This window comes from Lepidochelys olivacea (assembly GCF_965140295.1).
Source record: "Lepidochelys olivacea isolate rLepOli2 genome assembly, chromosome: 5".
Classification (NCBI taxonomy): Eukaryota; Metazoa; Chordata; order Testudines; family Cheloniidae; genus Lepidochelys; species Lepidochelys olivacea.
This window is the reverse complement of record NC_140415.1, coordinates 109,427,316-109,715,673: the sequence shown is the minus strand read 5'-3', so window position 1 is coordinate 109,715,673 and position 288,358 is coordinate 109,427,316. Positions and strand designations below refer to the sequence as shown.

General features: G+C 38.9%; 1 protein-coding gene across 7 annotated transcripts; it reads left to right on the top strand.

The window, feature by feature from the left end:
• Positions 1–57,052: 57,052 nt before the first annotated feature.
• On the top strand, positions 57,053–277,893 carry NFIB (nuclear factor I B). Of its 7 annotated transcripts, none has more exons than XM_084627865.1 (12): positions 57,053–57,215; positions 70,857–71,388; positions 187,425–187,478; positions 203,820–203,888; positions 206,258–206,378; positions 207,603–207,721; positions 225,265–225,396; positions 228,297–228,481; positions 243,740–243,905; positions 247,578–247,660; positions 256,849–256,937; positions 271,203–277,893. In XM_084627865.1, the coding sequence occupies exons 1-12, from the start codon at positions 57,198–57,200 to the stop codon at positions 271,330–271,332; spliced, it is 1,698 nt and encodes a 565-aa protein (XP_084483991.1). In that variant the 5' UTR covers positions 57,053–57,197; the 3' UTR covers positions 271,333–277,893. The 7 variants fall into 7 exon arrangements, with proteins under 7 accessions (XP_084483991.1, XP_084483995.1, XP_084483990.1 ...); XM_084627864.1 differs by lacking the exon at positions 57,053–57,215 and adding an exon at positions 64,109–64,846; XM_084627866.1 differs by lacking the exon at positions 57,053–57,215 and adding an exon at positions 64,111–64,846 and having other exon boundaries at positions 243,740–243,878.
• The last annotated feature ends 10,465 nt before the right edge of the window (positions 277,894–288,358 follow it).

Below are 288,358 nucleotides of genomic sequence, written 5' to 3'. Positions count from 1 at the left end.
TATGATTCCATCAGATTTCGCATGCTAAGCAATGTCGAGCTGGGTTATTACTTGCATGGGAGTCTTTCCTTATAAGTACTGAACCCATGACCTATCTTATAAATTAATGAAATGTGAAATCTAGGTCCTGAATGTTTGTGATCAGTAAAATACATTGGCACATTTTGTAAAAGCAGAGATAGTAACCAGTGTTTTGATTATATTCTAACGTAAGTAATTACATTCAGTCTTCTGCACCTAAATCCCTCCTCTGCCCCCCACAGTTTCATCTGGATACAGTATTCATCATTTCCTGTCCTACAATGAGCATTGCTGCTGAGTGATATTAAATAGCAGCCATTCTACCTCAGTGAGTGACCCCTTTAGACAGTTTGCATATAATTTTAGTGCCAAAGCCCACAGATAAAATTATTTTAACTCGTTAATAAGTGTTTGTGGAACCCAATTTCATAAAGCAGTTTGAGATCTTTCTGGATGACACGTGCTGTATCTATCCTATACACATAAATCTCTTTGCATATATAGATATCAGTATAATCTAAATACTGACACATGGCTTGGAAACTGGCTGAAGGAATATAAAAGAAAGATGTTAATAACTGCAATGTATTAAACTGAGGGGAAATGTTTACTGGGGTACTTCAGGGCTTGGTTTTTCTTAGCATCTTTAGTAATGAGCTGGAACGGGGTACATACAACATGTTAGTGAAATGTGCAGATAACTATTGCTAATCCCAAGCATTCATAAATCATGAATTTTTTTTTAAATACGTTTTACATTCTTTTTATTTGTCCTCTGGGTTTTAAGCTTTTGGGGTTCATGTTTTTAAGCTTTCCTCTACAACAGCAAGAGCTAGAATGTTACTTTTTTAAAAAGCTGAGATTTTCATGTAATCACGTGACTTCAGAAACTGGGCCTTTAAGAAAAACAGCAAATATTATTAGACTACTGATAAAAATCATGCACGTTTGCTGCACTGAGATAAAGCTAAATTGTCATTTGTTGCAATCTCTAGTCAGGACAAAGAAGTAGTCAAAGGAACTTAATGAAGCTAAAAATATGTAGAAAATTTATAAAATGAAATTCAAGTTGGAAAAATGCAAGTTTATTAATCCAGAGGGGAAATAATCCATATGCCTATACAGCAGGAAGGAGAATTTAGCAGGATGCAGTACTGCAAAGAAACTCTGGATGACTGGAACTGCAAATGAGAGATGAATTTGCAATGCAAACTGACAACAAAAAACACCAGTGCAGATTTGGGCTGCATACCAGAGGCATCAAATAATGGAAAGTAGTTTACCTTACTATACAGACATCTGAGAGTTTGCAAGAGTGTAGATTTTTAAACGCACAGCCTCCTTGAATCAAGGCCTGATTTCCTCATTGCCTTTCACCTTGCATAAAGTGGGTGTTAAATGCTAGCAAACTGCATTCACTTAACACAGGTGGCAGTCTTTGAGATGCACAAGTGTCAATGACTACACTGTAGAAGGTAATAGAGACTCAGACTCTTCTAGGGATTTCATCTGAACTGTAAAAAGAAAAGGAGAATTGTGAGTTTTGTTCTTTTGTGTGTTTTACTTAGGGGAAAAAAAGTTGTAGCTGAATATGTGGACCCTGTGTTTTTTTTGACTAAAACCCAAGCAGAAAGGTAGAGAATTCTTTGCTACATGGGTCTGATGAAAACCCATATGCAGCATTATATTCATTCCAGGCAACCAGAAAGAGATTGCAAAAATGGAGCAACAAAATTATTAGGAGCTGGGGAGGCTTGGGCCTTGTGTAATCATTTGCACAAGTGTAAAATGCTATCATGGTGTACATGAAGAGTTCAGATTTGGTTGCACTGGTGTAATGACTGTACAAGGAATAATAGGATATAATTCAGAGGGAGGATTCAGGCTGATGGCAAATGGCCATGTTTCTCCTGGAACTTGGGGGGCATTGTGCTTATATGAGATTCAATGGCTCCTAGAAAACCCACTGGAGTAGGGTGCCCCACACTGCCCCCAATGCAGGACTGTGCCTTAAAGTATTTGGCACACATCTTTTATAGCTTGTGGTGGTTAGTGAGTGCCATTGATCTATATGGCAATGTACAAATATAGAAGATATGGAGTTTGAGTCTCCTCTGCCTTGTATAGTCTTGTAGAGACTTCCGTGGGTTAGCAGGGGACAATGCCATTTATCTGCACTAAGAGAGATCCATTGCTGATGCAGATAAACTAGAGGTGAATGCTGGTTTAACTATAAATGTAGACCAGCCCAGATCATGTTTAGCACCATTTCAGAACCCATACTTAAATGCTGTTCTCAGTGGTGGGTACATTTTCCACTTTTAAGATCTGAAGTTTAAGGCTCTCATTTGGCAGGTCTTGGGGACAGGAAGGGGTAAAATGTACCATTTTACATTATGACAGGTTTCAGAGTAACAGCTGTGTTAGTCTGTATTCGCAAAAAGAAAAGGAGTACTTGTGGCACCTTAGAGACTAACCAATTTATTAGAGCATAAGCTTTCGTGGGCCACAGCTCACTTCATCAGATGCATATCGTGGAAACTGCAGCAGACTTTATATATACACAGAGAATATGAACCAATACCTCCTCCCACCCCACTGTCCTGCTGGTAATAGCTTATCTAAAGTGATCATCAGGTGGGCCATTTCCAGCACAAATCCAGGTTTTCTCACCCTCCACCCCCCCACACAAATTCACTCTCCTGCTGGTGATAGCCCATCCAAAGTGACAACTCTTTACACAATGTGCATGACAATCAAGAACGTTGGCGCGTAGCTAGTGCGCAGCTCCTGGATCTGCTGTCGCTGCATACGCCCAAGGGTCATGGAGAGGTTCACCTCTTCCACACCACCAGCACATTTCCCTTCGTAGTAGACACCTTCAGGCCACTCAGCGTCGTCTCCTCCCTGGGCTGTAAACTGACAAACCTTTAATTCTCTGGAATAAAAGGGCTTTAGAGAATTAATATGGTACGCCCAACTTGATTGTCATGCACATTGTGTAAAGAAAACCTGGATTTGTCATGCACATTGTCATGCACATTGTGTAAAGAAAACCTGGATTTGTGCTGGAAATGGCCCACCTGATGATCACTTTAGATAAGCTATTACCAGCAGGACAGTGGGGTGGGAGGAGGTATTGGTTCATATTCTCTGTGTATATATAAAGTCTGCTGCAGTTTCCACGATATGCATCTGATGAAGTGAGCTGTGGCTCACGAAAGCTTATGCTCTAATAAATTGGTTAGTCTCTAAGGTGCCACAAGTACTCCTTTTCATTTTACATTAGAGATGAATGATGAGCAGTATTTGCATGTTAGGAAGCTGTAAGAGTTTAGAATCTTTCTCCTTACTTGGGCTAAACTTCCATGGTTTCCCATGCCTGAGTAAAGTTTGCAGCACTTTGCTGAAGATCAGTATCCTTAATAAGTCACTGAGCAGACCAGAGTTTGTAATATTCAGCATGTACAAAACATCACATTTGAGACCTCAGTAATAGTAATTTTATTTTCATAAAAACAACGAGGAGTCTGGTGGCACCTTAAAGACTAACGGATTTATTTGGGCATAAGGTGCATCTGAAGAAGTAGTTTTTTACCCATGAAAGCTTATGCCCAAATAAATCTGTTAGTCTTTAAGGTGCCACCAGACTCCTCGTTGTTTTTGTGGATACAGACTAACACGGCTACCCCTCTTATACTTTTATTTTCATAATTTTGCTATCTATTGCATTTATGTTCATCTTGGTTTTTGTGTTTTTAAAAATCATGTCCATTCTATTTGTATATAATCTCACCTGGCATAGTAAGGGATGCTCTCCCAGGCATAGTGCTGCTCTGCATTGCCCCCCTACTCAGTGCTCTGCACAGAGCCCATGATGCTAAGATTTTCTGTTCTGGCTGTGATTGCCAGTGAAGTTTTTGGCGCACACCTCTGTAATGGATTGGGCCCCCACCATTCTATCTGCAGTGCCAGCAACCCCATATTCTCTTAGATATTTCCAGTGCCAGCTGCTCAGAGGAATTATCATTATAACACATTGTAATGTTTTTCAGTCTTAAATATGATTTAAGATAGTAGGAAGCTCTTATTTTAAGATTTTTCCCATTACTTAGAATGTTGCATGGTATAGTTTCATTTTGCTGGAGACTTCATTTCACAGAATTGTATTAAAATCTCTCATGCTTTGTTTTGGGTATCCGAACGTTGTTTGTGCTCATTATATGGAGACCTGAAGATCTAGACACAAAAGGACAGGTGGTTTTCAGCGTTTGGCTCAGCAGCATGCATCGGAGTATAATTCAGCAATAATTGGCTGTTACTTTCACCCCTGATTAAAGGCAAGTCTAGGGACTTACTGGTATGGGGCTGGGCTGGGGCCAGCTCTGGCCCCCAGAAGCGGTGGAGCCTCGGGCAGAAGGGGCGAGGCTGGGGGGGTGGTCAGAGCCAGCCCTGGCCCACGCTGTACCGGCAAGTGCCTCCTTCCCTCTCCCCGGGGTAACAGCGGCAGCCGGGGGCTCTGGCAGCGGTTTAAAGGGCCCGGAGTGGTAGTGGTCGCCGGAGCCCCATCCCCAGAGCCCTGGGGAAGTGGCGGCAGGGCTCTGGGGACGATTTAAAGGGCCCAGGGCTCGGCTGCCACTACCCCACGGCTCCAGCAGCGGGGCTCTGGCAGCAATTTAAAGAGCTGGGGGCTCCAGCTGCTGCTGGGAGCCGCAGGCCCTTTAAATTGCGCCTGGGGAAGCTGATCCACCCCAGTACGGCGCACCGGCTCTTGCCGGAATGCTGTACTGGGGCGTACTGTCTTACTTTCACCTCTGCCTTTAATTGATACACACTCCGTGGACAGTTCCGTGTGACGTTGGCATTGGTGTTTGAATATCTCCTGGCCTATCCAAGAGAATAACCATACAAATACAGGAAAATGAATTTGAGCAACATTTCAGTGCATGGTATAGCCAAGAATTTTTTTTTTAACAAGAACATTCAAAAGAATGTCACTGTGGAATAGTGAAATGACTGGTGCTTGTTCTTCTGTTAAGCAAATATGTTTTCGCATCTTGTTGGGAAAGAAATAGATACAGTTTCTGTGCCTAAATAAATGTACTGTCCCGTGACCCTATGTTACAAATGAGAAAAAAGGTGTGGGATTGCCATAAAGAATGGACAGGCTTTTACGGCCTTCCTGAACCTATTCATGGCCCATTTTGGGTGGTCATGACCCCCAGGTTGATAAGACATAAATTAGTATAGAAAGTAGAATTCAGTGCAGGAGCAAACGCGAGCAGATTGTAGAGTGTAATGACTTGCTCATGAAAATATTCTAGCCAGCTGTGTCTGAGCTGATTTTAAAACAACAAACTAGGCAAGAGATGGCGCTATGCCTTTTGACTTCAACACTGCAACAGGGAAAAAAGCATGCTAAATATGCAGTTCCCTGGTAGCTTGCCGTGATCGTATAGTGGTTAGTACTCTGCGTTGTGGCCGCAGCAACCTCGGTTCGAATCCGAGTCACGGCAGGAAGGGAAATACATTTTTTCTAAAATACAGAATTTAAAAATAATCTATTAGTGAAACCTAATAACACAATGAACAAGCAATTAGAAATCTTGTAACTTTTACAAGGATGATTTGTAAAATTTACCTATAACCATGAAATAAGTATTAATTTAATAAGCCTATTGTAAGTGTGTGGGCTGTAAGGGTTTGTTTTGTTAATTTTAAACGTCTGTTTATGGATAATGTGATGCACTGTGGCGTGGTGAGCATGTAATTTTTATTAATTACACCTACTTTAGGTCTGGACTGAACAAGCTTATGCAGTCTGCTTATTTTTGATCTTTGCCAGTAGTGTATAATAATAAAGCAACATCCCTGAATTACTTGAAAATATGACAGCAATAGATGTGAAAATCTTGCTTAATCGGGCATGAATTGTTGTTACCAGGAGGTTTTTCCTGGGTGACAGACAAAATTAACTGTCCCTCATCAGTGATTCCAGGAAACCCTTTGTCTCTGTGCTAAGCACTGAGTGTAATGTAACTTTCTTTATCACTGCCTCATATAAGAACTTCAGTTGTTAGAAAGAAGACCTCTAAAAGGGGCATTTGGATTTTATAAATTACACTATAACAAATATCAGTAATTCATGTAATACATCATATAAATTCACAATAGAATTACATGCTATATAAATGAATGAGGGCTTATTGCTAAGGAGTTAGAATATTTAGATGCCATTTTTTGGAAGCTCTGATCATTGGTTCTTAAGTGTATCAGAAGTAAGACTAAGAGCAAATACCTTTTATTATTACTTATTTGTATTTGGTTTAATATCTGTCTTCTACTTGTGGATTATATCCTGCATAGAGAGGGGACTTGACAGATACACATTTTGGATGAGTTCTATGATCCTGTATTTTCCAAAGCCTCACATGAAATACAGGCTTTCTGAAAGTTTTTACTGAAAATTTTCAGGGAGTTTATATACTGTGGCCTTTTTAGTTACAAGCTGTTCTGGGAATTAAGTTTCCTGAAATTGTGAGCAGCACTCTGAAAAATAATGTGAAATAAAGGTGAGTTCATCTGTGCTAAAACAATGTTATTTACATATGTCAAGTCTGAGTGCACTTTAACCTGAGTCTTCTCCCACTCCTGTTGTTGCTTGTGATGTCATCTGGGAAATAAAGTGGGGTGGTGGGTGTTGAAGTCCTCCACAAATCCTCTGTCAATATAAAAAAAAAAAAAATATTGCATGTGAATTTCTTATTTCCCTGTCGCTTTCAATGATGTGGAGAGAAGGTCACATGAGACTTGTGTTTTGTGAGTGCTTCTGTACACATTAAGTTGTTCCTGATTAACTCCATGTGTGGACACACTTAATCCAGAATAAAAGTGTCCACACATGGAATTAATCAGAAACAACTCCATGCATAGACAAGCCCTTAGAGTGAAGGAACCTATTGACTTGATTCAAGACAGTTCTTAAATCTCATTGAACTAAATGGGACCTCTCACTGATACAGTGCTTTACAAAGGAAGTGAGTATCATTATCCAATTGGAAAACTGAGGTTCGGAGAGGTGAAGTGGTTTGCCCAGGTCACCCAGCTGGCTGGTTTCCTGAATCCTATTCCAGTGCTCTAGCCACTAGGCCACACTGATGCATTCCTGAACTGTAGTCTATAACAGGGTGATCTCTGCTAACTTTCTCCTAGGCTACTGAGTGGTGATCATTGTAGTAAATAAAATAATCACTTTTAATTTTATGGGCACTCTGTTGTGAATGCCTCTGCATATTAAATGTAAATTTAAAGCACATTTACTGAACAAATTCCCTTAATTGACTGAATTCCATAAGTGAAGTAATACTGCAGTTTACCTCAATAGAGCACTTCTGCCCTTCAGAGACATACATATTTCACCTTTCTCACACCTCTATTTCTCACTGAGAGTGCTTTGGAATGTCACTTATGTGCCTCAGTTTTCCTCTCTGTAAAATACCTTCCCATCCTTGTAAAGGCCTTCCAGATGGAAAGCACTATGTACGTGCTAAATAGTCTTCCTAAATGTATAAGTTACAAAAAGGAGAATACATTGGGTACTGTCTGCTGTGCTAGTCTTATACACTTTTGAAGTCTAGAGAATTCTCAACTAGTATAAAGTCAGTGGAGCTGGTGCTTACCCCTTCCCTTTCAACCTGGCAGTTCCCTATGGCAATTCTCTGCTGGAGCATGATCACATAAGTTAGAGATGCCTAGATGCTGCTCTAACTTATGTTAGAGCTGTAGTTGTGGCAACTTGAGAATCAGGCAGCCATAAGTGGCTCTGTTATTGGCCCATGCTGCACTTAGAGCTGGCTCTATAAATGTAAAATGGATTACCCAGAAGAGACATTACAACAAGTAAAACTAATGAATTCTCAAGGGAACTTCTGTGAGGAGGACAATGATGTATGGAGGGAAGTGGCAGAAGAAAAAACAAGGTGGACTGGTTAATGGGCCCACTGACCCTTTTACCTTCCTAAGATTTTTCTTATGTAAATACAGGGAGATCCTGTTCTTCTGCAAAAACATAAGCTAAGTCTCATTCTTTTCACAATATCTCTTACAAAAGTACTTGTGTGTGTTTCAGTAATTAATTTAAAAAATCTGTTCTCTGTGTTCCAAAGCAAAAGAGAGGATTTAGCCCAGTTGATTTACATGTAGAAATTCAATAAGTGTAGGTGAAAATTTTCAGAACACACAGAATAACACAATGGAGATTTGTGCAGATCCTGGTTTAATAAAATATAAGTAGAAAACTGTTACTTTTATCAGCATTAAAACATCATTGTCACAGTGATTTGCTGACTGCAGAATCTCAACCCAGCAATGCTACTTGCTTTAAAGTCACTTCATCCGCTTCCCTAGAATTCCTAGTTAGAACTCTCTCTTTTGCTGTGAGGTCTACAAAAAACTTGACAAGTTAGGCACCTGGTATGCCAAAACCACTGCCTATCATACTGACCAACGTTGTCTCATTGTTTCCCTCTGTCCATATTCTCCTATTGTCTCTTGTCTTATGCTTAGATTGTAAGTTCTCTGGGGGTGGGGGCTGTCTTTTTGTTCTGTGTTCGCACATTGCACAATTAGGTCCTGGTCCGTGACCTGAACTACCAGGTACTACCACAATACTACTAATAAATAAATTAATTAATAATAACCTGAGAATATCAGCTTTTTAAAACAAGTAAATTTCTCTCCTGCCTGGTTGCAGAGAAAAACTTGAAAATGTGGGCTCTAAATGCTCTAACACCACCAGGCAAATAAAAAGAACTTCACATTTGGTATTTATTTTTAAAATCTCTTGAGGTTTTTTAACCACTGCTATCATTTTTGAGGGCTTGATTCATGACTTTTGAGTGTGTGCGGTTGGCAGTACTGGGTCACTGGATTGAACAGTACCATAATGTGTGTGTCGGGGGAATCTTTCAAACAAAATGAATTACTCAAAATGTCTACTACATTTTATTGGTGGTGGTTGTTGTGTAAGATCAGTCCCCCTTCTTTCCATGATAGGATAGCCAAGGCCAGTTTTAAAAACTAGGCTTCCAAATCCAAACCCTACTTGAAATGCATTTTAGAAACTGTCGCAGGAAAAAGAAATGTACAGTATCAGCACTAGCTACTTAAAACAAAAGCTTCCACAATTTAAAAAACAAAAAACAACCTCACCCCCCACACACACATTCTGTTTAACCAGTACCTTGAGAATAGAACTTTTTTCTGATTATGCACAGTGGTGGGGAGAAATAAGTTTTGAACAATGGAGAAACAAGAAAATTCTTAAGTCTTTCCTCAGTTTAGCACTGCCTGGAGGTGCAAACAGTCATGTGAATCATGGCAACCAATTCTCACTCGGTAGCTGTGTTCTCAGAGCTCTGCTAGGGGACAACCTATAGCATGCTAACTGCACTAGCTTGCCGTGATCGTATAGTGGTTAGTACTCTGCGTTGTGGCCGCAGCAACCTCGGTTCGAATCCGAGTCACGGCAGGAGAGGGCTGTTTTTTTGTTTTTGTTTTTGTTAATATATATTCCCTTTCCAAAGGCTCTCATTTAACACAATACTAACTACATATGAATGCTTGGTCAGCAGTAATTCAGCCAGCCCAAAATAATTGCATCTACTTATTCTCTAAAGCACAGCGAAATGTAAGGAAGGGGCAGTTGCACACAGTTGCAATTAGCTCATTACCAGAGGAGGAAATTGAATCTCTTTGCTCCATATTTGCCTTATCCCTTTCTCTTTATGTCATTTTGAACAACTTCCATCAACGTTACTATATCCTGTAACCTTGGTGCAGTATTTAATTGACTCCATTCTGGAAGGGTTTTAACATACCTCTCTTTTTCCCAGGGAAGATATGATTTTCTTTCTGCAGTCTGTCTCTGGAAATTCCACCACCACAAAAGAAAATCCCAGAAGGACACAACAGGAAAAGCAGCAAAGGATGCGTGAAATTAAGTGCGAGTCATTCCTTTAGCATAAGGCTTTCCAGCACCTCACTTCCAAGAATGAGCCATTTATGAGGTCAATAACTGACAGCAATAAATGCAAAACACCAGGTCTGTGTGTGACACAGGCACATTTGGTTCTAAAATAAGTGACAGGCTGTGGGAAATGAAGTACAGTTTTAGTGGGGGGCAGGGAGGTGTGGACAGGAGGGTATTGACAGCTGGGGGAGAGAAAGAAAAATGATGCCCATTCTTCCCTACTGCCCTGCAGATTTGACTCCATTTTTGGGGGAGGGAAGGAAGGAGGACTGGTCTGCTAGTATATCCGCGGTTGGGATCACTAGAAGCCTAATGGAGGGAGAGCAGAAAGTCATTTAGGAAATGATCCTGGACAGTGCTAAAATGAAATATTCTTTTTATTGGGGAAGAAAGGACCAACTGATGGAACAATTTAATCTCTTAATAATATCTAGAGAGTTTAAAACCTTCTTTCTTAACTTTAGGTTACAAAACCCATTCTAACTCTGTCATAGGATACAAAATAATAAATGAGTTAAAAAATAAAGGCACAGGCTCAATCACAAGCCATTTAGTTTTGTTAAAGGGATATCTCCAAACCAAAAACACATAGGCCATGTCTACGCTAGGAGCAGTTTACCAGTATAGGAATACTAGTATTTTATGTCCGCAAAGTACTCCTGCTGGGATAGCTGCATCCACACTAGATCTGTGCATTGTACCAGCATAATACCCCCCCACCCCAAGTGAAACAAGCTATAACCCATAAAAACCCAGTTTTCCTGTTCTAACTGCATCTATGACCACAGACTTCTGATGGCCCTGCTATGTTGGACAGGGATCATACCTCTTCATACTCTGACCGACATAGGTATGCTAACAGTAGTCTATAGTGCAAACGTAGCCACAGACAAACAAGGCAGGAGAGAAAGAAAGAAAAAGGAGAAGAATGCTCCTTTATGGGAAGACAGAAAGTAAATGGCTGTAAATTTTTGACAGCTCAGACTAGAGTCATGGCTTTTTTCCTAAATAAACAGAATCTCTGGTCCTTCTTAGGTCAGGAGAGCTTGATCGGAAAGCAAAATTCATGGCTTCCTAGTTCTTGGATGGAACAGAGTTCACCCCTCTCCAGGTGTCAGGTCCAGCAGAGATTGGATTCAGTAAGAAAAATGAGAAAACCAGTTCCAGGATAATCTTGGACACATTATTAAACATGAGAAACACCCTGGCCATGAAGTTCACTAGGTGGTATTTAATCCCACTGAATCCATAACTTGGAGCAAATAAGGAAATGGAAAGGACAGACACTGAATAAGTCAGAACAAATCAGTCCATCAACTACTGAATCACACCCAAAATTCATTTGGGGTTTTACAGCTTTAGTCCATGGGGAAAAATCCACCCTATTTATAGCAATTGTTACAGAAGTTTCTTGTAACTACCTTTAACTCAAGTTTAGTTCTTACACAAGACCAATTTAAAGCAGTCTTAATATGTTAAAAAAAAAAAAAAGGCCAGTTTTCAAGAGAGAAGTTCACAGCATGCACTAGGTTTTTCTTAGCATCACTGCAGCTAAATAATTTAGGCATTTTCTCTATAGTTCCATGGTAAGAGGTTATTAGTTTACTTTACAATTTTTTAAAAATATACAAAATTCTCCCTGCAGTTGTATCATAAATATGTGACTGAATCCATAGTATCTTTTGTGACAGAAACAGCCAGTGCACTTGCGACCCTGGGATGACTGATAACAGCACTGCAGATGCTAGTACAACAGACCCCACTGTGCAATAGGGTTTCCTAGAGAGACAAGATGTCCATTAAGACCAGCAGTGCTGAATGTTACAATGCTGAGAGGTACACAACTGGGAATCCTAGGGGTATGGGGTCTCCTTCCAGTAGCATTTCCTTTGTTTAAAATATTATTATTCTTTAGTGGATCAGCGGGTATTTATTATTAGTGAGGGGGCAGGTTTAGCAGTCAGGAACCATGAGAACTAAGCGATGATAGAGGGGCAGGATACAAAGGAGCCAGGACCCAATGAGGCTGGGGTGCTCCATGCATCGGAACCCCAAGAGAAGCATGAGCCACTTTGGGAGTGGGAAAAGCAGACTGAGTAGTATGATTATACTGGGATAATACACAGATCATAACAAAATATTTGCTACAATCTGATACTGAGTACTCCAAGTGGATACAATCTGGAGAACCTATTTCCAGTGCCAGTTAATCAATATTTAGGGGGCTATAACATAACAAGAAAAGTTCTTTTCTCAAAGCCTTTCAAGTGACCTACATTCTGAGAAATCTTTGAAGGGAGGTTCTTCTGTGGAAATACTTGGAACTATTGTATTTTGCAGGTAGGGCTGCTCAGGATGACATGGAGAAACAAAACATTGTCTGTCCATGAGAAAGTACTGGGATGAATATTAAAGCATTAATGAACATACATGGATGTTCCTAACCTTTGCAGAATGATGGGGCAATGAGATCTCTAATTTTAATTTCAACAAATCTGATAAAAATGGTAAGATAATTCAATGGACCAATTTCAATTAAATTCCGAATCAAAATGCCATGCTTATTAAGTTTATGAAATAGGAACTGGGAACACTTCTGAAGCTAGACAGATCTTTTCAGTTAATTTAAAAGAATTTAAATTTAAATTTAATTTAAAAGAATTTAAATTCCCAATTAAAAAAAAAAAAAAGCAACAGGCCTAATTCTCTACTGTTCTGTACTTTGTGTTGCACAGAGTGAGCGTGAAATGCTACCATTCTGATTTGGTAGCATTTTTACACCTACTTTTCCCTGGTTTAAATGGTTTCACGAGAGGCAATGGTGTTGAGAGTTAGGATTTTTTCATATATCTACTAAACAAACACACACACATACACAAGAGTTTACGTAAAAGAGAGGGAGGGCTAGAGAGAAAGCAAGAGAATACATACAGGAGGGCAATGCACCACATTTCTGTTATGAAACCCAAAACTACACACAATCTTGCCGCCTTCTGGGTTTTGTTAAGAAACTCAGAACTTATCCCAGGTTTGTCAAAAGATTCACAATATTATGGGTGTCCAGGCCCATTTCTGGGTTTGCACTGAAATTGTGTAGAATTCATGATCAAGAAGTGAAACAAGGCGAAACTCAGTAGTATGTCATTTATTTTCAAACCTGAAACAAAGCTAAACTCAAAGGGGTGAAAACCACAAAGATAAAAAAAATCCTCACATAAGATTTGTAACATCCCTCCCCCTGCTTTCTGTTTCATAGAACTCATTACATACGGGAAACCAGAGACTTTACTTTATCTAGTGAACAATACAGTTTTTAAACACTAGAGAAAGATTATGGGAAATACCATACAACTGTAACATCATGCTCCAATTATTCTTTTCCAAATGCAAAATCGGGCATGAGTCACATCTTTCTGTCATTCTTCTTTTAGCTAAAGTCCCACCAATTACCTTCTTATAGTGCAATAATGCTCAATAAACTCAGAGATGAACTTTCAGATGTAAAACCATCCAAATTGTCCAAAATAAATTGCTAACATGCTTTACTGTGGAACAATGAGCTCTTTAAACTTTTAAAAAAATTTTCTACCATAGAAGAACTCCTTTCAAAGATTCTCCTCAACATGGGCCCCTTGAAAGGTTTTCAGAAGGGACCTATAAACTATTTAATACAGGTTGCAGTCCTGTAAAGAGAATGAAAAACAGAATTCATTTGATTTGATGACTGCAGATTCAAAACAGCCACTGCTTTCTTCCCAACTCAACCTTTGATCTGAATGTCAGACACGTTAGAAGTCCCTCTCCTAGATTTGTGGAGATGGTATCTATTTTTGCTCCCTTCTTCCAGCATTAATTAATTAAGTTGATATCTTTTTCCAGTTGTTGTTCTATTCAGTGATCCCTGTTCAACAGTTTGTGTTCTTTAATTGTTCTTTAAAGTAATCTGTCTTTCATGGCCAATCACTATCGTATCTGGGCACATTTGTTTTGTTTCAGGGCCAAATGTATACTAGTCACCTTAGAGATGCAGAGAAAGATGGGTCCCGTCTCAATGATTTTACAGTTTTTAGAATGAAACACATCATTCAATGTGGGTACTTACAAACAGAGGAGCTAGAGAGTAACTTACTCCATGATCATACGATCAGTTTGCTTCTTGTATGTGGAGAATGCTGCAGAAGTGAGACTTTTTCATGAAGTGAAGATTTATATTAGTTCCTAGAATACAGGTATGCAAATTAAAAAAATAAAACTTAGACTTCAGGACCAAAAGGATAGTGTATGGTTGATTTAAAGATTCTTGTTAATATCTCTAACTTATTATTTTTTATTAATAATAATAATGCAGTGTGCAAAAGTATGCAAGTGTAGTTGGAACATATTAGCTAAAAATTTTGAGACAAAAGTCTCATATTTTATATTTATATATTGTGATTCCCAGAACAGTCAATGGGAGCTGCTCACAAACATTCAGTCAAGGTTTAAAACTGGCTCAAGGGCTGTATCACTGTATAAGTCACCTAACTGTTCTGTACCTCAGTTCTCCTCCTGAAAACTGGTGATACTAACTCTTTCCTACCTCACAGGATTGTGGTAAGATCCATAAATACTTGGGAGGTACTCAGATACTATGGAGAAGGGGAGCTATATAAGTAGTTGTATTTAGAACCCTGCGGGGATACAAATTTATATCTGTGGTATAAATCGGTATCCATGGAATTGCAGGGTTCTCACGGGAACTGCAGTGGCGAAAGGAGCAGAAGGTGGGGACACCGCTCCTAGGAGCAAGCGCCCCATGCTGGCAGGATCTCCAGCGTGGCTGTACCACCCGCAGACCTGCCCAATGCGGCGGGCACCAGGCTCACTGGCAGCTATCTCTGGTCACGCTCTTGTATTCAAGAGGCGCACACATCCACAGACAGCTGCTTGAAAGGCCTGGGGGCGGTACAGCCACGCTGGAGGAGCTGCCGGCATGGGGCGCTGGCTTCTGGGAGCAGTGGCTCCATGTTCTGCTCCTTTCGCCGCTGTGGTTCCCAGGAGAACCCTGCGGTTCTGCAGCTACTGATTTATATCTGCCTCCGCAGATATAAATTTGTATCTGCGCAGGGCTCTAACTTTGTGGATGATTTCAGGGAGCAGCATGAGAGAAAGCAAAGTGTTTGTTTGAAAATTTCACAAGTGGCCAATAAAAGCTAGCATCATTGGCAGAGCAGAGGCAATAACCTGATTACAGCAGCTGGGGCCTTAACACTAAATAACTCAAGACTCAAGATAAAATTGCAAGAGTTGGCAACGCTAAGCAACTGCTGTTGGAAACCCAGTCTTCTACCTTTGTTATTTGTAAAGGAGGACTGTTGCAAAGTTTGAGAGATTACTTTTCAAAGCACAATTGTTCTACGTGTGGTCATTATTAAAAAGGGACTATCAACTAGTGTAGGTTTCATGCAGGAGCGGGTTGGTGAAAGCTTACAAGTCCTAATATAAAGTATTTTCATTATATTTTTAAAAAATCGGTGAATATACTTTGGGGAATTGGGAGTGTTTAAAGTTAATATCTCGTAACAGAGCTGTGAACTCAAATAACACTGTGTTAGTGCTTGCAGACCAACATTTGGAGGGTGATATGTTTAATGTTGTGCCACGGTGCATCGCTCTTTAGAGATAATCAAAACAGGAGGGCAGATAGGGGGCCTGACCACAGCTGAATACTGGCATTTGGAGTTAATTTCCCCCTTCACAACAACCAGCAGCAGGGTCTTCCCTATAGCTTAGTGATTTGCCCACCAACCCTAACTTGAGGTATTTCAGAATGCCAGTGGGCTTAATCAATAGACAGGCTGCAGTGTATTGATTTTCTAACAGGTATGCTAAATATTCTTGTTTGTAGCTTTGATTTTTGAGATGAGCATAAGTTATGTTGTCCAAGCGTGCTCAATGAGGGTGTCACAGTGGAGCCATTTATCAGGAGAGTATAGCTGTGGTAAATCTGGAAGACTGCAGTGACCATGTATCCTTAAGTAGATAGCACTTCCATTGAGCTGAGAGGCTGTTCTGGAATATTAATATCAATGTGGGCAGAACTTGTCCTGGGTGCCAAATACTGGGGAAGAGGATAACCTCATCCTGGTGTTTCTTTAGAGGTAACTTGCATCATTGCTATTTATATATAAGTGCAGTTGTTGTTCATGATGCTTTACTATGGATCTTGACTGTCATAAAGCTGTGACCTTTTCCTCAAAACCCACTGTGTGACTTCGGGCAATGTAATCCCAGCAGGAGTATATGTTTCACATAAATCCCATTTTCAATGGGAACATCTCAGTAACAAGGCCAGCAGATGTCAGTCCTGATCCACTTTTTTTCCCTCTGTACTTACACAATTACAGACCAGTGTTCAATAGCAACTTGACTATAATCCAGCCATTGTTTGTTGAGTACAATTGATACTGGCTAATTTGAATGAATGACTGGGAGACACATTATAGGGTACTGATGTTTGTGAATTAGTGGGTAAGCAATGAAAATTGTGAGGATAATGCATCACAAAAAATGTATTTGTTCTTTGATATTGCCACTTTCAATTTAGTTGAAGGATTTAGTTATTTCAGTTTAATAAAACCTGTGTCCAAGCTTCAAGTTTATGTTTACTGCAAGTTAAAAGTACAAATTGGAAATACAGATGGATACAATGTCATCATTTATGAATCTACCCAACCGAAGAGGTTCCTTTACCTGCTTGCTCAGACCATCAGAAAAAGTTTAGGAAAATAAATATCCTTTCCAATGTGTTCTGATGACCAACAAAGTTTATGTGAGCAGGGAGAGAGGGGAGGGAGATAGAAATGAGACCACTCCCAGGCAGACATCTCTAGGGACTGTGAGCTTGAATATCTCCATTGGTATTCAAGCAGGAGGAGAACACACTTAGGATATTTATAACATGTACTGTTATATATTTTGCAGCAGTGATGAAGTCTTAGTAACATGGGATCTCCCTAAGTCACTCAGTTGAGAATTGGAGACCAACAATCTTTGGTGTGATTAGTTAAGTGTGTGGATTAGCAAAACTGTCTTGTATTGTCTGACTTCTCTTTTTTGCCAAGGTGAATGAATGTAGTGCACACTGCTTCATGCAAATTGTCTATGTTTCTGTAAAATCAATTGACCCTTGTTCTCTCACTGTCTACAAGCTAGCTAAAGATGTCATTAGTTTAACAGTCTATTCAAACTGTTGTCCATTTTGTTTTGTTTTTTTAAACCAGGTACATTTAGTTGTTGTGTTAGTGTAATGATAGAAAGCTCCCCCATGGTGCTGCAAATTAATTCCTCTGCTAATCATTTATTTTTGTACTGTTCTTTGATCTAACTTTGTATTGAGTCAAGGTTCTAAATTATGTTAACAGTCCTTGAGACAAACTTTCTCCACTCAGATGTACATGCATAGCTCCTATTAAAGTTTACGGGAGTTGGGTTGCGGGACTGGGGCCCAAATTAGTTTTACTTCCATAATGCTCATGCATAATCTCTGGTTGATTAAATGTCCTTCTACTTTTTATTTAAGAGATAATAGAAGCTGCAATAATCTGGTTCCCCATCACCCTTGGTGGATAAACTACAACATTGTAGACTAAATGGTTTGTCCTGGGCGAACCGGATTATTGTCAGGAAAACCAACAAAAAGCTACCAGTGGCATGGTATTATGCCATCTATCTTTTTTTATTTAAGTGAGTTTTAAAACTGTTGATATTTTGAACTCTAAGACCTCTTAGTGAAGTTTTAGGGCTTGTCTGTACTTGAAACACTGAAGTGCTTCACAATAGACACTACCTACACCAACAGGAGGGGTTCTCCTCTTGGTACAAAAGGTGGCAGCACTGTCTACACCAGGGATTAAGGCATTTTAGCTACATCATTCAGGGATGTGGATTTTTCACACCCCTGAGTAGCTAAATTGGGTCCACCTAACTTTTTAGTGTAGACCAGGCTGTAGCTAGTCTGTCTACCTTTAAAAGCTACAAATGCAAAAGCCAGATTAAAGCTGATTAGCTGTTGCGTGCTCCAAGGAAACAATTTGTCACACAAGACAATATCAACATGTTTGAATGCAAAACAAGTAACTCTTGAGTTCCCAGGGCATGATAGTCTCAGTTACATTTCTTTAATTGACTTTGGTTGCTAAAAGTTAGCCATTTTCTTAAGAGATTCTTTAATTAGCAATGTAGGGATCTTGGTCTACTACATGGAGTATGAGTAGTTCCCAGTAAAAGGTTGGAGAATAAGGCCTCCAGGATTCTCTCTATTTATAAACCAACATTTGATATGAAATAATCATTGGGCCTAACCTTGGGGGGGGGGACCAGCAACCTCATTTCTCATCAATGTCATGAGGAGGGGAGCTGCTTGGTCCCTTGCAGGATCATGCCCCTTTATCTTGCCTTATGCAGCACTTTCTCACATTCTGCTAGAATGAGATGTGAACCAGAATCAAACATTTATTCTTCATTCAGGCCTGCTCTATGAGTTGAAAATATCTGGTCAACTTTTCATGCTCCTGGTGGTAAGATGCTGCAGTGATATCAGGCCATCACTGTCTTGTCTTCACCTGAGCAGCCTGATACAGGGACAACAATAGAACAGATCTGTGCTTCAATGACTGTAAGATTCCACTTGCAATATAACTTTCAGAATAGAATGGAAAATATTAGTGAGGTACCAGTACTGTGTAACAGCTGCACTAAAGTAAAGAGATGCCATTAAAATCTCAGTGCTTCTTTGTCTGCCTTCCCCTTTAAGTTTTTTCTTTTTCCTCACACATCATTATTTCCGGTTTGTACCAGACTGGGCTTGAATTCCTACTTCTAATTCTATAAAATTGTATCAACAGTCCAAAGCCTATGGAAGAACATGATTGAGCACTTGACTATTACACAGTGACACAATGGCTGGGGAGAGGGCCCCACATGACAGAACTTTTACTGCATTGCCTGAAAGCTACCTGGGCTGCATTGCCACCCCCTGCTTTAATAGATTGGAGACTTGATTGTTCTGCAGGATGCTGGACCGCCTCAGGATGAAAGGGGGGGCTGTATGCTGGGTTAGACCCCACTGATCACTGGCTAGCCAGACAGAGATGGGAGCTGCGTGGCTCCTTGCTCCTCAGCATCATTAATCTAAACCCTTTCCTGGGGCTTTTCAAGCCTCTTGTTCCATTTTAGCTGAACTCACCCTCCCTCTCCATAGCAGCACAGAACAGGACTTGTGTTTTTAGAATACCATGTGTCTGAGCAATTGCCCGTTTTAGGGGTCAGGAAAGAATTTTTCCCATTAGGGCCAAATTGGTTGAGGCCTGATAGGATTTTTTGTTTGTTTGTTTTTCCCTTCTTCCCAGCATCAGGGAGACATAGTTAAATTAAACAGGAATCGGATTTAGACATATAATATTAGGGATTTGTATAAATGTTTAGTTTGTTGCAACTTGAGGCCAGTGTTCAGTGCAGATAAAAGGCCAAGGGCCAGCGTTGAGCAATAAGAGACCTGGAATTTTGCTGGTGAACCTCGGATCTTTTGCGGGGGAAGGGGAACTTTTTGGACTACTTTGAAAACCTGAAGTCTTTGAAGACTGAGTTCCCTCTTTGATAGCTTCTGTCTCCCTCACGATGCTAGGGGGAGAGGATTCAGCAGACCAACATGAATCCAAGGGATAGGCAGAGAAGAGCCCATCCTGAGTTATGGGCTATATGATAGGAACCCTGTAAGCCCTGCACTGGACCCACATAAATGCCTGGTACAGAGAGACAGCACCCCTCCCCGGTGCTAGGTTTAATAAAGTTGTGGCCTGCCACTCAAATCCACTCTTGTGTCTGTCCTCATTTACCTGCATATCCTGATTAATAGGGGCTTGGAAGGGCTCTGGCTGCATTATAGTCACCTCTGGCATACCTACTGTTAACCCAAATGCAGTCTTTTGAAATCCACTAGACTGTGTTTGTAAATAAATCCAGTGTTGAAACCATTTTACACCGTAATAAACCTTGCAGCACAGAATATTTGAATAAGTCTAAAAAGTCAGTCTAATTAATTGGATTCCTGCAGTAGCAATATTCTTACTTTTGCAACTGTGTGCAACTTGGGAGCCTGCACAATTTTTTTGAGCTGAGTTAAGCCCGGTGTACCTATAAAGTGTGTTTATTATATAAAGCTCCATTGCAATCAGCAGAACACTTAGACTATGATATTTAATGTAATGCCATGTGGTAAGAATATCTATTTTGTAAAATATACAAATGTAGGATTATTTTCAATAAAGGCTTTTAATAAAAGGTGGCTTTTCTGAGCCTGGGTTACTGGCTGACATCATTTTTGAGATACTCCTATCCAAAACTATAAACCTATTTTTCATCTTGTGCTTTAGTGCTGGCTTAATGTAAGAGCTAGTTGAATGTTTAGTATTTAAACATGCATTTTCATGGTATCTATGCAATAAAATTTCCCTTGCTATTAAACCAGCATTAAAGCAAACCACCTCAAACATATGCAAGCCTGTGGAAATCCACAAAATGTGGTTCTACATCCTATGACCCTGTTCAGTTGAAATTCATCCACGGTGCAGTAGCTTGGTTTATGCCATTTTATGAAGAAAACAAAAGGGAATAGAGCTTGTGTTTGAATGCCAATCCCTATCCAACTCCTACCCCTACATATCAGTCTGCTGGATGCAAATATGCCAAAAAACCTCTTCATTCATGCCCTGGAAGCTGTATTTCTATTTTTGAAAGTTAATCCAGCTCAAAGATGGATTAGAGATGGTACATCCCTGAACAACAGACATGTAGGATCAGAACAGACAGTTGTTTAGAAATCCTGTCCTTTATACCCAGATTTCATGCACAAACATGGATGGCTGCAATCTTGCCCATCTGTTTAAATGCATAGCAATGTCAAACTTGCAAGTTTGCCAGACCTTTGGGATCATAGGGCAGAGGAGCCAAGCAAATGTAGGCTCAGCTTGGCAACCCATATAATACTCCAAGTGCATCTCTTCTACGGGAAGCCCCTCCCTGAAGTAATTTTAGGGCAATGCTGAAACACTTTTACAATAGCCACATTAGACTTGATCATGCTCTTCACACTTACCATATGTTCTGTGGAGAAAAATAACTGAAAGGTAAGAAGGCAAATGTTCACAGGCACGGCTGAATATCAACAAGACTATTTAGGCAATGAGTGCTTAAGGGAGTCATAAAGAACTGTTCAAAATATATGCTCTTCAAAATACCCATTCTTGGTGATAATTAACTCCCCATTTTCCTTTTTATTTATCCTTTGTCATAGCATATAAGGCAAGAAATGCCCACGCCATTAAATTTAGCTTCACCAAAGTTGGGCTAATATTGAAAAATAATTTATTTTAGCACGACATGAAGATAATTTTTTTTTTACAGTAAAGTCAACCAGACCATGGAACAGTTTTTTTTTTAATTAGGTAGTTACAACAAAAATCATCATATTATGAAAGCTGTGTAAAACCACTTTTATCAGGTAACCTTCTGGGACCCTGACCCAAAGTATTTCCAGATGTGATGAGTTGTACTCCACCTTTTTATTAATAGGTCACACATTCATTAAGCAACCAATTTTTCTATGGTACCTTTGAGCAGTCACTTGAGACAAGTCTCCATTGGTGTCCCTTCAAAGTACATATTTCAGATCTGTATCTGAACTTTCCCAAATTTCAGGTTCAGGCTCCTCTTCGAAGGAGGAGATGTAGAATATATATTCTCTTTTATAAAAGAAATATTGAAAAACCTACCCTATCGTGGGAAGAAAAATAGAGCTAGTAAGCTGGCCCTTAGAGTTCTGGGGCTACAGGGTAGTTTTCTGGCATCTGACATCAAAGAATGATCTGTAAACCAGGCAACAGATATTATGGAATTCATAAGAATGGGGTTTTTTTACATAGCTTATGCATATTTGTGTACTGAATTGCCCCCTTAAGCTGGTTATTAGGGGATTCAGCACATATTGTTACTGTTAGAGCAACTTTCCAAAGTCCTTTGTGGTTCACCTTTAGGAAAAAGTTAAGTATGTTAATGGAAACAACATAAGATATTTCCTGACTGTGAAAGAGGCTAGGAATAGGTGATTCAATAGCTTGCTTACAAATTTGTCATTTAAATTGACCTATACAGCTGACCATGTATGCTATTTCTAGAACATCCATCACCACAATATTCTAGTGCTAAGGTTAGATAATTCACATTTCGGGCTGAACTACTTGATAAATATCCCTTTAATCTGTACTTGATATTTTTGTCAGCTGTCTCCATAAAATTGAAAGAATTTGCATATTGGGTTGATGTTTTCACATCACATATACCAGGAAAAAGATATCAAACACCATTTGTCTTCTAAAAGATCCTGTGATAAAAATGGCAATTACATGAGACTGAATGAGGCTCACAATAGCGCACCTTACCGTGCCACAGCATACATGACCCCTCCCCCACTCAATGTATTCATTTTTAAAAATATGGTTTAGGATATTTTGTGGGAAATAATACAGATCAGGCTTGCTTCGAACTCTAAAAATAATTTTGTTGTTCTGATGTGGGGATTTCTCTGCAGAGAATTACATAACGTGGCATGAAATGACCTTCCAGTCACCCTTTGATAGCAAAATGGCTTATTGTTGTCACCTCAGGCTAGTCATCAGTGTCCCTTATAATGTACACCGAGATAAGTTTGACAATCGTGGCTTCTCCCTCTCTTTTAGATCCATTGCGTGTGGTGCATAGTTGTCCCAAACCCTCTTTTTCCTCCATTCTAAGAATTACATTGATTTCCCAAAATGTTCACAATAGAAGCAACATGCTGCCTGCCAGCTGTTGAACATTAGTAGTCATAAACAGCGTAACACAATCCAGTTTTATAAATGCTTGACTCTCCTTGAGGCTTACCATATTGCTTCTATTCCAAGAGGTGTACGGGTCAGAAAGGATGAGGGTGTCAATGGGCTTGAGTTGGAGTGGCTAGCCCAAGTCTCTGCCAGAGCCCTAACGTCCACACGACTATTTTTAGTGCACTAATATGAGCCCTGCTACCACAAGCCTCTCTACCTGGGCTCGCTGCAGACCAACAACAACAAAAACATGCATTTTTTTCACTTGGGTTAGCTAACTCAGGTTAAAATAGCAATGAACACAGAGCAACCCTGCTTAGCCGTTCAAGTTCAACCCCAGGCTGCCCTATAGGTTTGAACTTGAGCAGCTAATCTCAGTTAAGCAGAGTTGCCATGTTGCTGCTATTTTAACACAAGCTAGCTAACCCAAGTTAAGAACACACAATTTTTTGCAGTGTAGGCATACGCTTAACCTCTCTCTGACTGAGATGCCTCATCTGTAAAATGGGAAGAATAGTGTGTGTTGTGAAGCTTAATTCATTAATATTTGTTAAGTGCTTTGCTGGGGAAGGCTCCATAGCAAGGTGAAAGATATCTGCAGTATCTAGATACTCCTTGTAGTCATAAAAATGACACACCAATGACTTTTCAAACTCAAATATGTTTCTAAGAATAATTATGGTATAAGACCTTCTTTGATGATGGAATGTAACACCATAAATAATAGGATTTGATTAACTGTATAATTATTTTATCACCAACAGAATTGTTGTATGCGGTGTCAGATGAATATTCTTGGTTTTAGTGGTGGTGGGGCTTGGAGGCGGGGGAGGGGGTTGGTGAAGCCCTATTCTACACTCCCGGCTATTGTAAAATTTTTCTGGTGACAGTTCCTGATAGTCTCTCCTTCTGCAGTGAAAAACAATTTAAAACTTTTGGTGATATATTACAAAAGCTTCTCTAGATCCCTTTTTATTGTTCAAAATAATAATAAATGTCTTCACAGTGCATTGCACACATTGCAGTGATATTCGGTAATTGGAGCAAAGGACTAAGAATCAGGAATTCTGAATTATATTCCAAGCTCTTCTAGTGTTCTTTGGCAAGACACTTAATTCCTATGCCTCAGTTTCCCCATCTGTAAAATACCAATACTTATACTACTTACGTGCCTCAAAAGGGTATTGTGAGGCTTAACTGATTGTAAGATGCTTTGAGAATGAAATGCACGAGAGAAGTGCAAATTATTGTACTAAGAGTGGAAAGAGTGTATATGAAATATTGCCCTGAGTTGTTCATGTGCATTACTTCAAAAAGATGCAAAGTCTCTGGTTGCATAAGCAATCACAATTCCAAGTTTAGTGGAGTCATGAATATGGCCCTACTTAAGTCTCTAACAGCAGCCTAAATAACAAGTTAGCACTTATAGCTCCTTTCATGTGAGCATCTAAAGCAGTTTTAGAAATATTAACTAATTCCCCTTCACAATCCCTCTGAGGGATATTCTCCCCATATAACAGAAAGGTGTAGAGAGGTTAAGTGTTGTGCCCAAATTCATGTGATGATTCAGTAATAGAGCTAGTTTACCTCTGGCCTTCACTGCAATATATATACTGACACTTATTTTTATGAAGAACAGTAGAAGAATATGTTTTTAAACGGTCTGTTTAAAACTTATTAGTGATGAAGTAAGATATGTGACTAAAATGTAGACATGACAGTCAAAATCATTTTTAAAGGTTTCATTTTTAAAAGTTAATTATCTGTTTTTCATAAAATTTTTGGCATCTTCCACATGGCTGAGCTCTGACTTTCTCTTTCCTTCTCTAATAATTAACTTCACATTCTTGCTGGTTAAAACTGGCTCCCTCTGCTGGACCTAAAGTAGAAAAGCACCATATGAGTAAATAGTGTCCACTCGGTTCTTATTTGTGCAGAGAAGTGGATTTCCTTATTGATCTTGTTCATCAGTTTAAAAGCACCATTTTAAGAACAAAGAGTACAAGTTATATGAATAAGAACCAGTTATGCAGACATTTCTGTATCCAAAGAGAAGAAAGAGGCATTATGTGAGGATAGTGCTATCATTTAACACAAACATCTCTTTGTGTGAGAAGCTGTCATATCTTTAATGGTAAAGGAAACCAAATTATGTTATCCTTCAAACCAGTAACACTGAAATCAGAGCATATTGTACATCACAATTTATTTTTCCCATCTCAACTGCACTATTGCCAACTCCAAGGATTCAAAAATCATGAGACCACCTTAAAATTCATGAAATTAAAAATATATTTGGGGTTTTTTATTTGCTTTCTGAGTCTGTCACACTTGGGTCATGTTTTCAAGCTTTTCTCTGCAATCTTGAGGGCTTGAAACTTACAAGTCCTTTTAAATGAAAGCTGAGATTCTCAAATAATCACTTGTCTTAGGAGCAAAGGGTTTAAGAAAGAAGAAATAATGAAACTCCCAATTAAAGCATGAAATCTGGCAAGACTGCAGCTGGAAATCTCCAAAACAAAGTCCATATTTTACAAAGTTTTTCCATAAAATCTAAGTTAGCTATAAGCAAATGATTTTTTAAAATAATTATTTTTGGTCTTTTAGTCACTGCCCTTGTTGAGGTCATAAACCTGTAGGCCCACTTTGTAAGAGTTAAGGAGTGTCAAGATTTCTTGGCACCTTTCTATTCCAAATTGCAAAGTTGCTTGCATGCTTGTAACATTCTGTCCATGCCAGGGAGTATAACCAATTAAGCCTGAGAAGCCCTCTTAGACGGATCAGCCTGTCTCAAAAGCAGACAGAAAGCATGTTCCATATAAAATCGGATTATTTTGCACATCTAATTTAAGATCCTCTGAGAGCCTGTTTCCATAAATCCTATTGCATCTCAGTCCTCTTCTCATCTCTCTCAGGTAGTCCAGCTCCTGCACTTTGAGTACCTAGGATCCCTTAAGCCCTTATTCATATGACTTCAGTAGGACTTATTGTGTTAGTAATGGCTGAAGGGTTGGGACAGACTATAACAACCTACTGTAGGATACTGTTAGCTTCATTTTACAGTTTGATGAGGTTTGCATGTACCAGTCCAGACACTTGTTTAAGGCTTGTGTGTACGAATGTGATCTCTTGCTCAACACACATCCACAAATACATTGTACATCACCAACGTGTTTTACTGATTAAAGACATCTTGGGTAGTAGTGATGCAGGAACCCCAAAGGGTTCAGAGTTACATACACATGGGGCATCAAAAAGTGCTTATCCAAACTGCCTGAATTGGCAACACCTGGATGGGTCTCAGGGCTCATGCTGGCTCCATAGTATGATAGCCAGGTTGACTGCTGACTTGGTACCATTCCCAAACACTTCACTAGCGGCACACCAGCTCTCTGTTTCGCTGAGCTTTAGCTGCAGGGAAGATTCCTGGGCCATTGTAGACACCAGCGTGAGCTCTCCTGTCTCAAACTACAAAAGTATCAGTGGTTCCAGAGTAACAGCCGTGTTAGTCTGTATTCGCAAAAAGAAAAGGAGTACTTGTGGCACCTTAGAGACTAACCCTTGCTTACACCATATCTGGACAACACCATGGCAAAAATTGTGGCAGCTGCCAGAAAACTGGTTTTGGTAGTGCTCCCACCATTAATACCACCAGTGAAAGTTTCCCCCCAAAAGGCTAGTGTAGACAAGGCCTGGGAGTGTTTGGCATTAGGGTGGGTCTATAACGTTACTCTAAAATATGGTCCTGCTGTGTAGACATGCCTGCCCTGTCCATAGGTTAGCTGCTTACTCCCTTTCCGCTAACAAACATTCATCTGAGGTTAGCATGTTCCCACTGGAGCTAAGAGGCAGCATGAAAGAGGCCAGCAGAGAGTCCAAATGCCCACCCATGCCATACAGGGAGGCAGAGAAGAGTTCACTGCCAGGTTGGGATGAGGTGGCAGAGAAAAATTTGAGGTGAGCTGTAGCTCACGAAGCTTATGCTCAAATAAATTGGTCAGTCTCTAAGGTGCCACAAGTACTCCTTTTCTTTTTGAAAAGTATCAGTGGTCACCAGTGGACAGGAGCTTTCTCAAGGATTACTCCAGTTGCTCAGCATCTCCTCCAGTCATCCGCAACCCACAAACACTTTTCAATCTGCCACTCCCCTCATTATTAGTTTACACGCGCACAAAATAAAAAAAAATTTCTCTGCCACCTCATCCCAACCTGGCAGTGAACTCTTCTCTGCCTCTCTGTATGGCATGGGTGGGCCTTTGGACTCTCCGCTGGCCTTTTTCATGCTGCCTCTTAGCTCCAGTGGGAACATGCTAACCTCAGATGAATGTTTGTTAGTGCAAAGTGGAAAGGGAGTAAGTAGCTAACCTATGGACAGGGCAGGCATGTCTACGCAGCAGGACCATATTTCAGAGTAATGTTATAGACCCACCCTAATGCCAAACACTCCCAGGTCTTGTCTACACTAGCCTTTTGGGGGGAAACTTTCACTGGTGGTATTAATGGTGGGAGCACTAGCAAAACCAGTTTTCTGGCAGCTGCCACAATTTTTGCCATGGTGTTGTTCAGATATGGTGTAAGCAGGGTTAGATAACACAGTGGCAAACACGAACGTGCCCTATCTACCCTAGTGCCCTCAGCACTGAGATGATTGGTGGAGCTATATGAGTGTTAATACAATGATGGGAGATTTCCCAAAAGTCAAGTGTTGACACAGCTGCAGGAAGGATGGGGTGGTGAGGTGGTGTTGGAGGTGGGTCTATTTTGCCACCCCTGTTAAGATGACTTGCTTGCCTTTCCCAGGGAAGTCCTAATAGTTATGTTTTATGAACAGCCCTTCTCACAGTATTTTGGCACTTTGAGTCCTGACCAGAATGCAGAAAAGCAGAGGCTAACACAAATGCTAAAACCTAGGGAAACAAAGTTAATCACACACTTTAGAATGCTGCTTTGGGTTCAGTTCCAGAAATCCCCAGAGGGCTACTTATTTTTTTCACAGTTGTCCTTAGGATGGAGAAACTCAGCTTTGCCTCATGTCATCTGATTCAACCAGAGGTGAACTAATGTTAGATCTAGGGCAGGCCCTGTTGTCACCCTGCTTTAGCCTCCTATTGCCTGAACAGCTCTAACTCTAAGCTCTGATCTCCATGACATGTGACTTCAGCCAAATCATCCTGGCATGTCCTTTTCTGGAATTTCAAAGAACTTTATTTCCTTCGAGGTTTTTATTAAAAACAAATAAAGGCAAACATAAGTTGTCCAATAAACCATGTCCAAGGCTTCTACCTAATCTCCCTCTAGTCCATCTTAGGCATCCACTAGCTGTTGGAGTTCATCTTAACTACACTTCATCTTCCAAATGTAAACCTAAACAATAAGAATCTATGTCATATTTTTAAATATTTTAATCTGAGGCAATGAAAAAAACCCATAGAACAATAACTATGAATATTTTCCCATCATGCCCTTCCTTGGTGTAACATAACAACCCTTTTGCAATGCTATTTTCACCAACAGGTTACACTAACAATCTCCATATTTGCATTAGCAAGCATAACTTGTAGTTGTAAATTCCACTTAGGTGTAGGTGGCACTAGCAAGGTATCTATCACATTACCTATTTTATTTTTACTTTTTTCTACATTTAGATAGCCTGTAACGGTTTCATAATTCCTGTCTGAAACAGTCAGCCAGAGAATGTTTGTTTGAAAAAGTAACAAAATAACACATTAGCGGGCAATTTTGGAAAGCTATGGAAAATTTTGTTTAACATAAGGCCTCATTGTTAGGTAAACATATTTTACTATAATTTTTTCTTCAAAATTTGACTGAGAAAATTGAACAGGGCCCTTTCAGTGCACAACCAAGGGACGTGGACAAATAAAAAGTGTAGTATTCCAACTAATGCACACACAGCAGGAATCCAAAAATCCCGTAATTACTTGAAATCCATTGCCTGCTCCAATGTCATTTTCAGAAATGTGCAAGTTCCTTTGTTTTCAGATCTTTAGGGATATCCTTCTATTTGAGACTTTTAACTCTTTCACTCCTGTATCTGCTTTATTTAAAGAGCAAAACTGAATATAGATTTAGAAGTAGCTTTGTAGTATCAACCTAGAACGGAAAGTACTCTGAAACACGTATTTTACCATGTCCTTTGTCCATATGTTCGTGCTGCATTAATACTTATCTACCTCTCATGTATTTGCCAGTGACCTGTTTTTAGGAGCAAAATGTGTATGTGTTTAATTTATGTTTTTTAATATTGGAGAAGTTGTTCATTTAAAAATCCATGAAACACATTTATTATTGTCTTTCTTGGCCCTAAGTCAAAAAGAATAGTTCAAAAACATTTAGAACAAAGTTTTCAGTTAAGTCTCTTTCTGTCAGATATGGGGTGTATCAGAAATGCTGAGTCTGGAAGTTATTACAACATGTTTAGAAGTTAAAAGGTAATCATAATGAGATCTTGCAGACAATGGGCTCTATTCTCTCTGACGTACAGGAGAATTTACAGGGGTATTATTGTCTGTGAATACTAATAGGAAAATCCCTTGTGCATCGATACAATAGAACTGAAAGATTCATTTGAGTCCAGTCCCAATTACAGCATTCGTTTTTACCCATTTATATGGTCTTTTTGTTCTATCGGTAGATGGCAATGTTCAGTTGGAACATAGCCACTTCCCTATCTACTTTAGAATCACTTCAGCTCTGATATTCCACATGAGATTTTTGAGACACAGAAAGCTAAAATATAGTAGTGTATAACTAGAAACTGCAAATTAATTCAATTGTTTAATGATCTGTATAAATTAATACAGTAATTATCTTATTATCTTCCAAATTCCAGCTTGCCCAGGATGGTGTTTGACTGAATACCAGCTGTGTTGTGAGCGTTTGTTTGGCTGGAAGTCTGGAAAATGTCTGTGTCCTAAGGGTTAAACCCTCCTTACACAAAATTACAATTAGTGAAAAATACCAGATTAATTTCTTAAAGGCTTATCAATAACTAGAGATAGACCTGAGCCACCAAACTGGGATCCAGATTTGAAATCTCACAAAATTCATAGCTGTTAGTCTGCAGGGCTTCGGTTCAGGCCTATCTACTTACACTTATTTTGGGTAAGACTGTATCTGTCCCCTGCATAGGTACACTGATGTTACGGGATGAAACTGCTTTAAGTCAGTCAGAGCAGAGTAAAACTGAAATGCCCTTTTATAATTAGCCATAGCATTCTAGATCTTGTGTTATAACAAATGCCTGTATACCTCAGGTACACAGTGAAGCATAAGTTGAAGCAGTGTGTCTCCACTCATCCAAGATGGGCCAATATTCACATCCTGAAATGTATTCTTATAATTGAGCACACACTGGATATACTTGTATAATGTCTGGCCCTGGCAAACGTGGAAAAGAAGGTCAGATGCCACAAATGTTGATATCCATAGAAATTCTGTACAAAGTAAGACTATATATTTATTTTAATAGTCAGCATTACTTCAACTAAAAACACTGATTTTATTGAAATCGCTAATATAAGTCCTAGCAATTTATTTTCTATACATTTGAATTGGTTTAAGTATTAACTATATGGCCATTGTGTAAAGCAGAATGATCCGTTTTTGATATAAAGGTTGTTTTAAGATTTGGCAGATCTGCCCTGAAACCTTCGAAGCCCCCTACCCCTAACCACAATAAGACCAGAGTCAAGTAGTATTCACCAAGTTCTGTTCATTTCACTGTACATTAAGCAAATAAATGAAGAGGTGTTTAATTCACATAAGACTGTATGGCTGCAAAAAAGCCTCCAAGAAAGGGGTTTGTACGAGGAGGCAATGTTGTCTTCTAGTGGGCAGCTGTGCTTCACCCAGAGAGTCAAGAGACTTGGGTTCTGTTCATCAGTCTGGGAAAGAGAAGTTGGGCTCTGTTCTGGGTAAGAGCACAAGGAGAATAGGGGAGCCATTCTGGAGGGCAGAAGGAGAAGAGTGGGAGACCCTGCCATGAGGAGAAAATCATAGAATCATAGAATCATAGAATATCAGGGTTGGAAGGGACCCCAGAAGGTCATCTAGTCCAACCCCCTGCTCCAAGCAGGACCAATTCCCAGTTAAATCATCCCAGCCAGGGCTTTGTCAAGCCTGACCTTAAAAACCTCTAAGGAAGGAGATTCTACCACCTTCCTAGGTAACGCATTCCAGTGTTTCACCACCCTCTTAGTGAAAAAGTTTTTCCTAATATCCAATCTAAACCTCCCCCACTGCAACTTGAGACCATTACTCCTCGTTCTGTCATCTGCTACCATTGAGAACAGTCTAGAGCCATCCTCTTTGGAACCCCCTTTCAGGTAGTTGAAAGCAGCTATCAAATCCCCCCTCATTCTTCTCTTCTGCAGGCTAAACAATCCCAGCTCCCTCAGCCTCTCCTCATAACTCATGTGTTCCAGTCCCCTAATCATTTTTGTTGCCCTTCGCTGGACTCTCTCCAATTTATCCACATCCTTCTTGAAGTGTGGGGCCCAAAACTGGACACAGTACTCCAGATGAGGCCTCACCAATGTCGAATAGAGGGGAACGATCACGTCCCTCGATCTGCTCGCTATGCCCCTACTTATACATCCCAAAATGCCATTGGCCTTCTTGGCAACAAGGGCACACTGCTGACTCATATCCAGCTTCTCGTCCACTGTCACCCCTAGGTCCTTTTCTGCAGAACTGCTGCCTAGCCATTCGGTCCCTAGTCTGTAGCTGTGCATTGGGTTCTTCCGTCCTAAGTGCAGGACCCTGCACTTATCCTTATTGAACCTCATCAGATTCCTTTTGGCCCAATCTTCCAATTGGTCTAGGTCCTTCTGTATCCTATCCCTCCCCTCCAGCGTATCTACCACTCCTCCCAGTTTAGTATCATCCGCAAATTTGCTGAGAGTGCAATCCACACCATCCTCCAGATCATTTATGAAGATATTGAATAAAACCGGCCCCAGGACCGACCCTTGGGGCACTCCACTTGATACCGGCTGCCAACTAGACATGGAGCCATTGATCACTACCCGTTGAGCCCGACAATTTAGCCAGCTTTCTACCCACCTTATAGTGCATTCATCCAGCCCATACTTCCTTAACTTGCTGACAAGAATACTATGGGAGACCGTGTCAAAAGCTTTGCTAAAGTCAAGAAACAATACATCCACTGCTTTCCCTTCATCCACAGAACCAGAACAAAATGGTGGAAAAGAGCAAGGAAGTATGTAAAAAGAGAGAGGATGATTGACCAGCTACCAAGGATTCATAAAACCACCGTTCTGAGGTGATCCAAAGGGGTGGTGGGCTGCTTGTCACAAATAAACGGATGATTTCATAGGTATCATCTGGATTCAACCATTCTTCTAAGTATATTTGGTTAGATGGCATTTGGTCTTTGACTTTCTCTTTTAGAAGAATCCCTTATGTGAAACTTCACTGGAGGCTGTGCATTCCACAGGACATTTACGTGGGTGTGAGGGAGTTCAGTGTGTGTTTTTGTACTGCTACAGCTGCTGTACTTTTCCTGAAAACTGAATAAGAGATAATGGAGTACGAAGAAATTGAGTATCCTAGTGCTGAAAAACAGGGTCAATGTTGGGCATCTTAATCTTAGTGTATCTGTAGATAGGTGCTTCATCTAGGAGGAGAAAGATTAATCTAGAGTCCGAGGTAAATAGATTAGGATTTAGTAACTGAGGCTGCCCTCTATGCTTTAATTGTGACTGCAAAAATCCCTTCAGTTAATGGCTCTGCTAGGAAATCTAATGCAGCTGCTTGAGAATCAACCCATTGTGGGGAGAGGGGTAAATATTTCAATCAAAATGGGAAGAGGGCTCCTGAAACTTTGGCTGGCTGCTCGTGCCAGGTTTGAATCAAGAGTGGGAAAACTGGAGCTTTAAAGTTAAGATGTATAGCTGAATATGTTGTCTGCACATGACCCCGAGGAATGGGGCAACTTGTAGTCACTTGTCTCATTGTTAGACCATAGCAGTAAATTTCCAGAGCTGGTACATAAGAATTGAATATCTTACAGATTTCTGGTAAATTTTCTGAGTAATCCTGGAGAGAATTAGTAGTGAGAGAAAGGCATACAGTTCCCTCTCTCTGAAAGGGAAAGAAAAGTTTTCTTGTTTCCAACAACTAGATTCTTGCAATCTGGTCCATTTAATGGAATTGGAGGATACAAATATAACTACCTCAAGAAGACCCAGGATTTGATTTATTTTTTCAAATATAGTCTGTCATACCTTGTATGTTGAATATAAAATGGTTGAGAGAGGGCCTCTCTTTTGGTGCTGTCTTTTCTGGAATGTATAATGCAAGTGGATCTAAATTTTGGGCGAGTGCCCAGTTTCAGATGTCTAAAGCCTCTGTTGAAAGCAGTGGAGACTATGTGCTGCCAAAGTTTTATGTATGCAACTGCAGATTGATTATCTAATGGCAATAGTAGTCTTTGATCATGAGTATCTGGAGGTAGAAGTTTCAATAGTCCTCCCTCCCCTTTTTCTTCTTTTGCAATACTTAATTCTAATATTTTTATATATTGCTTTTCCAGTGCTTACTGCAAGCTTTCATTGCTACCTCAGGAAAGTTTCTCCCCATATGTACTACTTTTATTTTGTGTTGAGGATCACTGCAAAAGGAGTTAGATGTAGAAGGTGCCAGGTGAGGCAACTGCTCCAACACGTTGTCAGTTTTTGACTTTGTGGCTGAGAGGAACAGATGAAGATAATTTCCTCTTTCCTCTATTTCTTATTAGTCAAAACATGAAGATTTCTCAGTTCAGAGCAACCAAGAAAGAAGACTCATCTGATGTACATGAGAGAGATTTGTCTTTGTTTTTGTGTTAAATATGTGAGGCAGATTCATGTAATAGAGGTAATAGGCAGTTTCTGTTCTCTATTAGAGACTTGATTCTGATGACAAATTAAGATTTCAGCCACTTAAAATATGTGAAAATTTTAAGTGTCTTATGTGTTTTAATTTTAATCTTACGTGTCTCTCCAGAATCTTTTGGACACACTTAAGGGCTGATTGGAGCCTGAAAAATCACATTTATTGCCATAAGTTTTCATTTCAGATAAGCTTTAGGAATTATGTGTTGGAACAAAAAGATAGCAACTGTCAGGAATGCATCCTTTGTCTATGATTAGCTGGCAGTTTCTTCCATTTTTTTTAGGAGATTGGTGGTTCTTTAGACAGATATCAATGAATTTATTGATATTTTTATACCTGCTAGCTGCTATAATGTGATACCAGAACACAAGGAATTGCTCAGAAGTATGTCTTCTGATGCCTTGGAGACAATTTTGTACCGGTGACAAATTCTGAAATTTCTTACATAATTAAACTTTTGTCCTACAAGCAGCATGTGTTTTGTCTAACTAACTATAGTATTGGGGAACCGTCTTGGAGGCTTTCAGCTCTGCTATGGAGACAGATGTTTGAGATCTGCCTTCCTGTTCAATATCAACTGTTTAGCTGAGCATGCATCACAAGTAAAGGACCTCTCACCAATGTTTGGATTTGTTTTCAGGGAGGAATCCACAGAATTCTTTGATAATAATGGGACCCCTGGTGGTCTTGAAATCAATTAAGAAGCCTCTGACAAGTGCAGGAATAGTATGCCAACAATGAAATTTGTAGTTCCTTAGTCTTAAAGCTTATTTACAAGCCAATGATTCAGTCTGTTTTGTTTAGGTTCCAGTGGGTCTCATCAGTTGAGTTCCTCATGGATTTCACAGAACTTCCTATAACCATTAGAAATTCATGCAGCAGACAGGCACTTGTGGGGAGGAGGGCAGGTAACAGCCTTTTCTGTATTTGGTCCTCAGTGCAACAATGGATCTGAATCAAAGTTCTCCAAAAAAGAGTTATCAAGGACAAACGGGCATCTTTTTTTTGAGTTAGTGTCCCCAGGCAGGGAATTTGAAGAGAAACTAGAAGATTAAACCTGGCCTCCCAATCAGCATAATGTATATGTTGTCTTTTGGGTTGTTTCTTGGATTTGTTTGGATGTGAAAGTTCATGAGAAATGTTTTCAACTGGCAACTCCCAGCTTCTAATGCTGTTCTTCTTCTTCTTGGACAACCAGGAGGTGGTTAAGGGGAAACTCCTCCTTTTTCTAATTCAGAGCAAAATAGCTCCTTAGAGGTGAACTTCAGATTGCAAATAAATGCCTCTAAGAGGGAAGGAGCAGGAGAACACCACTAATAGTGAACTCCCAGCTTCACAGAATAATAAAACCTCATAAAAGATTAAGTATCAAAAATACAACAGTCAACAAAAATGGTGGTAAAACATAATAAATCGCTCTTGGTGGAAAAAAAATGTTTTATTGTCATGAATTAGGGTGACCTCGGCAAGCTTTACTTAGTTCTTATTTTACCTCTTCTGAGCTCATAAAATAAAGGGTATATTTCATCCCAGGGGCAATGTTAAGATACCTTTGATAAGCCCAGAAATATGTGCAGAATGTTCCTCTTAACCTGGCTGGGCAGAAATACTGTACACAGAAATAAATTTTAATTAACGCTTCAAACTCGGTCCCCCATCTGAAATCCTTCTTGGTACATCCAGGTTCACTGAAGGCACCCCAAATAGCATCCTTCTGACTTCACAAATACCAGAAGTCTCACTGGAACCAATTAACTCCATGATGTTTGTGAAGTCTGAGTGATACATTCTGGGGATATCCGGAATGAATGACAACAGAATGTTTGTACTGCTTTTTGTTTCCAATTTATACTCTAAAGTCATCTTTGTGGTGAGGTGACAGCCTACATAACAGTCTGACTGGGTGAAATCTCTGGGAGGGATTCTTCCCCACACTCTCCTTCCCTTTCACTGCTCTCTTCATGTATGGGGGGTATAAACAGCCTTCCATGATCTGGGCAATAATTACTCCTGTATGGGGCACGTGTGTGGGGGTGGGGGGAGGATGGGAGCACAGCTCAAATGCTATAGCCATTCTGGCTTGTGCTGCAGGCTACAAGCAACACTGGAGAGGCTGTCTTAACTGAGAGGGGGCCCCCAGGACTGCCTAAAATGCAGCAGAGGCTATTTTGGCTCCTGTAGCAACCCAGAATTGGGAGGGTACCTTGGTGGCTTAACATCACCTTTGCCCCATCTGTTTTCTGGATGTGTTTTATGTGCTTCAGTTTCTGGAGGCACAACACAGAATCTGACAGAATGAGTGTGACCTGTAAAGGGAGAGGAATTGGGCATCCACCAAAATGGTAAGTAACTGCCAAATGGGGGAAACTTCTCCCTCAGGAAAAAAACTTCCTCCTCTGTTGTGGGGTCCAGCCATACCATGGAATTCCTGTAAGTTATGCAGGGTAGGTGCTTGTGAATAGTTCCCTCTTCAGCTTCTGGAAACTCTGGCTAGTAGGCACTCTGTGAATCAAGCAGTATATGCAGTTGTTACATACCTAGGATAAAATCCAGACCAACGAGCTGTTGCGTCATCCCTGCCCTCTAACTTGGGATACCCTTTACACTGCTTTGCTGCTGTAGCCTCTGTGACTCTTTCCTATTGTGGGATACCTCTGAGAATGCCAGACTTGGGACAGACTGATAAATATAGGGCAGATACACCCCAAACCAGTGATTATTCTAACATTTAGATTCACCCAACCAACAACAAAAAAGGCTTCTGTATCAACACACTGGTTAACAAGAAGCTAAACACAGTCTCCCTTAGGCAATCCAGCCCTTCTCACCACCCAGACACCTGGTCTTCTCATCTTTATGATGAGAAGTTACTGAAAACCAGATTCATCATATGCAAAGTTCTTCCAATCCCCAAGGATCAGCCACTTCACCAGGTATATACTGAGATCTTACCCAAGAATCATGGCTGTAGCCAATCCTTTAGCAACTAAAAATTAAAGGTTCAATTATATAAAAAGAAAATAAGAGTTATTAAATGGTTAAGGAATCATATACATGACAATTGATTTTTAGAGTTTGCAGGTCAGTGATGTTAGATCTACTAATTTGTAAAAAGTCTTTCTGGTCTTATGCCAGAAGGTTAGAACCCAAATGTAGCTTAGATGTAGAGTCTTTCCTTGCATTTTCCAGGGTATTCCGAGCAACTACTTGGAGATCCTAGTCCCACAGCTTAAACTTTTCCCTGTTCAAAATTCAGCAGATTAGAGATGCAGGATCAGGCCCAAGATTTCTCTTTTATAGTTGAAGCAAGCTGTCAACTGTCTTGAGCACAGCAGGTGACTGAGGATTCTTCTTTGTTGAGCACATACTGACTCACCACTTCGAAGTTAACATTCAATCTCCTATGCTATCCATACACAGGTAATCTAGTTACGCTCATTTACATAAGGCAACAGCTGGTCATTCATTATAACAGGGATAGATAAAATGAAAAAAGAAAAGGCATACTTGTGGCACCTTAGAGACTAACAAATTTATTTGAGCATAAGCTTTTGTGAGCTACAGCTTATGCTCAAACAAATTTGTTAATCTCTAAGGTGCCACAAGTACTCCTTTTCTTTTTGCATATACAGACTAACACAGTTGCTACTCTGAAACCTGAGATAAGATGAAGACAGTGTAGATAATACTATTAGTTTCCTGCAGTGTCTCACATCTTGGGCCTTAAGGTTAACTGAACACAGTTGCATACATAATATAAGGTAATTAAGACATGAAAAGGATTTAGTATCTAAAAGCTAATTTGGTTACATTGCTAAACTTCTAACAGGATATGGGTACTCAGACAAAGACATTTAGCATCTACCCTTGATTTCTATTGCTACAAATAAATGGGTTAGTGTCATAAATATAAAGGGAAGGGTAAACACCTTTAAATCCCTCCTGGCCAGCGGAAAAACCCTTTCACCTGTAAAGGGTTAAGAAGCTAGGATAACCTCGCTGGCACCTGACCAAAATGACCAATGAGGAGACAAGATACTTTCAAAGCTGGGGGGAGGAGAGAAACAAAGGTTCTCTCTGTCTGTGTGTTGTTTTTGCCAGGAACAGAAAAGGAATGGAGTCTTAGAACTTAGTAAGTAATCTAGCTAGATATGCGTTAGATTCTGTTTTGTTTAAATGGCTGATAAAATAAGCTGTGCTGAATGGAATGTATATTCCTGTTTTTGTGTCTTTTTGTAACTTAAGGTTTTGCCTAGAGGGATGTTTTGAATCTGATTACCCTGTAAGATATTTACCATCCAGATTTTACAGAGGTGATTATTTTACTTTTTCTTCAATTAAAATTCTTCTTTTAAGAACCTGATTGCTTTTTCATTGTTCTTAAGATCCAAGGATTTGGGTTTGTGTTCACCTATGCAAATTGGTGAGGATTTTTATCAAGCCTTCCCCAGGAAAGGGGGTGTAAGGTTTGGGGAGGATTTTGGGGGGAAAGATGTTTCCAAGCGGTCTCTTTCCCTGTTATATATTTGTTCGACGCTTGGTGGTGGCAGCAATTAAGTCCAAGGGCAAAAGGTAAAATAGTTTGTACCTTGGGGAAGTTTTAACCTAAGCGGGTAAAAATAAGCTTAGGGGGGTTTTCATGCAGGTCCCCACATCTGTACCCTAGAGTTCAGAGTGGAGAAGGAACCTTGACAGTTAGTGATTGCTGGTCTAGTACATCTCTTTAATATTCACGTTCAAATGAATTGTCCTGATTACAATTGCGATGCCTCTTATTAAGTTGTTATGGGACATACACAGGTTAGCTGTTTTTTCAAATGTCCCAGCCTCCAGTCTGGACTGCTCACAAACAGCCTCCAGCATGCAAGTCAGTCCCAGCTAAGCCTGTGTGTATGCTGGAGCCAGCCAGCCAGCCATGCCTTGGCTCTTACCAACCTGGGTTATATTGCGGGGTGACCCCATCACATCCCCAGTTCTAGATTTTCCCCAAGAAGTGCATGTCCTGTACTACCCAGCTCACTCCTGGACAATATAAGTTTATATAAAGTCCATCCTTTTATTAATAGGAATTATATGCATACAGCTTGTACTCCAAATGAAATTTCCCAAGCACTTCAAACACATGGGATTAGATAAAACAATAAAACTAGTTTGTAGTTAATAAACTAAAGAGAGATTTTACTTGAACACAAGTAATGAGGTATAAAGGTCAGAAATGGTTACAAGAAAAACAAAGATAGGCACCAGTTGCTGTTTAACTTAACAAAATATATTAAATTCAAAGCAAAGTTTTTCTCGACACGTACTCTCAGCAGTCTGACCAAACTTCTTAGATCAGGACTCCTTCCCCAGTTCAATAGCTACTTCCTTTGTTCCTTCTGGTGCAGTGATTCAATGGGGAGAGAAAGAGAAGGTTCCTTGGTGTGTCTGCTCCTTCTTGTTATAGTCCTGTCCCCACTTTGAAAAGCATTTCCACCTGGGATCAAGATGACAGGCACTCTGTGTGGAAGGGAACTCCATGCTGTTTCTTTGTTAAAATGTAGATTATTATTATTATTTATTATTTTACACCTGCACCCTTTCCTGTCAAATAATGGCCACTTAGTAGGTAATGACTCATCAGCCATTTCTACACCTGGTTGAGGCATCAGCTTGCCCTTTGTCTTTGGGAAGTTGGTTTGGCCACTCCCCAGACTTCTCTAGTCTTGATCTGAGTTTGATTGTAACTTCACACACAACACTGCTACATGCATTTTGCCATGATTTTATTGATCAGCAAATTGAGTTTTTAAATGACACCTTGCCAGGCATACTTTGTACAAAGATTATTACAATAGTGTGTAGGGCATGAGTACAAGGGTACTTTACACTAAGTTGGTATACCTCAGTGGAAAAACCCTTAGGGTCAGGGTGGGGGCGGGGGAGATGACAAATAATGGAAATGTGAAACACTTGGTGTGGTGCACCATAATTTAGAGATGTTACAAAATGTTCTTCTGTACATTTAAATAAAGCAGTTACTTTTAGAAAAGGAAAACTGAAAAACCAAACTCTGTCATGCACAACCATGACACTCTTTCACATAGGTCAAAATCGGAATTTGAATACTAGACTTTCACCACTTGAGCTATAGTAGTGATTGGGAGCTTCTATTTAGTTCAATCCCTAGGGGAAGACCTAACACACAGTTCCCAGTGGGTCTCAACTGTTTGCTAGACAGCAATAGCATATTGGAGATCAGGAATCCTGGTTCTTCCTGTGGCTCTTTGGGAAGTATGTTCTTTAGTAGTTAGAGAGAGGGATAACTAAGCATATTCAGTCTAAAGGACAGTGTGAATAAGATTTGGGTCTGCCATGTTAGAGTCCTGGTATGGATTCTGTTCCTTTCTGTGTCTTTGGCCACCTTATGTAACCACTCTGCTACCTTATTTATAAAATGGGGTATCAGCTCATACTTGACTGCCTTCTAGAATTAGGTTTCATGGCCTTAGCCAATCATAAGGGTGGTGACATACATTAGGAATACAAACAAAGGGCAAATGCAGGTGTGACTTGAACTTATGGGCTCTGCTTTCACAGCTCAGGGAACTATTCCCTAGGCTGGTATGGTTCTTTAAAGTTGTAGAGGAAAAAAGTGACCACTTATGACACAAGCAAACACTACCTACTGGGAGCCGATATTGCCTTAATCAGCAACATGTGGAGCAAAGCTCAAATTCCAGAATATTTTAGACTTTGTGCAACAGCAATCTGAAAATGTGAAAAACTTCAAAAAGAAGTGATTTATGTTCTACATTTCATTGTTTACTATTTTTGTATATATCTGCTGTTTCAACTGCTTCCAGCAAAAAAAAAAAAAAAAAGTGTGTGTGTTATCCATATCTTGCCTAGGTTTGAAGGCAATAGCACAGTCAAAGGAACTGTGTTAACCTACTGCTATTGTCACTGAACCCACTTTGGTGGTTATTTGCATTGTGGTAATACTCCGACTCCGAAATAAGGATCAGGGCCCCACTTTGCTAGGTGCTTCACAGACACAAAAGGAGAATCATTTCCTGCCCCCAGCAGCTTACCAATTAATTCTCTTCTGGACTTTTGTTAGTGCTAGATGCGTCTTTAGGAAAAATGGGGAAACATGAGCCAGCAACAACGATTCATATTGGATGCACTAGTGCCCTCTGTTCCTGGATCCGTTTATTCTGGGGGCTGTATGTCTGCTATTACCTGATCAGAGCAGTACATTTGAACGAACCCATAAAGGATTTTTAAAAAATCCTGTGGCACATTTGTTGAACCATGGGGTGTATACGTATGTGATGCAGTGGTTAGATGTGTGATGCAGTGGTTACTGGTCATCCAGTAAATGCTGTCCAGAGGGGCTTGCCCCCTGGAGCAGAAAGTTGTGTCAAACTGCTTGGGTTTCTGAGCTGCAGACTCAGCACTCCTATACCATACAGACATTCACCCAGAGTTGATGCTTTTTAAAGAGAGGTGATCTTTTCCCACAGCACCAAAGGAATACAAGACCATGTTTCTAAATCTTCTTTAAGGAGACACAGAAGTAAAAGGTGCTGCTGTCTAGCTCTTATCCCTCCGATTCAAATGAGGGGGGGGGGGGCTCAGTACCTACAGTGCCTGTCATTGATCTCCCACGTGTGTGTGTTGAGAGACGCCTTTCATTCCCATTTCTAAAACACATTAGGTTCTTCCTGATTGTTACTGAGTGCTATTTGTTCCCCAGGAGGGACTTGAGCAGAATTCCAGCAGCTCCCTCCAATTGCTTCTCATTGTGAACCCCTGTATTTCTGTCTCCCTCCTCCCAGTCGCAGCCCTGCATTGGCAGCTCTCTGACACGAGGGGGCGCGGGGTCTTTTGTTCTGGGTTAGCAACTGAAACCTTGAGACCGAGGCAGCTGCTCCCTCTGGGTCTTTCCCCTGCATGAGCTCAGGCAGCCTCCTGCTCGCAGGGGCTGCAGATGTGCTCTTCGCCATATACCCCAGCACAGTACGAGGGTAGGGTTTGCTTTTAACACTGATGCTTCGAGCCAAACGTGCACGGAGAAATAAGTGCACGTGTCGGAGCTGGTATTGCTCCCTGGGGTGATGAAAGGACATACCAGGACACTGTCAGGCTCCTCGCTGGATTTTCTTACACGTTGAAGACTCCAGAACTGGAGGAGAAGTCACAGCCAGACTTGTTGCAAGCATGAACCTCCCCCTGAAGCCCTGAACACCGGCATAAGCAGCCCGCAGTGGCTGAAGACACTCTTTCCAGGCAAAACCTTAGGGAGACAGTGGGGGGTGAGGGGGCTAGGACCTCTAGGGACTCCCCTTTGGGGAGGATGTAGCCATCAGACACTTTCCCCAAATTGGGTGATTTTTTTTTCATTCCCTACGAGATGACACAGCTTCTGACATCCTAAAAATAATCCCAGATCGAGTTTTGCTTGGGGGCATGGGGTGTGGCAGCGAGGGGTGCGTGTGCGTGTGTGTTGGAAAGGCAGAGAGAACATTTCCAACCGATCGAGGACCTTCGTGTGCAGCCTGAGCCCCTTCCTGCTTCAGCCGGGAGACTTCAGTACAACACGTGTGCGACATCTGTTGTTAAAGCCGGGGGTGGGGGGTCGACGATCCACCCTCCCCATTGATTCCTTTGCCTTTTTTCCCGTTAGCCCCCTTCCTCCCGACATACCTTTCCCAAAATATTTCAGTCCTAAACCTAGTACACCAGGAACCTGCCAAATCTCATACGTTTGGAAGAAGACTCGCTCCTTCTGTGCGCGTGTGTATCAAATTAATAACTATCATATAAAGCAAATTAAAAAAAAAACCCTCTCTCCCCCTAGGGAGTAAGGCTTTTGCAGTCTGGGTCAATAAGGTTTTTAAAACTGCTGCCTCTAACCTATATCTATAGATCTGCATTAAAATAAAAAAAGCCCCTCACTCAAAGATTCCCAGACTAGCACTGCTAGGTTGTTGAGCCGTTCGTCCTTGTTGCCTTCGGACCTTGTCCCATGGATTCTGTGTCAGGTTCGGGAAGCTCTGCTTTTGGGGAGAGGGGGCGGGAGGAACAAAGATGGGGGGATCAAATCCTTTGTAGCTTTGTTAATGCATTGCACTGGTGCCTCCTTAATTACTGATCGAAGTGCTCGCTTCTTGATGAATCAGTGTTGGTGGCAGAGGGACCTTTACTTGGGCAGGTGGAAATGAAATGGGACAGATCAGTGAAAAAGCTGGCTGGTTTGCTATCCCAGCAACACCGTTAATGTAGGACAAAATCTCGGAAAGATGCAGTTTAGGTTTTCGAAACAGTCTGCGCACGAATGCTCAGAAAAGTCTTACTTTAGTAAGGAATGTGCGTGAGAGAGAAAGGAGCCATCAGCCTTGCAGTGAAACGTACCTTTTTTTTCAAAACCAGGAGTGAATATAATATAGATCTTAAATGAAGCTTCCAGAGCCCATCCTAACTCGTGAAATTAAAGCATGCACCATCTCGCCTCCAGCAGATGACTTGCATTTTGTTTGTGGGCTATGATTTTTATATTTAATCTTTTATGGGAGGTTTTATTATTCTGTGAGGCTGGGAGAATGCTCTGCCGCTCGCTGCCTGTTTTATTATTATTCTTTTTAGAAGCACTGATTTGAGTTGCAGTTTGCAGTGCGTGCCAGTTCGTACATGTAATCGAGTCGAGTTTGTGACATAAAAAGAATATGTGGAAAGACTGTGGGATATCCATTGGCTACATGCGTTATACAGTCGACACAGATATCTATCTGCCTATATCTACATATCTGCTTTTTACATATCTACCAGTTTAGATATCTTAATTTTGTTTATACAGAAAATAGTAACTTTATGGTAGATCATTCCATGTACTGCTTTGCATTTTTGTGTTTTCCCTACGCGTCGAGGTGTTACACTATCATTTTGCAAATACCATTGGAAATCAACTAAAATGCAATAAATCACAAAGAATAAATGTACTGGAAGCCTTTATATTGTTAATGTACTATACATTGATTTATTACAATCTGTAAAATTGACTGCAGAATAGGGAGATACATTTTAATGTATTGATGTCTATTAAAGAGAGAATGGAGTTTCGGTTCCTTATGAACACAATTTCAGAGCGTTAGCTTGCTGAAATTACAGTAAATGGAAGCAATGTACATATGTATAAATGAAAAGAACAGTAACGATTTAAAAACTAAAGGAGATTTAACAGCACGCCGAACATCACAATGACAATAGACTTGTTAGGTGCAGTTTGTTTGTGTTTGTCTTAATGACTGTTCATTCGCAATCTCTTCATAACAAACACTATTTCTATAACAAAACCGTTCTTGCTCCATGCCATAACAATTATCATTACCCTACCAGGATTGTTTTGCCTTCTCTTTACTGCACAATGATTGTATTCTGTTGTGAGTCTAGAGGTTTGGAGAGTGTGAAAAGGAGTTGGTTTTCACCTTTTTTAGAAATACAAAGACCAAACTTCAACCCCAGCGTGCAAAAATAGTTCGCATTGATATTTCTCTCCCCCTTTACCTCCCCGCTCCTCCCTGCCTAACTGTGATGGTGTATATGTGCTGGATATTTTTAGAAATGTCAGAAAATCGGAAGGAAGATGATCCCTCACTGCAATGGTTTTAGGGAGTGTATGGGGGAAGGGCGGTACTGGGGGGCGAGGAACAGAAGTTAATAGCTATTACTTATTAAAATACTGTATGTACTGCCGCATGTGGGTCATCAACCATCTGTAGGCCAGATCAGAGCTTTCCCAGTTTACACCTACACAATTTTAAAGCCCCGTATCAGTTCTATAGACCAGACTATATCTCTGTGTCACTATAGTGCTAAAGATCTCGCGAAGGGTGGTTATTTTTAAAGACTGAACTATTATTATTCAATGTTTAGGAGGCATCATTTGACAAAAAGTATCATTTCCCCTCCCCCTCGCTTTATTTGTTACGTCTCTTCATGATGATGTTTGTATTCATGTTGGATAGCTTGTGGCAAAAGACTCTAAACCATGTTGTTAAAATGGATCCAGGGGATAATCCTAAACTCAGATGAGAGAGAGGGAGATGTTTTAATGCATTTTAGAATATAGGTAAACTGACTGAACCGTAAGATTTGGAGAAGAGGGTTATTTAAATGTTATTAAAACGGGCCTCACATTTGCTAGGGAAATACATATGGAGCTTTAAAAGCTGCTCAGTAAGAGCTGACCAAATGTATTTATCAAAGGGCCAAGAACACATGGCAATATTTTGATCAGCTCTTATTTACTTTGATAGCTGTGCACTGCATTAACGCAAATCTATTATACAGTTGTCACATATTGAATGATCATACAGTAGGGAAACGACTGCAAGAGACCTGCAGTTTAGTATTTCGGCTTTTCCCTGTGACAGCTTAGAAACCATTCTTCACTTAGGCATAGGTCGTGTCTTATTTGTCAAACGATGGGAACCATTTCCTATAACAGGTAGTGTGACAAGAGAAACAGACCGTTTTAAATATCAAAGACTAGGCAACCAGCAATGAGATTTAGATTGGAGGAAAAAGAGAGTGGGAACATTTTGTTCCAGCGAGCGGGCTAAAAATAACACCCACACACCCCACCACCACCCATGCTGCAAGGAGGTATGGGTTTGGCCAGTTGGGCTGACCAGTAGAAAAGATCAATGCTCTTATTAAAATAATTCAATCCGGAGGTTGGCCCAGAGAAACTAAGGATGCAGGGTTATGTTCTGGAGGGTGGGCGCTTTTAATCACTCTTGGGTGTAAAGTAAAAACTTTTGCGTTATGGCGACTTTGCTCGAATGCATTGTGCTGCGTCAGGGGGTCGGTTTGGAGGGATTGGAGCAAGGCTCCAAACCCCCTTCAACAGCAAGGCACCAATCCCCCCCCCTTTCTTAAGCACAGTGTCACCCTGCCATTCTAGCGTCCTGCCACTCGAAGGCACCGCTCCGAGTCCCCTGCCCAGCCGAAGGAAAGCTCCCCCTACACCCAGGGCACACTTTTTCGTTTTCTACTTACCTGCAGGACAGGCTTTCGAAAGATGGCAGAACTGATTTCACACTCAGCTGCGAGATTAGAGTTTAATTACGGTACCCTCCCCCCCAAAGCAGCTCCCACACAGGAGAATGACTCAGACCGCATTCGTGGTGCCATTCCAGTGCCTTTAACATACTGTTCCTAGCTGCCGTGATTGCCCTCCTTAAAACTCGCTTCGGAATCCCCCCCAAACACCTAGAGGTAGGAGACATTTTCTTGCCAATAGGTCGATTTCCTAGCAAATAATTACTCCGGCATGTTTTTAAGTAATAACTCACCTGTTTGTAAAACAACAACAACATTCCAGTCTAAAACACCTTAGCAATATTTAATAATCTCATATTATTTCTTACAGGCTTTGCACAGACATCAATGAGCCGATCTGCTCCCGCCTGCTTCACACACGTTTCCTAGCTGCTTACGCGCATTGTAGTTGCGTTAGCTGCGAGCCAGTTTCGGAGTCACCCTCCTCTCGCCCTGTCTTCCTCCTTCTCCTTCAGGTCTGGCGTGAATCTCCTATTCGAGCCGGCAGGAGAATTCCGCCCTAAGCCCAGGCTCGGATCCTTTCGGGTGTGACACCCCCGCGGCCAGTGTGCGGTGCAGGTTGTGGCGCTTGCTTTTCAGCCCCCCCTGTCTCGGACTGGCGGGGAACGTGCTGTCTAGTTTTGTTCACACTTTATTTTTTACCTGGTCCTGCAACATAGAGCCGGTCCCTGAAAACGCCGATTCCCCCTCCCACCTTGTTCGCTCCGAGTCGCCCCGCATTGTCCCATCGGGGATGGGGGGATAGTCTATGCCCTCCCCTTCCCGGGAGCCAAGACACGTTCCCGGGCAGAAAGCGGGACAAGCCCCCGCAGGGTTACCCCTCTCCCCTCAGACGCGAAAAGGGGTGTGTGGCTGTGTGGTGTTCCCCCGTCCTCCCTCCATTTCCCTGGGTTTGCTTCAGTCCATATTGGGGATTTCCAGACCTCTTCAATCTGTCCTGTCTGGGTTTTGTTCTGCCAGGGATTAAGCCCAAGTGAATGAAGTCACACGGTAAAACCCAGCCGTGGGCTCCAGATCTGGAAATAGAGCCCGGTTCCAGCTAAGAGCTAACGCTGGAAAGTTTGGAAATTCAGCAAGCCTGTGCGGACACACAATACACAAACTACTGCTCTGAAACTGAAAAAGTGCTGAAGCGAGCGACGGCTCCAGATCTGCTGTGTCTGGTGGGTACAGCCTGAGTTTAGGGTGGGAAAATCACACACAAATGAATTCTGTTCCGTTTCGTGAATATCGGCAAAAATACATCAGAATAAAGGCACTTTGTCTGCGTTGGTGGGAAGAGATTTTTCCTAACCTCACTGTAATATCGCGGCTGTAACAGGTCGATTTTTGCTGGGGAGAGGGACTGTACTACAGATTAAGATATTTCCATCTCGGCTTCCCTTTAGGTCTGTGCTGTACGCGTGTATGTTTTCTCTGTGTTTCCGAAAACAGAAGAAAAAGAGATGTTAATTTTTAAAACAGAGAAACGGTCCCGACCAATTGTGTGTCACTGTGCTCCACCTTATGCGGTTCTGCCACTTTTAAGCAGAGCTGGGCAGTCCGTTTTTAAAGTGCATTATATGAGAGCAAAGGGGCAACAAACCCCTAAAGTGTGTGCTAAAGGTTTTTAACTTGATTTTCTGTTTTCTCTTACGGAGACGTTTAGAAGATTGGTGTAGATCTAATGTGTTACACTTTCCGAAGACTTCTGAACAGTTCTCCAGTTGTGTTTATGCTGCAGTAAAAATATGATAAAATGTGTAAAAATGGCAAAATGGTCACAGAGAAAATAACCCAGGTTTTGGAGAGGGGGAGAATAAGATGATTGCATGTAAGTGACATCTGTGGAGGGCCACACAAAAGATGAGGGTGGCCTGAGAAACTTATTGACTGAACTGAAGGATTCCAAAAATGAGGCAAGGGGGGAAAGATGCTGCTGTAGTGTCTGTTTTAAATAGCACCCCCCCCCCCAACCAAATGCAGGTAAAGCGCTCAGACTGAATGGGCTGGGCAGCAGCTGAGCTCCCCTGTTTCTCCTGCCAGTGGGAATTGAGTGTTAGGCATTTACTCTCCTAAATAAAAGAGAGAGAGAACATCAGCCACCAGGACAACTAAACATTCTGCAGCTAGTGTAAGGATGGAGTAGAGAGGGCAAAGGAACAAAAGCTAAAGGGCAGGAAGGAGTTAATCTGAGGGAATTAGTAGACCTCATCTGGAACCTGGAGCCTTATAGGAGTTCCTTCTGGTTGGCACTCTGAACACTGAATATAAAAGCACTATGCATGAGGAGAGATGCCCCTTTGGAGAGTTTGAAGGGCTAAAGTCTGTGGCAATGCGGGATGTTTTCAGGGCCCTCTCACATCTCTCAGAATGTTTATTACTCTTCATTAGGTACTGTTGCTAGCTACAGAGCGTCAGAAGCCTAAAACCGAACCTTTAGGGTCACTTTCACCTTGCTGGGCCCAATTCTCCACTCAGACAGAAGGGACACAAAGCCAATGGACATCAGTCGCAGCTGCACCACACCCCTATGTGGGGGACAAGATTTTGTCCTTTTATTTAGTCACCCAGGCCTCAGGTAGGGGTGTGTGTTTGTGTGTGTGTGTATTAAATGATACACCTAATTCTTCTAGCAGAATTCACTGATGATCGTCTAACTAAAATACAGCAAATACATTTTTTCATTCTAGTTATATAATGAAACCAACTTCCTGAATGTCTGTGGAATAGTTGTAGTTACACTTCAAATATTTAGTAGATTCTCCCGGTTCCCCACACAGCCCGTATGCAGCCACAATTTACCGAGGACAGATTTCTAGTAACTGAAAGCCAGTTTCCAGAGACTGAACAAATAAAGAAGTATTAGCAATATGAGATTTTTGTGTTTATTTTGTGAATATTTTGTTGAAAGATACAGAGGATGGAAACACCAAAATGTGGTTGGAAAAACTGGGTCAACTACAGTTCAGTCCATCCCCCTCTATAAAAAGAAAATGGTGCAAATACCACCAAGCATGATGGTCCCTTAGATATCAAGTGACTAGTGGTACCTTCTTAAGATGCTTTATCAAGTGGAAGAGAGTATAGAGGCCAAAAACCAAACCAACATAAACCCTACACTAACATATTGCACTGTAGGCAGGATCCAGAAAGCATGCTGTTTGAGAGAGAACAGTCAGGGAACTTCAAGAAATGCAATCAGTCTACAAAACCCATTTCTCCCGCACACAGGCCTTCTCCCCTCAAACAAACAATCAACCAGACTTAGCCCTGCAATGACGCAACTGAAGACAGAATTTAGCCCAGCAGGGTCTCTAGTTGCTTGGCCAGGCTGATGACCTTTCTCTTGACTGGATCCTGGAGCCAATTCTGCAGCAGCAGTTTGCAGTCAGGTCTATTTAAAGCTGCTGCTGCTTTTTGCAGACTTGGAACAGAGTTTGCCAATCCTCTGTTCTTGGCAAAGTTATTTGCTGCAGTTCCCTCCCTGAGTGTATGATATAAAAAGCAACACTGCCTATGGAATCTGCCTGTGGGGGAAGGAAGGGGGTAGGGGTGAACAAACAGGAAAATAGACAGCGAAGGCGCGTGTATAGGAACTAGGCCTCTGTGCCAGCAGTCTATTACTTTCACACATCTGTGATCTGCTGTAACAAGATCTTTTGTGATAACATCTCCTCCTGTCACATCTACATGTGCTCAAGAAACATTGACAAGCCTGACTGTCTCTGGACTGCAGGTGTCAGGCAGGAAGAGGGGAAAACATCCAATGACCAATTAAACTGTCTTGAATGAAACCCCCACTACATGTATCAGCAAGAGGCTAGCACTGTCCCTTCACTCTCCCTCCTCCTGATTGTTGGCAGGAGCTCCAGTAGCTGTCCTCTCCAGCAGTCTGGGCTGGGAGAGTATCCCCTTCCAACAGCTAAAGATGCTTGTTTTTAAATAAAAAATAGAGAGAAGCTGTTTCCTCCTGAGGCTGTGCAGATCTATGGCCTACAGGGTGACAGGTTATAGAGGCCAAGGGCAGAGGAGATGAAGGGGACTGTCAGATGGCGTTCGAGCGCTCTTGAACTATCCTGCCACCTTCATTCACCAGCTTCACAACCTGGGGCTGAGATGTTGTGTTCTTTCTTTTCTGGCCTTGTGGAGTAATTTGTTTTCCTGGATAGACTGGTCTGCCATAGAGCAGATGGGCCCAATCCTGCACTCCGTTCTCCCCACTGGATGGGGATTTTGTCAAAGAAAGGAGTGCAGGATTAGGTCAAATATCTGCATCTTTGTGAGGCTTGCACAGTCTGGAAAACAGTGGATATACTCTTCTGAACTGGGCCCTTAGTCAGGAAAACATGCATACGATGGTAGTCTACAGTAGAGGCAGTGCCTGTCCTGTTTTAAAACCACACGAAAAGCTTTACCTGGTGTTGTGAATCATCTCCGAGTCTACCCTATTGGTTCAACATCACCTACACACTTTCACATGTTGCTGGATGCCACTGGTGTTATACAGTTTTAATCTTGGATGTGGAGATTGGGGTTCCCTAGTTTATTTTATGATCTTGGGAAATCAAATTTAAGCAATAACTTTGCTATTTTTATACTTCTAAACCCAGGGAGAGGAGAAAATACACATTTAGGTTTCATAGCAACATGCAGACCCAGAACCCTGTGCGACTCCTATGTGGCACACACAAATTTTACCACAATTGTTGCATTTTTTTTTAAAAAAAGGTAGCTCTTAAGAATCCTAATTCAAGATCAGGCCATCTTTGTGCAAGTTACAATACAAACAAGCACCCAGCAAGACAGCCTCTGTTTCAGAGAATTTACAAAACGTTAAAATAAACAGGGGATAAAACATATGAATATTTGTTATGGGCTAAAAGTAGATCATTAAGGACAAAGAAAGACGTTCATTGGCATATAAGAAACATACTTATCTTCAGAAAGAGAAAATAAGTTTGTCTATATTTTCCCTGTGATCTATCAATCTACTCTTCTTAGTGTGTGTGTGTGTGTATAAAAATTGCACAAGCCCAGGAACAATTTTTATTTGAGACTAATTTGTTTTACTGCTATTACCTTCACAGAGAGTCTGTGTATGAATTTTGTTTATACATCAGAGGTTTTTGGGGCCAACTGTCTTTCCTCCTTCTCAGATGCCTTATCCCACTTCTTGCTGCTTGGCCCCCACTTATTTCATTTCCTTCTGTCTCTCTCTTGCTTAGTAAGAAGGGAAGTGAGTATTTTCTGAAGCTCCCAGAACAATTTTTCTTGTTCAGCACCAGTCTCCTCACACTCCTTGGCCTTTTCCAGAGCCAGTGCTTGGGAGTGGAGCCCCAAACTGACAACTTTTCTTGGTCTGGGCTGACATTTAGCTACCAGTACCAACCTCTTCCTCTGACTTCCTCCATCCAGTGGTGCCCTGTTCTGTTCCTTGCTAGCTTTAGTTTAGAAGGCAGTAGTACACAGTACGTTTCAATGCAATACTTTATGAACCAGCTGGATTGGTTACCAAAATCAAAAAGCTTAATAAAGTCTTATTTTATTATCTTGAGTGCGTGTGTCTATATATTTATGGTATTCACAGCAGTAAAGGTATAATTAAGGTTGCATAGGAGTTCTATTATAACCTTGTTTTCACTTGCTCAAAGCTTTCTGAAAATGTTGCCTTTGGGGGCTGAAATGTTCTGCATCTTGTAAAGACCCTCACACTACAGGAAATCATCCTCATACCACAGAGTGCAGAAGAGGTTATCCAGAAGCCTCAGTGCTCTAAGACCCATCTCTCTGGAACCTTTGGGTATGGAGGGTCAGCGGGATGGAGGTTCCCAGATGTAGCAGAAGAGATTGGGATCTGGTAGACTGATATGCAGCAAAGGGGAGACAAAATAATTATCCTCTGAGGGCCAGCCCTGGCTCCATTTCACAATGTTCTGCAATGTCTAAACTTTCTTTTTTTTTTTTTCTGTTGCAAAAATACAGCTGCTAGAAAATCAGCTAATGTGCTGCTGCTTTATTAACTGGGCTTGGCAGAAAAATGCTGCAAGGCAAAAGCAATGACAAAGATGTGAACCCCTTCCCATTCCATCCACCTTAATGAGGTGTGAACTCAAATGGTTATGTAGTCCATTTAAATACTACCATTAACCCGGAGCTATTTTTTACTTTTTCTGTTTAAAATAACAATGTTACAGTTCCTCATCCACTGCACTCCAATAAAGTAGAAGTCCTGTGGAATAAATAATGTATTACCATATTATAAAATACTATACCATGATCTATACCCAAATGAAATAAAGTTGCACAGAATAAAGAGAGCATTTTTTAAAAACTTTTGAGTGCTCCACTTTACACTCTTCATCCTGTTGTCTTAATGTAGAGATTTATTGTTTGGAATTTCCAAGGTTTTTTAATAAAGGAAAATGAACAAACAAAGAAATTATAATTATTTGCTAGGAAGCAATAGAACATTGGGTAACAGTTAAATTCCTGACTCTAGGAGAAGGATGTTGTCTAATGGTTAAAGCAAAGGACAGAATATTAGAATTCCTGGATGCTATTTGTATTTTAGTCAGGTTTTTCATTACATAGTGACCATTTGTTTGTGGTACAGCATGTACTTTGTGAAATTAGGTATGCAACAGTAGCTGTGTTTTACTCATAGCATTATCAAGCACATAGATTTGTCATATATGTTTTTTTGAAAAGGCAATGTAATTCAATTAATGTAACCTGAGTTGCTGTATTAGCAACCTGGGATGAAATCCTGGCCCACTGAAGTCAATGGGAGTGTTGCTATTAATTTCAGGGACAGTCAGGATTTCACCTCTGGGCTTTATTCCAAGTTCTTCCAGAAGAAATTTGGTACAACCTCTGCTGTGTTCAGTTACCCCATTTGTAAAATAGGAGTGATGCTTCTCTCTCTCTCTTAGAATAGGAGTTTAAGGATTTACGTAATAGTACAGAGGATTACCAATCTGTGGAAGCCATGAGACTAGAACTCAAGATCATCTTACCCTGGACCAGGGAGTATTTTGATGAGGGAAAGAAACAGCAGCATCCATCTTGTCTATGTTAAGTTTGGAGCTATAATTCCATCTAGTTGCTGGGAAACATTGCAAGAGGCTCAGTGGGTACTGAGAACATCTAAAATACAACGTGGCAAATATATGAACTTGCAGAAATAATGAGCAGGTGTAGTGCATGTGTGCAAATAGCAATTTTCTGTGGCTTATAACTCAGTCAAATGCACCTTTCTAGCCACAGGACTATCACCCTGCCAAATTGTAAGCCCCTGCTCCAAACCCTTACGTGATAGTTGGTGGGTTTTTGTTTGTTTCTTTGTTTGTTTTTTAACCAGTTCTGTCTGAAAAAAGCCAAAACTACCTACTATGTTTTTCACTAAACTGCAATTTTCAAGAATGATTTTGATATTTTTCATCAAACTTTCAAAAATAATTTTGATTTGAAACAGGTACTAAGCATAACAAATTTCAGCCTAAAAAGGATAAAGTTTGACAAAGTTTTAAGCTACTTATAAAAGTTATAAGCAACTTAAGAAAATGTGGGATCACAATGGAAAGTGTTCAGCAATCTTAAAAATAGCATTACTACTGCATCACCTATAATTAACATGCATGTATTTTATTCAGGGGACTGTCTATTCTCGGATTGTGTGGCCACAGAATTTGATTTTGTTCTGTGACTGTACTGCTTACAGAAGTTGCAGTTGTGTCAACCACTTGCCACAGACTCCTGTTCTAGAATCTTGGCTTTCATTTACATTATCTTTCCTGGCCCTCTTGGTTGTGAAGAAACCTTGAAAACAAGGACAGTGTTCACCAAAGCCAGGCTTAATTCTTGAGTCTGTGGGCACTTTAAACAATAGCTTTGAGAGCTGTGATCTTTCTAATTCATATATATTCACTCTGAGCCTATGTGGAGCTTCAATCGACTTCAGGTTTGGGTCTAACAACAATTTATATATAATGTTGACTCTGAAGCCTACAGATGACACATTAAGTGTCTATACTGATAACAATTGCACTGCTGCTCTTTTAGCAGAAATTCAACAAATGAGATTTTCCCAGTCCCAAACTACCTCCCACTCTTTTTCCAGGTGGGTCACTGATTATCTATCAGTAAACCACACAGGAGCTGCTATGCTGATTATATTATTTTTCACATTTAAAATTTTAAATGAAACTGCCACAAAACTTCAATGACCAGAAAGCTGCTAAATCTGGGGAATTTGCAGCAGAATGCTGGTTTCAGCTTTCGAGTGGAGGACATTGGGCTTTGATTATACTTGTAGCAAAACATACACTTAAGCAAGATACACAAAAACTATACATATGAGAACTCAAAGGCTAAAATATATATTTAGTATAATAACTAAATAAAAATGTCCAAGAAAGATGCCTATGACAAATATCAATATATATTCAATCTATGTTCATCTGTTTGAGTAGTTAATATAGCTTTGAGCTACAACAATCTCTCTTTAAGACCATTCAGTGTTTTGTTTTCCACATTGCCATTACTTCTTTCAGCTGATAAAGTATGAAGAATTCCTGGTGGTTTGCTAGATCAGTTGCAGAGTGCTGAATTCTATAGAACAAAAACAACCATAGATTCTCCCTGGCATGGAAAAAAGGCCTGCTATCCGGGCAATTAACTGGATGGCATTTACAAAATCCAGGGCACATACTCTTTTAGCAATTACATTAACTAAACACAATGTAAGAAAATGTTTTACATTTAATTTTTCCCATTTTTGACTTTTTAAATAAAATAAGGAGAAGAAATAAAAAGAAAACACAATCATTTTTTCTGGGATTTCTACTTTATGGTTTTTATTTTTGGTGATTTATGCTTAATTGTAGGAGTATACATATTAGTTTTAAAAGTATTATTATCAAACAAACAAACAAACAAACAAAAACAAATTGACTTCCTGAGAGGAACTTCCTCATTGTCCTTGCTCCCAGGAATGGTCTCAAAGCAATAATGAGGATTCTTTAGGGTGTACACTCTACAAACAATTTTTAACACTAAAAAAATGTATTTTAGATTTTTACCTCTTCCCACATTTTGGTTCAAGGGAATTTTCTATGGTCCCAATTCTACAAGGAGCTCAATGCCTGTGCAACTCTGAGCCTATGTGGAACTCCAACTGACTTCAGGTTTGGGACTAACAACAATTCCACTGCAGTTATTTTGGTCCTTTTGATAATGGTAGTTTGGTCATTTGGCACTTTATAATAGGTATTTGAAGCCCTGAGTAGTCTGCAAAGGCTTTTTATGAAAATGCATGTGAAGACATTTATTCTTCTTCAAGTGCTGTACATAAATATTTAAGTTTTTTTTGTAATATCTGAAGAAATTACAACACATTGAATATTAACTTCCCAAAATTCAACTTTTAATTCCCAACCTTTTTAGAATATTATACACTCCAAAAAGTTTAAAATTGGTACAGACCAATAGTTTTTATACCCATGTTCATTAATAAGCTGCAATTTATTTGATTTGATGACATTTAATAAAAACATCAATTTTAAGTTGAAAATCTACATGTGCCAGCTTTCAGCTTAGACCAATTTTTTTATTGTCATTGAAACTCCTGAAAAATATAAATTTGTACATAAAACTTTATTCACTGTCACATTTTTGGCAGCAACAGAGGCTACTCATGCCACTATTGAACTCAGTGGTATCAGGATTAGACCCACAGAGAAGCACATTAAAGAGGGTGACAGAAATTTTTAAAAGCTAGGGCCTCAACCTATAGTTAGGCACCTCAATCAAGAAGCCTGATTTTGAAAAGTTTCCAGTACTTTGCAGCTCCCATTTAAACCCGTTTTCAGTGTTTGCACCAGGAGCTTCTTATCATGTATTTCCTTGAACATCCAAAATTTCCATTTGCTTCAAGTTCAGTGGGAATTTTGGGGCCTCACAAAAGGTAGGCATAGGGAGTAGGTGGCTTCACCTTAATGACAACTGCATAAATCCTGCTGATTTCTTTCTTTCTTTTTCTTTCAGAAATACAATTTTTTTTTAAATTAAGACAATCTTCTAGTATACGTCTGAGGAGTAGCATATTTTCCAGTTGATACTACTCTAGCTGTATCTATGCACTGATATATGTAATGTGTGTGTGTTTGTGTGTGTATATATATATATATATATACACACACAGAGGTATGTATTTACCGTGATTAGTAAGATTTTAAACCTCTCTCAACAATGAATGGAGATTACGACCAATTTCTGTTAAAGAACAAAATCCGTGCGTGCAGCTGCAACAAGACATTTGAAACAATGCAGGCAGCCTTGCGTTTATACAGCAAAAGGATCTAGTCAATTGAAGTACAGATTTCAGGTCCCTGACCTGTCTGGGGCTGCCGGTGCCGCCTCCGGCTCCTCTCTCTCTCTCTCATTGGGTGTTGCGGTATGAATATGCAAATACGCCCCCTCCCCCTCAGTAGCTTTTTCCCTTGGTTTGTCATGCAGCCGCCAGGCGGAAACGAAGAGCCGCGCTTCCCAAGGGCTCCAGCGGCCAGATACGGAGTCGGGGAATGGGTGGTTTAGTGGGTGGTGGTTAAAGGGAGCCACCGCCGCTGGCCCGGCCAATGGGAAAGAGGTGGAAGGAGGCCAAGTACGCACTAGCTCCGCGCTAGGATCGCCAGCTCATTCTGCAGTCGCAGAGGGGGGAGAGAGAGGGAGAGAAAGAGAAGGGAAGGAAAAGAAAAAAAGAGAGGCAGCACCGCACCACACATACACAGAGACCGGCCCAGCTCCACACACACACACACACACACACACAGGTCTCAGCCTCTCCTGGATCGCGTTCAAGTCAGCCACCAAAACCTACTCTCCAGCCTTGCAACTCAAAGAGGAAGGAAGATTGGAAAGCGAGAGGAGGAGGAGAAGGAGGAGGGGGCTGCCCACTGCCTATAGACTTTAACTTTACCGCCTTTTCCCCTCCTCTGGCCAAGAATTTTCTTCCTGTTTGGTGTCTCCATTAAAAAAAAACCAACCAAAAAACAACTGAGCAAACAATTATATTTTTTTTCTTTTTTTTTTTTTAAAAAAGAAGGGCACTTCTGGAAATCCAAACCAAAACAAACAAACAAACCACACCGAGCTCTTGAGAAAAGAATAAATTTGTTACCTGAGACATGTGAAGCCAACGGCCCTGTGTTGTGTGTTACAGATTTCAGGATCCCATTTATTTAATGCAATACAGTGCAATGGTATGTGGCATTGAAAATTACGCTTTTCTCCCCCCCACCCCTTTTTCATTTGCTTGGCTGTTCCCTCTTTTCCCCCCTCCAGGCTGCGATTGTGGTTTCCAGAGTGGATGTTATATCCCCTTCCTAAAAGCTGATATCACTTCTGTTTTACAGGATGAGATATAAGTGGTTGATTGTTTGTTTATATTTTGCTTTTTTGGCAGCTTTTGTATATGGGTCACACTTTTATGCCAGGAATCAGTTGATGGGAGTTTGCGTCCAAAAGTGCTGAACTTGGCACATTTCCTGCTTCAACTTTTCCCCCTCCCCCTCTGTTCTGGCAGGCAGCTATCAGTTAAACGCTGGAATGGATTAATGAAAATGCTACTTTATTTGTAACTCGAGACAGTTTTTGTTTCTCCTGTCTTGTTGCTGTAGTTTTTCTTCTTCTTTTTTTGTTCACCCTTTTGATTCTTTTCCTTCTAACCGTCTGGATATATTTTGTAATGAATACACTTTTCACCCTGAATGTGTACTTTTGAGGAAAAGTGGCATTGATTCTGTTTGCTGTACTAAATAGTTAATTTATCTCGGGTGCTGCATATTGCAGTATGAAGTGTTCATTTGGTATCTCTGAATTTTTTTTTTAAAGTTACTTTTGTGGCTTTCCTGTGGTTTCTCTCTCCCTTTTTTTTCACCCTACTATTTTGCTGTGGGAGCCTTGCATGTTGTACTTTTAATTCATTCCTTTCTTCTATGTGTGTGTGTGTGTGTCTGTCTGTCTGTCTGTCTGCTTTCCCCTCTTGTCCTCTCCTCGCCTGTGTGTCTGGGCCACATTTTAATGCACAATATCCCATCCATTAAGTTGTGGTTGAATGCGGAGTGTGTGAAGACTTGGCAGCTCTCAGGTTGAAGGGGGCGGGGAAGCCAGTTTCGACTTTGACACAAGATGCCGATGTGGCGTGATCTGAATTATTATTAGGGCTGCGAAAATGGCCATCTTCTCCTACTCCTGCTGCTGGAAAGGGCTGCCATTGAACTTGAGACAGGACAGACAAGATCTCCAAGTTTTTTTTTTTTTTTTTTTTTTTAGTACAGTAGCTGGCAGGGAAAAGGCGCCAAAATACACAAGACTTAACTCTAACTTTCTTTGAAGTGATCTTGAGCCGCAACCCATGTAACTTAACATTGAATCATAGGGAAAAAAGTTAACTTTTGAACTCTAATTTGTATAGACATTTACATCAATCTCTTTAAAAAAAACCATAATAAATCTAGAAAGTCATATAAACTGTCAGAAAAGATACAGCTGCAATTATTATTATTTTTTTTTTGGTGTGTCCAGGAAGTTTAAGATTAGTTACTATGAGTTTTGAGAGCATTTGCTATATTAGCGAGAATGGGTTTCCATTGCTTTGTAAGGCTGCAAACGTGACCTTTACGCAGTCAGGCTAAAAACTGCAGCGTTGTGTAACACAAAACGTTGTGGTTTACAGCTTTTACATTTGAGGTTTGATGTTTTCATTTTTCTGGTCTGGGAGACAGAAAAAGCTCGGGTATTAGAGTCATCATCAAACCATATGTGGACAGAGGTCAAGCACAAACACCCAATGAGCTAGATAGGGGTGTGTGTGTGTGTGTGTGATCATTCCGAAAAAAATACCCCATAGTAATACTATGATTAAAATATATTAATGTAGTTATAGGTGTGATGATATAGTGAGTTACATGTTTTACTGTTCACATTTTAAAAAACCTATACTGAAAAATTAAACTGCATATAAAAATTAATTGAGACTTCGTGAACAGATAAAAATATTGAGTTTCACTGTTTATTTTCCCAGTTACATTTATTTTCTATCGTAATCGGACAGATGTAATATACTCAGAAAAACTGAACAAACCTATAAATTATATGACATTATAAGCATCTGGAGCGTTGCTATATAGTTGTATATGATATCACAAGGAACCCTGAATCATAAGGAATCCTGAATCGCTTTGCAATTCACAATTACTGGTCATATATATAATATATATTGCACACAATATAACATTGTGATGTATATAATATATAATTTAGTCAATCTATGCTAATGTGTGTACACATGTAAATATTTGTGTATATAATGGGTGAAAGCTTAAGTTTCTTACTGCTGATGAAGTTGAAAAGTTGAGGTTACAACATGGATATAGCTGCATATAGCTTGTCTTTGTGTCACAAGAGCCTGGTGAAACAGAAATTTAAGAGGAGGTGATTCTTGCATACTGAATTATTTGAAATAGCTGCAAAATGTCTGAACGGAATGGTTTTTATTTTTAAACATGTGCTGTTAGAATATTCAGACAGAAATGGATAATTCTCTGCATGTTTGTTGATAATTAGGAAAATATACAGCCTTGCATACTAAAATGAACAGGTATATGCAGTCCAACGTTAACAATATCTTTCTCTTGATTTTGAGGCATAAAACGATGTTATGATTGACAACCAAAATACTAGAACAAAGGACACCAACTGGAATCCTACCTTAGCAAGAATATAGACTTGATGACATAACAGGCCTCTCCATTTCTCAGTTTTACGATCCTCTGGAAATATAACTACAAAGGCTCTGCAGAATGTGTAGACATTGTGTGTTCAAAGAGAGCGAGTGAGAGCATTTGGTTCCATAGGAGTCCAATAGAACTCAAATCTGAATCGTCCGTGGAAAACTGCTGTGAAAGGGCAGCGAAAGTTTGTTTGGCCTTTAGTTTCAAAAAGTGTTTCTAGCTTTTCATATAGTCGAAGTGGCTAGCCTCGTATTGTATTTGAAATCAGTGCTGCTCGGTGAGTTTCCAACTGTAAATGTGCATGAAATGTAGACAGAATGAGACACTGTTCCTGTATAACAGCGTGCGTTGGTATTTCGGCACTAACGTTATTAACAGTGATTTTCTCAGCTTAGTTTTGTCCCTAGGGAACACAAATAGCTCCCAGTGAAATAAGTACAGGATGCCAGATACGGGGTATTGGGGGATGCTGGGAAGAGGAAAGACCAGACTGGTATTAATTTTCCGAGAGAGAATTTAAAATACTGCTTAGACACTTGCGTTGTAATAAACAGACGCATTTTACTCTTTATCTCCTACAGGAGCCTTCTCTTTAGTTGTGGATGTTTGTTTTATGACGTTTCACATATATAAAATACATACCCTCATCACTCCCCCAAGCTGCCACTGGCAGAATATAGTGTTCCCATTCCGCTGATAGCATAGCAGCTTCTCCAAGCCCTAGCGCAGAGCAAACCAGGTCTCAGTGTCACTCAATGGCTAGGTCAGGTGGCGAATTTGTGTGTGTGTGTGTGTTAATATTACAGACACGTGTGGATTTTTAAACACTATATGAAGGTCTGTTTATCTCCAGTATATACAGAAGCCAATATTGCAATGCTAGGAAACAGAGTGTTATGAGCAATTGTCAGAAAGGATACTAAATAATACAGAACTTGCAACAATAGTAGCTTATTTTTAGGTGCTTTGGGGTGTTTGCTCTACCTTCATAAGGAATTTCGCTGCATGCCAAGGCCCAGTCGTAGTTATGGTTTACTTTAACTAACTACCACGTCCTTAAAAAGGCAGGCACATGAGACATCAGCATTCATAGACATCTGTGCGTAGGCAAATAACTTTTAAAACGTCTTTAAAGGTTTGTTTTTGATAATTTAGGGCCTTTCCCCCCAAAAGACAAAATCACCATCGTAAGCCCATTTAACTTTTCTCATTTGAAACACTACTTTTGTTTTCCTGTTGTGCAAATTGCCAAACTCTGCTTCGAACCAGGGACTGTTCTACCATAGAGAATCTCTCTCCTGGGTTAATTTGCTGAAGGGGTAATCCTAAAGAGGGAGAAAAAGAAAGAAAAGAACGGGGGGGGGGAAGCAATCTTGCAACCATCTTTAGAATGTATATTTCGTCTTGTAGGCGTGTCTGCTCGCGGAGGCTGGAGGGGAATTTCTGTACTAAAACTTTCTCTACTTCCGAGACGCTCTTAAGCATGTTGTTTTTATAGTTTGCTTATTAAAGCAGGGGGCATTGATTGAGATGAATCACCACTCCGTTTCCACTCCGTCCCTACGGATGGCTTCCCAGAATGAGTTTGGTTAATCCTGGCTAACAAATCTATTCCTGGAAAGGCCTGGAGTTAGTCTGGTATTTTGTTAAATAAGTAGCGCTGGTTCGCTGGTGCGTCAGCTTTAGTGAGTGAAGGGCCGGGCGCTCTGTGTGCAGGGCGCCTGAGGACAGAGGGAGACAGACACAGGCGGCCACACGGGGCCCCCAAGCAGTCAGCCTCATCTCTCTCTCTCTCTCTCTCTCTCTCTCCCCCCTCCCTGGCTAGTCGTCTTTGTCTCACTTAGTGGAAGTGAAAACCAGTTATTAACAACAGCGAATGTATACGTGGATGTATAATCCCCAGTCCTTGTTCCTGTTCCAGTGTGTGGTATACGTTAATGTGTCTGAGTGGGGAGATCAACCGCACCCATCTCACTCTGGAGTTTCTTCTGGCTTGTAGAAACCCCAAGGCTCACTGGCTCTCCTTACCTTGTTCCCCTTCTTTGTGCCGCTGTTCGATCTGAGAAGCTTGTCACACTTTGCTGCTTTTAGTGTAAATGTCTTTGGAGAAAACAGGGTCCCTTTCCCAGGACTTAGGAACGAGCCTTGTGATATTTCTGCCCGGGGGAGGGCCTAGTTATAAAATCTGTGCAACTCACAGAGGCAGCATTTCTAGTGGGTTTCCTTTTTTTTTTAGGAGGGTAAGGGGTGAGTTGGGGAGGGGAGGGAGAAAGATATTACAGCTTTAAAGCAGACCCGCAGTAATGGCTGGTTGTGTAGGAGTCCAAGCGCTTAAAGAGGTGTTCAAGGACATTAGTGCATTTGTGCCAAGGGGAATGTCTTTTATGGTAAATTAACTCCAGTTAAATTGAATATTTATTCAAAGGGAAACTCCAGTATTTAAAGCTGGCGTTATCAGCTTTTTGCAGTGTCTGGAACAAGATGATAGGATTTGGTGTAGTCTGTGCAAGATACGAAATGAAATGTGTTCACTATGGTTAACCCCGAGTTTGCCTCATCACTTCTGGCATAAGTGCGCGCTCTAAACTTGCTTGTCACTTTTACATACGGCCCTTACAAGGAAGAAGACGTGACTTGGTCAAACACTGATGCTTTGAGCACACCCTGAAAGTGCAGCTAGCCACCAGAATGCATGTAGATAGGTTTCTTTGGAGGGTTAATGTGTTGGGCTCTCGCTGTTTCCTTTGACATTACCTGTCTTGTACGAGCCCCCCCTCCCTTTCCCCCTTCCTCTGGCTTGTAAATTTATGGGAATTGCAGCTGGTAGACTTGGCAAGCTCTCCTCATTAAGAGCCCTCTTTGAAAATGGGCTGTGTTTGAGCATTTCCCTAATGAGGACAGGACGGGGTTAAAAAGTGACCATTTCATGGTTGACTTGAACCTGCCTACTTTTCTTGATGTGCCGTTGTGAATAACTGACGTGAATAACTCCCCACTTTGGGAAAGGAAAAGTCACTGGTCCCTTCAGGACAATCTAGACTAGAGAGGCTCTCAATGCCGAAACACAGTGAAGGTTTAAACTCCAGGCTGCTTGCAGGAGCTGGCACTGATCAGGCGCTTCGTCAGCTCCTCGTTCCCCTTTGTGTCACCCGCAGCAGCAGCAGCGCGCATGGGGTGGGTGCCCCCCCGCGATCTGCAGCGCCTCACACCGCCCTCCCTACAGGAGGAGAACTAAGTTTCATTCACGACATTCCTGGAGCAAGAAACTCGTCCTCGGGCTTCAGCTTCCTAGTAAAGCTGGTTTGGAAGATTGAAACCAGACTTTGCTACCGCGGGCCCCATCCTCCAGATTGTTTGATGCCCTTCGAGATGCTGCTTGCACCCCACTGGGCACGCCAGGGGAGAAAGCCGGGCGGGGGGAAGCTGGCCTGACCTCCCCCCATCGCATAGCCTGTAAGGAAAGGAGCCTGCCCCGCAGACTACCCCGGTCCCCGAGGGCGTGTGCTGCTCAGGCTGCGACGGCAAGGCGGAGGGATGGGGGCCACGTGTAAGGGGCTCCCTGGCAGGGAGGCAAAAAGCAGCCCAGAGCAGGAGGCCCCATTGCACGGTGAGCGAAAGCCTAGCAGCCCCTCGGGTTTTAGGTGCACAGGGCAGTAACACTGAGAAACACAACCAGAGAGAGAGAGAGAGAGAGAGAGAGAGAGAGACAGGGCTGCAGGCTGCACATGCTGGCCGTGCAAAGAAAAAGAAACCCCCGGCTTCCACCGCCGCTCTTGGTTGGGCTGAATGAGTGGCGATGTGGCGAAGTTTCACGCTTTTCGCTTCCCGCCCAGGCCCCCGCCTCTCCTCGCGCAGCGGCTCCTCCTGGGCTGGTAGGGCAGAGGCCAGAGCAGGGAGCCAGGCTCCCGCAGCCCCAGCCCCTTGCTATCTCCCTGTGGGGGAATTTTCCACTGGGCACTTCCCAGGACAAGCAGAGAGAAGTGGGTTTATAACTGCCAATGCTCTGGAATAGCTGCTGCAATAATCGCTGTTCCAACCCCCCCCCCCACTCTCCCCAAAACCTTCTTTCACCAGAAGGGAGGGGAAAATTAGGCATGTTTGTAAAATGCGCTGGATTCTTCTACAGTGGTAGATGATTGATGAAGAGAAGGGCGGGAGGCGGGGGAGGGGGGTAAAGATCTGGTGGAAAAAAGGAATGTGTTTGCAGGAGGAGGAGTGTACGCGATGATTGTGTAATTAAATAATTAAAAACAATCCTCAAGTCTCATTTGGGGAAGCGAACTGGAAGGGGGTCCCCAGGGTGTAACCGATGGATTTTCCAACTTCCAAGTTTTGCAGCAAGCGAGAGAGGGAGCAAATGGGGAGGGAGAGAGGGAGAGATTTATCGTTTTGAATTTTCGAGAGATCATTTTTATTATAGTGGGCGTTTGGAAAGCAGCCTCTTAACATTGCCCACATTAGAGAGAGAGAGAGGGAGGGAGTGGATAGGCAGAGAGAGGCACAGGCTGCTGCGAGAGAAGCCCGGAGATTGCGCGCTGCGAAGCATTTCCCAGCCTTGGGGGACTCACACTCTCACTCTCTCTCTCACATACGCACATGGTCTCTTCCTTGCAAAGTTTCGCCTGCGATTACTCCGGGACTTTCCTGCTCCGCTCCGGGCTGTAACCTTGAACTTTGGTAGCGTGGTGACAGTACAACCACCGCCGCCGCCACCAACATCTTAAAAAAGCAAACAGCAAAACCCTCCCGTCCACCGCCCCCACCCCGAAAAAACCCTTCATCCGAAAACCAGCAGCAGAAGCAGCAAAAGCGCCGCAGACAACAAGAGGGTTAAAAGTGTAGATTGGATTTCACCCCGGGAAATCTAGCACACGGAGTGAACTTGAATCTTTGGCTATTTAAGGAGGACTGGGGTTTGCTGTGAAGTTGTGGTGATCCAGGGCAGAATCCCGTCCTGATTGATTTCATCTTCCTTGAGTTCTCAGATGTCTAAAATGAATAGATGAAATTATTCCCTTTTGAGGCTTTTCTTAGGGGCTCTCCGGGAAGTGTGTTCTCAAAGCGAAGTCATGATGTATTCTCCCATCTGTCTCACTCAGGTACAGATGCGTTTTGATTTTATATTTTATATTTTTTATTATATATATATAACCACATATAATATGGTTCTCAGTGAGTCATGCTAATAGTAGTAACGGCTTAAAGCATAATTATAGCTGCTTGTCAGGGTCCAAACTCCTGTTGCAAAAGAGAACAGTAGAGAACAAACTGTACAAGGCCATTCGGAGGATTCGTTGAAAGTGCCATCCCTAGAAAAATACTGCTAAATTGTTGCATAAAAAGCCAAAGGTAAAAAACAATATAAATTAATATAATTAAAAAGCGGGTTTGAAAAGTACTGATTAGACTAGAGAACATTGATCTGCTGTCTTTTCTGCTCTCCTGTTTACTCACTCAATGTCTAATAAAAGGGTTTAAGAGGAAAAGTGTTATTTTTAATTGAACATTGACTGATGTAAAAGTAATACTGTTCAACGCTGAATTAATAATCTATAGTCTGCCAAAAGTATGAGGTTGATTAGAGTGAGAATGACCAAACTACAGGATATTTTCTTATTTGACTGTCTAGGGACATAACATTTTTCTTGTTTAATTTTGGTGTTTTATAATTTTATAAATCAGCATGCAACTTCAAAAGCAAAAATGATCTTTTATATAAATTGCACTTATAGTTATTGTCATGCTTTGGTGGTAACTGACTTTTTGGGTCTTATAAGAAAAACAAGCAATAATTGTCTGTGCTGCATGCAAGATTATATGTTTTGAGAAATTGTGGACAAACTGTGCAATATTGTTTCAAGTAGGGGAGATACAGAGAGTAGATTTTGGAAAACCCAGGGTTTTATGAAGATATTTAAAACGTGGTGAAGGAAACAGAATACGGATCTACAGTTCTTTTGAAACTGTTACTTTCTGCTGTTTAAAATAACACATCAGCAGTTACCACAGAGTATATTTATTATCACTTTAACAAGAAATACATATATTGGTGCTAGAGCATATTCCAAAGAGTAAACTACCTCTAATGCTATGGGATAGTTTTCAGCAGTTTTTGTAAAAGTCTGCCCTAGGAGGATGTGATGTAAACTGAATGACTGATAGCTGCTTGCGTCCACATTGGTGCAACACATAACTGAATAAAAGTGAGAAAGTAAATCTAGTGTTATATTATTGTAAATCTAATATTTAATGCAGTTATATTTGTACAGAGGACACATAATTATGATTTCAATTATTTGACAATTGAAAACATTGTGATTTAAAAGGACTGAAGCATTCAGAAATTGTGAATGAAGATGAAAACAAAGATAAGGCTTATTCATTGATTGGATACAGTCCTGTAGCTTTTTGGCTGACACATTTTTTATTGTTTATATTTTGTTTGGCATCTATGTGTGATTGACTTAGATATGGATATTTTCAGCAACGTCAACTAAACTGGAAAAGAATATTAAGTTTTTTTTGTAGTTTAAAAATAAATAATTATATCATTACATATAGATTGCATTAAGTACAGAAGATATGCATATATTTTTACAGGTAAGTACCTAGGAATTACTTCTGGTGTAATCCATGTTTAGTAGATTCCCCCCACCCCCCATCAGCTGTTCTCTCTTAAAAAAAAATATTGACAAGCTAATGGGTCTTCTGTACATGAGTGTATCTCTAAGACTAATACTAATGAAATAAAATAGTTTTTACATTATATTAAAGTAATAGGGCAAATTCTCACTCCCACCTGTAATATAGTGAGCGGATAAGGTCTTTTGCTATTTCCAGGTCTTATGACATTTTTTTCATATGTTTGGTTTACATCTTTTTTTTGGACTCTATATTAAAATGCTTCTATTTATGTGTTTATAAAACTTAATTTATGGGATTTATGCAAGCATAAATAAAAGAGCATTATCTTGCTCTGATGTATCAAGAACTTGCTTATAAAATATAGCCCTTTCCAATCATGCTATATCATATGACTATTTAAATAGGCAAATTCAGTAATATACATTGGGAGTACAACTGTAGCCGTTCTGATTTTCTTTATTTGTAAAAGTTTCTATCCTCCGTTTGAAATGATTGAAATTTATTTACTAATTCCCCTCCTCTTGCCTCTAATTTGAAGGTGAGGTTTACATGCTTTGTCTTCTCTTATTTTTTTTAAAAGTAGAATATCACTGAATCCAATATGAAGTTGTGATTAACAGTTTGAAAAAACCTGTATAAAATTATTTTAATTTCTACTGTACCCACTATTTGTATGATCGTCTGGACATATTTTGACTCTAGTGCTGTGTGCTCATCATAAAATATTCTGTTAAAACTTGTAAGCACGGATCAAAATAGAATACCTGATTGGATACAGCACTTTACAAAAGTTGTAGTTCAGTTTGTGAGGATATAGTGTTGTAGCCTCTTTTTAGAGTAGATCTGAAATCTAAAAGTAGGTTTGTTAAGCCAATACTTGGCAATTGGGAACACTTCCCATCATCAGTTCAAAGGAGACAAAATACCTGTAAGTTAGTATACAGACATCACATACAATGTATTTCCCCCACTCTCTATTCTCGTGTTGGAATGAATATAAACTCCAATTTCTCTCTCTTGCCCGAGACATGATAGGATGCAGTTACCGCATGCCTTTAAATGCTCAGGCTCTTGTGATATATTTAACACGGTTTATTTTTATATTGCTAGAAAATATTGTTTAGTTATAGGGAAAAATAATAAAAATCCATACAGTGAAATTGTGAATGCTAAATTTTCTATGTGTAATTGCTAGACTTTTGCCTCATTTACTGTATCATAGTTCTCTAATTTGAATTTAGATGGATTGATATGAAATTTAGGAAGAGGTAAGGTGAGGGGAAAGGAGAAGGGAAATACATTTCTCTTGTAAACTACTCTGAAAAAAGCTTGGCCTATCTGTCAGCATTATGTTGTGATTACAGTGTAGGTCTTTGTTCATTTATTTGCAAACTATATACATATTTCAGAATAACCTCCATGTTAGTTTAAATTGTTGGTGCATATTGGTTCACCTGAACCATTTGTTACGACACTTGAAAATCTTACCTTCATAAATCACTTTAGTGCAAGAGCAGTTGTGATTCACATGGGTAAGTGCCACATAAAAATCATTTTTTCAATATTGTCTCTACCAATGTTAGGGAGAAAAATCAAATTTAGTAGATGGCTTTTTAGGAGGTTTAGCGGGGAATGTGTATGATTAATAGCAAATCTCCATTTAGGATAATTTTTATGGGGCGCTTCTTGTCAAGTAATGTTTCATTTGAAAGGAATCCAGATGCACAATGAATCTCTCAAAGATATTTGATAATACTGCTTTACAGTAGGACATAACTTGCTGCTTTTCTACTTTGTATTTTTCTTGAACATATATTTTATAATTACAGTATTTGATGATATTGCAAAACAAAACCCTGGTCATAATACAAAAAATAAAGTTTCTCTTTTTATAGAGAAAAATTAAACTATTAGAGTGTCAGAACTGAAATTTATGAACCGTATATAAAATGACTTATGGTTTTGGATACTATTGGATATTATTGTTAATATTCAATATAGTACCTAAAAGAAAAGTCAAACCTAAAAAGTTCATGATGTCCTTAATACCCCCCCCCAACTGCTCGATATACAATATTTTATGTATTTTAAACTATAAGCACTGCAGCCTACTTTAAATGTAGAGGAAATTATAGTATTTGGGACAAAAGGATTCCCCCCCACTGTAGCCCCCTCCCCACAGAAGTTACAGGTTTCAAAATTGGTAATAAAATTAATTAGAAATGTTATATGTTAAACGTTTTTTACTACATATGTTAAAATCAAAATGTTATTAAACGACTTTCTTTAAGATAACTTTCTGAGGAGAAAACATAAACTTTCTGTAGTAGTTCTATTGAGAGGAAAAAGCATGGCATCAGAAAGTGTATGGCGATAGGGAAGTCTTATCGTGGGCTGTGGTTGCTCAGTGCAGTACTGCCTTCCCACACAAAGAACAGATTGTGGTTTAACTCTTTGCCTGGCCTAGTTTTGTGTGCCAGTATAGTATCAGAAATGTTCAATTCTCTACTGGAAACTACTGAACAGTTTAATCACTTCCTTCATGTTTCACACTGTAATAAAACCATTTGCATTCTCTACTGTTCAATTTGGGTTCAGATTTTTTTTCTTGTGAAGGTGATGTTTGGCCATACGTGCAACTGTGGTCACAACTTTTTTTTTTTTTTTTGAAGGGGGAAATAGGGGTGCAAAAGCAAATCTTAACATTTTAACATTCAGAATACTCTGAAATTGCTTTTAAATTTGAAGTTTTTAATACTAAAAGCTCAGTCTGTAGTCCAATAGGTTGCCAAGAAAATATTGTGAACTCTATAATTATGAAGCCATTAGTTATTCTTCTGTCATTTTTACCTAATGGAGTTAATCATCCCACTGATTAAATATGTCATTCCATTTCTATCAGTGTAACTAAAATATTAGTTTATATACTCTATTCTTGTGTATAATCACATAAAGAAAGCTAAGTTGTGGTATGATTGTATTACATTATTCAGTGTGATGCATAACCACTGCATAGTGCCTAAAAACAGAAACACCTACAAAATAAAAAATAGAGAGACACCCCCATAATCTTTCCCTTCAAAACCAAAACATAGTAATGTTTGGTAGAGGGTTTTGGCTATGTTAAGTTAGTGGAATAATTACATTCATATTTGTTAACAGAGGTAGACAGTACTTTGGGGGAAAGTCCTATTTGGGCATGAACAAGTATGGAGGATGCTACTTAAGAGAGGCAAAATGAATGAATGAATGAATTGCTGTGTGACATACTTGTACATTACATTTAGGCTTTACTCCTTTAATGCATTACACACTGTAACGAGGTAGAAGATATGAACCTGCAGGTAAAGCCACATGCCAGGAAAGGATATTTTAAAAATGTGAATAAATTGCATGGATTTCACAAAAGTAGTGTTTGACCAGTGGTGTACTCCTAATGTCACCCTGCCACAGCACACAGAAACACAAAGAATGCAAAGTTTGTGCCAAGTTGCTATTTTTCATTGTACATCTCAGATTGATTTTTAAGGGGTTTAGAATAATTGCCACACTCATGTGATCAGTTAACAAATTAACTAACTCCGTGGGGCTTCAAATCCGATAGTAGAGCTTCTGGACGAACATTAATGTAATTTTGTTCTCAACTTCATAAACTTCTATTTTACTAAGTGTGTGTGTGTTGGGGGGGGGGGGGGAAGGGAAGGAATGGGAGGGAGGCATGCAGAGCTCTAAGTACAGAAGCTTCTGTTCAGGATTTTTACATGCTGTGTCTTTTGCCCACCTTCCCTTACCGTATACTGGTTTCTCTAGTTACCACCACTGGAATGGAGCTGTTTGTGTTGGAATGTTGGACGATTGATAAGAAAATGGATCAAGTTTAATGGCGCATGCTCTTTGTGCCACCAGCAGCCTCTTGCTGAGAGCATGCTCCAAAAGCGGGAACTGTGTGGCATTACACTGAGCATGTATATGCTTTGTGTTTCTGTGCCACAGAGAAGAGAAATGAACTGTGGCATTCGCTCCTGCATTCTGAACATTTCTGCTCAGATTTTTTAAAACCGTATTGTGTCCTCTTTGTAAAATGGTACTGCTTGGCATTAGCCGATCAGTCAAATTTTTAAATGTTAGAAACAAAACATCTTGATAGCATCTCTTTTAAATGATGTAGTCTGTATAGCATTGTGAATTGAAGGGCATACAAAATAAAGCCTTCACGTGTTTCTTTCAGAGGATGAAATGTGGGGAAAATGTGATGCTCAGGATACTTCTGTCTCTTGTCTGCCAGTTTTAGTAATTACATAAAGGGGTGTTGTGCAGAAATTGTTGTAAATGTTAAATCTATATTTTCTTCATCTTGGTTTTCACTTCAAAATGTTCAGAAACTTATCTCTCTATTGCCTTTATTATGAGAACAAATTGACTTTGAGTTTTCTTCTTTCTCCCCCGCACCTTTTTTTTCAACAGGATGAATTTCACCCGTTCATTGAGGCACTTCTACCACATGTCCGTGCAATCGCCTATACTTGGTTCAACCTTCAGGCTCGAAAACGCAAGTACTTTAAAAAACATGAGAAGCGAATGTCAAAGGATGAGGAAAGAGCAGTCAAGGATGAGCTACTTAGTGAAAAGCCTGAAATTAAACAGAAGTGGGCATCCAGGCTCCTCGCCAAACTGCGCAAAGATATCCGCCAAGAGTACCGGGAGGATTTTGTGCTCACTGTTACTGGGAAGAAGCACCCATGCTGTGTATTGTCCAATCCTGACCAGAAGGGTAAGATTAGGAGAATCGATTGCCTGCGACAGGCTGACAAAGTCTGGCGTCTGGATCTAGTCATGGTGATCCTGTTCAAAGGCATCCCCTTGGAAAGTACGGATGGAGAGCGACTCATGAAATCCCCACATTGCACAAATCCAGCACTTTGCGTCCAGCCACATCACATAACAGTATCAGTCAAGGAGCTTGATTTGTTTTTGGCATACTACGTGCAGGAGCAAGGTAGGAAGCAGATTGTTGTGTTTCTATGTTAGTATGTCAAACACTGATTCCAAGCAGCTTTTTTTCTTTTAAGGGAAGACTTCCAATGACACATTTTTCTGTGGTGTATATACAAAACTTAGGTATGTACACATTTGTAAGTCAGCATGTATACGTATACACAGATACACGTTCACTCCAACAAACATATGTGCTTGACACATGCATATGACATACATGCTGGTTTTTCTTGCAAAAGGAACAAGGATTATTTGAGTTCCTTTGAAGTTCATTTTTGTCAAAAAATGGCAATATGTTGGATATTTTTTGCAGTTAGTACTCCAGAAAATATTAATATTTTATAGGTCTGTTTTCAACATCATTAATGACATATGCTATGTATGTGTACTTGTATACATACATATGTGTGTACTTGCACAGAAACATACGTACAAAATATAAATATTTACATTTTCTTTTAATTACTTGTATTCGATGACTTGTGCTTATATTGAACAATCTGATTGCTCTGAAGAGCAACTTTAAACTTTCTCAACTGTTATAAAAATCAAACATGAAAAAGGATTTAGCAAAGAAACACTGACACAGCCCCAGAAAATATTGTTGTTATATAGTCAGAATTACAGCATGCAGTGTTTGCATTTTATTCATATTTTAATAACCACTCTTTGATTGTATGAACCACTTCAAATTACCGATATGAATTTTACTTTTCAAAGATGCTTTATTCAGATTTGCCCAAATTTTTCCATCAAAATAATATTTTCATAGTATACTGATACACATAATTTTACTTAAGAATTGTTTAAATATGGAAAATACTAGGTACACTTAAAAAAAAAAAGAGGCAGTTCAACTTAGAGATATAGGACTAAAAGGAAACCAGCTGTTCATAATGCTCTACAGATGATTCAGAAAAAGTATTTTGCTTGTTAAACTTTATGTATATAATTCATTGATAAAAGTATTCATTTGCAGGTCATCTGAATCATAGATGAATCCAAGTAGATACATGTTTTCATATTTCTGAAACCCATGAAATGCACACTCTTTCTTATAGGTCTTTTTTTAAATTCTCTTGTAATTGTACCATCCTCTAGAAGTCTTTATATTACTGATTATCCACATTAATAAAGCATTTCTTTTTTAGCTGTAAATCCAAACTGGGTAAAGTTTGAACTGCCACAGATGGTGGGCCATTTCATAACTTGGCCTGGTGGTGGGCAGAAATGGCCTGCAGAAAGGGAGATGGCAGACAGTTATCTGATGTGCTGTATATAACTAGGGGATTTAACTGAGAAATTAACTAAATGGCTTTTATTAGTAACAAAAAAAAATCCAAAAAAGTAAAATGGCACCTACCTTCATTTGGCTATAGATTTTACATACTATTTATTGTATTAATTCTGTAGAAGAACACATACAACAATAAGTTTTTAATGAACCTCTGTTCTAGAATTCATATTTAATTCCCCAAATTGTGTGTTGTGATCATATAATTTAAGTAAAGCAAATTAAATACAGTGAGTTTTGCTGGATTATTCATAATGAAAAAATATAATTCGGTAGTTGGTTCTGCTTGTTTTTTATTAGCTTATTTTTTTTCTCAGCAGTACACAGTGTATATACAACATTTGGTTGTTTTGCAGTGGTTTGATGTGGCTGCAAAACCTGGCAAAGCTGATCCAGGAAAACAAAAAGAAAAGTGTATACTGTCTGTGGTAGTTTCAAACAAAACATCTTAATGATATGTTATAACTCTCTAAATTTCTTTAGTGCAAAAAGTTCAGGAAATGACATTATGGAAATACATATAGTAAGACATAGCCTTAATACTAACACATTTTACCTGTCTATAAAATATATCTTTCTGAAAGTCAAGACTACAAGAGGAAACAAAATGGTTCAAGCAACTCTGGAACCAAGGAAACGTAGGGTCGGTATAATCTCTTAAACTTTGTCAATTTTTAAGTTGGTAGCGAGCTTTAACTTGAAATGGGGAAGCAGGATTTGGGGGACACGCGTTACTGGATTATTGGTTTGAATGAATTGACAAAATAAGTTATTTTAAGTGTCAAAATAGACATGAATAAAATAACCGTACGCTAACGTTATGACACCATTCATATTTCCAAAGATACAAGAAGTTACTAAGAAAATATACTGGAAGATAAAATTGATTAAATTATTTGTATCAAGTCACCATTGGTAGACCCTTTGTTTATTGTAAATTGTGCATCTAATTTGTATCTCACTGCGTTGTAGTAAATCTCTTGTTAACATGTGGTGGCTCTCTACTTTTGAGGAAGTCCTGTTAAGTTAACTTTGTATTTTTTTTCTTCTGTCAAGCTTTTAATCTTTCTCTTCTTTATCGAGAGCAGTTCAGTTATGGCAAATTGCAGTGTAATTGATTAAGGATGTTATGTTTTGTAAAAGATATAGCAGTTTCATTGACTGCATGCTTGTCTTCCACATGACTTTTTATTTCTTTTTTGGTATATGAAAACCTACTTAATTATGTCATATACATTAAGTATAGAAATAAAAACAATTCCAGAAAGAAATACGAAAAAAGAATAAGTAGGTGAAACAAAATAGAGGGTTTTTTGTTTTTTTTTAAATGACTAGGAGAAAACATGAGGAAGAATAGTTAGAGTGCCAATGATGGTTGCCAGTGGCACCAGGATTGGCATCAGACCTTCTTTGTTTAGCCTAGGATGCCTGTGATTTGTTGGTTGGCATCCGCATTGCAGTGTGGAGTAATGTTACAATATATTGACAATTTCCAGATCTAGAAATGTCAATATCCTTTTGGTTCTTTATAAAAGGGGTTTCTACTTCTTGTATTCCATGTTTCTTTTGAAGGAAGAAATAAAGACCCAGCCGATCAAGCGTTGTCGCTGACCAACTTTACCTGGTTCTCCTTTTTGCTCCTCTCTCAACATTCAGCTATTTTCTCCCCCTGCCTCTTATTAGCACCCTCTTCTCTTGCAGAATGTAAAAAAAAATTAGAAGGGGTTTGACACGGGTTTCAGTATTGCTGCTTTTAGTGGTTTCGGGGAAAAAAACTAAAGTTTACATTATGCTGTATACCTAGGTCATTGGAATGCTTAGCATAAAAATAATTCTTTTTAAAAACTTATTTCTCTGGTGTACTGCCTGTGTGATATATCTGTCTATTTTTTCTGATTTAAAAAAAAATTAGCAAATGCCATGATTACCATTTCTGTTGACAAAACTAGATTTTTTTTGTTATCCGATAGACAGCGTGTATCATTTGGTATGAACTACATCTCAGTCCATAAAATCATTTGGTGGTATTTGATTCAATCAGTGCAGCGCTTATGCTGTGTTTCGTTGCTACAAGAACCGCCATTTTGTTTGTCAAGTGCCAGGAGGAGGAGGGGGAAGGCAGACAATGTGCTTGATGCCAATAATGGTTGCCAGTGGCACCGAGGTTGGCATCAGACCCTCTTTGTCTAGTTGCTGAATGCCTTTGATTCGTTGGTTGGCATCCGCATTGCAGTGGGCACATTGGAAAGTTTTTGACAATCACTGAATGAAAGCTGCTGTACTTGTTTGCTGCAGTAGAACCTCAGATAATATAAAATCCTTTCCTCTTATAGATGTTTTACTTAATCCTACAACAGCTGATTTTAAAATTCGCATTGCTGTTTTTCTAAACCATAAAATATCTACAGTGATGTTTCTCATCTGCAGAATTCTTAATCCCCATGTTGTCTTTGTTAATTTTTTCCAACATAAATAAAATACAACCCTTATATTAGGTATTTCATCGCATACTGAATGAAGCACAGTGCACCTTGAGAAATGTTCTGGAAGTCTAAGAGACTTAAATAATAGTAGATGCATTAAGCGTTTTGAAGTGTTTTTTATGTGCCTGTTCCTATCACAGTGTGTTTCTCACACTAGTTATATTACCTTATGCTTACACTCTTCTCTTTCTCATGGTCTAAGAGTGATATAATCGGAGAGCTTTAACCCCAGGTACTAATCTAAATCAGGAGTTCAGGGAAGGCGCTTTAAAAATAATTTCTAAGTATAAGTGCAGCAAAAAGATACAGTTCCGCTTAGTCTGATATAATTCAGACACTCCTAAATTTCTAAGTTCTTAAAACATCAAGATGTTAGAATTCCAGCTGCACAGTTCTGTTACCAGGAAATCAACAAAAAGGCTAAATGATTTCTGTTGAAGTTTCCTAGATAGTTAGCATTAATACTGCTTTCTGGTTAACCACCATTATCTCTTTAATTAATAAGAAGGATTAGCAGTTCTACCCAAAGGGCTGCACAGAAGGAAGTCTGGCCTACGTGAGTCCCTGAATCGCCAGACTGTGTCCTGTCTGTTTGGGGGAAAGGAGGAGGCGGGGGGAACAGAAAGGGGGAAGGGAGGGTGTAGACTGAGCTTTCTCAAGAGTGGGTAGGGGAGAGCTGTATGTGTGGAAAAATGCATCTATTGCACCACTAGGAAGTTTACAGATCTCAAGAGATAGCAACTGTTGTGTGCTGGCACTTTGTACAAACCACATGACTTCAACAGTCTGCAGTTTAAACTAACTCAGGCTTACTGATTTTTGGACTGTACTTTGGACTGTTATTAAGTACATTTTCAGATAATCAGAACAGGAACACAGAAGTCCATGTGTCTCAACTGCATTGATTTGAAACAGTATTTAGTCTTTTTAACATTGACAATTATGGTTACTTTTTTTTTTAATGGTCACATCACTCTTTTAATGTGAAATATCATAGTAATCCATATGCATTGTTTTCCTATGAAAAGTGTAACTTCATTTAATAAGAAATTTTAATAATTTTAAAAAATGGCACTTCTGAGTTATAAGAGTTAACTAGTGAAATACAAGTTCAATCTTTTTATTAGGTTTTGTTTTTTAGGTAACTGACATTGAACTAAGTATACTTTGGTAATATTTTTTATTAATATTCCTAAAACTTTAGATCATAGTTAAGAATATCAAAGTGAGAATTTTTAAGTATTTAAAAAGTGCATGAAATTATTTAGGATGATTAGTTCAGTTTAGTAATAAAGTTTGAAGATATTTTATTCAGTTGAAAACTATATGCAACAATATATTGCTGCATAATGCTGGTGATATGCAGGTGCTCAAAGTGCTACATCATCCTCATACACTTAGGACCAGAGTTTGCACTTCTTGTGCACTTTGATACCTGTGTGTTCAATGAATGCAAAAATGGGCCCATAAGGAATTCACTGAATTACTACTTGTTCTAACTCCCATTACCTCGCTGGATTGGCCCATTAGTGAAAATTTAATATGGGAACATAAAGTTAAGTATTATAACCATTTTGCAGAAGGGTACACCAAGGCACAGTGGTTAAGTGACTTACTAAGTTCATACAGTAAATCAGTGTTGAACTGGGAACAGCATCGAATAGTTCCCACTAACATCTTCCTAACCACTAGATTATATGTCGTGGATTATATTATATGGAACTTCAGTCATGACATATAGCTTCACAAGGCAGTTCCAGGTTTAACTATCAGAGCCCAGGTGCCAATATGGAAGCTTGGCATCTAGGTACTGATATGGCAGACTGAACCCTTGTGTTAGTAGCAATCACACTTTTGGAACAGAGAGCCAATATGGATCAGAAGAACAAGTTTCATATTTTATCAATTCTGATTTTAAAATTGTGGTTTATCTTTAGCTAGCAGATCGTTATATTATATTTTCTTAAACATCAGTTTGCTTTGATCAATCCCAGTTTAACTGGAATTATGAAGAAAATATAATATTTAAACTGAAAAAATGCTACATGCTTCTTTTGGCATGAGAATACATACGGTACCTCATCTGTGCTGAAAAGAACAGGCATGACGTGCATTCATTGTTAAAAGATGGTTAATTAGATGTGAACATGGATGTGGTAATGTTTTCTAAATGGTTCTTGCAAATACTTTGTGCATGAAAATATAGGGAATTAAAATATTTGATAAGACTGCATGCTATTCCTGTTTTTCTGGTCTGTGTGTGTCTACTGACATTTTGGAAGGCAGAACTAAAATCGAAAATGGATGGTAATTTTTTTTTTGTTAGTTTCCCATCAAAGTGGCACTCTTGGTGGTGGTATAGGTTTGGCCAGAGAGAAGGAGGAACTTTTAAATATTTAATGATAATGTTCCTGGCATGTATGAAAGAGATGTATTTCAAGAAGGCTTCTGTTCCTCATGGCCTCAGTAGTGAAGTCATCTCCACAGGATTAAGCAACATAGTTCCTATTTAAGTCAAGGGGAGTTTTGTGGTTAAATCCTGTGGCACTATTTGAAAGTTTAGGGCATAATCTTTAACTTCTGATATCACATTAATTTCCATGGCAACAGGCCATGAAGTCAACACTGGATTATTGCCTCATGATAGGGTCAAACAAAAAAAAAATACTCAGAATTGTGGGAAAAAAATGCCTCTTTTTAAAACATAAATAACTTTATTAATTTGTAAGGGAAATGGTTAAAATAAGAGACAAAGTCAATTTTTAAAAAAAATTCTCATTTTCCTATATGTTGAAGATGCCTATAGTTACAGTGAAGGCTTAGTTAAAACTGAATTAAACACTAATACTATTACACTTTATATTTTGAAGTATATTACAACAGAAGTGTTGTTAATTGACACACTTTAAAGGTGCATGCATTGTTTGTGCTAAAGGAGGGTAACTGAGCAACCCACCTGGTTTTTTCAGGCTAAGATGTCCAACTTTTTTTTCCCCTCAGCCCCTCCCTGTGGTGGAGGAGTAACTTGGGAAATCTCAAGGACTAGTGGTTACGCTATCGGAAGCTCTGGTTATTACAGCAGCATACCACAATGCCAAGCATAACAATTCAAGAGGCTTTCTAAAGACTTATACTCCCTTCTCAGTGGCAAGGTGGTATGTTGCTTTACAGTAATCATTTGGGTTGATGAACTTAAAATACCCTGTCAAGTTCTACTGCTAATTTAATGGAATAGGTTTAATAAACTTACATGTTGGGATGGAGAAGAAATCCCTTAACTCTGGAGATGCTTTTCCGATGCTAAGTGAATGTGAAAAAGGAAAAAAAAGCCTGTCTGATTAGCCAGGGTTTTTTAGATAGTAACAAGATGCCACTCTTCATGGTTTTACTCTATTTTTTATACCATTAGAACTTATAGAAACAGTTGCTAATAGACGTAAATAGAGGCAAAGCAATCCTAGATTTAAATTGGAGGTTTAGGTGCTCAAAGGTTAGTAAATGAGAAAAAAGTCCTATACTATTATCTTGGTCAAAGGGAAAAGCTAGTTGATTTGTGTGCGTGTATATTATATTGTTTGTGAGCAGTAAGCACTGAATAGGGTTGAGTTGCGGTCTTGCAGTATCATCTCTCTTCCTCTCCTCACCTTTTTATTAATAACTTCTTCAAACAAATGAATTTTGGACTGAAACTTTCCAAGCTTGAATTCAGCACAAAGGTGATTTTTTTACTTTTCTTTAAAAGTTTTTGAGCTGAATTGTTTTGGCCATTTTTTGAGTTGTGTGTGTTGGGGGGAAAAAAAGATTCAAATGAAGTTTTGCTTTAGTGTAAATTAGAAATGGTTAGAGTTAGAAACGTCAAACTTGACTTGATTTTTTGTTGTTGTCCTAATTGAGGTAGGAATAACCTCAATTGAGGTAGAAGTTCCTAAATTTATTATTTAGGAACTCCTAAATTTGTTCATTAGTTTTAGTGTTAGATACATTTTAAAATCAGCACTTTTTTTACATGAGCATTAGGACATTTTTTCTTTACTTCTTGTGTGTTCCATTTCCTCCTCCCCCCCCCCCCCGTCACTTAAAATATCAGGTACACACTGAATCACTTTAACTTTAGGCCACTCATAACTATGGAGGGCCTTAGGTAGCATTCCCATAAGAATGTAGCTAAAGGCAGCTCACCCATTAAAGCTTCCTTTTAGTCCTGAGTTGCCTTAAGCATTTTTATTGTAAAGGTGCCTTTAAAACTAAAGCATAAGGGCACCTTTGTAGCTCTCCGTGTCCTTCACTATGTAAGGATACCTTTACCGAAGATAGCTGTACAACTCTAAGGGCCTTTTAATTATTTTCACCCTTAAAAACAATGAACAGGGAAATTAAATACAAAAACTAACTGTAATGCAGTACTACTGTTGAAAAATCAAGCACACAAGTTAGGAAATTAAAAAAGTTAAGGTTTCTAATACACTATTAACTCAAGCATACTGTACATATGTAGCATTTTCCATATTATTTGCTCCTCTGTAAGAGTGCAGAATTTTTTAATTTTAATTTCTGGATATCCTAATTGTGCACATGACTCTTCAACCGTAATGCAGTATTAACATTAGTTGTTGTACTCTTCAGTCTCATTTGGGATGAATTTAAATAAATGAGAGAGAAGTATCAGCTTTTTATGCTGAACACAGTATGTTGTGATTTATTTTTTAGTCAGACATTTCTCAGTATGCTCCCAAAACTGCTTCTGTAATAAAATCCACTTATTGGAACGTTAACTATTCAGATTTATTTTTTTCTCTAAAATAGAACCAAATAAAATATGCATATTATTTAACATAGAAGTTTCAAATTCTGTAATTTAAAAGTTTTATAAATATTCATAGACAAAAATATTTGAAATTAAAAAGAAATCTTGATTTTTTGCAAACCACATTGGTCAAAAATAACATGATTTTCAGCTTGATTTCTGGGTCAAATTAGTTCATAGCAAGTTGTACAGAAACTTGTATTCAAATCTAGAAGTGCATCATATGTAGCTAAGCAACAGTATTTATAGTAGAGTCAGTTCTCCGCTTCATGTATGTGTATAACTCTCAACTAATGCCAGTGAGAAGGTTGCAAAGGTATTGAAGGGACAATTATGGTCCGGTGTCTCTGATTTAAAACTGTGAAAATGTTTTCTAGTCAGGACAACGTGTATTTTATTATTCTGACATCTGCAGTTTCTGGATGGATTACCTTAAATTTGTTATGCCATGTTAAAAGCCTTGTTTTATTACGCCAGTCTCAGCTCCTGGCCTTAGTGTCAGGAACCCTGCTACGTGATGCAACATGTCTTGTTAGGTTTAATTGACCAAAGCTGATTTGTTAAAACAAGTCATTTGTGCTGTAACTTATGCCCAGGCCAAGTTGCTACCTGAATCTCTTGACCTTGACTTGTCTGGGTCATGAAGTGGCTACGAACCGCTTGACCTTTCCATTGTTTAACAGTGCCACTGTTTCCTCTGATTCTTTTGTGGTAATAGCTGACAAGAAGGCTTCAGCCCTGACTTTACACCCCAGTGGATTTCAAGGCATCCCTCTGGAGTTGCTGTGTCTTCTGTTTGATATGGTCTGGCTGTAATAGTCATCTTTTGTTTGCTGACAGTGATGGGGACAAATTGGCAGCCCTCCTTGGTGGAAGAGGTGGCAGAGGGATTACTAGTTAGAGGGACACGACATTCTGTTTTGCTGTGTAAAAGAATTCCATTTCTTTTAGTGAGTGTAGAATCATTATCTCTTCCAAGAGAAATTGCCATAATTCTGTATCAGTCAGATGCTCTTAGTTCAGTTTCTGAACTTTATATCCACCTTAATGTGTCTATCAGAAACACCCTTTGAATGTAATATGCTGGAAAGGGGGCTTGGCCTTGAGAGTACTTTAGGATGAAAATGTCAAACATGGATTTGCATTGTAGTGTGCAGTATTGTTGCAGCTGTGTTGGTCCTAGGGTATTAGAGAGGCAAGGTGAGTGAGGTAATACCTTTTATTGGACCAACTTCTGTTGGTGAGAGAACTCGGTGCAAGCTCAAAAACGTGTCTCCCACCAACAGAAATTGTTTAAATAAAAGAAATTGCCTCACCCACCTTGTCTCTCAAACGTGGATTTGTTACTTCATAGGTGCTGGAATTCAGGGTGCTGCCGCTCCCCCTGTCTTGAAGTGGTTTCCATCATATACAGGGTTTACAATTTGGTTCAGTGGCTCTCAGCACCCCCATTATACATTGTTCCAGCACCCCTTAGCTGAGATAGGGTGGGTTTTTTTGTTTGTTTGTTTGTTTGTTTTGCTTTCCCCAGTGTGGATCAGAAACCCAGTGGGGCGGGCAGGAAAGTTAGGTTAAAATGTTACAACTAAGTAACAAAAAAAATGTGACAGTGTCCAGCATAGGTACTTATTATAGAAGGGTTATGGTTACTGAATAAAATGGAGTGGAATGGGATTTAGGAGAAAGCATCTCTTAAGGAAGCTGGGGCAGAGGGTATGGGGCTCCTTACATCTGGTTCATTGGGAAGCTAACCCCCCTCCTTTTATAGTTCCCTTAATACTCAAACTAGGGTAGGGCAGCAGGATCTCAGCAATGGGCTGGCTGGGGCCACACTGGAAAGAGGGAGGGCTGATGGCAACTCTCCCAAGAAGGGGGAAGAATTAAGGAAATAACGATAACCTGCACTGTACAGCTTATTACTGGGGTATTCCCAGATATTTGCAGTGAATAAAGTTGCAGCCTAATTAAACGACTTCCATTGCCTCCTGTCTCTCTTCCGACGTGGCTGTACAACGAAGGGCGTATCTAGTCACACAAACTAGACTGTACTTCTTTAAATGGTGTCATTGTGATGATAATCTGAAGTATGGGTCAGTGGTTAGTGTGGTAACCTGGGACTCTGTAGACCTTGGTTCCATTCCTTGCTCTCCTGTCGACTTTCTTTGTGACCTTGGGAAAGTTATGTAAGTGTCTGTGTGCCTCAGTTCCCTATCTGTAAAAGTGGGGTGATAGTACAGGGGTGTCGTGAGGACAAATACATTAAAACATTATTGAGATAGATGGATGCTTTGGTGATGGGGGGCCATATAAGCAGATAGATATGAACTAAAAATTTTACAATTCTTACTTTTTTTTTTCACTGTGAGCCAAATCCTCATACCAGTGCCCAGTCCAAAGAAGGGTTCTATGCTGTGTAGCAGTTTCCCATCTCCAGCACATGTACCTCAATCATCTCATGCCCTACGGGTGAAATTTGCCTCAGTATGGAAGGCCAGCACAAAGCAATCCTACACTTAATGCCCTGTGGTGGTACTGTGCAGCGAGGCAGGGGGTAGGAAAGCAGCTGCATGGGGTTGTGGGGGTGTCTGTATGCTGCAGAGGGCTCATTGGAGGTGAGGCTGCTAGATGCACACTTACTATATCCAGTATATGGGAGCCTTGTAGGAACCATTGGCTGGAATGGCATTTGTGGATGGGGCCTTGTGGCTTGTCCATAGGTTGTGGGTGTGTATGAATTTTATCACCCTTCAATACCTCTGGAGGGCCACACACATATCCTCGTTACTCAGACTTTGTGGGAAAAGCACCCTACATGTAAACATGCTTGATCGTAAAAAGAACACTTGGAGATGAAAGAAACTGATGACAGCAGTTAAAATTTATGTTAACATACTTGAATGGACACTGAGAGTACAACTTATTACATCTTATAGATGGTTTTGATAGATCTTGTTTGTAAGGCAGGTGATGGTTGTTCGTTCTTCACATTTATTTGATATTGGAAGTGATTTAGTATATTTTATTATTTTTTTTCCTTTCAATTTCTTTTAAAGGGCCATCATTTATTCTGAAGTCTGCATTGGTTAAACTGAAGCCATCCAAAACATTTAATTAGTAACTTGAGCTATTTTGAATTCATTGTGCCATTCACCTTTTCCTCCGTAAATCACTGTCTCCCTTATTCCTTCCCCCCATGACAATATTTTAGGCTTGCTAATAACTTCCCTGTAAGATTGTCAAGATTAACATGCCTATTTCTAAGAATGTAACTTACTTTTAATTTATGCTTGCACAACAACAAAAAATAAATAAAAGGTGGTGGGGGGGGAAATAAAGGTTGCCCACTCCTTTCCCCTCAAAGTAGGATTTAAGCATGAAGATACTGATTCCATTCAGTTTGCTGCTAACAAAGAGTTAACATTAAAAGGTATTCTATTGTTTGTCTGTTAGTTAAAGAATAACCAGCTGTGCAGAAAGTAGAATTGGAAAATTGATTAGGCTGTCTCGATTCAGACACATAATTTAAAGTAATCTATATCATGTTTTGTTTTTCCACATATGGCTTCAGAGGTGAGTTCACTGTGTCTAGTGCAGTGATCTATAAGGGTTTACGTTATACAAGTTGTAGACTTTATTGATTTTATTACATTTTGGAGAAATTTTGAAGAGGTTAAGAATATAAATTAACTATTGGAATTGGCTTAATTGTAGCTGAAATCTTCAAAAAAGGATGCAAAGACTATATTTTACTTAGGCCGAAAGGGTATGTTTCCCCTCTTCTACGATAACAAAAAATGTTGGTGTCTAAATGTGTATTTTAAAATATTCACATAATTTTACATTGGCACATGCGTGCACACATGTTGCAGTGCTATAATTTTTTTAAGGTCCTCTATGGCTGCTTGTACATTCTTTTAACTCTGTTGGTGTTACAACCTGAATATTCTGTCGTGTGATTTATAGTTATCATGTAATGATTTCTGTTCTATTTACAGACTCCAAATAAAGGAAAAGCTGCTTACAGTAATATGAGGATCACTGGTCTTTCAGTAATTAAATAGACTTGTTATACTGCATTAATCCTTTTTGGAACATTTGGAATGACTTCTTAGCACTAACAAACACAGCATTAGGGTCCACAATTAATCTGCTGTTTGTCCTCCAACATTTGTGTAACATAAAACATGTGCACTGAAAAACATATTCCAGTGTTAAGATCAGGATCACGGTAGGGACAAATATTAAATTGTCCTGGTGGCTTGTCCGGTTCTGTGAACCAGAAGTAGAACGGAAAGGGTGGTTAGGAGACCATGGTTAAGCCTCGTGTTTACAAACCATGAATTTAAGCCGCCAGTATGGAATGTGTGATGGAGTGCTTGGGCTGAGTCCCTGCCTTGTCTTGAATAGAGGACGTGAATGCTGACTTAGTGTTCAAACCCCTTCCTAGGGTTTGGCTTTATTGGTAACTCAGAAACAATAAACCAAGATAAACAAACATCAACCTAAACTTCCTCCCTGAGCTTGGCTGTTCTAGAGTTGCCCTCCTGGACCTTCAATGTGCTAGCTCCCTGGTTCCCTTTGGCACCAAAAGACTCACTTTATATCCTGATTGGAGCTAACTGCCCCACCCTCCCCCCATCCTGTAAGATTGAGCTTTTGGCACCTTAGAGACTAACCAATTTATTTGAGCATAAGCGATGAAGTGAGCTGTACCTCATGAAAGCTTATGCTCAAATAAATTGGTTAGTCTCTAAGGTGCCACAAGTACTCCTTTTCTTTTTGTGAATACAGACTAACATGGCTGTTACTCTGAAACCTAAGATTGAGCTGTAATTATCCTGAATCTCAGCACAGAGATTTAGCTCCTGAGCCTAAGCTGACTCAGCAGAAGAGACTTGCATTTCTACATTATATACACCTTAAAGTATCTTGTCCCATCGCAATATGACAAAACTGTTATTTAGCTAAATATAACAGAGCAAAGTTTGACCTTGTCAAAATTTAATTTATATTAATGGAAATCTCTATGCTTGCTGAAGAGTCACATAATAGGGTGAACATTAACATACAATTCTGGGATCTGTTGATGGATCTACTGAGAAGTCTATACACAAACCTTTTGTTCAAGTCCATAAGAAATATGTTCTCACTTCCATATGCATGTGTCATGCCCCTTAACGTTGATAGGCACTACAGAAATGAGAGTATACCCTTAGTAATTCATTTTAAGTCCTATCATGGGAAAAATTGTGCACTTGTCTTGGGCTGTAGAAATACTGTGCTATTTGAGTAGTTTGAACTGGTTTAGATCCTCTGTTTGGGACCAACTAGCACAGCCAGGAGGAAACTTTATGAGGCAACCTATTAGTTCATGCAAATAAGACTACTGGCTAGTAATAGTTATGAGCAATATTTTGGAAAACACTGATTAGTGACAGTTTATTACAGCAAATGTATGTATGAAGTCCCCAGCTTTCATTCTAATCCACTGAAAACAGATGTCAAAGTATCCTAAACAGAATTTAACGTTTAATTTACATATTGCCTAGAAACTACAAACAAATCTTTTAGAATTTTGTTATTTAATCTTGTTAGTGTGTTTGGAAATTATACCCTTTATAGTACAAACATTGTACACGCATGCATTAATATATATAGTGCATATGTGTATCAATTTGCTGACTGTTTATATTTGAAGCTACAAGTATGCCTTATAGAGCAAGGGGTTTGATCCTCTTGCCAGTTATTATGTATTTTATTGAAGTGAAGCTTGACTCAAGACCTTTCTGATAACCTATTGTTTTCCTGTCTTCGTCAGTTACTGTGGTAACCAAAAGTTACAGTATATTACGTTTATTCCAGTGCTGAGTTTTCTTGAAGGAGTAGGGGTCGGGGGGATACTCATCCTATGTTATTTCCTTTAGCAAAAGACAAATTCAGTGAAACTTTGAAAAACATTATTTTTCCTCCTCAATTTATTAATGGTAATGGATAGTGCATACTATAAATACCTTTAAATTTAGATCCGCCCAGAGTCCTGTTGGAAGCTCTTTCACTCAGATAATCTATTATATAGTAACACAAAAATCTGTTGAGATTTCTTGGTGTCTTGGATTCCAGGAGTGTTGCAGCGGGAAATCTGTCCCTGTTTGGTATGATAGCCTCTTTTGGTCTATTCAGGAGCTATTCTGGTGCATGAAGAACCAAAGCAACAAAACTGGAAGACTGTCTATGTCTAAAGTATTTCTGACTTTGTAGACATAATCCTACAAACCCTTACTCACATAATAAATCCCATTGATTTCAGTGGAGCTACTCACATGAAGAGGAGGTGTACAAGATCAGGCCCTTCTTTCTTGAGACCCACTGCTGCCATGACATCTAAGAGAAACACACAGACTGTTAATGAGTACTTGTGGCACCTTAGAGACTAACCAATTTATCTGAGCATAAGCTTTCGTGAGTTACAGCTCACTCAATGCATCCAATGAAGTGAGCTGTAGCTCACGAAAGCTTATGCTCAAATAAATTGGTTAATCTCTAAGGTGCCTCAAGTCCTTCTTTTCTTTTTGCGAATACAGACTAACACGGCTGCTACTCTGAAACCTGACTGTTAATGATAAGTTTGAGGAATAGTATATTCTCTTATTTTTTAAATTGTGTTTAAATTTTGTGTTTAAATTTAAAATCTATTACTATGATGTGGCCTATCACCACCTTGGCCCCTCTCCTTACGAATTGTACCTCTTCCCCCTATTCTGGTCTTTATATTCTGAGTTCCTCCAGGGATCAGCCCTGTATGCAGCAGCCCAAAGACTGAGTGTGCGCAAAACCAAGCTTTATGCCCACTTTGTATTTTCTTCCAAAAATTCTTGTGTTTTGTTTTAGGAGCTTTTAACAACCTTAATTTTATTTTTATTTTTTATCTTGCCATGTTCTTCAAGCCTATGCCATGTTTCACTACTGGCTGAATTTTTAGACTAAGTTAATATACTGAAAGTAGAGGTTTATAATGGATTCGCTCATACTGATTAAACTTTAGAGGTGTAAAAAGCATGTATATGGAAACTACAGCAAGAAAATATATGTATATAATTTAATTTAGGGGCAAATCCCATTAGCGAAGCCTGAGTAAAAAGGGGTCACAGTGTTAAAATGGATTGAATCTCCATCTCTCAAAACAGGATGGACCACTGCAGCCTATGGGCAGGAGTAACAGCTTTCTGTGCCCTTTTTGTGAGGAGCTTTGGGCTTGTGGGAACCCAGTGGCCATGATCCTACCCTTTCCTCACTCACAGTCCCTGTTTGTGCTTCTGACATCAAATCACCAGGGAGCCCGGTTTCACAGCACACAGAGGTGTGTGGAGTCCCATTAGTGGGCTCTGTTTCTCAGTTGCATGACATGTAGTGTTTGTACTCATTCAGGCCTGACTGTCTGAGTAAAATTTTTAACAGTTTATTTTTTGCACCTTTTATTAATCAACTTAGCTGATAAAAGTTAAAGGACAATTAAACAAAAATCCAAGTTAATCGCTTTTTTCTCGTCCATATAAGGTAGTAAAAATATTTTGACAAATGCTCCACCTTGGGAGAAGTATCATGTGTTAGGTAAACACTAACATTGAACATTAAGAAACTGAAAGTGGGGAAAGTGAACAAGAATAAATAAGGCAAACATTAAACACTGCAGCCTCCATATAATGTGAATCTCATGATGCCTTCTCCAAAGAGAAGCATAGCAAGGAATAATAAAACAAAATCAAAGTGTTCTCAACACCATGGAGTAACATAAAGTAAATAACCCTTCTAAGAAGAAGACAGAAATGTTATTGAAAGTCTACAAGAAATTAATCTTGGATAAATTCCTCATAAGAATCCAGTGTACTTCCCGTCCCCTTCATTTGTCCTAAAATCTCTCACCCGGACCATAATATTCTGGCATTGTCATAAGTTTCTATTTTTAAAGAATAGTGCAATGTCCATTAGTAGGAGCAATGACCATATCAATACTCAAGCATGAAAATTCAATCCTTAATATCAATAACATTCTAAGGGCTTGAATTTCCCCAGTGATATTAGGGAAAGCCATTAATTATTGTCTCGTGAAGCATAAATAATGCTGTCAAAATAGTTATAGGAATTAGAGAAGAAAAGGACCTGGTAGGCCAGCTATTCCATCACCCTAGCAAGGCATGTTGTTTCTCTAGTCTACCGTATGTTTTGGAATACTTTGTCCTGTCCATTTTCAATGTTTCACGTGATATCCTTTTCACTTTTTTGAAACCAGATTAGCTGAAACTCTATTTTCAAATATGATTCAAAGCCTAATGTTGACAAGACCTTTGTGGTCTGCATCTGGCACAGACATCTTAGGGCCTGTACGAAAAATGACTTGCAGACTATATTCTTTTTTTTGCCAGCCATGGAGTGTAAACGGCATGCATATATATATTTACACTCTATAGCTGGCAAAAAAAGAATATAGTCTGCAAGTTATTTTTCAGACATATGCATATGTGTGTGGGCATTGCCATTGATACTGGATTAATTTGTGTATAATACCATTCAGTATCTTTTCTAGTTATTTTTATTTTTCAGATTTATAATTCCATATTCAGGAATCGTACATAATAGCCCTATAATTAAGAATCTGTTGTAACAAATTTCTTTATATTCTGGAAGATGCTTCTTTATAACAATGTAGGAATTTCATAAAGAAGTGTTTATGGATCTTTTTCTTTTTTTAGTGGAAATATTTGTTTCTCTTCTTTGTTTTTTATTTTGATAACCATTTTATCACTGTATGCCATTAATAGTTTTTGAAGATAGGTAACACACAGGAAAAAAACCCCAGTAAACACTTATACAAGGTTACGACACATGTTCTGAGTCCTGCTGGCAATTTTTATGGAATTACATTTTCCCACTTAAAATGGCTTTCTGTTCCAATGGCTGCGAGAGAGACCCTTTCAAAAACTGGAAAATAGCTAAGCCTAAGTGCTGTTAATGAACAGTCAGCAAACTGAAAAATCAGAAAAAATATAGACTTTTTCTACTCTCTTTGTTATATTAATCTTAAGGGTTACTTGTAACTGGAATATTTAAAAATATTGAGACAAAAGTATTATTTAAATCTTCCTTTAATTGTTTCAGAGAGCGGTGTGCAAATGCAACAAACAAAGTAACTTTTACAAAACGTGGGACTTGGTGACAGATTTTTGTGGCATTTAGCATACCTTACAGTGATGTGCAGTATAAGATTTTGCTTTTTGGCTCTGTCGGCATTTAACCTGGGCTTGGGCATGTCTTTAACTGAGATGCATGCTGTGGATTGCTTTACCCTCCACAGCAATATGTTTTGGTTCAAATGAGAATATATTGTCCAGAGTCCAATTTCCTTTATGCTAGAATACTAACTATTCCTAGAGTTTGGTGGTGGCACTCAATAATTTCAGGAAATTGAGGAGATTTCTCTGGAAAGCTTTCAAATCTCTTTCCAAGGAGCCTGATCCTGAGCTAAGACTTTAAAGCCTATTTGCCTCTTCTACACAATTTACATACAATTTCCCAGTGTTCCTAGGGTGACCAGACAGCAAGTATGAAAAATCGGGACTGGGGTGAGGGGTAATAGGTACCTATATTAAGACACAGACCTGAATACTGGGATTGTTCCTGTAAAATCGGGACATCTGGTCACCCTAACTGTTCTCCAGCCAATCTTCAAGCTCTAGAAGAGCTCTATGGGACTGAGTAGCTTGGAGCTGGCTGGGTGACCTGGGACTGCTCCCTCTGTCTTAGCAACTACACTTCTGCCCTAGCTAAAGAGGAGCTCTGGAAAAGAAGAGCTATACAGGGAGGGGAAAAAAAAAAGCTTCTGTCCTGAATAGTGATAAACTGAGGTGCAATCTCTCTGCAAGTGGGGGCTAGCTGGAGGAGTAGGGGGATCCATGCCTACTAGTTGGAAGTTGGCGGGATGATTATCTTTTGGATAATTAAGATGCTTCATATGTATATGGTATGCATAAATTCTTTGTCATGATATGCTGGATAAGACTTTTACATGTTTCCAAATGTAGAAAGTCTAATAAAATTTTGTATTTACAAGACCAGCTCTCCAAAATGAGCTCCTCTAGCGAAGGGTTTAGAACTGGGTTTACTTTTTCTTTTTTAAAGATAACCTGAATAAACTGGGATAGAGGAACTTGAACTTCACTGTTGGTACAGAACGTGTAGCATTACCAAATTTGTTAAACTTCTCATGTAGAAATTTAAAATCTTGTGAATGCAAGGTAAATAAAAATAATAATTAAAATGACTTTTATAAGTTCAATCAGATTACTTGTTGCTACTTCTTTCTTCCAAGGATGTTTTTGTACTTGTTTCTTTCATTAGTTTCCTAATTTGTACTTGAATTTCAGATTTTACATAGAAAATTTCACACTTACAATGGTCCTCTGTGCTGAAAAAGACAAATATTAGGGCCTCATTAACATCTTTAATGTAAGCACTGCACAAACTCAAACACAAAATGGATAAGCAAATAGGCTTTGTTATATTTCCTACTAGCTCCACCTTCCGATAAATTAAACTTCCACAAGTCAAGAAAGCTGAAACGCTTTGTCTGTGCTATACTCTCCATAAGGGTTTGAAGTAAGTGGCAATTGTGCTAAGTTACTTAGGTGCTTTTGAAAATCGTACCTTGAAGGGCCTAAATAAGGGTTTAGAGCCTAATTTGGGCTCTTAATTTAAAAAAAATTTGTCCATGCGTAGAAAAAAGTTCACAATAACGTTGTTAATGTATTGAAAGTTTAAATAACTTTTTCATTGTTAACACTAAAGCAATTGTGTTTTGAAATGTCAAATTTAAGCCTCTAAGAGAAATTTTTAAATAAAAATAGTGTTAGCCCCTGGTGCTACAAATACTTACGCACATGTGTAACTTTAAGCACATGAATGGTCACACTGATGGTAGTGGAACTATTCATGTGAATAAAAGTCTGCATTTGCTGCAGTGTTTGCAGGATTAGGGTCTTAACTTTCAATGTTTTATTTTTTGCCTATATCAGTTTTGTAAAATTCAAATAAGATATGCTACCAGTAGTGATATTTAAAAAGCAAACAAAACTGGCATTAATAATTTACTTCATTGTAAATTTTAATATCAAGTTGCAATAGCACACATTTACAAATTAATTTTATTTTTTTTTTAAAAATCACTGATTTAAATCATTATTTAAATTGACGCCTGCTGCTCAAAAGTAATCTGTTCTTCTGATGAGAAACATACTTTCTCATGTGTATTTTCCAACTTTTGTACTGAGGTATGTGAGAATCTGAAATCTACTCTTTATGACTGTGCAACATATATATATGTATACACACACACACACACATAGCTTAAAATCAAAGCACAATGGAAAGGATTAAGGATTAGTGGTTTATTGATGTTTCCACTGCTATCCATTTCATAATTTAAAACACAGCACTGAGGCAGTTGGGTGCGTTCTCCTGAGATAGTGTATGCTGCACATTTCTGACAGTTCAGCATGAATAAGAAATTCATTTTCAACAAGTATGGAAGGATGGACACATTGCCTGTATTCATAGCTTTTTTCTTCATATACTGCAGATTAGAAATTATGTGTGAACTGTATCTTTGACACTACAAAATCATGAAATAAATCCTGATTTCCAAGTTGCTTGCATGTGCTTTTTTAACATTTCTTCAATCTAGTGTGTGTCAAAATAGCTGTAAATGAAGAACAATTAGGAAAGACAGTTAAATTTTCTTTCAGAACATCTGTGTGTGTTGGTCATATGTAAAATTAAATTTAAAGTTTCTTGGCCCTGACAGGCAGGAACCTGGACTTAATATTCTACATTCTGAGTTGCAGGACACATCCTAGATAAAAAGAAGGATGTACTTTTCTCTATGTTACAATTTAAAAAAGCAGAAAAAAACTCTACATAAACTTTGGAGCTGTAATTAGCCAAGTAAGATGGATTTCACTTAATTGCCTGATAATGTGAGAATTTAATAAGTAAAGTATTGCTAACTCACATAATTTTATCTTTATCCTTGATACAGATGAGATAATTTGTGAAAACCTTTGGATCCTGTGAAATTCCAGGGTCCCAACACCTGTTGCAATGAGTTGGCTTTAGATCTGTAATTCCTCTTTTATTTTTTCTTTAAATTTAAGGGGTATTTTTAAATTACACTTTCCATTTCTCCATCTTTGCATTTCAAGACTTAGTTGTGTTTTTTTCTTAAACTTTTGACTGGCAGAACTGTGCAAAAGTAGAGGCATTAGTAGCAAAATTATCTAGACTATTCTATATAGCTCAAGCTGTAAAATTTCTCTGCATAGCAAGTGGAAAAACAAAGACAAAACAAGGCTAAATTTACTACAGAGTACCCATATTTTTGGATTTATTGACCAAGTAAATATGTACAGAAAAACTCTCTGAGAGTTTTCATTTTAAAGTGATTGTAAGAGGAATGAATAAAAAAGATCTGGATTTCCACATCTTAAATCCAAATAGTAACTGCAAAATGAAAATATTATATTTTCCTAAGAGTTCAGTATATTGATATTTTGCTAAATAAAAAGAACACTTGAACATGTTATGTTCGTTATACTGTGCACTTTTCCAAGTGTGGTAAATTCTATTACTGTTTTGAGAAGTTACAAATTTTGACCTCCAGTTCTAAGTCTTCTATTTTACTGTCTCTTTGAACAGTGTTTATAAGGTAAGAAATTAATTATTCTTATACTGATGTTGGTTTTAGTAAACTGTGTATGTGTTCGTGCATGTAAGTGAAAGGAGCTTTTGACTTGCTGCAGCTTAGTCGTAGTCGTAAGTGACCTGGTATGCTTTTTAGTGTACAATTTATAATTGCTGGATTTAGTTTTCTTTCTTTGTGTTTTTGTTGTCTTTTTTACCTATAATGTCAAAACACAATTATTTGGAGTGGGTATGTTCGCTAATAGCAGTTTATCTCTGCGTGGTTTATAGACAAAGTTAAAAGCCAAACTATAATTACATCCATGTTTCTAACTTAGCAGCAGGCTAGGAAAGTGAAGTTGAAGCATGCCATGGATGTAGTGCATCCAGTAGGAATTACAGGGTAAAGTCGTTGCTGTGCATTTTTTTGGTTTTACAATAATTGTTACTTAAATTTGGTTTTGGGGGTTTTACCACTGTCTGTTGTGTTTATGTGACCACATAAAGAGCAGTTAAGTTCTGAAGTCAAGTTTCTTGACTTCTTTTCTTTTTGTATTTATTTACCAGTTATCCTTTCACTTCTTCTGACTCAGCAAAGCTGTAAATTACAGATAACTTTCTGAAGCAGCATGACATTCATGCTATATGGAACCTATGGAGTTCTTAAGTGTGCGTGTAATTATGGCAATCATGTTGAACTTCCCAATTGACCATTTTAGCAACTGACTTATTTTCTAATGTGTTTGCAGTATTGTGGTAGCCGTGTTGGTCCCAGGATATTAGAGAGACAAGATGGGTAAGGTCATTTTTTCTGTTGGCGAAAGAGACAAAAGCTCGAAAGGTTGTCTCTTTCATCAAAAGAAGTTGGCTCAATAGAAGATTTTACTTCACCCATCTTGTTTCTTTACTTTCTAATGTTCATTAACAGGATTCAAGTTAGCTAGCAGCATGTAACTTTAAACACAAATATATTGACATAAATATCTGCCCTTTCTGTGACACTGATAATCTTGACATTTTGAATAATTCCTGTTATGTTGTGAGGCAGAGATACATTCAAGCATATAATGGGACTTAGTATTTGGCAGTTAAGTTTAGGCTTTCATTGAGCATTAAAAGGAGTGATGCTTTTTTATTTGTTTGTTTATTTTTCCACAGTCCTTGTAAATCACGGGACTGTTAAATACTTTTTCTTAGTAGGACAGATTTGAACTCAGAGTTTCAAAGTGGCTCTGAAAGCACATTATGTTTAATCTGCCAGAAACCAAAGAGATAACACAGAATATATGAAAATCACCCATTTTTTTATTACAGCAATACTTAGAGCTGTTCTAGGCACTGTACAGACAGATAAGAATGAGTCTCTGCTCTGAAGAGCTTTCAATCTAAACAGACATGACAGACAACAGAGTGGGAGGAGAAACAAAGTACAGAGAGGCGAAGTGACTTAGCTAAAGTCATACAGCGAGTCAGTGGCAGAGTTGGGAGTAAATCCCATGGTCTTAAATCACAGTCCAGTGCCCAATCAGTCGGACTGCATTGCTGCATTTTTGACTTAAAGAAAGATATGACTGATCTTTACACTAGACGCTACCTTAAAGTTTTTGTTTCTTTGAGATTTCCATGTTTGTTCTGTACAAATTCTATGTGATAGTTATTTTGTGCTCCAACTTTTATAACACAATTAAGGCACAGTCATGTCATAAGTGGGTTTCTCAACAGAGGACACAAAGCCATGCCAATGAAGTTCTTGTTTAAAAACAAACAAGCAACAAAAAACCGAGCAGACTTGTCTGAGGGCAAGTCTACACTTAAAACTCTTCATGAGTGGAGCTGCACCACTGTATCACTTTAGTGAAGATGCTATTACGCCAGCTGGAGAGCTTTTCCCATTGGCATAGTTAATCCATCTCTGCAACATAGTTACACCAATATAGGTCTGGAGTGTAGACCAGACCTGAGTCGCTCAGGAGTGTGGATTTTTCACACCCCTGAGTGATGTAGCCATACCAGTGTAAGTTTTTGTAGTGTAGATCTGCCCTGAGAAATTGTGCTAAGACATAGTTATCAGTAGTTGTGTTTAAACACAGTTATAGCTAGCATAGTTGTAATCTCAGTGTGGACAGGGCAATAGTAAATACCATGTAAATGCTCACTATACTAAGGTTCCATCTACATATACATTTCAAATGTGTTTTGCAATTGCCTTTTAGCATGGGTTAAAATTAGTTGTGACCAAACTGATTTATAGTGCAGTTTTGGTTGATTTTATAACATTGCTGATTATCTCGTTCAAGGTCTTGGTTCTTACCTTGAAGGCGCTAAATATCCTGGGTCCAACATATTGAAAAGTCCACCTAGAGCTTTGGGATGAGGATTTGAGTGTATGTAGTATTTTTTCCTACCTCTGTTCACGTGGGTGGCTATTACTCATGTAAGTCAGTGGAATCATTTGTGTGAGTAAGGGTTGCAGGATTGGCCACATAGTGCTAGAATAGGTAATGCACAGCCGGAGCATCAGAGCATGTTAGCTTAATTGCTTTTTTCTTCCAGCACTTATAAATCATGGTATTTCAGCTGCCAGCTACACTTTTTTTGAGTCAGTGGGGTCACCAGCTCTCTTTTCTTTGGTTCCTTTGTCATGATTATTTTTCCCTTGTATTGAATAGTAAAATCTCAACAATAATCTCAGTGGTACGGGATCTTCAGGTTTGTAAATGTAGGTTTTTACTGGATGAATTTAAAATAACATTGGCAGTGTCACCATGTGTATTGATAGGAAAGACACTAGGTACTCTGATTTGAGGCAGAGAGGAAACAAGCTGCATTTGTTAAACACAACTTATAATAATAATACTGAATAACAGGTAGAATAATATTTGTAGGCCAGGCTCAGAAGGCCAAAAAACCACCAGAGCACTCGTGATATAACCAAGTAACAAATCCACAGATTTAGCCTTTTCCTTTTGGGTCATTTTGCCAAGGGCACCTGATAAAGACTTTCCATTACATCATCTTCTGATCCCTTTTTAAAAACCTTATGCCTAAGGCTGTAAGAAAGTTGTGATTTTTATTTATGTATTAATTTATTTATTGTTCAGAAGTTGCAGCCAGGGTTTGATACTGCAGTTCAAGGCTTGCAGCCTGCCTTCTAAATCAAGGCAGCAGCACAGAAGCCATGTGGCCTGCTTGGCTCATGAAGGCAAACATGGTGGAGGGGCAGCTGGGCCAAATTTGAATGGCGTTGTGACCCTGTGTACAAGGTTGCAATGCCACATGCGCCGATCTGGCCTGACTGCCCCTCCATGAAGTTGCAATATGTGTTAAAAGTTATGGGTTTCACAACAGAATTGCAGCCCATGATTTTCTTACAGACTTACATATGGCCATGTTTCAGAGTCAGTGGGTTTCTCCAATCCCTATGTCACAAAAAGGCTATTGCCTTTTGATAACTGCAACATTCCTAACAAGCATTTCAGTTGGAAACCTAGTCACATATCCAGAAGGTAGTTTAACCCTCTGACCTGCTTTTTCCTTAATGATAAGAGGGAGGGAAGAAAGGATTTATGGGTGGGGAACTTGTTCACTCTCATTAAAGGAGTGAATCTGATGGACTGCTTCCAGTCAACAGCTGGGTGCCCATTTGCATGGATTGGCAATATTCAACCCCAGTAATCACACAAGGCCATTTTGTACTGCCCCATTTCTTATTAGTAGTGGTACCTCATTCAGCTTGATCAGCGACATTTAAATCCACCAATCACACTGAGATGTGCAAAAGAAGGAATGGACATTACAACAATTCTCACCATCCCCATAACAAAACATTCACTCCCTGCACCCCCACTTGGTTATGGGCACATTCAATCTGAGAGTTTTTGATTTTTGGGCCGCAAATGTGTGGTAACATTACAGTTTTTAGTAGGACAGCCCGGCACTTGAATTTGCCATGATTTGATCATTTGATGCCCTCCTTCCCTATCCCTGTGTTCCACAAAATGATTACTTTTCACATAGTAGAAAACTATTTTCAAAACGAAAGGTTCTAGAACACTGAGTGTCATAGTGAAGACAGTAAAATAATCAGTTGAATTCCCAAGCTAGTAGCTGATATTGATTCTTCTGAATTAATATTTGTCATAGAATTTGGTATGGTCACTCTTTTTTGTGTCTGAAAAGAGAGACTCAGAGTTAACCTATGTACCTTGTTAGCTATGTTATGACAAATAGCAGCAGCTGTATAAACTAATCTTTCTGTAGCATTCACACATGGGACTCAATTAACAATGGGCCACTGTCAGTATCTAATCCTTTCTATCTTTTTTTTTTTTTTTTAAGTGTTCTGGTTCCTGTGGACTTTTCCATGTGTGACTCAACTATTTTTCCTACCTATACACAGAAGAAAATGCCAGACTGTAAATGGACTGAGCTTACTTGACATTTTATAGATGATTTATAGAATATTGTGGCACTCCTGTTTGCATTCTTGGTAAATTCAGATTAAAATGAAATACCTGTCACTTGCAAAGGCTGTAATAATCACAGAACCTAGAATTAGCTATGCTTTGGAATTCCTATAAACAGAGCTTTAAAGTGCAGAGTATTAAGCTATAATAGCTCCGAGTATGTAATTGAAGCAGTTGGTGGTAAGGCAGAAGAGGTGCAGATTCTGTGAGTACCCGTCATGATAAGCATGTGAATCCGTGGTATGTATTGTGTCATGCAAAAGTTTATTTTTATGTATGGCACAATCTAGGAATGAGACATTTAAATCACAAATAACTTTTGACCTCTTTAGTCAATTTCCATATGTGTATGTTGCCAGAAAGTGGAGGGGATATTAGACGTTCCAGTACAATGGGGGAACTTTGGAGCTAGTGTTGTAGTGTTGGAATAAAAGCGAACACAAGTGCAGTTTAAATGTACTTGACATTTGAATTCTTGTCTGAAATTCTTGCTTTAGAGTTATCTAAAGAGGACATCTGAAATTCCAGTGGCTTCTACTCTGGGGCAAATGAACAAGAATGGATGACAAAAGGATATAAAGACAGTGCTCAAACAAGTTGTTAATTCTTTTTTTCACATAGTAAAACTAATGAAAAGCTTAAATTACTAAATTCAGACTAGACCGTTGTCACTACTTGCCAAATAGTACATGCTCGTGCATCTGTCTAACCCAAATTTGAAAGCCACAAACAGAAGCACATAATTTGGCACAACACGAGAAACATGCCTCGGCACACTTCTGGTGACTCTTCCAAATTACTTATTGGTTCAAAAATTCTCTTTTGTGTGTCTGTATACGTGTGTGTGTGTGTGTGTGTGTGTGTGTGTGTGTGTGTTTTGACTGCCTGGAGAAGTTTAAAAAGAATTCTGCCAGAAAACCATGTGCATGAGATTTGAATGTGGGATTTGATGATTTTGTATCAGAGGGCTGATTCACTAGAAGTTCTGTTATCAGCAGGCAGCTTTCTGTTTTTATCGTCAAGGGATTTATGGAGTTTCTGCTACTTGAAAATGCCCCAAAAATACATATAGAAGATTTTTTTTTTAAATTAGCAGAGCTATGAAGAGCTACTTATTAGCCTGATTTTTCTTCTGTCAGTGCTGCCTTTTATCCTGTATCTTTATTTGTCTTTGATTTTTTTCCCCGCAATAAACAGTGTGTCACAGGGCAATATACTAAGTAGTGCACAGAATCACTCAAAAATACAATATAAACTTCACAGAGTGTTCCCCACAGTCAGGAAATTAGTCCTTTTTCTCTCATTGAAGCCATTAGTCCTTGGAGTCTGACACGTCTTCACTGTGAAAAAAATTAAGGTATTTTAGCAGATAGATCTCACTGAGATTTGTGTGTAAATCCAAATGCATGGGTAAGCGGGGGAATAGTCCCGCTCTTGTGGGGAACTTTCCTGGCTTCTGTACTACCCCGGTGAAGTGGGCTAGTGAAAGGATCTGAGTCCTCGCTCCCACTTCCTTTACCCAGTGGCCTCCCTGCCCTTAAGGACTCCCCTTCCACTCTCCTGTCTGGCAGAGTCCTCATAACCCCAACAAGGCTGGGCCCAGGATTCCTGGGGGGCTCGACCCCCAACCCTGCTGTGGTCACCTAGGACAGGGGCTAGGGTGTCCCCACTCCGGGGTACTCTCTCTGCACTGGGCACTTCTTTGACCCACTGATCATTACATACAATTTAAAGCAAAGGCAAGTTATTTAATCAACAATTAATTTTAAAAAGAATAAGGAAAAATGGGAAAGGTTAAAGGAAACACATCAACCCGCTCTGTGGCAGGGAACATCACAAACAGTGTCTCTGAAATGTCCGGGCAGTTCACAGTCTGTTCCTTGTAAGTCCCAGGCCTCCTTCTCAGGCCCTGGCTGTGCTGTAGGGATGCTGTGGGTTGGACACTTGCTCTGGTGGTGGCCTCATGCCCTCAGGCTCTAAGTGGTAGGACCCTTCTTCCCAGTGTTGCCCCCACCCTGTCGGGGTTATGATCCACACCTGGCCTGCAGAGCCCCTTGGCTGAGGCGTCTCCCTGTGCTGGGCCTGCTGCCCAGGGTCCCCCTCGGTCCCCAGCTGCTCACCGCACCCAGCTCCGGACTGCTCCAGCCCCAGCTCCACCACTCTTCCTCAGCGCTGCTGCTGCTCTGCCTCCAGCTCCCTGGGCTGCTGCTTTGCCCTTCTGCCTCTGGTTGCTACAGCTCTGCTCCCAGCACTGACCTGCTTCGTGGGCTGCTTTTCTGGCCCCTGTGGCTCTCGTTGCTGCAGTTTTCTTCCCAGGGCAAGTCTGCTCTCTCTGGGCTTTGCCTCTGGCTTTGAGGCTGCAGCCCTGCTCCCAGGACAGGGTCTGCTCTCTCTGAATCTGGCACAGCTCTGCTCCCCAGCTCAGCTCGGCCCCCTGCTTTCTCCTTAGCTTGGCCCCACTCTGTCTGACCCAGGCAATTCCAGCTCACACGGAGGACGAGGATGGGACCTCCCTGGCCTCCTGACTCCCTGATTAGCCTACCCACCCTGTCTTTCAGGCTGACCTGGAGCATTGGCCTCTCCCCATTGTTCCTGGGGAGTGTCAGTCTCAGGGTCCTGATTCCCCATCGACCCTTCCCCCTTTTTAGCACTGGGAGCTAGCAACTAAAACACCCCCACTGAATGTTAGTAAGGGGGCAACAGTCCCCTTACACATACATAATATATAGCACACAATATATTAATGGTCACATTTTCAAAGGGGCGATATAGGTGCAATTTTTTTTCCCTCATGCTCCACCTTTACTTCAGAACTGAAAAATCAAAAATTCTTCAGGAATAAGAGTGCCACTTGGGAAATTATTCTGGAATAACTATCCCAGAAAGCTATTTTGTTAAATTTCCAGTGTAGACAAGCCCCCCGATTTGTGAATGCAAACTTCGTTAGTACAAAAAAGTCATGTAGTTGCCTAGCTAAGCTATTTGTGTCACATGCTTGTATCCATGTTTGGATACTATGGTGATGGACATTGTGTGAGAACCTGGATAGAAATCTATATTTTTAGTATGCTCAAAACCTTAGGTGCAAACACATGGCTGACCAACATCTCAGAACTCATCTTCACTACAGAATAAAAACAGTGTTGAAACTAAACTCCTGTCCTCAGCTGGATTTCTCAAAAGGTATTCTTTGGTCACTACTCAGCCCATTCTACCACAACAGAAACAGTCTAGGATGTTTTTTCTTTCCTTCCTGCTTTGAATTCAGACCTCTTCTGCTGGACTGCTTTAGTACTGAACTTTCACCTTGTTTACTCTTTCTCCATCTGACCTCAACAGAGGCCATCATCTTTATTATTTTTATTATTATTTTATGGATACCTACCTCTTACATAGCACTTTTCATCAGGATATCTCTAAAGCGCTTTACAAAGGAGGTAAGTATCATTATCCCTATTCTACAGATGAGGAAAATGAAGCACAAAGTAACTTGCTCAAGATCACCCAGCAGGCCAGTGGCCTAGTAGGGAATAGAATCCAGGTCTCCCGAGTCCCAGTCTACTGCTCTAGTCAATAGACCACACCACCTCCCACACCGACTCTCTTTAGAGTGAGCGTCTCATTTCACTAATTTCTGGGAAGTTCAGCTGAATTGGATTTTCCGCCAGCAGAATTAGTTAGCCTTCCTTCTAGGTTGCCAGAAGATCCTCTGTGCCAAATATACAGTCTTTTCTCTTCCATCAGTTCCGCCTAACCTTTTATTTCACATGCTTCTGGCTTTCCCAGCAACATAGCAGTGGTCTTGCTGATACTGTGAGCCTATCTGTGCTACTAGGTCAGAGGCCTGTGGGCTGAATCCAGTCTATTTGATGTATTTGTGTCGTGCACATGGAATATTTAGAATTTGCATAATGTAAGCTTTCATTTTACATAAATCAATAATGAAAACAAGATACAGAGCAGAAAATATTACATGAGTCAATCAAAAAATGTCTTGATGTGATTTCTACCTTTCTCTTCTAAATACAGTAAATCTCTTCCCATCAGATCTGGTCACCATCATTTTTACTTTCTGAAATTAAGGGGAATTATCTATTAATGTCCTTGTCATATGGCATATCTTCTCCAAAGTGCTGTCCAAGTTGATGTGATTTTGACAGCCCTGAGGAAGAAAGAGTGTGTTTAGCTCTCCATTACCTGTGTGGTTTACTGCTGAAAATGTATTTAAAGGAAATATGTTTTCTCCATGGAATCCAGTAAGTTAACTAACAGTGATCCATGATAAAACAAAAACCCACCGCAAACATCTTTTTGATATAATCTCTGGGTTTTATCCAACTTGGGGATGATAATTTCTAATGTACCTCAATGGCTAATTCTCTCGTTTTTCTAATTCCTAAAAAATCAGTTTTAATCCTTTACTTCCAGTGTTCTGCTGAGCTAAGCACATTCCTGTATCAGTGTTTTATTTCTCATGTTGGCATGCACATAAAAATCCAGTAGATAAAGCACTAACCCTAAATCTTTCAATTTTTTCTTTCTAAACAATTGGAAATAATTTATTTAAATCTCTGATAGTGTTTCTAAAGCAATTGGCTATGCTGTTGAAGCTCCCACATCCCAAATTCTCATGAACGTTTTCACATACCAAACCAAGAAAAACAGCTGGACAGTGGTGGCATATATAAACTGTTGGGAAAGAACAGAGTTTGAACAGTGAGACCAGTAGACTCCTTCCATTTGTGGAGAAACAGGTCCTGTGTATCAGAGGAATATATACTGAAGATAAGATACAGTTCAAGGCCATCTAGCTCAATTGCCATAAGCTGGCAACAGGCAAATGGGAGTTAAACTAGGAAATCTTTGATCATTGGTCCACCAACAGGTTTTACTGTCTTGTTCTAAGTTTCAAATAGGTCTAGACAACATGAAGGTATTGAGATTTTTTCTTAATAAGGCCATCTGTAGGCATGGAAAACAGACACCTTCTCCTTCCTGTTGACACATGTACTCGTGTATGCTTTTCCTCATTTTCTATCTTGCCCAAATGATTTGGAAAATAGGAGCTAGCAGAACATTTCTACTCTTGGCCTTGCATACCCATGGTTCCCTAGGCTTATAAATATATCAGTCTGTAAACCCTGGGACTTCCAGTTTTTCAAGTCTGCACTACCAGTACCCCCTTATCCACTATCACCTTCGGAGATTTTATTTTACAGTCTGGAATCTGAGAGTTTGAGCCTTCCACAAAATAGATACTCCCTGGAACTGGTGAACTTTTTGGGAAAACCTCAACTTCCAGAACATACAAAAGAATATTGAGGACTCCTTTAAGCTGGGGATCAGTACTCTGCTTTTGGGGTTGTTGAGCCAAAATTTCTGGTATCAGCATTCACGTTTCCCATTTTTACATAGCTAATATTCAGATTTCCTGATGACGTGTGAGAATGTGAGTTGATTAGAATACAGAAGCTCCTAAGAGGCTCCAGGGGGCACTTCAACCTGGTTCCAAGGGCCTTCAGAGGAACCCCCCTTTTTAACCCTCTAATTGAGGCTTCCCCATATTTTTTCTATCTCCTTTTTTTGTAGCTATTATTTTAGCGAGGAGAGCAAGTGAGTTGGGAGCTCTGTCAATTAAAGAAACCGATCTTCAGTTCTTCCTTGAGCTTCCTTGAAAAGTACATAGTCCATCTTCCACTTTTGTACTCAGAACCCCCCCAAACCACTTAAATATATGTATATCTCTTCCTTATTTTTACCTGAATATTACTAGAAAAACACTTTTTTTCATTCATTGAATGTACAAGGGGCGTTCAAGTCTGTCTACAGTAGCAAAGAATGAAAGAAATCAAATACTCTTCTTCCTTCTTGGTGGAGCACAAGATGCTTGAAGGCCTCCAGTACTCCAAACTCACAGGATCAAATGAGGTATGCAAAGTGTCCATAGTATATTCAAGGGACATCACAAAGTTTTAGGTGGAGAAGCAAAATGACTGGTACAATGATATTCACAGTTTTTCTCCTTGGAATTTGCAGTTGTTCCACCAACCACTACATGACTGGCATTTGCTTCTTGGCTGAAGCAGCATTTGGTCCTTCCAGGCTGTTCTTGCTTTAAACTAAGCAAGCAAATCAAACGAGTATTACAAAAAGTAATTCAACAAAGTAAATTATTTCATTTGCATTTCTCTTGGAGAGGTTTAGGTTGCCTTGTATTTGATCTTTTCTCCTATTTAAGAATTAGTTCTTACTGCCTGTTTCTTCCCTTGAGTAATGTGCAGACAAGTGGTTGTTCATGTACGCAAGAGACAAAATTGCTTTCCTTATTTGTAATTTGAAAACCAGACACCTGGTCACCCTACTGCTACTGCAGTCCAGCAGCAAAGAACAAAGTGGGGGCTAAAACTCCGAAGTTGCCTTAATTGTGGTGGAACAAGCTGGTCTACCCATGAGTAATGTCCAGATTGGTGGATATAGCCATTGTGAAAAATAAAAAATATAGGTAAGGCAACTAATAGTATCTTTGAATACCTAATATGGACAGAGCCAAAGAGTGTTCAAAGCAGGTTTAAAAAGATCCATGTAATCTATTCTGTTATTCATATCTGGTTTATTAATGGAGCCATGTAGAACTATGCTTTTAACATGGTTTTCAAGCATTGCTCAGTATGTAATGAGGATGATGCACAAGATCTTGTGTACTCCAGTTTTTGCATTTAAGGTTTTGGATATGTTTAAAACTTGGATATGTGGGCACAATCTGTGCTAGTGTGTGCAAATCAGCTAATTGGCATCTACCTTACTTGTGCAGAGAAATGTATTTTAGGCTCACATCTGGTTTCAGTAAGCTCAAAAGCTTTGACCTGAAGACTTCCACATGCAGTTTTGGATGCAGGTCACTCTTGAAAATTTGGCCTAATTATGATTTAATGAAACATTTTTTGATTTCCTGTTGGAAAATGTAAAATAACTGAAGGAAAAATCCTGGAAGCCATGCAAGGCGCCCCTCTCCCCCCAAATAGTGAAAGTACTTCATTTTACTGTGCAAGGATGTGGAGGAGTTGCTCAAGGGAGACTTCAGCCACCTGCATGCTATCTATATTTGAGAAGCTTTACATGAGGGGGCCAAAATTGGAGTGTTTGATGTAAAGGTCCAATGGCACTGCTAAGAACAGAATTTAGGAATCTTGACTTTGGTCTTTTATTTGACCCAATAGTCAGTGCCTTTTCCAGTTACATTTTCTTGCAATGTGTCAATTAATTGCTAGCAGAATCAGGAGTAAAAAGTAGAAATGTGCATAGAAGTTAAGCAGACATTCAAAAAAATTCTGCAATGCATGCAGTTTTTAAAGCAGCAGAAAAGTGAATAAAAATAAGTGAACTTATTTTTCTACATGTCAATTAACTTAAAACCAGACAAATTGATTTCCCAGAGGAAATTTCTATTAAAAATAATAATAATTGGCTTGTGGCCTAGGATTGTCTGTCATTTTATTTTATTCAAGAAGATGCATGTCGTGACTGATAATATATTTAAGACACATATGCACAGACTTGTTTACAAGCTTTATTAAATATTTTAAGGCCTGCATTTCACTTTGCACAAACTGGTTCAGATACTAATACACACAGTACATTGTCAGAATAAAACCCTGTCACCCAGTGGTCAGGGTTCAGAGTACAATCCAAATGTACTCTGTGGTCTTAAATCAGAGGCTTAAATTTCCTTGGTGAATTCCTGGCCCTATTGAAGTCAAAGCCAGAACTCCCACTGATTTCAATAGGGTCAAGATCTCACCCTCAGTGTCTCAGTTTTTCAATCTGTAAGACTGATACATGGCCACTTGCCTACCTCCCAGAGGCATTAAGGTTTAATTAATGTTTGTTAAACACTCGGAGGTACTCAGATAAAAGGCAGCAGTGGTCAATATCACAAAATCTGTAATTGTCAATGCTTTCCTACACGGTGGTATTGGAGATACTGCAAGGAGATACAGACCTTATACTTAAAATAGGAAATAACTGTGGTATTTCAGATACTGTGGTTTGGGAACGGGTAGCAAATTTTGAAGGTGATGTGTGTAGAAGTCCAAAAAAATTAAGAGCTAGATTTTCAAAAGTATTCCATGCCAACAGTTGTTCCCATTGTTCTCAATTGGAGCTGCTGGATGTGGATTTTTTTTTGAAAATCTGACCCTAAAATATTAATTTTAGGACAATAAAAATAAAATAGTTTCTTTTTTAAGCCTATTCATTTTAAAAATACAATGTTCAATCTGTTAGCTCAGCAATATAGGCTTGACTATGTCGATGTTTCCAGGAGTCTGATTATCAAAATGAACCTCCATGTTTCTGGTGGCAGTTTTCTGCTCACAAGAAATTGTGCTTACAGCTTTTCACTGTAAACGAGTTGCAGGAAAAGGCATGAATATACAGCTGTGGACAAAACGGGCCGTTATGCCCATCTTCCCTGGAATTTGAGAAAGACAAAAAATTTGCATAAAGTGGTGAATGCAGGTGTTGCCCATTTTTCCCATACAGAGTGGAGCACACTGGTCTCACCTTTTCATGTTCCATACAGACCTTAGTGGCTACCTTCTCGGATTATATTAGAGCTTGGAATGTTGGGACCTGTAGCTTCTCTGGGCCACAAATATAATTTAAAAATGAGGCTAGACCCTATTATACAACTCTGTGGGTCACATTTGGCCACCTCTGAAATAGACCGTAGCAACAACGAAAAAGCCATTGCAATCTGTTTTCATCTTTAATACACTAAAGAAATTAAACCACCATAGGAGAGGCTCACACATACATGAAATATCATTGCTTTTATGTTAGGTTTGTAGATAATGGAAACTTTTCACTTCTAAACCATTGGGGTCTAATCATTCTGACTTCAGTTTTGTCACTGATACTCTCATCTTCCCCTCCCTGCCTTAACAATGAGATTTTGAGCGCCGCTCCCCTGCCATTCAACTGAGTGCTGTTGCAAGGCTGGTGCTTGGAACATTCCAAGCATTGTTGTTGGAGTGCAGACAATTGAACTGATGGCATGGAGCACTGGCTGGTACAGTATTAGTTTGATATCTGGTAAAATGGTAAAACTGCCCCAAACATTTGCGAGCTACTGCTCTAAGTTACCACTTAAAAACTGATTCAGGTTGGTCGTCACCAGAAGTGCCAACCGAAAGCTGTTTGCTGTCTTATGTGAAATGAGTTGATGGTTTCAATCTAGTTCCTAGTGGAGTGGTATCTGTTACAAAAAAGCACCATTGAAATGGTTGGTAATCGCAGCATAGAGACCCCGGAGTGAATAGGCATGGAAAGTGAACAAATCATATTGCCCTTTGATGTGGTCCCTTTAGAAAACCACTGAGGCACATGGACAGAATGGTGAGAGGAACCCTGAACTGCCACTGCCTGTGCGTTACTTGATCTGTAAATGGAGGATTTTAGTATGTCATTAGGCATGTTTTTTCAAAGCAGTCAAAGATTGAAACTCCAGAACATTCTTACTTCATCCATTGTGCCATAACTATTGCAGGAGTTTTGAAACAGTGGGGATATGTGCTGTAACTGCTGAAATGCTTTGACACAGTGAGGTGGCTTAGGGTAAATGTTTGCAGCACTAACTCTGATTGGCTTTTTGGGAGGTGGGGACTTGTTTTAGTTGGCCCGAATCAGTCACTTTATATTATTTGTACATGACATTCTGTGGTTTAATTTTTTGATATTTGCTACAGAGTAATATGAATCCAGTGTGTGCGATTTGCCATTTTCAGAATGACGCGTTTTCTCTGATCAAATCTAAATTTTCAAAGGTTACAAGAAATCAGTCACTGTATATGAGACACTCTTTACCTCAAAGTAGCACCCTTGAACCCCCAGATTCACCACTGTGACATTATTAGGATATATTTTGTACAAAGTATGCCTTGTGAGGTATCATTTTGTAAGTCTTGATCAGTTGAACAATAATAACTTGTTGGATTGTGTGTACTATCCTTGTATGTGATGTTATGAAGTATTGTTATGTGTTACTGAAATATGTTGTGAGGTTGAGAACACCCACAACCAGCCTTTCCGTTACAATGAAGGAGTAGCCATCAGTAACCAGATGGTGTTAGTAGCTCATCAACACACAATCCACTATCCTAGAGACTTCTTGGAGGAGGCACGTATGCCATGGGGGTGGACTAACCCACGTCACAGCAAAAATCTTTCCAGCAAGCTGGAAGAAAGTATAAAAGAGACATGACATCATTGCTTGGCCTCTTTCCCCGCTACCCCCAACTCAACATCTGGAAGAATGTCTGGAGGACAAAGACTTTGAACTGGAAGGGAGTCCCAGCCTGTGTACTGTAACCTGCTTGTACCATCTATCAGGGTGAGAAAAGCTGTTTGAGTCAACCCTTGCTTAGGCTAAAAGTTTAGGATTTGGAATGCATGTTTACTTTTTATTTTTTTAAGGTAACTATCTCTGATCTTTATGCTTACCACTTACAATCACTTAAACTCTATCTTTCTGTAGTTAATAAACCTGTTTTATATTTTACTTTTGGTTGAAGTGCTTGGGAAATCCCAGCTCAGTTTACAAAGCCTAGTGTGTGTCCATTCCACACTGAGGGAGTGGTGAACTACTTAATGAACTTGCACTGCCCGAAGGGGCCTTGAACAGTGTAAGACAGTACAGTCCTGGGGCTGGAGCTTGGGGGAATTGGCTGGAGTCTCTCTACTGATGGCTCATGAATGACTGGGAAATAATTAATGTAACTCAGTTGCGTGTGTGTCCCGGCCTGTGGATAGCTGTGTAAGTGCAGTGCTCATCAGAAGTTTGTAGGTTGATATCAGCATCACAGTGTCAGAGGCACCCAGGCTGGTGCCTTTGGAGGTCTCAGTGGTCCCACAATCCAGGTTTCACCCCGAGGACCCCTCACAGCACACACAGCCTAAAAAAGGAAGAATGAAAGTTGCTTTGAAAGAGCTTCGCTTTTAAAATGAATAGCTGTGCAGAGGGCAACAGCTGGATATAAAGATAAAGGAAAGGAAAGCTGTTCAGTACTGCTTAAAGAAATACATTTAGTTACAGTGTACTAAAAAAAGAGTTATTTTCTGCCTAAAGGATGGTTTGAAATACATAAATTGGCACTTTATAAATAATAATAAAAATCAAGGCAGGAGGACAGAGTGTTGAGACTTTTAGAAGAACATTATGACAATATTATTACACTGATACGTTTCCTTTCAATTTGTATTAATTATTATCTAGAGAGGAAAATTTACCATAGAACATTTTTATAGATTTATTTAGCCATATGTTAATATTATGTCTGTTTATAATATCTATAAACAGGATTGGTTTTGGAGCTGATAGTTTGTTTGTTAATGAGCAGAATGTTGTCTTGTGTTTTTTTTTTTTCTGATAAGCCACACGAGTCATAACTTCTTCTCCACACAAAACTCCTATGTACCATTGGTGTTCAGTGCACTTTCCCTGCAGATAAGGTCTGGAATTCATGGCCTTATCGGTTAAATGTCATCAGAGGTGAAAAAAAGACTGTTTCCCTGTGGCTAATTGTGGTGAAGTGCCACATTATGTTGTACTATAGTTAACAACTTCAGGGGCGCCAAGAACCTGTAGCTCTGCCTCTTGGGAGCGGGACTTTTCCTCTTTAGCTCAGCTCCAGGAAACTTGAACATTTGTGTTTTCAAGACCTCATAGGGAAGGAAGTAGGGGTGGAGATGTGTGTTGAGATTAAGTGGATATGAGAATCGCTGTGCTGAATATGATCTAGGAACTGCAGAATTTTATGAGACTCCTTCTAGCATCTACTTTTGGTACTTTTCAAAGTACAATGGCAGTGGTGCTAAATTGTGTGCAGAATTGTTTTGCGTGTCAGGTTGGTATAGACCAATCTTTTCTGTATCCCACTCCCTGCACTTTGGCATACATAACTTGTCTGTGTGTGCGCACGTGCAGGCGTGAACATACTGTCAAGTATTCTTCAGTTCTGTTTCTTTGGAATACATTGTCATTATTCATCATGGTAAAGGAATTTGATAATTGTGGGAACTAGTTATTAAAAAATAACTTGAAAATATTTTTAAGTAGTGCAGCATTAACTCTTCCCTTCCTCCTGTTGCATTTACAAGTAATTAACAATTACAAGTGAAAACTCCTCTGACTTCATAATTTAGGGATATGAATACCGTGCATTTGGTCACTTTAAGGAACAATACAGTTAAAGAAGCTGAAGTTCTGACAAGGATAGTATTTTGAGAATAAGGGAGAAGAAAGTTAAAAGTGATTGATTGAGACTGGGATCCAGAATTACTATGCATTTTGTACTATAATGATTTCATTCAGTCTTCTAACATCAAGCTAACAAGGGCCAAATTCTACTCTCATTTACAATGATTTAAATTAGATTAACTGCTACACCAGTGTAACTGAGAGTAGAATTTAGCCCCAGATCAGTAGTGGAAGCCTCCAAAATGTGTAGCAAAGGGCCAAAGTTAAAAACAATGATTTTTTGCTGTATTTAAATGCAACTGCACGGTATTATCACTATTTATGCTATAAATGTTGTGTTCTTTCCTTACTGTAATAAATATACAGTACCTGTATAGTTTGATCTAGTTATTTGTTTTCAGATCAGTAAAAATATACAAAACATCCATTTCCCCCACCTTCATCAAGTAGTCCATTAGCTCCAAACCAGGATCTTGAATGTGCCCTCCTCTTCCCCCTTCCTGCTTCCTCCACAGTTCCCTGGCTACTTTTACATCCTGGAGAGAAGTAACCTTTATATACTGCCACCACAGGGCAGGAATGGGCTGCAGTTACTATTGTAGAACTAGTTGAGTGGCAAACAAAGAGCAGGAGTGTGGTGGGGAGTTTTGCCATAGGTTTTAATGGGAAATCCCAAACGAAGATCATTCTTCAAAATGTGGTGCACTTGAGAGGTCTGAATGTGATATGCATTTTTTCAGGTACTTAGAGCTGGGTAGAGAAACGGCCTGCCTGTGTGATGAATGCACTTCCTGTTCCTGTCTCATTCTGGTTCTCCAGTACTGACACATTCAAGTGATAGTCATTTATTTTGTAGGATGAATATGAGTCTTCTAGTTTGACAAAGGCAGTGTTGGGACTACCATTTTAATGTTTAAGATCTATAAATCCAGAGTAAGTTTTGGGCTAAGTAACCAAATTGAACGAATTAACCAAAATAGCTCCCTTTGAGTAGAAAAATTATAGTTTAAAAAAATTGTACTAAAAGTAAGGTTCAGAACTGGATTCTCAATAATTAGCATACATAATACTTTAAAAATATGAAGCGCATAGAAGACCAGTATAGTCTTGTTGAAAGTAAACTCTGCAACATTTTTTCACTTGAAATAGAGCTAGAGGTCTTTATTTGCAAAGGGTGGTGGTTGCCACTCACACAATGAAAAATATGTACTTCATAAAGGGGGAAAGGGTATACGGGGTGATATCTCTTAGCAAGGAATACTCCATCTATTTTTCTGGTGGTGTTGTGCACTTTTTGTATTATAATAAACTATTAACTGTAGTTCTAAACAGTAAAAAAATATTTTGTAGTTGATACAGTTCTTAAAGGTAAGCTCTTAATAAGAGAGGAATTATTCAAATCTTTAGGAATTAATTGTGTGCTACCCTGAGGTATATGCTATGGAGAAAAAATGACTTGGGACGTCCATAAATTGCATGTAAATACCTTTCTAGGGTTTTATTTGTTTGAATTCCTGACATTTTGTTGTTCACTGAAGTTAAACACAATATATTAACACATAAAATGGTTCATTCACCTATTACTTTATTTTGATAAGAAACACATCTGAAAATTTTCAAAAATTAATTAGACATATGCTGTATTTCACTTCTGAGAACTTAGTTTCTAAGATGTAAGTACGTTGCCGTATCTTTTCTAGCGGAAAATTGTACGCCTTTCCAGAAAAGTGCAGCAAAATATAACAAATGCATATGATAGCTGTTAATACCAGAAACATACATTTGGAAGATTAACAGGCAAATGCACGATTTAACCTTTTCAGTTGAATTCCTATTTGTGATTAAAAGAAAAAAACTATCATCTACTAGAACTGGGGGATGATAATATATTCAACAAATGAAAGAATGATTTGTATTTTTACTGTAGATGATTTTGTTTGCAACAATTCCCATTCCATTTCCCCCCTCATCTCATGTGTACAGTGCGGTAGAGATGTGTTCTGTAAGACAGTTTCTTCCCCCAATTCCTTCTTGGAAAACTAATAATGCACATTTTTAAAAACTGAAAGGTGGAAGCTCATGTCTTGTCTTTTTGGGCCTCTTTGCCTGATTTTGTTGTTGTTGTTGTTGTTCTAGTGTACAATGTGTTTATTTCTACATGTGACAAGTCTGCAGTCGTGTGTTCTTTCTGAGTTATAATGACTCAGATGTCATAATTAATTTGATGAGCAGGTGGGGGTTATTAGCCTTGTGCTTCACTTGCTAATAGCTGCACAGCTTTTCTAAAGTACTCTTTCAACTAAGGAGGCATTTCTTCACATAGAATAAACAGTGCAGCACAAAAGCCTCAGTTAGATAACTATCCGTGGGTTTGAAAAGCTGCCAAGCAGATGTTGTTATTGGAGCTGGCCCAGACGAGATTGGGCAAGGCAGATGCTCGATGCTAGGGGGAGGAGGTTACACACAACCAAGATGCTTTCTCTGCAGTGGCTGGAAAATGTTGTGGGGGTGGGAGGTGTCTTCCCATAAACCAAATCCGTAGATAACTGGCCTCATGCTCATTCCTCAAGACCCACCCTTTAATTGTAAATAAATTAGGAGGGGAAAAAAACCCTTCTCTTAATATCCATGTGGGAATGAAACTGAATGTTCGTCCAGCAGTCGGTGACTTCTGGTTTGCATTAGATCGGCTGTGTGTAATTTTTGAAGGGCCTAAGAGACTTTGCTTCATACCTATCAACATATGTAATGAACATGACTGCTCTGACATTTACCAGAACTCTTAGGTTCTGCTTTATTACTATAAATTAGGTTGTGCAAATTTAAGACAAAATGCTGTTTTGTTTCCTGTCACCTCCCAATATAATTTTTTCTGTTGAGGTTTTTCTTCTTACTAAAACATTACAAGTATCATGTATCAACCTAACTTTGTATTTTTTTTTGCATAAGAAAACACTGTTAAAAATCAAGTGGATTTTTGTGTGTGAGACAAGTAGATTGGACCGAAAATTAAGCTGAGCTGTCTTGTGTCCGCAACAGAATTTTTTTTCTGTGTGATCCCAAGCTTTTTAGAACACATCTCTCTGTTTAGATTAAATTCTATAATCTCATTTTTCTCTGAGTTGATCTCAAGCCAATGGTCTGGGGATTTTATAGCCAAGGGATAATTTTTGATAATGGGCTATTAAAACACTTGGAGCTTCCATCCTGTCTTTCAAATCTATATCTGCACAGATTGTCTTTCTGGGGGGAAGAAACCTCTCACTTGGCAGCAAACATGGGATTGTATAGCATAAATGACATAAAGGCGTTAGACACTGCTTATGCTAAACACAGCAGAAAAATTATAGCACGTGTCCAAGGTGACTAAACCATGTAAGATGTGATATTGCTAACCCCGAACACCTACATTTTATTTGTTACCTGGAGCAGCATTTTGTTGTTTCTTCCTGAGTGATGCACTCAGGCAAAAGGGTTATCTCACAGTTTCCTTTACCATGGAAATACATTGGTTTGTGGCAGCTGGACAGGTCACATGACTTCCATCACCATTTACAATGTCCTTATTATTAAGTTAAAAATGACTATCTGAGCAAAGGTCACAAAGCACTGTTGTAAATAATGAATTTCTTTGAAAATATATGTACATTGATTAATTTAATTAAGCATGATTTCTGTTTACATCCTTCAGTAATCTTTATTAATAAATAAAAATAGCATTATTAAAAGCCAAAAAACCAGTATTTACAAGTGGGTCATTCATTATGTTCTTCTCATGAGGATTTGGTTTTCAGAGTCAAAACACTGAAAGACTGAAATGTTTCCAAATGATGGTGAGCTCCAAAATTATTACTTTTACTCTCCACTTCATGAATGATCACATAGCAGTATAAGTCAGATTTTTAGAAGCCAGATATGTAGAAGCATTAATGTAATCTAAAATGTGCTGTTGGATGGTGTTAGTGTTTTTGAACTTCGAATTCCATTTGTGATATTTAGATACTTGATATTAATCCCTCTCTTTCTTGCACTTGTATGTAAAGTGGATAAGTACTGACATACTAGATATACTTTAAATATAATTTTGCATTATTGCTGTCTTAATTGGTCAGTGCTTTTGAAAAGATAAACTATTGGCTTTCTAGCCTTTGCCTTAGATATGGTCAGAGGAACGTATGGCATAAGACAAGAGCCTATGAACAGAATAATTCTCACTCTAGAACTCGTTAAAAAAATATTTTTCTTCTGAGGTCCTTGTCCAGTTTCACTCTGATTTTTTTTAGGCAATCTACTAGAGAATAAGTGAAAATTTTGTTTGAGAAAAAATGAGTAAAAATAGCATTGGAACAACAATATATATTGAAACTTCAACACTTACCAGATATTTGAAATATTTGAAACACAGACCCTTGTTTTTTTTCCTGCCGCTTTTTCAGTTTCATAGCCATGCTGTACATAATGATCATGGGGAAAAATATTAAGTAAAAATGGAGATTAAATTAAATTAAAATACTTTTAAACATTCTCACAGACACCAACATGATGGCTCAACAATGTTCTAAGCAAAAGCAATATACTCTACAATTAATGTGATGTAAAAAATGCCATCAACTGTAAAACTGAAACCCCTTTTCACTTACATTATATGTATTCAAGGGAAGGTTAGGTTGGACATTAGGAAAAACTTCCTAACTGTCAGGGTGGTTAAGCACTGGAATAAATTGCCTCGGGAGGTTGTGGAATCTCCAGTGATGGAGATTTTTAAGAGTAGGTTAGACAAACACCTGTCAGGAATGATCTAGATAATTAGTCCTGCCACGAGTGTAGGGGCCTGGACTAGATGACCTCACAAAGTCCCTTCCAGTTCTATGATTCTATTCGAGGTAGCTGCTGCTGTAAATGCTGGAACTCTGTAATTGCCTTGAGAGGGACAAACAACAGCATGTGAAGTTGGTGAATCAGTAAGGGGCACTTTTCCTTTTGACCTAACTGCCGTTGTATGCCCTAGCTAGGACTAGGGGGTCTGGGCTGCTGGAGCTGCCATCTTTCAAAAGAGATCTAGAACAAAGATTCTGACCACAGATGATCATGAATAATTTTATGGCACTTTGCACAAGAGTAGGACAGTTAGCCTGATGTCCTGGCCCTTTTGTGATATTTGATGTTTTCCTGAAAGCTCCAGCTCCTGGAGTCCTGTGACTACATAAAAATCTCAGCTTCAAGGGCAAAAAAGAGTAAGTTTCTGGCTTTATAGTTGCAGCTAAATGCTTGAAAACATGACTCCAAATAGCTGAAAACCAAGAAGGAACAATAAAAGAAACCAAACATATTATTTAAAAACATTTTGTGATTTAAAGGGGGCTGCCTCATGATTTTTGAACCCTGGGGAGGGGGTTGTGATAACTGAAGTTAAAATGGTCCTGCACTTTATCCCAAACTGAATCCAAATCTGAAGCAACTTTTTCTAAAGGTGTAAAGTGGTTAATTGAACTTTTACAAACTTTCTTTTTCTTTTTCACTTTCTTCTGTGCTTCCTCTTTCCAGCTCGGGCCAGCAGGGCTGAAATACCAAAAGACAATTCATTCTGGTAGTACAGTATTTCTGGTCCAAATAGAGTCAGAAAGTACTAGCCTATTTTTATGACATTTCCAGCCCAATGCTACACACAGTGTATTCTTAAGAGGCACAGACCAGCTGTATAGTTGAAACTTTTGCCGGTATGTTCATGTTGATTTATGAGGAGTGACTTTCTGGAAAAAATTCCATGCCGGCAAAAGCCCTAATGTAGATGCAGTTATACTGGCATAAAAGTGATTTTGCTGGTATAGCTGCTCTCTGAATTGGAATAAGCTATACCAGCAAAAGGACTTTTTTGGATCTACACAGGAAAGGTTTACTGGTATAGCTAAACCAGTAATACTTTTCTAGTGTCGACCTAGCTTCACATAAGTATTCAAACTTATCTCAGCTAAACCCCAAACCATCTTTGCTTCACCCATCACTAGTCACAGCTGCATCTCATCTCAAAGCACGATGCTTCACTGTCATCGTGCTCCTATGTCACTTGGGCCCTTTTGAAAATCCCACCTTAAATTCCTTGTGATGATGATTTCGTAGTGTACTAGCTAATATGTCATAAAACATAGTTAAAAATAATGAAGGGTTGGCTCCTGAATGAGTGTGAAAGATTGAGGAGGGCACAAGGAACTTCCTCTCTGCCATGAAAAGGCTAACCGCTGCTGTAGCCCTTGTTCCCCTTTTGCATAAAGTTTGCTAAGAGTTAGCACCTCTGTAGGCTTTCGTATCCCCCAAAAGGAAGAGGGAGCCACTAAGGTAAGATGCAGCCTGGAGCTCCATCTGGGCCAGAACAGTTCTGACCAACCCCTATTATAGGGCTGTGCTTGATGGAATATGTTGGCTCTTTGTCTTAATAATATGAAACCTCACAACAGAAATTGGCTATTAAATCTTTGCAGTAGAAACTGCCATATTTTTTGAATTATTAAGTGTGTGACTTAGCTGGGTTTTACTGTACGGCATTCCCTTTTTACACTTATAAAATGTTATAATGTAACTGCCATTGTATGGTTGGGCTCCCAACCAAAGTTCTAAAAAATGCATTCGCAGTGGCAAGTCAAATTGTTGGCTGGTTGAGTACACTCTTCCGCCCAAGAAAGCCTTACTGGATGGTGTGAGAATGAGGCTTCTGCAAAGACTTCGCACTCCACTGGCTCCGTGTGACATTAGACAGAGTATACTGAAAGGGGCACCAAAGAAAATATCCACCCCCATGGTACTTCCTATGCAACAGTGGCGTCTAAAGGCTCTGTTTCCCATTGTAAAAGGGGAGCGCAGGTGTTTCTATTGCTAACTCCTCTCAGGTGCTGGTGCCTCAGATGTAGGCAGCAGAGCACCTATACTTGTGAAAGTCCTAAAAAATACCCCCTGTCATGATTTTGGAGGGAGTAGGAGAAAGACAGAAAATGCAACAGGGTGTGAAATAAGGAAGCTTACTGCTCCCAAATCCCAAACACAAAAAAAGAGGTGCATGGAGCCTTCCATTCCTTTCTAGGATGAGAGTATAAAGAGTGAATAAGTGAAGCTTTCTCTTCCAGCTGGCAGGCAGGAAGGATAAGAGAAGGTGCTTCATCCTTCTTTAGAAATAGAAATCAGGCTAATTTCAAAGATGGATCCCTGCATGGATGAGGCAATGTCACTGAACCATGTGGGGACCCATATCTGGTACAGCCTTGGCTAGTAAGTAGTCCTCTGGTTGGCAGGGGTCCAGAAATAGATTTTCAGCCTGTGTTCCAAATAAAGACTTTTGCTTCATGCATCTTGATGTAATATGCAAAATTACATCTGAATTAAAGATACAGACTCTTTTTTTCTAACTAGTTTATTCATTTTTCGTACGTAGAGCTGATAGCGCTGATTGTAGTTCAAGTGGCTTTGTGCTTTCCATTATAAGTCCACATTTTCAGTTGCTTCTAACTTTGCGAGGCTTTAACCATTTCAGCTTGGGCTAAGGAACTAGGGTGGGAAGAAGATTGGGATTTGGGCAGGGAGCCCAGAGAGGGAGACTGGGTCTGGCTGGGCAAGGAGACTGAAACTGGGATGAAGAGTGTGGGGTGGGAGTGGAGACTGGGACAAGCAGCTGGGGAAAAAACTGGCACAAAAACCCAGGGGAGACAGAGACAGGATAGGGACAGGGAACAGGGACTGGAAGTGACAGGTTTGGGCGGAATGTGGGGAAGTGGTTTTTGGCCACCAGAGAGACTCCCCTTCAAAGCATGAAATGGAACCCAAGATTCCTGAGTCTTAACATTTCTCTGCTGTTATCAAATATATGTGAAACCCAATGGCAAAATGTGTGTCATCCTTGTTTAGTGATTGGTCAATGTAGTAGATAACAACTTCCTGCTGCTATTCGTTCCTATGGCAGCTCAAGTGACAGAGGTCTGTGCTGTGGATCTAAAGGTCCCAAGCCTATTGAAGAACCATGTGAGTGTCAATATAATTACTCATGCATTTTAAAAAAACCTTGGAAAGTACACACAAAAAATATATTAAAAGAATGTTATTTGCGAAGTCAAGCATTCAAAAGTTAGGAAATGCCAGAATTAAAGTTGCCCATGCTCGACTTTGGAAACTTAATGTTCCTTTAACATAGTTTTCCCCTCTGTATAATATATAGAAATCTGAAAGACAACGTTTATGGCTTAATTATGGAGAACCCAGGCCTCACTGGGAGGTATAGTGTCTAAATGGGGTTTCCTATATGTATTACGCTGGTAGAAGGCATAGTGGGCATGGTGCAATGATATTGGAATGATTAAGCATTGATATGAGACATCCCTCCAAAATTATTGCATTTTTCAAGTACAGTTAACATGAGAGGCCAACAACCCTAGGATCGCCAATCATTCAAAGGATAATAATCAAGGAAGAAAATTTGGACCATAACCTCAACTGGTGTACATTGACGTAGCTCCATTGACTTAAATGGGACTATACTGATTTACAGAAGATAATGATTTTGCTTTTTGTGTCTGGGATCGTATTATTGCTGTTATGAAATGAAAATGATTAAAAAAATCATAAACATACAATATTTGTATTGACACTGGTATGACCATCACTTACTGTAAATCAAAAATTGATATTCCCTGTTTGTGTCCAGAGTTCTACAGCCATTTCATATTATAAAGCATGCTAAGCTCCTAGTTGTACGTAAGACACTAATTCCTTTAAAGAATTTTGATAGCATCACAAACGTTAAGATTGAACTTGGTTTGTCCGCCTTCAGAACCCTGAGATAGAATTGTATATATGTATTTCTTTGGAGAGAAGAACTGGTATATTAGCAAATACAATGGTTAAAGTGTGCTTCTACTCTGGAAATTGAATATAGAACTGGCATAATAGGGACTTATCTTTGTGTCTCAATGATTTCCACATCAAATGGGCTCAGGTTACATGCAAAAAGATTTGTTTGTTTTTGTTCGTTTTTTTGTTTTTGTTTTTTCTATCTGTCAACTTGCAAATCTACCCTGGGCACTGGAGATTTTGTTCCTCCTAAGTTTATCATCATCAGTAACAGGTATACTGCAGGCTCAGTTGTGCCCTAAGATGCAATTCTATTGCCTTGAGTCAATTTGTACTGGGGTAATTGGTTGGATCTTAATAAACAAACACTGTTGCTGCAAAAGAAGGAATAGAACACACTCTCTTATCTGTGTTGGCTGATCATAGCTAACAGGAGTAAAAGACCCCTTTAATCTCTAAAGTGAACAGATATGTCTTCAGACACAGACAGAGGAGGTGCTTTGAGTCAGAAATTGCCATTTTTATGCAGTAAATCTTCAGCAGTTTTTTTTAAAATGTCTCCGTAGTTAGTGACTTCTCATCTTTGTCTATATCTCAGATACTCTCACCTCTGTTGGATAATATCCTCCATTTTATTTCATTAGTAGGTATTCTCAATTGACTGCAAAAATAGAAAACAGAATACATTCAAACAAACATATGCATCTGTAAATTTATACTGTGGGTATTTTTGTCTAGACATACTTTTGAACTGAATAGATGGAATCAGTTCATTTTTCTTCACCATATTCACTCACATTTCTATATTTAGACTATACAGAAAGTGAGATATCATTTGGGTCCTCCATTCTGCCAACCCTGGGTTGAGTAGTACTTACAAACGAGACTGTTCTTGTGAGTATTCAGTATGCATTAGGGTGGCTGAATTGGTCCCTTGAGTAGACAGACAGTCTGGTCTCAGATTGTCATTAAGTAATATAATCATTTATACTGTAGTTTCAAACAAGATTCCAGTACCCTCCTCCCCAAATACATCTCATTTTTCACCCTCCATATTTTGTTATTGGGCACTTTGGTATTTGGTCATAACCTAGTTGATTTGTTCCTCAATGTTAGTTTTAGTTGATAAAGATTTTTTGGGAAGAACATTACCCAAGGGGAACCTATAACTTTTAGGCAGTGATATTGAGAATCATGACATGATAAAATATTCTGATTCAGCAGCTAGCAACATTAATAGGTTCAGCTTTGCATGTAAAATCCAGTATTTGAATTCATGGACATTTTCCCCCTCTCTGCCAGGAAGGATTGAAGTTTCTTTTTCTAGAGGAGTAGAGCTGCTAATGGTGTGTCTCACTTGCTGTGTCTACATGGTGCATAAAATGAGCTCTGAGTCAGACTCACAGTCATTTGCGGGAACCAACCAATGGAGGGAATTTTCACTGGAATTCTTCTAGTTCTTCTCATTTCCTCAGGAATTAGAACGTCACGTTTCTGCTCACCATGTGTCAAGTCTTTTGAAAGGGAAAACAAAATTTGTTAACTAAGTAGAGGAACTTTTGGGGAATACCACAGACACATTTTCCTAGGGTGGTACTCCTGAAATATTCTGACATATTAGGTTGTGAGCAGTTTGGTGGTACCAGGAAGTGGTTGTTGGCACCTTATTCCTCATTTGTATGTTTGACGTTGCGAAGTTGGTGCAAAAACCTCTCTTGAGAGGCCTACATGGTCAAACCACATTGGAGATCTCTAGAGTATAAGGTTGGAAAAACTGACATATTTGGCCAAAATAAGGAATATAGTTTAAAGTCTATGTGAAGTATAGCATTGCAGTATAGAATAATGATATTTTTTAAAAAACTCTTTTTTGGTATAAGCGTGCCAGATGTTTAAACAATATGGTAGATTGTGTATATGCTGCAGTTTTGAAAGACCTTGGGAAAAAAGTCATGTCTGAACCCCTACTGTTTAACAGTTTGAGACCCTTGACCTAGAAACAGTTTTAACAGATGTGTAGTTCAAGAGATATGTGCTGATATTTTCCCCTTTCTCGGAAATATATTTCTTGAAAATAGAAGATACTAATTCTTTTTAAATAATTTTTTCTTGTGCATTTTGTTAGGCAATGGTCATTAGAAGATTTAAGGGACCAGTTATAATGTCAGATGCAGCTTTCTGTGTTTCTTGATTGTCTCTGGCTCACAGTCTGGAGTGGATTTTTCAAGGTGTACCCTAATTGTATGGACCAAAATGTGGACAACAATCTTGCCTTGCCTCTGCCTGCCACGCCAGTGTGGTGGTGCAGATTACCCAGCAGAGTGTACAGAAAGAGTTGTAGTTGAGTACAGCTTGAGTTAGCTGGCATTTACCCCTAGAGTCTTTGAACTTACCTAACTTCTTTGGTGTTCTGAGCCCCTATCCCTCCTCTACTCCCTCCCTACCAGCTTTGATTCCAGCAACTCGAGTTCATTCCATAACTCAGGTCAGACAGAAATGATGTATTGCATCACAGCTGCCTTTATGAAAGTGTTTATTTCATATCTGAAATGTTTTTATATACATTTGCTTGGCTATGACTTGCAGGAGGAGAAAGAAAAGCAGTTTTACTGGAGGCAAAACAGCCACCTGTGAAAACTAATTGCGTAGGTTGCGTTGTGCTGGTATCTCTGGGAATGATCCATCAGGAAGAAAGTAAGTGTTCTTAATCTGCAAGGAGAATGCCTGTATGCCAAAATGACCTCTTTTATCAAAGTGGAGATTGAAATATCCGATCAAATTGGTGGTGGTGTGTGTATCTGGGGGGGAGGCAGGAGGGAGTTCCTGCAGAGGAAGGTGTCTCATCCCACTAAATTGGATAGATAAATGAAAAATGACAAACTTGAGAGACTCCAACTAAATTGTCTGATTAAGGATTGTAATTTAATATGCACGGTATCCAGTTACATTCAAATAAGAACTTCAGAGACAGGCTGCTTTTCAATTTTCTTTTTGTTTCCTCAATAAGTTACGGCTTACACTATTAAATTATGCCCCCAAACTCCTATTCTCTGTCATCTCCCACAATATCTTGCTGTAAAGTGTCCAAGAAAAACAGGCTAAAATGTATGGCCGTGTAAAGCAAGTGAGCAGCTACCTTTTGGTTCATTGTTATTGTAGGTCTTTGAATAGCTGATGAGGAATTATTAAAAGATCAGGGAAGCTGGTTACTACATATACACCAATAACTTCATTATTTCTTCAGTAGTAGGTGCTCAGATGTGAGATTTGTTATTGGTCTGCTAGATGTCCATTTTCCAGACTGGAAGCTCGTAGGGGCAGTTACTGTGTCTTCGTATGTCTTTGTACATTCCATAGAACAGTGGTGACCAGATCTTGATTGGCTCCTGCGGGTACTTTTGTAGTAAAAATATTAAATTGGAAAGCCATGGTGCTGTGTCAAATTAAGCTACCATGCAACAGGACAAGTTTAATTCCTGGCTTCAGCTGCTTAATTTTTCCAAGGTCATTTGAATTTTCCTCCCTCTGGTTTTGCTGTCCTTGACGGATGGACCAGTCTGAGAACTGACCTGGTTGTTTGCGTCAAAATGAAAACTTGCCATTAATATCATTACTGTGATTCCTGACCAGCTTGGTTGGCTGTAGAGTCTGCAAGTGGCTCTCTGTTCTTTCTCAGAATTTCAAAAGGGGGTACATGGAATCTGTCCCTGAAAAAATGATGAAAAATTGTATTTTTGATTGTATGTGAGTATGGGACAATGGGTTAATATTTTGTTCTTGCAGGGTCATTGCTATTTAAATTTAGCCAAAGCAGAACAGCCTATAGAAAACTGTGTATATAAAAGCTCATTCTCCCTGTGGTTCCTAACCAAGAAAATAAAATAATTATTTTCCCAACTTTGGTTTACGCTTCCTCTGGCAGAGCTCACATGTTCCCTTTGGTGGCCAGCCTCACTGTCTGAGACAGACTGCTCTATGAAGTACTTTACATTTAAACACTTCTTATTCTGCAAGGGATGTATAACCAGAAGAACCAAAATCAGAGTGACCTTGGAATTGGGAATTAACCCTTAGCATTATGCCAGTAATTACATTAATCTTATCTGAGGGATTGACAGTGGACACACAGTAAGAAAGAGATGTTAAATTGAGAGACTGCATACAGAATTGTTGTCTAACACAGGAGCCATCTAAAGTCATATAAATAACGGCCAGTGACAGCAATGATGATCATGTTTCACCAGAAGATCTTGAAGGGCTTTATAAACATCAGTGAATCTAATTATTTGCCCCTTTTGATAGGTAGGTAAATTTGAGGCACAGAAAGACTTATGATCCCAGATGATACTGAAAGTCAGAGTCAGAGCTAGGAATAGAATATGGAAGTCTTGAATCCCAGCTCCAGCTTTAAGTCCTAGACAGACACTTCCTAGAGAACAGCCAAAACTGATCAAATATAATGCATTACTCATGAACCATGATATTAGTTGGTTAGTACACAGTATATATACAATACCATGCACTTCCCAGAATAGCATCCATCCTTACTTCATCTCTGGCATATAAAGTTCTCTTGTACATGTTAACATTACCACTTGATGCTTCAGAAAAAAAAAAGCCAGAGGTAGCAACTTACTAGGGTACCACCAGCTGAAATAATTTTTCATTTGAATGGCAAAAGAGACACAATGCAGCCCATGAAGCTCAATGATTTTTTATTTGCATAGTTCTTAAAAAATGTGGTTCACAAGGAAAATGTTTACAACCTTAATGTTTATCAGCCTTCTGTGTTCTTATGGCATGTGATTCTTGATAGATTCTCTTGTGTTTGCAGTAACAGCTGCTTTATTTCAAATTAATACAAATGCTTATCATATAGTCATATACAGGTGCTGCCATATACTCTGTATTCATAATGTAGGGAAGGGACAGAATGACCACTTGCTTTCAACAGTCTTGTATGCTGAATGGGAAGAGGATGCTACCAATGTCAAAGAAATGTAAGGAACAAACACCTGTTGTTTTTGGCTGAGGTGTCTGTGCCTATGCTGATTAAGGTTTAAAATGTTTAACTCTAGTTCATAATTCCATAAATGAATTACACTTAACTGAATAATGAATAATAACAAATTGTAAAGCTACTGGGATTTAGACCTGCTCTGGCAACCATCTATGATCCTACAGATGAGAGAAGTGTTTCTGAATTTGTGTAAGCAGAAATTGGCCCAGATCCTTGGGTTTGGCATATCTGTGTTGGGGACATGGCCCACAAGGTTTGGGGGCAGCGGTGGCTTTACACCACTTCTGTGCTTTCTGATCCAAGGCCTGTCTGGGGGCCAATTTAGTCCACTTCGCTGGCTCATGACAGTGGGAGTGTGTTGCACTTCCGGGACACCTTCTCCTGTCATTGGTCAACCCCTGACATGCATTGCGACCAGGAGATAGAGACAGGTGCACCTATTTTATGGCACCAAGGGATTCCCCTATGTAATGAGACTCCCCAGTTGCCTGAGCTGGGCTGCTGGATTGTATCATGGCCCTTTAAATCATATAGTTAGGTACTACTCAGCTTGATTAAGGGGAGCAGAATTTGAGTTTTTGAAATTAACGTTATGTCCTCTTAAGGAACTCTGCATTTTAGGGACACAGTATCCTTATACATTTCTTTTATTATATAATCACCATTCTACTACCCGAGGGCTCATGTTAAACAAATTAACCCTCCCTGCTGAAGGTGGAAGTAGACACCACTATAGGTTTATCATAAAGAGGCCTGGGGAATTACAAGTGGGTTTCTACTAATACATGTATGCTTTCTAAAGATGCTCAGCCTCTCTCCTTGATCACATCATCCTTTCTTTCTGTTGCCTTTTTCTCCCTGAGTCCAGAGAACTGTCATTCTAGAAAGTTTCTCTCCCTTTTAGCAGACAGAGGGCCAGATTCTCAGCTGGTGTTTGTTGGTCTAGCTCCACCAACTTCAAATGATGATCATGTCCAAAGAATCCAAACTCTATCAGTTGAATCTCCATCTAAAGGGAAGGATGTTAAAACACCCAAAATATTTAAAAATTGAAAATAAATATTAGCCAGTTTCATAAATAATATACATAAGAGAGCATTGAAGTGAAATGTATATTCTAAGCTTTTGAAACATCTCTCTGCATACACACACATACGTAGGAAGAGATATTTTATAAGATATTTGAAATTTGTCAATCTTTTTCAATATTCCCATTAGATTATGAAATCCCATGGCCAAATAAACCTGGACTGGTAGTCTTCAACTCTTCATGCTCTTGATTGTTTAATGCTTCAAGCCTACAACTCTGCATTGTTCTTGTTTTCATATAATCAAGTTTTATTACCTTTGTTTATATAATATTGAAAATTGAAATATTGACATGTATAACTTCCTTGAGAAAATACCAAACCAAAACGAATACAGACATTTTTATGTTCAATGTTATAATTACATATCGTAGTAGTATGCCCACTGCAGTTTTACTTGTACAATGCTAAATTAATATACAAATCTTTTGTCTTGTGTAACCACAGTTTGAATTTGTAACTAAAACTAAGAGTTATGCGGTGTGCATTAATGAAATGTTTTTTGAAATAGAAAATGCCTTAAAGTAGGACTAATTAGTTTTTCACAGCCGGTTAAAAAACATGATTTTATCTGGTAAAAAGGTAAATACCATTTCCTCTCTGATTTAACAACCATGCATCCGATGAAGTGAGCTGTAGCTCACGAAAGCTTATGCTCAAATAAAATTGTTAGTCTCCAAGGTGCCACTAGTCCTCCTTTTCTTTTTGCGAATACAGACTAACACGGCTGCTACTCTGAAACCTACCATGCTAAAGTTAGTTTAATTATTACAGGAGGCCTTAAGAGACCCCAAGAACATACAATGAAAAGGTGAGCCGCACTGTTTTGTGTGTGTAACCTCTTGAAGTTAAGTGCAGGCCTCTCTGAGCTGATACCATTTGTTTGCATACCATTTGCAGTAACCTGAATGACTGGTTATTCTGGTCAGGAGAAAATAGCACTGACATCATGTGATTCTGGCAAAGTAAACCACATTGGAACTTGGCCTGTGAATACCCAAGGGGCTGGCAGCCATCTCAGGGGTTGGCTGGGAGCCCCATTGAGTTCACTAGTAATCAGTTGACTGCTGAGCTGGACAAGCTGCCCTAGTTTCTCTGACAAGCTCTGTCTAAAAGAATGATGGGCAGTCTGCCACGAGTGTTCTTTCGTGGAGTTACTGAAGATTAACTATTTAGCTGCTCAGCGCCAGCTCTGCTTCATTTTGAAGTGATGTGCCCCAGAGGGGCCACTGTAAAGTGAGAATTCCACTTCTTTGTCTCACTTGTTGCATAATTTTATATTTAAAAAAATAAGTTTTTTCTTTTTTTTAAAAATGCCGTTCATTCTGAATTTCAGAAGAGTGCCATTAGATTTGTTTTCCTTTGAAACTCCTGAATGTTTATTTTATTTTATTTTATTTTATTTTATTTTATTAAACAAAATGCAACAATCTGCTAATTACTCAAACTGCAAGATCCTACACAGCAGAAATCCCTGGAGAAGAGATGCCACACAGGAAAAGTCAACTCTTTGAAGGACCCTGAATATTTAATTTTTATTCATTGTGACAGGTGTACTCCTGTATATTTCTTCCAATAAAACTTTTGATGTGTCCTCTATGTGAGATGAAAGGGGGTGTTCAGTGTAAAGGAAGAGTTGGGTGTGCGAAGAGTTGAGAAAAGCCAGGTGTCAGAAATGTGGGGTTGACTTTGTGACTTGTTTGTCCATTAAGCCTTTGGCTGCCTGAAATTTAATGAATGGGTAAGGCTCTCTGATAAAGGCCAAATTAATGAAAACTTTGTGTAGTTGGTAGTGCTATGACTTAGTAGAAATAGAAGTATGAAAGTCTTTGAAAAAACAACACAAATTCCCTCTAAAAGAGCACTGACAGAACAACTTTTTCTTGTAGCAGATACATTGAATAAAGCCTTGCTTGGTGAGATTTCTTCCAAGGTAAACTCTGCTTTGTGTCTTTAAAGATTAAAATGTGCCTATAGCTTTTATGGATGGAGTTTTAAAAAGTGGAGTCTCACTGGTAAAATCACAATACTAAAGGCCTATTGAAAGCCCACTGAATCTTTACTTCAGCTTCAATGGACTTTGACTAATATAAACCCCACTTGTTCTCTAATCTCTTTTTCTCTCTGTGTATATACAGACACAGGGCCAGATGCACAGCTGCTGTAAACTGATATAGCTCCTTTGGAGTAATTGGAACTCAGGCCTTTTACCACTATTTGAGGATTTGGTCCATTATATTTGAAAACTGTTGTCCCCTGGGTTTAAAAAAAAAAGACAGTGGAATATAATGGTTAAAATGGCAAACTGAGGGCATTATTCCCCACTGGAGGACATTCTTTCAACAGAGGAGGGTAATCATTCTCCCTTTAAACTTAAAATATTCTACTTTTATGTGTTTTGTTGTATCCAAGTCCAGTGTTTCCCAAATGGTGGGTCCTGACCCACCAGTGGGTTGCAGGAAGGTTCTAGATGGATCACTACATCCACTGCCAGATTACTCCATGACAGGGCTCTGCCAAGTCAAACTTCTCTTGGCCCGGTGCGGAGGGGAGGCTCCTGGTGGAGAGCAGCAGCTCTTCTCTCATGAAGGGATCAGAAATGAAATAGTTAAACAGCCATGAGGCAAGAGTGTAGAATTATTTTAGGTCAGGTAAGTACCCCCACTGAATCTGTTTGTGAATCTTTGTGTGTGTGAGTGAGACAGAGAAAAAATGTGTGTGTATGTATGTATAAGATATGTGTGTGTATATGTTTCAGAGTAGCAGCATTGTTAGTCTGTATTTGCAAAAAGAAAAGGAGTACTTGTGGCACCTTAGAGACTAACCAATTTATTTGAGCATAAGCATCTGATGAAGTGAGCTGTAGCTCACGAAAGCTTATGCTCAAATATATTTGTTAGTCTCTAAGGAGCCACAAGTCCTCCTTTTCTTTTTGTGTGTGTGTATATGCACTCTTTTACGCCATTTTAATATCACGCCACTTTTAATCATAAACCTGGTTTTCAGGAAATCTCCAACACATAGAGCAGTGGTGTGTGTGTGTGTCTGTGTGTGTCTGCGTTTGTGTATACACTGCATGGGTGTAAATATTAAACAACATGTCTTAAATTAGATCTTTCAGTCTGGGGTTCAGTGAAGAGTCATACTTGTATTTTGTAGGTTTTTGGTGAGATGCATGGTTAAGAGAACTGCACAATAATTCTTGAAGAGATATCGTCCTGTAATTGCTACCCTCTTATAAATGTGCCTTCATGTATAATTCAGGAAAGAGAAAATTTATTGCATATGTTGGACTAATGTTGCAGTGTAAGTGCTGATTTATGTATCCTATTTTAGTTATGCATTTCTAATTCTCAAGAGATAACTTTACTTAAATTTTAAAAAATCTTACAAGTTAATTCCTTTGCCAATGTCATTTTAAAGAATTGCCATTTGAATGCTCTCAGAGCCATTTCCTTATTGTTATAATAAAAGAAATATGTATATCATTATGCCTTCTCAGCTTGTGCTGTTTGATAGATTATCATGGTCCAGTAGATCTCTCCAAGAAGGTAATATGTAGTTGCTTTAATAGGTTTAATTTTAGCTGATTGTGTCCTTTTATATGCTTCTTTTAGACTATTCTGTCAAAAAAAAAAATCCGTGATAAGTTTCAGTAGGTTTTTGCTGACTCTAATATATTACAATGATATGGAGTGGGAAAAGAAGTAAAAGGGAAGTGAATTTTAAAGCACAGATTTAATTCTGTTTTTAGACGTATTAAAAGAAACTTTTTTTTGAAATTTTTAAATCAACTATATATTTATGTAAATACTGACACTGTAAAGGGACCTCCGTCTAACTGATGGGGATGGGGTGGAGGGGTACTCTTTTATTTTTATTGTAGACCAGTTTGCTCTGGATTCATCCAGACTGTCTGGTTTTATTAAAACTTTTCTGTGTTTCAACAGTTTGCCATTCATTTAAAATGAGTAAGTGTGTGTTTGTGAATGACAGTTTGTCTAACTTTTGATTGCTACATTTCAATATAGTCACTTGAAAAAAGAGAATTTCAAACAAGAATTTAAACATTTTTTTGAAACTTTTCTCCCCCCTTGCTTTTTTTTTTTTTTTTTAAACCATGGGCATGAACTATGTAAAACAAATTCCCATGGAGTAACTGTATGTTGTAAGGTCTTTGACTGATACAGAATAATTGCTTTGTTGATTGTATACCCATGCATGATAAGATATGCATAAGAAGAAATCTGGTACAGAAGTATAAATAATACTTATCTTTAAGCCAGCATCTGTCATCTGCTTCAGCAGACAGTGTTTTCTTTTATTCCTGCACAAAAAGAGCTGAAAGATTTATGGAGCAGCTTTGTTCGTGCTCTGTGATGCTTAATCAATTTTTATTAAATTCTAAATTAAAACTTGGCTTTCATCATAGTCTCCTCCCTCCTCTCTTCTCTTCTCTCCTCCCCCATTCCCCCCCCCCAATATTTTTGATGTATAAAGCAGGAGAAGGGATCTTGATAGCCTGGAAAGTTTATGCATCGGTGGGAGGGCTTCAATCCTGAACTCCCTGCACATTTTTCTTTCTGTGGGACTTCTGCTCATTTCTCTGAAGCCACACTGATATCTCTGTTTACATTGCAACATGCAGGAGTGAAATTTAAAAAAATGCCTCAGAGAAATTCAGATCTCTGGAACCCACTCTTCAGTATAATTATTAGTAATCATAATAACACATCTCTTTCTAACAGTTTACTCTCTTATGGACATACAAAATGTGTGGTTCCACTCATAATGCTTAGTACTTAGAGTGCTTTTCAACTTCACAGCACTTTAAAACATTAACTAATTCTCACTACATGCTGAGAGGTACGTAAATAATTAGCATTATCTCCATTTTACAGATGAGGAAACTAAGGCAGGGCAATTAGCAAGGTCACACAGCTCGTAAGTGGAAGAGGCAGTGATAGAATGCAGGAGTGCCAGATTTACAGTACTTTTCTAAGATCATATCTGTTTCTAATGAAAAATAAGGATGATTAATAATAAATACTTAGGACTTCTATAGCACTTTTCATCCTCAAAGTTTAGAAGGATTAAATAAGTGATCACTTACAGGTCCGTAAGTGTGTCTGAAAATCTGCTGCTGTTAGAGAAGAAAATTTCCAGGGCACTTGGAAATAAGTTTAGATTATTTAATAAGCAATTTTGCTTTTAGAGTTAGTCCATTGCTTAGTTTCATTTTAGTCAGTTTTTCAAATATATAACATATTAAAAAAGTGTTAGTAAGATTACAAAGTCAAACTGAACTCAAATTTAGAAAATGGCAGAATTAACCTTAGTTCTGTCCCCTCATGCATACCTTTTTAAAAAAAGTATCCTTTTTCATGTAATTTCATAAGATGTTTTTAAAAGAAAAAAACCTCCAAATTCATGAATTCCTAGACTTTAAGGCCAGAAGGGATCATTCAGTCATGACCTCTTCTGTATTACTTCCTCAGTTTCACCCAATTACTGTGTTGAGCCCAATAACTTGTGCTTGACTAAAGCGTAACTTGTGTTTCCCATATCTTGATTTGGCAACCTTTCCCTTGGTCGTTTGTTCCACTAGTTAATCACCCTCACTATTTAAAAATTTGTATTTTATTTCTAATTTGAATTTGTCTGTCTTTAGCTTCCAGCTATGGGTTCTTGTTATGCCTTTCTCTGCTGGATTAAAGAACCCTTTAGTTATAGGTATTTTCTTCCCATGAAGATACTTACACAGTGTAATGAAATCTCCTCTGTCGTATTTGTGATAAGCTAAACAGATGAAGACCTTTGAGGCTGTCACAATAAGGCATTTTCTCCAGTCCTTATTTTTGTGGCTCTTTTCCAAACCCTCTCTAATTTGTCAACATCCTTTTGAAAATGTGGATGTAGTATTCTAGCAATGTAGCCAGGTTCTTAGATTTGGCATATTGTTTCTGAAACTGTGGTGGAAGTTTGGGGTCTGCCATGTTAACAATCTGGATTTTATTTCTGAGTTATGTAATTTCTCAGTGGGATCTGAGGCCTTAATCTTTACTAGCTTTCGGGGGGCCCACTAGACCTTTCCCTTAGCATGGCATGTTGAAACCCCCTTTTGTTATTGGAGAAACATGTTGCGATGATTGCATGTACAGTGCTAATTGAACATTGCCTATTTTAGCATCCAGCCTCTAGCAAGCTCTGTTTAGCAAAACAGAGATGGAAGTGTCATTTTTCAACATCGGACAGCTCAGCCTAGTCTGAATGGATTTTCTTGGAGATACTCTGCCCCTAGGACAACTCCCCTGCCAAATTTCAAGTTCCTCCTATAAATCATGGAAGAGTTAAAGTGCATTAAAAAGTAGTTTTTTTTATAATGGAGTTTTAATCTACCTTACTATAGGAGTTGCTGAATTTGCTTTTAATAAACCTTTTCTTATTTTACTTGATTACTTAGATAATGGCATTTCTAATGACTAAAACAGAGGCCTCGAGTCAGGAAATCTAGGTTCTATTCCTGTCTGTGCCACTAACTTGAGACCCAGTCCTGCAAATAAATCTTTGTGCCCACATGGAATTCCTCTGAAGTTATATCCACTTGTGGTCTTGTGGTTTGACATTGGCCAGTTACTTATTTTGTCCATATCTTAGTTTCCTACCTGTGAATTGGGACTGGTAATACATTCATAAGCTTTCACAGTTCTTCAGTGTATAAGAACAAAATATTAATTAATCTGAAATTTTGTAAATAACTGTACCATAGCAGAAACATGGTTACATGAAGAGTTGGAATAGTGACCTCTCTGGGACAACTTTACTTAAAAGATTCTTCATTCTGGGATTGTTATAGCCTCTTATGCCAAACCATTTGATTGAATGGCAACATGTCTTAGGAGGCCCGGTCTATAACACTCCCAAGGAGAAATAAAAGATGAATTGAATATTTTATTCTGTTAGTCTAGAAAATGGAAATTTGATAGGAGAATAAAGAAATATCAAGTTTGGTTTCTTCAAGGAAAATTTACAAAAAATAATGTGTTCCTGAAGTCTCCAGTTTACAACAGACTAACTTTACTTATTGTTTTGTTATCCTCAATTTAATGAGTAGCTGGAACAGTAACTACATGTTAAAGTTTGCTGAAGAATGAATCTTCTAGAAACTGAAAAAGCTATTTGAAAATTCTCTGTTCAGTTTACGTGTTTTACTTTTAAGAAACATGGCCCACTATGCATTAAGACCAGTGTGTCAGAATTCATAAATTGCCTATTTTGGGTTTCTGTGGAGAATCAGAGAAAATAATTCAGAGATAACTAGACAGAGTGGAATACATTATTTTAAAAAAGCAGCTCCCACACTTTAAATAGCCGTGCGTAACTATTAAGATACCAGCTAGTTTCCGCTGTATCCTTTTGCCTTCTTTTTCTGTTTGAAATGCTGATGTTACTAGTTCTGAACATACTCATAACAGGTTGAGAAGTAGCAGCAGATGAAGGGGGGTTGGGAAACCCCAGTAACTTAGAAAGGAGTACAAGCAGAGAAAAGTGTCACTGAAATTTTAAAATGAAAGCAGGATGAAACATGATGCATAACAGAACTTCTGTGATACAGTGCAACTGATTTCTGGCTTCATAACTTCACAACTCTGTTATACTGTCCATTGCCAATGTTACTTTTTGCTGGACAGATCGCAATACAGATCTGGTAAGTTTGTGTCGTCTTCATGTGGAGTAAATGTGGAGTAGATGAACTGAGTCTTTGGAGCCATTGCCAAATGAGGTGGTGATGATGGCTAAAGAGGGTTGGAGTTGGGGAGTGCTTCTGGCAGGAGTACAACACATACTGTATCATGCTTTTGACCATGGTGCTTTAGACACACTGCCAAATGTTTGTAACAAGATAGTGCTATTACTGTACTTTGCTTTTAACTGCTCTTCTTCTTCACAGAGTACATTTCCTTTTTGTTTTATAAACTATGCATTGCATAGTTTTTTGTATCTTTCCAAACAATTCAAACTGCTGAGATTTTGGATAAGTATGACATAGTCTTATACAATTTCCTCTTTGCTTTATACTCTGTTAAGTGATGACTAATAAAATCTATTTGCACCATTTAAAATATGATGCACACTTTGATGGTAATTAGCATTTTTCTTGGCTCCATCACTGTAGGCTTTAAAAGGGGAGAATTGTACATATGAGGAAATTTGATCCCAGAGCTGTACGACCATGTGTAGAGGTTTAGGTTGTATATTATGGATAGGTTTGGCAGACTTAGATTTTATTTTTTGTTATAATTTTGATGGATAATAGCAATGTTTATTTTTAAGAATTTACATTTTTTTTCTTGATTTAAATTTTCACTGTTGGATGAAATTATGGGTGGTGTTACACTAAGGGGCTGAGACAATTTTTTAATGACAGTAGACAATTGAGATTCAAAAAATTAAAGCTTTATAATAATTAAAAGACAAATTGTCAAGATCATATGTCAAAATATACAAAGTAAATATCCATAAATCAAACTCTTAAGTTCTCAAGCAGTATTTTTCTGACTTTGCCTATCTATACATTTCAGTTATTATTGGTGGAGATTTGTTTTGATGGTTTGTTTCATTGGGTTGTATGTAGCTGAAATAAAAAAGTAGTGTCAAATTTTTCAATTAAAGATGGGATTTAAGCTCTCTTTGTTTTGTGTGAAGAATATATAACTAAGACTTTTTCATAAAACGCAAAAAATATGCATTTTAATTTTGCATAAATGTTATAGAAACATAGAAAAGGCATGCTTATTTGAAAACATAAGAACGTAAGAACATAAGAACAGCCATACTGGGTCAGACCAAAGGTCCATTTAGCCCAGTATCCTGTCTTCTGACAGTGGCCAATGCCAGGTGCCCCAGAGGGGAATCAACAGAACAGGTAATCATCAAGTGATCCATTCCCTGTCGCCTATTTCCAGCTTCTGGCAAACAGAGGCTAGGGACACCATCCCTGCCCATCCTGGCTAATAGCCATTGATGGACCTATCCTCCATGAATTTATCTATTTCTTTTTTGAACTCTGTTATGGCATTCTGTCTTGAACTCTGTCTTGGCATTCACAACATCCTCTGGCAAGGAGTTCCACAGGTTGACTGTGCGTTGTGTGAAAAAATACTTCCTTTTGTTTGTTTTAAACCTGCTGCCTATTAATTTCATTTGGTGGCCCCTAGTTCCTGTGTTATGAGAAAGAGTAAATAACACTTCCTTATTTACTTTCTTCACACCATTCATGATTTTATATACCTCTATCATATCCCCCCTTAGTCGTCTCTTTTCCAAGCTGAAAAGTCCCAGTCTTATTATCTACCCCTTCTTAATGATTTCTAACATTCTGTTCGCTTTTTTTACTGCCACTGCACATTGAGTGGATTTTTTCAGAAAACTATCCACAATGACTCCAAGATCTCTTTCTTGAGTGGTAACAGCTAATTTAGACCCCATCATTTTATATGTGTAGTTGGGATTATGTTTTCCAATGTGAATTACTTTGCATTTATCAACATTGAATTTCATCTGCCATTTTGTTGCCCGGTCACCCAGTTTTGAGAGATCCTTTTGTAGCTCTTCACAGACTGCCGGGGACTTAACTATCTTGAGTAGTTTTGTATCATCTGCAAATTTTGCCTCCTCACTGTGTACCCGTTTTTCCAGATCATTTATGAGTATGCTAAATAGGACTGGGCCCAGTACAAACCCCTGGGGGGCACCACTATTTACCTCTCTCCATTCTGAAAACTGACCATTTATTCCTACCCTTTGTTTCCTATCTTTTAACCAGTTACCAGTCCATGGGAGAACCTTCCCTCTTATCCCATGACTGCTTACTTTGCTTAAGAGCTGTTGGTGAGGGACCTTATCAAAGGCTTTCTGAAAATCTAAATACACTCTATCCACTGGATCCCCCTTTTCCACATGCTTGTTGATCCCCACAAAGAATTCTAGTAGATGGGTGAGGCATAATTTCCCTTTACAAAAACCATGTTGACTGTTCTCCAACAAATTACGTTCATCTATGTGTCTGACAATTTTCTTCTTTACTATAGTTTCAACCAGTGTGCCCGGTACTGAAGTCAGGTTTACCAGCCTGTAATTGCTGAGTTCTCCTCTGGAGCCTTTTTAAAAAATTGGCATCACATTAGCTATCCTTCAGTCATTTGGTACCGAAGCTGGTTTAAATGATAGGTTACGGGCTACAGTTAGCAGTCCTGCAATTTCACATTTGGGTTCCTTCAGAACTCTTGGGTGAATACCATCTGGTCCTGGTGACTTATTACTGCTTAGTTTATCAGTTTGTTCCAAAACCTCCTCTAATGACACCTCAATCTGGGATAGTTCCTCAGGTTTGTCACAAGAAGAAATTACTCTTATGGATATAGAGTGAAACTTCACAAGTTGTGTGGTAAATGGTATTAATGGGAACACTTCCAAAAGAATAACAATGACATTATTTCTATAACTAGCAATGTTGCTATAAAACTGGACTTTATCATATCTCTGAGACTATCCAATAAAACACACTAAAGTATACCTTGCCAAATATTTTAGTTCAGCTCTTCTTATTTATTCAGGTTAATCTTATTAGAGTATACTGTAGGTCATTGTAGTGTTACTATACTAGATTGTAATATCTCTTGTGATCAATATTTGGGTCAAATCTTGATAATGTATGGTCACTAAAGGTACCCCTTTGCACCTTTCACAAGGTGAAATTACACTAATTAGGAGTGTTTTTTTTACTCCACAGTTTTGGTTAAATTCCAATTTGGTAACTGTATTCTGCCTTCCTAAATTATCCTGAAGTTTCCATTGGATATAGTCTTCTTCACTATCTGTGTTTAACTCCTGTTTGGAGTTACTGTAGGACGTTAAACAGCTGTTGTGTTAGCTGGATTTCAATGGTGGGTGAAATGATTTTTGCTCATATGAAAATGGCTGAGCACTTTTGGAATCTTCCTAAATAAAATTCAAGATGGTTTCATTAGCAAAGGCAAGACTTCCAACAACAGATTTTTTTAAAAATGAATGTATTAAACATTTTGGTGTGTGACTGGTAGTGTACCTTAGCCGCATGTTATAATAGAGCTCTTGTAACTTAAATTCTATCACTGCTTATTGACATCTATAACAGCATAGTTTTCTGCTCATAACAGTAGTGTGGAAGCTTTGGAACATGGTTTTAACAGCTTTTTCATTGTTTCTTCATGTTTTATGTTTTGGCATGAAGGTATCTCCTGGACCATTTTTTTAAAAAAATGTGCTTACAAATAGGTAAAAGTGTAGAGCAGCACCCTAGTGCATTATTATTGCATAGAACTGCCTATGGTCTTACTGCAGCCAACAAGGTAGTGCAGGGTTTTCAACCATGGTAATGATTATCAAGTTCTTTATTGGAATGTGTCAAGTTAGATTTCCTTGCAAGAGAAGTTTTCCTTGTAAAAGTAAGGGTCACTGAGTCTCCTTGCAAATTTGAACACCCCTTTCATGCTCTCTTCCCCACAACAACGTCTTTCGAGTAACAAATCTGTGCAATGTAGCACTGCAGTAGTAGGATTCTTTGTCACCACACGTGGATTTCCTGCTGGCGAGTAGCTGTTATATAAAGCAAGAGATTGGGAGGTAAAGAGAGAAGTTGGGGACCAAAGGATCTCTCTTGAGCAAAGCATTTATCTGCACAGTCTGTAGTGTTTATCTACCCTTTTTCTGTTGCAAGAGTGAAGAATAGATACCAAGTTCCAAAGTACTGACTCATGTGGCTACAATGAAGTACTAGGATACAGCCATTTCCTACCTTTGTTTGGAAATGAACTGACTTGGCCTGGCGGATGCAGGCCCTCAGCTGCCGAGCTTCATGGAAGGAAATGCTTTTGGTCTTTATTGAGTATTGGATGCTGGTTAGCTGTTGCTTTGTACTTGGCATGTGGCAAGCATTGTGTAAAATGCTTTAGTATAAGTTCATATGCACTATAGCCACCTGAGGCCTTACTGTGATTAAATTGCACTTCAGGAAAGCTAAATGGTGGTTAGAAAAGTGCAATTACATGGGTAATTATAATAGGAACAGTATGCACTTACATAATATCTTTAATCTGAGAATCACAATACCCCTGTGAGGCAGGGAAATATTGTTATAATCATTTTAAAGAAAGATGAAATGAAGCACAGACCAACTTAAAAGATTTGCCTAAGGTCACACTGCAGTTCAGTGGCAGAACTGGAAATAGACTGTGAGTGCTGCTCTGACTGCTAAACCATAATAACCTACTGTTTGTGTCCAAGATCCCAGAAAAGAGGATACATTTGCATGGAGTGGGAATGAATGTATTTTAAAAAACAAAACAATAACTTCTAGTAAAATAAAGTGCTAAAAGGAAAACAAAATTGGAATTTTCAGTGGTTGTTGTGCATTTATCTTTAGTCCTGAAATTAACTGAAATATGGTCCAGTGTTTACTCTGGGCTCTTTTATGAAAGATTCTTCTAACTTTTTATTTATTAGTACTAGAGACAATTGTGTTCGTTTTTTATGCTGTTTAATCTGTGTGGTTTAGTGGTTTACTGTACAACCCAGAGACCGTCTGTACTAGTAAGTGTACCATATGCACTATTCTTTTCTTAAATAATGCCTTGTTGGAATTTTCAAGTAGTGTTAGTGAAGAAAAGAAAGAGTATAATCCTGGAAGCCCTCCAGAGAGGGGTTAGGAAACAACCTAGGAACAAATGCTCTTGCTTGGAATATAATGCCAAATAGTTCTTTTGAATTTTTTTGTTTTGTTTTTTGGCTTTTTTAAAAAAGTTTTTTGAAGCCAAAATTAAACACAGTAGCGTTTACTGTTTGCTAATCACCATGTGTTTACTTCCTCTTCCAAAACTGAAGTTGCCAACCAATACATTTCCTACCCAGTGCTATGAATCTGTCCAAATAAACATGGGATGTAGTAAAACAGTGACACCATATGAAAATACATTCTCATTCATTAAGCAGAGTCCAAAAATTCCTGTGAAATGTAGCTGTAATGGAAAAATGCGTATCGTATGGCCTATTCAGCATATAAAAAGACATACATATATTTTTATGTATGTATATATGCAGTAAAATGTATGATGCTCTGAACTGAATCATTTAAAAATAGAAAAACACCTGTCCTGTTGATCTGCAGGTATGAACATTGATGATTTTGTATCCATCTCCATCCAGAATCCTAGTAAGGTGATGCATTTTGGGTACGTTTTAGCTTTATGTTAATTAGAAAGGCAAGCAGCTTGTAGAATTCAAATAAATTTTAATTGCTATCTCAATCATTAAAGGTGACCAAAATGTTTCTTAAATTGAATTTAAAGAGTGCTTCTTTTGGAGGTCACAGAAGCACAGGCAGCGAAGACAGATGGGAAATACTGAAGTTGCAATAAACAGTCTTTACCTTGGCTAATGTTGGGAGAAACAAACATATTTACACATTTACAATAGAAATATCATACCAAACAGCTGTATATCACCTTTCACCCAGAAGGATCCAAAGCATTTTACAAAATATTCAACTTTGGTCTGTGGTAGAGTTCCCAGTGATGCCAACAGAGTGCACATGTGAATCAAGCATAGTATTCAGCGCTCATGATTGATTCACTTCTCACTGAAATGAAACCATCTCTGGGTTGGAACATGGAAGCTACTCTTCAATACTGCACAACTATCTTCAGAAGAATCAGCCAATGAAAACTGCAAGAGAGATTTGCAGAATGCATGGAAATTGGCCATGGCATTGATATTTACAGTCCCTATTATTCAACAACAAATAGTGATGCCTCTGTTTTGGATCTCATTTGAAGGAGGGGAATTTCAGTAGCTACCTACTGATTCAGGGGGAAGAGGGCTTCCCACTAAATCCAGCAATACAACTTCCGGCAGCACTTGGCTTTTCCTTGGAAGATTCCCATCCAGGTACAACGCTGCTTAATCTGGGAGATTGGATAAGATTGCAGCCCAAAGTGAAATTTCTGGTTGTAGGCATGTGTTGTGTGTACAGCTGCACAGGGCTCTATGGTTTTGATGTTCCAGTTCCTTTAGACTCAGTCCTCAGAGGGCAGGAAGAAGTCCAGACATCCCAAAGGAAGCCAAAAACTCCTTGAATTTCCCAGTTACCCCTCAGTGACAAGTGAACCTTTTAGCAGACTTTCTACCTTGTTTCCACATGTATATGTCATGTAAGTGTGCCTAGAGCCTGGAACATTTGATATCACTTGGAGCCGTGAAAAACCTATGGCCAGCCATGCAAGGAGATAGGGGCTGGTGTTGTCAAATTGTTGTTAGGGTATTTTACAACACATATACAATATGCGCTGAGTTCATACTCTTTCTTAAAAATTGCACCTTCATGAGAGCTGTAGTTACTTTTTCAAAGAATGCTTAATGTTCATAACTTTTAATTCTTTATTTACTCACTAATGTTTAAGTTAAAAGAAGTGTTTTATGGTGGAGAAGATATCCTTCAGAATGTAAACTCGTGCCCGGTTGTCTTGCTAGGTCTTCAGCCATTTAGGTTGAAACAATAGCAACAAGCATTGTGAACGTTCGCCAGTCCTCTGAGATTTTGAAGCTCAGACTTTGAACCTTACTAATTATCTTTTGGATGCCAAACAGTTAACCATTTCGCTATTAGTCAGACAAGTTAATATGCTTGCTCAGTGTAGATCAGTACATAGTGTTTGTCACACCTGATGTAACCTTCATTCTTTTGAATGTGAATTCCATAGGACTAAGGTATCAGGTTTTCAATATGTAATATATACAATATTCTTTCAGGTTTCAGAGTAACAGCCGTGTTAGTCTGTATTCGCAAAAAGAAAAGGAGTACTTGTGGCACCTTAGAGACTAACCAATTTATTTGAGCATGAGCTTTCGTGAGCTACAGCTCACTTCATAGAATCATGGAATCATAGAATATCAGGGTTGGAAGGGACCTCAGGAGGTCATCTAGTCCAACCCCCTGCTCAAAAGCAGGACCCATCCCCAATTAAATCATCCCAGCCAAGGCTTTGTCAAGCCTGACCTTAAAAACTTCTAAGGAAGGAGATTCCTTATGCATACAGATACAGTATGCATCCGATGAAGTGAGCTGTAGCTCACGAAAGCTTATGCTCAAATAAATTGGTTAGTCTCTAAGGTGCCACAAGTCCTCCTTTTCTTTTTGCCAATATTCTTTCAGTTGTTTGGATAATTTAAATATTCCCTGATTTCTAAAGGATAGTACTTTTAATAGGAATATTGTCTATCAAAGGTTTTCACAGAAAACTTTTTCCAGCAGAGAAGCTTGAAGCAGTTTAACCCTTAAACCAGGGGTGGCCAACCTGCACCTGAGAAGGAGCCAGAGTTTACCTATGTACATTGCCAAAGAGCCACAGTAACACAGCAGCCCCCCGTCAGCTCCCCTGGCCTTGCCAGCAGCCCTGCTGATCAGCGCCTCCCTCTCCTTCCCCATGCCTCCTGCAGGCATGCAGGAGTGAGGGCATGGCAGGCTCAGGAAAGGGGGCAGGAAGGGGTGGGGGCCCTGGGGGAAGGGGTAAAGTAGGGGCACGGCCTGTAGCAGAGTCAGGGGTTGAGCAGTGAGCCCTACTTCCTCCCCCTTCTTCCCCTCCCCGGCACATTGGAAGTTGGTGCCTGTAGCTCCAGCCCCGGAGTCGGTGCCTCTACAAGGAACCGCACGTTAACTTCTCAAGAGCTGCATGCGGCTTTGGAGCCACAGGTTGGCCGCCCCTGCCTTAGAACACTGCCGTTTCCAACTCTGCCAGCCAAATTAATGCTTAGGAAGGTCTGTGTGTGTGTGTGTGTGTGTGGTGGGGGTTATCTATTATTTCTCTTCAAAGAGTTAATAAGGTAGTAAATATTCTTAAATGGCCATATTTGTTTTTTATGTTAATATCTGGCATTAGTTAAAATAAAATTTGAGGTCAAGCAGAATATGAAGCAAAAAACATCTTGATGGAAAATAATTTTATGGAAATACCATATGTCATGCCCCTCCTTAGCTGAATTCTTCTTCAGTTAGATTACATTAAGGTCTGGGGGACACAATGAGGATCAGGGCTCCTTTGTGCTAGGCACTGTACAAATGCACAGTGAGGCCCGGTCTAATTTAGGACAAGATGCAGTAAGGGGGTGTAGCAAGCAGAGGGAATGAGGACACAGGTAATAATTCTAGGAGCTTGTGACTATGAAGTCTGACTATATGCACAGTTTACTGGGTTCAAGTCATTCAAAGATATTAAGAGGTAAATAAAGACAAAATATTGTGTCATCCCTGCTGGTCACTTATCTTGCCACAAACTTGCTGATTGTGGAAGACAAAAATCCCCACATTTATTGTCAAAATTCCCTATAGGTTTCCATTATGCCTACTCATGAATATTAGGATGATGTAGGATGCTGAAGCATTTAACTCTCCCCTATCCGTCCAGCCCTAGTGGGCATGCACTCACTTATGGACAAATAATACCTCTTTTATGGATCTTTAGAAAGCATATTTTAAAAAAAATGTCTTATTTTAAAGTTAATAATTCAGTTTCTTTCTCTGTCCCCCCCCAAAGATAGTTTTTGATAAACTAGAATATTTTCCATGCGAGAATTTCAATTGCTGGAGAAATATAAATGGTCAACAAGTGGGCATAAAATTGGAGCCCTTGGCAACAGATGAATCAGTTAAGTGGATTAAGGTAATTATGGAGGGCTGTGGTCCTTTAACTAATTTCAGAAACACCACTGATTTCTTGACTCAATTTGTCTTGCAAAGGAGTCATTTTTATTGGATAGACTAGGAGCATGTAGGCCCTGATTCAGGAAAGCATTCTTCTTGAGGACACCATTAAGTGTTCAAAATCCACTGAAATCAGGTTAAGCACATGCATAAGGGTCGTCCTGTCCTACCGGGATGAATAGCAGGTGCTTAAGTGATTATGAAAATGGGAGATGTAGTTATTTGTTGACGTGAACAAAGAATAGGAGGAGAATGTCTGTATCATAGGAATTTTCATACCAGATTGGACCAGTGTTCCATGTGGGCCAGTATCATGTCTTTGATAGTAACCAATACAAGATGCTTCAATGGAAGGTGCAAAAAATCCATGAATTGACAGTTATAGAATAACTTTCCCATAGAGGATGTAGCTTCCTAAACTCAGGCAATTAGTGGTTTTCTTTTGCTCTTTAGCAGGAGTTTATATACTTTGTCTTAGTGAGAAAGCAGTTTAATTTGCCGAGGAAGACTTTTCACTTTCCTGCAAGAAATTTTGTAATTGTGTTGCGTTGCTACTCACAGCACTTACGCTTCCCAGTTGGTCTTGCTGCTTATCAGTGTAGCTTAGAAAACTAAGTGAAGAACAGCAAATTGTAAAGCTGAGAGCCGAAGGAATACATTGTGTAATCATATTTTAGTAAGTCATAGTAACTACTAGAAACCTTTAAAATGTTTTTTAGATTTTTAGCCACTAAACCAAAAATTGATTATTATTACTCATCTGGCAACAATCTTCATGCATTAGAGTGCCTTATTGATCGCTTTCATACTTTTCATATTATGCAAAAGATCTCTGTGTTTTAATGTAGTGCTTTTTGAGACAGTAATATGTTAAAGCTCACTAGGGAACCGTTAGTGCACACCAGCAGGATCTACATGGACCAATTGATATGCATTAGTGTACTTTAGAAATCACATCTTTGTAGTGAGCATTACCCCACCCTGTAGATGTAATCCATTTCCAACACTACTGTATGTAATAGTAATAAATAATAATGCTCATTTCCTTTATATAGCATTTTATTCAGCATTTCTCATGCATAGATCTCAAAGCATTTTATAAAGGTTTCTACTTCTCTAGATGTTGTCTGAAATTTTACTTCCATCCCTTCCTTTGGAAAAAGTTAATACGGTCTTCGAGATCTCACTGTCAGAAAGTCTTTTCTGAAACCTAGACTAAATATTCCTTTTCAGGTTGTTATATGTATCATGTACAATTCCTCTTCTGCCGTGGTGTCTGTACTTTTCAAATATTTGTGCACAGTTATGAAATCATCACTGTATCTACCCTTGCAGTACAGATTGTGGGCTTAACATTTTCAAATTCTGTTTTATTCATAATCCGTAATGTAATTTGTGGTTGTATATATTTCCCTTTTCAAACTTCCATACAGAAGGCAACATTGCAAGTTTTGCCTTGTAGTCTAGAAACATTTTTCAAGAGGAAATGATATTTCTGAATCATAACTGGCACATTTAAAAAGAACTAGGTTTGCTGTGTGTAGAGTTTGGTGCAGACCATGGCAAGCACAGAGTTAAGCAAGTGACCAGTTTCTGCTGAACTGAACATTCAGTGTTGCAGGATCCTTAATCCCTAAACAGATGCTTTACCACAGTCTCATTATAGTTCAGAAGTGGCTCTTGTATGAGAAGATTCAGCCAAGCAGAAACAGCACAAACAAGATTGACTTTCCTACCACTGCTTGCTGCTACTGCTTCAGAATGCATTATTACTTTAAGTTTACACCCATAACCTGTTCATCCTTTATCTAGGTTTTCTGTTTTGTTTTTGAATTCATTTAATATAATATGATGTATCTCAAAGGGCTTATTATGAACTGCTTATGAACTTTCTTTCAAATACGTGTGTTTTGTTGTTATTAGAGAAGATTTCTTTTACTTCATGCAGTTTTCAACCACATCATGGAATTTCAAATTCTTTAAGTCCTGTAATACTATATTTTGCGAACAAGAGAAGGGGGAAGAGAGATTTTCATTCTTGCTTTTATTAACCCATTCTTGTTTTAGTCAGGAAAAGAAAGGTTTTTTGTTTCCCGGAGTTGAAGATCTGCCAGCTTGTAAAGTATTCCTTTTTTATGTGAGGGAGATTAAGTTGGCATTTTATGCAGTTCTCTTGTATGCACCTTCATGTCTTGTCATAAGGCATATAATTACTGCACTTTACCATCAGCAATCATTCTTAAGTTAAAACCTGTTATAAACCTCTCATTAATAAAAATCCGACAGAGAAGGTAGAAAGTACACCTTCAAAAGAAATCCAACTGTTAAGGGAGTTAATCTTTTCATTGCACAATAGATGAAGAGTAAATAATTTTCACTTAGGGTTTTTCTTTACATACAATCAAAATAGTTTGTGACAACAGATCTGGTAGCAAGGTTGCATAAACACTGTGTTTTATTCAAGTGGGATTGGTCTTCCTGATCTGTTCCAGTTCTCTGTCAGATTCAAACAAGGCAGCGTCTTTTTTCAATATATAGAGCTAGATCATGGGTTCCCACTTCATCCCCATTGCATTGCTCCTGTGGTGCAAATAGGTAAGAGCTGTCCTCGTAGGGCAGATGTGGTTGCTTCTTGCATAGTGTAATCCGCAGGTGATGTGAAAGCCATTATATGCAACTCTACTCGGTCTTCTTATGGCCTCAGCCAGGGTAAGAGGCATATCAGATGCAAGGATTTAGGGAGAGAAAAAGGGAACATGTCCAGAACATTCTGTGGCTTGCAGAATGACCCTACAGGGCTTTTCCAGATGGCTCTAGCCCTGTGAATTCGATGTGGGGTGTAAGCCATCTGTTACCCCTGCTCCCTTCAGGTGTGCCACTGAGGATCCGAGCTCTTGTTTGAAATCCACATTCTTTACAGTCAATCCCATCAAACAAGGACCAGCCAAAAAGGTGGCAGATAGAGCAAACCAATATCTTTTATTCTGTCTTGAAACCTTTACTTTGTATTCAAATAGTAATAAAAAGTTCTGAATATTGTTCATTAGACTAATTGTCTTCCAGTACGTTTAACTTAACAGTAGGTATTTAAGATCTTAACTCTAGCATTTTTATTTTAAAGTGTAGTCTGCTATGAAAATGCCTGTCACTTTGTATTGTTGGCATTCATGTTTGTACTTCAATGACTTACAGATCCAAACTTGCTCAGTTACAGGTGAAAAAAGATTGCCAGTACTGCAATCTGAACTGCTGGTCCTGCAAACTTAATGGGGGATCTGAGAGCTGTGTTATGTTTTTTCTGGGCCATGCATTGTTCCTGGCAATAAAAATTCTGCAGGCCAGAACCCACCGACGATGATGCACCAGGTACAGGTTGGGGCAGAATTTTGCCCTGCCACTGGGATTTAGTTACACACTGTGTTGATGATGTTCAAACCATAAGAGGATCAGCTCAGTATCTTATAGCTGTGTTGGCTCTGCAATGCCAACAGCTGTAAAAAGTACTAAAAACAATCTGGGGTGGAATTTTCAGAAGTGCTCTGTGTTGGTCTAACTTTGTTTCTGTTGAATTCAGTGGTAAAACTTTCATTGTCTTTAAGGGGAGCACAGTTAGGTCAGACCTGAGTACTTTTCAAAAATCCTGCCCGTGATCACTAAAGTCTGCATATCTGTATGACTCTGAATAGTCAGGGAGTAGATTTGTTGAGTAAGACATTCCCAGTTTTACCCAATTACTTTACAGGGTATAACCACACATTAATGGGATAACAATAGAAGAAAAAAATCTTTTAGAATTTTCAGTCCATTTTTTCAGTAAGTATTTTCTCACTTACAAGAACCTCTCTGGAACTGAGGTAACAGTTGTACACGTGTAGTTTAAAGGTACCTCATTGTAGGAACGTGTCTGCTAGAAGTTATCCATTCTGGACTTCCTCAAAAAAGTGATTAGTTTTTTAAAACTACTTTTTCACAGAAGCTAGGTTATAAATAAGGCTGAATTGGGCTAAAACACATTTCTCTGAGGTTTACAATATAATCATGGTGTAAGATTCTAAATAAATTAATGCTTCCAGAAGCCCTTAGTAAGAGCTAAACTACAAGCATTCCCCCCTCCCTTTTTTAAGGCCTCCTTCAGAAGATATAGATGTCATCTGGAATGTTGCCCAAAACAAGGATGCACTTAAAAAAAAAAAAAGTACAGTAATTTTCAAGTCACATAAAGGTAACTAATGTTAACCAAAATAATTAGAATACAAACTTATATTGGAACTTTCACTTTTCTCATATTAAAATCTGTGGAGGGGTGTGTTGGTTAAAATAAATCCCAACTTGGTAAGAGTTTAAATGTGGGAGACACTTAGAGTTATAGGATTAATTTGGGGTTGCAGGATTGTACCATGGGCACTCAGTGCTGATCTGAAGTTTGCCCAGTTTTATCTCCCTAAACAGCACAGTATTCTGTGCCATCAAGGATTGATAGTGAGGTGAAGAATGCTAACAGAATTAGGACAATATGTTCCCTAGGATTTGTGTGGTACATATCTTTGGATAATGAAGCAACTTACAGCTAAATAAATAAATAGAAATGGCACCACTAACTCTTCCTCAGGCTCTTGCACCCTAATTGGTAGGCTGCCGTATCATGCACCACAGTATAGTTGTCACTCCTACATAATATCCACCTTTGTACTTAGAAACACTTGAGGATACAGCTTGTTTGCAGTTTATTTGCCACCCATCTCCATCGTCCACAGCAACGATTGTGCATACTGGCATTTACTAGTAGTAAATGGGTGCTTGCACTTGTGAATCATATAAAATCTTGGGGACAGTTATTTTCTACAACATCTTTATGAATATCGACAAGCCTCTGACAGCTTGCTGCGTGTGTAAGAGGTATGGACCAATGTAAGAACAGTTTCTGTGTGCATTCTATGTTGTGGCAGTTTGGGATGTGTGGGAGGACTGGATAACTTTCCAGTGACTGCCAAATGACCTACAGTTCTGGTAGGAGAAGTTACTGTAAACTTTGCAGCCTCGGCTGCTGTGGCAATTATCAGGGATATCAACCCTCATGGTTCAGGACTAAAGCCAATCTCTAATTGATTGGGCATGCTATTGTACAATTATATGTCATCAGAGTTTCACATCTTCCTCTGAAACATTTGGTTCTGACTACTAATGGAGATAGGATATCAGGTTACATGGGTCACTACTGAGATAAAGTATGTCAGTTTCCTTTCTTCATGTATCCTTCATGCTCTGCTCATTTGTAGTGCATTCAGGAGGATTCCCAACTGGAGTGTCTTCTTTATGGGTTAATCTACTCTGTTTTTTAAACCACGGTAAAAATGGGAAAAGAGTGTCTGAGGCAATAGGATTTTGAAGGGAAGAATGGGGTAAGGGTTTGGGAAAGAATGGAAAAAGGTGGGAATAGGAAGATTGTAGGGAAAGAAGACAGAGAAAAATGTGAATGAAAGGAATAGAAGAATGAATGACAAAACAGGAAAGTTAGACGTATGACAAAAGAGAGACTGGATTTATCACACTGGAGACATTACGTTTTGCCTGGCACAGATGAGAACTGCACTCTGAACAGTGAATTCATGAATCATGAAGTGGATGAGGAATAGGGGGAAAACTGAATCACCAGTCCTAAGATTACCAACATTTTACTTTGGATTGTTCAACTAGATCTATATATCTATTTGATATCATTGGTGGTACATTCTGCCACTTTAATACATGTCTGAAATGAACTCTGGAATTATAATGGAGTTAGGCCTCCATTTTGCATAGGAACTACTCATTTCTTCTGGAATTTTTTTTTTCGTTTTTAATTTTGTAAGCAACAATGAAAGATCTTTTCATGTTTATAATAGAACAAATTGTATTTCTAAATCCATAGCCATTAAACCATAAATACCCCAGTGCAATCAGTCATTTCTGCATGCCCTCCCAACCTCTGTTCAATGGTTACTCTCAAAATCTTATTCTAGATGTCTCGTTTTGGGGTAAAAGTGTTAAATAGTGGATGCAGCTCTTACTAATCACTGGCTTCTTTAATAAACCATCCATCTCTCCTTTTTAACCAATTTCTGTGTAAATCTAAATACTGTATTGATTTTTCTGAACCAAGATTTATTAACAAGACTGGTGTAGTGACACATAAATAATTTTCATTGAAATAATTTCATTGATCTGACAAACCCACAAGAGCAAGTTAAAACTGAAAATGTCAGCTGACATGGCTTCCTGAAATTGCTTCACTGTGCCTAGATATTACAGGGACGGAAGATTCTGCATGTGATATTATTTACCATATTGTTGCACCTGCATACTATGAAATAATTTTGGGAAGAGTGTGAGTCTCATGGTACAACTAGACAAACCTTGAGTCAATAAGCAATTTTGACGCATGGTGAAATGGCAAAAATAATGGGGTACTGTAATACCTGAGTATAAACTATAAAGGAAGGTGTCATGTTGGGGGGAGTAGTATTATATCTAAGAGATTCCATATCATCTAATGAGATAATACTTCAGAATGGAGAGGCCCATACAGCAGAATTAGTACAGATGTATATCCCAAGTCATAAGAAATCAAATGTACTAGTAGGAGGCTACCCACCTCCTGATCAAGAAAAGGATGGCAGACACACAATATTAACAGAGACCAAAGAGTCAGCTAGGTCTAAAATGATAATACTGGTTGGCTTCAATTGGTCACATATAAAAATGTAATAATGGAACAAGATTTAGAGAAGTAATTATTCAACACTTTAAATGTTCATTTTTGAGCTGCTAACTCTAGAGAACAGAAGAGGCTATTCTGAATGTAGTCCTAATTAGCATTTATGAAGTGCGTGTACCTGAGTCTTGAAGGCCTTGCCATCAACGAGCATTTTTCTTCAAATGTCCTACCAGTAGCAATGCATTAACAGTTGCGGAAACAGCCATTTGGCTATTCAGGTTATGCCATGTTCTAGCAGCTGAGATGGGCAAAAAGCAGAAAGATGGAAAAAAGGGCGTTTATATAAATCCCATAATATTATTTTACAGATGACACTTGTGATCTTTGTGTGCTTCCTTTCAGTAGGAGAATTTAAATCCTAAAGTCTGTCATTGTCACAAGCTTATGGACCATGTATTGCAGAATGTGCCTTGTGGCACTTTTCCTATAGAGGTTCTCATTAAAGCTCAGAAACTGTTTTATTCAGTGACTGGGTCTGAGTTGAAAGTAAGCATTGTTTGATGAAGGGGAGACCTCAGCTTTCTTGGCTGTAGAAATATCACCTTGTTCCCTAAGTCAGTCCCTACAACCCCTTATTAATTTTTGTTGCTTATTTGTGAACTCCTCCCTTTTTGCTGACAGCTTTCAGGGTCCTTGAGAGATCATCAGTTTTTAGCTTGGAGAGTTGTTTTGCCTCCTGCTAAAAGTTTATCTATCACTGGACCTTAGGTAGAGGAGGAGCTGATTCTGTCACTGACTACTATAGATAGAAGGATGAGAATTCCTTCTGTGTCAGCTGCCTTCTGCTCTTCTTCTTTGCTGCTCCATGGTGTTCCTCTCCATTCAGACCTGCTTAACCTCTCAGGCTTTTTATCAGAAGCTTCAGCTTTGTGGTCTTTTCCCCTGCTGAGACTCCAGCTTTCTTAGCAGGCTTCTAGGATAGGTGGGACTGGTGGGGCTTTTTCCCTTGCCAGCCAGAAATCATCCTCCCTGCCTGTAGATCCTCCTCCTCCAGTGAGGATGTTCTGAATTTCCAGTGCGGGAGGAGGAGGGTGGAGGGAGAACCAGCCACCAGCCCCACACCTGCAGCGGGAACAACTGCAGCTGATGAGCAGTTCCTGAGCTTCTGTTGAAAGGTACAGAGGAGGGACTCATCTGGGGAAGTATGAGAACAGAAGGGGAGAGGGAGTGGGAGGACCGAGGTAGAGCCGAGGGATTGTTAATTCAGTTGATTGGAAAACAGTGGAATTGCACAAGTGTTGCTGAATGCATAATTTGGCCTGTACATTCTTTTGTTGCTGGTGATGATGCATGAGATAGAAAAGAACCCAGCTTCCCTATCAAAGCCCAGGTTGAATTTGTGGGGTTAGCAGTTTGAAAAACAAAACAACAAACAAGAAAAGAAAAATGTTACATTTTGGTTTGTAAACCGACTGATATTACTTATGGAAGTCTGAGGGACAATAGAGACGGATCCCATGTTGCCATGTTTAGAGATATTTTCATGGCAGAAGCATGCATTCAGAGTAAATCAGGCCAGTGCACTGTTTGAAGATACTGTGCCACATTCTCAGCTGGGGTAAATTGTCATAGCTCCACTGAAGTCTATGGAGTTATGCTAATTTACACCAGCTGAGGCTCTGGTTCCCTGTATTGCTTTACATACTTGATGGAGGTGGGGGGGGGAGAGAAATAAAGTCTCAAAAATGACAAAGTAGATTGAATTAAAAAAAAAATTGATTGTGAGATATGTTCCATCAACACCTCGTTAAATCCTATGTTTAAAAGAAATTATTTTGAATCCGTGCAGAGTGTTCTCAAGTCACTGCCTAAACAAATTTCTCATCATGGACCTTATCCTTGAGAGCAGTAAAATAAGAATCTGAGTCATCTGTTTGTACACTGTGAAGCATTAAACCAAACTGAAGTGGGATTTTCTTTTATAGGAAAATAAGTCTATACTATTTTAATATAAGGCCATTTCCTACCATTATTTTGACTGGCTGGTCATTGTTAACCATGATAAAACAAGAGCACTTGACCCACTAATTCCTCTCTTCTGGGACTACTTCTGGCATTCCAAACCTTGGAGCAGCTTTAAAAAGGCACTGTTTTTCTTAAAAGAAAAAGACCCATAGAAAAAACCTTCTGGAGAAATGTTTCCTTCTTTACTTTCACTGTATGTCCTCGGCTGTCCCTCCCAACACGAAAAAACCAGAGCCAAAAATAGTGTCTCAAGGCCCAGATGTCAGTATTCAGCTCTGCACTAGTGACAGGTTGAAGCTCTGATAGCCACACAAAGACTAGAATGTGCCCATTAGATCAGCTTTTCATAGGGACATACACCACTTGCATCTCATCCCGGAATGTCAAATTGCCATGCTGTGAAGTTTAGAAAAGGTATTTCAGATAATTTTTAGAGGTTACTATAATTGTATTTGTTAGAATGTTTTCTCTCCTTCAGAGGTCTTTGCTGTGGGATTGCTGCACTAAGGAGGAAGGCATTATGGGAAGCGGGAGATGAAAAAAGTTGCTCTGACAGTTTAAAAAAAGGCTAACCAGGATGGGTGGGATTTTCAAAAGCACTCAGTGTAGTCCTAACACTACTTCCATTGAATTCAATGGGAATTTTACCATTAACTTTAATAGGAATACAGTTAAGCCAATGCTGAGCACTTTTGAAAATCCTATCCTTATGTGTTTGATTTTGTATAGACTGTGTGGCAAGTATGTGCTGGTGTAGTACAATTTGAAGATTTTACTGGCATTTGTCTGGGATGACTTGGATGACTACCTCATGACTTTATGCTGATAAAGGTCTAATAAGAATTTAGGAATTTCTTACCTGGATCACACAAGGTCCATTTAGTCCAGTATCCTTTCAGACAGTGACCACGACCAGATGTTTCAGAGTGAGGTATAAGTAATCCCATAGTGGACAATAATTGACTGACCTGCTCACAGGAGAGACTTGCTTCTGTTTCTCATTAGTTATTGTTGGCTTAAGCCTTGAAGCATGAGAGCATATATACTTAATTTTAACAAATCTTATCTAATGTAACTGTAGGGGTTCTCGTTATCCATATAAATGTCTAGTCCTTTTGTGCATCTCACTAATATCTTTGACACATACTGCTGTGTCACATAGTCTCTCTTCCTTCTTTGGCCTGAATATAGCCTTGCAGAATATCAGTGCTTTTTTGTGTTTTGGGAGTAAATGTTTAAACATTAAAAAATGCTGCAGAATAAAAAATACCCAAACCACTATAGAGCGTGTTAAGTAGACACTGAAGGCAAGCACTGATGAAGCAATGTCCTCCTTAGGACATGAGTGAACCGTCTCTCTGTTCATCATGACCAGGGGTCTAGGCAGGGAAAGGAGTGTCAAACTCAGGCTGCTTGCTAGGAGGAAGACTGTGTCTTTCAAACACACTCAGCAGAAACCTATTCTTTCTGCAATCCTACCCCATCCCACCTCACCCCAAATGATTCCAAAACAAATAAAAAAACCTAGAACAAAATTTAAAAACTCAGTCGTAATATCAGGGACAGGAGAAAATAGCTGGTACAAATAAAATTGCATATCCTGCTTTGTTTTGGTCTACAAATTCCAAACTTTAAATCATAATGAAGAGTCTATCTTTTTCTGTTTTAAAGGCATAGCTCTTACAGCATACACAAATTTGAGGTTGCTCTGTCAAAGGTGAACTGTAAAGCAAAATTTAAAAAAATTGGTTTTGTCTTCAGTGCCTTCACAAATGCTTTCTATCCCTGTCCCCCCTTTCTGCTTGTTTTAAATGTCAAAATATCAGGGTCTCACCTCTCTCCTTGCCTGGAGGATTTTGTAGTCTGTGGAAGAAATGAAATAGCAATGTCACACAGGGTTGTAACTTGATTTGTGTGGCTTTCCTTGTTCCCAACTGAAACATTCTGATTTTCTGAATAAGTTCAGTACTGAGCCACCACTCTAAGTTGGTGGTAAGGGAGACTCCAGTTGGAGGGTTGTGAGAGATAAAACAGTGGTCCTACCTACTGCTGTGGTTACTAATGGTATTTTTACACCTTTCTGAAGAGCCAGATGTTTTGGAATATTGTATTTGAGATAAATGCATTCTGTCCAATCCATTGTTTGGATCTGTGAACCTTGCTTCTCAAAAACAGGGAATTTTTAAGTAAGCCCATGTGAAATTCTCTTACTTTCTGCTCCGTAGCCCTAGATAACCAATTGCCTTGAATGGGATTACTTTCAATAGTAAGCTCTGTGCTTGACAGTATTGATTTGTAGGATCAGGCTTATCAACTGTGGTGTTCTAGGGCTGTGTGCTATAAAACAGTTACCTGGTATCTCAAAGGTGGCTGCTTTTCAGAAGTGGGTGAAACAGATTATTTGGGGCAAATTCTGTCCTTGGTTAAACCTTTGTGAATCTGGAGTAACACTAATGAAGTCAGTGAAGTTACGTTGAATGTACAGTGATGTAAATGAGAGCAGACTGTAGCACATTCTATACATTTAAGTTCACATTTAACATAAATATTATGGCCGCAAGGACTGATGGTAGTTAAAACGTCATTTTGAAACTAAATATGATTGTGCTTATCTCCTTTGCCATCTTCAGCCAAAGTGAAAACATTTAGATAGCCCCATTGTTTGCTTTTATTTTGATTCTAACAGAAGGTGTGATTGTGTGTTTGTATATCACATAATATACACGACTTGTGTAAGTTTGTGTGCACATAGTGATGCTTTGTGGCAACTTTTTAAAGACTGAAATCTATTGCCAATTTGAAAGTGTTAGCCAACCTTTGCTGTGAAAACATGTCAGCACCGTTTATGGATAAATGACTTAGTACACAATGGCAATCCGATCTATATGTATTTGGCATATTAGTGTCATATATTTTATAAGCTTTCTTATGTAGCTAGTACTATTGCTCTTTGCCCCAGGCCTCAGTATCCCATCTGTTTCACTGCTTGGCTTCCTCTAAGGAGACTGCTAATTTAAACACATTTTGTGGTTTTGTGTTGTGGCAAATTCTCACTAGGTGCAAGACAAACAGCTTTTGCATTTGTGATTTAATCCACACTTGAACTTGGGCCGTCAGAGGTGAAAGATTGATACATCATTCCAGCTGATTAGTTGCTTGCACCTCCCAACCCTGCCAAAATGTTTGTACGTTAACATTTTATGTAACTTTTTACTTTTGAATTCATGAAATTTATTGTTACTGTGTCAATGACCAGAATGTGCAATTTTAATATTCTGCTAAGAAGTAAAGAGAATTTTGTTATACAAGTTGTTTTTCATTTAATTTTTTCCCCAGAAACCCATTTAAAATATTCTTGTTTTAGAACTCGTTTTTAATCTTCAAGTGTGTTTTGATGCTTAACAATATAGCAACAGGAAAGGTGGCTCACACCTTGAGAAAAGTGTTTTAATCCGAAAGCCCATTCACTTTTCTGCTTGCAGAGTCCGGGATGCATCTCCACATGTTCGGCATCGTTCAAGTTTGCCTTTTTCTCTAAAGGATGCAAAATACTAAATCCCTTCTCCAAAGGGAAATGTTTGTAATGTCATGAAAAGAGAGAACAGATGGTACTATAAAGCTAAAGGGGAAAGTATAGCATTTTAATTCAAATTGTTAGACAAAGTTAAAGACAGCCACTTAATTACCAGTTGTTGAAGTTATTTATGGTCCTTCGTGTAAGAGAACAAAACAAAAAAGGTAGAATTTCTTTGTTTTAAAAAGAAAAAAAGAAGATAAAGCAAAACAATATTTTATTTGCCCATATCTATATTGAGGTACAAAGATCCAGAATGGGCTTGGTTTTATTAAGCAGTCTAAGCAAAACAGTTATAATCACTGAAAATGTATTGTATAATTTTTGATTTCACAATGGGCAAGTTTACTCAGATGAAGTGTGACAGGCTAGTAGCAAAATAAACAGATCTTCATTACTTGGAATCTTTTGCCATTTTCCCTCCACTTTTAACTAAATTAGTTTTGCAGTGCATCAGGGTTTAGATTGTGATTCAGTGCATTAACTTATCCCCATACTGCTTTGATTGAGCAGCAAAGCATCCATTACCAATGCCATATCCAAAGTGACGTTTCCATACAGGCTGCCTGCTGTTTCATTCATAACCACAAAGCAGCCTGAAATGACTTTACTTCTTTTTACAACTTGCAAGGAGTTAATGGACTGTGCTGGCCCCCTGCCAAAACCTTTAAGAAACTTTATTAATGTGTTATGAGGCTGGGACACCATCGTGTGGGATTTTATTGGTTATTCATTTTAATGAATAAAAATATGTATGCACAATTAAAGTCATATTCTCAAGCAGTTGCCTTCTAATAAATGTCAAGTCTTTGTCAATGATATTCTTAATGTTAGCTAGTCAGTTTTTGTCTTTTTTTTTTCAAGACCTAAATGGATCATTTAGTCAGCATTGCATCATTATAAAATTTGTGCTGTGAATGTTCTTTTAAGCAGGACCCCACCTTTCCCATGTATGAAATGAATCATCTTTTTAATACTGTAGAAAATATTGTTCACTCCAATGAAGAGAAAAGGCATGTTGAAAACTTCGTCATACTCTAGTAATAGCCCTACAGCACACACATTTAGAAGAAGAAGGAGATGGCGACGATGACTCAGAACTGTATTACTCAGGAGCCACAGGCAATCTATATATGTGATATAGATCATGTGAGAACCTGACATGGTGTAGCCAGTGTAAAAATAATTTTATAGGCAGGAGACCATTTTGTTTTAATTTTAATACAATTCTTCTTGATGTTCCACTGCATTTTCTCTCACATGCTCACGCACTATTACTTTTAAATTCAAAATTAATTGGGATGGTCAAATGGATTGGGCTGGATAAAAATTATCCTGGAAATGTTGCTTTTCTTTGTCTAGGAACAGAGATTTTTTCTGCACCCTCAGCAACATAAACATTTTGTTATTAAATTAAGGTAATCCCCTTCACCTCTCATTCCTTTCTTCAATATAGAATATGATCCTTTAGGACAAAACAGAACAGTGCCACTGAGGAGCAACCAAAAGCCTGAATCCCTGCAAGATCCCTGAATATATTTTTAGAAACTTTTAAATATCACCTATTAATGAGTGAGTGAAAACTCAACATCTTTTATGAAAACATCAAGTTAAAATGAAGATTGTCGAAAGCAGTGTGGAAAAGGAAAGAAAAATATATTGAGAATGAATGACAATATTGTAGCAAAGCAAAAAATTGAAAAAAAAAATTACACCAACTTGTCTGGGAACTGTGTTATAAGGCAGATACTAGCAACTCTTCTAGCTAAGACTGATAATAGTTTCCATTCTCTTCCCCTCTCCACTCCCACAGTTTTTAGGTGTTGGCAAAACTTAAGGTTGAAATTTTGCAAGTTTGCTCTTTTTTAAAAAAAATCACCCTTGTTTGAGCAAAAACAGCACAGTCATCTGGGAGTGCAAGGAGGAAAAAAACCCTCCTCATTATATAAAAACAATAAAAACGTGGGACCTTTATTTTTACAGTCCCATAGTGGAGACAGCTGGATGTAAAAAGCTGATATTTGGCCTGAAAATATCCCTTTCTGATAAATGCTTTGGGATGTCCTGGTGCTAATTGGTTTAGATTTTTCCAAGTTAGGTGGCTCTGAAAAGCAAGTACTACGTGTGCACAGTACTCTAGGAACTGTGATAACCACTTTCATGCTATGCTTACAAAAGGCCAGATTTTGTCATCCTTCCTTACTCTGAGTAGTCCCACACTTCTTGAGTCAGTCCTGTTAATCTCAGTGAAACTACTCATGGAGTAAGGTGTGAGTGAGGCTGAGAGAATCTTGCTCAGATTACACCACTAAGGTAGGCCATGAACATGAAGGGGGGCAATGAACAAGGCTGGTCTCCACGGGGAATCTTGCTTCATTCATTATGTCACTTCATGTGGAAAATTTGGATGGAGTGAATACGTTTTCCAAATGAAGTGGAGGGAGCCTAGTGTTACTGAAAACTTTATTTGCAAGACACCTCCCCTCCCCCACCCCCAGAACCTTTGTGTATTTTTTTCAGATGTGGAGAGACTGAGATAATGGCCATGTGGGAGCTCTAGCATCTCTGTGCATCTTGTAGGATAAGAGATTTACTAGAAAGGGGCTGATACCTATAGATCTTGTAAATTGTATAGGATGAGGCATTCTGGCCAAATATTTCCGCATTATGGATTTTTTTTTACAAACTCTGTCTCTTTTCTTGGCTCTCCCCCTCAAGCATAAAACCATATGACAGTCCACTCAATTCCATTATGTGATCATAGAATTGAGGTTTATATAGTAACATATCTTTGCAAAGGGCAGATCTGTGAAAAGAACTCGGATCTCTAATATGGAAAGTGTTATCCACATAGCTACACAATGAATATGCAAAATCTGTGTGCTTGGCTATGCTCTGTGTAACCACTAGGCCTCATTCCCTTCCAGAGCCTGGGATAGAACCCAAGATTCCTGAGTCTCAGCATTTCTTTGTTGTCTAGTGAATGGTTGGGTGAGACATTGACAAAGAGTGTATTGTATCCCCCTCTAGTTGCTGGTTCAAAAAGAGTGTAACAACTCACTACTGAGACCAGTTGCTCCTTAACTCAAGTGCTAGAGGCTTGTGCTGTGATCTACAGATCTTGGGTTCCAGCTCTGCTGATGACCCATATCAGGGATCAGTACAGATCTACACAATGAACAGTCTGTTTTTCAGTTTGCTTTTTTTATAAGGCTAGGAAATTACATTAAAATACACCTGTAATGTGTCATGTTAAGGTTGCAAACTCAAGCACTTAGAAGTTAGGAAATTCCAGAATTGCAGTTGCCTGTACAACCATAAATTGATCCACTTGTGCATATGCTTTCTGATAAGTCATTGATTATCTGATCACATACATGTAGGACCCTTGTCTTATTTGATGCACAGGATGGATAGTGAATGAGACAGGATTGTAAGAAGGCAAAGAATGTTCTCTTGTGTTGGATACACTGGGCAGGGATGTGGGAGAGCTGGATTCCTTCCCTACGTCTGCCATAAACTTCCTGTATGGTGTTGGGCAAAATTATCCTAATGCATATGCTCAAGAGAGCCAAATAAAGGTTGCGTATGCTACGCTTCATAACTTTTGACTAATTGCCTTTGCAACTTTAAGATTCTTTTATTTATTTTACGTGAAAATAGCATGGGATCATATAATTAAGGACTAGTTAGTAATGTGTGGCATTTCCACACTTTTGAGTGATAAACCATGTATTCTCTTCCCATAATTTTTCATGGAATTTAATTTTGTTTATGTGCTGATGTGTGTAGGGTTGGAAGAGCTCTTACTTATTCACTTTCTGTGAAGTTGAAATATCTGTAGTGATGCCCTGGGTAGAAGTTAGAAATCCTTTGATTTTCCTGAATTAACCATTCTAGGCAAAAGGAAGAGAACACAGGGAATCAATGAATGTCAGTAAAAATGACTGTAGCTCCTCTCTGTTTTCCTCTGAATGCTTCAGAAATCCAAGTGGGAGGCTGATATTTACCAATGGAAATGTGAACCAAAGGGGAAAATACCTTTTATAAATGCACAAACAGAATTGCTAGACAAAATCTAATTCCCCACAGCACTAAAAGAGTTCATGTAATTAATGTAACATCAGGCAAAGCCACCTCATCATCTGCAAATGACAAATAACATTTCATAATTATTTTAACTCAGGGGGAAGTTCAAATTAGTTTATTTTATTTTTTGAGGACAAAGCTTTTTGCAGAGAAAGAAGTTGGAGGTTTGTAGCTCAGTTGCTTATTGCCTGTAAGCTCTTGAGACTTGGATCATATGTGAACATGGCTCTTTCTTTACCCTCAGTGGAAGGCTGGCTTACTGAGGGAGCTGCACAGGGATTAGTACACTCAAGCTGGCCATTTGTAGCAGCTGCCCTTGGGGTTATGATTGACTGGTTTAAAGTATGGCCAGGGCCCATTTAGACCTTAATAAATAGGTGAAAATGGAGACCCCCTTTACAATCCTGCACACTTAATAGTCCTTCCTAGGTATCTTTGTATGGGGGAAAAGAGGAAGTTCGAGATTGCCAGTACCTAGGGCATTTTGTTGTTTCTGTACTGTGTAAACTGCATTTTCTGTGTTTGTCTGGTGTTGTGACTTCGCAAGTGCCTTGTTAACATATGCCAGAGGAAGAGAGAAAGCAAATCTGGTAGAGATTTGCCTTTAAAACTTGCACACATTTGGGAGGTAGGAGAGTGATATCACATTCACAGGTAATGCTTGACCTTCATGTTCTGTGAATAGGGGAGAGTGGAGAGACAAAGGTCTGCTTTTTGTACAAGAATATGCAATGGTAAAAGGATGCAGCTGGATTGTCTCACTCGCGAGCTGTGACCCTGAAGTTCTGAAGAATTAGTTCAGGGGTTCTCAAACTGGGGTTCGGGACCCCTAAGGGGGTCGTGAGGTTATTACATGGGGGGTCGCGAGCTGTCAGCCTCCACCCCAGACCCCGCTTTGCCTCCAGCATTTAATGGTATTAAATATATAAAAATGTGTTTTTAATTTATAAGGAGGGGTCCCACCCAGAGACTTGCTATATGAAAGGGATTGCCAGTACAAAAGTTTGAGAACCACTGAATTTGTTCCTCTCACAGTGTAAAATATGTTTGTAGGGATCACAGGGGGTGGTAGTTTTCTAAGTACTTCTCTTCCTTATTTATATGATGCATCACTGTCCTGAACTATTGTTTATGTTCAGCACAGTGTTAACAAATGTTACAGCCATTTGCCTTTCCGTTAGCTCCACTGACTCAGTTCATCATTGGTGGAATTCCATCAGCAAAATGAATTTGGTTTAATCCTCCTCTCCCTTTCTGCACATCACCAAACCACAACTGGTAGATTATACAGAAAGGAGATACTGACCTAGAAAACGTGGGATGTTGCAGATATGGGAATGATGTACATTGGCAGAACTGTTTGTGGAAGAAGGAGGGAGAAACATTGTGGGGACATAGATTGAGTTTGCAGACAGCCTCCCTGCTCTGTGCCTACCTCAAGTTGTCCACAATGATCTCTTGCTTTGGTGAGAACTAAATTCACTCACACACCTGTAATAATAAAAATGAAGACAAAACACTTATTTATGGAATTTTGATCTCTTTATTCTTTTAATGTTTACAGTCAGATTGTTTAATAATTATCATTGCATGCAGATTATGTGGAAAAGGATAGAAAAATAAGTCACTGCTCACACCTGAGTGATAAGAACCTGGTGAACAGAAAATCTGATTGGTTGTTTTGGTCATTTTTTGGTGGGGAGGAGTTATAAGGTGCACTTATTAATGTTGGTGGAATGATACTAATTGGAATAGAGTGCAGATAACTTTCCTATACTCTTTGGAATCTTAACCCTACAAGGGTAATCATTTACGAGGACATTGACATTGCATGGCTGTGTGTGACTTTGAGCCTGTTTACAAATTAAACAGAGGATGAAAGTCCCTAAAATGTAGAAGACAGCTGAATGGACAAAATGTTCACAGTGAAATGCATCCGTATTTAAAGGGACCAGGTTTTGACTGATAAATTAGGAAGGAAGCATGGGTAGAATTGAAATAGATGTTGTATCAGTAAGACTTAAACTGGTATCCTCTAACACAGCACTTGTCAAACTGTGGGCCATACACAACTGTTGCTTTCTGGATTATTTACTGGTGGTCCGGGAAGAGCTGTCATAAAGCTGTGCCCCATAGTCCGGCTGCTAAATCACAAAATACAGCTAAACTACATTAAATATTTCCCAGATATTCCTTTTCTATGTAAGAAATTATTATAATTGCCACATGGATGTTCCATGATTAAGAATGACAGGAGAGGTAACCAAGTCAATCTCTCTATTAAGTTGTGGTCCACCCTATGAACAAGTTTGACAATCCTTTTTCTAAAGGGGTATCTTCTTGTATGGGTATTTTCCATGTTATTTTTAATTTGAAGTAAAATTACCATGGAGTACTTTTACTGGAACTCTATAATCACATTATTATAGAGGAAATTGATGGCAAATTTTAAAATAAACATGGTGATATGTTCAAATTCCAACTAGGAGTATCTAAAATGACCAGTTTTCAGAGTAGCAGCTGTGTTAGTCTGTATCCGCAAAAAGAAAAGGAGTACTTGTGGCACCTTAGAGACTAACCAATTTGTTTGAGCATAAGCTTTTGTGAGCTACAGCTCACTTCATCGGATGCATGCAGTGGAAAATACAGTGGGGAGATTTTAAATACACAGAGAACATGAAACAATGGGTGTTACCATATACACTATAACGAGAGTGATCAGGGAAGGTGGGCTATTACCAGCCAAGGGGTGGGGGGGACAGACGACGGGACCTTTTGTAGTGATAATCAAGGTGTGCCATTTCCAGTAGTTCACAAGAACGTGTGAGGAACGGTGGGTGGGGTGGGGGGGATAAACATGGGGAAATAGTTTTACTTTGTGTAATGACACATCCACTCCCAGTCTTTATTCAAGCATAAATTGATTGTGTCCAGTTTGCAAATTAATTCCAGTTCAGCAGTCTCTCGTTGGAGTGTGTTTTTGAAGTTTTCTTGTTGAAGAATTGCCACTTTTAGGTCTAGATTAATTTTACACCTCTGAGGAAGTGCTCAGTGATTGCAAGAATGTTGGATTCAGCTGAAGCACAGAATTGCTGTACTACAGTCAGTAGCAGTTATGATTACAGGATAGTAAACTGGGCCCAGTATATCTCTCAACCTGAACATAGTAAAAGAGGAAAATCTGTTGAATGAATTATGCAAGATATGATAGCTAAGGTTGAATAGTTGTTAAAAATAAAACATATTGATGTGAAAGTTTGTAGAAAATCCAAAACAATAAGAGTATATGGATATCACATTCTAAGTCAAATTAATTTCATGTTGTGCACCAAAGGCTTGAAAGCATGAAACCATATCCTCTTCCTCTTGCTTTTGTAAGCTTCAGTAGTTGTTTGGAAGAGAAAGATTTCCTTTAAAAGAGGGTGAGGAAATGCAATGACAAAAACTATCTTATGCAGCTGTAAGTTGGGAGATTTTGACTTCATTGTTGTCTTGCCAACAGTACACACACTATCTGTTTGTAAAGATTTTACTATGTTCTTGGCACAGGGGAAAATAAAGCATTAAGATTTATGCATAATTTAAAACAATAAAATGAAGCTTCTCTTAAAGAACCCTCCCCCCACTTTCCCCCCCCACCATTTACTGGAGATCCCCAACAGTCAGTATTCCCTCCCTCCCTCCCACTATCATTCTCCAGAATTTTTTATGAACATGACATAACAAATTGGTGATGCCAACTCCTGTGTTTATGTGGAAACCAAGGTCTTTGCCTCATTTAAAACAATCAGACTGTTTTAAAACCAGCTTTGGCTTTTGCCCTTCACACAGGACGACACTAGGTCGACGACATTTCAGGATAACTGTTTGGCAGCCATTTTAGATACTGCCTGCGCTGAGAGCACTCTGGCTGCCAAAAATTGCAGACACTCTGTGCCAAAACACTCTTGGCAGTAGAGATAAACTTTGTAGAGATACACAGTCCAGAAATATCTTATAATTACAAAGCGCAGGGGGCAGAATGTTTTTACAATACAGCTGTGCTAATGTAAACATTTAATTTGGCAGCCTTCTCCACCCACTTTTCAATTAAATGGGTTTATGCAGATACTTTAGGTCTGTAATAAACTTTATTGCTACTTCTCTTAGAGTACATTTTATGAAACACAGATTTGAGGTATTTTTTGGGCTTTCTATTATTTAGCAAAGTACGTTGAAAATGTTATGCTGCCATAAAGGGGAAGTGTGAATTCCTTTTTCAAAATGCCTTAGACCTGGCTTCACTAAAAGCCTTCATTTATATATATATATATATATATATATATATATATATATATATATATATATTCATTAGGGACTGTCTCCTTTGGTTTTCCAAAGCAAGTAACAGGATATTAATAGGAGGTGAAATCACTTATACAGCTGCAAAAAGACACTTGTGTTGGTGATCATTAGAAGAGACAAACGTTCCCACATTGCATAATGGTGATACAAAGAACAATTTTGAAACAACAGTTCTTACAGATGTAATTACAATAATAGTGTGATAGCTGTGATAATTATCCTTACAGAGTAAAAGAAAAAAATCATTTCTTATCTAAAGCTATATTCGCCTTTAGACATACTAAGGCAGCCAAAGATTCAGCTCTGCAAATTTCTAAATGCTGGGGAATGTAGAAATTTCATAATACAGTCAGTCAATTGTTTGGAATATAAGAAGAAGTATTAAATAATTCAATGCTGTATACATTAAAATAACGTACTGTTCCTTTTAAGCATTTTTTGGAACTAGCATCTGTAATATGACTTGGAAAGGCACCTAAGGGCCAGATTGTCATTCAGGTTAGTATGCACTTATTCAAGGGACTACTTTGGTGAGTAAGAGCTTCACAGTCTGGTCCTAAACAAAGCAAAATTATTAATACTATCATTGGATTGAGTAAGTTAACACTTTCACTAATTATAGTATACTTCCAGAGGTGCAAAGATTTAGTTCCATTTGGACAAGCACAGAAGTATAGAAAGATTGTATACTTATCTGAAACATATTTAAACCTATTTAGTCTTGAAAATTGGACTAGAAATCTCTAGATTGTGTGCTCTATGATGTGACTGGCATTTCAATCTCTGGTCCCAGTTTTTGTCTGGTGGTGGTAATTTTTTAATAGCACCCAAAAGTATGCCAAGTGCTTCACAGCCAACAAGTCCTCTGCCCTCACAGAGTTTACAATCTACACTTTTCACAATCTACATTTTTCACATAACTGAACGTGACAAACTTTACGCAGAGGGGAGGGTGAAGGTAGATGAAGTGTCATCACGTGGTTATTCAGTTCAGTTATGTGCACATTTTGTTTGTTTGGTTAAAGCTTTTTTATTTTAAGCTTCAAATAAAGAAGATAAAGATATGAGTGAATGTCAAGACACTTATGGCCCTCACTGAAGAAGTAAGTTTTTAGGAAGGTTTTAAGGATAGAGCTATAGTAAAAAAAGCACACACTTGAAATAGTTATAAGAATCTTTCAGAAATTCGAAGAAGGTTTGTTTCTAAACAGAAGGGGGAGGGAGAAAAGTTCATGGAGTGGCCCGTATTTTCTCTGAACAGATTTGACCATCCCTGATTTTCACTGGAATAAATTTATTTTTAAAAATTATCTTCATTTTATACAGATGATAGCAAATAAATCCAGTAAGTCAGAAAATAGTTATTACATGTCTAAAACTAGTAGAAGAGCACCTCATGAATATAGTAAGCAGACAATCACAAAGTAAGGCTCTGATGACATAAGCTGGGGGCTGATTCTAAGGAAAATGCAGTCTCTACCGCCATTACCTGCCATGCTATAAATATCATCTGTGGGGGGAAGGAGCATAGTTTTAGACAGAATCCCACGCACTAAGTTCTTGTAGGAATTCAAAACAACTAATTGTCTCTCTTCGACATAACAGACATTCCATGACTCTCGTTCTGGAAGTGATAATTACTTTGGTGATGAGATTCTTAAACACGCAGTTTGTGATTTTAGCTGACTTGCTGTATGCCTTCTCCTTTCTCTACCTGTCAAAAAACAGACAAACAAAAATCTCAACGAAAGAAACCTCATCAAAATTATATGGCTATTTAGAAAGAGAAAGGGGAGCCTATTCTCTTGTGGAGTGCAAATCCAATAGTTAGAGCCATAGTTGTTACTAAGATTAATTTTTGAGAGTGTAGGTCTGGAGTAAGCTGAACAGAAATGCCATCAGGTGTAAAATGTCAGCAACTTTTTAATAGACTTTCACTTTAAATGGAAATAAGAATAGATTATGGCATTGACTTGTAGCCTTTCACTATTTATAACCTATGGTCCCAGCCAGAAAAGGTCCGCTTTTGAGTCAAGAATTTTCTTTACCATAGTATACTTTCTAATATCTTCAGAACAGTTAAACTTGTGAGAGATAAAGAAAACTTGGCACCCCAGCCTAGGAAGCCTGGGTGAATGCTGACCGAGGCAATTTGGGAGATTTTCATTGAAAAATAGTGCAGTGTAGTTCAGTTTAATTATATTTTAAGTATATGGTGGTCATTTTATGTAGGTTTGTATGTGATAGTGGTCAGAAAGTTTGAGTGTCACACACACACTTTTGCTGCAGTAATCACAGTGATGTCAGTTGACTCCCTGTTATGTTGATTCCATAAATAACTGATAAAGATTTGTAAAATATAACTTTCAGAAACTGTAGTGTGCTTCTTGAAAGGGAAGTAATTCTTGTTCTTTGCACATTAGCAAGATTAATAAAAGACATATGGCTAGATGATTGGGCCAAAAAGCTGCTTTGCATCGCATTCGCTGCACAAAGCATGCTTAAAGCTGGCCTACGTGTTCAGCTGTGGTTTTCCCTGCTATAGGACAATCACCAGATGGCCTAGAGACGCCATGGAGAAGCTTGCCAGGGGCATGTTAGGGAGCATAACTGAAGTGTACTGTGCCCTTCCACAACATCTGTATGGAGGCCATTGCAGGACGATGTAAGATAAAGAAGTCCTGAGGCTGCTCTCACTTACACCAGGGTCCGAACCAGCCCCCTGCAGTCTCAGGGATCAGAAAAACACAGGTGAGATGTAAGGCTAACTTTGCCCCCTAACCCTATCTTGGGTCATACACTGGACACAGCTCAGCTGGACCCAAGGATCAGGGATTTAAACATTTTAATTTTCAAATCTGGGTTTTCCTCTAAGGTTTGTAGAAGGAGAGGGGTGTGTGTGTGTGATAGAGAGAGTTATCCAGTTTTCATAATATGTGCCCCAAATGTAATAAGAAGTTTAAAACATTTTTAAAGAAGAGGATTTAATTTGGCTATATTGGTATTATTCTTAGTTATTGTGTGTGTTTAGAGGCTGATGGGAAAAGTTCCCAGTGATGGGAAAAGTTGGGGACAGAAAGCAAAAGTGTGATTGGGGAATGCCTACCACTCTTTTAATAGAGCTTTGAGGGAAACCCTGAAAGCATAACCCTGTAATGAGAACTAGTTTTCAGCATGCACATTTTTCAGCATGCTACTGCTGCGTCATTTCTTTAGGAAACACACAAATAAGGACAAACAAAGTGTTCTCAAGTACAGTAGAAGTTTAAATAGATTAGGGTCTGGCATAGCATTTAAGTTTATCAGGCATTTGGAGTTTAGGATGTACAATACAGCAGTATGTGATTGCCAACTATCTGGGCTTCCCCCACTGTTTCTGGTTTGGCAACGAGGTGGTAGTTCACCCTGTTGCAATGCTGGCTGCCAAGGAGACATGGCCAGCTCTATGCTTCCTGTCTTCCTCTTTGTCCTGGCCTGGCCTTCACAGATGCTGCCAAGTCCTAGATGCCAAAAAGCTTCTTACAAAAAGGTCAAGCAACTAAGTCTTGAAATCACCTATGCCAATATTTGTATTTTCTTTCTATCCTTCTGTATTCAGATTAATGCAAGGATACAAAATATAGCTGGTAGTTCCAGAACTTTTTTTTACAGTACACATTTACTACAGTTTTGCAAACTTTTCACAGTGAGTCAGCATTAGATGTTTCAAATGGAATGCTGGGTAAATCTCTGTGAACCTTAAAGGAACTAAAAAAATATGTAATTTTTCTGGATTGATGTGTATGCACTTTTGATTACTTATACTGCCACATTATACAAGGGGGCTGTTCAAGATAGATTTGGGGCTGTTGAGTACATTCCCTTTTGTTACCTCAATTTCACTGATGGACTTCTTAGAAGCCATTGAATTGATAGAGACACTGAATGGCATTTCATACTTATTTTGTTCATGATCAAGTGTATTAATTTCTCTCTTGTTTTTGATGAAACTTCTTACTAGTTTGCAGAGATAAAGCAAGAAAGCTTGTCTACTATTTTTATTTCCATATTGTTTCTTACCATGACCATAACATCCATGTAAATGCTTTTATTTCTTGGTTTTGGAATAAAAATGTGAAGCTGATAATAACAGTGGCCATAAGGCAACATGACTGTTGGCCATGGGTTGTAAAATTACATTTATCTGAGGGGAGCGTTCTGTTCAAATGTTTCATCCAAGTATGAATATCAATTCTCAGCTTCACATTTTGCTCCGTCCCCAAAACAGGTAATTTCAGCAGGTTCTAGCACAAAAATTGACTGCCTTCATCATCTGCCCAGCCTCCCTCCAACAAATATAGTCTTTCAGTAACAGCAATAAATATAGTCTTAAATATAGTCTTTCAGTAACAGCAATAAGGAAGAGTGAGGTGAGCATGTGTGTTTAAAAATCACACCCTTGATGATAAGCAGTATTTGATTGTCTCTCTCATATAACAAAGTAAAGGTATCTTATTTCCTCCTAATTCTTCATGCTTTCTAATCGCCCATGCTAGGGATATTCTAGTGTGGCTGTTAAAGCCATTCTGCATGGTTGAGGAATATTCCTAGGTGTGCGGGGTGAGTGAAAGGGTGAGGATTGGTTGGAATTGTGAGGAGTTGTGGCAATGGGTGGATTGTTGGTTTTTAGTTTATTTACCCATATGGATGAGAGTTATTTTAGATTTGATTTTTTAAAAATGTTGTATACATTGGTATTTCTAAAGTCTATTATAACATGGATGCTAAATTGGGTGAGACATCACACATTTCATAAGCAAAATATGTCTCTGTGTGTGTTTTAGTAATGGTGAGCATTGAACATGGAAAATACCTCTGACTTCACACACACAACAAAGTGTGTACTAAATTCATTGCATACCAGCAGGTAATTTACTAACATTCATGTCCTCTGCCCTAAATGTAACAAGAAACTGTTATATTATTGATAGTATCACTCACTGTTACTGTTCTCCGTATATCCTGAAGGTATTCCCTCAAACCTGTGGTGTTTGACTGGCTCACAGACTGCTGTCCATATTTGCCTCCTGATTGAGGTGGGAATATTTCAGTGATAATTTAGTTCACATTTCTTGATTTTCTCATTCTCAGAGGAGAGTTTTGGGGTATTTCTGAGTATTGGTGTGGAGATAGTTATTTTCTCTTGCCGTTGGAAATGAAATGTGGGAGCAGTATTACCATATTTCACAACATTGCCTGCTTTTGTGGTGTCTTACAGGAAATATCATCCTGGGAGAGTCTGCAATCAGTTTGATGATCTTGATTACTAATGTTTGCTTTGTGATATTGGCATTGATTCATCCATTAACAATGATGCCTTAAAGTGTTACTGCCCTGCCCTGTGTTTGTATGTCTGTGTGCATGCGTGCAGGAGCTCAATTCAGCTTGAGGTAATTTCCCTTGCCTACCAACCTCACTGGGATAGTGATAATACCAATTCTGGGGAATTAAATGAGTTGCTTGTGCAACCATCCAAATGATTATTGTTTTCAGATTTACAAATGCTGTTTATCAGCATTTAATCCATTTCAGAGGTGTGGGTCTTCACCACAAGCCATGAACTTGATTTTCACAAACTTCAAGATAGTAAATTAGTGTATTAGTGGTGCTCTGTGCTAAGAACTAACTCATCTGTTCAGTTAAACCTACTTCCTGATGGAGATTAGTGTGGAAATCATCGTGTGTGTGCAGGGTAGACTACAGAAATCTTTTTTTATGAAGTACAGAATTATGGGAAAAAGCCACATTTCAACAGTCAACCCAGATAAGTTGACTTATCTGTTGCTTATCATGGTTCCACTCCACTAATCTCCTGGGAAGATATGATCCTAAGAGTTTGCCTCATAATCATATCTCTTGGTGTGTCCCACAATCGCTGTCCTCCTTGTTGTGTCTCATTGCTTAATAAATGCCGTTTCCTACCATGTGATTTTTATTATGCCCGTTTAGCCTAATTTATATTTTATTGCAGCAAGATACTGATTGTACTTTCTTTCAGTTGCATCTGTTTATTATTAAAAAGGGTTTGTGATGATAAATTTAAGAAGACAATGCTAATATGTTCTCAAATAGTTAATCTCTTGTACATTTCTGAAGTATTTGTGTGCCTTTCTCACTCCTTATGTGATATCCCTGTGATCATGTGGTCCTCACAATGTTACACACAGCACCACAACCAAGTCTGCTGGTAAAGATTGTTTTGAGTAAAAATAGGCTTTGGCAGTTACTGTCTAACAAGTTGCAGTGACCTGTAGACTGAACTTAGTGGAAAGCTTTAGTTTTTTACTCTCATTGTCATGGTATTCTGGCTTTGTGTGCTGTTTCCATCTCTTGAATCCTGATTTTATGCAGTTATCAATAGCAGTGCATATGGAAGTATTTGATAAAATATGACAGAGAAGCAGGATAATAATGGTAGACTTTCTAGGAGGGGCATAGACATTTTAAACTCCAAGCACACGAAAGGCTTTGTTATGGAGGGTATTTTAACTTTGTGAATGAATTTAATTTTGAGCAGTACTGTGTATGGGAAAACATGTGCCAGACTCACATGTCACTTTTGCAAATCTTGGCCAAAGTCTATATTGGCCTTTTTCTCAGTCTCCCACATTTCCTCTAATACTGACACAGTTCCCTAGTATGGACTGGCTGCTGGTATTCTGTCATCATGTTCTCTGATCCTGTCCTGACCAGGCCTTGTTAATATTATGGTAAAAATGCATGCTCTGTCTACACTAGTGCCCACATTGTTGCTGTCACCAGTGGAAGTGCATTAGCGTTAATGCAGCAGCGAGGGATTTTAAGAAAAATGCCACTGTGGAGAAAGCCTTAGGCCATGCCCACTAGGGTGTGAGTCGTTGTGAGAGATGAGATTAGAACTATGGGAGTCCAGGTTTAGTCAACTAAGCCGGTAGTTCTCAATCTTTACTACTCAAGACTCAGAAAACAGCCACAGTTTCTTGGCATGTCCCATCGACATCTTACTGTTTGCAGCCACTGATGGAGGTTTGCTAGTTCTGGATCTGCCAGCCCAGAGCTCAGTGGCACCTTTTAAAGAGCTGACTATTATTCAGGCAGGGGAGAGGTTTTTGGAAGGAAGGGGTGAGTGAGATGGGGGAGGGGAGGATGAAGAAGGGATGTGAGCAGAGGTGTGGGGCAAGGTGAGGAGCGGGAGGCAGAGCTTCTCTTTCTTTCATTTCTGCTGGGTCCCACAGCCTGCAGCATTTTAATGAGGGTTTTTTGGTTTGATTTCTCTTAACTATGGGATCTGACTAGTCGACAGTCTGTAAGATTCACCTGTGAGTCACACCCAGTGGATTGAGACATACTGGTCTACACCATATTGCCTTTCATGAGAGAACTGGATTTTCTCATGTACTCACTCCTATTATTGCCCTGAAAGGTCTCCATTGCCCTTCCATTTCATTTCTTATATACACTTAGGGGAATGCTGTTTATTATTCAGCTGTGCAACATCTTTGGGAAACCTACGTGCAGACATAAAAGGATGTTGGTAGACTCACTTCATATAAAACAACACTCCGAGGGAATATAATTTTGACTATTTATAAATGTAAAAGTTATTTACAGGACAGGTCGATCTTCCTGTAACTTAAAGTATTTGATTCTCAATGATTAATGTTGACAATTCAAAATCAAGGTGATTTGTGTTTGAATAGAAACCAGAATTGTTTATAACCAGTGCTGCTACCTAAGTGCAACTGAAGTGACACCTTGGGATTGCAAACTTTTCAAGACTGCCCACCAGGCTGCTCAGACAGCACAGACAAAGTGGCCTTACCCTGCTCTCAGGCAAATGTTCAGCAGCAGCCACTCTGAGAGGATGCCTTACTCCTTTGGGGCAACTGATTTAACGCATGTGAAAAAAGGTATAAAAATTGCACAGCCAAAATTACCTGTGTACACACTGTATATATGTGGAACTCTGGGTGATGGACTGTAGACGTAAGTATGGCAGGCTGAAACTTGAATATGCAGTTGCGCTGCAAACAGAGGGAGCAGGGATGGTTACTGTTGTTATGTGCTGAAAATAGATTCAGCATGTAAGCAATGGTGTTTTAGCCGTGACACCTTTCGGAGCCACCTGACAATTTTCTGTAAGAAAATCACATGGTGAAAATGCTGTTGCTATTTCTGTTTTCCAGGCATCTGTTCTTCCAGCAATGCACAAGTGATTTACTTGCTCCATTCCCATTAGAGTTAATCCCCCACAAAGCCCTAGACCTGTCTGAGTGTATTTAAGATAACCTTTATGCTATATACATTTATAATTTCAGTACATGTAGCCCTCCACATAAATGAACTCATAAAAGTAGAAAGGAATGTTTGGGGTAAACTCTGTGCTGTATCCTTATCCAGCAGAAAGTTGTTTCATAAATAAAAAAAGGACTTTTGAACTGTGAATGCCCTTCTCACAGTTGTGAAAGATGAGCTAGTTGTAGTAGTTACCTTCCATGTCCGAATGTATTCACCCTGGAGCCATAATCTATGTCTGGGAACCATTAGGACTGCCCCTTCTCCTCTTCCACCCTGGACCGTAATTCGAGTTTCTGTAGTAGTTTCAAGAGGGTTGGGCATTTTTTACAGCTTTACTTCTATGTAGCTACAGGCAACTCAGTCTTGGCAGATGATTTATCAAGATCCTATTTTTGTGGAGAAAATATAATTAATTTTTGGGAGTAAATCTATGTACATTGTTACAAATAAAACCATACTAGATCCCATTTATTCCTGTCTCCCCAGCAAAATTATGTTAGTTTGTGTCTTTCAATACCATGTGACAGAATCTGTTATGTAATTCTGTAACTTTTAAGTATCCAGAGACAAGGTGGGTGAGATAATATCTTTTATTGGACAAAGAGTGCCAGCAGGAGTTTGATTCTTTCCTATCAGGGAAAAGCCTTAGCAAAAACTGGATGGCTCAGTAATGTGCCAGGTGCTGGCAGCTCACCAGATCCACGGCTAATCTTCCTTGGGGGCCAGATTCTGGGGTCCTTTACTTAATTTTCACTGAGGTTTTTACTCAGGCTGATTCCCATTGAAACCAATAGGAGGCAGTGAATACAAACTTTGTAATGATCCAGGGTTGATCCAGAAGCAGTCTATGCAAAGTACTGTGCAAGGGCAGTGTAAGGGCAGGCACTTCTTAAAATACTGGCCCAAAAACTATAGTCTCTAGGGCAGCATGTGGTAGGACTTGAACATCTTGTACTTAATGTATTATGAATTAACATAAATGAATGACACTACGATATAAGGAGACTGCAGGAAAAACATTTTTAAAAATTGCTGTTTGTTTAAAACTAGATAGACGAAATTTCAGCCAGAAAACGATTTTTTTTTTTGGACAAAAAATTGTTTGACTCTTTTGTAACTTGTAGGAGAGCAAAAAAGAAATGGAAATATTCTGCTTTTCGTCATGCACAGTACTACATTTGTATTTCTGTAGCTTAAAACTGCAGGTAATGGACATGCATCTTAGGATCTTTTAGATCAGTGGTTCTCAACCTGTTTAGCATTGTGGGCTGAATATGTACTTCTCTGGGTGTTTGTGTGGGCCACATCCACACAATGCACGTACTACTTGGATGGCCCTGAGCTGTGTGCTGATTGGGCCGTAAGTGGCTTGAGGGCTGAGAACCACTGATTTAGGGGTTCATTATTATTATTTATTATAAAATGCCAAAGTAGACAGATAGCTGATCCATTGAGGGTGCTGATTTTTTCATCAGTGCTATTACTTAGAAGTGCTATTACTTAGAATAGATATTACATATTAGATGTGGGAAAATAAAGAAGGTGCTTGTGAATACATATACGTTACAGGTGCACTGGTACGGACACCTGTAGTTAAGGTTTATAAAATATGTATTGATTTAAGTTGAGGGCTATACTGGCCACTTTGTGGTCACGCTTGTGGCACATAACAGGAGAAAATATAAGTTTCTCTACCTCTACCCATACTTGGCCTTTTATGTGGAGATGAACAGAGCACAATTATCTGGCATCTTTAGTCCCACTTTGTTCACAGGTTTCAGAGTAACAGCCGTGTTAGTCTGTATTCGCAAAAAGAAAAGGAGGACTTGTGGCACCTTAGAGACTAACCAATTTATTTGAGCATGAGCTTTCGTGAGCTACAGCTCACTTCATCGGATGCATTCAGTGGAAAATACAGTGGGGAGATTTATATGTATAGAGAACATGAAACAATGGGTGTTACCATACACACTGTAATGAGAGTGATCAGGTAAGGTGAGCTATTACCAGCAGGAGAGCAGGGGGGAAATAACCTTTTGTTATTAAATAACCTTTTGTCGTGATAATCAAGGTGGGCCATTTCCAGCAGTTCACAAGAACGTCTGAGGAACAGTGGGGGGTAGAGGGGGGGAAATAAACATGGGGAAATAGTTTTATGTTGTGTAATGACCCATCCACTCCCAGTCTCTATTCAAGCCTAAGTTAATTGTATCCAGTTTGCAAATTAATTCCAATTCAATAGTCTCTCGTTGGAGTCTCTTTTTGAAGTTTTTTTGTTGAAGAGTTGCCACTTTTAGGTCTGTAGTCGAGTGACCAGAGAGATTGAAGTGTTCTCCAACTGGTTTTTGAGTGTTATAATTCTTGATGTCTGATTTGTGTCCATTTATTCTTTTACATAGAGACTGTCCAGTATTGGCCAATGTACATGGCAGAGGGGCATTGCTGGCACATGATGTATCTATGAAAGAGAGAGAGAGAGTGTAAATGTAAATTATTTTATAATGGGAAGTATATTTTTTCCATGCTGTGTCCTTGAAAACCACTAAATCATATTGGCTCAGATTTTAACAAAACATTCATTTCTGGACAGAACAAATCTGGCAAATTTCAACCACAAAGGTAAAAGAATGAAAATATTATCCATAACTGAAAATGAGGCCCTGGAATGGAACCACTTGTCCAACCTTAATTGCTGAGTAGTAGGATAAACTTAAACATCAGTCCATATGTATATCATACACCCAATTTTAAAAAAAGGTATAAGTGAAACCTTCCTTTCTCAGCAAACTTGTTTTCCTGAGCAACAGTTTTCTTTCTTCTCCCATCTTTTTCTTTTAAAGTGATTAAAACATTTATCACCCTTTCATCATATACTTGTACATTGTAGTAGGAACGAGCCTTTTTCTCTGTCTCACATCAAAACTTGCAGCATAACTCTAGATTCTTTTTACTTTTGGCCTTTTCAGGGACTGTTTGGGAGTCTTAATAGCAATAATGGATCAATCATTGCAGTGAATTCTGAGTTTCATTAGTTGCAAATGCATCAGTATATGTGAGGCTTGAATCTCTACTCTTTTACACCAGTTTTAGGCCAGTTTAACAGAATCAGGAACATGATGCTTCCTTGGACATGCTACAAGTACAGGCAAAGAAAATCCTGGAGCTTTTAACCTGGGAGGCACCTCATTTATAATGCTTTTGACTCCCAACAAAGACAACCTTGTGGTGTATTAAGGTCTGTGGTCTGGATGGGCGGCTCTCCTCTGGGTAGACTTCCCAGTATCATGGGCCCTGTGCCCTCTATAACTTCAGCAGACGCTCACATAAGAAGGAAAAATATAACTCATCTGTGTTAAATACTGGGTGAGTAATACATAGATAGCATAATTTATATATTGAGTGTGAAATATCTATAGTAAATCAGAACACTTTTGCCAAAAACAGTGTTAAATAAAAATCTGCAATTTACCGTTAGTCATGCTATACTTGACTCTGTTGAATGTAAACAGATGCAATACTAGTACTCAAACATTCCCACTAGGTGTCTTAGAGATCAGAAGTTGTGCCCATTCCTCTCAGCAGCAATCTGAAAGTTTGCCCCTGCATATGCAGTACGAACTGCAAAATGTATTTGAAAATATACAGTGCCATCCACCCTGTTGTTATACTAGAGGTTATTTTAGATAAACAGCAATATAGTTCAAATAAATGATCCTGAAAACTTAAATCATGGCTGCTACGGTATCCTTGCACTTCAATGTCTCTTGCCTGCCCACAGCGCTAGACATGATAAATACGATCTAATGATGGAGGAATCTTCTGATAAACAACAATGCAATATATGCTATATAGGGTTTAGATACAGTAGGATAATATCAAAATTTCTATTAAAAGTTTCATTAAAAATTGATGCTGGGCTCAAACACATTTGCACTTACTGGCACAGCGATCACCTCACACTGTTCATTGTTGGCTTTGACCAATCATTCCTCCTTTCTGGAATGCACAAGAAAAGTCTTTTCTAGTCTTAGCCTGGAGTTCTTTAATAAACCAATATTTTAACTGAATTGTTGCTGTTTTCACTATTAGCATGTGGTGTTGTGGAGTACTTACTATTTTAGGAGACTGGCATGGATGGGGATAATACTTACCTTAGAGGGGCCTGGTGAGGCTCTGATAATTAATGTTTGTAAAGTACGTTGAGACTGTTGGATAGAAAGTGCTATAGACAGGCGAAGTACCATTATAAAGTTTAATATTATGATGAGGTGGGGGTTCTGGTTATTAATATTATATATAGCAAAATATATTTATTCCTGTTAAAAAGAAATACAGTTCTCTCCTTATAGGACCTGTTGTACTGTACAGGTGCTAAAGCCTGTAGATGCCACTAGGGCAGGGGCTGACAACCTGCGGCATGCATGCTAAAGGTGGCACGTGAGCTGATTTTTACTGGCATGCTGCCAGCCGGAGTCCCGGCCGCCACCACCCCTTGCTCAGCCTGCCTGGGTGAACAGAACCCCAGACCGGCAGCAGGCTGAGCGGGGCCGGCGGCCCAGGACCCCTGATCTGCTCAGCCCGCCGCCGGCCTGGGGTTCTGTCCTCTGGTGTAGTGTATTAACTTTCTCCCTGTAGGAATGTGATATTTGCGGAGCACCAGGACGGGCAGCCGTAAGTAGTAAACTGTAAGCAGCACATTCCTACGGGGAGAAATTTAATTCGCTAAACCTGGCCCCACTAGGCCCGCTCACGGTCTGGAGTTCTCAAAATATGTTCTCTCACCCCTTATCAAAAGTTACACTACAATTAGCTTAAAAACTTGAAAACTTAAAAACTTTGTATGTTACAGTAATTGTTAAAAAATGTAACATGTTAATAAATACATAGGTTTGATGAAACCAAGAAGTTGTACTTACGTGCCTGTGCTTAATTTGTGTTTTCAATGATTTACCTTCTAAAAAAATCTCGCATGTCTCACACCCCCAAAAAGGGCATCTCGCATCCCTAGGGGGTGTGTGCACCCCAGGTTAAGAACCACTGCACTGAACTGATAAGATCTGCATTTTAATTTAATTTTAAATGAAGCTACTTAAACATTTTAAAAACCTTGTTTACTTTACATATAACAATAGTTTAGTTACAATAATATAGACTTAGAGAGAGAGACCTTCTAAAAACGTTAAAATGTATTACTGGCACGCGAAACCTTAAAATAGAGTGAATAAATGAAGACTCGGCACACCACTTCTGAAAGGTTGTCAACCCCTGCACTAGGGGTATGACTATACTGCAAAGAACCACTCACAGTGCCAAGTCTCAAAGCCCAGGTCGATTGACTCAGGCTCACAGGGCCTAGGCTGCAGACATTGCAGCTCAGGCAGAAGACAGAGCTCAGAGACCCTTTCCCCTCACAGAGGCTCAGAGCCCAGGCTCCAGCAGCCCGAGCTGGACCAGCTATGCTGCTATTTTTGCCCTGCAGTCTGAGCTCTGTAAACCGAGTCAGCTGACCAAGGCTCTGAGACTCACTGCTCTGGGTTTTATTTTTTAGCGAAGAAAACTGATTTCACAGTTGTATGCTTATCCTCAGTAAAGACACTATTTTTAGGCTGTCTTATGTAACGGAAAACATGTTATCTCATGACCACTTGTTGTTCTAAGGGCCAAAAATACTATTCAGTGGGTGAAATCCTGGCTCCATTAAAGTCAGTGCAGAAATTTTCATTGACTTCAGTGGGGCCAGGTTTCACCCCACGTCTTTAGTTGGTCAGATCACATGAAAATAAGATTAACTTTTTGTGTCTTTCACAATATAATGGTTCTGTGTGGAAAAACTTAGTAGGTGAAGGATATATGCAATTTTGGCTCTGCTTCATTTCTGTTATTGTATCTGAGAACATGGAGTATCTCATTAATCTGTATGTTATGCAAGGTTTTTATTTCTAACTCTCCGATTAAGCTTTTCACTGTGATAGCATTCCAGCTCATATTTTCCAAGTGCTACCTTTTACACTACATACCGGACTATAAAAGATTTCTTGGTTTCCCAGAACAATTGTACATTACAAAGCATCGCTGAAATCCACGATATCTCCCAGATGGGAAAGATTATGCATTCATATCTCATCTTTTCCCTACTGTATCCAAAAACTTTTGGAAAGAAACTTTATTATATCACATTCATCCACATGTGGCAAGATATCTACATAAATCTCCCCTTAAAGTACCTGTCAAAGAAGAGATCAGCCAATATTATGAGCTATGGGAAGTGTTGATTTCAGGTCATGAAAGAAATATAAATCTTTTAACTTTTGTTTTGTTTGATTGTATCCCATGCAAAAATGTATCTATAAAACAGCAGGACAAAGTTGTTCAGTTTCCAAAAACAATAACATATGGGCCTTTATAAATTGTATAAGAAATATTTTGAATAAATAAGTGTTGTGATTTATTTTACATAAACAAATGAGGGAATTTAAATTTTAAAAAATAAATCTGTACATGGAACACAAAGCTGAAAAGTTTGCTTATTGCTCTTTTGGTTCTAGTAAGTGTTTCCTTGAATTTGTTTCCTCTAGAGGAAAACTGGATTTAGTCCCAGTGTTCCATTTCTTAACTAGGGAAGTTTAAAAACTAAACAAGAGCTGAGCCAGTTAATTAATTTAATTGAGATTACAAATGAAAAAACATATTACATAATATTGATTTAATTACTACTTTATATTTACCTTTTTAAAACGCTCCGTAGAAAAGTTAATAATCTTGACGATGACCAGTTTGGTGATTTTATAGCAGAAGATTGAGCGACTCTTAAAACAAGAAGTGAACCTGGGAGTGAGTCATGACCTTTTGGATTTCTAAATTCCCTAAGCAACACAGAGATAACATACTCCAATAATGGTGGGGGGGGTGGGGTGGGCGAGATGTTTTCCCCCCTTTTTTTTTTAAAAAACTTGTGGTTGCCCCTGGGCTGCTTTTTTAAAGATCCACGAACACTAAAAGTCAGAATCATTTCAAAGTTAACATTATAGCTCAGCAGTTATAGTACTATCATGGAACAAGATAACATGCCCAGCACAAGCTGCATGAGTTCCTTACAAGTACCCAATTGGCTCCTGAAATGGTGTGTTCATGTTAACCAAATCCTGCCTTCTCTGAGTCAGTTCAGCATCTACTCCTTAATTCTCATTACAGCTCCCTGAAGTAGGGGCTAATGATAGGTAAGCAAAAGGGAAGGAGGCAGGAAGGTAGTTGGCTGAATGAATTTTCACTAGGTTACTGGTTTGAATATACCAGTAGTCTGTAATAACTGACTGTATTATTTTTGTAGTTATTCAGTGTATACAAATGAGTTTGATGGTTATATTCAGATTTCTAGAAGGCAGGCCCACAAACTGACAACTACTAAGACCATTTCAGGATATAATGGGTGACAGAACTGCTCTCTGTAGCCTAGAGATACATGGTCCTTCCACAGCATGGTTGAGGTACATTGGCAGGTCAGTGTTGTGTGGGTAACATTGAACGGCTGCCACAAGTGCTCTGGGTAAATGCCTGACTTCAGTTTCTCAGGGTGTCAATCCAGCACCATTCATGTGAGCACTAAATTCTCTGTAAACATTTAAAGCCAGATCCTGATACCCTTACTTACATTGAGTAGTACCTCACTTCAGAGCAGTCCTAATGAATGAGATTACTTGTAGAATAAGAGTATCAAAATGAGGCCCTTATCAAAGAAAGAATTTATACAATGGAAGAGATGTCTCAATCTCTGTCTGTGAAATGGAAGATGCTGATATTGATATGTACTTTCTGTGAAAATATGTGAAACTATCTCCTGCCAACACCCCATTCACACAAGCCAACCTCCTTGCTTTTGATGCTGCTGTTTCGTCCTTGGTGTAAACCAGAGGTGGGCAAACTATGGCCCAGGGGCTGCATCTGGCCCTTTAGACATTTTAATCTGGCCCTAGAGCTCCTGCCAGGGAGTGGGGTCCGGGGTTTGCCCCTCTCCGGTACTCAAGCCAGGGAGTGGGGTCAAAGGCTTGCTCTGCTCTGCTCGTGCCATGGCTTTGCGTGGTTCCTGGAAGCAGCGGCATGCTGTCCCTGCCCCGTGGCCAATGGGAGCTGCAGGAGGCAGCGCCTGTGGAAGGGGCAGTGCGCAGAGCTGCCTGGCTGCGCCTCTGCATAGGAGCCAGAGGCAGGACATGCTGCTGCTTCCAGGAGCTGCTTGAGGTAAGCTGTGCCTGGAGCCTGCACCCCTGACCCCCTCCCATGCCCCAACCCCCTGCTCCAGAACTGATCACCCTCCTTCTATCCAAACCCCTTGGTCCCAGTCCAGAGCACCCTCCTGCACCCCCAACCCCGCATCCCCAGCTGGAGCCCTCACCCCCCCTGCACCCCAACCCTCTGCCCCAGTCGACAGCCCTGCTCCCACACCCTGAACTCTTCATTTCTGGCCCCACCTCAGAACCTGCACCCACAGCCGGAGCCCTCACCCATTCCTGCACCCCAATCCCCAATTTCATGAGCATTCATGGTCCACCGTAGAATTTCCATACTCTGATGTGGCCCTTGGGCCAAAAAGTTTGCCCACCCCTGGTGTAAATTGTAACACATACAGTAATTGTCTAGGGGTTCCCAATAAAAAAAATAGTCATAGTCAACATTTCACAATATTGAGTCTGTTAATCAAATTTGCAATGAAGGTAGTTCCAAAGAATACAGTGGCCTATACAAAGTGAGAAAACAAAAACTTTCCCACACATTTGAATACTTATGCAAGACCAGGGAAGCTTTACACAATTTTTCAATGTCAGAGTTTATGATGTTATTTTAACAAACATTTAATAGAATGAAAATAAAATGTTGCCCAACGTGTACAAGTGATAACCAAACTCTTACATCATGTGAACCAGTGAGGACAATGCACTTAAATTTTAAGCTACACGGTGATTTAGAGTAATCAGGTGTAAAACGGATAACTTATGCAATAAAAGAAGTTGATTCTGGAAGATTAATTAGAAGACTCTACAAAGTTTATCAGTTAGCTTCTTGAAGTGAAATGCCACAGATGTTAGAAATTAAAGGTCTAGCAAAATTAGAAAAAGAATGATAAACAGTATTCTTTAAAAAGCAGACTGTTGAAGGACTGGACGTTTGTTTTTCTTTATTTCATTTTAGCTGGTCATATTGTTTTCCTTGGTATTTTTTGCTTTTTGTTGCTGTTTCTTTCTCTCTCACCCCGCCTTACTCCCTTCATTTCTTCTATCCCTAAGCTTTCCCCTCAGTCATGCCTACCATTATAATCTAAGCTGTCAGATCCGTCACTGAAAGGTAGCAGCTACATTGAGAAAACCAGTTAAACTGGTTCAACAGCTACACTAGTGTTTGCTGTCTGCAATGGCACTGTGACACTGGAGGGTGACATTTGGGGATGCGTTGGTACTTAACCTTTCTCACAGTACGTGCAGTCACAGTACAAGACACTCACCTACCAGCTATGTATAGGCCTGAATAGAGTCAAGTTGGTTCTTGGATGGTGTCAGATCTGTCCATTCCCTGTGCCTCACCGTATACCCCAACCCCTAGAATAGCAAAGAATGAGAGAGAAAGATAAAATAAAAAGAAACTTCACTTTGTTTTTATGTTTTGTAATATGAATTTTTTTCACAGGAATTCACCTGAAAAGCACAAAGGAGGGAAAGGAAGTCTTATGCAGCAGCCACTGCTTGCAAATGTATTTACACACATGCACACACAACACAGTGTAAAAATAATGGAATAAATGAATCAAAAGAATAAAATCAATATACCTACAGTACCTCACTGAGCACCCCTGCCCAAAGGCAACAGTGACTACCATAGTATGCTCTAGGCCCAGAGACCGTCTGACAGTTGAAGCTGTTGATCTTTCATCATGGCATCTGCTATAGTGAGAGCATAGCAAGGTATATCTCCTGCTCCTCACAACGTGTGTGTGTGTGTGTTAGTGTAAGACAGAGCCATTTGAGGGGCAAACAAAAAAGGTGAGCAGGTGCAAATAGACGAGGCATCTGCTCCAGGGAAATCCAGGAAACTGAGCCTGGAATTGTACTATAGGTACAACAATCCATAGAACAATCCATAGGCCTGGCAGTGGTATGGGGGGGGGCGGGGGGGGAGGGGAGAGAGAGAGGGAGTGTGTGTGTGTGAGAGAGAGAGAGAGTTGGTTGGGTGGAGGGGAGGCATATTGCTTGCACCTGAAACAGGATAGCTAGTGTGGATGTACTGCACTATAGCAACTTAACTAACTTAACTAACTTAACTTAAATAATAGTGGTGCAAGATGTAATGGTGCAATTATGTGGTATAGACAATGCCATACATCCTTTGGACATTCATGACACATTTTGTAATTTTAGTCCCAACAAGAGTTATACATCTTCTTTATTTTGGCTGCCAGCTCCTGTCCTCTGCTGTGGTTTATTTTTAAATTACTCTGAACTCTTCTTTCACCATTCACAAAAGTTAATTGTATCAGTCAGGGATCTAAGGTGGTAACTCCACAGTTAAGGTCTTGATCCTTGCAAATATTTATGCATGTGCTTAACTTTATTCACTTTGACTGCAATTACTCACAGGTATAAAGTTAAACATGTTTATAAGTGTTTGCAGAGTTTCAAATCTTGGCTGAACTTTGACCTCACTCCTCACCCCCAGTATTTACAAAAGAAGCTCATTGCCCTGAAATTTTGCTTGATTAGTCTTAAACCAGAGGTTTTTTTTTTTCTTTTTTTTTGAAATAAGTTACGGAAGATGCTTTTAGTTATAAGATGTAGAAAAGTTATAGTGGGTTTTTTTGTTTGATTTTAATTTGTTCTACCAAATGTTTTTCCAACCAGAACTCAAAACTGTGCACCAACTGCAAAAAGCTTAAAAGAACAAATTGGTTCATTGTGGAATGTGGATATAACTGTCATTTCTGAAACATGGTGGAATGAGAATAATCAATGGGCTCTCTTACTTGTTTACTGTGAACTATAAGAAAGAGATATTACACTGTAGAGTTGGAAAAGTAATGGTAAAGTATTCCATCAGGGGGTGAAGTTGAGGTGGAAAGTGTTGCTACTCTGTCTGGCTTCCCATGCGTTCCCTCCCACCCTTTGCATGCTGTGACAGATGGGGGTCTGGGAGAAGAAGACAAGGTGCTTTTTCTCCCTCTGTTCTGGCCTCCACTGTCACAAGCCTGCCACGCACTCTGCTATAGCAGGTGAATTTCTGCTGGATCTGTTAATTGGATGTGTACTCTTCCTGCTGCTCTTTGGGAGAGGGACCACATCTCCCCACCCTCCCACCCCTTCCCAGAGGTGAGGTCTAAGAGGGAGAACAGCTTTCTTTTCACTGCATGGGTGTCTAGCAACATTTTCACTCCCTCAGGAAGTTGGCATCCGGTGCCACTTCCTCTCTTCCCCAGTAGGGAGGGGCAGTATCAATGAATAATCTTCTCTTCACTCCCTGACGTGGGACCCAGCAGATCCTACACAAGTAAGTTCAGTTTCTTAGCATTTTCTGAGAGTTGCCTAAGCCCAGACGGAATGAGCAGTGCTCCAGTCATCAGGTTTCACCAGCAAATCTGAGAATGTGGGAATACTGATCTCCCACTCTAGGGCTGAGGCTCCAGGGGAAACATACCAACACACTTTGACTCTTGTGTTTCATGCTTTCTATAGAAAGAAAATTTCCAGACGGAGAGAATGTAAGGTAGAGTCTATATGTATAAAAATCCTGAGTCTTAAGAATTTAAACATACTGCTGGCATGCACTTCAGAACAGTAATAGTGAATATAGTGAAGGCTGAGAAATCTTAGGGTTGCAACAAAATCTACTGGAACAGTAATAAAGGGTGACTTGTGCTATCCAGAGATAAATTGTGTTGTTTAGCCATTGGGGTAATGATTTCTCAGTACCATCAACCATTGGCTTTTGGAACAGTTAATTCTGGAGAAAAGCAGAGGAGAAGCTACATTTGATGTAGTTCTGAGAAACCCACAGGAATCAATCCCAGGAAGTACTATAAGTGTACTGAGACAATAAATAATGGGAAATCCATTATAATTAGCTTTGAGACATCTATACAGGAGACTCAATCCAAGGGCTAGTGCTGTGAGACTGAATTTTAAGCAGGGTGATTTTTAAAAGAATCCAAAAGACTGGTTAAGTTAGTAAGAAGCAGCCTAAAGGAAAAAGTTGGAAAATTCAAATCCGTAAAATCTCAATGGAGGAGCTTTTGTCTGTCTGAATAAGCATACTTATGCATGAATGTGTATTTGCTTCAAGTTGGTTGCCAAAAATTCTCTCTCTCTCTCTCTATCTATCTATCTATATATATATGGCTTCTTGGAAAGCAATATTCATGCACAAAATTATTTGGTGAGAATGTGACAAGACAAAATTGAATCTAAAATCAGCTAGAAGACAATAAATCTGGCTCATGTCTTTCTCCATCAGTTGTGAAGGAAACCCTGCCATTTTTAAATCTGGAATCCATGAACTTAGCCAAATGCTCTTGTACAGAAGAGAACAAGAAAAGATTTTAAAAAGTCTTAACATTTACTATGCCTGCTTACTTTCTATGGCTCTCCCTAAAGTCCTCAGTCCTTCTTTAGAAAAGCAATGCTTCGGTCACTCTTTTCAGACACTGTTTCTGTTGATAATGGTTAAGTTATCGAGTTAGGAACCAAAAAATATATCATAGGCATGATTCCATTATACTTTGTACACTTTTACACACCTTTGCAAATCAGAAGGGTAGCACTTTGTACAAGTATCAGGGCCTGATTCAAAGCTCATTGACATCAAGATAAAAGGCACTGGAGGCCCCATGTGTCTTAGACTGAACACAAAATTCAGAATATTAAATTACTTGCACTCATTCTTTGCAAGAACCCATAGTCACAAATATGTTAGTAGAATAATTGATCAAGACACTATGAAGGAATAAATTTGTAAAAATCATGATTTGGCAGTAGACAATTAAGAGAATAAAAAGCCAAATCTGATTTTATAAATTGTAATGAATAGGTCAACCACTTGTATCTGCAATTGTGGAAAATTCTATAATAATCGTGTTTTAATATTGGAATTTAAAAAAATTACTAATATAAAAAAATAAAGTTTAAAAATCCTGAAGGTTTCCACATTGGCAGGAAGTGACAGAGTAAAGCTAAAGGCATATTGCTCTGCAAGAGCTAAAGAAATCTCATTCTGTGTGCATTTTAGTGAATGGGAACAGCATGAGACTATAATGGTTATTTTCAGGTAGGGCTCAAAGTGAAAAATTGATCCAGTATAAAGTCTATCTGAACTCCCAGGTACCCCCTCTGTACTTTGTATTTATATGCATCTGCCACCCAGTTAACACCTCATTTATCTACACATCTGCAGTGACTTTACCCTTGGACCTCTGGTATGTAAAACCATTAATCCTCTGTGCTAGCTTTAATTTATATAATCAGAGACCGTATTTGCAGAAATAGAGAATGTATATTAGAATAATGCTATACTTAGTGCCAGATAGTGAACCGTTTATATGCATTAGCATTTATTTGCACAGTGGGAGCAAGTCCTTCATAATCGGTCCCTTTTCAGCACCCCACCACCCCCCAAAAAAGTTGGCATTACATTGAAACTTAGCTGATTTAAGTTTAAATATCATTGTTTTGTATTTTGCAAAATAATTACATGGTATCTTACCAAAAAATGCAAACACAAAGCATATGCATACAATGCAAAGAACTACATTTAAAGCAACATCTCAAAAATATTTTAGGCAGTTCAGAAAATTAAGAGTTACAGATGGGAATACAATACACAAAAGGACTTTGATCAGTGCTAATTATTAGCAATTGGTTATAAAATTACTTATAAAGAACAATACCATATATATCATTATAGGTTTATTCAAGAAACAGTGGCTTCTCTATAGTAACATCATTCAAATCACCTAGTTCTCTACACTCAAACACTTTCTTATCATTAGTTCAAGATGTTAAAGAAGCCAAAGTTTCAACCTAATGTTTTCTGATTAACCAATAACCTAAAAAAGCTAGAAATACTAATGAAATATTAATTCCAACAAATTTAAAGGCAGTCCAGAACATTAATATATTTTTCTTGTAGTCTTTGGTAATGTAGGTTAGACCTGTAAAAATATAAATTTGGAAGAAGAAAAAAAATTCAGCTCCCCTTTGTGACATCATACCACTTTTGTAACTAGTTCCTGATCTTTTGGCAATGAGACAGTAACAGTTAAGGGATGGTAGAAAGAAGTACTGTGCTAAGATTCACTGCTGTAGAGTCAAAATGGAAAGGTATCTGATAACTTGAGTTCTAGTTATGTCCCTGGGACTCGTCTGTGGAGGAGAACTTTCATGCACAGATCTATCCATTCTACCCGGAAAGGTGAGTTGGGAGGGTCTTGACATCAGTGATGGTGGATCATCAGGCTTTGGAAAACTGGTGGTGGGTCTGGGTGGGGCACTTATTGTCTCCATGGCACCCAGCAGAGTTCCCAGGAAAGAGTGGTTCTGGGGGTAGCTATGACCAAGAGAGTTCTAGGTGTCCCAAGCTGCCAGAGAGTAGAGGGCAGGCCTGCAGGAAGGCCTGTGTTCCAAGCAAACCATGGGCATTCAGAGTTGTGGGGGGGCCTCACCCTCTCATCCTTTGTGCTTGGGGACTTTAGTTCTTTGATGGAAGAATGCAGAAAAAAATTCCATGACAAAAGGTTAGTGGTGTTTCCTGTGTGGGTTCTGTACAGTTGGGAAACTATCGCATCATATGTTGATAATGAGGAATTTAATTTTTATTCTAATGCAATTTCTAATAGCATTTTTATATATTCATTTCTTCCAAAACTTTTGATAACCCTCAGAACTCTTGTATTACATGACCTAGCGTTATTTTCTGGTGATTCAGTTTTATGATATAGATTACCTACCAGAACTTTAACAAGCGCTGTACAGCTTCAAGTCTGTATTTTTACTTGCATGGATTTTTCCCTTATATATTTCTTCTATAGAATCAGCTTATATAAACTAAATAAATCTATTTTAGATTCTGACAAATCAAACCATGCCTTCAAACTTGGATAGCAGATTATACATATTTTAGTGAGACCTTAGAATAGTGGTAGAGGAAAGGATAAGTTATCAATGACTCATCCTGCATTACGAGCTCTTGTAGCTATAAAGAAAAGTGATGGGAACTGAGAGACAAGAGAGGTCCTCACTGAGGCCACTCTGTTTTTCCTTTTGTTTGCTAGACATTTTAATCTACCATTCACAGATATCTGCATTAGTTTGGGAGAGTTGTTTAAATAGAATGTCATAAAATATTAAATTGCCCAAGATAGGACCCGTGGCGAGGGTGAGGAAAAAAGGTTTTAAAGCCTCTGCCCATCTAACATAATCTGACCAGAGAAAAGAAGTGATCTCCAATCTCAGGTAGTTTGGCAGAAGAAGCGACAAGTGAGGAAACAAACCCATCTCAAGGCCAAACTAGTAATTGCCTTTGGAAAAGCAGAACAAGATAGAAACGTTCTAAAGCATCTCCAGCGATGGAGCTGTGGGGGGATGTGTTGTTGGAGGCAACCCCTGGAGCTATGGAGGAAATGTCCCCTGTGTTAAATAGGCAGGGCTTGCTGATGGGCAGCCTGTGTACCAACAGTAGCAGCAGCTATGAAGGCAAATTGGGGTGGATGTTGACCCTCTTCCTCCTCCAGGCATAAATATATGTCAGAATTTTATGTTTAATGGTAGCATGTGCAATGACTCTAACTATTTTAAAATTATCAGCCCTCCTGTTTCAATGTAGAAGCTTGATCATTTGCTATTAGCAGTGTCAGGAAGAAATTCCCCCTCATGGTGTGTTGTTGTATATTTAGGTTCTTTTTGGATTGGGGTACACCTTCCTCTGAAGGATCCTGCATTGGCTGCTCCAAGGGGCAGGACCTAGTCTGGTATGGCAATTTCTATGTTCCCATGCCATACACGTGTACACCTATGCTATTACTGAGTAATGCTGCATAGTAGGGCAATGGTGTTTTTTTAAATTCAGATTATGACACTGCTGGATGTTTTAATATATATATATAGAGAGAGAGCAACAGATTGTTGTGGAAAGGTTTAATCTTGAATTAAAAAGGAAGTAAAAGTACCTCTGCTTTAGTTTCCTGTCTTTTCTGTATTTAAGTTTTCTCTGCATGTTGTATTTTGTAAATGATACTTTGTGGTGGTGGAGTGAGGGCTCTTGACCAAATATAGCCATATAAATGTTTAGGGAAGATGTAACTTATATTGCTGCTGTGGGAATGTAGCAAAGAATAGTTATAATCATTTTTATGAATGAGGATTGTACTTAGCATCTGCTACGTATACATCAGATTGTATTCTTCTCTTCATGCCTTATGCACATACATCCAGAGCAGAATGCACTTCACTTACTTTTCTTCTGTAGATGTCAATGTGGATATAACTAGCAGATAGGATGCGGGGTTTGTTTTTGTCACTTTTGGCATGCTACATCTGTTCCATTCACGGTGCCCACTGTAGGCAGAACCAGAACACAGGAGTTGCACTATATCAAGTCAGACCATTGGGCCATCAGATAGAGTAATTTGCCTTCAGTAGTGACCAATGCCTGATGCCTGAAAGGAGCAGCAAATGGGAATTGTCATATCAGAGTACTCCAATCATCCACCTAGTCCATTATTCTGTCTCGACAGTGGCAATACCAAATGTTTCAGAGGAAGATGTAAAACCTGCTACCCAAACCCACCTAGCTACTTATGCAGGGTTGCACATATGGGAGGATGGAGGGTATTTCTTCCTGACCCCTGTGTTGATGTCTACGCTCTGAGTATTTGCCTGGAGGGCATTCTTCTTCAGTTTTGGTTGATCACCCACCCTCTTTGATCACCTCTGAAAATAATATTAAGCCTTTCTCTTCTGGTTCTTTTCCTTTTTCTGGTTAGTACTCCAATGATCTCTCATTAATATTGGTTTTCTCATACTGTATGACCTGTGTGCATGTAACCACTTGGCTGTCACACAGTATGTTTCTACAGAAATGTCTTCATGTAGAAAGGCAGGGAAATGACCTTATAATTAAATTAATACTTTGTTCTTAAAGAAGCTTCATAAGGGTTGTGAGATACTTTCAAAACAAATTATTAAAACATTTATTTGATTTCTTTGTAGATTCTGGACAATCAGGAAGTCCAAGCCACAATGATCCTGCCAAGAATCCACCAGGTAAATATGAGTTCCAGGACATGTGCAATGTAACATTGTTTGAGAACAAAGATACTACTGTTAATAGTTAAAAGAGTGCATAATTGGTCAGCAACCTATTTTGCACTGCTAAGTACATATAATCAGGACACACTGAGATTATATTAGCTCTTTTGAAGTGGCAAATTCCTTGATTGTAGTTTCATCAAGATTCATTTAATCACAGGAATTTTTCTTTCTGTTCCTGCTTCTTAAAAGTTAAGAAGTGGGGGTTGGGCTAAGGGATAGGAGGCAACATCCTGAATCTCAGTACTCTGATAAAGGCCTCCAGAGGCTGAAGTTATTGCTGTACCAAGGCAATAACAATATTGCTCTGTCTTTAAAGTTAGTGACCAAGTCTACAAGAATGTTTGTTGCTGCAATTTTATTTTATGCATGCATTATAAATATACATATGCTTAGCTTATATACAAGGTTGTCAACTCACAATAGTTTTAAAAGCTCCATTGTTAGTAGTTGGGTTTCTTTTAAGTGATTCCAGTGATTATATGTGAATTGTCTCCACGAGAATTTCACTAAAAATAAAGGAATCAAAAGAAAATCAACACTAGACTTTGCCTTCCACATTGTTTAGGCTAAACACTAAATATTTTGATATAGTCATTCTAGGGCTGAGAATGAGCTATTCCATCCAAAGTCTGGTAAATCTGCTTCAGAGCTTCAATCTTGGTTTTTAAATAACGTTGTTTTTGTATAATTATTCACAGGGTAAGACAACACAAATAATGTTAGAGTCCTCCTCTCCCTAGCATTTTTCTTTGTTGGTCATGAGAGACACCCCTCCAAGTGAAGCATTACTGTATCCTCTTATTTCGGCCCTTAGCAAAGGTGTCTGTCTGGAATGAATTTAGGGTTAATGTCATTTGCTTTTTTTCTAATAACTGAGTGAATGCCAGCATCAATCTGATTAAGAGCTAGCTGGGTGATGTTGGAATGTTGCATGTACATACATATTTTCTGGATGCAGATGAGGAGCAACAACCTACACTGGAAACTCTGAAATAGTTTAGTATTAGGTGTTGATTAAAGCTTCTTGTAGCATGTTGCAGTAAAATGGGAGAATTCCTGGTTATATAATGTTAAAAAAAAAAGCAAAAGCAAATTGATTATATAACATAAAAAACAAAAAATAAATACAGGATAATCTGTAATTTTTTAAAATTTACAAAGCAGAGTACCTCTATAGTATGAGATTTCTTTAATATGGATATAGGTTTCTAGCTGAGGATCATTTTGGTTTACATTAAAGTTTGAAGCCACTTTTTTTGAGAGACCTTGATACTGTTTCCCTCCAAATTTTGTGGGATATCTGATTTGTTTTTTATTTCACTACAAAATATGATTATAGCACAAATTATATTGTGTAGTGCTTTAAAAATGCAAAAGCAACAACAAAAAAGCTTAAATTCCAACAGCATGGAAAGTTCTTCTAAGTCCTTTACTTTATTTTCCTGGAAGAAAGTTGGAATTTTCCAAAACTCAAATTGTTGAGCCTTCAAAAAATAGTTTAGTCTCTAATAAAGATTATGTTTTAATAATCTATTTGTGCAAGCTCCAGAGAGAATCCAAATGTTTTTGTAATACTCATCTGCCATTTTAAATATATTTATTGTGTATGTGTTTGTATACTACTACTAATAATAATAATAATTAATAATTAATTAATGCAACATTAAGGTTGAGAAATCAGGCAATACAAACGTCAGGAAGTACAGATTTAAAGACAAATGATTGACTTTATCTCATCCTGCTTATGTAGCCATTAAAGTATGGTCTCTTTATGTCATGGCATTATTTATCATAAAACACAACATATGTCAATCACAAAGTGGAATTTGTATTACAAGCTTACATGACTGTATGTACTATTGTGTGCTATGGTTTAATACAGACTCTGCATGTATGCTGAAAAATAAGAATTTTGTTTTCAAAGAAAAATAAACATTTGTGAAGTGATTATAGACATGTTGGGCACATTGTTAGAAAGCAAAGGTGTTATCTCAAATAAAACTGATCTGTATGATCAAATATTAATGTATAAAGTATCATGATTGAGAGCTCTTTGGGACACAGGTTCATTTTATTGTATTGTGCAGCACCTTGCAGAATGGGGCCTTCATCTCTAGTTGTGGCCTATCATTTCTACCCTAACAAAATTATAATAATAGACTGTTAGTATAGAAACCAGTGTAAAAAGAGTGTTGTAACTAGTCGTCCTTATGTCTAATTTTAAGACGGAAAAGTCCCTACCTTATAAAAGGTAAAGTAAAGCTATCTACTCTTACAAGATAATGACTCTGTGAAGGTGAGTTTGAAACAGCTGAGGACTTGCTTCCTGGTCAAGGGCAGAAGGCTGAATTAGGACTGACAGTCTATACACTCCCAGTTTATGAGACCTATAGTGCAGGCTAAGAGCCATTGGTGCCGTCACATAAGAAATAACTAGGGAATCAGCAGGGAGATGTTCCTGCAAGCGTAAGATCTCCCCCGTCATAGGTGTCTCCCGGCCTTGACACCTATTCCTTTCCTGCTCTCTACATTCTCTTCTGCCTTCTTCCCTTACTCCACCAACATCACCTCAGCATCATGTAAAATAATAGTTTTAAGAATGAAAATTAAGGCTTGGATCCATATCTGTACATAGACTACATTGTATTACATGACAGTATATAATGATATAGAGAAAGAATACCTATGTGCAAAAGAGGTGAAGTTAAGGATGATCTTTTAGCCAAGAGCAAATGGAAAAAGGAAAACGGGGAACTCAGCATTAACTACACTTTTTGTGACCAGTCAATATGAGGCTATAATTTTTGTAGGTATCATTTCTTTTTGGTTTCAGGTGATCCTACACTGAATAAGTTCACTGTACTTATCTCAGTTACAACTGTGGACATAATCCAGCAATAAATGTCCATGACCAAGTTGTGCAGTCCTCAGGGAGTCATGGATGCTGGCACCATGGCAGGCCAGCCTAGCCAGAGGAAAGGTTGATCTGGCTTGGAAGGGAAAATAACAAACAAACCTGCCCCTCTCAAACTTCTGCAATATGGAGGGGTGGACTTAGGTGACTGTAGGGAGGGAGTGCTCCTGTAAATGAACTAGCTGTCCCTGAAAAATAGAAGGCTATATCTTGCCTCACTTGAATCCTTTGCTCTGACTACAGAGGAGGGTTGGGCAGGCATACATCTGGGTGTCGTCTGCACATTGATGATACGTGAACTCATGAGCATTGCATGATTTCCCCATAGCGTCTTACGTAGTTGTTAAAGAGGAGGGAAGAAAGCATTGAGGTTTGTGGGACTCTACAAGACTGTACGAGGTAATGAGGAGAGGTTCATCATTATGAGATTTTTCAGAGAGGAATAACTGCTGTCCCACTGCCATTAAACCTCAAATGTGTTTCATTGGCACCATATAGTCATTGTGTCAAAGGCCACAGAGCATGTAAGCATAGAGGTTTGATTTCTGTTCAAGGCCAGGAGAATGTTGACCATCAGTGCCAGAAGGTCCATTCCTGTATCATGTTTTGATCTGATGCCTGGATATGAAGGAGCCAGCATGTTGGCAGAGATTAGGTGGTGTTAGAGTTTGGATGCCACTACTTTCTTAAGGATTTTGCCAAGAAAAAGGAGGTTGGAAACTGAGCAGTAGCTGGCGAGGCTGTTGGTATTAAGAATGGGTTTTTCTAGGTTTGGCTAGACTACTGCGTTCTTTAGGGTGTCTGGTAATTTGCCTTCTTAACCAAGGAGGGAGGGCAACACCACTTGCCAAACAAAAGACCATTAAGTGCACTTGCTGGAATTCTTTAAAATATATTCCTAAAAATACACTGAATGTTTTGATAGTATAATACAGTGTTAAGATTGTGTAGCTTGCGGTGGGAGTGGTATGTAGCTTTTGTAGTAGGATTCCAGGGGTGTCCTCCTTTAAGTTTTATTTTTCAATATCTTTCATGTGGTACATTTCAAAAGCACCAAACTTGTTCTTAAGGAGTCTCTTTATGAGTCTAGTTTTAAAGGTCACCTCTCTGCAGGGATAATTTTGCAATATCCAAAGAGACAGATGAACCCCACCCAAGTCAGAGACTCTCTTGGTCCCCAGTTATGAATTTGAACACTGTTGTAGTATACAGAACTGTTAAAGCCCCTTGCCACCCACTCTTTCTTTCTCTTTGTATTGGATTCATAGCCTAAAGCAACCTTAGGTAAATGAGCCAGACCACAAGCCCTTGTCCATTGCAATGCATACAGAGACATGCAGAAGAGAAGGTGTGCACTGAAGAGAAAGGACATGATCCTCCATTAAGTTCATATGTGAGACATGTAAAAATTGCCAACGGAAGTCAAAAGCCCCAAAGACCCAGAAATATTAATAAAAATGTTGATATAAGGACCAACCCTGACAACTCCAGTATTTAACTACAGAATCCAGGCTCCCTACCGCTGTATAGAAGCGTTTCTGGAGTTTTCCCATTCTTACAGACTACTGGATGAGGTAAATTGTTACTCTCTTTGGTTAGTTAAGGCTGCTGGCTTGCAGAGTTGATTTATTTGTACATTAGTATCAATACTGCTGAGTGGTTATTATAAGTGTAATTATTGCTATGGCCTGAAGAACTTTCATATGGGAATTTTTAAAAACGTTAAATCAGAATAAATAAATTAATAACCAGCAATATTAACATAGCAAAAGACCTAACTCTTCCTTCTTTCCTCCCCAAGTTCCTGGGATATGGAAATAAAATCAAATGCAGGGTTGTAAATAAATTTTGAGGACCCAAGAAAGATGGAGACTGTAGGGAAACCTGAAGGCACGGAGGGAATGGAGACCACTTTCTATTCCTATTCATGCTGGCTGGGCAAACCTCTGAATATGCAAATATCTCTTGTGGCCACAGAGCCAACCAGGCTGTCTGAGTGCTTCCTTGGGCCAGCAGCCATGGGGACTATATTCCCCTGGATTAGGCCGTAAATCCTGTATAATAATTTCTCCATTATTAGCCATTTAGAAAGAAGAATTTGGTGATTTCATTTTTATAACATACAGCTTCAGAATTTAAAGAACAGGTGATCTCAGCCTTTACAAGTCTTTTCAAAATTTAATCAGCAAATTTCCTTGAGTTCTGAGTGATTCTGAGCACAGATGGTTGCTTTATTTTTATTGTCTTGCAAGTTACCCTCTTGTGAGTGAGGAATTGACCCTCTAATTAATAGGAATAGAAGAGAAGTTTCATTGTAAAACTCCCTTGCCTCACCACTGTAAGCAGCTTTTCTTGAGCAGGCAATGATGCCATAATATTAGTTTGGGGATTTAGGCAGAATTTTATTTAAACAAACAAGTGCTATCAGAACCATTTTGAATTTAGCTTTATCAACCTGGGAGTGGATATTTTAATATGTATGTGCTTGCTTTTTCCTGTGTGCCTGCAGCCATACCATGTCGGATTGTGATCTTGATCAGTTTAAAGTTAAGCTTCAAATTAAGTTGCAAGGATTGGGGTGGTCAGGGCTCGACATTTTTTGAAAGTCTCCCTTCCTAGAATACTACAAGTGGTAATGTCAGTGATTGAGGGCATATCTTCACTTGGGGGGAGGGAGGAGAAAAGGTACGTTCTCAACTCAGGTTAGCTAACCTGGGTTAAAATAGAAGTGAAGACATGACAACTCGGCTATTAACTTGGGTTAGCAGCTCAAGTTTAACCTAGGCTTTAACTCACACTGCTAACCCAAGTTAAAACGTGAGTTGGTCTGGCTTCACTACTGTTTTAACCCAATTTAGCTAACCCAAGTCAAGAACATACCTTTTTCCCTCTCTCTGAGGACACCCTGAGAAGGTGATACTCTTCTCTCTGAATCTCTCAGTACTGTACCTGTGTTGCAGTATGGTGTCATGGGGCAGTGTGCAGCTGGGAGGTGGCATCTTTAAAATGAGATCTTGACAATGTATAGTCTTCATCAATTCCACGACACTTCTCACAAGAAAAGGAGTTTTAGCCTGTGAATTCCCCCAATATTTTCAGCTGGTTATGGTACCTTACTTTCTAATCTGTTCTGTAATGTTGCTGTGTATTGTAAAATTGCTATTGATTTTTACTCCAGAGGTGGCCACATTGATGTGGTGGGTAAAATGATTCCTAGTCCTATAGATACATAGTCTAACATTTTTCAAAAATAGGTTCCTAAAGTTAGACTGCTAAATTCTTATTTAGGCACTACATCAGTAATCTTGATTTTTAAAGTGCTAAACACCCAGCTCCAATTGACCCATTTTTTAAAATAGTGTCTGTAGTTTGTGAAACACTTCAAGATCCTTTGGAACAGAAGATGCTGTATACATAAGTTTTATTCCTTCTCTTTGCATTTCTTGCTGTGGCTTCAGGGGAATCAATCCGATGGCACTGTGTCATTCAATTAAAGTGAGTTTTCCCTTCTTAAAATTACAGCAGCATATTAAGGTTTTGTTGTGTGACCCCAACTATACTATGAATCCTGTCAGGTCAGGGGCCCAGTTACAATGTGAGGGTCAAGGGACTGGGTTACTACCTGGTTGTCCCCTGACCTTGTTACAACACAATTGCAGAGTGTAGTAAAAGCTCAGTCTTAACCACGTAACCAGGTCAGGGACAGCCATATTGTAATCCAATCCCCTGACTTCATTATATTTGTAATGTAGATAGGACCTGCTGCATTCAACTTCTGCAACTAACATTGGTGTAGTTAGCTGCTTCAGTATTTGCATCATTCCCTTCTCTCCTTCCCCGCTCCGCCATTGTCCTGTGAGAAACTCTGACTCCTTGTGAGAATGTTCATTCCTGTACTATACGAAAACACACTAATAAAAGAATCAGAAATAAGCAGTACAGTGTATTAATGTTATTTACCATGACCTATTTTACATAGTGTTATCAGGCTTATTTGGCAACACCCTTACTCACACTGAGTAATACCTTATACCACCAGTAGTCCCACTGAAATTAATGGGCTCCCTGGAGCAGTGAGGTACTACTCATGGTAAGGAATCTGGCCCTTAATGTTTATAAAGGGCTTTCAGATTCTCTGATGAAAGCAGCAATAGAAGTGGCAAGAATTGTTGAAATCATGCGAGCTGTAGAGATAGAAAAGACCTATTAGGCGATCCAGCATATTAGATTACCTATTTTATAAAATCAGTCCCTTCTGGGCTTCCTACAGCACATTTCCTGGTGTTGTGTGCAGTGTTTACAGAGGCTTGGGCTTTCTTCACTTCCCTTGAGAGTGACACCACAGCCTAACTGATCCCCTTACTGAGAAGTTTTCCAGATATTACCTTGCATTCCCCCTTTTAAAAAACACAAACGTGTCGCGATATGACATATTTATGATTTTTATAAAAAAACATCTTTTTAATATATTGATTGGATCCCTACTTACTCTTTATGAATTGTTCAGCATCAGAATGGTTTAAATGAAAAAATATGGTGTTTCGTGATTCCAGGAAGTAATTTTAGATTTTGGCATTAGACAGTATACAACAGAGTATAAACAGGCATTCTATTCATAAAAGTATAATTAAATCAAAAGACACTAAAAGGCCTGGTTAAAGATTTGTAAAACCAGACATGACAGGTAAGCTTTGAAGTCATTTGAGAACTAGGCCTATATAGCACAAGTTAGTGCAAGAAGTAATGATTTTAAAATATATTTGCCTCAAAAAATTTGGATTTTTAAATCTTAATCATTTAAAAACTGGAATCAATATTTCAGCATTTGGATGTGTGTGAAGGTGACGAACTTTCTCAAAAGTTAGAGAAAACACATTGCCGTCAAGTACTGCATGTGTACAGGCTGTGTTAGGATCACTTGCTCAGATCCTGTTGCCCAAAGGTTGGTGCATACACCTCTTGGCCCTTTGCCCATTATCCACAATGGCTCAGTCTGATAATTGCAGTATTAAGTTTGGAAAAACTATTTCTCTGGAATGTCTTCTATGCAAAACAAGGTAATGAGAGAAGCCGGGTTTTCCACATCTCCCACATAAAATAAAAGGAAAGAAAAAAAAAATCCAGCAAACTGGTTTAAATTTATGGAAGTATTTCTTTTGACTGACCCACTGATTACAACAAAATACATTTCTGGCAGGCAGATTCTTTCTTTGTACTAGAGTCAAATTTAAAAAATAATGATAATTAATAAAATGTAATTCTACAGAGGACGTTATCTCTCAAGCAAAGTGAAGGTTTAGTAATGACATGTTCATATCAGGTTTAAACAGCAAAGACTGACATTTGTTACTGTGGACATCAAAAGAGATATTAAATATTTTAAGGAGGAATGGGAAGGTGTTATGATAGGTTCTATACATGAGCAATTCAGAAAAAATTAACAAGAATCTTAATTTAAATATCTTTACTGTGTTAATGCAGGCTGTGCTTCAGCGATTATTTAATTTAAAATAACCCCATATTGTATGGAGTATAACTGTATATCTTTTTCTTGCATACAAGATTATAATGGAAATAAGAACAGTAAGTGCTATTCTGTAGGGAGATCAGAATTCCAGGGTGAAAGGTGGTATTTTACACTATTAAAATAAAAAGTTCTCCAATGTTCAAGTGCTGCATATTGCATTTTTCTTCTATCATATCACTGTCTGGAGTTCTCCTCTTCCAGTTCCATCTGACACCCTCTCCAGTCCAGGTTTTGCTGCTTGCGCTCCACTGAAACAGCTTTCATAAAGTGTCCAATGACCTGTTCCTAGCTAAAGCTCAAAACCATCCTCATCCTCCTTAGCCTGTCAGCCACCTTTGACACAGTTGAGCATGCTCTTCTTGAAGTCTTGTTTTCCCTTGGCTTCATGACTCTGTTCTCCTTTGACTTCTCTATTCACTTCCTCAGTATGTCCTTTAGACTAGAGAACCCTCCTCATCTGCTCTCCAGATTTCTGAGCAGGTTCCACAGGACCTTGGTCCCGTTCTCTTCTCCCTCCCCACTTTGTCTGGGTACTCTCCTCCACAAACACAAATTCAACTACCATCTCCATGCTGACGACTTATATATATCTGTCTCTCTGCTCCAGACCCATCTCCTTCTTTCCAAACTAATATCATGGTCTGTAACTTTGTCATCCTGCTTGTGGCTGTCTAGCTGTCAGCTCAAGGTCAACATGACTAAAACAGACCTGATTTTTCCTTCCAAGCCCACGCTGCTACTTCCTTGCTGTGAAAAGACCCACTCAGGGCCCTGAGGAGGAAGGGACAGATGCTGGTTATTGTGAATTTGGGAAACACTGTGGCCAGTCCCAGTCGGGGAGGAATTATGAGCCCTTCTTCTTTCCCTAGTCCTCTCAGGGGAAAGTGGTGGAGGCCTCTTCCTGACTGAGCCAGGAGCATGGGGGCAATGCATCTGCATGAGTTGCATAGACAAGCCCATAACCTGGGCATCATCTTTGACTTAGAACCTCTCTCTAGGTCCTTGCATATATGTCAAATCTTGCCAATTCTTTCTGCATAAAGTCTCTAAGATACGGTCTTTCCTATCTGTCCACACAGATAAAACTTTCATCTACGCTCTCATCATCTTGCATCTTGATTGGTATAATACCCTTCTCTCTGGCCTTGACAGATCCAGTCTTGACCTGCTCATATCCATTCAGAATGCTGCTGGAAAGTTGTTTTCCTACCCTGTCGCTCTGACCATGTCATCTCCCTCTTTACATCCCCCCTTCTCTCTCACATCAAACATAAGCTGCCTTCACTTTTAGTGCCCTTTATGGCCTGTTTCCGCCCTAGCTATCAACTCTCATTTGCTATCTAGATGTTAACCTCACCTCTAGTCAGCCCATTATGACAGGCTCCACTGTTCACTTGTCACATTCTCAGATAACACTGTCATTCTTTCTCCCAGACTCACTCTCCCACTTGGGAGGAGCTTCCCATAAACATCCACAAAACTAATGCATTATACTCTCTCAAAACCCTCCTTTCGTCTGATGCCTACAAAAAAACCTAGACAATGATTAGGCTCCTGGTGCGCTGAGACCACTGCTTATCATGCTGACCAATATTGTCTTATTGTTTACTTGTACTCCCCTGTCTTTCTGTCTGTATCGATATGTTGTCTCTTGTCTTATAGTTAGATTGTAAGCTCCTTGGGGCAGATACTATCTTTTTGTTGTGTGTTTGTACAGCATCTGACTGGTGGATGTTGGTCCGTGACTAATACAAACCCTGCAGTAATGCAAGTAGTGCTAATATTTATAGTGCCTGCTTCTGCAGCAAATTAAAACAATTTAATAACACAAAATATTTTTGAATCTCGTATCTGGAAGCTAAGAACTGTTCTATAACATATCCACAGTGGATTTACTTCCTAACTAGTTAAATCCACTGAACTCTACTGGTACTGGAATTAAACATACTGTGCTTATTTTTCCTATACTCAGAGGCACCATTGGAATCCACCTTGCGTGCTAGAACATAATGCTTGGAGTGGAGTATGAAACCTAATGTAACACAGTGCCTGTAAAATCAAATATTTAGTATGGCTTTGTTTTACCACCACGCTTTTTACAATATTTTATGTCTTATTAAATAGAGAAATTTCAGTCTGTTTTTTAAGTTGCTTCAGGGGGCTAAAATCTTTGTTTTATTTCAGTTTCTTAGTGCCAGGCAAAGTGTGTATGTGTAATTATTTTCAGCTTGCTGAGGATTTAAGCTTACTAGCCGGGGTGGAAGATAGCTGGGTTGTCACTTTGCAATGTAGGGGCTTGATTTGTGCCTTTATGGACAACTCTCTGTAAAGGGTGGTGAGTCTCTGTGCCACTGAATCACAATTCCTTCTCTGCTCTTGCCTCACTTGCAGAGGGAAGTAATCTGATGTTGCCCCTTACCCATAGCAGATTACTCCCTTCCACCTTCCCTTTGTGCTGAGTCAGTGTATTGTGATGTGTGGAGTCAAGACTCTGCCTATTCCTTGCTCTCTCTTTACCCACTCTCTGCTCAGTGCATGTTGCTTAAAATGTAGTGCAAAGCATGGAGGTGAGTTTGTGATGTGGCAGCTAAAGAACCAGCTGCCTTAGGGTTTGTCTTTATTGCAGTGTTCACTCAAGTTATCTCCGCTCAAGTTAGCCTTGCTTGAGTGAGAGCAGCCACACTGCAAAACAGCTCCTCAGCCGCACACAATGTTTGGATTAGCGGCAGAGAGGAGCTGAATCCCCACTGCGTTCCTAGCTTGAGCGTCAGCAACACTCAGACTTTAACCTACACCTCCTGACAGGCCAAGTGGGCTTGAATTTAAAGCACCACTTGAGCTAGAGATTTTTGTGTGTGCCTGGGAGTCAGATTAGGGACAACACTTGAGTTGTACCTTCCTCTACACCAGTGGTCTCCAAACTTTTTTGATCGCACACCCCTATCAGTAAAAATTTTTTGAGCACGCACCCCCAATATATGTATATTTATTTATGTATAAATTATATACATGTACTACTGTACTAATATATTGTGTAAATTATAAAACACACAAAAAATAGAAATTAAAAAATGATGGGCTAAAGATGAAATAAACAATTTTTTAAAATATTTTTTTCTTTTAACAGTACAAAAAACCTTTATGCTCACTAAAAAAATTATTATTATTAATAATATTTTTAGTGAGAGGAATGTGATTGAATATGCTTTATTATTTCTGAAAATCTTGGTTTAACACTTTGTGAAACAGAGGGCGCTCAGGGTGGGGTGCGGGGTCTGGGAGGGAGTTAGGGTGTGGGAGGGCGCTCAGGGCTGGGGCGCGGGAGGAAGCTCAGGGCTGGGGCAGGCAGGAGGTGCAGAGCACTTACCTGGGGCAGCTCCTGTTTGGTGCAGGGGGTGTGCAGGTGCCTCTGGGCAGCACAGCACCACCCCCGTGGCCACGATTCTGGGAGCTGCCCCCCCCCGGCAGGCAGGGCCACCCAGAATGGAGGGGCTTCAGGGCCCTGGGCTAAGGGGGCCCCGGGGCCCTGGCCTGAAGGGGAAAGTGCCGCTTCTTTCTGGCCGCTGGCTGCGCGGCTGCCCCTGCTCCTCCACGGGCCAGAGGACTCAGGGCCGCCCCCCCCTTTTTTTTTCCTCCGGTGGTGCTCCTCCTGCCGCGCCGCTCTTTCACGCTGGCGGTGCTCCTCCTGCTGTGCCCTCCAAACGATTGTCTTGTGCACCCCCTGCTTTGGAGACCACTGCTCTATACTGCAGGGAAGACAAGCCCTTAGCAGAGCATTAGCAGAGTCATAAACCTTATGTGGCTGAACTGCTGAAACATGAGACAAAGTCACGGTATGTTAATACGAATTACGGAAGCAAATCTAAGTTGCCATGTTCCTTTTGAAAGACTGTAGCAAAGTGGATGAGAGTTGGGTTTTTTCCCCAGCTCTGCCTGAAATGATCTTTTGCGTTTTATGAGTTCCAGTATGAGACCTTGGCTCAGAATAAAGGCTGTGAAGGGAAGAAAAATATTAACAGGAGTCAGTGGTGGATCCGGGACCCAGGACTCGTGATCTCTTGACTTGATAGCATGAGAACCAAAGCTTGCCACATCATTGCAAGAGGTCCAAAATCATATTACAGTAAAAATACAGATGTTGGCAACACTGCTTTCTGTCCCTCTGTGCCTGAAACTGAGATGTGGGGAGGCTGGGAAGGGAGTGGGAGAAGGTGTATTTCCCCTTATCCTCCTGACCAACTTTGTAGGGCTGGACCGCAGTCTGGCCCTTTTGGGGATTAAAAGATTGTCTACTGTTTTCTGAACTTGATTTTAACATGTTGCCAATCAACTTTCTGTCTAGGGAGAAACAAACAAAGGATGTTTCTCTCACTTTTGTTAGACCTTCTTTCTCTTCCTCAATTCACTCGACACTTTCTAAGAAAAAAGGAAGCAGGAAAAGGAAAGAGAGGCTGGGGAGGGAAAGACGGCAAATGTTGGAACATTTTGTGTACCCTTTGTCCAAGTTGCCCATTGTAATATTAAAAAGGAAAGTGGGAGAGAAAGGAAATTATTTACTCTCTATCACAGAGGGAAATAAGGATTTGAGAGGATACTCCCTCCTTTCCTTCCAACAGAAACTAAAGAGGGTAGGATGCGGGCAGAAGATGAACGAGAGAATGCCTCCTCCTCCTAAGCAGTCAGTGATGAGTAGCGCCCTACCAAATTCACAGTCCATTTTGGTCAATTTTACGGTTTTAGGATTTAAAAAATAATAAATTTCATTAGTTCAGCTATTTAAATCTGAAATGTCATGGTGTTGTAATTGTAAGGGTCCTGACCAAAAATAAGTTGTGGAGGGGTCAGCAGGTTATTGGAGGGGTATTCTGGTACCTCTACCCTTACTTCTGCACTGCTGCTGATGGTGGAACTGCCTTCAGAGCTGGGCAGCGAAAGAGTGGTGGCTGCTGGCCGGGAGCCCAGCTTTGAAGGCAGAGCTGCTGCCAGCAGCAATACAGAAGTAAGGATGGCATGGTATGGTATTGTCACCCTTACTTCTGCGCTGCTGCCTACAGAGCTGGGCCCTCAGTCAGCAGCTGCCGCTCTCTGGCCGCCCAGCTCTGAAGGTCACAGCGTACAAGTAAGGGTGGCATGGCATGGTGTTGCCACCCTTACTTCTGCACTGCTGCTGATGGGGCGCTGCCTTCAGAGCTGGGCGCCCAGCCAACAGCCGCCGCTCTCCAGCCGCCCAGCTCTGAAGGCAGCACAGAAGTCAGGGTGGCAATACCACAAACCCCCTAAAATATCCTTGTGACCCCCCTGCAACTCCCTTTTGGGTCAGGACCCCCAGTTTAAGAAACACTGGTCTCCCCCTGTAAATCTGTATAGTATAAGGTAAAAGCACACAAAAGGGATTTCACAGTGGGAGACCAGATTTCACAGATTTCATGATGCATTTTTCATGGCCGTGAATTTGGTAGGGCCCTCGTGATGAGTAAGATGACAAAAATACTTTCCCTCTAGCATTCAGGGGAGTGGGAGAAGCTCGGAAGGAGCAGGGAAACAGAGAGGAGCTGTCAGAAGAGAAAAGGGGGAGAATGGGGGGTAGAAGGAAGTAGCTTGGCAAGAAGGAAAGACCTACAGGGCTGTTTCATCACATATGGCAATAAAGAGATGCAGGGACGTATATTGATGTAACTTGAGAATTGAAACATCATGACAGTGTTAGGGAATGCTTGGTGCGTGGCTGTGTATTCCAATGATACTCACTGACAATGGGTCTTCAGCTCTGAAGTTTGAGATTGATTGGTCCATGTATCTTTACCATTTGAAATTAATTTCCTTTAAAGTGTGGCTATATGCTGTTTTTCACCCTGGCTAGTAGGTGTAACAAATAGTATAGCAAAGATGATAGGCCTACATAATACAGTTTGAGCTCAGTTGGATGTGTTAATTCTTCTCAGCTTGCCCTGTGAAGTGCACTCTTTACACGTGCAATGGTTAACTATTTGGTTGCCCTTACGTAAGCCAGAATAGAGTTCAGCTGTCTTTCAGAGCTAGCAGGAGTCAAAGTTCCCCAAAGCCAATGGGTCATCAGACTGATGAGGGTAACGCATGTCAATTTCATAGGCAGTATTATGCAAGGGGAGTGATGAGGCCAGCATCTAATCTGACCACCTTTGACTGCCCTAACCTGATGGATCAGGCACCCATTTTGAGGCTGGGTTTACTAGAGGTGGCTTTTCAGTGTGAAATCAAGGAAGATTCAAACCTGTAACCTCTAGGATTGTAGTCAACATGTTAACCACTCAGCCACTGCTAGCAGGAGTAAAAAGTAGTAAAAGCTTCCCAGCCCTAAAAGAAAAATAAGCACCATTACTGCAAATGCACCCAGGGAGTAAAGTGTGCCACTTTTACAGTTACTTTGCTGACTTTAGCAGCACTTTAATGTATTGCTAACTTACCTGAAGGTGGAAAGTACTAGGTTCCTATAAGATATATTAACGGAGAGTTGTCAACTCTTATCACATTACACACATTCCAGATAATTTGATCGCCACCAACTATGATCTGCAATGGATACATTTAAAAGTTGGTTTTTAAAATTTTACTGTTATGTAAGATATTGACTGTGTTAGTGGTATTATCCATGGTAAACATAGGGAATGCTGCTAATACCTTACCTACTGGGAAAATTTTTTTTAGGAGCACTCACTTATATATGCTGTTGGCTTTATACAGTGCCATATAGAATGTGAATGATGATGATGTATGTAAAATTTAAAAAACATCTGGGGCAAAATACATTTTTTAATTGAAAAGGGAGAACAGGTTCTTTTGTATAGACTATATTAAGCAGTACAGAGTAAAATGTAAGGTATTCTCCCTCTGTGCACAGGCATAATTCCTAATAATGTTAACGGGAGCTACATACATGTTACAAGTGGATTATGACCTTCTGTAAATCTAATGACAAGCTTGAGGGGTTGCATCTGTACCTCCAAAGGCTGTGATCCCATGTGATCTCAACCTAAGCAGGGTGAGCCTGGTTAGTACTTGGATAGAAGACTTCCAAAGAAAACCTTGGTTTCTTGATTCTACATCTTGTAGCTTCATCACATGGGTGGTGCTAATTTGAGTTTGATATTAGCTGTTGTTTCACTGCATCATTTCCTGTCATGACCACATTTCAGTGGTGGGGAGAGAGAATCATCTCCCTCTCTCTCTCTCTCTGCATATAAACAGATATATAGAAGCCAAAATTTTCAAACATGGGTGCCTAAAGTTAGACTGTTAAATATGTGGTTTTGACCTCTAGATAAATACCTAACAAACCCAACAGATTTCACATTGGCCACAGAGCAGCTAAAAGGCCCTGCTCCCATTTGAGTCAAGAGCAAAACTCACATTGATTTCAAAGGGGAAGAATCAGGTCCTAAAGTTTGTAGTCACGGCCATCTTGGTCTAGATTCCAAACCAAAAACTTACCCAGCAGAGATAGATAGTTTAATGTCTCATTACCAAATTGCCTGATCCAACAGAAAGTGTTCCAGTCTCTTCTTATTTTGATACTGTCAGTCAAATAGAAAAGAACAATGAAAGGAGGTTATTATATACTTTCCCCAGTTGGTTAACTATAATTTCAATATATTGGTTGTTAATTTCCATTGATATGTTGAGGAATCTCTTGTATGGAATCTCAATTTTGCATACAACAGTCTGGATTTCAACTCTCATCCCATCCTGTGAACTGCTATCATCATGTTTTGGCCTAATTTTTGGACTTTTCTTTGTTGATTCTGCTATTAGATGGTGTATATATTTTTGTCTTTCTAAGTAAGGTAATTGACAACAGTATTATGATCTTTTTCAGGGTACCTTGAGGATAGTTTTGTAAAATCTGGAGTCTTCAATGTGTCAGAACTTGTAAGAGTGTCCAGAAGTAAGTTAACACACTGTATTTAATGATTTTACACATGCAAAAAGCCTAATCCATGGTCCACTGAAGTCAATTGAAGGCTCTCCTTTCGCTGTAATGGAGTTTGCTTCGGGCCCTAAGACAAGAAGAAAATGCTTTTAAATTTGTGCATGATGTCACAGTGTATCTTGCATACATTTATAATAAAACAGGTAAAAGGCTTTGTTTCTTTTTTCAAATTCTGAATCAAGCATCTTATTAAGAACTTAAATCTATTTGCTGTGCATGGCTCAATGAAGTGATCTCAATAAAATTACCATAGATAAGGAAACAAGTTATTTCATGCACTTGCAACTTTTCCCCATCATTCTATCCTCTGTACATCTTTGGAATTCTGCTAAACCATCAGATGTCTCTTTTCTTTTACTTTGCTCCAATCTCATGACTTTGAAGGACAGTTACATCATAGCAAGAATAGGGAGTATAACTAATTGAATGTAGACCATGGTAGTCTCTGTCAGAGTCTGTCTCTCTCTCTCTCTCTCTCTCTCTCTCTGTGTCACATACATACGAATTCATAGAAAATCTTAATATGGTATAAGAATAATCTATAATCCAGATATTGTTTTTATTTACTCCTGGTTTTGGTATACTTCCTTCTTGTAATTTAATGTAAATTCTGTTCATTTCTTTCTGTTTAAGAATTCATTTGGAAAGGAGTGAACAAAAAATATGAATTCAGAACTTGTTTAGAAACAACAGTGATGAATATGGAGTTTTTAACTAAAACTACCGTGGTTGAATGTTCCAGGAAGGTCTTTTCCATACTCCAGATGAAGACTCTGGGACAACCAAAGATGAGAGAGAACCTCCCCAAACTGTCTGCTGCAAATTTTACGTTAGTGCTAGTTCGCGCTAGGATAGGACACCCTGTGAGTTTTAATTAGTTCAGCAAAGCTAAAGACCTGATTCTGACCTCACATCTCTGTAAATCAAGACTAATTTATATAAAGTCAGTTTAAGTACCCCACCAAAAGACTGATGTGAGATGAGGTGTGCATGGAACATATTCAATAAAATTGCTCATTATTTATCTTAGCACTGAGTTTTGGGACCAAATTGTGTGCATAACTCCCACTGACATCAACTGTTATTTAAATAAGAAAAGGCGGACTTGCGGCACCTTAGAGACTAACAAATTTATTTGAGCATAAGCTTTCGTGCATCCGATGAAGTGAGCTGTCGCTCACGAAAGCTGATGCTCAAATAAATTTGTTAGTCTCTAAGGTGCCACAAGTACTCCTTTTCTTTTTGCGAATACAGATTAACACAGCTGCTATTCTGAAACCAATTTAAATAAGAGTTACTCATGTGTATCTGAGTGCACTTTATTCCCCGTGTATTAAGGCACATGCACTTTTTATGCCCATCCAAGTTAGTCATGTACAACACTGAATGTTCTTTCAAAAATTGGGGATTTGCATATGTGAAATACAGATTTCACATGCTCATGAGGTGTGTTGTCTGAGCAACTCAGACACACACAGTTTTAATCATTTGGTCATATCTAAAAAAAATCAAGATTATGTTGTTGCCAAATCCTCTGCTTCTCAGTGTTACTCATAATGCCCTCCTAATAATAAATTTAAAAGTATGTGGTTTCTGTGGGACTTCATCCCCTGTGTTTGTTTAACCTCAAGCCACAACAAAAGTATGCTGTAATTGTTAGAAAAGTTCAAACCTTCAGATAAGTTATACAACAGTCAATTATTTTTTAAGTTAAAATGCTCAGTGCACAGACAGTACACAAAGGTAAAGATAACAGTGTACACAAAACAATATCTTTCATCATAGGCGAAAGCAAATTTACCAGTGCAATGCTCTCTCCGTATAAAGCTATTTCTGGCATGAATAGGCGACCAGGGATGTTCATGCTAGGGTGACCAGATGTCCCAATTTTATAGGGACAGTCCCAATTTTTGGGTCTTTTTCTTATATAGGCTCCAATTACCCTCTACCCCCAGTCCCAGTTTTTCACATTTGGTGTCTGGTCATCTAGTTCACGCCCTTTTACAACATGTTCAGTTTTGTATCTCCATCTTTCTCACTTTTTCCCATTCATGATTTCCACATTATCTATGATAAAACAATAATATACAGTAATAAAACTGCATATATGTTCAGAAATTTTTTTGGGGGGAAGGCAGAGGGAGCAGTTAATTTGTTTTTAAGGTATGTAAACACGAACAGAACTTGACTGTACTTGATTTCTTCAATAGGCAGAAAACTAGTTATACATTTAATAATGTCAAGATTTTTTAAATGTTAAAATTGAAAGAATGGTCAAAAATTTAGAGATTAGTTTAGACTCTTCTTAATAATGTATTCTTCAGCGCCTATTACCCAGGGAACTGGAGTGAACTTCCCGATTGGAGAGCTTCCGAGCCAGCCATACTACCATGATATGAATTCGGGTGTAAATCTACAGAGGTCACTGTCCTCTCCACCAAGCAGGTAAATATATTCTTAAAAGAGTAAATATTAGTGTTTGGCAAAAATATTGGTTGTCTGGATATGTGAAGTCAGGGTTCATGATATGGGAAAAGCAATTCAATAATATTGTAAAGAAAGTGTAATATTGTATAAGCTCTTGTTGCTTTTATAAATTTGAGTATGTATATTTTTATAAATTATATGTAGATAATAAACTCATGGTGTAAGAATATCTTCCTGTAAATGGGAAGAGTGTTACAAATGATACCACTCCACTCTAGTTTTTGAAACTACTTTCTAGTAGTCTAAAAGAGGAAGCCACATTCTAGTGGTCTATTAGAAGAACAGAAATGTGTTTTAAAACTGCTCAGTTATACACAGAGATTTTACACTTGCAGGAAGAAGGGGTACATTTAACACTACTGACTGACTCAGGCAGAACAGTTATAGCTCTGTGGATGAAATAATTACCGACAAGGTTATTATTATTTCACAGTATTGTCAAAATATTATCCAACCTTCATACCTGGTTTCCCATCTTCCTTTGGAAATTTGCTTATTCTGAGAAGTTTCAGAATGCGTTGATAAGAAGAAACTTGTCTTCTCTGACTAGATTGAAGTGAAGTGAATTTCTTTGAATGATGGAGTTTGAAATGCAGACCTTTCATTTTAAATTAAACAAATGAAAAATTAAAAGACTGTGTTTCAGGGCAGGCCTCACTGAAAAGTAACTCGGTACACTGAACTGGTGGGGTGGGTAAAGTAAGCTTTCCTTCTACTAGCATATTCTGAGCTGTTGAAGTTTTACCTGGCTGACCTTATCTGGGGTGCAGAAACACTCCTCCATTACTTTTCTTTGCCTGAAATGAATTATATATAGAATTTAACATTCTAGTGACGTGACCCTTTTACAGCAGGTTGCAGGTTTTTGATGTTTGGCCACGGTCTTAAATGCCGCCAGACTTAGAAAGTGCAGAGATTGAAAATTCTCCCCATAGTGGGTTTTTTGTGTATTATGCTCACATGCCAACTATATAATGTAAATATTTTTCTACAATGCACACACCATTGTTTAAGAACACACCTGTGTGACCTATGCTTGAGGTCAGGCTTAACATTTGTTTTCATGGTTTTTCTTTTAATTGCTCTCAGTGTTGAAAAAATTGCTTACATCCTTATAGCCTCTGCAGTACCAATGCTAACGGCATGTAAGTCTTACTACCAACACCTTTGTTATTTCAACAGCAAGAGACCCAAAACTATTTCCATAGATGAAAATATGGAGCCAAGCCCAACCGGAGACTTTTACCCCTCTCCAAATTCACCAGCTGCTGGGAGTCGGACATGGCATGAAAGAGATCAAGGTGAGTAACATGAGGACCATTTTACGCCAAAGGGTTCAAACATACGCCAGAAATATAGATTTTCCACTCTCCGTTTGCATAATTGCAATATGATGACACTTAAAAAGGGGGCGGGAATAAATCTTAGCTGTTCTTTACAACAATTTTTTTGAGTGTTTCTAAACAAATGTATCTTTAAAAAACCCTAAATCAAGTATCATGAACAATCACATAATCATCATTTTTCCACACAGTCAATTGTATTATTATTATTATGAAAACATTTATTACACATGAAGTATTCTTTGAAAACCTAATTTATATTGTGTACACGGTGTGAAACGTAATAACTCCATTCCAACAGGATTTGAACATTATCTTTAGTTTTTAGCTGAGTAAAACTGAAGTGTTGCCACACTTTGGTTGGGCCAATATTACGTTACTAAGGCTCAGTTTCTGCACTGGGATTCTGCATTAAGGCAGACCCTTGTATCTGGGCACAGTCCCATTATCTTTTATGGAATTCTGTTTGAGCTCAGGGTCCATGCTAACGAATTCTGATGTAGCATTAGTGTCTTTGTATTCTGATATGTGTTGCAATATTTTGTCAGGGTACTAGATCCCAATGATAGTATTTTGTTAGAGAGGGAAATAACTGACCATGGAGCGAATTTAATATATTTGTTAACTGTTGTCACCTTGGTCTTCACATTAATGCCAAGATAGAAATCCCTCCCATGTGTCATGTGTTATGATATTCCCAGTATATGGATTGTAAATGTTTTATTCATCATGTTGTTCAAAGGATTCTATGCTTGATGCTTGTCAGCCCTGTGCAGTTCTTCAGACACATCCATGCACTATGGAGCACAGCTTGTAAAGTCAGAATAAAGAGCCAGACATGTAATTCCTTCTTTAGCTCCCACTCCTGATATTTAGCTCCCTCTACCTCAGTCCTTTGCCCATCAGTCCACTCCAACCTCTCCATTTCTGACTGGCTGTTTGGTGTGCTTTTATTTGTTTATCTATTTTATTTATTTATTTATTTATTTATTTGTGTGTGTGTGGGGGGGGGGGGCATTGCATTTAGAATTTTTCCAATCTCTGTATGTGTGTGTATGTCTATGTCTGGGTGGAGGTATTGTGGTGGTGAGTGTTAAGTAATTAATTTAGTTGCATTTCCCCTTTGCATTGTTTTGTTGTCTCTCTTTATTTTAATTGTCCCTCCCTGCCCTCATTTAATTTTTTTTTTAAACTCTGTATTTTTATTGTCTGCCGTTGGGATGGGAGGAATTCTTGATTGTTCTCATCTTTGAGTGTCATATTTCTGCTTTTTTGTTAATGAGGGATTGATTTCTCTTTTTCAGATTGGTTTCTAGAGAGCAATGGTTTGGGTTTTTTTCCGTGTTCTGTTTTGGTTTTGTTGCTATTCTCTCCCCTGCCCCTCCAGTCATTAGTGTAGGGTGTTTTCTTATTTTCAGCATTTACTGCTGAATTTTTAAAAAATGAACACATATGCAATGTATGTATTTAGCCTGTGACTTTGCGTACCCAGACTGATGACAGGAAGGGCAATAGACTTGTTTTGCAGTCTCAAAAAGGATGCACAGCCCAGCCCTATGTTAGTAGCTTTATTTTGTTATTGCTGTTTTACCATGACTGCCTTTTGTTACCCCTGTTTATGAGGGACATTATTGTATCCTGCACATCTTTTTTTTCATTCGATACATAAATTGACCACATGAGTAGGGAAAATGGTCTATATTCCTCTTCAAAGTAGCCCTGTATATTCCCACTTGAAGAATGCAGTCCTTTGCGACAAAGTGAGCCTCAAGAACTTTCTAGAAACTCAGTGCCTATTGGACTGCATAAGCCCCGACTCTGCAGCACCAGAGTTTGGATTTGAGCTGTATAGTCTCCAACCCCCTCAGTTCCTTTCTTTCGACAGGTAACTGCAGATGTAGGGACCTTTGCTCTGTGCATAGAATTTTGGTTTGATTTTTTGACCAGACTTCCCTGTGTTTTTAGTAGCATTAGTAGTTTTACTGTTGTTAAGACTGTTTTGGGTAGTTTCCCAAAGAACATTTACTTCATTTCTATACTTTCGTGTAGTTAGATTCCTGGATTGTTTCAAGTTTCAGTTCCATGGTACTGTACCTAATCCAACCCCAAGGACCCTCAAAAAGAAAGATTAGGCTTGAACGGTATATCTTATGCCACATGCCTTTTCAAATCTGCATTCACATTTCCTCATGGAGAACCATTCACTAGATCGTTTTTTGGCATGTTATCCCTTTACACCACAGGTCCAAAAGGACTGGCACACTTTGGGATTTCCTTAGACAGAGACCTTATGAGACAGAGGCCTTCTGATCTGTCTTGAGGACAGGCCCCCATTCCTGGGGAGGGACAGAGTAGGCCATTGTTACTTCTTTTTTGCCATGACTGCCTTTTGTTACCATTGTTTCTGAGAGACATAATTGTATCCTGCACGTCTTTTTTTCATTCTATACCTAAATTGACCACGTGACTAGGGAAAATGGTCTAGTGTTCCTCTTCAAAATAGCCCTGCATATTCCCATTTGAAGAATGCAGTCCTCTGCGGCAAAGTGAGCCTCTGTTTTGAAGTCCTCTAACGTAGGGAAGCGGAAGCCTCTTGTGCCTGGCCTGTGTTTGGCTCCAGATCAGAGGAATGTACCATGTCTGGTTCTAAGGCTATCCTAGAACTGAGAAAACTGTCTCTCATCTAAGGGTATGTCTACACAACAAAGAAAAACCCACAGCTGGCCTGTGCCATCCAACTCTGGCTTGGGCTGCGGCGCTATTTCATTGTTTGGTAGGCTTCCACGCTCGGGCTGGAGCTTGGGCTCTAGGACCCTGCAGGGTGAAACGGTCCCACTGCAGCCTGATTCTGGCAGTCTACACAGCAGCGAAACAGCCCTACAGCCCAAGCCCCGCGAGCCCGAGTCGGCTGGCACCGGCCAGCTGCTGTTTTTTTCTTTGCTGTGTAGACATAACGTAAGTTGGTGAGTGCTACCGCCTCTGATGGTACCTGCTCCCACCAGGAACTGGCGTTTGTGGCCAGGAGAGATTGCTCCATTCTCCACCCCATCTTGCCACCCCGAGATCCTCATTCCAAGCCTCTCACCTATCAGTACCAAGCCTGGAGGTCCACTCAGGGCCTGGCATTTGTGGTGACTCTACTCACCTTTATGCTCAAAGGCAGAGGAAAGAGGAGACAGAGCTCAGTGAGGGTTCTGTGTGAAAGAACTCAGTGCCATTATAAAGGAAGAAGGAACACTTTCCTGGCTTCCATGGAGTTCTGTTCTCATAATATTCTGGGGTTTAGTGGAAAAAAACAAGGAAGTTGGAGAATCACATGGTGCTTTTTAAACGGCTTTGACCATCCAGTGTCATTAGGGGATGCTCAGACAGTCCCAACAGGCACTGCTTTTCTAGAAGGTTCCCAAAGCTCATCAGCACCAGAAATGTGAATCATCCTACATTTATGAAGTGTCCACATCCTACAAGTGCGAATATGTAGAGGTACTACATATGCTGGTAAGTAGCCTTTCTTTCATTTTAATGTAATTTTCACTTTTTCTGTAAGATCAATAGTAGAAACAATCAGAGATAAAATTTAGATCACAGCATTATTGATTTCACTTTAAAGGGGGTTTCATCTGCTCTATTTCAAACTTCATGGACTCAGTTCTGTAACTTGTGTCCCGAAATGGACCCAATTTTCTGTGTACTTAGTTATGAGACATTTTCAGTGTTTGAAGCTTCCTGTGGGAAGTAGTTAAGCCTGCAGTGATCTTGTTTAAGCCCTCCTCCAAGACAATCGTGGATTCCAGAAACTGAGCTGATAGATCTCTTTAACATAAAATATTTCTATCTTGCTGTGTTATTGTTTGCAGAGCAGCCACAAGGGGACAACACTAAGGGTATGGAGGTGGCAATGGTGACAAAACCCTAGTGCTGAACCAAGTTTGGAGTTCCTAGCTTAAGTATTTTATTCAAAGTGTTAAGGGGAGTGAGGTGCCCAACGCTCCTTGAAGTGCGTACAATATAAATACATAGTGTGTTAACACTTAGTGCGTTGTCAGTCATGTTTGGTGTGCAGACGTTTGGATGACTTTTTCTTATTCCCCATGCACGGTACATACTATGAGGCAGTTGGACATGGACAAAAGCCACAGTGCAAATGACTCCATTATAATCCTCACTGTTTGCACAAGTTCAGTAATGTGTAAGCATGCATCATGAAAATGGGGAGGAATACGAGGATTTACAGTTTGGCTAGGATGTGTACTGACTGTGAAACTGTGAGGGGAAAAAGAGTAAAATTTCACCAAACTACAATGAAATACTCATCATCCCACACTGCACTCGTTATTAGTAAAACACAAAGCTTCTGCTTTTACAGTTACAGAGCTTCCTGTATAAGCAAACTACTATTATCAACTCCTTTCCTTACACTATTTCTGAAGAGACTTTGATATGATATTAAAGATGTTTGTATCTTCTGGGAGAGTGAAATGTAGGGAAATATAAGGAAGAACAGAAATAAGTAAGCTAAACCAAAACAAACAAACAAAAATCAAATCAAAGAGGCTCTGGGTTGATCAAAACAATGGCCAGTCATTCCGTATTTAATTTTTTACGTTGAATGCATTATTGTACATGCCCTTGTTCTAAACATAGTCTTTCCTTGCCATCAGACAATTGCTCCAAAATGTAAATAGAGACTGTGGATTTGTTGTGCAAAAATGTAGTCATTTTCTTTGACCAAAGTTAGATTTCAAAATTAGTTTCCTTTTTATATTTGATGAAGCCAGATTATAAACATTTTTGAAAGAGAGCGAGCCTGTCATTATTTCTCATTGTGCAATCATTGTGCTGTCTTGGTGGTTTACTTCAGTTGTCTTAGGAATGTTTGGGAATGCTAGAGAAATATGTGGTACCACAGGAGTATGAGGAACAGATTCTGAAAAATTTCCTTTAAAAAAGGAAATGATTTCTTAATTATTTTAATGGACCGGACCGGAAGCTTTGTCTTCTTTTGAAAAATACATACAGTTAACTATTGAAGGAAGATCATATAATTAGTGTTACATTTGCTTTGACATACAAAATATGAGGTACAGTACTCTTCATGTGATCTTACCAAAATGAATACAACACTTCTAAAAGCTACAGTAGATTTCCCAAATAATTGGGATGCAGTTCTGACTGCAAAGATCTTTTCTAAAATGTGGTCATTAGTCATAAGAAGCATAAGAAGTCATAAGTTGTGATCCATTAAGAAGCAGCATACTGGAATGGATCAGACCCTGTATTGAAATTAAGGAGCTCAGGATCTATTTCTGTTGTGTGACCTTGGGAAAGTCACGTAAGTGTTCTGTGCCTCAGTTTCCCCATCTATAAGATTATAATAATTATACTCACTTTCCTGTATGAAGTCTTAGAGATATATGGATTAAGATTCCTTTACAAGACCTAACTATTTTTTGTATTACCTTTTGAAATATAACCTTTAAGGAATGTGAAATACCAAGTCCATATTAGATATGAACTTTTGCAAATTACTACTCGTCAGTTGATTGTCTCTCATTGACTTTAGTGGACTTTGAATCAAGCCTAAGTGCGCATCTACCAATTGGAAATGTATATTTGGTTTAAAATAATATGCCTTTACACTATAAAGTCTAACAATTACTCATTTTCTATCTGGCTAACCTTGATGAACTCTGAATATCTGTTTGTGTTAAGACAAAACTTTGATTTTCTATGATGCAGAAATAACATTTCAGTGAAATTGATGCATAAATGCAATAGCAGATTTTTGTGAAATTCTTAGCAAATAAAATTTTATGTGGAAAACTCCCCTTACATTTGGAAAAGAGAATTCTTAAAACATGACAAACAGGCTGTCACCCGTCGTTATACAGGGAAAGTGGCATGGCTTAAGAAGACCCCAGTTCATTTTTTTTTAAGATAAACAAAGAACTGGTGGAGAAACCCTTGATTCATTGTCTGGTAAGTAACTGAGTATTTTTTTTAAATGAAATCAGACCAGAATAACTTAAGAAGAGTACATTATATATACATGTATGACTTTAGTAAGCTAGATTTTGAAAGCAAAGTATATTAATATAATAGCAAAAAAATCAAGTAAAGTCATACTTTAAATGTATTTTTATCATAGTATTACAACATTGTTTAAAGTAAATATATATAACCTACATTTATAAATGATACATATCATAACTAAGAAATACAATTAGAGATTTATGTGGAATTCTGCAGAAGTCAGATGTTCAAAAATACTGAAAGTCAATGTACAATGAAATAAATTTTAATTTTACAGTTTCTTCATCATGTTCACTCTCTCACACTTCACCCACATCTGCCAACAGTCAAGAATCAAGATGCCAACATACCATTAAAACAGAAACAGCTGGACTCTCTTCACCGGTTGACCGCCCAGCAGCTATTGGATGCTCCTCTTCTCAGGCCCAAGCCCCCTTTGTTGGATATCCCTCTTCTGGACACTTGTCCCCTCTTGCTTTTTTCCCATCCACTGGACACTCCTTCCCTATTGGGCCCCTTCCTGATGGCACTTTCCTTCTTGGGCCCTCTTCTCATGGACTATCTAAAATTGACATTTTAATTTCTGAAGTGAGGGAATTGAAAGAGGAAGTAATTAATGCTGTCCAGGAATTGAGAACTATAACAGATCACCTAGGTTACCTGGTGGCCTATATTGGACAGAGTTCAAGAATACTTCCAACTCCTGGTGCACCTACAGAAGGCTAAAGCATATGCTTTAGAAATACATAGTCTCCATCTGACAGATGCATTCATCTTATAAGGTTAATCTTGATGAATATCTGTTAAATGTTTCTGTGTCTTCAGTTCAATCTAAATTCCTAAAATCTTTGTATGTCAAAGAATGTTTTTATGCTGATTTATATCCTGCTAGTGAATTTTGTTTAGATCCAATTTTGTATTTCCTTTTTAATAGCTCAAAGTTCTCTTTAATAAATGTATGTATTTCTTATGCATATATCTTGATTTTCTGTGTTACTTTTAAGTGTATTTTGTGCAACAAAGTCAGACACTGACACTGAAAGAAAACTATTCATTTTCTTAACCTCAAATGGTTAAGAAACTGTTAACTACAGTCTTAAGGTAAGAAGTCCTTTTCATCATGAATAAGCTTTGAAATGTATTTTAAATCAAAGTTCTTAATTGCAGTTGACCTTTCTGAGTCTGTTGGCAGCCATCATGCTGAAAACTGGCATCATGGTGATAATAGCAGTAGCATAGAAGTTTTGTGTGAGAGACTATAAACCAGTTTCTGACCTACTTCCCTATTGGCTTAAGAAGCAAAAATAGATAATGTTTAATATTCAAGCAGTATGTCTAATTTTTCAACATCAACATTCCTCGTATGACACTTAATCCAGCATTAAAGTAAGTTTGGATCTGATTTGCTTTGGACTTCCTTAGTGTAAGTTTTATAAGGAATGTCTCTTGTAAACGTAATTGCAGATGCTAGCAGTAGGTTCAGCAATAGTTTAATTAGGGTGAAAAGTGCTTCTTACCTTTTGAGTTTTGATAGCTGCGCTCAGCGGAACAGGTAAAACAATTCTCAAAGACTTGTTACTTTGAAAAGACAATTACAAATTAAAATATAATGAATAGTATACGAACACAGTGTCATATTAACATCAATGAGAGTTCCACATATTCATCAAGCATAGTATATGATCCATTGTCAGGTGAGAACATGCTATAGTTTATCTTTATGTTAACTTTAAACTCACCAGTGAGCAGAAGAAAGAAATAGGGTACACTCACAGGTGTCAAATCCTCAACAGATGCAAATGGGTTTCACCAGCTAAGGGTGAAAGTCTAGTCCCACTGAAGTCAATGGTACAACTCCCTGATCCTATGAGATGTGGAATGCCTTCATCTTCTGTAGGAACTGGCAATCAGTGCACCCTCCCACTCCCCTGAAGAGAGTCATATTTTCCTGAATAGCATGTTTTTCTTACTTCATTAACAGTACACCTGTGGGAGGGGGAACTATAGGCTCAGTCCAAATGTATTTTATGCCTAGACTTGGCTACTTTTTTTTTTTTTAACATTTAGTAACCGAATCTGGGTTATAATTGTTTGCACTTAGCATACTCCACAGAACAGATGACTTTCATTCTTTGTGTAAGTGGGGAAATGGCCCTGCGACTGTGGGGAATGTTCCTGGTTTATACACTATCCCGGTGGAATTGGCTAGCAAAAGGATCTGAGTCCTCATTCCAGCTCTCTTCACCCAGAGGCCTTTTTGACCTCAAGGGCTCCCCTTCCACTCTCCAGTGTGGCAGAGTCCTCGTAACCCCAACAAGGCTGGGTCCAGGATCCCTGCGAGACTCAGCCCATGGTCTTGTTGTGGTCACTTTGGCAGGGGCGAGGCTGTCCCCACTCTGGGGTGCTCTCTCCGCACTGAACACTTCCTGACCCACTGGTCATTACATATGGTTCAAAGCAAATACAATTGATTAAACAACTAATGAAAAATAAGGAAAAAATGGGAAAAGTTAAAGGAACAAGTAACCTTACTGTGTGGGCATGGGGACGCTACAACCAGCCGTATCTGGAATGCAAGGAAAGTTCACAGTCTGTTCCGCACACATCCCAGGCCTCCTTCCCAGGCCCTGGCTGCGCTGCGGTGATACCAGGCTTCAGACACTTGCTCTGGCGGTAGTCACACGCCTCCAGGAGGCAGGAACCCTTCTTCCCAGCGTCGGCCCTCACATTGGGGTTGCAATCCACCGCCAGGTCCGGCCTGCAAGGCCACTTGTCTGGGGGCGTCTCCCTGTGCTGGGCCCTTGCTGTCCAGGGTCCCCCCTCGCTCTTCCCAGCTGCTCACCACACTTGGCCCCACACTGCTCCAGCCCCCGGTTCCAGGCTGCCTCTGGCGGCTGCTGCTCTCTGCAGCTCAGCTCTGCTCTCTGGGTTACTCCTCCGGTTCTGGCTGCTGCTGCCCTGCTCAGCTCAGGCTGTTGCTCTCTCCTTAGCTCAATCTGCTCTGGCTCAGGCAGTTCCACCGGAGGATGGGACCCCAAGCTTCTGAGTCCCTCATTGGCCTGTTTGCCCTGTCAATTGAGCTGCCCTGGAGAGTTGGTCCCTCCCCATTAACCCTTCCAGTTTCTTTTGGTACTGGGAGAGGGCCAACCAAAATCCCCCACTAACTTTCAGTAAGGGGCCAACAATCTCCTTACATTTGTCGCCGTTTTCTCCCATCATCATGCTACCATCATGCTGTCAAATTGTAATTGTATTCAACCTAAGTCTAATGATTTTATTTCACTGGTGTTTCAAACTACTTCTCAGATTTTCCCATAAATCCTCTAATGTACCACATCCGTTAAATAATCCTAAACTGCTACAAATATGGATTATAATAATATTAAGAGTAAAAACCTTGAGACGTCTTGACATGAATATTTCTAAATGAATAGCTTTTCCCCAAATTGTCTTATCTCAAAACTCATCTGTAATCTGGTTAAATTAGAAATCTTCCAGTGTCTTTTTGACTCTTACAGTTAAGGTTACAATATTGATTTTATTTTATTGGCCAAGTTTCTTGGATTCTTAGCACTAATAAGATGCTGTGGCCAAGAGCTTTTCCCTGGAGTCATGATGAATGTTAGTGATTTACCTATACCATTATTTAATAAATGACTAAAATATACTTAAAGTCCTGTACAATTTGTTTGGGTCTTTTAATTAGATTTTCCCACAGCCTCCCAGGATGCTTTTTATCATTGCCTGTCCATTGGAATAAAATCACTTAAAGGATGATGGATGGATGATGGAATAGACAAGTGTGTTTCTGAAGAGTAAAGAAAAAAGAAAAAAATTGCCATGTATATCTAGTGTCCCCTTTCTATAATTTGCATTCTCATAATGTGAGGGTTTTTTTATGTTTTAATAAGGTGTTATAGGGTAGTTTGAGTTTCAGAGAGGTTTCAGCATATTGGTAAAACTGTTTTATCGACAGATGTTTTTGTAACAGCAACATGATAAATATTTGTGGGCTTGGGTTTAGTATCCACTTTTTTAAAGTGAGATTAAAATTACTGCTCTAAGGAATGATATAATCGTAAAATATACTGTATTTAGAACAATGACTTTGTTCCCCACCTGACACAGCCTTGTTCATGAGTCAAAATCATAAATTAAATTATAATGTGACAGTAAGTAATTCCATCCCATTAACATTAAGTTTGCTATTGCTTTCTGATGATAAAACAGAGTGCTAGTCTTCAGGAAGGGAGATTTGTAGGAAATAGATACAGAATTATCACACACTGTTCTTGCAGCATAGCTTGCCATGCTTTCAAAGTAATCTTCATGGGGAATAAATGTAAATGTAAACAAAAAGATCCTTTTTTCAGTATGGCAGTTAATTACTTACAAGCCACATGACACCATCAAACAACTGCTATGGGATTAAGTCCGTATGTCCTGTCATAGTCTTAAGGATTTTTAAAAATATATATGTACAGATATGATTTTATTCATATTATTCCTCGACACTTAAAATGAGAGCAATGTTTTCCTTGTCTTCCTCTTCCTGTACAATAAACAACATTGGTCTTAATTCAACCAAATTAAAAAAAATAGATTTAAATAATAATTAAATAATTAAAAAGGTGCTTATCCAAATCTCTGTGTGCACTAACACATAGTTGTTAATAAAATAAATTATACATTTCAAATGTTAATGTGCATATTTAAGCAAAATGTCAGGAACTATACTGCATTGCTTTACAAGTAAAAATTAGATTAAACTGTGCTGAAATCAGAGGATATTTAGGTCATTTTTTTCTTTGTGATTGACCACCCATAACAGTAAAAATCCATCTATACTTGTTCATACCATGGCATTTTGTGCTAGTTTGATGTATTGGGGCAATATGAGGGATTATAGATACAGCTTTAAACATACTGTGTATATGAGCACTGGAGTAAGCCCTGTGTACAGCAGCACTGAAATTCTCTGTAAAATATCACATTCCTGCAGTCCTTCCTTCATGCTTGCCTCACTCAAATAAAATAATTTATTTTTACTTTCCCCCTGCTTTTTGATTAATGGAGACATTGTCAAGGCTGATAGGCCTCAAAATATACTGCCCGTCAGAGTAGGATTTTTGTAAAATGTTGATATACTGTACCTCCTTACAAGAGCAGATCTTCCAGGCAAGGCAGGCATAACAGGGATATATGGTGCAGAAGCTAAAAACCTGGTTTATTTGACAATCGCTTATACATACAAATATTGTAAGAACAAAATATGGAGACTGGAAAGCACAACAGATTGATAATGAGATTCAGAACTATAGGACTTTGCACATGAGTGGGAAATGGAGGAATAATTTGTGTCTCCTATCTAAAAGATTCCCATTGGCTGCAATGGGCTTTAGATCAAACCCAATGTTTTTACTTTATCCTCTACTTTTTGGTATTTGAATACATTTCACCCTACAGATACTATTTTTTTTAAATGAAATTGTTTAGAAAACATTTCTACAGGGTGAAATGTATTCAGTTACCAAAGAGAGGGAGATGATGTAAGAACATTGGGCTTGACCCAGAAGCCCATTTCAGCCAAGGCCCTTGCTTCTAATTTAATGAGAAGCATTTGGACTGAGAAAGTGGGTTAATTCTCTGATGGAAGAGTAATAAGTGTGTGCATATTAAGTTATTCTCGTCTACATTTAGTTATAAATGTGCACACAGTTTCTATCTATGCTAAGATTGACAGAGAAGCAAAATTAGATCTGGCACCAATTTTTAAAATTTCGGCAGAGTAGCTCTGTTCAAACTTCCAGCCAGGCTGCTTCTCAAACACAAGCAGTCCACAACCGTTGTACAAAATTTGTCTATCTTAACTTGATCTGTAGACCTCCAAAATCCCCTTGAAAGATCCTATGTTTGGCTGACACTGAAAGTTGCTACACCTATCCCAGCAATGCATCAAGTTATTTGGAGTTGTTTGACTTAAAAAAAAAGTAGCAAGAAAGAAGCCACTTTAATCTTTTATGTTTGAAGTGAACTTTTGTGCTGGTGAGATGAATTTCTGAGCTCCTTCAACTCCAATTGATGTCAGTAGGAACTCAGCATTTCTGAAAATCAGGCTTGTAGTCATTACACCCAACCTATAAAGAAGCTGGGAGCCTGATTCTGCGCTCTTACGCTGGTGTAAATCAGAAGTAATTCCACTGAACGCAATTGGGGTGATTCTTCATTGACTTACACATTTTGTAGCCATTTTCAGCTGTGCACAGTGGATATAAAACACAACCATTCTGATCTGGTAAGATTTTATACCCGTTTTGCAGAGGTGTACTTGACTCAAGGTGCAAGCAGTGGAGACTCAGGTCCAATGGAGTGTAGAAGGGATGTATTCTGAGATCACAATCTGACACTAGGAGTATCTCCTGCAAATGTCCCTTCCCTGTAATCAACAGGGGAGGAATCTTGAATGGGCTACAGGGATTGTAAAATGGTGCCTGGAAGATAGGGTCGCGCGCGCGCGCGTGTGTGTGTATGTGTGTGGTGGTGGTGGTGATGTGGATGGGGAAATGTGAAAGTGCTTATGTGGCAAGATTACGGGGTGGGGCTGCCCCACACTCCTTTCAGGTTTGCTGTCTTTCCATGTCTGGGAGTTGGAGACTGAGCTAGGTAATTGGCTCCTGTGCACCCCTGTCCTCTGAATTTAAACTCTCTTGAGATTTTCAAAAGTCCCTGGCTCCTGCTGGCTGCATGAAGGTGCATCTTTGCTATTTTTTAAAATAATGCGATTGATTTAATATCTTTCACTGTAAAGTACACAAACAACAATGTGAAGATGTTCTTATCTGGATTTCTCAAGGCAATGCTAAAACTGAGTTCTAAACATTTCTAACAGGTTGCTGTCCACAGGAGTGTACCTTGCAAAGAAAGATTAGCTAAATTAAGCTATGATATAAAGTTATGAATAAGAAGTGATAGAGAATAAATTGGATTAAATAGATTTAATGTTATTTATTCTCTATTTCTACTTAATAATCTCTTCACACTTCTGCACCACCGGCATTATAGAAAAGTTAACAACTTGCTGTGCGTTATCTGAAAAATGAGCAAGTGTCCAAAGCAGGCAGATGGATGTTTGAACTTGCCCCGGATCACCAGTTGACTCCAGCAAAGTTCTATTAACAGGTGGCTCGCCGATTGGTGTGCCATGTGACATTTATCCAGGGAGCTACTTGGATGACAGGCTGCTTCAGATTGAGAAGAGAGGGTCTTTGCTTTGATGAGGAAATTGCTGAAACTCATGTCTCATTAGTGTTTCCTAAGGTTCTTTGGAAGTGAACAACAGTTTAATTAAAGGCTGACGTAAACACGTTTCTGCACACTTTCCCTGCAGCATTTTATCACATTAGAATTGATCAAAATTGTTGCCTTGGGCTGACTTGAACAGATATACATCTGGAGCACCATTTGTGCAAGCTGCCGAAGAGCAGGCTGCATACGCTGGGCTTCACAGCAACACTCTTCTCCCTTCTTTTGTAGATGGAATTACCTTGTTGGGAGATGAGTTAATCTAACTCTTTGTATTTGCATAAGCCTTTATCTCTTTCATGTGATGCTTTAAAATTTATAACATGCTTCAGCCTGGGCATGCATCTACTGTATCTCCGCCATAACATGAGGATATTATACAAGAATAATTTGAACAGAATGTGAATTCTTAAAAGTATAATCATGTTACATGTTTTTAAGAAAATTCTAAGCAGGACACGGCCATGGGTTATTCTGATTCATGTCAATAGAACATTATGAGAAACAGAATAGCTTGGTCTAAATTTCTGATTTTGGTACTTTTTCCTCTTCCTATGTGCTAAGTATTTTTCAAAGAATCAATAGAGTACAAATAAGTCTAACTGAAAAAATATTATATTTTCATTCTCAAAACTATAGCAATTTTATTTCAAGCATATGTCAAAGAACATTTGGAAGAAAATAAATAGGCCTGTTTTATATTCTCTTTCCATCACTTGGTCACCTAACTGTATATCTAAAGCTACAGGAACAAAAGTGTAACTCTTGGTTAACATATATGTTTTAAAAGCAAAACAATATCTGTTATTTTTATTTTGTAAGTGTTGGAGTTATCGCTAAAAATTACATGAATTCTTAAGATTGCCTTAGCTAATTATGCTGCATTTAAAGGCCGCGAACATTTGAAAAAACTAAAGATAATAAAAAACTGCCCTTCCTAAGCTATAATGATGTATTTTTTTCGAAAACTGGTAAACCTCTGAAGAAAATGAAACTCATGTGCTCTTACCAGGGTTAGAAGCCTGTCCTTTTGGTCAAGGAGGAGACCACAGTAGTCTCTCTCTATAACCTATACAAACAGTTTTTGTTCTGGCTCTCCTGTAAGCTGCATCTGTTATTCCATGGTGAATAGACCATGAAAGCTCCATTATGATGTCAGTGCATACAAGAGGAGAACAAGGGGGGAATGTCCATCTGAATTACTTCACAATGCTACGTACATTGTTTTAACAAAGAAGCTGCTACATGTATTTCAGCTATTCGGTCTTCACAGTTGTGAATGCTGTTTGTGTCATCTTTCTAAAAGCACTCCACTGTAGTATCATGTGTGGTAGGCATTTCTGCTTTAAAGTACAGAGGTTGGGTGATGAGAGTTCATATGGCAGCAAAAGATGTACAGTATTGATTGCCAGTAGCCTTTACCTTCATTCAGAGACAATAATCTCTTGTAGTAATAGTCTTATGGTTGTATTCAGTTTTGCTTTGTAATTTATGCTACTCTGTATGTATTGAACTACAGTTGTTTTAAAGGCAAAACATGCGGGTTGTAATAGTCACCAATTTCCTTTTCTGTACATTTTCTTTCAAATTAGGGATGCCACTGGGGGGTTAATGGAAACTCTGATTACATTGCACTTCATATAACATTCTTCTTTCAAACAATTTAAATATTTTGGTTTAAAAATAATAATAATAAAAAAGCTTTGGCTTGTTTAATGAAGTAACAGCCACAAACTAAATTAAATATCAGTTGTAGTACAGAAATTAGATCTGCAGACATTTGCAAAATCTCTCAGCAGAAGTTAGTTCATTCCTTCAAAAGTTGGTTTGTTGAATGCAGTTTTACATAAGTGAAAGATCTCCCCACCTCCTACTCTGTGGGTGTTTGATCATCTCCCTCCCTATAGAAGTTTAGCTGCAATATTCAAAATAAAAATCAAATTCAATCCTTTGTATATTTTTATGATATTATACATATGGTATAATAAACTAATTGTGTTACCAAAAGAGTCTTATCAAGTATTCAGTTATTGATATGTCTTATGACAGCCAGTGATGGATGCAATGTGTTAGTAAAGGCTGCAGCTATAGGCCATTAGTGCACTTGTCTGTTTTTTCAGACAATAATGTTGGACTGTTTTTGCACTGGTAGTCTAGTGGAAGAGTCCCAGCCCAAAGCCAGATGTTTGGTTAATTTTGTCCAATGGCTTTTGTAAAGATGTAACTGCTTTCCCTCTTCCGCAGTAGTGCAAAGGTCCTTGTGCTTAGATGAAACAAGGGTCTTAAGAAATGAAGAAGCTAGTGCAGTCATTTGATCAAAAAATTAAATAATCCTAAAATCATGAACTAACATGCAGATTTTATTATAGGATTATAAAATCCCTATTCCAGACTCATTCACCACACTTAAAGCAATTTTAAAAAAAAGTTTATGTAGTTTATCAGATAAATTATATAATCCAAACCTTAACCATTTGTTACTCTTGTCCTTGCTATTTGCTATTAAAAGTAGAAAAATAAAATGTTTGTTATTTCCCTTCAAATAGCACTTTGTTTATTTACATTTCTAAAATGACCAGAGGCACCTATGTCATCACTCAGGTGCCTTTGACAATAATATAAAATTATAAGAGATCAGTGTAAACAAAACTTACAGCAACTGTCATAATGTATAATAATACTGAATACCCTTCAACACAGAAATAAAACAATGTCAACGCTTTCCCTGTATACTCCCCTGGACAAAATTTGCTTCTTCAGCAGCTTGCATAAAAAAGATGAGCCTTGCACTGTGCCCTGGAGGTCCTCAGAGTCAGGCTGTTTTGGACCCAAACATATTACTAAAATAGGAGCCCTCAGAGAAAACACCCTGCTATCAGCTTCCCTCTTTTATATCAAGGTGGGTCCAGCTCCGTGGTCTTCACAGATCTCAGCTGTGGTAGAAGTCAGGAAGAGGGAATCAGACTCTCAGGTAGAAAGGTCCTAAGCATATGTAAGGTTTTCTAGATCAACACCTTAAACTCAACCCAGATCATAAAGAACTGTCTGAATAAGCTCAAAGCGAGGCACTCTATTTTACAGGGCTGTCCTGCCTTCAACATCCAAGTAAGTTGTAGCACCAAATACATTTAAATAAATAATAATAAATAAATTTAAGTTGTAGCACCAAATACAACACAATACAGTAGTCTAGTCTGAAGGTGACAAAGGCATGAATGAAAATAGCAAGGTCTGCATAGCAAAGAAAAGGCAGATGCGTTATGGTCCCAATCCAGTATTTATGAATGAGCTTAACTTTAAGCAAATGAGTAGTGCCATTGAGTTCAAGCTGAATCCATACACCGTGGTGATGTATATGCTACAAATATGTGCAATGAATAAATGGGGAAAAGATTTAATTTCAGATTGAAGTACAATAATTAATGTTAATTAAGGTTTCAGACAAAATACAATGTGTTTACTGTTGTTGTAATTTATAATAGCATTTCTTCATTTTTCACGACCATTGTGCTCTCTATGTTAAGAGAGATTTTTGTTGGGATGTAAGCTGGCAGGGAGAGGTGGTAAGGGCCTACTTGGAAAACAGAGAATCTGAATACTGGCGCTTATGTATCCTGCATTTTTAGGAATATCACTGTGCTTTTGGAAGGGATGGATTTCTGTGTTAAAAATAGTAAATACTTTAAAATGGAATTTTTGTTGTGATTACTCTACATGTGATTGCAGATTTCCGGTAAAAATTACAGTAAAATTCCCGTCAGCTAAGTGGATATGGTGTTCTGTAGAATTGAAAAAAGAAAAGGAGTACGTGTGGCACCTTACAGACTAACCAGTTTATTTGAGCATAAGCTTTTGTGAGCTACAGCTCACTTCATCGGATGCATACTGGGGAACTGGTGAGGTCAGGGATTTCTTTACTTTCTTGCTTGTCTGGTATGAAGAGAATGCAATTTCTGTTCTGCAAGCCAAAGACCAGTGAACTGTTGTTGATGCCTATTCTGGAAACCAATAATTTAAAATCAGTCACAGTGGAGTAGGATAACTGAACAGGGACTTATAAAAGTAGCATAAACATAAATAGTGTATGATTTAGAAAATGCCGTGTCGTGCAATGGAATAAGAAGCCTCTGGGTTAACATTCCTGTTTTCTTATATTTCCATTGCAGATATGTCTTCTCCTACAATGAAGAAGCCTGAGAAGCCTTTGTTTAGCCCTACATCTCCTCAGGATTCTTCACCGAGACTGAGCACTTTTCCCCAGCATCACCATCCAGGAATCCCAGGAGTTGCACACAGTGGTGAGGGCATATGAAGGAGGAAGAAAACCCTCCATATTTATCTGGTTTCTGTTCCTTTCCCACCCTCTGATAATGATGCATTTATTGAAGTCATTGTTATGGATCTATTCCCATGTATATTACAAATGAAAAGGGATTTGAGTATGTTGCTGAGTTTGGGGTATCCTTGGAGGAATTCTCATTAAAGACAGCTCAGGGTTCAGTGCTGTGCAGTGGTGAAGTTAAAACTAACCTGTGAATGAAAGTACATATAATCTCACAGGACAAAATAAGCCCTCCCCCCATTTTTTGCTAACTAGCATATTACATTTACATGCCTTAATAGGATTTTATTCAATGACGTACATAATGGAAGCCTCAAAATTAGAAAACAATGTTGAACACCCACATTAAAAAATGAATTAGATACTGATGCCTCTTTTGGGGTAGATAGATGGGTAGACAGAGCGAGCGAGCCACTATCTGTAAAACTTTTTTTCACCATATACTTCTGTAGATCCACAGTGGAACTCCCTTTGACATTAATGGGAGTTGCATGCATGGGTTAAGGGGAAACTATGGCCCTTGAGCTGTAATGGCTTGTCAAGTATATAGTGTGGACATTTCTAGTATAGTTTTTGTAGGACCCTCTATTCTTAACTCCGTAGTTTAAATTTTGGCACTGTAGTGTTCTTCCATCGGTGGGTCGTCTGACATTATGTATTATATAATATTCCTTAAACACAATAAGAAAAGGAGTACTTGTGGCACCTTAGAGACTAACCAATTTATTTGAGCATGAGCTTTCGTGAGCTACAGCTCACTTCATCGGATGCATACCGTGGAAACTGCAGCAGATATTATATACACACAGAGATCATGAAACAATACCTCCTCCCACCCCACTGTCCTGCTGGTAATAGCTTATCTAAAGTGATCATCAAGTTGGGCCATTTCCAGCACAAATCCAGGTTTTCTCACCCTCCACCCCCCTACACACAAACTCACTCCAGCTTATCTAAAGTGATCATCAAGTTGGGCCATTTCCAGCACAAATCCAGGTTTTCTCACCCTCCACCCCCCTACACACAAACTTGAGTTTGTGTGTAGGGGGGGTGGAGGGTGAGAAAACCTGGATTTGTGCTGGAAATGGCCCAACTTGATGATCACTTTAGATAAGCTATTACCAGCAGGAGAGTGGGGTGGGAGGAGGTATTTTTTTCATGCTTTGTGTGTATATAATAAGATCTTCTAAACTTTCCACAGTATGCATCCGATGAAGTGAGCTGTAGCTCATGAAAGCTCATGCTCAAATAAATTGGTTAGTCTCTAAGGTGCCACAAGTACTCCTTTTCTTTTTGCGAATACAGACTAACACGGCTGTTACTCTGAAACCTTAAACACAATAGGGTAAAGTAAGGAGTATTAAATCAGACTTGAATATTTTTGCTTTTATAGATTTAAAATGCAGTTCTTCTCTCAAAAGTTACTCTTTCATGGGTTTTTCCCCCCCATCTCCATGACCCCAAGTTCATATTTATTCAGTTTATAAGTGAAGACACATTATTTTTTTCTAACATCCAGCCCATCAAACCCACTCTGGGATCTGAAGTCAATTTCAGCTCTTTCCGATTTGTGGAAGGATTCTACAATCAGAAATTAGTTAATAATACTGCATATGATGCATGAGCCAGAAGAGACTACTTTTTGATGTGCTTTAGGATTTGTAAGCATCTCACAACAACATCCTGCTGCCTTTTTATTATATGGTTCGCTTTGATTAATCCCCAGCTCAAAAAGTTTAAAATAAAATATATTTTAAAAAATGAAAAAGTAAAAGATTGGAGAGGAGAATTGTAAAAATACTGGTGCTGCTGCAGCTTAGAATCCGAATTCATTGTACAGAGAGAGAGAGAGAGAGAGAGAGAGACCTTTAGTCCCAAGGTGGTAAGCACTTTATAAAATATCTTGGACAGATGCATCGTCCTTCCTAACTAAAATAGAGGCACACCTCTTTTTTCCCATTTCTATCATAGTTAGTCTTTTTCTTTTAATAAAGCACAAAATAAGTGACCTCTAGATGTGTAATAAAGCGTGGAATGTGATTTTTATATATTGTAATAATGTAACAATCTCCACTTCTGGCTTGACGCCTCGGCAGTAACGGGACATTCTGTACATTCCTTTCATTGTGAAAACATTGCTGGTAGTTTAGACATTACTTGTAGTCTATAGATAGAGAAGTGTGTGTTTGTGGGGGCTGGGAAGAAAGATAATGCAAAGAAAATATGTATAGGATAGATCCTTTTTTGTTTGCCAGAGATATTTTCATTGGGTGGAATGGTTTCCCAGGCCCTGAAGTTGAACATTCATTAGCATTTTCACAATGGTCAGCTAATTATTCATGGCATTATTGCCTAGTAATTATTGCTCCCGTCCCCACATGAGACAGGTACAGTACAATGCAGTGAGGAATCACTGTCTGTCTCTGAGAACTCAGTGACTTTGTTCTTCTTTGTTAGATTGCTGTGGAAAAAATGTGGGTTTTACTTATTTATTTACGTATTTGTTTGATTCATCTGGGCTCTTGAGACGAAGACTTTATTACTGAAATATGTTTCCTGCTGGGAAATCATTGTTGCCTTTAAAGAAAAGTTAAATCTAGTGATGATGTAATCCAGAAAAAAACTAAACAAAATGTGGCATTTATGGATTTGGAATAACAGCACTTATCCATTCCCTAGGGCACTGCAGGGAAGGGGGAGGGAATGAGAGGTTGTATTTAAGAATATTGTGGATAAGAAATACATCATGCCAATTCACAACTAACTTTATGTTCTCTCTGTGATACACAGGTAAAAAGTTATGCAAGAAACAGGAAAAGATACTAAATAATTTTCATTTTATTTTATCTTCTCCAGTCATCTCAACCAGAACTCCACCCCCCCCTTCGCCATTGCCATTTCCAGCACAAGCTATTCTCCCTCCTGCCCCATCGAGCTACTTCTCTCATCCAACGATCAGATATCCTCCCCATCTGAATCCTCAGGATACTCTGAAGAACTATGTACCTTCTTATGACCCGTCCAGTCCACAGACGAGCCAGGTACTGTAAAAATAAACAATCCGAAAGAATTCCTATGAAGAATGTGTATCCTCTTGAGTGCTTAGCGCTTAACATATCTCACTAGTCCAGTTACCATAGCACGCTGGGACATTGAACATAAGCGATTCAGCAAGTTTTTCAGTTAAACATGGTTGGATGATGAGGGTTGTTTGTTGGAGAAGATTAGTTATACCCACTCACTGTTACTTTGTGGAACATTTGTGCTGAATGATCCAGTAGCACAAACAGAATAAAGCCTAATCCCACAATCCTCTTGCACACAGAACTCTTCTGTGGGAGTTCTGTGTGCAGCAGGGCTGCAGGATAGGTAGATAGCTCAAAGGAGTGTGACACTAGGAGAAAAATCACAGTAATTCACACCTCTGATTTAGGTGGTAAAACACAGATGAATTGCTTGCTTCAGGGAGGAACGAGGAATGTGTTAATGTAAACACCAGGCACACAAACAGAACATACAAGTATATTTATAGACAAACTATTAAGATAAACTCTGTCAGGGATATACTTCCAAGGTTTCATAGATATTTAACAATTCATTGCACAGATGTGAAAACACTTCCGTAATGAGTGTCACATAGAACCAGCGTTTTTAGTTTTTTCCCTTTGTAAGGAGCATGCAAAAGCAGTTGTGCTTTTTGGCAGCTATATTGAATCAAACATGTTTCTCTCATGCAAAGTTAATGTGGTTTTCATTAGAGGAATAATTTGTAAAGGACTTTGTTTTTCACAATAGAATCAGCACATAGTATTAACATGTGATCTCTGCTATAAGACAAACTGCAATTGAGCCCTGATCCGTCAATACTTGGAATATTTCCAATGTCAGTGAAATGTAATCGGTCTGGTTTCTGATTTTGCTGCCTTGTCTAAAATGCTCCTATGAAGACCCGTGTTCTAGGTCACATTATAATATGTTTTGAGAGACATTCAGGAGCATAGTTTGTCACAAAATTGCTGAAATGACAGTGTATTCACTCAAAGCATCCCCCCATCAAAATTCTTAAAAGACTGACTTTATCAACTGAGATGAACATGAAGAAATTGTTCTGATAAACATGTTTAGCACAACTGATGGAAGAAAGGTCTTTCAGCATGCATTTCAGACACTGCAGTGGTAGAACTTCGGACTGAATCAAAGTTTGTATATTGAATAACAGATACGGCTCCCTTGGGCTGTTCAAAAAGTCATTCTGGTTATTGGGCCCCATTGGCTAACAGTTGGACCCAACTGCAGATTTTTTTCACATTTAAAAAATATGTTGATGTATAAATTTGCAACTTACTTTGGAAGGAAAAGTGAAAACAGTGTGATTTGTTTTTATTGCTTATAATATTAATGCTAATTAAATCAAACAGTGGAATTGGAGTATGTCAGCTTCAGACTACAAAGTGTTGTCAGTGCATGGATTAAAAGTCTCTCAGTTCCATATAGCATTTTGCTGAAACTCAACTGGGAACAGTGCACACAGGACTTGATTTTAATTTGTGTAAAATTTCCATGAATAACAAAGTCTAATTAAGACATCCATTAAAAGTCCTAAACGTTAATTCAGTGTGGAAAATCTTAGAGTTCTATTAGATTTTTTTTCAAACTGATGTCTTAATTAGACACTATTAAGGGAAAAATTATGCAAATTAAAATCAAGCCCTTAGTGTTATGTATTTCTTTAATTATTCAGTGCTTGTTTTACTTACATTTCAATTTCTTACATATGTTAAAAGGGCAGATTAGGTGATAATCCCTCTAGGTTGTTCCATGTTTTGCTTCAGATTATCAAGGTAAAAATGCAGCTTCTAACTGAAGTATCTCACTCTCTTCCTACCACTTTATGAATGTGCTCTCTTGTGGTTTTAATGTTGTGAAGAGTATTTATTGAGCAGAAGGAGTTATATCAACTCTTTTGCGAGAAGAATCAACTCCCTTTCTAATATCTACAGATATAAAGTTAATCTGTTAATTTGAAGGAGAAGTTTTACTTTGCTGATGTTTTCAGACTAGCAGCAAACTGAAAACATTTCCCATTCTTGTCTTGTTGCATGCTAGAGAATAACAGGTCAAATTGCCTTTAATTTACTTCTTTTGTCACCTTTCAAAACCTTTAGATTAGGGGAATGTTTTTCATTTCATCTGCTGTTTGATTTAGTTTCTATGGGGAATGGGTTAAACAACACTGAATATCGTATTCCAATCTTCTACTCCAATGGTTCTTTGAAATTTCTTATTATTAATTATTATTAGGTGTATCACACTTACATTTATTCTTCAAAACTTCCATCGCAGATGTATGGTACACTAGAGAATTTGCATGCCCAACCCACCTTTCACTTGTTCACAACTTCAGGATCTCTCCCCTGTAAAACTGTAAAATAGCAAGAATATTTTTTTCTTATGAAAAGAAGCAGCCATCTGGGAAGTTTCAGTGACAAAAGAGAATTTTTCTGATACAATGGCATGCTTTGAGCCAAACCAGTTTTTCTTTTCTAAATAAAACATGAATTTTTATTCAAACAAATTTAATTATTATAAAATGCAAAACTACATCTGTAGAAATACCACATCACATTTAATTATACTTTCCCACCTCAAAACATGTTCATTTGGATTTCAAAAGAAGAACTATGATGATAGTCTTATTTTCAGCTTTAGAAATAGAAAGAATGGATACCCTGACAGCATTTACCTATAATGAACTGTTCCTCCCCAACATCTTTCAGTAATACACTAATTTAGATTGTTACGACAAGCAACTGAGATGCCTTGTACTCCCCACAGCAATTTTGAGATTAATTACATTACTGCTGCACCCATTATAGTGAGACAGTCATGCTATTCAATGGAATATTTTAAGTACAATTAGTTTAAAGATATAGAGCTCCCATAAGTTTCCACAGGGGAAAGCAGTGGACAATTTTCTTGACATAATGTTAAATGCTCCAAATTATGTGTGATGAACAGTCAGGAAGTTCAAACAGTCCCTGTAGCTGCAGTGAAAAATGATGCAACAACTGAGGTACCTAAACAAAAGAGAGAGTCCTGGCTCTCTCAATATTCAACTCATATGTGCTTTTTATCATCTCCTCTGACTGGAGAGTAGATAAATAAATATGTTGAACATAGAATGAAATCTCCACTAAGCACCCCTGCCTCCAACAGGGGACTTTAAAACATCCCCAAGATTTCCAGTTCTTCTTGACCTTTAGTTAAATATGTGTTTTTACTAAGCAACTGATTATTTTTTAGCCTTTTTTATATTTGTTTAGGGCACATATGGTACATTCATGATTATTCTGAAGCGGTGCTAGTCCCTCCATATTTAAGGCCGACACTGACATCATAAGATTGATTTTTCCACCACCATATCTTTACAAAAAACAAACCAAGCCACCTGTATCTATTCTGTCTGTAGTATGCCTATGTTTGTTCAGGGTGTGGACATTTCAATACCCAATTCCCATTAAGCTCAATGAAAAGTGGGCATTCCTATCCTCTAGATGGCTTTGAAAATCTCAACTCGTATGTGTGTGTCCACTCACACATTTTTTTTAAAATGCATTAATAATTCTGAGTGTCATATGGTTAAATCAATATGAAGCATTAAAAATGTACTTTGGTATCCAGTTGGGACAGTGCTGGACAGTTCACAAACCAGAACAAAATGCTCTGCGCAACCCAATAAACCAGGCTAGCTACCCCATAGGCAAGAGGGAATGATTCCTAAATTAACACCAAAAATAGTAAAGAATAGGGGTTAACAGATGCAAAAAAGAAAAGTGACAACAAAGAAAACAATCAAAGAGAATCCTTCCAAAGAACATCCTGGCTTCTGTGAGGTACATCCGGGCTTGGACTGGAGTGTGGGATCTAGGACCCGACAAGGGGGAGGGTCCCAGAGCCTGGATTCCAGCCCAAGCCCAGACGTTTACACTGCAACTTTATAGCACCCCAGTCCAAGCCCCATGAGCCGGAATCAGATGACAGGGCCAGCCATTTGTGTTTATTGCAGTGTAGACATACCCTTGCAGACCTCTTTTGTTAGAAAGTTTCACGGCTGAGAATCCTAGAATGAGAAAAGCCTGCTTTCATTCTCTTCCATGCTGAACTAAGGGATCGAGAGATCAAAGCTAAATAGGAGTACGTCTAGAAAATGACTCTGATAGTTAGGGTCCGGATTATGAAGGACACTACTGACAAGTAGTAAAACTTCAAACTATTTTTTGGTAAACTGGTAATCACTGCAGATCTCGGAGAGTGAGTGTAACTGAACTCCTGTCTTCAGGAGTTAGGATCTGAACCTGTTCCCATTGAAATCAATGACTTACACTTGGACTAAACTGGAGTCCATGTCAGCTGCTGTTGTCTTATTGGCTAGAAATTCCTGGCAGCAATAAAGGGTGATACTTGTGCTGATTTGCAAATGAGTTTATATAATTTATGGCTCTGGCTTTGTGTGAAGACAGTGACTTCTGAGCTACTAGAGGAGAGCAGCTTCTGGAAGCTGGTAAGTCTGCCTGTTTTCCTGTATTAATTGCTTGGAATATTCTTTCTTTGTTTAATAAAAGATAGACATATTGTTAAGGAACTCCAGGCGGGTGCTTTGTGATTTTTCAATATATAACTGCCAGCAAGTTAGCAGCAAGGATGTTATCTTGTTTGGCTCAGATCTTGTTAGTCTCCAGTTGGGCTAGTTAAAGGATTTCCTGTTTGTTCCAAGGAGAACTGTAATAGAATATAGATCAATAAAAGAAAAGTGTGTTCATGTGGGTTTCTTTAGTGCAGCTATGGTCTTTCATTTAGTGATAGCTACGAATTTTGAATCGTCTTGGCCATTTATTTGAATCAGACTTTCCTTGCACAAGACATTGCTGAAGAGGAAAAAGATAGTGTAATATTTTAAATTGTAATTGAGAGGTAAATGTAAAATATTGGCATATCTAAGGTCACCCCTGAAGTCTGGTGACAAGCAGTTTAAATATTTCATTTGCAATTTTAAGTTAGTATTTTTTATATCATTTACTTATGTTTAGTTTATAAAAGCACGAAATTGTAAGTTTCTTGGATGCACATATGCCATTTAACCCAACAGATGTATTTTAAACTAAAGCAAAATATATCTTCAAAGAGACTTCCTTTCCCATACATGCAAACACACATCTGACAGCCTTTAAGGCAAAAAACTAAATAGAGATTGAACTCGCCCCATATCCTAAATGTCAGTGAACTCGGGTTTTGTGTATTTTGGGTTGAGGTGGCCTCATCTAGAATACCTGCAACTAGCCATGTGACATTTAAATCTGGGCATTGTTAGCTCAAGTGTTCCAGCTGATCTTAGCTGTCACAGCAGTGCATAGGGACAGAGGTTCTGTCTCAGACAGACAGAATTCAAGCCATTATAGATCCAATTCAACCCCCGAATTGCTCTCAGAAAGTAATAGGGAGGCAATGCTGTTGGCCAAGAACTGGTTTAATGAGTTTTCTAAGCTAACTCCAGCAAGCAGACAGGCAGCTTCATGTTACACCACCTGAAGCTTGTGTGCGAGATCTCCAGGTTAGCTTAATGTAGAATGAATTTCATTAATCCATTAGGATAATCACAAAGTCTTGGATGAGTGTAGTGAGACCCGTAACTGAGAGAACTGATCGTGCATGTATTAGCAGATATAGATGGAAAAAGACATTATTGGCACTGATTCAACCTGTGGTTCCAGGGGACCCTACACATACTTAATTGTACACCTCTCGAACAAACAGTGGTAATTTCCCCTTGAGTTGATACCATCCCATGGTACCTTCAAGATCCTTTTCTGCAGTCCTTTAGCATAATCACTTTCTCATATTCAGTAGAGCACTGGGAAAGCAAAGACACCATACCATCAGAGTCTGATGAAACTGAGACTTGTGGCTGTGTCTTCCATGTGGTAATGGCATTGCAGCCATATCATCTCACATATTTCAGAGTAACAGCCGTGTTAGTCTGTATTCGCACTCACATATACGTTGAACAGGACAAGTGACAGAACAGAACATGAGTATGCCTTGATTGAAAAATCCCTAACATTTTACAAGGTGAGGCCTGTACCATATGTGTAAAAGAGGACGTAGAAAACCAGAAGAGCTATTTCCTTTCCCTTATAAAATTTTTGGAAGAAGGCAGCACCCATTGTGTGTATTCCAGAGCAGACCTGCACAGGCCCATCAACAGAGACTATAAAATAACTGTGAACTCCTGGATGGCTGTGGCCAATATCCAGTTTTTAAGAAAGGATCCATTTGATCGCATAGCAGAGAAACCTCAGTTTGCAAAACTGGATCTGTCTGAAGCTTATCAGTAAATGGAATTCAACCCGGTCTTGCAAATCTTTATATCCTAGGGTTTTGCATTGATGTTCATCACTGTACTGTCTGTGCCCAAACATTAAAAGGGGTTGTTCCCTTAGAATAAGTTTCCCTGTAGAATGGCTAGTACTCCAGCTGCATGTCAAAACATAATGGATCAATTATGACAGAGATTACATGGATTGTTCAATTATTTAGATACTACACTTGTAAAAGCAGTAATGAGGCAACATATCTGAGAAGCCTGGTGTTTCTGCTGAAGAGTTTTTGTTTGGAATGCAGGTGAAAAATGAGATATATATTGTTCTCCAGACTTAATCATTAGCTTGGGTCATATGATGTATATGGAAGGCTGAAAGTCTCTTTCTAAAATACCTAAAAGTGGTTTCCAAAATGCCTATACCTATGAAGGTCATGGAATTAAGATTTTTTTTCTAGCCCTGGTTAATTACTTCAAAAAATTTCTACCAAACTTCTCTTCAGTTATAATTCCAAGGATACAATTATTTTAAAGGAGTCCAGGAGAGCTGGCTGTATTTTAAAGACTCCTTATTGAGGTTACAGGGACAAACCATCCCGATGTATAGAAAGAATAGTAAATATGGCAGGCGACCAGCTTGGCTTAACAGTGAAATCCTTGCTGATCTTAAACACAAAAAAGAAGCTTACAAGAAGTGGAAGATTGGACAAATGACCAGGGAAGAGTATAAAAATATTGCTCGGGCATGCGGGAGTGAAATCAGGAAGGCCAAATTACACTTGGAGTTGCAGCTAGCAAGAGATGTTAAGAGTAACAAGAAGGGTTTCTTCAGGTATGTTAGCAACAAGAAGAAAGTCAAGGAAAGTGTGGGCCCCTTACTGAATGAGGGAGGCAACGTAGTGACAGAGGATGTGGAAAAAGCTAATGTACTCAATACTTTTTTTGCCTCTGTCTTCACGAACAAGGTCAGCTCCCAGACTGCTGCACTGAGCAGCACAGCATGGGGAGGCGGTGACCAGCCCTCTGTGAAGAAAGAAGTGGTTTGGGACTATTTAGAAAAACTGGACGAGCACAAGTCCATGGGGCCGGATGCGCTGCATCCAAGAGTGCTAAAGGAGTTGGCAGATGTGATTGCAGAGCTGTTGGCCATTATCTTTGAAAACTCATGGCGATCGGGGGAGGTCCCGGACGACTGGAAAAAGGCTAATGTAGTGCCCATCTTTAAAAAAGGGAAGAAGGAGGATCCTGGGAACTACAGGCCAGTCAGCCTCACCTCAGTCCCTGGAAAAATCATGGAGCAGGTCCTCAAGGAATCAGTTCTGAAGCACTTAGAGGAGAGGAAAGTGATCAGGAACAGTCAGCATGGATTCACCAAGGGCAAGTCATGCCTGACTAATCTAACTGCCTTCTATGACGAGATAACTGGCTCTGTGGATGAGGGGAAAGCAGTGGACGTGTTGTTCCTTGATTTTAGCAAAGCTTTTGACACTGTCTCCCACAGTATTCTTGTCAGCAAGTTAAAGAAGTATGGGCTGGATGAATGGACTATAAGGTGGATAGAAAGCTGGCGAGATTGTCGGGCTCAACGGGTAGTGATCAGTGGCTCCATGTCTAGTTGGCAGCCGGTATCAAGTGGAGTGCTCCAAGGGTCGGTCCTCAGGCCGGTTTTGTTCAATATCTTCATTAATGATTTGGAGGATGGTGTGGACTGCACCCTTAGCAAGTTTGCAGATGACACTAAACTAGGAGGAGAGGTGGATATGCTGGAGGGTAGGGATAGGATACAGAGGGCCCTAGACAAATTAGAGGATTGGGCCAAAAGAAATCTGATGAGGTTCAACAAGGACAAGTGCAGAGTCTTAGGACCGAAGAATCCCATTCACTGTTACCGACTAGGGACCGAATGGCTTGGCAGCAGTTCTGCAGAAAAGGACCTAGGGGTTACAGTGGATGAGGAGCTGGATATGATTCAACAGTGTGCCCTTGTTGCCAAGAAGGCCAATGGCATTTTGGGATATATAAGTAGGGGTATTTCCAGCAGATCGAGGGACGTGAGCGTTCCCCTTTATTCGACTTTGGTGAGGCCTCATCTGGAGTACTGTGTCCAGTTTTGGGCCCCACACTACAAGAAGGATGTGGAAAAATTGGAAAGAGTGCAGCGGAGGGCAATAAAAATGATTAGTTTCAGAGTAACAGCCGTGTTAGTCTGTCTTTGCAAAAAGAAAAGGAGTACTTGTGGCACCTTAGAGACTAACCAATGTATTTGAGCATGAGCTTTCGTGAGCTACAGCTCACATCCGATGAAGTGAGCTGTAGCTCACGAAAGCTCATGCTCAGATAAATTGGTTAGTCTCTAAGGTGCCACAAGTACTCCTTTTCTTTTTGCAAAAATGATTAGGGGACTGGAACACATGACTTACAAGGAGAGGCTGAGGGAACTGGGATTGTTTAGTCTACGGAAGAGAAGAATGAGGGGGGATTTGATAGCCACTTTCAACTACCTGAAAGGGGGTTCCAAAGAGGATGGATCTAGACTGTTCTCAGTGGTAGCAGATAACAGAACAAGGAGTAATGGTCTCAAGTTGCAGTGGGGGAGGTTTAGGTTGGATATTAGGAAAAACTTTTTCACTAGGAGGGTGGTGAAACACTGGAATGCGTTACCTAGGGAGGTGGTGGAATCTTCTTCCTTAAAAGTTTTTAAGGTCAGGCTTGTCAAAGCCCTGGCTGGGATGATTTAGTTGGAGATTGGTCCTGCTTTGAGCAGGGGGTTGGACTAGATGACCTCCTGAGGTCCCTTCAAACCCTGATATTCTATGATTCTATGATTCTGAAAGGAATTTTACTTGGGTTTAGACTGAAAAGATATTTGGTATCTGGTATCTGTGAGCATAATTTGCACATTCATCCCGAGTTAGACCTGCTGTTAGGATGTGATGCCTGACTGGCAGGTACAGGCATAGCCATATCTTCTAAACTGAATGTGGGATTGAAAGGCCAATCACTTTTGCTTCCAGAAACTGAGATAAAGCAGAGAAAATAACATCCTCAGATAGAAGAGAGGTCTTCAATGTTATTAAATTTGGATTTGAGAAATTCTAGGAGATTCTGTATGAAAGGAGGTTGACATTCATTACAGACTATTAATCTCTGGGTAAAATTCCTGTACAGAAAATCAGGATGTTACAGGTACATCCTGATTTTAGAAGGTTTTGGGATATAGACATAACCTTCATAAATACAAATTTAAGTTTCTGTTCAGATTTTGGGTATGGAACTAGGGGCAGATACATATTTAAGTAGTACCAGTAATCAGATATTTGAGGTTTGGCAAATCTGAGTTTACCGTTAGCAATTGCTATATTTTGTAGGCTGTGATTTACTCCAGTGACATCGAGTACAAGTCATAGGAACTCTGTTGCATTATCCCAATTTATTTTGTGCGGTGTATTTTTACTTGTAAAATATTAATTAATTAGAATCTCTTTTGTGATAATTTTCTACTACTCCAAAAGAGGTTATATTGGAACCTGAAAATGACCCTGTCTTTTAAGAACAAACAAAACAAACCTGTGGATCTATTGAATGATGTAGCACAAATATTTTGAATGGTCCTCGGCTCAAGTCATATGCAGTTCAAATAAATAAGTTCACAGTAATAATGGGCTTTCAATATGGTGATACCAAAAATCTTGCTAACCACATTTTTGGTAGAACCAAAAGAGTCAAAATAAAAACAGTTTGCACAAGCTTTTTTTTTTTTTTGGTGGCCAAATATTGATCAGGCTATAGAGATAGTGACTGTATATTGTGATCTGTGCAAAAGACCCTAAATACAGTGGCCTCTGTATCCTGCCATCTCAGTGGGCTTAAAACTCATGGCAGAGAATTTATAACAACCTCCGGAGAAAGAAAAGCAAATATTCCTGATAAGAGCAATAGAAACTCAAGGTGGCCAGAAGTAATAGACACAGGTTAGACTAGGCTGTTTGAAGCAGGTAAGCCTCTGATCATACAGGTTTTATTTATACCATTCTTCTTTAATAAACTAATGTCTTTCTGTGATAGCTGCCAACTTGTGCTCCAGGAGCTAAACTTTCATTTAAAATGTTGCTAGTGTTGCAATTGCAAAGATAACCTTAAAAATGTGAACTCGGTGTAAAGTAATGCAATGATTTCAGTATGAGTCTGCCCTCAGGCTGAAACAATAGCTTTGAGAGCACTATGAGCTGAGAGCACTAAGACCTGTTTATCTTAATACGTTAACTCTGAAACCTAATTATGACCATTTAACCATCAGCTTTGTTAATTTTTTTCACTGCTGATCACAGCATGAGAGGAAAAATGGGGAGATAATAAATGGCATCATATTCTGACATCATAGGTGGGTGGGTTCTTGGGTTGTAGACAGAACTTGTGAGACTATGCTCACTTTTTTCCCTATTGGACTCTGGTAGTATATTTCAGTAGTAATACCTCTAGCAAAAACAATGAAGTTTAAAAAAAGTTGTTTGCCCCAAATAGATTTCCATGAGGCAATGATCCTTAATTATCAGATGGCGGTCCTTAATTCAAACCTGAAACATTTCAGATTTATTAAAGAAGGATGGTATAAATAAAACCTATATGATCTGGTTCTTACCTGCAGCTAAGATTAGACCAAACTTTAAATAAGTAAAAGAAGAGGTTAAACACTCAGGTTGGTACTGAGCCATCATGTAGCAATTTTTTTTATCTTTATTGCCAAATAATAACACACTAAACCCTAGCTAAGTAATCTTTGCAATGCCAGTTTTAAACCATATTTTCTGATGTACAGTCTTTAATAGCAAAGCAAGTGTAAGAAAAACAAGTAGAAAAATGTGAAAGCAGAACATTTTTGAAGCACCAAGAAAACAAGTATTGGAGATTACAGGAATCAGAGAGTAGAACGAGGAATGAATGTAATTAAAAAGTACTTGGGTCAATGGTGTATATTGTGATTGTAATAATAACATTATTAAGAGACATGTAAATCAGTTATTATTGCTTGTAAATGAAATTTTATCAGCGTCTTAAATATTGGAAATGCCATCTGAGTGAAACGTGAAAAAAACAGTTTTATCTTCCCCTAATTTTGGAAGCTTTGTTTCCTCCATTGGACAATACAGAGCTTCAACCTGCATTGCATTGGGCCTGCATCAGCATCTATGTACAATACAGATGCTATTACCGGCAATATTTGCCACTTGAGAAATTTATAAACAAAAATAGAAAGTTACTTAGGATTGTTAGGGTTAAATGCCAGCTACAGTGAAGTCAATAGCAAATGTCCAATCGACTTCAGTGGGTATGTCTACCTGCTGCCGGTGACGGCGAGTCTCAGAGCCCTGGTCGACTTGGGCTCAGGGGTCTTGAGCTATGGTGCTAAAAATAGCTAAGTAGACATTCAGGCTTTGACATTCAGGCTCTGAAGCCCGCTCCGCTCCTCTATCAACCTAGGCTCTAAGACTCATGGGGGGGGGGTGGGGGGTAGGGGGCTGCTGCTCGCTGTGTAGATATGCCCTGCGAGGCCAGGATTTCACTCTTAATTGGCTGGTGGGTGAGGGATGTGTGCTGTGTTAATTTTGTGTGTGTCATCTAGGTAAATTATTGCTTATTGGAGAATAAATATTAAATATGTGCTTTTCACATTCTTTAATTCAGCAAAGAAAGGGTTCATTTTCTTGGACCATCTGCACAAGGACTAAGCTGGAGTCCATGTGAGCTGTTGCATTCCTGTTGTCCAGAATCACTAGGGAACAGTAAAAGGTGATACATTGTTGCACATTGTGCTGGACTCCAGCTGTGTCCATTTAATTAAGTTGAGTCTGGTTTTGGATGCAGAGCTGCTTTGGAAGATGATGATACTGGCTGTTTTAATCCATAAATTCCTGGGAATCTTTTTTTTTTTATATACTAAAAGTAAAGCACGTTTAGTAGACAATTGAAGTGGTTTCTTTTTGATTCTTCAATACATAACCGAAACCAAGTCCTAAAAGGTAACTCTGCCCCCCACAGATCCTTAATTCCATCCAATAGCCACTAAAAAGAACTCAAACCACACTAATCCTGTCCATCAGGCGATCTGTACAATCCACACATTACTGAGTATGGTATTTAACCTCTTTCACCAAATTTTAAAAAGAAAAAAAATTTATAATAATGAGCAATGTGTGATTATAAGAATTTTCAGTCTGTGGGGACGAGCTTATTTTACCACCTGGCTGTGGTTTTATGGGTTATGAATGATCATGTATACCTCATGAAAATGCTACATATATCACACATTGCCCAATGGCATATATTATTTCTATATATACTACATATGTGGTGGTGAATCAGTGTGGCAACTATGGATAAATTGTATTTGTCAAACACCTTTCATTGTTTCACTTGCACTCTGACCACCAATCCATTTCTACCAGGAAGACTTATAACAATCCAAACTGTGGAACAGCTTCTGACAGCCTCTATATTTTAAAAAGAAAAATAAAAGAGAGGAGCAGCCAGATAATTTTTTCTTTTCCCCGCAAATATGGATTTTCCTGTCAAAATTACACCATTCAGCCCTCAACTGTTTTAAGGTCTGATATATTGCTATCTTTTGGAGCTAAAAATAGCTTCTAAATACCTACTTTCCAGTGGGTTGCAGTACGTGATTCTTGGGAGATCCCAGTATTTAGGACCTTAAAGCATTATAGATGGAAAAGTTATTTTAGGTATTTTGTAGAGGTTTCTGAAATTCTGTTACAGTTTTCCTTTATCTCCAAGGCCTGTACTTTTGTATTTATGGTAATTAAGATACCTGATTTTACAGGCCAAGGGATATTTAAATAGTACTTATAAAAATAAAACTATCTAAAATATTGCTAAAATGGGGGTCGGGTGGTTGGTAAAATATATGACATATGCAGAATGTATGATAGTGTGGTGTGATATAAAGGTTTTATTGGTACTGGTGGAAAGACCTGTGTAACTTATTTATGGGTTCACCATTCGTAAGTAATCTGGCTATCCAATCAGATGGTGATTAAATCTTTATACCACATCATTATGTATTCAGTGTATATCGTCTTGTATATATTAATGTGGTGACCCTTTTTCCTTTAAAATTCATATCACAAGGGTTGAACAGATTTATGAGGGGGAAAAAGACCTATCCAGTTGCTGAAAATTTGATACAATAGAGAGAAAATATATGGAATACCATCAATGTGCTTTCAGTACAGAAGAACCTTTCATCCCTGTGAACTACTGCCTTCTTAATTTGAAACTGTTTTTAGACCTGAGATTAGCAGTATATATTTGTCTATTTTCTCATTAGTAAAGGCCCACACATCACAACAGAAGAATAAATCCTATAGTAGCTGGATCTTATAGAACTATATGTCAGATCGTCCTTTTTTTCATAGCCTTGCAATATGCAAGTACAATATGGTCATGGTTAAGAGAGAATTTAAATTTGCTTCATTTAGTGGAGTAATTGATCAGCCGCTTGTCATTAATGTAACATTTTTCCTGTTGCTTTTCATCATAGAACCATAGAATTTACAGCTAGAAATAACCTACTAGATCAACTAATGAACTTCCCTGTCAATGCAGAATCGGTCTCTATTTGTACATATTTGTCCAGTCAATATTTACTTGTGTTTGTTTAGTCACTCTAGTTTTAAAAGTCGAAAAGGAAAAAGCCCCCAGCATCTCCCTTGGGAGACTGTTCCATAGTTTAATAGATCATACTGTCAGGAAGTTTTTCCTGACTTTTTTCTTTTTTTTAACATTTCCTCTTTCTTTATTTCCTTCCATTACCTCCCAGATTATACTTCCAAATAATTCCTCATCATCATCTGTGTTTACATCCTGCACCTATTTGTAGTTGTCATGACAACCAATAATTATTGCCTAGCCAAGCTAATCATATTTGCCTCTTTTAACCTTTCCTTGTAAATCAGTCCATCCAGATCCTTTAACAACCTATATTTCTCTCTGATTTGTCAGTATCTTTATGATAATAAATTGCCCAGACATTTATGCATTATATTTGTTATGTACTTTAAGAGCTCTTTAAAATTCACAGAAAAAATCAACAGTTTCAGTCTAAATGTTACCAGCTGACATTTTTGGTTTATTATTATTTACACTTAGAATATTTAGGGCCAAATTTAGCTCTTGGGTAAATGAGCACATTGCTCAAAGAACATTGCCAAAGTTGGGTATATGTGTGTGCTGAAGGTAGAATTTGACCCCGATTGTGTCATAGGTCTAAATTCAGAGTACCTTTTGTACATCCTGTACATCAATCCGTGTAAAGTGTTGATTTGGCTCATTATACTCCTGAAATGTACAGAATTCACACTTTTCAATCCTATGTGAAAGGGACATATTCTGGTGGGCCTGGGGCCAAATGGCAGCATCTACACATTTTAGCACCTCCTTCTCGGCCCCCTTATGCAGCCTTCCCTGCTTTTATTAGTCAGACTTCAGGCATGTGCAGAAAGCAAACAGCTGTGCGCTTGTTCTGCATATATTCCCCAGCCAGCCAGAATACTGGCCCTTGCTAAGGCAGCTTTTGCAGTGTTAGTATGTGTTTTAGTTAAATGCTTCAGGCTCTGTGCTTAATCCTACTATGTGAGCAGCACTACTATTGTAAAATACTTTTATGAAAATCATACCAAGAACGAAATAAAACTGATCAGAAGGTTACTGTGAGTTAAATGTATGGGGCCTATTGTGTTGTCCACTAAATATACTATATATAGATATATTAGTTTATAACAATTACTTAACCTGGCACATAGATACAGTGGTGATGGGCATTCTACAAAACCCTTCAAGACACTGGTAGATTTGTTTTTAAACACAATGTGTATATTTTACAAGGCATTGTTTTGGTTTTGTTTTGTAGCCTAACAGCAGTGGTCAAGTAGTAGGGAAAGTGCCTGGCCATTTTACTCCAGTTTTGGCACCCTCTCCCCATCACAGTGCGGTGAGACCTGTGACTCTGACCATGACAGATACTAAACCCATCACTACATCCACTGAAGGTGAGGCATCTTCACCTACAGCAACCAGTAAGTATTTCTCTAGGAAACAAAAAATGTCCATCAGAGGTTCAATACGATTTTAAATTAAGGCCAAAAAAAGGTGCCTTTTCCTACTATTTGACCAGGTGGATGCTCATAATTTATTCTGAGAGCAAGCATGATCTGACCACACAGCTTTTCTCCCTCAAATTTTAGCCATAGCATCATGTTACATGAACTGATGTTTGTGACATGACAATCAAAATCTAAAGGGAAAAGCATATTTATTTGAGCACCGCCCATCGAGAAAGAACGAAACACGATTGTTCATCTAAGGTGGACATTGTAATGACATTGAGAAGCACACTCAGACTGCAAGATTTCAAATAAACCACACTTGGATTTCAAAACGAGATTAGATAATTGCTCCTCAATGAGCTTTCCTACAGAAATCAATCTTTGTTACAAAACATACTGAATCAGAGCTATGATAATTGCATGTCTATATAGGTTGTGTTAGCAAAAAATAAAATGATACAGCATACAGCAAAGGAAATTTTAATTCACTGCCCTTGATTCTACAAGGGTTGGCTTAATTGCATTTGCTTTTGTAATGCCTCAAAAGTTTTGAGTACCTTTGTACAATATGCTCAGCACCATATTATTCATCCTGTTATCTTCAATGGAATTGCAACCACGGAAGTATGTGCAATGTACATGCTAATGTCATTTGATCATTTCTATTTTGGATAATCATTTCATGTCCAGTGGTATCCAAAGGGTTAATTTTTATCTAGCTTCTACACTTTTGTTAACAAAGCTGGGTAAATATGGTTCCTGACCTTTTAGGTCTTTCGAGGGCCAACATTACTTGATACTGATGAATGGCAACATTTTTAGAAAATAGTCCTGATCAGACTATTTAGAAGAAGATCTCTCAGCTGAAATTTCTGTCTTCCAAAGGGCAGTTAGAGCCTAAATTATGTGTAAGCCAAACCAAACAAACAAAAAATACTTAACATGCAGAAAATAATATGGTTTTCTGTAGGGTCAGTTACACTAAAATGGATCATTTTAGCACGTTAGGTATTAAAATTGTGAGTGTGGTCTCTAGACATTGCATTAGAATTAATCAAGCCTGTAAATCATATATATATTTTTAGGTATTTGTTATCTTAAGATTGTATTTTGTAAAATGAAATAGATATTCAAATGAATTAGAGCAAGCGACACATGAGGGGGAAACTGCATAAGTATCTATTACAAAGAGTTTTTTCCACTGAATGCATCCAATGAAATGAGCTGTAGCTCACGAAAGCTTATGCTCAAATAAATTTGTTAGTCTCTAAGGTGCCACAAGTACTCCTTTTCTTAAAGAGAAATAAGTGACTCCTAAAGATAATCTGGGTAAACACCATTGTTTAATTATAAACTGATTAATAATTATATTGATAGGATTATGGAAATATTTTAGCTATTCTTTTGGGATAGCAAAAGAGGCTTCTAGGTGGACTAAAAGTTGGAGTGGATTAACACTCTCTGCTGGTTTTCGATGCAAATTTTGCTCCTTTGAGGTGCTGCTATTTCTGGTATGTTCAGCAACAAACAAGAAGTTAATGCTCTAGCCTTTCACCTCAGGGTGGGAAAGGAACCTTGGTTCAAATTTGGCTTGGATTATTGGTAGTTTCATCCTAGTTCCTGTTTGTCGAGATCACACAATGTGGCACAATTGTCTGTCTGTGCTCAAGAGAGACCATGGCCTGGAATAGCAGGGGAAGGGAGATCAAGTATGATACCAGAACTGCGGGAAGAAGCTTGCACTCTACCTGCCCACATTATGGCCTATTTTAAGGAGTCTTTTTAGAAAGAAACTGACCTTATTTGTCCACTAATAATTATACAGGTATTTAAGGGTGAAGCCTGGGAATTTCAAAAGAGCCTAAAGGAATTAGGCACTCAGTTTTACTGAATTTCAGTGGAACTGGAGCACCTACCTCTCTTATGGTCCTTTGAGATGAGGCCTCTTTCTGCATGCAGAACATCTCTATCACTAATGCATGTAAATGAAAAGTGTTTATGAGCAAGTCCAATTTAAGTGTGCAAATTGTATGTACAAGTGGTAGCACACAAACATTACATGCACAAGTGACTAGATAACAAAACAAACAAAAACTGAAGGATGGTATCCTTTTGCTGGAAATACATAAAGCCGTCACTGACCTTAATATTTATGCTCTCATGCCAAGGGGCTTCACACATGGGGGAGAATTTGGCCCTAATAGTTTTTTTAAACATTGCAAATTTATTTTTAATAAACAATGAATTGCAGAAGACAATGTTTTGTTGGGCAAATAAGTTCCTGCAGATATTGCTTAAACATAATATAAATGCTGTCATTGTTTCTGTTTAGTCAGTTTCGACCTATTTGGCATATAAAATCAAATGATTACCACTGGCTTCATTCTGAAATACAACAAATGAATTGTTCAGAACTAGACAGAACAACAGACTTTGATAACATTTCTGTCAAGAAACTCTAGGGTCTGGAACCATGATTTATTTCTAATATCTGATCCATTTCTATGGCAATCTCTCAGTGAAAGCTGTTTACTATAAAAAAGCCATATTAAAATATCCTCAGAAATTCAGAAAGTTTTATGTATTTGCTGTATAATTTTAACCTCAAACAGCCAATTAGCTAAAAACTCTATCCACCTTCCTCACTCTGTTCTCAGTCTTCATATCCATTCCATTTTGGCAGGTCTGCTTTGACCACCAGCAAAGGTGTCAGTTGTGATGATGATTGTTGCAATATGGTCATCTACACACTATGAAGTGGAGTGAGACCACATAGGCCACTAAGAGCCATGAGGGGGTAATGACTTTCAGTCGCTACTGATCTCAGCCAGATTTGAATGGTGACCTACAGGTGAAAGGTTCTATATCCCTTTACCAATCTCTTGAGCCACCCAGTCTCCCCCCCGATTTTTCTAAGCTTCTGCACCACAGAAGGCTAAAAGAGCTTTTAATGAATTAGCTCTAAGTGAATGCTATTTTCTGGTGTGTAAAATTATGCTGCGCAGCAAAAGTTAACTCCCTTCTCTGGTTAGTGCTGATCACATTGTATCCTTCTTCCAAAGGACTGTAAAGATTAATTTCATGCCACATAAGCAAATCAAGCTTTAAGTCTCAGTTTTAAATAATTAACCACTTTTCCGAGACAAATTTGTGACGGGCGTTCACAAATAGAAGAATCAGTGTAAATTAATAGGTGGTTGTTCTCTCGCTCCTACCCGCGTAACTCCATTGACTTCATTTATTGGATGTTTATATTAGTTTAGCTGATGTGTATTTGTATAACTAATATAAATTGGAGGTCCATAACTGAGACCATAACAGTTTAAAATGTAGTGCTCCTTTAACTATTTGTAAAAATCTGCAACCAGAGGAATTATTATTCTAACTACAAGCCTAATTCTGACCTCAGATTCACACATGCAGCTTCCATTGAAGTGGATGGGAATTGAACATGCTGTGCACCTAAGGGCTGAATTTGGCCCTATGTTTTTTTTTGCATTACTGATAAAAGAAATCCACAGACACTTCCTATACATTGCAAATCATAACTCTGGATCTCTCATATCTGTACTGTACGTGCACAGGGTAATAATTATGACAGGTCGCTATTTTTATCACTGTGTTTTGTTCTTCCTTAATCAGCCTACACAGCCTCAGGCACATCCCAAGCCAACCGATATGTGGGACTAAGCCCAAGAGACCCATCCTTCCTACACCAGCAACAGGTGGGCAAGTTTCACATAGGTGTAATAATCTAGACAAGCTTTTGCAGTAGTACCTTTCTACATGCTGCCACTGACATCTTGGGTTAGAATGGGATCCTAATGGTTTCAGTATATGTCATATGAAGACTAGATATGCTAAAGACAAAAACCCCTCTAAAAATATTAACATAGCATATGCTTTTGTTTCTTAGATTTGTGCCATCTTAAGGAACTTTTTATAATGCCTCTTTACATTATTTTATTTTTGAACAACTTAAAAGTAGATGCTAGAATTGGATATTAAGAATATGTCTGTATAAAGTGTGCAAGGGATAAAACTGAGAACTCATTTCAAAACCAATAAAAAATTAAACAAAATTAAACATTACAAATTATGATTCTCAAGCTATTTCATATTTTCCAGATGTTTGTAAGCCTACATTTCTGCATTTTAGTTCCAGAAGATGACTTATAAAACCAAATTCTCAATGTAACACATCGTCATTCCTAGTTTAATAGGTTTAAATTGGTTTGCTGATTTCAGATGTGATAGACACATTTTTGTTCTAGTTTCTTACATCATTTATGTTTCAAGTAGCATTTTAAATTTCACATCTCATTAATGCTGTAAATTTAATGCAAATGAAGTGTTTACACAAACTGTGAAAATATACAGCTGAGATTAATGGTGGTTTATAAACAAATTAGCCGCAGTCAATAGCAGGGCCATACAAATACAGAAATCCCGCATTGCTAGTAACAGTATAACACAAAATCAGACACTTTAGAACGTAAATATATTGTATGATGTGTGTATGTGCTGCTCCCAGATCTTGACAGCAGAGGAGTTTGAAATTAACAGCATGTAAAATGTTACAAATTAAAAATTGAATATGGCAGGAAGAAAAGGGCTATTAAGTAGTTCTTATTATTTATTGTACTGTATTTTTTCTCAGGCTTGAGTTCCTATCCACAGTTGGTACTCATGCCTGTTTCGTTTTATCCTACATGCTCTGTGTTTGTTGTAACATAGCTAAACTGTGCTGCATTTGAACTCCTAACCCTACCCACTCCAAGGCCAAGGTGGCTGTATGTATATATTAAAGATCACCACATGCAGAATTCAGAGAAAACCATAAAGATGATAGTTTAAGATCTTTGACATTTTGCCAGCTTTGTTAACCAGTAAGACACAACTGAAAACATTTGTACATAGTTACGAAAATACCAAATAACAATTAGTTGTTTTTACCAACCATTGGCTTTTCACTAAATTTTCTGATATTTTTCTTTTTTCACCTCTCCAGAATTGTTGTAATATAAAATGTGTCATAATTACAATAGTGTGGTTCTATTTGACAAATGTACAGTAAATGTTCATTGTATTTTTAAACATATGCAAGATTTATAGGTTTAAAACTTGCTTTTTTAAAAACCATTGCACACATTTTCTAAAATACTTTTGCTGTGAAATTTTAAAAATTATTTCATAAGTCTCTGACATCCAGTTAAGTTTGGGATTTGCAAAAGAAATTTAAATGTATTTTATTTTAATTTATTGCTTCTCTTCAACACCCTATTTTTCTACAAATTTGCTCGTTAATACTTTTTGCTCTCAAGAACATTCAAAAAGTTATACAAACTATTTCACATCCCTAGAAGGTACTGGCAGCCAGCTTAATTTTCTTGTATCTCCTGTATATTTTTTGTCTTTATAATATATTTTAAGAATAAGTTTGGATAATTTCAGCAGTCTCATTAAACATGTGACCAAAATATTCAGGAAAAAAGTAATCTTACATGTTTTGTGCATGGACATTTATATGTTAGTTTCAACCCTGGAAAATATGTGTTGATTCAGTGCCACTGTGTGAATTTAATATTCTAAAGTAGAGAGTTTTATAATGTCAATATTTGTTGTTTATTTAAATGTACCAGTATTTTACATATGTGTTATATAGTAGTAGCCCTATAGTATAGTGAAAAAGTATATAATAGCTTAATCACTGCCATTATTCTCTATTCGATTTTAAATTACGCATGATTGTATATACGTGTGTGTGTGTGTGTGCGCACGCATGCACACATGCCTGCTTACATACATATATATATATATATATAAAATAAAAACAATTAGGTAATAGTTGGTACTGTTGCATGCATTGAAGGAACAAAGAACTTTAACCACAAACTAAGCTTTTTAGCAGCAGATAAATACGAATACATGTATACATAAGTGCAGAATATATAAAATAATTTTCTCATGAGTTAGTTGTTACCTTCATCCTCTTAAATCCTAAAAGGCTCTCAGAGATGACAATGCCATACATGTTCATTATCCAGAAAAAAACCCCACCAGAAATTGTCTAAATGACTTCAGTAGATAAAGGTTATCCTTTGGTAAGGCAGAAATGAGATTGATTTACTACGTCCTTTCATTACTTTACAACAATTTAAAAGAGAGCACTTTTCTTGTGGCAGGTTCTGAATGCATTTAGTTTAAAGCAGCCCATGATGAATGAAAAGGAAAATCAAGGGGTACATGAAATAAAGGCAATCAATCATTTTATATTAGCTGAGAGAAATTCTAAAGTAGAAAGCCAGTGGTTTTAGTTCCAGAGAGATCTTTTAAACATCCACTGTACCCTTTAATACACATTGACCTCTTAAGAATAAATATTGTCACAGGTAGGTTCTTTTACTTTGTTGGAGGGGCTTTATAGAGATTTATTCTCTCAAGTTATGAGAAATATTGATGTGTATTATTGAGTGCTTTTTTTGTTGTTGTTTAAAAAGAACCGCAATGTATCCTATATAAATTATAGTAACAACCATAAATTTAAGCTGTATGTTATTTTGTGACTCTATCTTATAAATAGTCTTTCAACAAAATAAAATGACAGTTCAGTTGAATTTCCAGTAAAACAATTTATAGCACAAAATTGCTGGAATACTTGCATTTAGATGGGAAGCATTCAATATAACTTGGAAATATTGTGTGTTTGTGTGTCTAGCACCTTTGGGAGCAATACATTTGCATTTACTGATCTGAATAGTGAGAAAAATATGCTATTACACATGTTACTTAGCATGCTACATTGGTAGGCAAAGTTTTGAAGAATTATAAATCTATGCAGTATATTTTTGTTGTGATCATTGGTTGGTGCTGTTGCTAATTGCCTTGAAATGACAGGTATTTCAAAATTGGACATCAACAATAACATAACAAATTTCTTACTTTAACTGCAACTAGAAAGTCATCTACATAAGTAGATCTGCATTAGAAAGGTGCTTATAAAACATCTTAATGTTTTGTTTTAAAAAGTAGTCCTTCCCCAGTCCCCCAAAATATCAATTATAAATTGTTAATGACTACTTGGTTAGAACGCAAAAGTTTTCATTAATTCATTAATCAACATGCAAACTTTATTAACTATTAGTAACGGTCTCACGGGGATGTTGCTTAATCAAATGTCTCCTATTTAATCATAGTTAAAATTTTATCTTAGAGTTAGAATTTTAGTAAGGGCTTTGTTCTTAACTTTGCTGTTGCAGGTTGGTGAGGTCACTATATGAATTCTGCTTTGGCACACTGAACTATCTATGCTAAGAAATGTCTTTATTGACATAGGAGTTTTGCATAAAAGGAAGGTTGGGTAATCTTCACAGCAGTATGTCAGCACCTCTCTCTCTCTCTGTCTCTCTCTCTCCCCCGCCCCCCTCCAGCTCATATACACATTGCTTATATTTGAGTTGTAGCAAATGGTTTCCAAGTCTAGACTCACAGAAAAAGTGAAAAATTAGAGTAACAGAGTCAAATTCAGCTGTAGTACAAGAAAGCTCAACTCTTCTGAGCTCTGTGGAATTCTGCCATTTGAGTCCTCATTCTTGGGAGTGTATAGTCATAACACAACAATCATTAGTAAAAGAGTTCAGTTGCAAAACTCCATGTTAATGGACAATAGGGCAAACTTCTGATGGATGGATCGAGGGATGGTGGCATTTCCTTAGTCTCAATCAGTTTATATCACTGTGAATTCACAAAATACAAACTTTATATCCTTGAAACTATAGGCTTCTTAGTGTCTGATCAAAATTGCTTCTGGATTTAAAGTTGTTATACTGCTAGAAACACCAATCCTGGATTTTGCCTATTTAAAGAAAGAAAAGAAAAGATTTATCTTTGTGTTCATAGCACATAAAGGGTAACAGCACCACAATTGGTAAGCTTCCTATTGAAACTGAATAAATCAACCAAAAGAGTACTTGCTCTTGGCCATGATATTGTTATCCTTAATTATTTAACTTTTAAAACATCTTTGAGCTTCTAGAAAAAGTAAATGGGAGGACATTTTCATTCTTTCATTAAGAAAACAGGCAGGCAAAGACAAATGGTTTTAATGACGAAGTTATCAGCCTGTGATACCAATTACCTTTAAAACTTTACTTTTTCATATACGCTAACTAATATTGGGCCAATAACTGAGCTGCTAAACTCCTCAGATCCTTGCATTACTTAATACAGCTGCATGGATTTCACTAGAGCTTGGGCTTTAAGGGTGTGGTATATGTTATGCATGATTTTCACACAGCTTTGACATTTATTAAGGGGTCATGTTACCATGTATATGATAATAAGAAATATTTTTGACATCATAAATGTATTTTAAAACTAGAAAACTGTTAGCAGCTTTTGATCTTATTTAATTGTTTCCTCCGCACAAGACTACTCTTTTCAAGCAGTATCTCCAGTAGGAAGTTGTTCTTTCCATATGCATCCTTTAGTTGTTGCATTATGCTGTTCAGAATGGAAGGCCCTTCATACCATTTATCACTGAAAATGTAAACTGAAATGACCACTGAAAACAGTGTTTTGGTTTTAAAATGTTTTCGATGCACATTGCTTTTGCTTCAGGCAAAAGACTGAAAGAAGAACACAAGTGGACTCTTAAACAGATCTTCTCAGTAAAGTCAGGAAACAGGTTATCAACACTTAGGCTGTTCTTATTGTCTCTCTTATCATAATTGACAGTTTGACGTAAAACTTGATCACATGACTACCAGGGAGGTATGTAAATGGATAAGAGGTCACCTTTCACATATGCTTGCTGGAAAGGAAACACATTTAAAGGAAGTTTCAGTCAAAACAATGACAGTATGCAAATGTTTAGCTTTATGGGCTTTCTCAAATAACAAAAATCATAGCAGTCTCCTATCGCTCACTCACTCACTCTTTCAAATATATGTTTACTTTTACTGATGATCAAAGGGGCATGAAATGAAGATTAATATTAGTCACTTTATTAAAATGTGAAAATATAAAGCCTGCTTAAATATTAACCCTTACAATTATTTAAAGGTTTGAATCGTGGGATTGTAGCTCTAATGTAAATGAGGGTTGTGTGGCTAAAACTCTGCAGGATGATTGTACTCCCCAAGTGTCCAACGTAAACTAAAAAGAGAAAGGAGATTCAAAGTAAACATTCAGCGTCCAAATCAGGATTGCCCCTGTGGCCCCTTTGCACTGACATAATAGGGCTGAGGAGCAATCACATGCCCCCTGAGAATTACTTCCAGCACAGGGAGGCAGTCTCTACAGACTCTGTGCCCCTTCCCACTCAGTAAGAGTTGGAGTGGGGGTGTATTCCAGGGGTAGTAATGGGTGTGCCTACAAGGCCCGTTAAGGCTGCCTTACCCTGCTTTTGGTACATTTGCCTCTCCCCCCGGCAACTCCAGAATTAGGCTCATTGAGAGGCAATTTTTTTCTCCTGAGGATAATTTTCCTTGTCCCTGTTGTATGTGGTTCTGTGAGAGAGGAATTTAAAACACTTGATTGTGTGTCACACCATCATATATATATATTCCATGTAAGAAACATATTTGAGAGGGGAATACCTATGTAGAAATGTTTTAGAAAGCTTGTAAAATGTTTGATTGGGACAATTGCTTGAATCCCTTTTCTTGAACACCCGGGTGCCTTACTTAACAAAAGTCCAGCTGAGTGGGGGGGGGGGGGAGGTCAAACTAGAGGGTCAGATCCTTGGCTCTGGCTCAGGCTGCTGCTTTGTGCCACCTCAGCGATGTAAAGTGGTAGGAGAGCTTGTCGTAAAGGAGCTACCAGAGATTCTCCCTGACAGAGGGAAATCCTTCAGTGGCATACAGGCAGCTTTGTGCCACTTGCTTCCCCATTCCTCTACATAGAAGGTCTTTCAAGTTGGTGTTCCAGGGTGGAGTGAAGTGCACTGTGTTCTATCTATCTGATCTCTAGGTAACGCAATGGCATTTGCGGCTTTCATAATTTTACTGCAGCCCTTAGGTGCACTAAATGTAAGTTTAGTTACATAAGAAGTTATAAGTTACATTGGGGGCTGCTGGCCTTTGCCTGGCTCCAGAATGACCTAAATTAACACAGAATAGTCATAATACTAAACTCCAATGTCTCAGGTACTTCCAAAGCTAGAAGCAAGTGTTGTGTGTCCAATCACAAAGCTGGAAATCTCCCTTTTCAGTGGCATGAAGTTCCCAGGTGAGAGTCTGGGCGGCACCTCTTAGAGGCGCAGCAAAGACCTCTCAGCCCTGGGGGAAGGAACAGAGCTAAGGGGCTCCTCTGGGCTTGCCCTCTGAGGACGTTTGCCTCTTTACTGCTGTCTTCACATTGCCTGCTCCATGGAAATCTTCTCCCTCCCGGAACTGGGGCTGTTGGGGCCCCCTTTATACTACTCCAGCCCATTGACCTGGAGTAAAGATGCCAAACCATTTCTACCCTGGCAGGGACACAGGATATCAGATTTTAAAGTGATATTTCTATGGCTATTATTAACCCCAAACTAAATCTTAGTCATACAGGTTTCTAGATGGTGATTTTGGAGAGGAAATTCTACATGAGGAGTAGGAAAGAGGAAACATTTCTCTTGTAGGTTAATTTTGAAAACAAAATGGCGGCTGTTTGAAGCTGCTCAGAGATTTGGAACATTAAACTTAAGCCACATGGAAGTGGTTTAGTAGACAGGTGCTGCATTTCTAGGCTCATGATAGAATTATTTATCACATGCTTCTCTAATTTAGCACATGTGTATATATGGTGGGACAGATGAATTTACAGTATACCAATTTACACCAGCTGAGGATCTGGCCCTGTATGTATGTATGTATGCATGTCCTCTCTCTTTCTCTCTCTTTCTCTCTATGGTTACAAATTATGAAGAGGTGTGTGCATAATAAATAAAGTGTGTCAATAGCATTTATGAATTAGATTCAAAAAGCTCTTGGAGTTTGTGTAATTACACATTTAGGATATTTGTTGTACATATTAAAATCCATATGAAAACCGTAGGGGGAAAATTATTGCTTATGCACAGTAGCTGATTTATTAAACTGTAATGTATCAGACATTTATTGTTTTCCTCAAATACCAAAAGGAATTAGATTATAATACAAGCTAATTGTTTGTCAGATTTTTGAGTTAGACAAGTGCATAAAATCATTCAGCAGCAATAAGTTCTGGTTTTGGCATTCTTATGGCTTATAACTGGCCAAAGAGTTTTGTTTGGATGGTTTGGTTTAATTTTGTAAAAAGGAAAAAATTGTTTCCATTTTTAAAACTTTAGACATCATGTTTCAGCTGAAAGTGAATTTTTATAACCAAGTTGTAAGCCTTTAAAATATGCTTTTATAATGAAAATGCTGACAGATACTTAAGTATTGTAGCACAAATATAACCATTATACTACTGGCTAGAGTATTTGAACAGATATATTTTATTATGTCTTCAGAATAAAAATAGTGCTTATGAAACAGTTTCATACAGTGACTACGGAAAAATGCACACACCTACCCCTTTCTTTGAGCATATTTAATATATTCTTTACAGTTACACTCTAGCAAACTTTTTGGACTGAATGTTTCCTTTTCTGGTTACTTTAATGTAGTTTAGTCATGCTTATAATAGACTTCAGAAGGTCTCTTAGAGTTCTTTAGGTAACAAACAAGAAACAAACCTTATGAAAACAGACTAACATTTCCATTTCTCAAACCTCAGCTGCAGGAAACTTATTAGTGTAACAGTCAAGACTGCAATATGGTCTTGTCTTTAACATATGTATTTATCAGGAAAGGACTGTAGTTAATTGTGCTACTGTGTAAATAATTTCTTTTAGTTTGTTTGCCATAGTCTGCAACTTTTAAAAGCACTTAAAACTTGCATGGAGAAAACAAGATGCATTTTATGCAATTAATCTTAGTGATCAAGTTATCTTTAATTCGAAGTGCTGTATCATGCAAGATGTACAGTAATTTATTTATAGCATTGCTATGCAGAGGTTAAAAACTATGCTTTCTGTATGTTTTCGTCTCAAGCCACATAAGTTTACTTTCTTAAACATAAAAATAAGCAGTATATCTTTTCAATAAATCTGCTAGCACTGTAGGGCAGCTGTTAAACAAACAGAGCTGTATAGGGTTACACGAACAATCTGTGAAGGGCAGAACTGATGATTTGGGGATCTGGGAAGAATTTGTTTCAGCTTACATTTAGTGCATTCCTCACTATATTTAAATATAATAAAGTATTTTAAATGCTATTATTTTGAGTCCTGAACAAGATTAGATTATCTTATCACCTCTTGCTAAGTAATACCACTTTCAGTAACACTAAATTAATAAACCTCTATTACAAAATACATTTACCCTTCTAAAACAGTAAGATAAAGGCATATAGTTTGTGTAATTTGGGGATTTTTTCTATAAATTGCATGTCTTCTATGATTCACCAAATGCATGCTTCAAGATATTGATTATTTTTGACCTTTACCTAGTACAGATTACTTAGTACATTGCATATAAAACACAGCATTTTGATTTTCTTTCTTAAAATATTTCACTATTGAACATTAACATTTTCTTTTATTCCAGCTCAGTTTGTAATCTAATAACGGCTAATTGTTATGTGCTAAACACTAGTTATCTTTTATGCTTTATTAATAGAGGAGCGTATTAAAGTAGCATTTTCTTAAAATTAAAAAAAAATAGGAATTTTATTTTTCAGTGTAATGGGTTTTTGTTGGTTTTTGGGGGTTTTGTTTGTTTTTAAGTTACTTTTTGGGAAAGTAAGGTTTGTGCCATGTACAGTACTAGTTTGCATGTATTCATTTAAATACTAAAATCTGTAGTACTGCTCGATCCATATCTGACTGCTAGGTTTCAATTGACAGCTGAGGATTTGTGACTGGACCATGAATCAAAACGGCAGGCATTTATACCCCAGTGCCAGTGAGGATACATTGGGAATTACTTGGCAAAGGTAACATTTTAATTATTTCCAACGCTACACTACATCTAAAAAAGTTACATTGAGCTGCAGTATCTGTTTTTAGCAGGCCTCCAAGAAGGAATATATGTCAAAATTTTAACCAAAACATCTATGTATAACATTTCTTTAATACACATTTACATTATCTTTAATGTAAATTGAACTGTTAGAATATACTATAGTTAAGTACCTGGGATGCCAAATGTTTGCTGTCAAGTGCAAGGCATTTGTATTTTTAAAGGACTGCAGATTTTAGGACTTAAAAAATTGAATCACAGTTTAAAGAACTAAAGTAATATATTTTGGGCTTACAGATTAATATGCAAAAGACAGTATGATTAAAAACAATAGGTGACTAGTATAGCAGTTCTCTGATGTGGGTGCTATTTTGGGAATGAATAATCATACTATCCATAGAAGTAATTTGGAATAACAAGTTTGGGACAATTGGTATAGATTTAGGTCACTAACATGCACACGAAGGTAAGATGTAAACCATATCCTTTATAAACTAAAATACAAAACAATTAGAATTCATTATTCATGAAAAGGAGTTATTTTCTTTGCATGCTAGAGAAACCTTAGCTATTGGTACAGAATCAATTACACATATATTACATGTATTACTGGTTATGGTAGCAGTAGGGGTGTGTGTGTGTGTGTGTGTGTGTGTTTAAAAATAGGTGAAAGATAATAAGCAATACCATTATGAGATAATGTCAGTCTTTCAGTTCTTTAATATGTAGAATTCCCTTTGATTTACCTCACTGGGGGAAAGTTATACATATGAGGAAAAGCCTGCAGATTTGGCCCCTATCAGGTGAAGCAGTCTCTCCCCTACACTTAAAATAATGTTATATACCTCTCTGAGGTATGTGTGTACAAATATGACAATGTATCATTGCTATCACTTCCAAATAATTCATGTACATGTGTGTGTGAGTATGGCTGAATACATAAAATCTTGCTGTGGAGTATACTAGATGACATACTGTTTTACTGTTGATGCTAAAAGTTTTTTTTCAGTATCAGTTTGGAAATGTGATATTTGAAATGGAAAGTTGGGTGCTGTACATGAATCCAAAGTTTAAACTATTAAACTAGTATTGCTGTACCAATATTACACAACAAATGACCTGCCAGCAGTTAGTTACTTGCTTGATTGCATGTATTTTCTGTACTTTTTTTCTAATAATTTTGGAGTCTGGTAGAATTCTGAAATCGTGTTGAAAGAGCAAGGTGGCCAAAAGAACAGTTTTTCATGTCAAAAATCAAATAGTACAATGAATGGAGAGTTAACCTAGTGGGTTCACCTCAACTCCTCAAGGACTGATTCACATGATAAATCCCCATCACATGATAATTGGTAATTTTTGTCCTTACTTCTGTATTATTAAGAATAATTTTTATCCTTACTTCTGTATTATTATGAATCCAAACTGAGCGACTGTAGCACAGAGCGTAACTTATTCCCCCCCCACACACACACACACAGTGTGTAGCTTTCTCAGAACATTAATAGGAGACTGTAGATTGGGCAAGAACTCTCAGTTTGTGAGCTAGTGATTGGTGGACCTGCTTCTCAGATAGTGTTAATCAGTGTAGTATTATTGACTTCATTGGAGCTAGACAAGCTGAGGATCTGGCCCAGTGCATTGTGGACTTCAGTTGTCATGCCTACCACACGTGCTCCTTGGCTGTAAGTTGCTAAAAGAGAGGAGGGGGAAAAAAGACATGTAATCACATGTAGGTGAGGGTTATTTTTAAAATGTAGCCTTTGGGATACAGATACTCTTTTCAAACATCCGTGGAAAAGAAAACATAAAAGCATAAATGGGAGATACGATAACAAGTGGGTAGTTTTCTTGATAAAGTCTTTATATCATTACAAGAAAGAAACCTTGGAGCAATAAATTCTTTTTGAATGTTTGGTAAAGCAATATTTCCTTGTTTAAAAAGGAAAATGGAAAAGTTTTCTCCCACAAACTTGTTTGATCAGCATTTCCTCCAAATCTGCAATACTCATTTGGATAGTAAATAGAGTGACTTTTTATAGAACGCTTTCATGATAGTTTTAAGTTGCAACAACGAATATGTTGTGGTGCACTGTTTTTTGAGAAGTCTTGTTGAATACTTGTACTCACTGAGGTCAAAGAGTTGGTGGTGCCTGAAAATGAGCTTTTCTGTCTGTGCATAGATCAGGTGATAGAAGTGACCACATTGAAAGTTTTCTCCATGCTGCACTGTCAGTGACCTCCCTCATCCCCAACTCGGAGAGGACCACCCTCTGAGAGGGTGAGAGGTGACAGGGTCCCTATGCTTGTTCTTTTGTATACTTCGTCTTATCATTGGCTGCCAGTCATGCCAAACAGTGCTAAATGATCTATAGATTTTAAAACTAACTGGTAATTTTTTTCTAGTAAAACGACAAGCCTGATGTAATTTCCAAAGGAATAGTAATATATATTTTTCAAAAACATCAACTTCTAAAATCACTAGAGAAAGACAACGTGAGTTATACAAAATGAGAAACTTAAGTCCTCAGTGTGCGTATTTTCAAAAAAAGCAGAGTAGTTATGTGTATGAATAGTTATACAAACTTAGATGTATCCTTCAGTTGGTTAAAATAAACATATTGGTGTCAGTGAAGGAGAAGTTTACATAAAACATCTGTTCAACACCCTCAACAATAAACAAAAACAGGTTTTAAATATAATAGTTGGAAGTAATTTTATTTTGCTCCTGGTACCATGATTGCCTAAGACTGGCAACATTTTTATTATCTATTTATTGGTATATGATGTGTTTGTTTGCACTGAACATTAGGACCTCAGTTCAGAAAATCATTTAAGCACGTGCTTAATATTAAGCATATGAGTAATCCTGTTTATATAATGCCTAAAATTAAGCATGTGCCTAAGTGCTTCACTGAATCTGGACCCTATACTTCATTCTTTTTGCTGTACAGATGAAGATAATATGGGGGGAGGGATAGCTCAGTGTTTTGAGCATTGGCCGGCTAAACCCAGGGTTGTGAGTTCAATCCTTGAGGGGGCCATTTAGGGATCTGGGGCAAAAATTGGGTATTGGTCCTGCTTTGAGCAGGAGGTTGGACTAGATGACCTCCTGAGGTCCCTTCCAACCCTGATTTTCTATGATACATCTATGATTTAGAACTTATCTAAACAAAGGTCATTCAGACCTTTGCTGAGGTAACTGCAAATAGTTAGACTCAAGTTGGAAAATAAAGTTTCAAGCACTGCACAGTAAACAAAAAAGGATGCAAGTAAAACTTAAACTATGAGTGAGTGAGAGAAGGACTCCGTGAAATGTATGGGCTGGGTGCATGATCCACTAACCATTATTTACCCACAAGGTTAGTCACATTGACTCCAGCATGATTAACAAAGGGATGCAGGATTGGGCCTTTGTATACTTTTCCAGTAAGCCTTATTTTCCAGTAAGCCTTTCACAAACTGTAAACAAACCACTAGTGGTAAAATATACATTTTATCACAGATATTATTAATTTTCCTATTATTCTCAACTACTATAATTTATACTTTTTAAAAAACTGTTGCTCTTAAGGGTTAACTGTTACTTGAACATTACATTTACACTACCCAGGCAAATGCACTAGGCTAGCATTTCCTGCCTTCAGTTTGTTATCTTGACACATAAGTACAGTACAACAGCTGGTTTGTTCCTGGAGCTCCTGAGGGGAGCTTTATTCTCAGAGTGCTGAATTTCCTTTTCAGCTTTAGCTGTAGGGGTGTTCAAAATGTTCAGTTTTTTAAGCAGCACTCTTTGCCCCTAGCACTACTCTGGGGCTGTGATAATAATGCAGATAAGGCAGCTGAATGGAATAATCTCCAGTTCGTGGGGGAGTGGGAGAGGAAGTGGAAATTGCTTGGAGTCTTTTCCATACCACACTACCTTGTGTCTGTCAGAATCTAGTGAACATACAAAGTCACTAACAACTGAATTATCACTAAGTGTTTCTGTAGTTATCTGTTGTATTAAAAAAAGTTAACACATCTGGACAACAAACACACCTGTTAGATCAAGGATTTTTTATTTTATTTCCACAGTTCATATTTGTTTGGGATAAAAGTACAAACTCAACTTTTGAAACTAAGAACAAAGAAGTGAAAATCTTCTAGTGATAAAAGTATTCACAGCAGACAAATGCAAGGATTTCTGGTCTTTTTCAATTTAAATCGCTATCTCTTATAGTTTCACCCAACTCAGTAATAAAGAAAGATGTGCAGAACATTATGTTTCCTTTCCATCTAGGCAAACATCTTCAGAACACTTCCTAAGAAATTAATTGTATTCCAGCCAGACTTGCATGCTGCCATCCCACAGGAAATGGGTCAGCAATCCATTAAGATGCCATTAGATAATCTAATTTGGAACTTAATCTCTAAATTAACCATGCTCCATACTTGAAGCATACTTGAGAGAAAGAAAAAAAGTTTATGTTTGAATCGATAGGGGAGCCGAAGCGTGAAGAAGGCTGTTTGTTTTTTCTGTAGCTGTGGTCACGTCTCAAGCCGTCTGGTAACCAGGAGAAACCAGACATGATGTAATTCCAGATTGAACTTGAACTTCAGGGACTTAGAATGGGGGAACAATGGACCATAGGAATCAATAATGTCCATTTTCCACATGATTATGTTTGGAGCTTTAAGTTAACCTTTATGGGAGAATCAGCAAGATCTGCAGTGCAACCAAAATGAGGTGATCTAGAGACAAGATGTTGAGTAAAGAAAACAACTTTTCCAGTGATATTTTCTGAGTAGCACTGCAGATTCCAGCAGGATTAGGAAAGTTCCCGCTCTGCAGTAAACCGGTTGCCTGTTCTGAGCACTCTTTGTTCACTTAGGTAGAACAAACTTAATCTTACATTTCCTGTCAGATGATTTTTGGCAGCAGTTTTAGGGAAGGAGGAGCATTTACAGAAAATTCCCAAGTGTAAACTGTACCTTTAACTCGTTAGTGACTCTGGAATTTTACCTACTAGCCATTTTATCTCAAGTTGTTTCATTTTAAGCAATAAAAGTGCACTTTTTGTGTGTGTGGCAAACAAGATGTTCACTTGCATTTAGTGTTGTGTTTACTAAACAAAGAAAATTCTGATTGTATTTACCAAAGTGCTAACACATAGCATGTAATAAATTACTGTTTTAAATGATAAAGTTAGTTGTGGAAGAAGAAAAAGAAGTATAAAATGCTTCTGTGATTAGGTGTAAAAAAAAATTCTATTCAACGTTTTGAAAAAGAAAATTAGTGTCATGTTAGAGAACAGGAATACCCAGTTTGGGTGCTGAAATGCAGCCCTTTAGTTAACCTTTCCTTTGCTGCATTGCAAACTTTTATTGTTAAGTGGAATTTTCCTGTTTTCTTGTTGTTTATTTATTTGGCCACATATGTTTGCCTGAAATTACAGAATCTGTTTTTCTCAGAGGTTTAGCTCACATAAAAGAAACAAATCATCCCGTGCAAAACATTCATGTGTGTTTGGTGAAGGACTCTGTTAGATCTCATTCGTTTGTTTCCTCTACCCACCAGTCCTACTGCAGGGTCCCCCAAAACCCATGTATCTCTTTGTCTACTAGGAACCCTGTGCCTCTGCACTGTCCCTGGGAACTCCCACCAACCTCAGCTTCATGGCAGCTAGCTCTCCAGCCAGTTGCTGCCCCAGGCATCTCACCCTCCTTAAACCTAGTCAGGGTACACAGTGCAGAGTGGACGTGCACCAAAATCTCAGTCTGAGCTAACTGTGCTGAGCACTTTTTGTGGTATTCATAGGAGGATGCATGTCTCCTGACCCCTTTCCCCTATTTTTCACTCTAAACCCACTGAGAAACTTCTTAAGGTCCATGAGAGGGAAAACAATGCCTCAGAAGCAGAACTCCCTTGCCTCTACTTCCCTGTGGAATTTACATCTCCATCTGCTAGATCGAGAGGATGATTTCTGCCCAACTAAAGTATAAAAAGCTTCCTAAGTTAAGCAGAGATATACTTAACATAGTATCTCTTAAATGAACACCCACTTCTGAGGTAGAATGTGGCCGCTGTTTAAGTGCACAAGCTAACTGCTCACACACCAGTTCAGGACAGAGAGTGACAGAAAGTACCGTACACAAGAGAAACTCAAGGGAGTTTTAACAGAGGAAGAAATAACCAAATTGGAATTTAGCCAGGCCACTGGAGTTAACACCACTAGTCCTGCAAAGTGGCATATAATCTTAATGTCCACAAGTGGTTGGAACTTTAGCTTCATGTCTCAATTGAAGGAGAACACTTTCAAATAGTACATTGCCCTCTATTGCTGTGCTAGGGCATTGGTTCAATTCTGACTCAGAAGGTAGAGCATCCCTGCTACGTCATCAACATCACTTCCTTCAGCATCAAGGTGTTGCTAGCTCTTTTAGCCAAAGTACTGATCTAGGCTGGCCATGATTAGCTTGTGAGAGCTGATATGATCACAGCAAAAGGTGGTAAGGCTGCATCTAGAAATGATATTTTAGGTCAGTGGTCCCCAAACTGTGGGGCCTGCCCCCTGGGGGGGGGGGGGGCACGAAGGAGTGTTTGGGGGGAGGGGCCCATGGTAGGGCCTGGGTCAGCCCCCATGGGGAGCGGGGAGGTAGCGTCACCCAGCCCAGCTCCGGCCAGGGCCGCAGCACCATTCTGCTCCCAACCCAGCTCCTGCACCAGCCACAGCTCCACTCCACCCTGAGCTGCAGTTTGTCTCCTCCCACAGGCCAGCTCTGTCCTCAATCCCTGTCTAGCTCCAGTTCTGCTCCCAGCTCTGCCTTTACCACAAGCTCCGCTGCTGAGCCAAATGTGCAGTAATGGAGGTGGGGCGCAGACAAATTACATTACTGGTAAGGGGCGGCGTGACAAGAAAAGTTTGGGCACCATTGTTTTAGGTCTGCTTTTTAAGAGATCAGAAAATGCGTGTGTCAGAGACTTTTTAAGCTTTTACAACAGAAGTATTAACTGCTGGAGACTTAACTTGATATTGGTGCAAGTCTTGATTACATTTATTCTTCAGTGCAGAGTAATTTGTTTATTACTCTCCTCACATTAATATAACCTCCACAGTGGACTGTATATAAATACTGTGCTGCTTATGGTCAATTCCAGTAATATTTTGATCAGGGATTCTTGAAAGAGCACTTAGTATTTTTAGAAGAAAATCATGGGTGAAATCTTGATTGCATTAACATGTGAAAACTGTAATGGAAACTATTAATCCCTAAGACACGGGTAGAGTTTGTCTTTGCTATTTTATGACATTTGTGAACAAAGAAATGATGATTGCAGAATGCATCTATTGTTGAAAATTCTAGTTATTACCAGAAAAGGCTGCTGCTGCTGCTATTAACATTATTATGAAAGGATGATGGTTCATGGAGTTGGTAGTGACACTGGTAGCCTCTCCTTACAACGGTGCTGGTTGGAATCTAGATATATAACTGAAAGCTCTTTTCTGACGGCTGCTTATCCTGTAACCTTGTTTAGAAACTTACATGGAATGCATATAGAGAGACAAGGAGGGTGAGGTAATATCTTTTACTGGATCAACTTCTGTTGGTGAAAGAGACAAGCTTTCCAGCTTACACAGAGCTCTTCTTCAGATCTGGGAAATGTACTTAGAATGTCACAGCTAAATACAAGGTGGAACAGATTGTTTAGCACAAGTAGTTAACACCATGTTTCCAGGGTCCATTCACACCTTTCCAATCATGGGTTGGGGAGTGTTAGTGGGTTATAGATTGTTGTAATAAGCCATAAATCCAGTGTCTCTATTCAGTCCATGATTTTTAGTGTCTAGCAAAGTTATTAATTTAAGCTCCCAGGCTCATCTTTTGAAGGTGTAGTGCAAGTTTCCTTTGAGGATGAGGACTGAGAGGTCAGCTATAGAGTTATCACTTTGTGAAAAGTGTTCACCCACAGGTGATAGGGTGTGTTTGTCTTTTATCTCCTTCCGTGGTGGAGTGTCCTTGTTTAGTGAAGGTGGTTTTAAGTATGCTAAGATGTATACCTGGACTTTTTCCTTGGAGCATATTTTGTGGTATCTGAGTGCCTGGCTGTAGATAATAGATTTCTTGGTGTGCTTGGGATGGTTACTGAATCTGTGAAGGTAAGTGTGGCAGTCTGTGGATTTTGGACACCTAGGATGAAAATATCATTGATCTCTCTCTCTCTCTCTCAAAAAAGGGGGGCGGGGCAGAAGAACTCTTCTGGTTCTCCCCATGTTCGTATGGTATCAGATCCTGTGGTGGGGCAGTAGTTCAGTTCCTTGGAGAGTACAGATAATTCAGCTCTGATTAGGAGTAATCTTGACAAATTGATGATGTTGGAGTGTCACATAGAATCCATATGGTGGGTCTTGGTGCTGTGGTTTCTCCTGGATGTGGTGTCTGTGGGTAGTGGAGTTGTTGTAGTTGGTTCCCCTTTTTGTTTTTGTGTTGGATGGCTGCCGTCAGGTTTTTGGAGATGCATTGATGATATTTTCATTCTCTGTACAGACACCTAAACTCCCTCATAGATTTCCACCACAACTTCAGCAACCATCATCTATCTATTAAACTCTCTCTACAACACTCCCACACTAGCATCAACCTCCTGGACACCACGATGAGGTTCAACAGTGGAACTCTACAGACAGCGATACACAAGAAACCCCTTGAAATATGTGTTAACTACCTATGCTAAATAATCAGACCCACCTTGTATTTAGCTGTGAAACTCAGGTACTTTTCCCAGACCTTAAGGAGAGCTCTGTATAAGCTAGAAAGCTCATCTCTTTCACCAACAGAAGTTGGTCCAATAAAAGATATTACCTCACCCACCTTGTCTAATATCCTGGGACCAACACAGCTACAACTATATGGCATGGAACAAGTTTGTAGCTCATCCCCTTATCTAGCGGGCAGTTATTCATGTCACAAAACCTACCAGCACAGGGCTCAATGATGTCTTTTTGTCGGATTGCATAGTAAGAAGTGTTCCCTCTAATTTTTCCCACGTGCGGAGTGAATTTTGTGATGTGTACCAATATGGAGGTAATGTGTCACACATAACCTCCATGTTGGTGAACATAACAAAATTCATGTGGTGAGGGTGGGGCCGAGGGGTTCAGAGTGTGGGAGGGGGCTCAGGGCTGGGGCAGAGGGTTGGGATGCGGGGAGGTGAGGGCTCCATCTGTGGGTGTGGGCTCTGGGGTGGGGCCAAGGATGAGGGACTCAGAGCTGGGGCAGAGGGTTGGGGTGTGTGGGGGGGTGATGGTTCCGGCAGGGATGTGCAGGTTCTGGGGTGGGGCTGGGGCATGAGAGGGTTGGGGTGCAGTGGGGCTCCCGAGGTTTATGGTGGGGAGAGACTCTCTCTCCCCGCAGCAGCACCTCTCCCCTGGTTGCAGCAGGGCCAGGTTGGGTCGGGGGGGTTGTGCCTGTCCCCCGGCCATGGCAGGTCCAGGGCTGGGTTGGGGTTCGGGGAAAGGGTGACCGTCCCCAAGCCACGGCTGGGGCTGGACTGGGCAGTGGGAGGGGCACCTGTCTGCCGGCTGCAGCAGGTCCGGGGCTGGGCTGGGTCAGGGCCTGGGGAGGGACACCACAGCAGGTCCAGGGCTTGCGGAGACGCATCTCTCCTTGCCACAGCCCTGAGCACCTGCACAGTGCTTAATAGGCAGCTGCGTAGCCGCACAGCTTAGAGGGAGCTCAGATAGTAAGGACAGCATGGAGCTGCTCTGTCCCAGCGGGAGCACCAGGAGGCATTCTATCTTAGGGAGCTGCCGTTTGGGGCTGCAGAGGCAACAGACCTCCTTCTACAAATCTCTGTAGCATGCAGCTCACTACCCTCCTCCCACAAAGCCAGCTCTTCTGCCAGTTGTGTGATGGGCACAGCTTTGATGTGCCTTCTCTCTACCCTCCTTGGGGCACCCTGTGGAAGAGAGAGGGGGCTGTGTCTGTGCTTTCCTGAGATCAGGGGTTGCAATTCTGCCTGGCAATCTGATCAGATCACACAATGGTGAGGTGAAGGGAAAGTTATCTATGCTCTTCACACCATTTCTACCCACATAACAACCAGGCAAAATTTGGGTCACAATTAGCTCTACTTGACATTTTTGTTAGGAATCTCTTCAGAAAAGCCATGGATGTAATGGGTGTGGAGATTAAACTTTCTTACTCTCACAGAAGTTCCCTCCCAGTCATGGTGGAGGGATGATGTCAGGGTATTGCAGAGAACTTCTATCCAGTCTGTGCCTGTTCTGTGGATAAACGGAAGATCTTGATCTCCAGATCTGTCTGTTTGGGCACATGAGCACTGAATTGCCATCAGTGTTTTCACTCATAAGCATCTGACCCACCAAGTGGTGATTGAAAGTTGAATTACATTTATCATACATTTTACTGTAAGAAATGCAAAAGTGTAACGAGGCTTCAAAATCTGAAAGACAGACACAAATACCTTGCAGCTTAAAAGAGCCTGAGTTAGTTGTGATTTAGCATTCTGATTAATATTATTTGTATTACCACTGCACTCACTGGTTCCAACCTGGATTGGGGTTCCATTGCATTAGGCACTATACTTATTTCCACCATTTTGGTTTAATTCCCTTCCCTTTCCTGCATATATTCTTATACTTGAAATTGACCATTTATAGGTGGTAGGACAGGTCTGCCCCAGGAAACATCATTATATCAAACTGAATTCTCATAAGAATTGCTCCTTAAATGCATGACTAGTTCTGAAAGCTCTTGAAACCATTCACCTAGAAGTGCCAGTGCTCGAAAGCAGGATAGATTGCTGGAAAAGACTGTAGGGACAATCCTCCATTGCCGGGGAAAGAACTAGCCACTACCCAGCAGTTCAATTTAGATAAAAAATTATCAGACACCTAAGCTGTGATTCCATTTCTAACCAAAGCACTTGTATACCATTGCACTGGCATGTTTTGCCATTTGTTCAGTTATTTGCACTGTTTTCCCTAAGAGTATGAACTGGATACCAGAACAATCTATATCGTATAATTGTTAACTTAACCTACATACTGGTAGTAAGAGGCTTATAAAACTCATATGGAATCTGCAGAGTGTTAACCTATGAGATTTATTCTTCCCCAAAGATTCATAAACCGTATTGACAAATATATTGTATGCTGCATTTGTGACATGGTCATAATGTAAGATGGGAGGTTTGAAAGGTTTAAATAAACATCTAAATTAAATTTGTTAGTTATACTGCAGCAACAGTTCTATTAGTCACTTACTACAATTTATTTTTATTGAACATTTTCCAAAAAAATAAAGATCTGTGTCTCCTCTGTATAATGCTGGATAAGAAAACTGCTACAAATAGTAATTTGTTCTTTATCAACATAAACTGCTGTCTTTCATATACTGTTGTCATTAGGAGGTTGTCAACTGAAAAAAAAAAAGTCAGATCAACTTCCAGCCACTAAAGTACACGGTGAATTCTCCAAAAAGATAACCTGTAAGCAGTTTATCTGAACTTCTTCTTTGCAATGCAAATTATTTACATTTCCAATCCCATGTTGAATCTGCCACAGAATTTACATTCTTTTAGTTACTCTTCTGTTTTAAGTGGCTAAGACCACAAATCCTCAGCAGTCTCTCTTTAGAATGTTTTTATTTATTTATTGCAATTTTCTATTATTACAGTTTCCTATACACAAATCAGCATGGAATCATTTTGGTTGTTTTTACTAGCTCTCACCTCATAATGCATTTTTAACATTGCTCACATTAAAATGGGATAATGAACAAAAATGCATTGTGGGACACAAATAGTGAAGGAAGATGAAGAGAGATAGGTTGAAACAATTAAGCCTCTTACATGAGATCTTGGTATTGAATATTTTTTTGGAACCCTAATCTTTTCATCAGATCATATGGGGCAAATCTTTCATGTATAAATGGATTTAACTCTTAGTGCATGTTTTAAGATTTATTGCGTAACTATCTCCATTTTTGAATATCGAGCATAAAAATTCTTTCTTAGGCAAACAACAATAAAACATTGAGTTCACCAAAGTTCACAGACATTTTTTGAGGAAATAGGAAATTTAAGATGATCATAAAGTTTTATTAGATTTGCAAGATCTAAAAACTCATGTGAAAAATAGCAGCACTTGTGGGCAGCTTTCTAGTAGGAGACACATTAGCATTCAAGCATTTGTACATTTTGCAAATGCTGTTGGGTGGTATTGTTTTTATAGACATTATTACATACATCTCAGGGTTATCATGATCCATATAATTCACTGAGGCAGACCAATCTTGCTCTGATGGGAGTTTTACCATTGATTTCAAAGCGAGCAAGATTGTGAATTTAAGCCAAAATTTTCAAACTTGGGTGCGTAAAGTTAGACATCTAAAAACTTGTGGTCTGATTTTCAGAGGTGCTGAGCACATGTAGTTCACATCTAAGTCACAATTTAGAAATTTTGGCTTTAGTTTCTATATTACACAGAAGTATACTTCCAAATGAACTGAGTTAAAGAGATGAAGAAGAAAACAATATTTGACTAAAGGGAAAAGGTGACTTTTTCCCATAGTATTGATTACCTGAGGAACATGTTCAATGGACTTTTCAAAATAATTATACTTTTCTATAGTTGGATAGCAACAGTTGAAAAGATTGCACAAACTGCCAGATATAATCGTAATTATTATTTATACACTTTAAGATTGATAAAGGGGGTCTGTTTTCCCCTTAATGCATACTCCTAACTCACATTAGCACTAACCAAGCATGTGCATGTATGTGGGGAAACAGGATCATGAAGGGATGATCACAGAAATGGGAGGAAAAAATAATTATCGCTTCCCTCATCAAAAATATAATATGGGTATCAGATTACAAAGTTAAGCATATACAAATGTTTTGCACAAAAAGAACATATCAGATACACAATGTATGTTCACAGATTAGACTTGTATGCACTTGAATAGACAGGTGCCAAATGACTACATGAGTATGCAAATATCTAGTGTGCACACACCCACTGGGTATTGGAGAACATTTGGTGCAATAAAATAGGTATAAATTAATTGCTTGCACAGGTGTGCATACCTCATTTTGACAGTCTGACTCAGAATGTATGTTTCCATTTGATATAATGGTTTCTCTCTTATCATGCTTATGTTTGCTGAACAATATATGGCCAAACTTTCCAAAGAGCTTCCTGTTTATTTATCAGCTTCCTGTTAGGCACCTACATAAAAGGCTGGATCTTCAGAGGGCTCAGGTCTTTCAAAAGAGCTTTTTGGAAAATCTGGCCCCAATTGTCAGCACTGTACACTTTTGGAAATCTGACCTGGAATGAATAAGTACCTGATCTTGCAAATACTTTGCCACTGGGTGTAATGCTTATTACTAATAGTTACTACTTGGTAAAAAATTGCAAGTTGATGAGACTTAGATTCCTTAGTGACACAGGTGCAATGTTTCAGAGTAACAGCCGTGCTTTTGAATATGTAGGTTTCTAAGTCGCTAAGGCACTTTTGAAAATGTTGCTCTACTGTGACTTCATGGTCCTAATTTCTACATGTGACAGTAAGTATTTGTTCCTTGGCTATTGCCATAGGATTGTAATAAGGAATGCACCCTGCTTTTGAAAATGTCTTTAAAAACTATGTTTTCATGCATTAAAGCTAAAAACATTTCTTCTTTGTCAGAGTCTGCTCTGATTTTGGACTCATGCACCTCACAGGCACATAATATAATGAAGAAAGGGGTTGAATGGTGTGATAGAGGGGATAGAAGGTTTATTAAATCACAGAAGAGATTTAGATTATACATTAAATGTGTATTTTGTGTTCTGATAATAAGCAGTATAACATGTACACTATAAGGGATTGACTAGTTCTTAAAATCAGAGCAGCAGTTTCCTATGAGTTCTCATAATGTAGTTTTTTTACCTGCTCCATAAACTTGCCTCTTTAACTTGTCTGGGGCTCTCATGGAATAAGCGGGCTATTTAGTGTATGATTACAATAATTCATATTAACACATTTACTTTTGTCTTTCAGTTGAGTTTGCAAAGGAAGTCGTACACACTTGAAGTTCAAGTGACATTCACAAATTTACCATCTTAAATTTATCTTAAATAGTGTTATTTATAATGAATACTAATCTGAGTCTTAATCAAATTTATGATCTTATTGTTGCAACATTCTTAATCTTTATTTTGTTCTCTCTCTCTCTCTCTCTCAACAGTCCTGGTACCTGGGCTAGCTTGGTCCCTTTTCAAGTATCAAACAGGACGCCAATCCTGCCGACAAATGTCCAAAATTATGGTTTGAACATAATTGGAGAGCCTTTCCTTCAAGCAGAAACAAGCAACTGAGGGAAAATGAAACAAAACAAAAATTAAAAAGAAAAAAAGAAAGGAAGACAGGACAAAAAATGAAACTGAAGAAAGAAGAAAAATAGACCAGCAATTGCAGCATTTACAATCACTAATTCCCTTAAGGTTGAAACTGTAATGACATAAAAAGGGTCGATGATATTTCACTGATGGGTAGAATGCAGCCCCTGCTAAGTAGCCTTTGTTATATGAAGTCCGCTGGGAAATAGATGTTCTGTCTCTGACAATATATTTTAACTGACTTTCTAGATGCCTTAATATTTGCATGATAAGCTAGTTTTATTGGTTTAGTATTCTTGTTGTTTACGCATGGGATCACTATTCCTAGTTATCTCACAAAACAAAGGCTAGGCGGCAGCAACAGAGCTGCAAGAGGACAAGGGCTGTGAGACAGCCGTTTTCTCAACACTCTGATTTCTAAAAGTTTAAAAAAAAGAACAACTCTGTAACCTTTAGTTATCAGAACAGATTTATTAAACTTTGGCCCTGACCCCAGCCGTTTCTAGCATGTTAACTAGTTTGGAATTTTCAAAGTCAGTATGAACACAGGCTCTCTGGAAGAAATGCCTCTCTGTAGGTAAAAGTGTTATCTCCTCTTGCAACAGTAAAAATTAATTTACCTTTTTACCCATTAAAGAAATACTTACAGAGGCAAGTGCAATTTAAAAATTATATCTAAAGGGGAACATCATTATAAGTCCTTCAGCCCTTGGACTCTAAATTGAGGGGATTAAAAAAAAAGAATTTAAAATTACTTGGTGCAAATTTATTTTCCCCTCAGTTTTGAGGGCATTAAATCAAGACAAATCATGTCACTGAGAAGAAGAAATTAATGGAAACACAGCACTTATGTTGGTTTAGCTGCTGCCTCCATAGAGGGGTAGGATTTATTTATTTAAAGTTACTGGTTGCATCAATAACCCATAGGGTGTATGTAAAGTTCTATAAAATCTGCATCATAGAGACGAAGAAAAAGGCAAATCCATGTCACAAAGGCAAAGCTTACAGTTTACAGACTGGGAATAGCAGGGTGGGGGGTAAAATATATTTAAACATGCACTCTCAAAAAAAAAAGTCTAATCACAGGGTGCTGAAAACTTGCATGGTGCTTTCAGAAATTAGCCTTGTTCAACACATTTCTCATATTGACAGAACAGTAACGTGCATGGGCAGACCCATTTTGCCTCTATGTCTCTTAAAACTAATTAATTGATAAAAAATACTCTTTCCAGTAATCCTAATTTGCACGAAGTTATAATGTCCACATTACGTGCCTTGCCTTGAAATCTTTAAAAAAAAAAAAAAAAAAAAAAAGGTGACATCACTCTACTTGTTTTGCTGCATTTATTATTTTAAATCTTTACCATTTTTATGACAAAATATTTTGTACTCCAGATGGGGGGAAAAAGTGTGACATCATGGATTTTTTAGACAGTTATACCCTTTATCTCACATTTATAAAGCATATCATGGCTGTGTATAGTTGCCGCTTAAAAATTGTAATCGACCAGCAATATTTTCAGTATTTTGGTGTTTTTTCTATTAATCTTTCATGTTTTTCATCTTCCAATTAATATTTGGGGGGGGGTTTTCAAATTTATACGAATTATGCAATACCAAGTTTTGCCTATGTAGGTAGTGCTTTTAGCTGTATTGGTTATTATAGGTAAGTACACAGATTTAAAAGAGGAAAAAAAGAATAATGTATGCTTTTTTTTGTTTGTTTTAATTGACCAAAGTGGGTACTGCTATTTTTGCAGTGTGATGAGGTCCTTTTGTGTACTGAGAGATGGACAGGGGTTTTTTTTTTTATACATATATATATATATATATATATATTCTGGGGAGGGTGGGGAGGATTTTTAACACTTTACAGTGTAGCTGTGAAGCCGTGCACCCTTAGCCAGGCAAGGGCTGCAAAGCGACTGTTCTGCCTACTGTGACAAACTTTCAAATAGGTTCCCTCTTTTTAACTTCCCACCTGGGGTGCAAGCTGAACTCATTTCTGGATTTAAAAAAAAAAAAAAAAAAAAAAAGGATTCTGTTGGAGGCAGACTTGACTTGAGGAAATTGTTTTACTTTTTTATTTCGAGAGGTCAAGACCCACAGTGAGACTGAGTCTCTTTCATTTATGGCAAAGATATGGTATTCCAAAATGTACACTTTTAGAGGGTGTTTTTAGCTAGAATGACATGGAAACACACTGTCTTCTATGAGATGCACGTAGTGGGCCACATTCTTTGTTGGTGTAACTCCATTGATTTTAGTTGACTCCAAAGGAGTTACACCAGCAGAGAATTTGGAGTTCTATATTTAAATGACTGGTGAATACTCTTTTTCCCTATGTCAAAGAGTTGGAGTCTTTTTTAGTTTATTAACACACATCATCTGAATTACAGGCATCTACCTTAGCAAATAGATGCCACAGGTTTAGAATTTCTTCACATACAAAAGGTCAGATGGAAAGCTGCAGTTCTGTACTGTAACTTGAATGGAATTAGAATACAATGTAAAGAAAAGTTTATTTCAAGTAAAGTAAAATCTTACAGACCAGTGGGCCTAATGCTGCAAACCATATATACATAAGGACTCTACAGCTCAATTTAGGGAGCATTTTCCCATCAATAGACACCCTTTTATTGGAGTTCGGATGCAGGGGAGAATAGACTGCTGAGCATTGAGCCCCCTGTGGGATAGCTGAGCCCATAAAGGCCGCTTCTATTCCAGCTTTTTGTCTTGAAATTTCCCGTTATTGGTCTACCACTGGGATGCAGCTCTAACAATGGTAGCACTGCTGAACGCTCTAGTGGCTTTTAAGTGCTGGCATTTTTACTATTGTGTCATCCAACCCTGCTCAGAGCAAGTCTAGATGACAATATAGTTAAAAACAGTGGCAGATGCCAGCACCTTGTCTCCACTCGCGCACCCACCATCATTGCTACCTCCATTGGAGCGGTATCAGTAGGACGTGTTATAAGAAAGCTGTGTAGGCAAGGCTTAAAAGGCAATAGAGAGAGAAAATAGAAAATAAAAAATCCTCAAGGTTTATATTTAGATAAATTAAAAAAAAGAAACCAACTTTATGTTGCTCTTTTTCTGAGCCCCATAGTAAGTGAATTTATTCACTAAGTAAGTGGCTGTTAAGACTAACTGAAACGTAGTAACCACCTGGAGGATCCCTTAGGCTGTGGCCTGATAAAATAAACTGCGTATTGTTCTCTCAGCACATCACTTAATAACAGTTCTGAAGCATGGTTATGTGCTAGAGCACTGTATTTGATTATCCCATTCAGTAAAATGTCCCTTTAAACTTTGACTAGCACAGCAGGATGAAACCAAGGCAAGTCCAGACAATAAAGTGCAATAATTTAAATGATGCTTATCCTTGTAGATGGCGGATGCTCTTAACTGAACTTTTCATGTATCTTTGACCTATGGTGTGAACAAATCAAGCTTACAAACACAGACTTTTTTTTTTTTTTTTTTTAAGTCAAACTCGCTCCATGTGAATGAATTTTCCTCAGTGGAATGTTAAGCTACTCTGTGGGTTTTTCTGCCTACCTCTTTAATATAAAGGCCTGTTTTGAATAAAAGAAACCCAAACTTCCTTTTCTTTTCTTTTTCTTTTCTTTCTTTTTTTTTTCTCCTAAGTTCAAAAGTCAAAAGATTAAGAAAATATTGAGGACTCAAATCCAGTCTCTAGCCTCCTCCTTCACCAGGAAGTGTATTCTGACTAAATCAAGCCACCCCGTTCTATGTGCACTGTTCTGCCTTTATTAAGTTGCTTTGCAGCCCTAGCCTTATGGCTGTGCCACTGAAGTGTGTTTCCCCTGGAGTGACATGAACGTTTGAGGCTTGACTAAGGGAAAAAAAAAAAGGCAGTGAAGGAGACTGTACATAAAGACATGGCAAAAATATTAATTATAGCAATATAGTTGTGGGGTGATGTTCAGGTGGGCAGCTCCATTGAAAATATGTGAATGAATCTGTGAAGCTGCAAGTAGCGAGAAGAACGGAGGATCTTCTTAATGAACCACCTACCTTGTAGACAGTAATTTGTACACTGTATAGTTTTGTTAAGAATTTTTTTTAATTAAAGTACCCTTGTTTGTAAAGCTAACTTTTTAACAGTTATAATGGAAATATATGACATTTCCATTTTTAAAGTAAACAAGAATATTCCTTGTTTGGAAACTGGACTTGGGTTAAAACTCTCCAGTTTCTTAATTTATGTATTAAAAAAATCTGTCCACGTTAGGAGTTATTTCGCAGATTCCTATGCTTGAAAAGCCTAGGTTACTAATCCTTTAAAAAAAGTTGTAAATGGAGAAAAGTTATATTTTATGAAGGTTATTTTGTTGTATTTAGTATTGGAAAAGTTGGTTTTCAGAGCATTTCAGGATGTTGGAAGCACCACTGTCTTTTTATTAGTATATATGGCCTTTAGCAAAAGTTTTTGTGATTGTTACATGATGGTATTTAAGATTAGGTTCACAGAGCATTCAGGATAGGCAGAGAACTCTAACAGTACTTATTGTCTCACATAGCTGTGTCCTCAGGGAGCAGAATTTTGGATTTGCGACTTGTAGCTTCATAAGGACTTAATGAAAGAGATTGCACAGGGACATACTCCGCCATGACACCCAAGTGTGTTCTGTACCTAAACTCTAAATTATTTGTACAGTGTGAGATTATGAAGGCTGCAGAAAGTTATCCCATATTCAGTGTACAGTATTCACTTTTAATGAAACAACTCTATAACATTACTGGGAGTACGGCCCTAAGCATAACATCCAATATAGTTTACATGATCCTGTCGAGGTCCTTTGTTAACATTAACCAGCTGCATGCTTCCTGAGCTTTTTTTATTTGGTTTCTATAGAAAACTTTAAAGAAAAATATGCAGGCTAATCAAGTTCAACAGGAAAAGCTCAAAATTGAATGTTCTACTCCATGCTGAAGGAGCTGAAAACTATCTCCTTCTTATTTGCACTTTCTGCTAGTTCCCCTATTTTTTTAATTCCTCAAAATTGTGTGGGTGTGGTGGAGCACTGCAGTTGGAGGATAACACGGACCACTGATTTTGCCCTTTAACCCTGCACAATGACCTTTGCATCAGCCAAACTTATTGCCATGACAACTCTTTGTACTGTTTCCACACCACAGCTCTGTTGGTCACATTGTTAATAGTAAAGGGGACAAGTTGGAGACGGTCAATTTTTTCATTTTTTGTTGCAATTTTTTCTTCAATGGTTGTAAGTAGTTTTTTTTAATAATAAAAGAGTTCACTAGTTATTACTCTTTAGAAATGTGTGTGTTGCAATTCAAATGTATGTTGAATTTGTGAAAAGGGCTTCAGTGCCACTAGCATCCCAATACGCTAGACTAAGCCTTTGATACTTTTATTGCATGATACAGTACCAGTAAAACAAAAGGTGGCCTAAATAAACGGAAAGCAGTGTGAGCTAGTGACACTAAAGCCAGTCTTTGTATTACTGTATTTTTGACAGAATGGTTTTGAAAACTGTGCTACAGGGACTGATGTGGCAAATGTATCTCTATATGCAGAAGGAAGTTTTTTTAAGAAGTATGGCTTATTATGCATTCTTCATTGAGGGCATTGAAGTTGCATGGACTGATAAAAGTTGATGCAAAATGAGAAAGAAACAAAATAAACCAGCAAAATGTTTACCAAAAAACTCAAACAAATGAGCAGTGCCTGTTCAATTTCACAGTCTCTGTTGAGTTCAGTTGTAAATATGTTTCAGATAACATTTTCTTCAAAAAAAACAACAAAAAAAAATAAAATAAAAAAAAATAAAATAAAAAAAAATCTCTACAACGTTGTAGAATGTGAGGGGTATCTCAATCCCAGGCATAGGCTTCTCAAAAACTGCATTAGATTATGTCTTCATCAAGCTGTTAATTTGTGCTTATATCATATAGAACTTTTAGTAAACTGGGAAGAGGCACCCCATCTCAATGATATTTCTCTGAGAACAACTTTTGTAGGGCTGTGTGTTTCTTTAGATACCTTTAGTACAACTGTAGGTGACAAGTAGTCAGTTATTGCTTGCTAGCTACACACCAGGGTTGATCCATTTTAAAACTTTTGGCACTTCCCCCCATACTGTCGGCCATAAATATTGAAGGTTGTATTTTAATTAAAAGAAGTAGGTGCATGAACAATCTTGGTGTAACAAACTTTTCCCAGTAGGATGGATTACCCTAGAGTTACTTAATTTTGGGAACTGGGGCTCTCTGGCAGCAGACCCATTTTGAGCCAGAATGTGAGCAAAGGTTTTTATTGTGCCTGGCTGGAGGAGGATAATGTTCTTTTGGGTACTTTTTTGTGGGTTACAAATGAACTCAACTGCCACAAGTTTTAAACTGGTGTAAATCAAGCTTGACTTAATGTGATTGTTACTGTTATATCCAGCCTATACTGCTAGCAGCTGCTCATACTGCAGTCAATTACTGGAAGCGGATATATTTCCTATGCAAAAACTGTTTAAACAATAAAATGAGCTATGCTACAGACCTTGGTCTCATGTTTTCTTTACTCCCCTCTTAGAGTAATGATTGGTTGGTTGTATCTTGGAAATTACCCTGAATCCATGAATCTGACAGCATTGCAAAGACTCTGTAGCTCTCTGTATAGTTCCTTGGTTATATTTCACTTATCTGCATACATCTTGATGTTTAATGTACAATGCAAAAGAAAAGAAGAGAAAGAAAAAGAAAAAAAAACCATGCAAGCTGATCGGGGGAAAAAATCATGAAAGTTCCACTTTTTGTTGAAATTTCATTGTCGTCATAATGCTCTGACCAGCTCTAGTAACTACACACGCTACACTAACCACCTCAGCTGTGGTCTCGGGATAGAGCACAAGGCTGGGAGCCGGGAGACCTTCGAGTCACTGTATGACTGATATAGAGTGCCAGATAATTTGGCAAGTTATTAAACTTCTGTGTGCTTCAGTTAACCTTTCTGTAGAATGGACATAAGAAAACTTGCCGATCTTTGTAACACTTTGAACCTGATCCAAAGCCCATTGTAGTCAGCTTGACTTCACTGGGCTTTGGTTCAGGCCAGTTGAGATCTAAAGATGCTATCACATTAGTGTTAATTATTATACAGACTGGATATCCCATTATGCTCACGTTATAAGAAAGAAGCTGTTTTCTTCATGCATTAACCAGAGTACCTGATCTAGTCAAATTAAATGACCAGCATTAAAATGTTAGCATATGGATAATTAACTGAATCATAATATAGGGGCCTAAACGAAAACACACCGAATCTCAAATTTTACTCTCCAAAGCGGCTCCCCAGCTAAATTGGTAGGAGCTTACTGAATGTTTCTGAGGGCAGAATTTAGCCCCAATGTGACCATCAGGGTGACAAGTACAAACAGCATTCTTTTATTTTCCTTATTTTTTTTAAAGTGGGAAAATAAGCCAATTTGGGGGTTTTGCACAGAGAGAAGCTATTTCTTGAATAAAATGACCTTTCTAGAATAGGGTTCTTTGCTCTATGGTTGGCCTGAGGCATCCTAAACAATTAGCAAACTATGCGTTCACCCACTTGGTATTAATGTTTTTGATTTGTACAGTGCAAGCAGGGTAATGGAAACATGAAAACAATGTGCAATTATTTGGGCGTTTCTGAAGTGATATTCTGTGTGGTGCGGTGTTCCTGTTAAAGGCAAGTGTGTTTACTGAAGAGGGGAAATGTGTAAAAGCAATATAAATGCTGAATTCATTGCAATACTGAATGCAGTTGATGATAAAAGCATAACTTTTATACCTAAGATCCCATTTAAGATGAAAACCATGTCATGTTACCGCCAAAGAAAGCAATGCCAATGCAATCTATCACCTTCTGAGAGCTTCAAGTTAAGAAATATAGTTGGCCTTTGGGGTGATTTTTTTCCAACTTGGTAAAACATGGCATCATTTATCAAGTATTTTTGTATGAGGTTGGTGACTCACAGAAAACAGCACAATTAATTGAGCTTGGGCCCAAACCAAAACTTGACATTTTAGGGCATGTTGGATACCGATCCAAACTTTGGGTAAGTTTACTACACGTCAGCTGCGAGAGCCTCCCAATCTGAGTAGGACTTACGCTAGCAGGGCCCACACTAGCTCTGTAAAAATAGCTGTGTAGACATTGTGGCACTGGTGGAGACTTGGGCTCGCCAGCCGAGCTCATGCACACCCTACCAACTGGTTCTGAGCTCAGATAGCTAGCCGGAGCTTCTGCTGGTGTTGCAACATCCAAACATCTATTTTAGCTAACACAAGTCTGTCTACTCAAGCTGGGAGGCTCGCTCTCCTCTGCACTGTAGACGTACCTTTTGTGGATAGCCTCTAGCTCTATGCAGGGTCAAACCAAAAGCCTTGATCTGAATGTGACTGAGATTTGGTGAAGTTTTAATCCAGATCCAAACTTCGTTAACCAGACACACATGCTCACAATTCTTGAGCCTGGTGCCACCTCTCTCACAAATGTCTGGAGCTTGTGAGGTATGTGGTATTACCAAACCCTCTTTACAGATGTGGAAACTGAGGCGCCGGGAGGTATTGCCTATCCAAAGCCACACAGCAATTCAAGCTTGATTCTATTCCACTGAAGTTAAGGAGAGTCTTTGAATTGACTTTAACAGGAACTGAATCAGGCCTTAGTTGCTGGCCAGGCACTTTAATTTTGGTGAATGTGGATTTCTAGGTTTTAACATGTGTGGGATTTTTTGCAGAGGGTGCTCTGGGGCAGAAGGAGGGGATCAAAGCCTAATGTAAGTGTTTCTGCTTGCTGGTTTGGTGCTCAGTAGTAAAACAATGATCTCCTTTGACTGTGTTTAGTTGCACTGCAGGCTGCCAAACCAATGCATGTTGCTGTGGGCAGGCAAGCAAGGAAGCCTAATGCACAACAGGACTGGAACAGGGATAAAAGGAACAAGCTCTTCCCATAGCTGACAAGCCGATCACTGCTACTCTATGGAGCTGGAACCAAATCGTTTGCAAGCAGCTGTCTAATTTTCAAAAATTCACTGATCGGACAATCGGCTTTTAGGAGCCAGATTGTACCCCCAGTTAGATTCCTGCCACTCCACTCTTAAGTCAGTGAGGTTACACAGAGGTAAGTGAGGGCTGAGTTTGAGCCTTAAAACACTTCAAACACAATTCTAGATGTACAACCTCTCTTCCCTAAATGATGTGAGATTGAAATACTTCCCTCTGTGACCTTTTCTGTATAATTACATTGAACAATGTCACCGTTGCTTACAGCGGATTTCTTTCATAGAACAGAAAATGGATTTAGTGAAATTCCCTAGATACTGTATTTGCTTTTCAATTCCACCAAGACTAAAATAAAAAGAGAAGACTTTTTAGCTGCATTGGGTTTTTTAAGTAATGAGATGTCACAACGCTTTCTTTGCGTATCTGTTTGCAATATCTCAGCTGGTTTCTGCATTCGTATTTTCCACAGTAGGACAGTCGGTATTAGTATTTGAGCATGTACAGTGATTTTCAGCTTAGGATCTCAAAGCAGTGTACAATAGTGGACAAATGTACTAGAATAGCGATAAGCTACAGCCATGCTGTGAGCTACTCAAGAGTCCTCAATCATACTCCGATGCGTTTCTGTGGTCTTTAGCAGACCATTACAGACAAACATGACCAGTGAATTGATTATCTGAGCATGCATTAATTTTGTATAAGATCTTCAGAAATATGCAGTGGGATGCACACCTTTGTGCATGAAATTATTCAGAGTGCGCACTCCCATTGGTTTCCTGTGCACCCAGTCATAGTAACTGATTGTACATATACACAACTGTATGCATACAGTTTCCAATACAATTTATGCCTGGTCCTCTAACCTTCTTTAAAAAGTGTGGCACTGTACAATTTCACAGACTCTTCATTGTAGATCCAGAGTAATGGACATGTACTTGTAAGTTTGTCAACAAGCCTCACACTTTAATGGGGATGATGTCTGGAAGTGTTTTAATGTACCAGTCTTTTACGTGAGCAAAAGGTACAATAAGGGTTCTGAGTTAAAATAGGCTGTAAGTGACATAGTTTAATAGTCTTTGTTTAGGGTCTTCTGGACACTGAACACTTTACCATAGCGTTACACATTTGAACATTCCAGCATGATGAGCACGCTCTGTTCAGAAGAAGTCAGAAGCTGAGAATAGTAGGTATGCTGCAAGTCCAGACAGAGTTACTTTCAGTGGGCCTGCCTTGTTTTGTGTGTTTCTCTAGGCCATTGTTTCCACAGTACTTACAAAAGTGTAGTTAAGGTGGAGATAAGGTCACTGGCACAGAGGCCTCTGTTTCCTGTCCCCTTCCCTGTGTGTTCTTGTAACACTGACATTCTTTTGGGAGATTGGTGGGGATACCCTAAATGAGCATTTTTGTTTGGGGTGTGAAGTCCAGTGTTCAGCAGCAATCTTAACAATGTTTTTTGTAAGTGAATTTCCTTTGTTCTTTAACCAGGTGGGGTGGGACTGAAGGGATGGCTAGGAGAGTGGAGGCAGTTAAAGCACTTGCTTTGCAGCCTGTGAGGAGAGTTCCAACTCCAGATGTGTCATCCTATTCCAAGGTACAAGAACTTTGCAGACTGGGGGTACCAGAACTAGGGTGATGCAGAGCCTGGCAGCCCTGTCTTGAATTGAGCAACCCTTGTTTTGCAGTAGGTGGAGCTCTTCTCTGATGAACCAGGGGAAAATCAACAGGCCCAGTGTGTCATTGCCTGGTTCAATCTTCCCCTAGCTGTCAGAAGCCCTGCCTGGTTCACCAAATCCTCTGTGTGGTGATCTGGAATCACTCAGGGCCCAAAGTGCTTAAAAGAGTTCCTCTTTATTCAGTGATGCAATTCCTCTGCATAACAAAACATGGACTTCTACAGTTCCTCTCCCCCAGACTTCTTGGCTGAGATGCTGAACAACTTAAAGACACAGTTTTCAATACTGCATCATCCTTCCCCAGCCAAAATGTAATAACACTCAATATTTATATAAACACACAAATCCAAAAGCTTATAACCAACCAGAGCAGGGTGGCTGTTTATTGAGCATTCCCCCTCACTGCCAGGGGTTGCTTTGCCCCTTTGAGCCATCTCTTTCTGGCCCAGAGCTCTTTTTTTCCCACCCAGCGTGTTCTCACAGCCCATCCTCCCAGCTGTTCCTAGCTGGAGCCTAGCCTTCTAGGATGACCTCTCGGCCCCCAAACTTCTAGTCCCTAACTCCATCAGGGCTTCCCCACAGAACTTCCTTGGTCTCAGCATCTTCCCTGCAGGAGCCCACACACTCTACAGTTTTTCTGCAATTTCCTGAATGTCCCCCCTTTGTTTCTTTTCTTATTTTTCTGTTTCATGGTGAAGCACACTTGACTTGGGGGGAGGGATAGCTCAGTGGTTTGAGCACTGGCCTGCAAAACCCATAGTTGTGAGCTCAATCCTTGAAGGTGCCATTTAGGGATCCGGGGCAAAATCTGGGGATTGGTCCTGCTTTGAGCAGGGGGTTGGACTAGATGACCTCCTGAGGTCCTTTCCAACCCTGATATTCTATGACTGGAGAGTCTATAGTGGCCACCAGTGGTAGCGGTTTATATTCTCTCATTCTGGCCTGTGTCTTTCAGGACACGTAACACTACCCCATTCCCCAATATTTTTACTAAATAACATAATGTAATTTTTGTTACATTAAGCCATTTAAATTCTTAGAAAAACTTTCGCCTTACCTTATCAAAGCCCTTACATACCTATAAAAGATGATCAATTGTTTCTTCTACCTTACATCGTGCACAGCGTCCATCTTTGTGTCTGTTGACTCAGAAAAGATTTTTGTTTAAACCACAACGACCAATTAGTACTCTAAACAAAATCACTTTATTTTTTCTGTCCTGATGCTGAAGTGTATCATTATCCTCAACTCTAGGGCTCAATTCAAAAAATCACCTTCCTTTTTTTTTTTGGTTGATTCATTTTTTTGCCTTTGCGCTTTTAAATTTTTCTGTAATATGCTTTTGCATTCCTATTTACTCAGGGGTATATCCATGTCAATCCTTTCATTTCTTACAGGGTTTTTAGCTGCTTTGTCCACCATTTTGTTCCTTTTTTTCCCAATATGCGCTGGGGTCCAGGCTAATGCTACATGTATCCCCATCTGTACTAATTATTATTAGAAATACAATTTCATTGATTAAATCGCTTCTACATATGGAGATACCCTCTTTTGGAGATACCCGTAAGGCCTATATTTGAGTCTGAAAAAATTATCACCACTCCTGGGCATACATCCCAGATCCAGTTTAACGTTGGCATCATTGCTACTAGTTCAGCTATCATGACAGCTACAAAATCTGATATTCCTTTGGATGTATTAATTCCTAATTTTGGTATACAATATGGTGTCACTACTCTTCCTGTTTTTTTTTTCTTTTTTGGACCCATCTGTATGTATTTGGAAAAAATGACTCCACTTTTCATCTATATATTGGTATACTTCATTTTAATACCTATTGTCTCCATTTCACCCTTAAGTTTATAAAATAAATCTAACTCCACAATTTGGATCTGTGACTTTCCATTCATAACTAATTTTCCTATGACTAAAAGTTTTGACTTTTTTTTAGCTATTCCTTGTCTTTCAATTCCTGCATCCATATTTTAACTCAAAAGGCAGAGGGCCGGGAGGGAGCACTGCCCAGTTCTTCTCCTGGTCCCAGCTGCTGGCCCCGGGGTCACAGCTGCTGGCTGTAGCTGCCCTCCCTGCACCCAGCCACAGCTGTAGGCCTTGGCCTCAGGCCAAGGGTCTGCTCCTGCCCCAGCTATGTCCCCAGCCTCCTTACCTCTGTCTGTGTCCCCACCTCCCGGAGCCACGGCCCCACTCCCAATTCTGGGGGCAGGGGCATGGACAGAGGTAAAGGGGCCATGAGGTAAAAAGTTTTGGGACCACTGTTTTAGCCAGATCTATTTGTTCTCCATGCAGGCACAGTTTACATCCCTTTGCAGCTTTCATTTTTGTAAAGATAATCCTTTGGTCATAGGAATGGAGACATTGAAATGCCTTGCATTCCCCCATCCCAACTCTCTCATAAACACTTGGTTGATTCTCCTTCTACCATCTCAATATCCTCTCCCCCTTGCCTTTATTGCAGCCTCCTGCTGGTCTTTATAGGGCTGCATCACCCTAACCTCTCCCAAGTGTGGTTCATTCTGTAATCAAGATTGGCTAACTCAAGCCTTCCAGCAGCCAGCCACTCTGCTACACCAAACTCACTAAATTTACTATGTTTAATTTAGTCTCTGAGGTGCCTTGAGGAAATCCCTGGAAATATATCAGCACTACTGTTGTCAGAAGGAGGTAAGTGTGTTTGTTCTGGTGGCACTATGTTTGTCTTAACCTGTTGTGATGGTTACCTTGTTGAGAGTGTCTCAGGCCAACTCAGTGCCCCTTATCTCCCTCCCTTATGGAAGCTGAAGAAGGTGTCGCCTACTCCTCCTCCTCAGTGTATATGCTTTGGTGTGATAATCTCATGGGACCACTGCTGTTTGTGACCATTGATTTCCAACACAGATGAGCACCAAGTCATGTTCATGAAGTGGTGGCAGTTCCCAGAACCCCAAATCATATTGCTTTTTACTTTTTCTAGCTTTATGTGTCTCTTTATCCACCTGCAATTCTACAGTTCCTCTGATATCTTTTAGCATTACAGGCATTCTAGATCTCAGTTTTCTGTTAAAATATCTGCAGGTGACAAACTATGTTCAATGATGCCATCCTGTAATTCAACAGTGGTAAATATGGATCAGAGTCTGACTCTACAGTCTTCTTCAGTAGTTGCTTTTGGATTGTGGATAATGGGGACTAGCAGTTACATTTCTACACCCAAATTTCACTTCAAGATGCTTAAACCCATGCCTACTAAACGGAGGCTTGTTGTCGTTTGTATGCCAGGTACACTATGTCTAACCAAAATAGATTTGATATGCACAATCTCCTGTTTAGCTGTAGTATCTTCTAGTACAGCTACCTCAGGGAAGTAAGAATAATAGTCTAGAATGAGTACTAGGGTTTTTTTTTCCCAGTCAGTGTAAGTACTCACTGGAGTGGTGGTGGCAGGGGAAGATCCCTCCCAGAGAGGAAGCTGGGGGCCCTTCTCTGAGCGGCAGAGTGGGGATTCCAAGTTCTATCTGCCTGGGGTTCAATATGAAACATGGGTTAACATGCAAACTCAGATAGTTGGGGGCTGAGGCCTGGTTCCTTTCGTGTCTTGGCCTGGGAAAGCAGCTAGGGGAGTACTAGTGTCTCCCTCCTACCCCTAAGTATGTTCCCTGTAGGAATGAAGGAAGGTGAACTCAAGTGATTGTTGACAAACTATATATTTTGAAGCTTGGTTTTTCACTAAAGCTCCAGTCAAAAAACTTGGATTATGAAAATGTAACTAATTGACAGTCTTTTGGACAAATAAAGGATCCTTGTCAAAGGCATGTCTGAGCTTACTAGCTCTGACAGAGCAGAGCCCGGGGGCTGGGGGGGGCAGGAATATGGGTAAACAAGGCTATTGCCTCCCACTTCATTCCACACAGACCTCCCCCCAGCTATGTTTCTCACTCCCCATGGGTACTTTGCTCCCTGGATATCCCCTCCTGCATTGGTTCAACGCACTCAGCTTCCCCACACTTCTCAGACCTCCTTTCCTCTCCAACACTGACTCCACCCAAACAAACCTCCCCTAGGGCACTGGTTCTCAAACAGGGGTCCAGGGCCCCCTGGGGGGCCACAAGCAGGTTTCAGGGGGGTCCGTCAAAATAAACTGGGCTTCTGGCCCAGGTGGCAGTGCTTGGACTTCACACCCTCACTTACCTCAGCAGGCCACCCAGCCTGTCTGGGTTGTGCGGGGGGGGACTAAAAATTACAGTGTCACTGCAGAACAGAGATCTCCCCCTACCATCATAAGGGGTTGCCTCACATCCGTGGACTCCATAAGCAGGCAACAGCTAGCCAAAGAAACACACCATTGTTCTGCCCTACTACATCAGCACTTCAGGGAGCAGGGCCAAATGGAAGGCAGAAATCTGGTGGGGGGGCATGACTTCACAGGTGAGTCCTCGTGGGACAGCGGTATGGGGAAGAAGGGCTAGGGAGAGTTGGGGGATGTTGCAAGAAACAGTGGGGGATGGTAGGGATGTTTTGTTTGACCTGGGGAGGTGTAGGGAGGTATGGGACTGGGAGGGCCACTGAGGGTGGAAGGACCTCTGAGTTGCCCTTCTTCTCAGGAGAGAGAGCAAGGAGAAGGAGAGACAAGTTTTTATGTGGTAGTGGTGGGGGACAGCAGCTGGAATAGGGCTGGTAGCTACTGTTCTCCTGATGAATGTCTCCTCTGGCTGCTGGGTACCTCAGGATCATTCTGGAATTGAGGGGCAGCATATGTGAGGTGGCATGTCTGGAGGGAGTATCTCTGGCGAGAAGGTTACAGTGTAAAGGACGTGGGGTGGGCTGAGATTACAGAGCTCAGCTGGCTTGCCGGCTAAAGGTTTGCAGAGTAGTAGTGGGGGTGGGGATTCTGGTTGGGAAGGCATTTCTGGAGATTAGGGTGGAGTGGGACATGTGGTAGGGATTGTTGCAGCAGCACCAGCTATCTGAGGGGCTGGATAGGCACCTGAGGCAGCTTCAGGGACACATCTCTCTCTCTCTCCCAATCATCTTGTAGATCTTGAAGTTGTCTTAGTTGTCCATGTGACAGCCCAATTCCTCAGGCAACTGGAGCTGCATTATTGAGAGCCCTGCAGCTCTCAGCATTGCCTCCCAAATAGAGCTGAAGTGGTCTCAGGTTAGGAGAAACAGGTTGAGGATGGGAGTCAGAAGCAGCAGTTTTGTTAGATATGAGGTTACCAGCTTAGCTGCAGAGTCTGTACATCATGGCTACAAACAAGGGATGGCTCATGGTCTGTGCTGGGTCTCGCTCTGCAGAACCAAAACCTAATAACTTCTTAGTGTTGATGTTGGCTGGAGATCATAATGCGGGGAAGCCCAGTGATATCAGTTCTGTGTCCATCATGCCCTCCTCTTGGTCCCTCACACCCACTGCACACACAAAAAAGGCACTATACGAAAATTGAAATATTAAAAACAGGTTGTGTATGCACGTGGGGAACTGTGTCTCAGGAACCCGTTGGCTAAATGACTGCAAATTTGCATTATAAACACTACCGTGGCCCCTGACCGGGCATGCCAGCTTTTAAGCATTCTAACTATACCATGTGCATTATAGAGAGGTTGAGAAAACAACTTTAAATAGAAACCCTGCTGCAACCTTAACTATGAGCAGCATGGGCCGCTCCATAATCACAAACATGAATGTTCACTGACTACTAACAGGAGTGCTAGCATTCACTGAAAACAACACCAAGTTCAGCTGCTGGAAGTTGTTGTTTAAATTCAAAATGTAATAGGTTCAACTCAGTCTCCGATGATGATTAATGTATATTCGTAAACTGAAACTCTGCTCAAATCCAATGCAATTTTCACTGTCTGCTTGGAAAATTGAGAAATGGAATAACATGAATAACACTGAATTCCAGCTGGTCGCAAACTGGAATTTCCATCCTGTATTAAATTCTGATGTTTTGACATTTCTTTTCACCCCAATCAGGAGAAAGAATCAAAATATCAAAACGTTTAACTGAATGAAAAGTTTCAGAAATTTTTGATTCAGAAATGTCAAAACATTTCGTTTGGTTTGTCAAACCAAATTGAAACATTCTGTTTCGGGTCGGTTTGATGTCAGATTGTGCCGGGCTGAGCTCTTGTGCTCCATCATGAGAGTTGTAGGTCAGAGTTGTGGTGAATGCCTCACCCCACCCCCATTTTCCTCTATGGACTGGCTCCTAACCAGACCACATCTCCCTTGATGCATTGTGGTCACTGCACTCTCATGATGCAAAGTGGCAGCTCATCTAGTGGGGACCTGCTTAACCACATTT

Coding starts and splice junctions, on each gene's coding strand:
- NFIB (XM_084627864.1), top strand. CDS start 64,817: ATGATGTATTCTCCCATCTGTCTCACTCAG. Junction 64,847..70,856: donor CTCCCATCTGTCTCACTCAG/GTACAGATGCGT, acceptor TTTTTTCAACAG/GATGAATTTCACCCGTTCAT. Junction 187,479..203,819: donor TCCTGCCAAGAATCCACCAG/GTAAATATGAGT, acceptor GATCTTTTTCAG/GGTACCTTGAGGATAGTTTT.